This window comes from Xiphophorus maculatus, chromosome 12 (genome assembly GCF_002775205.1).
Source record: "Xiphophorus maculatus strain JP 163 A chromosome 12, X_maculatus-5.0-male, whole genome shotgun sequence".
In the NCBI taxonomy this organism is placed as follows: domain Eukaryota; kingdom Metazoa; phylum Chordata; class Actinopteri; order Cyprinodontiformes; family Poeciliidae; genus Xiphophorus; species Xiphophorus maculatus.
The window spans coordinates 20,519,560-20,807,917 of NC_036454.1; the positions used below are offsets into that span (position 1 = coordinate 20,519,560).

The 288,358-nt window shown below is 39.1% G+C and overlaps 10 protein-coding genes across 16 annotated transcripts; 3 read left to right on the forward strand and 7 right to left on the reverse strand.

Annotated features, from left to right (window-relative positions):
- Window positions 1-12,323: 12,323 nt before the first annotated feature.
- Window positions 12,324-52,277, reverse strand: LOC102216760 (drebrin-like protein A). 4 transcript variants are annotated; one of them, XM_014470416.2, is made up of 16 exons: window positions 51,929-52,277; window positions 29,035-29,090; window positions 28,767-28,879; window positions 27,615-27,689; window positions 20,132-20,275; window positions 19,864-19,941; window positions 19,581-19,732; window positions 18,844-18,898; window positions 18,546-18,620; window positions 17,783-17,891; window positions 17,161-17,643; window positions 15,771-16,310; window positions 15,544-15,666; window positions 15,321-15,454; window positions 14,120-14,171; window positions 12,324-14,004 (listed from the first exon to the last, which is right to left on the reverse strand). In XM_014470416.2, exons 1-16 carry the CDS (start codon window positions 52,018-52,020, stop codon window positions 13,868-13,870), a joined length of 2,418 nt encoding a protein of 805 aa, XP_014325902.1. In that variant the 5' UTR covers window positions 52,021-52,277; the 3' UTR covers window positions 12,324-13,867. The 4 variants fall into 4 exon arrangements, with proteins under 4 accessions (XP_014325902.1, XP_023199685.1, XP_023199683.1 ...); XM_023343917.1 differs by having other exon boundaries at window positions 15,574-15,666; window positions 15,771-16,313; XM_023343915.1 differs by having other exon boundaries at window positions 15,771-16,313.
- A 10,359-nt stretch (window positions 52,278-62,636) lies between these two features.
- LOC102234696 (rho-related BTB domain-containing protein 2-like) lies at window positions 62,637-107,609 on the reverse strand. 3 transcript variants are annotated; one of them, XM_023343631.1, is made up of 12 exons: window positions 107,478-107,609; window positions 106,635-106,761; window positions 78,291-78,492; window positions 77,879-77,982; window positions 73,790-73,975; window positions 71,946-72,765; window positions 71,298-71,517; window positions 70,533-70,651; window positions 67,472-67,622; window positions 67,120-67,208; window positions 66,869-66,974; window positions 66,457-66,665 (listed from the first exon to the last, which is right to left on the reverse strand). In XM_023343631.1, the coding sequence occupies exons 3-12, from the start codon at window positions 78,480-78,482 to the stop codon at window positions 66,487-66,489; spliced, it is 2,166 nt and encodes a 721-aa protein (XP_023199399.1). In that variant the 5' UTR covers window positions 78,483-78,492; window positions 106,635-106,761; window positions 107,478-107,609; the 3' UTR covers window positions 66,457-66,486. The 3 variants fall into 3 exon arrangements, with proteins under 3 accessions (XP_005803562.1, XP_023199399.1, XP_023199400.1); XM_023343632.1 differs by lacking the exon at window positions 107,478-107,609 and adding an exon at window positions 106,842-107,093; XM_005803505.2 differs by lacking the exons at window positions 106,635-106,761; window positions 107,478-107,609 and adding an exon at window positions 86,552-86,899 and having other exon boundaries at window positions 62,637-66,665.
- A 12,785-nt stretch (window positions 107,610-120,394) lies between these two features.
- wdr54 (WD repeat domain 54) lies at window positions 120,395-125,590 on the reverse strand. The gene is made up of 10 exons (XM_005803504.3): window positions 125,448-125,590; window positions 124,980-125,250; window positions 124,294-124,356; window positions 124,112-124,178; window positions 123,606-123,662; window positions 123,407-123,534; window positions 123,153-123,253; window positions 122,713-122,875; window positions 121,226-121,300; window positions 120,395-120,782 (listed from the first exon to the last, which is right to left on the reverse strand). The coding sequence occupies exons 2-10, from the start codon at window positions 125,202-125,204 to the stop codon at window positions 120,651-120,653; spliced, it is 1,011 nt and encodes a 336-aa protein (XP_005803561.1). The 5' UTR covers window positions 125,205-125,250; window positions 125,448-125,590; the 3' UTR covers window positions 120,395-120,650.
- Window positions 125,591-125,638: 48 nt separating this feature from the next.
- On the forward strand, window positions 125,639-129,715 carry c12h2orf81 (chromosome 12 C2orf81 homolog). The gene is made up of 4 exons (XM_023344094.1): window positions 125,639-125,691; window positions 126,936-127,178; window positions 127,488-127,664; window positions 128,687-129,715. Exons 2-4 carry the CDS (start codon window positions 126,951-126,953, stop codon window positions 129,536-129,538), a joined length of 1,257 nt encoding a protein of 418 aa, XP_023199862.1. The 5' UTR covers window positions 125,639-125,691; window positions 126,936-126,950; the 3' UTR covers window positions 129,539-129,715.
- Window positions 129,716-130,654: 939 nt separating this feature from the next.
- Window positions 130,655-148,807, forward strand: nol6 (nucleolar protein 6). The gene is made up of 26 exons (XM_005803503.3): window positions 130,655-130,790; window positions 131,798-132,010; window positions 132,842-132,958; window positions 133,077-133,256; window positions 133,367-133,535; window positions 133,699-133,833; window positions 134,423-134,586; window positions 134,679-134,799; window positions 134,885-134,943; window positions 135,056-135,157; window positions 135,248-135,363; window positions 135,730-135,907; window positions 135,989-136,111; window positions 136,460-136,608; window positions 140,912-140,987; window positions 141,697-141,837; window positions 141,938-142,055; window positions 142,813-142,967; window positions 143,152-143,315; window positions 143,512-143,664; window positions 143,781-143,878; window positions 144,034-144,158; window positions 147,058-147,147; window positions 147,276-147,476; window positions 148,180-148,281; window positions 148,417-148,807. Exons 1-26 carry the CDS (start codon window positions 130,752-130,754, stop codon window positions 148,564-148,566), a joined length of 3,438 nt encoding a protein of 1,145 aa, XP_005803560.1. The 5' UTR covers window positions 130,655-130,751; the 3' UTR covers window positions 148,567-148,807.
- Window positions 138,412-140,956, reverse strand: LOC111610325 (zinc finger BED domain-containing protein 1-like). Its single transcript, XM_023343995.1, has 2 exons — window positions 139,273-140,956; window positions 138,412-139,189 (listed from the first exon to the last, which is right to left on the reverse strand). The coding sequence occupies exons 1-2, from the start codon at window positions 140,734-140,736 to the stop codon at window positions 138,641-138,643; spliced, it is 2,013 nt and encodes a 670-aa protein (XP_023199763.1). The 5' UTR covers window positions 140,737-140,956; the 3' UTR covers window positions 138,412-138,640.
- Window positions 148,808-158,622: 9,815 nt separating the features above from the next.
- Window positions 158,623-165,592, forward strand: LOC102233920 (aquaporin-3). Its single transcript, XM_005803502.2, has 6 exons — window positions 158,623-158,800; window positions 162,310-162,436; window positions 162,607-162,744; window positions 162,854-162,969; window positions 163,072-163,289; window positions 164,223-165,592. Exons 1-6 carry the CDS (start codon window positions 158,693-158,695, stop codon window positions 164,428-164,430), a joined length of 915 nt encoding a protein of 304 aa, XP_005803559.1. The 5' UTR covers window positions 158,623-158,692; the 3' UTR covers window positions 164,431-165,592.
- Window positions 165,593-182,005: 16,413 nt separating this feature from the next.
- On the reverse strand, window positions 182,006-186,987 carry LOC111610272. Of its 2 annotated transcripts, none has more exons than XM_023343223.1 (6): window positions 186,903-186,987; window positions 185,557-185,939; window positions 185,309-185,459; window positions 184,351-184,473; window positions 183,977-184,067; window positions 182,006-183,747 (listed from the first exon to the last, which is right to left on the reverse strand). In XM_023343223.1, exons 1-6 carry the CDS (start codon window positions 186,955-186,957, stop codon window positions 183,549-183,551), a joined length of 1,002 nt encoding a protein of 333 aa, XP_023198991.1. In that variant the 5' UTR covers window positions 186,958-186,987; the 3' UTR covers window positions 182,006-183,548. The 2 variants fall into 2 exon arrangements, with proteins under 2 accessions (XP_023198991.1, XP_023198989.1); XM_023343221.1 differs by having other exon boundaries at window positions 185,309-185,462.
- A 927-nt stretch (window positions 186,988-187,914) lies between these two features.
- On the reverse strand, window positions 187,915-193,988 carry LOC111610364 (arrestin domain-containing protein 3-like). Its single transcript, XM_023344184.1, has 6 exons — window positions 193,659-193,988; window positions 191,972-192,029; window positions 191,725-191,872; window positions 191,537-191,633; window positions 190,850-191,106; window positions 187,915-190,449 (listed from the first exon to the last, which is right to left on the reverse strand). Exons 1-6 carry the CDS (start codon window positions 193,912-193,914, stop codon window positions 190,150-190,152), a joined length of 1,116 nt encoding a protein of 371 aa, XP_023199952.1. The 5' UTR covers window positions 193,915-193,988; the 3' UTR covers window positions 187,915-190,149.
- Window positions 193,989-195,162: 1,174 nt separating this feature from the next.
- LOC102234151 (arrestin domain-containing protein 3-like) lies at window positions 195,163-200,521 on the reverse strand. The gene is made up of 6 exons (XM_014475336.2): window positions 200,158-200,521; window positions 198,715-198,772; window positions 198,455-198,602; window positions 196,904-197,000; window positions 196,273-196,529; window positions 195,163-196,156 (listed from the first exon to the last, which is right to left on the reverse strand). Exons 1-6 carry the CDS (start codon window positions 200,411-200,413, stop codon window positions 195,542-195,544), a joined length of 1,431 nt encoding a protein of 476 aa, XP_014330822.1. The 5' UTR covers window positions 200,414-200,521; the 3' UTR covers window positions 195,163-195,541.
- Window positions 200,522-288,358: the final 87,837 nt, after the last annotated feature.

Consider the following 288,358-nt stretch of genomic DNA (forward strand, 5'->3'; position numbering starts at 1 on the left):
TATTATTTTACTTTTCACACAACATGAGTTTGACAGTGCTTGTATTGTTTATTCAGATTGTATTGTGCTATGTCAGTATTTTTCGATTTCAATATTTTTTTAGATATTTTTTTTAAATAAACATAGTACAGTTTTCTTTTTTAAATAGAGCTTTACAAACTTTATCATGCATTTTTGTTAAGCCCCAATGTATAAATATTTTTTGCAGAACTACCATTATTGCAGTTGCATCAAATCTTTATCATCTACCTGCTTTACACATATAAATGTGGACATTTTGTCCCAATTTTCTTGGCAAAATAGCTCAGGCAAACTGGCTGGAAAGTGTCTGTGAACAGAAATTTTAATTATCAGTTGATCTTATGTGTGATTCTTGCCAAGGCCCTTCTAACATGAATTTTCTATGGTCTAGAGTCTAGACCATTCCATTGTTTTGTTTGCATGCTCGTCCTTTGAGTAAACCTCAGCCCTAGTTCTGAAGTCTCTAACAGTCATTTTTTCCCTCCATAAATTCTGGACATATTCCTGTTTTTTTCTAAAGGAAAATATCCCACAGCATCATGCTGCTACCATTTTTTCACACGGAGCATAGTGTGTTCAGTGTGTTAGTTTTTCATCACATAGAGTTTTGCATGTGGATCAAAATGTTTGATTTTGAGTTCATCTGAACTGCCTTTTTTTACATGCTAACTTTTGCCCCATAAGGCTTTTGTCAAAAGGTCATTTAAAAGCTAAAAGGTAATTTTGTTTAGTACATCTAGAAACCAAACTTCCTATAGTCATCTATCAATAATATCTTTCCATTTTCCATACTTCTAAAAAAGTCAAATTTATGGAGTAAACAATAATAATTGTTCAACTCAAAACTGTGGATCTCTGCACCTCCTTTATTTGTGAAGTTTTGAAAATGCCACCTTGAAAATTCACCTTTTTCTTCTCTGATACCTGGTTAATGCTGTTCAGGATAGCCAGTGGAGATTAATCTGGGGTAGAGGACTAATGCCTATTGCTTAGTAAGAGCAGACTATATCATCATACCTGATTGTGCAGATTTCTGCTTGCCTTTAAATAAATGAATCTCTAACATTTCCTCAGAGGCTTCAGTGTCACCACCAGCACCTGGACTGAGACTCTAGAATGGAAATGGGGAAGAAGCTTGTTGTCTTCCATGACAGTAGTACAAGTTTTACACCACACTCGGTTACATCACCTAATGAGGTGCTAATGGGAAGTTTGTGCTGAATTCATGAATTTCTGTGAGATTTGCTTGTTTATGCCAGAAAATATCCAAAAGAGGAACCTAAACTGAATGCATGAGTCCACACAGTTTTCCCTGTCTGCCTTGGATTATCTTACTCTCTGCTTTGTTAGCACACCATACATCCACCACATCAGGCCTTTATTGTTCCTTCCACTATGGAAATGGAAGCAAGAGTCAATGTGGTACAAGTGGTTAGGAAGTGGTAGCCAATATCTGCAGGCCTCAAGGCCTCAGTGGCCCCTTCCATGCTTGTCTGTCTTTATACCTAGACATGCACAGTTGTTTAAACATGCACACTTCATTCACACCACATTTCTCTTCCACTGTAGGATTTATCATACACATACATGAGACACATAGGCAAACACTGCAGTGAACCCATACATGATCCCTCCAAAGGGTATAAAATCCTGGTCATGTTGAGTACATTTACGAAAAAATATTTGTGGTTTTTGGAGAAAATGCAATCACTTCATCTTGGAGTAACACGTAGCCTGCTATATTAAAAAATGAAGGAGTGCCCATATGGAAGCAATCGCACACCCACAGAAATCAGAAGAACTCCATTCCACCTGCTAATGAGGGTGACCGTGACGTTTTTATAGTGTTATCCTACTGTGTGGCTTAGCTAATGGCTAAGGAATGCTAGGTTTCATCCACACTCTCAAGAGTACTTTCAGGCAGTATTGTTACACCCTTAACACATTTTATGGTCATTTCAGCCTTAGAATTATAGTATCAGTTGTACACATGGCAGATGGAGGGTTTAGTAGTTGGTTAGCAAGCTGGATTTATTTACTTTAAATATTTCATAGGAGCCAAGCTGATCTTTGAGAGCTGGTGTTCCTTTTACCACACAGTGAATAGACTATACTGACTTATTTTTTATTTGCTCTATTGCTACAATGTTTTATTTGCATTTTCTACATGATCTATATTTGACTACATTTGTAAGATATTGAAAAATGAAAATATATCTTAGGGGTGCTTCTCAGTTTCCATGCTCATTTTTGAAAGTTTGAGCAAAGTATTGAACAGTAAGTGCTGCATATTTCCAATTGACCTGTTAATTTAGAATTCACAACTGATATCAGTAACAACCTGGGCAATTCTCACATTTGTCTTAGTCTTAATTGATGGTTTATAAGAAGCCATTACACAATAAATACTGAATGCTGGGTAAAAGCAGGAAATTATCTCATGACATTCAAAACCGTATTGTTGTAAAGCGTCCTAAATAACATCATGGCCCTAATCTAGAAGTGAAAGGAACATTGTTTCACCACAATCTGACCACCAGATGTTGTCTGAGTACCACTAATGGAGATCTTCAAAAAGATCTGTAATTAGCATTCACAGTTTTTCCATGAAGATACCTCAAGGCAGAAAACTCCACCGCTGAAGAAAAAACATAAGTTCAATTGTGAAGTTGAACTTATGTTGTTATTGAAAAGTGAAGTTCAATCACTCTGGCAAATTAATGAAATACTCCAGTCAGAAAATTGAACTTTTAGGATGTCATTGAACACATTATGTTTGAAAAAGCAATTGCACTGCACATCAGAAAAACGCTGCAGTTTGGGAGCATTGTAGTCTGTAGGCTGTTTCCCACTATATAGTACTGTATAGCACATGATACTGGTAGACCTTGCTTTTTTGAAAGACAGATGTGGAGCAAAGTAATGGGACATTCTTGATTAAAATCCTAAGATAAAATGAGGGTTTCAGCAAGAAAAATGTCCCAAGCACACAGCCAAGTAACCTCTAAACTGGTTTCAGAAAAAGAAAATAAGGCTGCTAGATTGATCGAGCCAATCATTGAAGTTGACTCCATTTAAAAATATGAAAATATTCACATAGGATCAGAATGCATCAAAGTGTCCCAGAAGTGTACATAATTTGTTTATTTGTATCATTGGGGCCAATTGCTCCAAACCTGATGTCTCGTAAAGTTACCATTACCAAGGACAGATCTTAAGTTTTGGGAAAATTCCACTAAATGTGCCAAATACTTGCTCTCTCTGTCATTCGACTTAATTTATACACCAATTGTCTTTTCATTGTATGTGTGGATTACTTTGATTGTTATGTATATTTGACGTGAATTTCATGTCAATAGGCGCATTCAAAATATATTCGTTCAAGAACATAGAACACTTTCAATGCTTATTTCCGCTGCTGTAACATGTACTTTGATGCTCTGATGGTGGCTGGGTGCTCTTATCTGCCACTGTTGTTCCAGCCTGTGTAATCATGGCATTAATTATTAGCTGTTTGCTCGCCATCATCTACGTCCCCTGGGGCAGGCAAGGTGGCTGGGCTGCCAAGGGCTGGCACTGCATGTCTCTCCTTCTATAAATCTGCACGATTAGCATCCCAATCTTTGAAACAATAGCGAAAGTAATCTTTTTTTCTCACAACTGCATTCTGTGAGCCTGAATCATGTTGTCCGGCCAAAAAAATAAACACTCTGTCCCCACGGGCTTAGCCTAAATGACATGAGAAAAGAAGTCTCACATTATTCCGCTTAGTGCCCTCCAGTCAGGCTGTGAATTAGTCTCAACTCTATCTGATCTCATATGTGTCCTTTCCTTACACTGCCACTGGCACATCTCTCTCTCCTCAGATACGTGCACACATTCGCTCATGGACATTTGTCTCCCTCAACTACTACTGTCGGCATCACTCCTTCAAAGATACTTTCTAAATGTATTGTCTGACAGAGAGTCACGGCATCTGGCAGTGACTGCGGTGCCCTAGGCAAAGTTTCTGCAAGCACAGAGCTTGTGTTGGGGTGAGTGTGTGTTTGTCACCAAGGGGATAAGGGGTTTCAGCCATGTTAGGCTTTAGGGTATAAGACAGCTTAGCCCATTACTGAGCTCCAGGATTGTTATCATATTTACATGACGTTGGGTGGTGACTTATTCAGAAGTTATAACCCCATGAAGAACATTTTCCAAGTTAAAAGGCTAAAAATTCTTTTCACCCACGTTTACTAAAATATGTGTAATGAAAATCTAAATAAAAAATTCTTACCTAACTGAATAGCAACAGTTTTTAAGATCTTGAAGGAATAGTTCTGGATTTTTTAATTGGAGCTCTGTTTAATGATTATTAGTGGTTAATTTCTTATCTGTGGTAGCTGTGTTTCATGGTAGCTAAGTCCTCTCATTAAGGATACATGTCACCTTTTATTTCCTATGTAAACAGTCTGTGACTTATGTGTTGACAGCCCTGCGTTAAATGTGTTCATGAAATACAATGAAACAAAAAAAAACATTAAATGCACTACAATGTTTTTGAAATTGCAGTTGTTTTAAGACAGTAGAAGTCCACTTTGATTATGGTGACTCTTTTTTGACATTTGTTTTAGTCTCTTAGTCTAACTAACCTGGATTCATGCTAAATGAAGATGCTAAAACAGTTATCTACTGGAGATATTAGCTGCTTATAACCTTTCAGTAGAACCTAGTGAGGCATATCAAACATCCATAAACTAATTTAGCTTTTTTGCTTTTCAAATATCACATAACATTGACAAATATGGCAACATTTTTTGAGATATTTTCTTGATAATATTTGTTGATTAATAATTTTTAAACTTTTTAAATATACTTCTCCTGAACATAAATGATCTTCATGAGCTGACGTACAATAAATGTGAACCAAGAGAAGAAGAAATTCTTTTTTCTGTCACATAAGACCTAATAAAAAAATAATAATTTCCAGTGCACCAACAGCTTTCCTTTGTCTAGGATAACATCTTGAACATTAAGTAAGGGATTTAGACATGCGCTCCCCCCACCCCCCTTTTTCATCTTTAGAAACAGGAAAATAAAGCATTCGCAGATTCTATTGTATTAATTAACAGCTACCCATGTTCCCAAGTGGTTTCCAAGCACTTTGAAGATTCCTTCACAATAGACTGGCAGACTTTACCATTTACAAACTGAAGGAGAAAAGAAGGTTTCTGTGATTGGATCACAATGCCACATGTTGGCTGATTGCAAGTGTTGAACTGGCATTGTAGATGCAGGAACCACCTCTTGGGAATGGTGTCAAGAAAAATCCAGAAAAAAAAATGCTGCCAGCTACCCCTCACTTGAAACTGGTGGAAAAAAAAAGAGAGAGAGAGAGAGAGAGAGAGAGAGACACTTCTTAAAATCCCTTTTTGCATTATTTTGCTTCAAGACAGTAAGATGTTCTAATCCTCCATTCATTGTTAGGGTTGTGTGGGACTGGCCGAGGAAAAATAGCCCTTTGACGGCAATGGAAAAGGATATGGAGCTTTGCCAAAGAGGGCTTCAGAAGTTAATGGGCCAGTTTCTATGCTGACAGTAAAATCTAGCCGAGAGCCATCCGTAGCTTCCGAAGCGTTATCTGCTTCTGCAGTTTTGAAGATTATCTTTAAAAGGAAAATGACAATGTCAAGAACAAAAGAGATGCTTAAATGCAAAGGTTTTTATCAACACTTAAAACCAGATGGAATTATCTCTGAGCTTAAGCTGATTTATGCTGGATAACATTTTAAACTAAAGTCTTCCTAGATGAATACTGTTGCTTTGAAATAGTCTCACAAGCATCAGAACTGGGTTTAGTTTTGATAGGCTGCAGTCGTGTCTACTGAACAATGTGTTGTCTACCATTAAACAGTTGGCTTATGAGGGCAAGAGCCAGAAAAAAACATTTGTTTCAGTGCAGGATTTTTTACTTTCTAAACAGCAGTCCTAAAACAGAGAAGGTAGTGGCACCCTACATGTCTGTATCTGAACCTGAAAGGAAAAGCACAGCAAAAGAAATCTGGTTGTAGGAGCGGTCAAAAATTTACTTCAAGTCAAGTTATGTCAATTTGGAGCTTTTCGTATCATTGGAAATAATTTTTCCAGGATGGAAATCAAGTGTGTACCTTCACAATTTGAAAAACAAAACAGAAGGGGGTGCAATATACACTGCTCAAAAAAATAAAGGGAACACTTAAACAACAGAATATAACTCCAAGTAAATCAAACTTCTGTGAAATCAAACTGTCCACTTAGGAAGCAACACTGATTGACAATCAATTTCACCTGCTGTTGTGCAAATGGAATAGACAACAGGTGGAAATTATTGGCAATTAGCAAGACACACTTAATAAAGGAGTGGTTCTGCAGTTGGGACCACAGACCACTTCTCAGTACCTATGCTGTCTGGCTGATGTTTTGGTCAGTTTTGAATGTTGGTGGTGCTTTCACACTCGTGGTAGCATGAGACGGACTCCACAACCCACACAAGTGGCTCAGGTAGTGCAGCTCATCCAGGATGGCACATCGATGCGAGCTGTGGCAAGAAGGTTTGCTGTGTCTGTCAGCGTAGTGTCTAGAGGCTGGAGGCGCTACCAGGAGACAGGCCAGTACACCAGGAGACGTGGAGGAGGCCGTAGGAGGGCAACAACCCAGCAGCAGGACCGCTACCTCTGCCTTTGTGCAAGAAGGAACAGGAGGAGCACTGCCAGAGCCCTGCAAAATGACCTCCAGCAGGCCACAAATGTGCATGTGTCTGCACAAACGGTTAGAAACCGACTCCATGAGGATGGTATGAGGGCCCGACGTCCACAGATGGGGGTTGTGCTCACAGCCCAACACCGTGCAGGACGCTTGGCATTTGCCAGACAACCCCAGGATTGGCAAATTCGCCACTGGCGCCTTGTGCTCTTCACAGATGAAAGCAGGTTCACACTGAGCACATGTGACAGACGTGACAGAGTCTGGAGACGCCGTGGAGAGCGGTCTGCTGCCTGCAACATCCTTCAGCATGACCGGTTTGGCAGTGGGTCAGTAATGGTGTGGGGTGGCATTTCTTTGGAGGGCCGCACAGCCCTCCATGTGCTCACCAGAGGTAGCCTGACTGCCATTAGGTACCAAGATGAGATCCTCAGCCCACTTGTGAGACCATATGCTGGTGCGGTTGGCCCTGGGTTCCTCCTAATGCAGGACAATGCTAGACCTCATGTGGCTGGAGTGTGTCAGCAGTTCCTGCAAGATGAAGGCATTGAAGCTATGGACTGGCCAGCCCGTTCCCCAGACCTGAATCCGATTGAGCACATCTGGGACATCATGTCTCGCTCCATCCATTGTTGCACCACAGACTGTCCAGGAGTTGGCGGATGCTTTAGTCCAGGTCTGGGAGGAGATCCCTCAGGAGACCATCCCCCACCTCATCAGGAGCATGCCCAGGCGTTGTAGGGAGATCATACAGGCACGTGGAGGCCACACACAATACTGAGCCTCATTTTGACTTGTTTTAAGGACATTACATTAAAGTTGGATCAGCGTGTAGTGTTATTTCACTTTAATTTTGTGTGTGGCTCCAAATCCAGGCCTCCATTGGTTAATAAATTTGATTTCCATTGATGATTTTTGTGTGATTTTGTTGTCAGCACATTCAACTTTGTACAGAACAAAGTATTCAATGAGAATATTTCTTTCATTCAGATCTAGGATGTGTTATTTGAGTGTTCCCTTTATTTTTTTGAGCAGTGTATATATATATTTATCTCTCTCTCTCATATTATATATATATAATGATATATAGGTGTATGTGTTTTGGCGTTGCATGGCCCATTTTTCCAACAAATCCAGCATTGTAGGACCCGCTGCTCCTTATGGGGCACAAAGCCCAGGCCCCATAGGAAGGAGTGCTGTTCTTGGCTAGGGGTCAGTGTTAGGCTCTAGAGATGAATGAAAAATGATTGGGAGTCAATGCAAAGTCCGTGTGAAGATAGAAAGACAGACATGTACAGTATGTGTGTGTGTGCGCGACACCACGAAGCAAGTTGCAGGGGAACACATACTTACTTCCAGAGTAACCGCACATTTTTTTGTAGTTATCATCAATGCCCTACCATCAGTTCTATCTGGATATTTGACCACTCTTCTTGGCAGAAGTGGTAAAGCTAATTTAAATTGGTTGTTTTCCTGGCCTGGCATTTAAGCATAGTCCATTAATTTTCAACAACCCTGAGGTTAAGGCCATTCCAGAAGCTTAATATTAGGCCACTTTGTTCCTTCCAAAACCAGTTTTGCTGTGCGTTTAGGATTGTGAAACACCCAGTTGTGTCCAAATTTTCATTTTTGACCGTAAGTGTAACCTCAGTTGAAAGGAAGTTGGTCAGGATGTTTATTAAAAACCAAGGAACCGCAAAGGCTTAAACTCATCATACAAAGGAATATTCTGGAACACAAATCTCACCATCAACAATGAAGTAAGTATTTCATCAATATAAAGGGGATAGAGTGCTTACCAAGGAAGGAGTTTACAGGAATTTGCACCTTCCCACATGGTCACATATCCAGCCTTCCTGAGAAAAGTTTTATAATAAGATTAGACAAAGATTGAGCTGGTGGGCCACAATGAAAAGAAATACATTTCGGGGAATTAAGGTAAGGCTTCCAAACATAAGAACACTGTCAACCACAATGGTGGAAGGACCATGCACACAGTGCACACAGTGCAACTGCTCCAGGTACCAGGTGGTCAAAACCTGAACATAATTTGGTGTTCCAACATGATAATGATCCCAAATAAACATTAAAATTAGTGTTGGAAATATTAAAACAGGCTAGCATTACGACTCTTAAATAACCCTTACCTTAAAGGTTTGATGATTTTGCATAAAAACTGGTTCCTTCACAGGATACCAACCAATTTAAGTTAGTTATAATACAGTTTATTTAAATAAATAAGATTCATCATAGATAGAGTCAGAATCATGCCAGAACCTTTGTTACCACTAGAAGAAGTGTGGCTTCTCAGTAATTTGACAAGGGAAATTTTAACAACCAGTGAAACTGTACACATATGTGAGTCTGTTCATGTAATTCTGACAATGCTTGGATTTATATATATATATATATATATATATATATATATATATATATATATATATATATATATATATATATATATATATACAGTATATTAGTTGTTTGTTCATTGATGTCATACCATCTTGAAAAAAGTGTTTCAAAACCATCATTAAAATTTCAAAATTATATGACTTTCAATAAAACTCTGACTAACACGGCAGCTCTCACAGATGCTGAAAGTAACCATAAGCTTGTCAAAGCATTTTTGTCCCTTGTAAAGTAACACCTTTGCTAAACAGATACTTAATCACAAATATTGCAAGATAAGCTTGACTATGACAGGAAGGAGCTTCCTACCCCAAAGGTCTCAGAATGGTTGGCATCGGCAGTTTGGTGCACATGTATGTGTGTGTCCCATGTGCATGCACGTGTGTTCAGCTCATCCCTACCTGTAAGTGTCTCGGCAGAATGCCAGAATCTGTTTTAGAGCCAGAAACCCAGCCAATAAGCCACAAGCCATCAGGAGCCAGGTCAGATTAGCTTTCTGTCATTGGCGTTGTGCTGATAACACCACAATGAGTGGCACTTCCCTACTGCCATGTCACCTCGGCCGGCCCACACTTGTCAGCCATCCGCCGGTCAGATAGTGTCTGTCAGTTAAAGAATAGATAAAGGGGAAAGTCAAGGGGGGGTGGTCTCCTCTGTTGGTTTAATGCTCCAGTTGAGGAGTTTTTGTTACTGATGAGGGTCATCGAAGGAAAACACAGCCTTAAGACAAAAGGAACAAGCAAGGGAAAGTTGACTGGCACATTAGTTCGGGCCTCTCTATCAGTCTGCTTAATGAGAGGAGACAGGGGCTCTCTTGAGTTATGAGGACGACCATGGGAACAAATACCCAACAAAGTACGAGAAAGGAGGAATATACTGTTACGACTGTTTGCCTCTCTATTTTTTTGAGTTTCAAATGCAAATAAACAATTATCATCACTGTTGTCTTAACATTTATGAACTTTCTCTTTACACTGCTACTTTTAAACTTCAATCACGTTTTTTCTTAATCTATCAATCTTGCTCATTTGAGGTTTTCCCAGCCTTCTCCACGCTAACCAATTAAAATTTCATAAGAGGCCCATCACTTTTTCACACATATCACTGATGATTAACCTTCTGGGATAACTTTGACAGAATAGTCTCCTGGATAGATTTAGTCAATCTGTCAACAGGCATCAGTTCAAGCAGGATGAGACCCATGTCAAACATTACCTCTCTATTCCTGAACAGAGTCGCGTCTGCCAAACACTATTATTGAACTGGCACTACAAGAGCGTAACCTAGCCACCCTGGCAGCATTAAAGGTGCACGGTTAAGAAATATTAATGTCATATCCAATCAATCATCATTACCTCGGGGGAAAATCCTGTTTAAGGTGTAGAAGCATTAGCAATTTTTAGCTTTGGGAATGTCAGGATATCCTGCTCCTGAAACGTGTCTAACAATGAGCCTCCTCTCTGCCTGTCAAAATATTTTCCCTTTTGTCCTGAGGAATCTGCTCAAATCAGGCAGCTTCCTCTCTATAAAGTCAGCAGCAAATTGGAAAAGGCAACGTCTCCACCTACAGGTGGAAGAAGAGTATTACATGTATGCGCTGTTACTGAGAATCAGACCAGGCTAAGCACAGTAAGAAAAAAAAGTGATTTAGTTTTGTTCTGTCGCCAACATGTGTTTGTCTCATCAGTGAACCACTTTAAATCAATTTATCAAAGGATTGGTCTGTTTTGTCCATATCATTAACATATTTCATGTTGTTTTAAAATAAAATGTGTTGTCTAAGAGTACATTAAATCCCAAAACATAAAAAATCAAGACTCTAAGCCTTAAGTATTATATACAATAAAAACTTCTGCAATTATATCGGCTTTAAACAGCAGAAAAGCAGTAAAATATAAAACACTAATTAGTAAATAACTGGTACACAGCTGATTAAATCTCAGCTGGTTCTGTTCTGAATCCAACACAAAGGCTACTAAAAAAGTTTTTTTTATTATTTATTTACAGTGACAAATATAAAATTGGGACTTCTCGAAGGTAGTGGAGAGTCTATCAGCAACAAGACTGAATGTCCCTATTTAATGATGTGGGAGCTCAATGCATTGACATCAAAGGTATTGACATCTGCAGGTGGATCTGACACTACAAGTGTTTTTTATTATTATTATTATTTCTATTTCTTTAGACATCTTAGTGGTAAAAGCATAAGTTTCAATTTTAAAGATCAACGAGATTAGAAATCTATATTTCTTCCATGCCATTTTGTTGCAGTTTTTGTAACTGACTGTATGGAGTTGTCACTCTTTTATGAATTTGTTAATTGTCAGAAGTTTTGTTAATTCCTGGGTTTTTTTGTTTTTTTACAGTACCTGTCTTATAATATACAATTATAGAATAAAACATTTGTTTTTCAGCAGCTTAGAATCTAAACAACAGGTGCAGACATTCAACTCTCAAACAATAAATGTTGAAAAATCATATATAAATACAAAATGTTTTTTTTCTAGCAGTTGCTAGAACTTTGACAGTTATTGCGTGTTGATTGACTGTATGTACATTTTCAATTGAAAACATGTTCTATTCTTTAGCAGAGTGATTTAATTTAGACTATGTAATGAATTTAAATGGTGTAGGAAGACATGCTATGTGGAGTAAATAATGCTCCAGCATGCATTAAGCTCTGTAGACTACATAATTAGACAACCAGCTAAGGCTGTCAGGTTTTTCTTTCTGGACATGTTGAAAAAAATCCTTAGTATAAGCGCACTTGTCATACATTGTGTGCTGCACATGTGCACTACTACGGCGCTATTTACACAACTGTTAAACAAATGTTGCAGCAATGGCCTAATAATAACATACATTCTCAAAAAACAATATTCAAATCTCTGTTTGTGCCGATGAAGATCAGGATGGCAGATGCTTAAAACTAAAGGTGAAGTTGATAGCATGAGCTATTTCCTGAAATACTTGGAGACAATTGTATAACATGTAAATATCATTTTAATTTAGTGTTAGCTGATCCTTAAATAGTAAAAATACCTAAACAAGATGGTGTCATGGCAAAATCAATGCATGCCATGGTTTCATGGTTTAATACTGAATCCCATGTCTTTGATCCCAATATACATTTACTGAGAGTGCATATTCACAAAATACACTTGTTTTTCTCACTTTTTGATCAGAATGACAAATTTTTAATAGATATCCATACAAAACAGGAAACAGTGTGACAGAAGCTTAATTGATGTGTTCATGTGTAATGGTAAACATTGCATACAGTATTTCTGCAATATAACACTTGAAGAAAAATATCAAATGTCTGCAGTCAATTATAAAAGCTAAATAAAGACTGAATTAGAAATGTATTAGCTGTACAATGTTATTAAGGCATTCTTATTCATCTTGTTTCTAGCAAAAGAGTTTGCTTTGATGCTTCTTTGGTTTGGTGAAGTTTGTAATTCAGCTCATATTAAATTCAAAAGTAATTTATTTATCCAAGTATCTCCTGTATTTATCTGTGTTGCAGCTGATTTTATTTAACTTAATGCTAAATACCAAATACCAGACAGGGCATTTGTTGTAACACTATAAAAAATATGTTCTTTTTCTTATACATATAAAGAAGTGCAGACTGTGTTGATGCTTAAAATGAGCATAATAGAATATAAAATATTAAAAATTAAATGAATGTATGCAAAAGGATGAGATCAAGGACAGACGTAACTTGTTCAAAAAGCATTACATGTAAGAATAAAAACAAACAGAAACATTTTGAAGTAGTTTAAGTGTATAAAGGCTGTATATTTGAAAGTTAGGAGTACATACAAAAAGAGATACCATTAAAATAAGCAAAGAACTTAGAAACATATGACCTAAGAATTGAAAAGGAGAGAATCATTGATGTTTTTAATACATTCTTATATACAGTATGTTGAATTGTGATGAGTCAGATTGTGTTCCAAAAATGCAATCAGCTGTTAAAAACTAGGTAATGAGACATACATCAACATACAACCCATATATATATATATATATATATATATATATATAAAAATAGTTTTTCAACATCAGGAGTGAAGTTCAACATCATTTTCTGCTGATTTTTCATCATTTGTTTTGTTTCTTGCTCTGGTTTGGTCAATTAACCTGTGATCATGTGAGAACATCAGTAGCAAACGCAGAGCTCCAAAATAATGGAAGAGACACAGGATGATGATTACAAAGACGATACCTGGTATATGGATAGGAATGGTGGTGCTTGGTATGCTTGTTATATGTGTGGATCAAAAAGAAGCACTGCAGTTAAAACATGTTTGTGTTACTAAGAAGCAAACCAAGTTCCCCATCATCTGCGCCCCCTTATTTCTCCCCCTGACTTACATTTCCACTGCTTCTCAAAAGAAAATAAGTTATTTTGGTCCAGGGAAAGGTCTTTACTATTTTATCCATACGGAATAAGGCTAGGTAATTTCTGCATGCTATGTTGTTCTCCAAATAAAACATCAAAATAAAGAGTTACACTTTTCTTTATGCTTTCTTCAGAACAAGGAGTCTCGTGTTTCTTTATTCTTCCTACAGAAAAGAGAGCATAAAGTTTCAGTGGGAGGATTAAGGTAAAAACATGCAGAAACAAGAAAAGAGAAGGTGTCCCTGAGTGTATGTGTGCATGTGTGTGAAAGTGTGTGTGGGTGTATAGTGTGCCTCTGTCTGCCTATATGGTTTCCACGTAATTAGCGGGGAATAAACCCTGACGGCCGTCTTTGCTCCAACCCCTCCACCAGGCTTTGTCCACTGTCTCCACGTCCCTGATGATGTCACCGGGTTCAAAGGAGATCTCGGATTCGTCCTCTGTGGGAAACACAAGATAACATGGTGAAGACCAGATAATCACAGTGTAATTACTGCAAAACGGAGGCACTTTATGCGAACATGTGTGGTAATTATCCTCCAAATGGCAGCTTACCTGCCTGGTAGTCATATAGAGCTCGGACGCACATATGTCGGTCGGCTAAATCCTGCAGTGGATAGGAAATTCAATGGGAAAAAAAGAACAAGCTATAATCATAAAATGCTGAATTTCTTGTTCAACTAGCATAATAAGTTTGAGAAAAATTACATCACTTGCAGGAACACTGACAGATGTTCCAGTAAAATGTTCAAGTAACTTTTTTTCTGACATGGTATGTTAAAACTTCTGCAGTCAAATCATGATATACATCATTCATCATTAGCTATTGAAAAGCACAATCCTGAGCGTTGGTGAGGAAAATAAATATATGATACCAAGCTGAATTTGCGAAAATATTTCTGTAAGAGATATAAATTGATTTACCTTTGCTGGAGTGAAATTAATATTTGGGTGTCTACCAACCAACAGGAATTCTGACGTGTACAGACCGGCATCTTTGTTTGCCCATCAGCCAAACAAAGATGTCCTGTCACTTTAAGAAAGTACTCAACTGCTTTTCTAAAAGACAAATGACTTAAAATCATTGTCATGCTTTCATACCTCTTGACCACCCTGCCCAGTGCAGTCTCCAATTGACCTTAACATTACAGAAAATCTGTGGAGGTAACAGAAACTTTTAGTTGTCGAACAACAGTTGGGGATATCTACCAAGAGGTTGAAACCAAATTTTCTCTGAAGATGTCTGTTAAGCATGTGATCAACCACAAAAAATGTCAGACTCTTGTGCCTCTTGGCAAAGATTTCAGTACCAAGTTTTTTTCTTGCTTGCGGATCAAGTATTGCACTTATTTGTACATGCATACTACAAAATCCTCATGAATTTGTCACATTTATTTCAAGATTTTTCAGCATTTTTTTCAGATGTCACATCTCTCTCTGTTAAAATAGACCTACCACAATTATTATGGACAGATTACACTAATGTAATCTGTCCATTACATTAATGGACAGATTAATGTTGAATTAAGTCTAAATTCAGCAGGGTATCAAATAACCATTTCCCTCACTGCATGTCAAGCTTCTACTGATCTTAGTGATTTTATGCCACATTGTTGTGCTACCATTAAGAAATACATCACGGAAATCCATCTTTATTTTATTCCCAATTGGTAAGGAAGAATAAATCTCTGAAGAAAATGTGTAAACGTTGCTGTACGCATTAAAACATTCTATATAGGTCTGTGGAAAAAAACACCTCTTGTCCATTTTCAGAGATCTGCTGCTCTCTATCCTCAGTGATGTCTCCATCTTCTGTGGTTGTGTTAACTCTGTAGCAGACAGGAGACTCAGAGGTGCTGCCGTCTGTGTCTGTTGGACTCAAGGACCTCACTGAAAATGCAGATGAAACTAACTTAGAACAATTCAATCTGAGCTGAACCTGCAAAAAATGTGGTCTTTGAAAAAAATACTGTTAAAACCTGTCCCATTTTGTTCCTCTGTGCCATCACCGTTTGTCATCCCATTGGTTGATGGAAGTAGAGTCTCATGCTTGATATCTTGACAAACTGGTTCAGGATCTTTGATGACCACATAGGAAAAATCTGAATAGAATTGGAGTAAATTTCAATTATTTTTTGAACATTTCAGCACATTTATGATCTGTGACACTGTGACAATGCAAGTCAGTAATAGTGACAAGAGCTACCTGTGGATACTGACTCCTCCTCTTCCTCAGAAAACTCAGCAGGCTCAGCAAGAGTCTGGCTGTGTCCTGAATAATTGTTCTCTTCTTCGGCTTCCTCTGCCTCCTCTTCAACCTGTGGCATCGCTGCCGGTTCTAGCAGTGATGAAGGGTCAGTTTCCTGTTTTGATCCCACCTGCATCTCCTCCTCGTCCTCCTCCAGTTCCTTCTTGTTATCCTCTTCCTCATACTTCTCTCCCTTCTCCTCTTCCTCGGGTTCTCTGCCCTTACCCTCTTCTTCGTGCTCTTCCTCCTTGTCCAACTCGTTTTGCTCCTCCTTCACATCTCCCTTCACCTCTTGCACCTCTTCTTTATCTACCTCCTTTGTCTCAATCCGTTCTGGTTCAGCAGTGAGAGAATCCACCTCTGGTTGTGTTTCAGCTTCATCTCCCTCCTGTTCCTCCTGTAGTTCCTCTTCCTCATCTGCTTCCACCAGCACAGCTTGTACTTTGAAGCCAGTGTCTGAGACCAGCTTGGTGTTTCCGAGACTTGGTGTGTTGAATTCTGCTAATTGGAACAATTATACAGTTAAAATTGAAATACAAAAATCACAAGTATTTGTTGATGCCATTGCAAATGTATATTTTACACATTACATTGCAACCACGAAGCTCAATGTATTTTGTCACTGTTTTATGTAAGAGAGTAACACTAAGCCATGAATAATTTATATAGAAGGAATTTAATACATGGCTGAAAACTGACTCTCACATTTGTATTCAGCCTCTTTAAATCTGTTGTCCACTCCATCCACTCTAACCAATTGCCCTTAAAAGTCACCTATTTTAAAATAGATGTGTGCACTTTAATTTCAGCATAAATCCAGATATACTGTGAAGGCCTTGGATGTTTGTTAGAGAGCATTAGTAAACAGTCATGAAGACCAGAAAAATACCAGACCGGATCAGAATAAAGTGAAGACATTTAAAGCAGAGTTAGGAAAAAAGGAAAGAGTGTGGTACAACGGCAAACCTACCAAAACGGCAGACAGACTGAGAAAGGACAATTTTAATTAGAAGGTAGAAGAAGAAAGCAAATGTTGAAAGAAAGTCACAATTACCCCAAATAAAGTTTGCCATAAACACATCTGTCCTGAAAACACCATTCCCACTGAGAATCATGGCAGTAGCAAAATAATGCCGTGGGAAGGCTTTCCTTCAGCATGGATGGAGAAGCTGGTCAAAATTGGCACTTATAATGTGGTAATATGGGGAAAAGTGGATGGGGTGAGAATAGTTTTTACTTACACTCATGTTTAAAATACTTAAATGCTCAGAAGCATCTGAAGGTTGATAAATATATAATCTTCCAATACATTTGTTCAATATATTCTTGGCTTGCCATTCAGTCTTACCTGTGTCCAGATCAGGACGGTTTGTTAAAAACTGCATAGGCTCAAAGTTCAAAGGTTGCTGCTCTGCCTCTGAAAGCAGCTGAGAGATGTTTTCATCTATTTCAGTTGGAGGCAAAAAATCTAAGAGACTTGGGGAAGCAGGAGGAGCAGACGGTTCTGTCGGTTCTGAAGCCTCGGGCTCAGCTGCGGCCTGAAACTGGTTGGTACTCTGTGGAATACTGGGCAGAGCTGAAACTGGGGGGGCAGGCCGAATGGGTGAGGTGGGTGGAGACATGGGAGCTCTGGGCTTCTGCGGGGAGGTGACTGGGTAAAAATCTGGGCTTCTTGGGGGAGACACGGCCTGGAAAACGGGAGAGTGAGGAGCTCTCGAAAAGGGAGAGACCAACGGAGAAGTGTATGGAGAAGACGCTGAGCTTTCTTCTGCTTTTGAAAAGATGAAAGCTGTATCTGTCAGACTGCGCTGGTATCGTCTAAATGGTTTTCCTGCAGAGGAACAAAGCAGTTATCAGCTCTAAAAATAACACAGGTTGGACATGCAAATATATATATATAATCCTGTGCAAAACAGATTGGTCTGTTTTAGAAAGCAATTTGCATTTTCAAGAGAAAAAAAAAATCCTACCACTGCGGGAAGATCCAGGACTGGTGGGGCTCTGTGATGATGATGATGACAGTTGTCTGAAAAACTCTCTGGGGTTCATGGAGCGCTGCGACACTAATGCTGCTGCCTCCTACAGGTCATCAAATATACAGCAGTAAAAAAAATAGAATGTGCAGAAATAAGTACTACTATAAGTAATAAGCTACAACCAGAAATTTTCAAACTCATGACACAAATTTATTTTTTTTCCTCACTGTCTGACATTAACTCAAATCAAACTTCTCTCGTTTTAGGACAGAATTACTAGCAAAATTTGTTCTTTTTCAAAAATTCCTCAATATTTAGAGAAAAACATGTATGTGATTTATTTGTAAGTGGCTTCAAAATCATAAGTTTACATACAGTATAAAAGACAATTATCCTTGATCCTAAGCAAGTGTATATAAACTTCTGAATTCAAAGAAAGTTACGGAAATATCTCTAAATATTGTTCTTGATATATTTTCTAGTATTTAGCAAATATAAATAATTTTGTCATTCTAACTTAACCAAAACATGAGAAGTTTGGTCTAATTCAACTTCAGACAGTCAGGAAAAAAAGGTGGGTTTTTTTGTATTTATTTTTTTAGTGTATGTAAACCTCTGGTTTCAACTATTTATAGTAATAACTGACTCATTTCAGTTATGCAAAAAGTCCAAATCTTCTAAGAATAAACATGATTTCCTGTCAAAGTCAGTTACAAAAGGGTAATTTTAACAGAGTCATTTGGTAGGAACAACTTACAGCTGCTTTCTCTATGGATTCACTTCGTCTAAGACGAGCCCTCATATCCTCTTCATGCTCTCTTTGCTGCTGCTCCTGGTAGAAAAACAATACATGTATCTGGGTGTTTTATCTGCAAACATTTAAGCCGTGATTTACGGGAAGCACATCTCAAGTAATGTTTTTTTATTTCTTTTTGATTTAGTAGATCCTCTATCGACATTATATGCCCCGTTTTAACTTTCATGAAATTTCTCTGTAATCACAGAGTCAAATCATAATGTGAGAAAAAACTCTGCAAAAGTTTTATTATCCTCACCCATCTTGACTTCTCCTTCTTGCGTAGCTCTTCTTCTTCTGCTCTTTGTATTTGTCTGTAAAAATAATTTCAATGAAACAGGTGAAAGTTTAAAGTCTTTTAGCAATTAAACAGATTACAATACACTTTGTTTATTTTGATAAGAATAAATTATGTTTAAATGAGGATGTCAATGAATGGGGTGAACCTTTTGAAGAACTTTGAACTTGGCGTTACTGCTTTTTTTTACATGGAGAATTTGAACTGAGAGCAGCTCTCCTCTGGTGTCATTAAACAACAATCTGTCTAAAGACAAAAAACTGTTCCAACATTTACCCTCAAGGGCAAGGAGACAGTGACTGCAGTACAAGATGCACACCTAGCTGCATGCCTACATCCTTGCTTCGTAGCTCATAATATAAACTGAAGGTTTGTGTCTTAACTCTCAAAACCTTCAGATTATGTCTAGCTGTTTCTATACACGTTTTCTGTTGTAATTGTGCAGGAGAATGCTGAAGGCAGGAAGTGAGTTAAGGTGTGGATTTGCGAGTGGTTTACAATAAACAGATTTACATCTGATCAGATGTAAACAACCTTATCTTTAAAAATTGTATTGCCTAAAGAAACTGAATGATCGAAAACATGTTCATGCAAATATATTTTGTGTTATATTATATTATATTTTTGTTTTATTCTGTGAAGTGAATAAAAATTTAGTCACAGGTGAACTGGCATAGAGTTCCATGCAGTGTTCAAACCTTTGCTCCTCAATCATCTGAAGTTTTTCATTCATTTTTCTGTCTCTCTCCTCTGCATCCCTTCGCTCCTTCAGAATTCTCTCTCTCTCAAGGCGCCGTCTCTCCTCTGTTGCCCTTCGCTTTTCCTCATCTTTGCGCGCTTCTTCTTCACGCTGAAAAACACGAATGGCATCAAAATAACATGTATTTTAGTTTATGTGTTCAGTTTTTTTTTTTTTTTTTTATCTTGCATTTATTGAAATTATGTTAAGCAAAAGTCCATCTTTGCATGTATTTGACATACTTCAGCACGTGCCCAGAAGGAGTCTCTGTTAATTAGTCTCATCTCCATCGCGGCATTAGTTTTTCTGTAGTTTGTACCCTAAAGAGAAATATAAATGAAACCGTATTAATGAGAGTGACACCAAAAAAGTTTGGTTTCTTTTGACAGGCAAGTTAGAAGTAAAACGTTTTTTGTAGAAACGGACTTTCTGTCTTAAAAGACGTTTTATGGATAAATGAAATGCTCTGTCTCCATCTGATGGACAAACAAAGTAGTGCAAGAGACTCACAACAAGTTCCTCCTTGTCCGCAGACCTGGAGCTCCTCCTCACCCACTGTGTGGGAGCCTGAGTTTGAGTCTTGCTCAGCTCGGCTCTTATCCTGTCCTCTGTCACATCCTCTGGCTTTTCTGCACTAATGAAAGCATGTGCTTCCTGAAACACAGAGGACAAGGAATGAAAAAAAAACAACAACAAAAAAACGACAGGCGTAAGACAGATATGAATTTAATTCACTCTCACATGCTGCTATGCAGTGCCTCTGTTCACACACCCATAGACACAATGCTGTTAACACACACAGTACTTCTTGTGGTTTTCTCTCGGTCTCATATTAGTTATAACTATGAGTTATGAAAATTTGAAGCCAAACAGTTGTGCAACTCCTTCAGCTGTATAGACAGCGAGAGAGAGAGAGAAAAAACAGCAAAGGCCTAAGCATGAGAACAAGAATGTGATGCTTGGTTTATGGATTGCCAAAAGAGGGAGGAGGGAAATGAGAAGTGTAGGGGCCAGAAGATATCCAGAAAATTGTGAGGATAGTATTTTTTTAAAGACAGACAGGATTGATACAATTTTGAAATGTATTTTGAGTTATTTTTTTCAGAGCTTATGACCTTAAAAAATAAATCTCCCTAAAGTTGTTTTTTTTACCACCTTGAAACACTGAGCAAACACTCACCATTATTAGGTAAAGTGCCTAATATTCTCTCTCAAAGGCATCAGTCCCTGGGGATATTTAGAGAAAAACAATAAATCCAAAAATATATATATATATCTCTTGACATTCTGAAACTGAGAGCCTTTAGATGTTTTATCACCACGTCTTTGTTTGGATGCAGGCATCTGAGCGCACCCAGGACCTTAGAATAATTTCCCTGAGAGAATAATTCTAGGCTTGTTCCCAAAGGCCGTGTCTGTCAACCTCCTACAGGAAAGCACAGCTTTATCTGAGTGACAACACTGACACTGAACAGAGCTTTCATTGTGCCTTATAATAAGCATCACTATAGTGTGCAATCCATATCAATCTTGCTGTCAATGCCAACTGCACATACTTGGCTCATGAACCAGACAAGGAGTCCACAGAGCTGCAAGTCAGAGAAGGATGGTCAAAAAACGTATGTAGGAATGGCTCCCGAGTCCCAAAGCAGTTGTGCAGGGATCAATTTTGATATGAGCCAGGGAAGAAAAAAAAATGTTCTCAGAGTACTGACAAAGCTATACATTTTATTTACAGTAATTCAGTGAGAGGAGGACAGTCCTTTTACCTTTAACAGTAAAAGAACTGTTAAAGGTTATCATATTACTCAGACAAAAGAAAGATATTTTCATATTTGTCACTACACTATATGGATACAATCTTTGACACAAGAAGATAATGAGATGATGACCTCATACTCATCAACAAGAGTCTCGTACTGATGGATTTAACATGTTCCTTTTTCAAGATGGAATGAGGATGCAACAAAAAAAAATCAAATTATCTTGTACATTAAAAAACAGATAGATGTGTTTGAATTTTGAGGATTTTTTATTCCATAGAAAGTCATAATTAGACATACAGTTCATGCTTAAAAATATACAAACACCCATCACAAATTGTCTTTTAGCAAACATATCCTGATAGAATATCTTGACATAATTCTGGCATCGAGTCATCTTAGTCCAAATATTTCCAACAGAGCTGAGGGTAATCTCCAAAAGAGTAATCTTACCTTGATTTCTCCATTCCTATACCAATTCAGTGTGTTTGGATCATGTTCTACTTGTTTAACACTTAATCAAATTCAGAGGACCCCAAAGCACTTTTTACAACTTTCAGTCACACACACACACACACACACACGCACACGCACACCCACACACACACACACCCACACACACACACCCACACACACACACATTTGCATACAGATGGCGGTTACATTGTAAAAGGCCTCTGACCACGAGCAGCAGGTAAGGTAGGTGAAGTGTCTTTCCTATAGAAATGAGGAATCCTTAGCATTTTGTGTGTTATTTTTTTAAGATCTAAGCACAGATCTTGTTATCACTATCTAAAGTAAATGTTTCAGTAATGATGCGGGGTGGAGAAAGGAGTGTGTCGGGCAATGGTTAGTTTCACTGCATATTTCTGAAATGGGGTGACGCCGTATGATGGATGTGAAATAATCTTTAAGGGTCTGTGGCACTGATAACCTGTGACAATAAAAAGTCACTCTTGGTATGCAACTGGAACCTGTCTGGGGGGAAAAATGAGTCCAAGGTGATATGACAAGATTTTTGCTATAATTGGACTCAGTTTCGCACAAACTGTCTTTCTGCTCTGGAACCAAACTGTTCCACAGCATTTCCCCGACTCAGCTCAGTGGAAGAAGCAGCATAAGTAGACGTGCGAAAATTAAATTTTTTTCCCAGTAAAAGTTTCTCAAATGGCAGATGGACGACTTATAAAATGTCACTGATAGACTTCCAAAAGTTGATTTTATCGTACATCCACAGCGTTAGCTACAGTGTCTTGCGAAAGTGTTCACACCCGTAGACTTTTTTTTTTCAGACATTGTGATGTTACAACCACACACTTCAGTATATTTTACTGAAATTCTTAGTGACAGACACAGTTGTGCATAACATCTGATTTGGAAGAAAACTTGATGCAATGCTTTCGACAATTTCATTTGGAACAAGAGTCACTGGTGTTAGGAGTTCAAATCTTCGCTCAGTCTGTCTCAGTCGCTGTGTGTTTGGGCAAGACACCTGACCTGCCTTGCTGGTCAGAAGGCCTGGTGCCACAGCTGCATGGCAGTCTTGGTTCTGTCAGACTGTCCCAGGACAGCTGTGGCTACATAGTAGGTCACTACCATTTGCAAGCGAATGACTAAATGTAGAGTGAAGAGCTGTGGGGTTCTTTAGACTTAACGTACTGTGCAGGCCATTTACCCTTTAGAATCAGAAGATTGTCATGAGAATATGAATTCACTTTCACCAAAGACAAAACTTTACAGAACAGCTTTACCCTGCAGTTACAGCTGTAGTTCTATTTGGATTGCTTTCTACAGGTATTGTACATCTTGATACTGAAATGTTTGCCCAATACCTTAGCAAAATACTTCAATATCAGTCAGATTGGATGAAAACTTTTATGATGTCAATTTTCATGTCTTCAAGTTTTAAAACCACAGTTTCAGTTACATTTGAGACTGATAAGGACATTCTTAGACATGAATATTCTTTTATTAAAGATAACATTTTTTGGTGTGTATGTTTTGCATTGTTAACCTGAAATGGTGAACTTAGGTTTTCTTCCTAGACTGCTCTTTATTTTGTTAATTTCCATCATATTCATCAATCCTGTCTACAGTAGTTCTGTGTTCCTATTAAAAATAAGCATACAAATAACATGATGCTCCTAGCACCATGTTTGACAGAGGAAAAGTGTGTTCAGGATGATGCTAAGTGTTAGTCTTCGTCAAACAAGCATTTGACATGTAAGGCGTAAAAGTTAACTTTTTTCCAAGACATGTTTGGCTTTCTTCTTGCTACCCTCTCTAAATTCTGCAGTGTGGTGCACAACTAATAGTTTTTCTCTCAACAGATTGTCCTACTTAAGACATGGATCTTTAACGCAGCTTTGCTGATTAACGCTCTCCTTGCCAGAGCTGTCAGTTTAGGTGGATGACTCCAATTGTTGACTAAAGTTCTTTACACTGAGATTATTTGACACAGGTGATTTCCAAGTATCAAAGTTAAAGAGACCGAATATAAACACACACCACACTGTGGATCTTTTCATTTGTGTATAAAAATGTGAAAGACTTTCATCCCTCCATACATATGTGCAACCTTGTGTAGAAATCCCAATAAATAAAATATGAGGTTTACAAATTTAAAGCAATAAGCAAACAGTTAAGAGCCAGTGAGCAACTTGATGAATATGTTTTCAATTGCATTGTTCTCCTTCAGAGTCTGCCAGGGCCACTTCAAAGACAATAACAGAAACTAACATCTCTGATGAATTTACACAATGAATCTATAGATGAACTACATACAAAATTAATAAGAGTTGAAACCAAAGTGGTTTGAGCCCTGCATATTATATCAGATAAAAAAGCTGCAGTGTTTCAGGATTCATTGATTTGACATGAACATCGTTCTTCATATTTTGTTTACAGAATCTAGAATGTCTTTTTTTAAATCCAACTTTTCATCCCTGTATTATTACAGACTAATCTTCATATATTTCATACAGACTCAAACAAAAAACCTTACTGATGCAAGTTTTCTTAGCTAATATCCATGGCAATGAGAATCCTTGCCCTCTATTCAGTTTTAGCTTTCATAAGCCAATGCAACTGTAGACTTCAATCTGTAACAGAACCAAATCAGCAGCTGCAGACTCGCCTCGACAGAACCTATTCACTGCCAGCCGAGACATGCAGCACAGATTGCCGAAAAACCTAAGTAAAGAGAAAAGAGGAATGAAAAGGGAGGAAAGTATTAAAGTAATCGCAAAGAAAATATAAGAAAGTCTCCCACAGTGACAGACAAGATTCTGAGAAATATTAGTTGAGCTTTCAATTATACCATTAATCAGTGCGTGTTATGAAACTTTTGTGCTAGGTCTAGTTTGCATGTCACTGCAAGGCCAGAAGAGAATTTAGCCTTGCAGCAGATCCGTTTAAAGAGACAATATCTGTTTATGATTTTGTAGAAGCTGTATGCAGCATTCATATAATCTCTCTCATGTTAGATCTGTGAAAATTGCCAAGACATGTATGTACTCCATAAATGTTTATGCATGTTCATGTATGTAGCATTTTCTGTTTTCTATCAGTGGTGATCCATTAAAGAGGCAGCATGGCTCTTTTAGTGTATAATATATTTGTATCAAATGTCTGCAAACTTACAGAGTCTGAAATCCAAACTAAAGAATCATTCTTCCATGCCGCTGCTCTTTAAGTATTTCAAACCACTCACTGACTCAAGCCTCCTCTTCTTTCACTTAGTTACATTTCATTGAATGCTGATCAGGGGTAACATTATGACCACCAGCCCACTGTGTTGGCCCATTGGGACATGGACTCCATTTGACCCATGAAGGGATGCTGTGGTATCTGGCACCAAAGTGTTAGCAGCATTTTATGTAATTTGTGTAAGTTGCGAGGTTGGGCATTGTTTGCACAGTATATTCCAGATATACAGATAGATTTGAATTCAGAGCATTCCTAAAACATTTTTGCTTTATTGTACTGTGGTATTATGCTGCTGGAAGAAGCCACAGCCATCAGGAAATATATGTCACGTAAAACGGTGTACATTGTCTGCTCAGATAGGTGGTATGAGTTAAACTAACATCTACTTGAGCATTCCCCAAAACCTCACACTGCCTCTAATGGTTTGCCTTCTCTGTACTGAACACATGCTACATGTTCCCAGGTAAGCAACACACAGGCACTCAGCCATCAATGTGTTATAAAAGAAAACATGATTTATTTGACCAGGCTAACCTTGTTTTGGAACCTTCAACAGCAAAAATAAATCAGCATGGGCACCCCGACTGGTCTGCAGGTAAGAGCCACAGCAACTTGACTTTTACATTGTACCACATGGTGCAGCTTTTGTTTTCCTGATGTCATTAGGTGCTTCAGGTTTAACACCATTTTCTCCTCGTACCCCATTTGATGGATGCTGGCCACTGAAGACCAGAAACCTGGCGATACAATTGTACTCTTTAAAATCACTATTCTTGATGAGTTTTTATGGTTCTAACACTTTGAGGATAAATGTAGTCTTGTTATTTAATATATTCCACCCACAAACAGGTAAAATTATAAATCTCTTAATAGCTTAATTTTACACACTGCATAATGTTACACCAGTTTAGTGTATATCAACTTTATTTAGGATGAGTTCTTATGCTAATTACATTTCCAGTGATAGGCTCTGAGCAGTGATGGGTAGGTCAAATAATTAAAGCCATTGCTTTTTATTGTTCATTAAATGTATCAAAACTGAAAAATTGCATTTCTTGTAAATCAACAAATAGCTGTTTTAAATTACGTGAAAATCAGGTGAAGGTCAGGAACACATACTTTTCTGCATAAATATGCATAATTTAGTAATTCCCTCAGTTTCTATTAGATTGAAAACTACCACCTACATTGAAGACCTTACAGGACTATATTTTTTGCCTTTCATATCTCCAAAACCACAAATGCACAGACTAGTACGTGTTCATTTCACTTTCACGTATTGCTATGATATCAGTGCAGTTTTCCTTCAATCGACTGATAGAAACAAGGAAATTAAGGCTACAATCACACACCAACTACAGGAAGTTAGCAGAAACAATTCTGATGGAGTCTCATCTGTTTATAGACATGCTTCCATTGTGTGTAAAGGATTTTTCATCAGTGTGTGATGTAATTTTGTTCATGAGTAATTCATTTGAGAAAAACAGGAAAGCCCGATTCAGTGTTCCCCAGCATGAAAAATGGCAAATTAGATCAGAAGAAAAAAAAAGCTGGATTCTTCAGATATTCATATGCATGGCTATGAAGTTCACTGCAAGCATGTTTTCTGTAAATCTGATTCAAGTTTAATTTAAAGAAGTTTAATCAGTTTAAGTTCATGTATCGATTGGAAAAAAATTGAATTTTCTTTGATTTTAAATACAAAATCTCTTTACATAGAGTTCAATAAGAACAATAGCTAAAGCAGTTGAAGCTGTGAGCACAGGTTTTAGTGTTGTGACCTAAGTCCAGCTGTTACATGTGTGAGTATTTGCTGAGGTCAGAGGTCAAATTTTTCTCACAGCTCCCAAAAGCAGGGTTGACCTTGTTCAGTCTTTTCCAGGTTAACTATGCGGTAATTTTCTTACAGTGATAAAAAAAAAATGTAATTAAAATATACAGCTCAAAATTGCAGACATGCACTTTTTCATTACGGGGTTGGAGCGTTTTGTAGATCACAAAATCCCAGACATTTTCCTTGTTCTTTTAAAAAAAAACAAAAAAAAAAACAAACATTCCACAGATGCCTCTGCTGTTGATGGGGAGATGCCTTTATATAGAAACCAGAAATATCCAGGCAACAGTTAAAAATCTCTTTGACTGAAACCACAAGACAACAAAGAGCAGAGTTCATCCCTTTAGAATCAGGTCAGATCATAAATTTGCTCAGGCTCCTTCACAAAAAAAACACAAGCTTTTTACTCCAGACTTAACAGACTCCTTCCGGTTGTGAAGGAACACAGACAAGACCAGGACACCAACAGAGCAGGAAGTGGACTGAGAACAGGAAGCTCTCAAAACAATGCTAAGTAAACTACTGAGTATAAATATAGTGTTTTGAGAGTGAAATGCGGAGCCCAAGGGGAAAACAGAATTTGAATATTTTCTGTGGTGTAGGAAGTATTTGCAAAGTGAAATCATGGCAATAATAAGTTTATAATGTCAGTGGTGAATTTTAATTATCATAACTTGAGATTGAATACCTTAAAAAAGTGTTTGATGGCTGGAATGTGGCTGGCACACTCATTTTTCCTGTAGTCATCCACATTTTGGCCGACCTGGAAACAAACACAGGATGTATACGCATAATTGCATTCATGTCATAAGCCTCTTAGGAGACAAAATAAAGACGAGGGAAACAAGCTGGAGAACAGGAGGGTTCATAATAATGTCAAAAGACATTTTATGTTTAGCTATATGGTACATTAGCATCCATTATGCTTTATTCATTCAGTGTTTGAAAGGTTAGTCTTGCACCATAAATGTGGACATTCAAATAATCAGAAATACCAGGAAAACAAATTGACTGTATAAAAAAAACACTAGAAGTTAAAATAAGAAATGGTTTATAAATATGTATTAAGGGCAAAGACTAATGTGTTGCGGAAAGGAGAAATATTCAGATCTGGCCCAAAGGTCAATTTCCCCTTTTCACATCTCATACACCCACTTTGTACCAATCAGTTCACATTTTGGGCTTTCCTACTAAGGTTTTGCATACCCACCAACCTAAGCTGTTGAATATCAGAGGTTTTTCTCCTGTCAAGTGTTTTGATTAATTTATGTGATAAATAATTCCCAAAATGCCAAAAAAACTTACATAAAATTACATTTTTGTTACACTCTCCATTTTCCAGAGAGCAAACACACGGAGGATAATGACAATGCAAGCAATACTAACCAAACTAATTCAGGTAATCGCTAACAGAGAATGCTAAACATTCTTTAAAATGAACACTTTAAATCATTTTGTCTTTGTTTTAATATGTAAAACCCCACATGCTCTGTCACACACTTGGTGTGATGTCACCTTTCCTATATTTTGACAATTGTGAAAGAGGAATCAGCTTAAATCGGTATTGACAAGTTTAGAGTTTTAATATTAATGGGTAATTTTGCCTAAACATAAGAGTGGCAATAAATTTCTCAACATAGCTCTAAATTTCCTCTCTACAAGAATTTATAACAGTCTGGTAGGTTTTTTGCGAGTACAGTTTATGCATTATGTAGGAGCTTTGGAATTACTGTAAATGTCCAAGTTAAAGGAAATTAATCTAAGTTAATTCTTGGGCATTGTCATTTGTGAGTCTTTCACTTGTTCTAGTGTATGATTTATGATAATTGATGCAACTCACCCAGCTTATCAAAGCAATCCGAAGAGCTCCTCCATCCACTCCTCCCACTTTACACAGTCCATATTGAGGTTTAGAGATGTGAAACTTTTCTGCCAGTTCTGCCACACCACCCGCTGTAAAGGGAAAGGTTTAAAGAAGGAAAAGCAATATTATTCACATTTACTTTTAAAGTACACTACTTGTGGGAAACAGGGTGGTACATTTTTATTCTTTTACAACACAAAATTATTGTTTTTTTATTACTTCACAAATTAACAGTTCACTCTACCTCCTGAGTCGGCCAGTTTGAGCTTGTTGGTAACCCCTTCATATGTAAATAATGCCCTGTGAGCATAAGGAGAACAAATGTAGGTTAGCTACAAAGAAATGTGACACAAAGCCACAGCTTTCTGGATAAATCTACATGTCAGTAGATTTATCCAGAATCTAAAGCTTTTTTCTATGTGCTCGTGAGGAGACTTAAAACTTTAAAGCTTAACATTGTTCATTGCAGTATGCACAAGCAAAAAGTTAATCGCAAAAAACATAAAAATAAATCAGATTGTCAAACTACATCCACAAACTGTAAGGCAACAAAAAGCTGTACATAATTGTGAATTTGAGGGAAAACATGAGATTTACAAGAAACAGCATTATGGATATCATGGATAATGTCTACAGCAGAGTTAAGTCATTACACAAAATCCCAAGCTTAGGGACGTGTTATAACTGTGAAGATCCACAACTCTTTTGTTGTCTGTTGAATCTGAATCTGTTGAAAAGTCAAATATCTGTTGTGCACTGTCCACATCTGGCTTGTGTGGAAGATTGACAAGAAGAAAAACATTTCTGAAGACCTGGAAAGCCCTATTTAAAGATCACCACAACTAATATACTTGACACAGCAAATATGTAGAAGATAGTGCTCTGTTCGCCTGAGACTTAAATTGAACCATTTGACCTGCATGGCATCAGTCTTTCCATCAACTCAACTCCTATGTTGAGGCTGAAAACCCCTAAACCCACGGTGATGGTAGAACCATGCTGTGCCAAGGCTTTTCTTCAGGAAAGACAGGGAAGCTGATCAGAGTTGATGGAAAGATTGATGGTGCTAGGTAGAGAGGAAAATTGGAAGAAAAAGTGGTGTTGGCTGCTTGTGACTGGCTTAACCTTTATACAGGACAATGACTCTTAACAAAGCTTCAATGTAAGGACTTAAATCAATACCTATGTATCTGTCAGAAAGGCTCAAAGTCTAGATCGTTAGCCAATTAAAAATCTGTGGCAAGACATAAAACTGCAGTTGGATCCTCTTCAAGAATGAAAAAGAATGACATAGCTCATTTGCAGCTATTATGCAAATGAGAATTGACATCAACTTTAGCCTCTGGATGTTCAAAACTGGTAGAGACATAAGACTTAGATATAACTGCATTAAAAGGAGGTTCTACAAAGCTTTGACTCAGAGTAGCTGGATAGAAATGCATTCCATACTTGCGAGATTATTATTTGTAAAATAAGTAAATAAATAATAATGTGTCATTTTCAAAGTTTCTGTTTTATTCTTTTGAAATTTCCATCTCTGTCATTTAACATGGTGGAGTCAAAATAGTGGTGAGTGAGTGAGGTAAACTTCTACATTATCCAGGGCAAACAGTTTAATCAGACACTTAGTAATGCTAACCATGCTAACTTTGCTAATTATTTAAGATGGGATGCTAAAAATACTATAAAATGAATGCATTAAATAACTTGCAAATTTGCATGCATAGAAATATGTTTATATTATATTTATTCTATATTTGTATTGTTATATTTTTCTTTCAATTCATAATTCTATACTAACTGATATAACAAATAATCCCAGTAAAACACAAAAAATTGTGCACAGTTGTAGTTTGACAAAATGTGAAAAAGTTCAAAGGGTGACTGCTTAGTGCTGCTGCACACAATAACTATATTTTTGTATATAAAACTGGAAACATGAACTTTCTTCAATTGCAAAGATCTGACAGTGACATAGTACACCGTATTCCAAATTATTATGCAAATTGGGTTAAAGTGTCAGAAAGATAAAAAAATTTTGTTGTGCTATTAAATGTATATTGTGTGTCAGGGCTCTTTGAATCACTATGATTAATTTCAGAGAGCTGGTTGATTAGTTTGTCTGGTGAGCTCAATTAAAGGAAATCTACTTAAGAAGGATGTTCCACATCATTTAGCAGGCCACAGGTTTCATGCAATATGGGAAAAAGAAAGGATCTCTCTGCTGACGAAAATCATCATAGTGTAGTGCCGCATGACAAGATATGAAAACATTAGATGTTTAACGGAAACTGAAGTGTTATAATTGTACTGTGAAGAGATTTGTGGCTGATTCAGAACAAAGATGAGTTTGTACAGATAAAGGCAGAATGAGGAAGGTTTCTGTTAGACAAATTCATCTGATTAAGAGAGCAGCTGTTAAAATGCCCTTACAAAGCAGCAAACAGTTATTTGAAGCTGCTGATGCCTCTGGAACCTCAAGGTGGAGGATCCTCCAGAGGCTTGAGGTGCATGAACCTACTATTGGGCCCCTAACCAGCAGAAATGGTCGCAGTGGGCCCAGTTGTACATGAAGATTAATTTTCAAACAGACTTGGATGGTCCAGATGTACGCAGTAGTGGATTGGTGGAGGATGGCCACCACGTCCCAACACGGCTGTGACGTCAGCAAGGAGGTGGTGGAGTCATGCTCTGGGCTGAAATCATGGGAAGAGAATCATTGGTCGGCCCCTTCACAGTCCCTGAAGGTGTGAAAATGACCTCAGCAAAGTATATGGACTTTCTGACTGATCACTTTCTTTCATGGTTCAAGAAGAAGAGCTGTACCTTCAGTAGAAAAATCATCTTCATGCATGACAATGCACCATCTCATGCTGCAAGGAATACCACTGTGTCATTGGCTGCTATGGGCATGAAAGGGGAGAAACTCATGGTGTGGTCACCATCCTCCTCTGACCTCAACCCTATTGAGAACCTTTGGAGTTTCCTCAAGCAGAAGATCTGAGGGTGGAATGCAGTTCATATCAGAACAGCAGCTCTGGGAAGGTTTTCTGACATCCTGCAGTGAAATTCAAGCAGAAACTTTCCACAAACTCACAAGTTCAATGGATGCAAGAATTGTGCAGGTGATATCAAAGAAGGGCTCCTATGTTAACATGTAACTCGGTCTGTTAAGATGTTTTTGATTAAAATAGCTTTTGATTTTAGTACATGTGACCACTTAATGCTGCACATTCAAAGAATGACCACTTGCAGTTCTTTATAATCCATAAAATGTTTAGAAAATCTGCTGGGCATAATAATTTGGAACAGTTCATTTTGAGTTTTTTATTTTTGAAGAAAATATTGTTCTCATTGGGAGCTTTGTTCAGTAAAATTTGATTTATACTGTAATAGTTCATGACGTGAAAACTATACCGACCATCATTTGCATTGACCATTTAAAAAAAACTGAGTAAATATCACTTGCATAATAATTTGGAACACGGTATAGACATTTCTGTGCTTTTTAAGTAAATATCAAAGATATGAAGCTACGCTGAAACACAATAACCAACATTCACAGTGCTTTCTTCAAACTTGGATGGCTCCTCAGTGTGAAACAAACACAACCAGCGCTGCTAAGAGCTCCGAGGTTTTAGGCATTTTGCAGGTGAAAACCTGTCCTACCACACCCTTCAGTCAGTCTACTGTCACTGTGGCAACTCAACTTAAGATGTGTTTTCATGAGACCATTGAGACACAACTCTATTGCTTTGTTAAGAGCACTATAATTAATTTGCTTTGTAGCTGAAGCTCCAAGGCAGATTTGAGTGATAAAGAAGACAGAGTAAAAAAGAGACAAAGTGAAAAACTAACAGTAGCCTTGATTGGAAAGAATTGGAAAGTTCAGCATTGAAATCAATTATCTACTCATTGGTAGCTTTGCTTTGAACATCAACTTCATTTATATGAATCCTCTGAAGAAGAAAAGTAAAACTTTCACTGGATGGTCTAAAGTGAGATGAAGTGACTCATCTTGCATGAGAGTACACGAATTTGAATGTTTCCATGGTTGAACGTGTGTAGGTGTAAATCTTCCGTCATGTCAATAACATCTGGAGCAAGGTAGAGAGGAGCCATAAGTAGCCATTACAGCAGGTCAGAGGTGAAAGATGCCTGTGCGAGTATGTGGATGTGTGTATGCAGTGGGAGGAGACAACATTTAAAAATGTGTTGGTTGGCTACTGACAAACTGGACAAAACAGCAGAAGTTTAGCTTACAAGTTGTTAGAGGCCCGTTATCTCCGTCAGCATCTACAGATCACTCGGTTTTGTTTTTTCTAACACAACAAACCTGCCTTTGTTTCTCTCTTTCCATTGAACAAAGCACACAACAGGTTAGAGAGGTAAGTGAGCTGAGGACACACTAACCCTATTCATCATGTTGCATCCTGGTCAACTGCATGAGTGGGTAGGATGACAGTGTTCATTTATTATTTATTGTCCTTGTAATGGAAATGTTTACAAGGTTTATATCACGTCACTAAGTTAAGGTGAAGTGCAAACCTTCTCTGAAGTTTATTCAGTAAAAACTTTGCAAATTTGTCCCCAAAGAAGCACAAACTCTCTCTATCTCTCATGGGGCTGATGAACTCTTTATTCCCTTTGGGATTAATTTAAAGTGTTAGTGTAACTCAGGAAAAGTATGTTAGGGTTAGGGTTAGCTTAACCCTAAATTAAGAGACCATTGCACTGAACCCCATTGAAAACCTCTCGGTTATTCCACCAAATATTGATTTCTGAATTTTTCCTGAGTTAAAACATCAGTATTGTTTCAAGATGAATATGAACTTGTTTTCTTTGCATTATTTGAGGTCTGAAAGCACTGCATCTTTTTTGTTATTTTGACCATTTCTCATTTTCTGCAAATAAATAATAAATTTTTGCTTCAAATTTCATAGACATGTTGTCAATAGTTCATAGAATAAACGTTCATTTACTCAAAAATATACCTATAAAATGTAAAATCAGATAAACTGATCATTTGAAGTGGTCTCTTAATTTTTTCCAGAGCTGTATATGATAACTTACATAAGAACAAATTTTCTCTACAATATGCCGTTGGGCAAACGTAGAAAGCTGGAGGAAATGCAAATGACCGAATAAAAATTAAACACGCCCATTAGAAAAACATTTATTTTAAAACTGTACAATTGCTCCATTCAATCAAAACTGAGGCACTGACCTAAATTTATGGAGTTTATGGATCCTTGGTTCTCCAGTGTTCCTAAAGGTTAGTGTTCACAAGGAAATGTCACTGTTCCTGAGTCCAACTCCATGAGCTAATTCTCCACCCACAGGGCAGAGGCATGCAGTTGACAACAAAATGAGTGGGGGGGGGCACACACTTTGTTCTACCAGCCGGATTTTGCAAATACAATAATCTTTGCATTGTAAGCTTCAAAGGGCAACAGTTGAATTGTTTTAGTCTTTTAACAAATGTTTAAATGTGAATTGTTTTCAATGCCTAAAATCTCCAGTTATGATGTTAAATGTGAATAATGTAAAATATCTACATCTAGGTCATGCTCAAATATACCATGTCCTGGTATTGTTGAGTAAGTTCTGTACGTTTTCTGATTAAATTATTAAACCTCTACCATGTTCATCCTAAGTCTATCTACCTTTTGGCCCTGCACGCAACATAAAAAAAAACAACAACAAAAAAACAACATGACAATTACCTTCACAACTCAGAAAGCTTGTGTGCAGAAGACAATGGAAAGAAATATGCCAAACTCTGTTTTACACTTAATAACTAGTTTTACATGACATAATTTGTATTTACATTAGTATTCAGTCGATGACTGTGTGACCCACGTTTCATAGAACTGTTTAATTTCTACTCTTTCAGTTAGCTTCTGGAGACAAGAGATAGATGCTGGCTCTATATGTATGGGTCTCAGTATTAATAGGTTAGTATGCTTGTTATCTGCACCAATGCATTATGTTGTTTATCCATTTAGTCTTTTAGTGGTTTAACTCAAACATTTGAAATTTTATGACATTTTATGACACAGCTGTATTATTGCACTGTTTACTAGATGAACTACAGTGTGCAATAAACCAAAGGAAGCCCTGGTGTTTGCATCGTGTGCCAGTTTTATCACTGCAATGCTATGGTAGCATAAGTAGCTTCTGAAAGTCTCCTAAGCTAATAGACCAGATAGGCCCCTCCACACACATGGAGGGAGCAACAGATGGGAAAAACAGACTCTCTTTCTCTCTCTACTCCAGCCCACCTCCAAATGCAGCCAGCTATGACTTCAGAGGGAGGAGAAGAGGAGAGATTTGAAAAGTAGAGAAAGAGGCCACCATTAAGGGATGTGAAAATAGGGGGGGAAAGTAATATAATAATCTAAAACATAAAGCTTTCAAAATAGTATGTTCTACAGATAAGATCTCGACATTGTTACCACAGTTAGAAACCCGACACATCCATGAAGAAGAATAAGTACTAAAAGGCATCCATGCAGTTTATAAACACAGACATGCTCCCACACAAAGGGAAATCTACTGGAATTTTGAGTCAGTTGCAATTGCAGTGGTTTGTTTGGGACTTTCAGACCCTTCATCCCCCCCAAACGTTATGATCTATCAAGATTAGCAGAAGCAGACCTTGTCGTCACCAATGCAAACATTCCCCTACACCAAGGCTGCATTCACTTTGAGTGTGGTAAAACACCGGGCATGCTTCTCTTGTTATGTAATTTCAGAAGTTTTTTTTTTATCCCAACACTTTAATAACAGATAAGAATAAATCCTTGGACCAGAGACAAAATTGTGTTGTTTTGTTTTAGACCCCCCCCCCCCCCCCACTTGAATTCCATATTTAGATATCAGACTGCTCTTTATCAGAATTTTATAATTTTTCTCCTTCTCTGAATCATCTCACAGTTACGTAGACTTTCAAAAAATACTGTTATACTTTACAGTCACCTTTTTCTCCAAGTTTTTTTATTTCCTTTCTAAAACTCTCTCTTTAGCTCAAAGATTATCTATTAATTTAATTCTTGCCTACAATAGGGATTAATGCGTTTTTGTTCCCTTAACCCCCTCTCAGCTCCCCAAATCCTCACTCTCTGCTCAAAGCTGACCTGTCTCCTGTTTCTATTTTTAGCTCGTCTCTTAGTCTACCTCGCCGTCTACGTTGTGCTGGGGAGCCCGGAGACATCCCTGTAGCACAACTCACTCATTTCTTCTGTCCAAACATGGGCAAAATAAGTCTAGCAAGAGCTGACTGCTTAAAAAGTAATTTTTCCTCTTTTCCTCTCTTTTTTTTTTGCCACTGAGCTTGTTACTCATGCAGTCTCTATAGAGCCGCCCCAAAGCTTCACACATTCCTACAACAGTCAGAGACATATGGAGACTTATCATGAGGGCTTGTGACTAAGAAGTAAGTAATAAAACAAATGACTTGGAGGATATTACAAAGAGAAAGAGAGTGGAAAAAGACAAAGAGTTACAGCTGACGTGTACATATTTATACAGAAATATTCTGTACATGTGTATTCTGTGGAATGAAGCATCACAGTTAATATTTATACTACATGCTTTTTTTTTCTTTTTGTCTTTCTTCCCTTTTCTAACTATGGTAGTACGGAAAACGGACCCATCTCTATGGGCTCACTGGTGGCTGCTGTGACTCAGTGGGAAGAATATTGGTCTTACAAAAGAAAAGTTTTGGGCTTGATTCAAGCTTCCTCCTGCATGTCGATGTGTCCCTGGGCAACACACTTAACTCCAAGTTGCCTGTTGATCTACTTATTAGTGAATGAGTGTGTCTGTGACTGTGTTTGTGAAAATAATTTGGTGAATGTGGCTCTAGTGCAGAGATACTCAAATTTAGTTATCATGCATCACTTAGTTCAGGGGTGGGCAACTCCAGGCCTCGAGGGCCGGTCTCCTGCAACTTTTAGATGTGTCTCTACTTCAATACACCTGAGTCAAATAATGAGGTCGTTAGCAGGACTCTGGAAAACTTGACTGCACTTAGGAGGTGATTCAGCTATTGGATTCAAGTGTGTTGGACAAGGAAGACGTCTAAGACTTGCAGGACACCGGCCCTCGAGGACCAGGATTGCCCACCCCTGACTTAGTTGCATCCCTTTTCAACACAACTAAACCAGATGGCTAAATGTCTTCCGCTCTGCAGAGGCCTGGAAATAAACTATTAATTTGATTCAGGTGTGTTAGAGCAGAGGGGCATTTAATGGCCCTTTTCCATCAGTGCCCACTCAGGGACCATGAAACTGTTAGCAGTTTCATGGTACCTGAAACAGCTAACAGTTTCAGGTACTGTTAGCAGTTGGCATGTGGCATGTGGAGTCAGACCGAAAGCATCAGAAGATTGTCTGACTCTCATTGGCTGGGGCTTGGTCACCCTGGTTACATCACAAGAGTGACTCCCTTACAATAAACCAACCTGTCATTTGTTGTTTGGTTAGTAGAATAGACTTCATTCCACTTGAGGATCGGTAGCGAAAAATGAATATTGCTATTCACAGACGCATTCGATCTGATTTTCCTGAGCTTCAGCTAATTTACAATGAAGAACGGGCAACAATTTCAGTGTCAACAACTTTTGGCTTAAATTGCAATAAAATATGTTTCTACAGTATTGGCCCAGGGCAAAAGCACACTTTTAAAACTAGGTAACATTTTCCTTGCACTTAATGTTTTTGAGCTACTGTACCTTGAGTTGGTTTATAGTTGTAACATAAAAAATGTAGAAAAGTTCAAGAGGTACAAATACTTTAACAAGGCTGTGTAAATTAATGCAAGTTGTCTCAGTAATTCTTTTTGACATTTACACATAGAGACATCTTGATTTCAAGAGATTAGTTTACTCTTTGTGTATTCACCCATTAAGCCACTCCCATTTTCCTTTGCAAGCCAAATAACTATGCAGATCCACGGACAGGTCAGCTTTGTAAAACCTTTAACTTTTCAGATAGCAGTTAAACTTGAAACATCTAATAAACACAATAACAATTTGGCCTTTTATTGTTAATTGCAAAATATAAAATGTAAAAAAATTTTCATCAGGTGTTGTAAACCTGTTGTTCAGACTTTAAGGTTTCCTGCAAAGTAAAAGCAAAAGTGAAGGAAACTTTATTATATAACTGTAAGCGCAGTGACTGATAGTTATTGATCGGGGGATTTTTAAGAGATTAGACGACATTGGAAATTTGTAGCTCCAAGATACATGGTATATAAAGGCAGCCATAATGCTTAAAATGTTCAGCAGAGACAGGTTTTGATTGTATTTTGTTTTTCTTTTGGGTGGGGGTTATGGGAGCAGGGAATTAGGCAACAAATTGTAAAACCATCAAACTAAGCATACATCCTGTCCAGCATTTCAAACTGCTGAAAGTGTGCAGTTTCTTTTTCTTTTTTTTTTTTTTGGTCTCGTTTTAAGTGGTGAAACTTGGATGTCAAAATTATGTTTATGTAAAAGCTTCCCAGGACTCATTATATCAGCAAGACATGATATGAAGAGTTCAGTCAGCGCTCCTTCAAAGTAATCTATGAGCCATGGCATTGGAGCTTCATTGGTTCAATTATAACTTTCACTGTTATTAACAGTTCCCATCGCAGGCATATTGCAGGAGATATTCGGAAAAATGAAAACACAAGTAAGATGCCTTTAAGCACTGATGTGGTTCATAAAACTAAGAATAATATCCTGCTGCTGTACCTTCTAGAGAAGACAATCCTTGGAAAACAGCTTAAGGAAAAGATTTGTTGGGTCAACAAAATAATAAGAACATCCTATGATATAATTCACCAAGCACTGCACATGAACCAGTGCATTCCCTTTTACAAATTGGATATACAAAACGTGATGGCAAAGCTCTAAAATGGGTTTTGTAAAGTTTAATGATGTAGTAAAGAGTGCCTTCAACTCAAAAATAAGTAAATGTCCAATAAATCCAAACAATTTATTATGATTCTCAAATATTGCTCTATCACAAAATTTATATTAGTCTCATTTTAATTTTTGAAAGTATACACTTAAGTCAACTGTGCACAAGTAGTTTCACAAAGAAATTGTGATACAAGTAAGTAATCTTTAATTTGTGACTCATATTGCCAGACGGCTCTTGCTAACATGGCAACAGCAACAAACTTCTCCATTTCTATCTATAAAATAGAGAAGACAGAATAAATATGAAAAGCTTATTAACTGAGGCACTGTTCTCACTTCTGAAGCGCATTTTTATATTACCGTACATAATCCTTTTAGCAAAATATGTTTGTATTTTTTATCTACTAAAAAGTTTAGGCTTCTAAACTCAGAACAGTAAGAGCAGCAAATACATTATTAGAACATTTACAAAGCTACAATGACTTCAAATAAATAAATATATCATATATAATATTGTTCAAAGAACAAAAGAAACAGCATATCAGCACACTTAAGAGTTTCTGAAGAGATTTTCAGGTGAAGTAACATTTTTGCAGATAAACATCATCTTCCAGTATATTTTATGTTGATTGCCTTTTTGATGCCAGGGACCATTTGCTCAGATCCACCCTGTGAGAAACACTGAGTGATCTGTATAATTGTTGACAGGGTGGAGGACAAATCAGACTCCCTCTGGAGACTATTACATACCACTGAAACTATTTGGCCTCGAGAGAATAGTAAATAGACAGCAATATGACAGACATAATGGGGGAAAAAAATGAAAGAACAAATAAGTGATAGTTAATTGAAGAAAAAACTTGGTTAAAATGTAAACAATAGATTGCATACAATATCAGGCAGTGGGGGTGAGGAGCTAGAGGGCAGAACGGACTGGCTGGAATGCTGAAGGATGACGGGAGGGAGGAAAATCTCTGTTCTCAGCAGAACACGGAGCCAGAGAAGTTTGGAATATGACAAAGTAAACAAATAAGTAATTAAATCACTGCCAAGGACCAGTGAGAGAAAACAGCCCTCCCTTTGCTGAGGCAGATGGAAACAAATGGCAGGGTGGGTGGGGGACCGAAAGGGGCAAGAGAGACAAAAAGTAAGCTACTGTTTTGCAGATGTCAATCTACACAACAATTTCGGAAGAGACGCAGACAAAACACACCATCAACGGCAAGATTAATGACACAGAAGCAAGCACTACGTTATCAGATGAGGAACCAAAGTGTAGACAACAGTGGTTCCAACAGTTTCATGTTACAGCGTTGTTATAATCCACAGACAACATGGAACGGTCACAGTGCAAACAGAGCAGCTCACGTTTCAATTATACACCAAGCATTAGCATTCCTGTATCTTCGATATAATTACAACCTTCACAAAAGATAAGGGTGTGTTATTGTAGAGGGGGTGTGTATGCCTTAAACACACATGGAAAACATTGAATTATGAAAAATTATAGAAGATTTGCCAAACAAGTTCAATATTAACTGACAAAACTGTATCTCATCTTGCATGCAAAGTGACCAAAAATGTTCAAACCAACAAAAAGACATAGAGATGCACAAGTCAGAGTTAACATGTTTTTATCAGCTGATCACCAGTTGATTAAGGGGAAAATTTGATTTTGGTCAACAGCTAATTCCTTGGTGCATCTACAACATGTGTGTCTCAATATGCACACACTTGTCAAATATGGGGTAAGCATTTTAGGTTTAAAAATATGAGAAATTGCTACTTAAGATCTTGGAAGAGGTTCACTGACATTAGGGCCTGAGTTTAAAAAGTTATATGATAAACAAGTGAAGGGAAGGAAACCCATCAGTTTCCACTGAGAAAAAAGGATGAGAAGCACCAGGGGATGTAGAGCACCTCTGGCAATAGAATCTCAATGGGGAAGCAATCACTGTATATTGGAGGAATCAAAAGGGGGCAAAGGAATATGTCATAAACAGGAGCAGATGATTTTATGAAAATAGCACAAAGTAGATGTTAGGTAACTCCATGTAGTAAATTGTTGGTATATTGAGTGTCTGAATTTGCTTTTGTACACATTACAGGCAATGGGAAGAAAGAAGATAAAAAATGATGATAATTCCCCTAAAATCATGGTCTTCTGGGATCTATGTGGCATTTCCTGTTCATGCTGACTTGCATAAACACAAGAATACCCCCCGTCCCCTTGCACCTTATCATAGTTATTATGGGCCTAGTAAAAGCAGAAAGACATCTTATCTCCAATCGCTTCCTTAATGTGTCTCATTTTCTCGTCTTTGCAATCTCTCCATTCTACTACAATTCTTTCTCTTTCTTGCCACTTCTAGACAAGTTATTCATCTGTCTTCTCAAAGAAATGTCCTCCTCTGTCCCCTTTTGCCCAATCTCAGCCTTTCATGTCCCTTTCCACTCATCTCCCTCAATTCATTCGCCTTCTCCTGGCAAACAACCCAGCTTTCCCATTGGGGTCGTCAGGACAACAGGACCCCTTCAGCTCTCAACCAGTACCCACTGATCAATCCCAACAGCCAGGCGAATAAACACGGCAGGAGAAAGGCAGCTAAAGTTCTCAGGCTAGACAACACATTCAATGCAACTTTCCTGCAAAGTGTGAGTTAACCCTTAAGAGTCCACATCCACAGCCAGGGAGCTGTGATGCAGATTACTGTTGTCAGAAGAGCAATAAGAATGAGACAGTGTGTATATCCTTTTTATATGTGTGCTCTGTCTGTTGGTGTGGGGTTGGTATATGTGTGCCGCACTGTGGGTGTGTGTGTGGGTGTGCGTGTGTGGTGATTTCATAAATGTGCAATTACAAGCAAAATAACACTGAATGATAGCTGTGTTATACTTGGCACAGACTGATAGTATGACAGAATGTTTCAGCACGCACATGGCTGCTTGCACAACATTCTCTTTATTTTCAAGGCTTTCTATTGTAATGCAGTTTAACTATATCCTTGTTACTCCACCAACTAAACAACAAACAGTTGTCATCACTGATTTGGGTCAAATTCAAATTGATTACAAATTACAGATGAAGGTAAAAACAGACAAAAAAAACACATGGGTTTTTTTAACTGTGATTTGCATTAGTTCACAACCTTCCAGGCATTTTCACTTAAAAAAGATTAACACTGTCAATCCTTTTTAAGGAAGAATCACATTCCAGTCGTATCAAAGCAGGACTCATGACGCTGTCATGTGTGAACGTGCAAAAACTGTAGGCTACTTAAGGTCATAAGTAAAGAATTTCTAAGTTCCTATTTGCTGACCTCAGAATAGATGGTGATCGACATGGATGTGATGTGAATGACAGCTCATAGTTCAGACTTTTAAGTGAAATAGAACCAGTATCTTGGCTAAAAGAACTGGTTCCTCTATTACTCTAAAGATTCACACACGATAATTTGCATGATTACAAAATCAGTTTTAATGTACTTAATGTGCAGGGTTGGTTGTTTGTACACAGGAATTATTAAAACTTTTAAAGGACTATAAGACAAAACCACTTTGAGCTACAGCCTGAAGTTTCTGTATTAAATATCAATAACTTGAAAAAAATGTTAGTGTAATTTTTGTGTCAAAAATTTGGGAATATGGGACCTTTGGTTCATTTCACACAAATACTTTTTTACTTTTACTGTTTTTTTTAAAAGAAACCCTCCACAAATCAGAACTTTATTAAACTAATTCCATACGCCCGATATTGGGGAATGTCACTTTCCTCAATTTGATTGGAGCCTCTCATTAAATTAGTACAAGAAAGTCCATCTAATCAGCATTCTAGACACCAAATGATGCCAGCTTCATTTAATGCAGGGTTAAACTGTTCTCCGTTATTTATCCAAAGCTTCTTCTGACATTCTCTCTACTGATGATAATGCTGAATACAGGGACTGTGTTGGTTGCTGTTTATGTTCAAATTTTCTATCTTCCTTTTGTAATTAACATTGATTTAATGCATTTAATTTTAAGACAGACCTATTGTAATTGGAGTAAGGATATTAATGGATTCTACCATTTACTGCGTACCAAACTGGAATTTTTGCACATCATTACACATCAAGGAAAAATAAATAAATACAAGCTCCACAAACAAAAAGTCTTCCCACAGAGCCTTTTCTATGTGAATCAGTAACACATTTTGTTTTGTCTACAACTGTTGGCCTAAAAATGAAACATTTCCTTTTGATACTGTAATAAACAGAATGGCTTTTGAGTTGAGGGATTTTGAGAATTCAATGGGCCATTGGTTTAGATGGCCAGAATCACTAGGCGTAGGTAGGTATGAGATTCTCATGGTATGATAACTTTGCACCATCTAAAGTGAGGTCTGTATATTTTAAATTTTTTCCATTTCATCATACCTGATGAGCTAATCATGCCCATTTCAATCAACCATGTTGAAAAGGAACACATTTAAAATATTCGGGAAACTGACCCTTGCAGACTGAAGTTAGACACCCCTGTCAAAGAATATTACATATTTTGATTGTTCTAAAAAAGTTCTAAAAAGTAATACAAGTGCTTGAAAATCTAGCCTCCAATCATCTGCTTTACAGATATGGCATCTCTGGCTTGCCAGTTGTAGCTTCAAAAAATGGCCTTGTCAAATTAAGAATGATGGCTGACGTTAATTTATTTTAATTTCCTCAACACTTTTTTGGGAGAAATGTTTAAAAGCCTTCCTCCAGGTGTGTCCAGCTGTCTATGCAAGCATCTCAGATAAATCTGGCACTTTCCCTTACATCTCTTCAAAATAATGTATGTCAAAGAAACAATATTACAAGTTACGTTGATGTTTTCACACAGTCATTTTTTTAAACATTGGTATATCATGAGCCCACAAACCAGGTCTAGGCTCCATCAATTTAAAAAAAAAAACTTTTAATGAGGGTAAAAACACAAATATTATATCTGCTATGTTATATCTGCTGGATACAGTTTCAAAGTTTCAATTGTTAAGTGAGCAAATCGTCATTTTGCTCCCAAAAGACATTTGACACCAAGACAAATAACAGCACGGGAGTGCCATAAAGTCATGAAACTTTAATTGCACCCTTTAAAAGGCTCTGTGTGGCAGTCCCACTTTTGTCAGTTAGTGGTCTTCAACCCAACAGGGTACCCAAACATAAACAGTAGACACGTACACACACAGCACAAAGTCAGCATTACCATCTGGAGTCATGTCTCATCAGGTCTAAAGGCTGCCATTACTCTGAAGCTTTATTCTGAGTGCCTAAATTAATCTAAACAATATTTAGGAAGGTAGAAAGCAGTTGTTAAGTGATACGTTATGAAATCTGACTCCAAGTTTTTTGCTAAGTTGAGAAAAGCAGTATAATAGCCATAGCAAAGCTATCATCATTGTCAAAGAGGCCACCCACAGGCAGCAGCAGGTTGGTTAAAGGTTACAACCCACATGGTATGGTACAATATCTTTTAGTCTTTCAAACTGGAGATATGTGGCCTGATTACCTAGAATTTGTTATTTCCTTGCATATCTACCAGTTTTATAAGCCTAAACCGGACACGAGTATGACCGAATGCAAACATTAAACAAACAAAATATATTAAACTGGTTTTGCAATTGGTCCACTGTAAAAATAAAAACTGAAAAAATAAACAAGAGCAAAAACACAAGCATTTCTTTGGAAATCAGTAGTGATCAATGTTACATGGGACGCCAGTGCCAGGTGTTGTGCAAGAAGCAAACATAGAGAGAGACAAAATCAGAGAGCGGACTGGGCATTGGTTCAAAGTACACTCTCCTTGACTTCCCGTTTTCAGTAAGCTGCTTTTACGCTATGCTGTTATTTGTGTGAAAGTTCAATCAATCTGGTTTCATCTGCATGGTAGTGTGCTCAACTTCAGAAGCCTTATTTTGAGTAAATGGTGAAAACTAATATTGTCTCACCCATTTGCAACGAGGTTATCTGCAGTATTTTACACAGCTTCAGATAGGGATTGCATAAGAGCCTGTACATCGAAAGATGGTGTTTATATGACTTTTATTAACAGGTTAATCTTTGTCCATAACTAGGGAACAGAGCAAAAAGCAGAACCTGGGAGAAGAAGTTCAAACTATGGGAAGCTTTATGATATAGTTTCCTACTACATACATAAACAGATGCATCAGCACACGCACACACATTTTGTATTTCTTCCTACTATGCTCTCTTTATGCACACAGGTGTATTTTACTAAGCAAGTAACCTTAAACTTAGTGAGTCTTAAGGTATCAATTAATCAGGCATGAGCCAGTGGAAATTTCTGGCAAGTTGCAGCAGCACACACACCCCAGGCATGTGCTGAAATGGAGGGGCTAACACTTATTTAAACTGGTAATTTACTTGCATGTGTTCATGGTGCTGGAGGAGAAAATAATGTCACAAATTAAAATGCGTTAGCCATCAGTATACATTAAGCCAACTCTAAGGTAACCCTAAAGTGAAAATGAAACATAAAGCTCAAATAGGTTTTTAATGTAGATTTTTATTTAAAATTTGGATGACATGTTGTGTTTCAATATATGAAGGCGATTTTCAGGATCTATACGAGATTCTTCACATAACAACTTACTGAAGCAAAGTTCAGGTCTTAAAAGTTGCCAGAGTTGCTTGAGGTAACGGGAGTGAATGCAATTGTCTGACTATTACTATGTGATGACAGATTGCACAATATTTCAACCCCCAAAAATGTTCATATTGAAAGGCTTTCCTTATTAAGTGTTAGATCCTTTCAGATCATTGGCAAACATTAAGCAATTATAAAGTGTCAATTTCTATTCCAGTAAAACCACTTCAATAAATTTTGTTTTGTTACTGAGGGTAAATTGGAAATATTTTCCCACCAACAAGAGCTAAAGAAATGCACAAAAGTCTTAAGCCACACCTAGTTTGTTGTTGCTTTTTTGTGTCAGATTTAAAGAATCAACTTTACACTCCAGAGAGAAGTTGCTTTTTTGGAAATTGTGCTTGACTATTTTCAAAAGAATGATTTGACCATTAAACAACATAAAATTGTTTAATCTTGAAAATAAGATGACACTTGCCAGGTATGTCAACCACAGTACAGTGTCTGGTCCTAGATTTATATATTTCTGCTTCTTATGGACATATTTTGCTCATTTGTTGTTGAAGTTTTAAAGCCATATTCTTTTTATGTTATGCTTATTTTACAGGGTACTGTTTCCTTTAAAGGCTGCCTCTAGCAAAGTGCCTAGAGACACAACTACAAATAGATCTTTTGCCAAGTTGTCTCTTAAGTCAGACATAACACTGACTTCATCACTTATGTTTGAAATAGCTTTTTCCTTTTCCTCCTAATTGATTGACAAGCAGACTTATAGCCGCACTCAAACTGTCAGACCTGAAGCCAGATCTCTGACTGGGTAAAACATCACATTCAAACTGTGCACCTTCCAAAAGGATGTGCATTTAGTTAGTGCCCAAGCTAACTTGTTTTGGCATCACAAGCCAGTAACAACAATCTGTGTCCATTCCAAGACAGTAAAGAAATATGTTAATATTTAGGGATTACACAAAACTTTTAGTGCCACTGATTCAGTGTGATCTGAAGTGCAAATCAACTTTTTTATACACCAATAATCATATTAGATATTGTTCTCAGAATGGCTTCAGAATATCTAACTTTCCAAGTCAAAATTCTCACAATTTTTTGGGCTTGATACTCATCCAAGTGCAGCATAATACATAATACAACCTACTTAAACATCAAAAAGAAACAGCTTATGAAAACAGATGACTCAAAGAGTGGACTGTGAATGCATGTTTAAAAGAATATTGACATAAAAATGAAATTATGGGCCCATGTGAGCCAATTTTTAAAAATGGATTGCCTAAATAAGTTTGTACAGTGTTGTCATTCCATCAGAAACAAATCCAACTTCAACCATTTCCTTTAGTAATACCCTATCAAAACTGAGTTACCAAGTGTCACTGCATTGAAATCATTTATTTACTTTATGTGCCTGTGCCTGACTACAGTGATCTCTAGTGAATAAAACTTTCCACAAACCTCACACACATTTTCAATGTCCTGCAGATAAGATGCATTTGAAGAGCTCTGTCACAGTCCACAAAGATCTCAATATGCTAATTAGCCATTCAAAAGCATTGATCTCCCATGTGAGAAGCTTAGCATGACTGAAACTAAACTGTAATTGTCATGAGGTGTGGTGCGGGTTGGTGAGGCAGACGCTGTAGACCCAGGTATGATGACTATGATGTTTCTTTAATGAAAATAAGTCCAGTAACAAGAAGCAGGCACAAGGACACACTGACAACGAATAGACGAACATTGACGAAACATAGACGAGGACCCGACGAGGAACAAGGAACACAGGTGGAGTTAAATACACGGGAGGGTAATCACAGAGACGAGACACACCTGGGAACAATCAAGGGGAGGACAGGACAACGAAGAGACGCAAGGACACAAAAAACTCTAAATGAACACAGAAAACACAGAACCTGACAGTACCCCCCCCTCAAGGGCGGCTACCAGACGCCCAAAAAAAAAAAACCACAACAAGGGCGGGCGGAGGGGCGCCGGATGGGGGGCCAGAGTCCAGAAAAAACAAAAACACAACAAGGGTGGGCGGAGGGGCGCTGGACGGGGGGCCAGAGTCCAGAAAAACAAAAAACTACCCACCATCGTGGGCGGAAACACAAGAAGGGCCAAGAGTCCATAAACAAACAAAAAACTACCCACAGGGTGGGCGGAGGCAAAGGAGGCGGGAACCACGGAGGTGGTCCGGTGGTCGTCCGCGGCGGCGGGAACCACGGAGGTGGTCCGGTGGTCGTCCGCGGCGCTGGAGGCGGGAACCACAGAGGCGGTCCGGCGGCCGTCCGCGGCGCTGGAGGCGGGAATCACGGAGGCGGGAACCACGGAGGCGGTCCGGCGGCCGTCCGCGGCGCTGGAGGCGGGAACCACGGAGGCGGTCCGGCGGCCGTCCGCGGCGCTGGAGGCGGGAACCACGGAGGCGGTCCGGCGGCCGTCCGCGGCGCTGGAGGCGGGAACCACGGAGACGGGAACCCCGGAGGCGGGAACCACGGAGGCGGTCCGGCGGCCGTCCGCGGCGCTGGAGGTGGCGATGAGTCCCGGGGGCCGCCCACAGACGGCGACGACGAGCCCCCCGAGGCAGGGTCTCTGGTGGAGCACAGGGGGTCTCGGTCGGAGCACAGGGGGTCTCGGTCGGAGCACAGGGGGTCTCGGTCGGAACGCAGGGAGTCTCGGTCTCGGGTGGAACGCAGGGAGTCTCGGTCTCGGGTGGAACGCAGGAGGTCAGGGTCTCGGGTGGAACGCAGGAGGTCAGGGTCTCGGGTGGAACGCAGGAGGTCAGGGTCTCGGTTGGAACGCAGAGGGTCTCGGGAGTCGGGGTCTCGGAGGGAACGTAGAGGGTCTCGGGAGTCGGGGTCTCGGAGGGAACGTAGAGGGTCTGGGTCTCGGTAGGAACACAGGGAGTCTCTGGAGGAACACAGGGAGTCTGAGTCGGAGCGCTGGGGGTCTGGGTCTCGGAAGGAACACTGGGAGTCTCGGAAGGAACACTGGGAGTCTCGGAAGGAACGCCGGCTGGAACGCCGGCTGATTCGGCCTCGGGTGCGCCGGCTGGAACGCCGGCTGATTCGGCCTCGGGTGCGCCGGCTGGAACGCCGGCTGATTCGGCCTCGGGTGCGCCGGCTGGAGGTGAGCCGGAGCGGAGCCTCGGGGCCGGCTGCGGGGGCGAGCCGGAGCGGAGCCTGGGAACCGGCCGCGGGGGCGAGCCGCAGCGAAGCCTGGGAACCGGCCGCGGGGGCGAGCCGCAGCGAAGCCTTGGAACCGGCCGCGGGGGCGAGCCGCAGCGAAGCCTTGGAACCGGCCGCGGGGGCGAGCCGCAGCGAAGCCTAGGAACCGGCCGCGGGGGCGAGCCGCAGCGAAGCCTTGGAACCGGCCGCGGGGGCGAGCCGCAGCGAAGCCTAGGAACCGGCCGCGGGGGTGACAGCTCCGGAAGGCGACGAGGGGCCGGGTCCACCGGCGGCTCACGTCGCTGTCTCCGGGCTGACCGTGGAGGTGGCGGCTCCGGAAAGCGACGAGGGGCCGGGTCCGCCGGCGGCTCACGTCGCTGTCTCCGGGCAGGCAGCGGAGGTGGTGTTTCCGGAAAGCGACGAGGGGCCGGCTCCACCGGCGGCTCACGTCGCTGTCTCCGGGCAGGCAGCGGAGGTGGTGTTTCCGGAAAGCGACGAGGGGCCGGCTCCACCGGCGGCTCACGTCGCTGACTACCCGGACGGAGGAACCGACGCGGGCCGAATCCGGGGGGCGCCAACACCAGTCTTGTCCCTCGGAAAAGCTCCCGCTGCAGCTCGGCGAGAGCGTCAGCCAGCGCCCTGTCCTCCCTGCCGGATCTCCGCCTCCGCACTCCAGCTGGGTCCATAATAGCAGCCTCACCTTTCGGTCTGGTCGGGTCCTACTGTCATGAGGTGTGGTGCGGGTTGGTGAGGCAGACGCTGTAGACCCAGGTATGATGACTATGATGTTTCTTTAATGAAAATAAGTCCAGTAACAAGAAGCAGGCACAAGGACACACTGACAACGAATAGACGAACATTGACGAAACATAGACGAGGACCCGACGAGGAACAAGGAACACAGGTGGAGTTAAATACACGGGAGGGTAATCACAGAGACGAGACACACCTGGGAACAATCAAGGGGAGGACAGGACAACGAAGAGACGCAAGGACACAAAAAACTCTAAATGAACACAGAAAACACAGAACCTGACAGTAATGTGTGAGCATACACTCCTTTGTTATTACATGTTTAGCTCAGCAGCTGCAGGTCTTGATTTTGGGCCTCCCCAGGAAATATATGCTTCATTGTTGCATTTAAATTCATCCTTGATGTAACATCTAAATCTGAATTTCTTTTCCACACAACTATGATGGTTTCCTGAACAGAGGATTGCACAATCACGTGAAACCTGACGTTTTGCAGCTTATTTTTCTTCAGTTCTCTTATTACATGAACAAACACATAACACATGCACACAGTGCACGTTTCCAACCCAGAAGGAACAAACTTCTTGGTGTTCAAAGAGAATAGGCGGAGACCTTCAAAGCTATACACAGAGCATGGAGGTCTGAATGAAGGACGCATTGAAAACACTCCTCTTTTTTTGGTAGCCTTGCTGACAAAAGCCCTGCTTCCCATTCAGAAGACAAGGTCATTAGATAATGCACGCACGGACCCCAAGGTCACACAGTGGGGGGCAGGATCCTTCAGTGAACCAAGCCTCTCACCTCATTCTAAACAAACTCTTCAGTGCCTTGAGACGCACATGTTCATGTCTACATTAAAAACATACATATTAGCTTGGATGGACAACTCCTCAATCCTTAAATCCTTACAAATCGCACTGAAAGACTGGGTGGAGCTTCAACATTGCCAAATTCCTTTCCCACTTCATTTACTTAACTTACTTGTTGAGTGATTCTCTCTGTTTTCTTGTTTTTTTTCCCTATTTTCAGACACCAAGACTTTAAGAAAGCAGTAATTTAAAAGCGTAAGGTTTTTGCCATTTCAAAGCAAAACCTGCTCCGTGAATGCTTAATAAAGCAAACTCAATAGAAAAGTCAGAAAAAAAGATCATCTTGCAGGTTAACAAAGAAAGTTCTGAAAAGCAAAATATCCAGTGAGTGGTAGGTGTGCGTAAGAAAATGCCTCACTGATGTGAGACTATAGAGGAGAATAGGCAGGCTAGATTGAGAATATGTCAAGGCAAAAGTGCCTTGAATAACTATTCATTACAACCAAGGTATGCTGAACAAACAACAAATGAATGACCATGAATCAGACAACCATTTGGAGCTGAAGACCATACCAGCTGCCACTTCTGTTTGCTACGAAGGAACCATAGAGACACTCGGCATAGCGGCATCTTCGTTGTGCATCATTTAAATGCTGCAGACTATCAAAGTAATGTTACTGACCATGTCCACTCCTGTATGACCACAGTGAACCCATCTTCAAGCGGTTACTACTGGAAGGATCATGCACCAATTACCAAAGCCCAAATCACCTCAAACTGGGTTCTTGAAGGTGACAATGACTTCACTGTACTCAAACTGCCTCAAAGTTTTAAGCACTCAATCCGAGCACATTGTGGATGAGCAGCTTGGGTGAGTTGCTCGGGTGATAGCTTGAAAAGTCTTTATTGATCCAATATAGATCCAAACATCAGATTTTGCTCTGTATTTTTTATTTGCTGTCCAATGCAAAAGAAAAGCAATTTGGACAGTTTTGAAGCCCAAAGGAGATCTTACCCAATACTATCAAAGTATACCTAATAAGAAATATGTTTTAACTTTCTCACCAAGTAGAGGTGACGTGTTTGTGCCTCAAGAGAACCCCAACCCTGATAAATGACGTGTAAACAAGAAGAAAATACAAAGAAAAATAGGCTGCTTTTCTTGGAAAAGATGGATCCATTGCCACGGTGACAGACTGATGACCAAGCTTTGGGACAAAGAGACAGAGAGAAAAGCTAGAGCAAAGTGTCAGGTAGTCAAGTTACAACATAAAATGCTTTAATATGCCAGCAAAAAAAAAAAAGGAAAACACTACAATTCTACAAATATTTTTTAATTCAACAGACACCATTTATTGCAGACATCTAATGTGTATAGCGTCAAGTGTTGCTTTGTGTTTTTGTTTCTTATGAATGCAGTGTTATCCGTCAAATTAAAGAGTCTCTCTCTGAAAAACAAGCCCTGTCACAGATCAGCACACCAGCAGAAACACGATCCCAGGAGAGCTCCCATCAGAGAGACAGCAGTCCCCGATCGCAGGGCCAGGGTGAGGCCAGCAGCAGGCTGCAGGCCAGGTGCGGCTCTCCGCAGCGTCAGTGCATCACCCCGTTGCGATAAACCATAGTTGCACACATCTGCTACCACTGAGCTGGTAAATATAGCAGAAGTTGCGTGCAGCTTCCTGAGTTGGCCACTTCTAGATCTCTGACTGGATTAATTCAAATCAAACCTCCCCTTGCGCAACTGTGTGCGCACTCTCGCTGTGCATAACTGTGACACTATGAAACAATGTGAAGAGCAAGGAAGTTCCAACAAAGGCATGAAAGTATCACTTTCAGACTAAACGCGTTAATAAAAAGTTTTACCAGTTGGTGGAGGAGCGGGGGTTGAGAATGTCCTCTTTGGCTGTGAGCAGCGACAGGCTGTAGGTGTCAAGGTTGACCGTTTGCCTGCTCATTATGGCAACAAAAAAAAAAAAGTTCCCGGACCACTCCCGCACAGCTTCAAGTGTTCACGGGTCCTGGTGGGGGAGCTTTTTTGGGGTGGGGGGAGAGAAGGGGCAATCTTATGGAATCGGCCACACAGTAGTTAACGACCGGCCACGAAAAGACGCACAGAAAAAGTGTTGCAGATTCAAGGCGATGTAGTTCCAAACCAGAGCGGGCGATGTGTGCGCACTCACAGCTTGGAGGAGAGGCTGTGACTGCATGCTGGTCTTTGTGAGGCTGGGTGGAATAAGTTTTCGCCAAAAGCCCCACCTCCTGTTGAGAGAGTGGAAAGCATAATGACTTCACTCGCTGGGTCGTTGGGAGGAAAGGTGTTCCAGTGCAAGTCAAATGGCAACATTAGCCGTTCATGAATTGTGTGAAAGTCTATCTATTGCACATCGGCTGTTATGCAGCAGAAAATTTTAATATCTCGGAAATGTAAATGTTTTTATTTTAGTAATTCAGTTCCAACGCTGAAACCATTGTAGTGTGCTCATTACACACAAACAGGCACTAAGGAATTTATCACTGTTCATACTGACTGATTATGGTTTACAGATATTTAAAGCTAGAATATTACATACAGTATTATATCTTATGCAGATTTGTATTTAATAAATAAAACCAGTGGCTCAGCACATGGTCATTTAAACAAAGAATATCAATGGGATATTTGGTGGACCAAACAAATGTGGTAGAAAAACTTTTAACAAGTAACAAGGAAACCTGGAGAGGATTGCAAAGTCAGTTTAAGTTTGGAGGAGATGCTGCCTTTCAAATTCAGTTCAAATAAAATAAAATAAAAAAACACTTTATTGATGCCAAAGGAAAATTAAACACAATTGGAACTCATATTATTTCACATTTTCCAATCAGTTATTGTGTTATTGCTTCTGTTGTAGTCAGCTTTGCAAGAGCCACCTCACACACATGTATCCATGACATGGCTACAAAACTATTGTGTTCCTTGTGTTTGCAGAACAACAGCCTCACCATGATTGTGTAGGTCATAACATGACCATAACATAACTTCAGTTCAATTCAATTCAGTTTTATTTATATAGCACCACTTCACAACAAATGTCATGAGGCACTTTACAAGAAAGAAAAATGTTTCTATTCAATCATACACACATCCAGTTGATTCTTGTTATCAGAAAGTGCAGTAAGCTCAGTTAATTATTCAAAGTAGTTTAAAAGTAGTTTCTATCTCAGGGAACTCAGCAGATTGCATCAAGTCATCGACCTGCAGCATTCACTCCTCCTGGACGAATACATAGTGTCAGCAGAAAATCAATTTACAGCAATCTCTCATACTGAGAAGGTATAGAGACAGTAGAGAGGAAAAACTCCCCTTCAACAAGAAGAAGCCGCCAGAAGAACCGGTACAAGCAGCTATCTGTATTGGTTTTATGTTATATTAAAAATTTCGAGAGAAAAAAACAAACAAAAAATAACAAATTTAAGCTGTATGTCATATTCAACAAATCTATGAGTTATCAACCTTTTCAATAATATTCTAGTATGTCGGGATGACACATTGCTGTAAGTTACACTCTTTCATCATGCAGATAAATAAGTCGTTTTATTCATTTGGTGGTAATTGCATTAATAAAAGAGCTTTGTTAGAACAAATATGCTGTTGATAGAAGCTGCAGTGGTTAAAGTCCAGTGGTTGTGGTTATTCTGACAGGCTTTCTAAATCCCTTCTTGTCTTTAAAATGGCCCCCAATGGGCCTTGGCAGACTGCAGAAAAGCCAGTTACAGAACAGGCTATCTCTCAACAAGCCGCAGAGAGGACCGATTTCATGGGAACTGGGTCCGATTATTACAACAAAAAAAAGCAGTCTCAGTTTTAAAGAGCAACTGGGGGTCTCTTCAGTCACACACACTCATGCAAGCTGACAACAGACTCTTAGACAGCATTTGCACTACAGTCACACACACTGTGCATACTCGTGCAGTGGGTCACTAGCACAAGGGTTTAGGATTGTGGATTATGTGAATGTCCCTGAGCTCTTTAATTTGCTTAGCTGCCATTCTTAGATAATCCAGGAAAGATGCAGAGGATAAAAGTCACAGGTTGTTACACCCTGAAATCTCATGCCTATTTTTTTCACAAGAATTGTTTTGTTTGCTTGTTTTTCATTATGAGCTGTTATGCAGAACTTTCGATTTATGGGGAAATAAGAGTAGTTCTCTGAAGAACATTGACGCATACAGCCTCCAATTTTTTATCTAGAGTGTCTCGCAAAAGTATTCATTCAACAAGACAATAATATATTATTTTCAAGATGTTAAAAAAATAACACAGCTGTTCTGTGAAGCTTCAGAGGACAAACGGCATCATGACCAAGCAACAAAGCAGGCAGGTCTGGGACAAAGTTGTGGAGAAACTAACACCTTGAGCAGACCATTGATCAAGGTGGTGACAGCCTCATGCTGTCATTACCTTTTTCTTCAGCAAGAAAGGGAAACGGTTAAGAGTTAACGGGAGGACTGATAGCTAAAAACAGAGCAATCTAGAAGGAAAAACTGAAAAAAGGCTGGAAAACATGAGACTGGAGAGGAGTTTCACTCCAAGGCAACATACAGTGACTTGCTTTCAGATCAGAATCTGTCCCAGATTTATATAATTTCCTCCCAGTTCAAAATTATGCTCTACTATGTGTTGGTGGATTTTAAAAAACTAACTAAAACACATTCAATTTTGTGGTCATTATGAGATAAAATTAGAAAAAAGTATTCACACTTCTAACAAAAATGAAGGTTTTATTCTCAGGATTTTCTCCTGATACTTTCATGTTTTACAACACTTAATGTAATCAATAGGCAAAAATGGGAGGTCAACATTATAAATTTCACTTATTAGAAGAAATATCTAAAGATGTCTAAAGACTATATCTACTATATGGTGATACATATGTTATGTTCATTTGAATTGCTAGTTCAACAACAGCACATATGACACTTAGCAAATTTAATGCCTTCAGGAAGGATTTGTTTAGTGCTGAATGCACTTTTACCCCACACACACTTTTAATCCATTTCCATTCAGAGTTCTGTGACTCTGCTGATTTGGCTGGAGTTGGCAGGACAAGGAGCGTGACATCCTCGTGCCGGCATTATTCTTACGACTTCCTGCTATTAGGAGCTCTCCTGCCTTTCCAGCCTCCCAGCCCTTAATGGTGGATGAGAACTGCAGTGCTGTTATGCTCCACTTCAGAGGACTTTGGCATTTCCTCTGCTGGGGTGCGGTGGCAGCTGTTGTTGAGGATGGGGTATAAATGTGGGAGTTTTGTAAGTCCGGTGGGGATTTGTGTGTGCATGTGCGTGTGTAGGCGTGCAGGGGTGTGTGTGTGTCTGTTTGTACATATGTGTTAATGTGAGCTAATAGGGGATTTCTTTTTCCCCCATTTAGTGAGTTCTCTTCTCCAGCGGTGGGAGTCTGATTGTTCAGTTTCCTGTCTTGCTGGCACAGTCTAAACCAGTGGTCTGAGTGTGGGTGACAGAGTGCTGAGTGGTCCAGTCAGACACGTCCTCCAAGGGTCTCTTTTGTTCCCACTAAACTCTTTACCTCACACAGATGTCTTGGAAAACAACTGCAGTTCATATGAGTGACCTATGAGCTTAAGATGTTACATGAATCATCTTAATCTTCAACTAAGCTCCTTCTTTGGAGGCTTGTCAAATTGCAGATCTTTATTGGGGAATAACAATGTTTTTATGAAATCAGACGTAGAGTGTGATGTTAAAAGGTCAGACATGTGTTTGGAGTATCTAAGTCACACCTTGAGCTCTGCACTGCTGACTTGTTGCACCGCGCCGGCAATATGTTTGCCAAAATGCCTGTGTGAGATCCTTCAATTGGCAAGAAACCGTAGACCGTTTATGAGTATCTGTGTTCGAGTTGTCCTTAGAACCACACTTCACTGCAAGATATTCAAACATGTTGACATTTGCACCAATGAATTTCACACCGTCTGAACTTGACATGCAAGATTTTATCCATTTGTCAAGATTCGATCCTATTTATTTATTGTGCAATGACAAGAGAGGTAATTGGCGGGGAAACTATGCAGTTCAACTGAAATAAATCTTTGTGCCAAATCACGCTGGAGAACATTCCTTCGCTTATCAAAACTGGTAACTGCAACACATTCCTTGGATTCTAGTATGATGGGGTTTGACTATAGCTCATGTTTTAACATTGATATTGGGTATTGTTCCAAGTGGCTGCTTTTCAAACAATAAAACCTAACTGAATAAATGTTTCTGCACAGGTCATTGACGGGTGAGCAGAAGCAGAAGAAGGAACTTGTGTAGCTGTTTGGCACATCATCCTCAAACTACAGCATATCAGTCCATGAGTGGTGAGGCATTTATCAAAAGTGAGGCAGCTCAGTGTCCAAACTTATCTCATGAACTCACTTATTTTTCAGAAGACACTTTAGCAGAGCTGGTGTTTGAGCTAACTTCAAATTACACAAAGATTTTTGTTTCCTCTGAGTCAAGGCCACCTCAAACTTTTTACTATATTATTAAATATCCGAGTATTTTCCAGGTGTTTTAATTTATTTTACCAGACAGTGACAGAGCCTTGCAAAGGCTTTCATACATGAATTAAATCTTGTTAAAATCACAGACTTTGGCGTATTTTACTGAAAGGGAATATGATTAATCAACACGAAGTAAAATTAAATTTTTAAGTGGAACAAAAAAATTAGACATGGTTAAAAAAAAAAATTTAAACTGAAAAGTACGGCATCCTTTTGTAGTCTGCTCTTCTGAGTCACAAGTCAACCAGCTTTCCATATCTGTAGGCTTTTTTTGCTGAACAGCAAAAACCAAATCAGATTGAATCCGGATTATTTATATACATTTGTTTTTACCAGTTGCTTTAGGTCTGTGACTGGGTCATTGTAAATCATGTAAACAAAGTACACTTAGAGTTGTGGTCACAATTTGCCATTGTATCATTTAATTTTAGACATATATGTAAAAAAGGAGTATGTGGGAAAGACTTTAAAAGACGTGAGTTGAATTATGTATAACTTATATCTGTTACATAGGAAAGAGATGTCAGAAAGAGGCAAATACCACAAGGATGTCCTCGTGAAAGACAATTGGGGTCAAGTCAGAGACAAACAGACAGACCTGATAACAGGAAGGGAACATGACAAACGCACAGCCACACTAGAAACAAGAAAGTAAAGCAACGTCACACTTATCTTTAAGCTCTGATCTGCACACATTCTGTGAATCTGGAAGTCTTCTCATCAGTCTTCCAGGTGAGGTCAGTGCTCAGCTATGCAGCTTTACAACAACCTTGAGATATCTCTCGGCCTGTGCACTAGTTAGCCACACGAGTGTTAGTGTAAATGTGCTACGTTACATTTAAAAGTACATTCTTAATGACAAGTAAAATAGGATTTTCTAAATTGGATCCTCCCATTTTTAACTTTCCTTTGGGATCAATGAAGTTTTTGTGAATCTAAAGCTTAATGACATCATAAACACAGCCATTTGGCTTCCACAAAGATTCTCATTCATTAAATATGACAGGCCTAAACAACTAAAAGCCTATTTAACTTTCAGACAATTAAAACAAAACAGTTCTTTACTTAGAACTTCTTTACACGGTAGTGTCACAAATGTTTTGAAAAGCTCCGATTTAGAGATGTGTGTCCAGGGTTTGTTTATGGAGCAAAGCAAAGGGAGGTCTGGATCAACATCAAGCAAATTAATTATAAGGAGACTTGACAACGTGAAGGAATGAGCTGTTATTGAATCTGCTGCCCCCCTTCAGGTAGTGTCTTTCGCATGTAATTCTTGATCTTTTTCACAGTTACAAGCTTTATTGTCTTTTACAAAACTTTTAGGTGAAAGTGGAAAGAAAATTGTGTTATTTTTTATCAAATAAAAATCTGAACCTTGCCACTCAGGTCGGCTGGAGGTTGACAAATTTAACGACTGTGTTTTTCTGAAAAAACCCAGTCAAGATGAACATCATCTAGCTGTATATCACTGACCTTTTGGAATCCCCACCACACTCCCAAGTGTTAAAGTCTCTGTGTTTTCTTCCAGGATTGTCCCGTATTTAACTTTATCCATCTCCCCATCACCTTCGATTAGCTTCATTGTCCCTACTGAAGAATAGGATCCTCAAAGCATGGTGCTGCCACCACCAGTATTCACAAAGGGGATGGTGTTTTTACTCTAAGGTGTTTCCACTGTTTTCTGCCACGCATAACATTTTGGAAGGTGACTTCTGAAGGAAGATGGTTTCACTGTGTTTTATTTACGTGTAATGTAGGAAATTGGGCTGGATATAAATGAATACATTTCTAGTTTTTTTATTTGTAAAAATTCTTAAAAGTATGTACCAATTTATTCCCACTGCACAAAATGTGCCACATTGTGTTTGTATAATTTAAAATCTCAATAAAACACATTATGTATGGTTAGTTAATGTTCAAGAGGAGTGATGCTTGCTCAATATGCTGCACATTATGCAGCGTGGCTCTTATATTTAGTAGCTTGCTGCTATATTGGTGTGTTTGACCGTTTAGACGGTAAATCCCCAAAGACATGAACATATTTAGCTTCATAATGTGGACAAAAAAAATGTAATGGCGATGGATTCGTGCAGATCCTCGCACTAAGATGTTAAAATTGCTATGAATCCTCCGTCAGCTCCTTCAGAGCCAAATCTTTCTGCTGATCGACAAATCCCGACAGAGAACGAGTGCTGTACATTTACATCTACTTTATCTGCTTCTAAGGAGAAGCAAAGGAAATGACATCCAGATGTGGTGATGTCAGCTTGTCTCAGTGACTCCCAAAGCTGTGTGCTGCGAGCAGGGGCAAGGTTTTGTGGGAATTTTGAACACAGTCTGCGACTCAGAGACTTGTTCTACCGAGAGGTCTGTAATCAGTGCTAAACTGATGGTGGCGACCATGGCACTGCTGCAACATGGATATTTGACTGCTTATTTAACAGAGGAATCAAAGGAAAACTGATGCACGTCACCACCTAGTAAAAGTCAGCTTGTTAACTTCGGACCAGTTCATTTTCCCAGGAAAACTACAGTAGAGGTAAGTGTGACTGTAACAGACACATGTAAAAATAGCATCTACACTCAAATATTCTTCTGCTCTGTGGTGCTACCTTCCATAATGACCCTTTGAAAGTATCAATTATCAGCCACATCACTAAATGTCATCATTGCAACTTCATCCCCCATGTTGCTGTGGGTCTGTGTGATCCTTTTATCTGTGTAATTAAAACCTACAACTCCCAGTGTGTTGATCTTTTGGATGCACGTGTCTCTCTTTTCCTTTGATAATATGTAACAGGACAAAATGTCATTTTAAATTAGTAGTTCAAGTACTGTTTTTTTTTTCTGTGTAGCACACAGCGGCTGCATAGCTCCTTTTCGCCACAAGGTGGCAAAGCTGCATCAACCTTAGTGTTTCTGCATGTGAAGCTTAATGCCTTTAGGGTAGTGATAGAAGAAAAAACAGAATAATTGTGGTTTTAGCAAGTATTTTGTTTGCCTTTTATTTTGACTTTTTATTAACACAGTATTCTGCCATGTGCTTTAGTGGAACCGCAGACAACTGTAAGCCCATTTATACCTCAGCAGAGCGAGACACAGAAACCACCACAGTTATAGCTAAACGTTTCTAGTTCCCTCGTACCAACACACAGACCTTAACTAGATTTAAAGAAAGTTAGCTGAAAATTTGGTTCACACGTCTTCAGCTCTTTCTCTTCCCACGTGCTCTTCACACCAGGAGGTACTTTGCTGGAGATAGAAGGAGTTACTCTGAGTGTTGGATACTGTCACAGATTAAGTTAAATTTAGATTGAGACCATTCCAACACTTGACTATGTTTTGATCCAAACCATTTTATTCTAGTTCTTGCTGTATGTTTTTGTCGATTCTATGTTGCATTGTGTTTCTGTGTTTGTAATGATGTAAAGCACTTTGAAATGCCTTGCTGCTGAAATGTGCTATACAAATAAAATTTGATTTCATTTTTGATTTGATTTGTGTGGTTGTCCTGCTAAAATGGTGATAATTTGGATCTGATGGTTAAAACCAGCACAAATTTGATGTTTTCAATAGCCTAAGAACCTCAAATACACATTTAGACAGGTTTTTGAATGGATAAAACAGCCCATCGTTAAGCTTCTGAGAGCTCTAACCTTACTGCAAATGAAAGTTTGCAGTAAATCAAGAGCTGGGTCTGTGGAAGAAACCAACAAGTTTAAATTAATTCAACTCATTCTGTCAGAAGATTAACTATTTCAAAACTGGCTCAAGTATAACTTGCAATAAGTGGAAGTAAATTTTTGACCTGATCTGTACACTGACATTTTCTAAATCTGCAGCTCTATGACATTTACATATAAAAGAAATACTTTCATAAAAAAAACATAAGCTGTTCTTTCTGTTTTAAAACTAAAATGGACGCTGATAACAAAAATCACACAATTACGACACACAAGAAATTTTTTAAAAGATTAACAGATTTAATAAAATTCAAGTCAAACATCAAAATACTGAAATGGCAGAAAAAGAACGTTTTTCCTGTATTTCTTTTTTTAATTTTGTACAAATCACAGTGGTTTAGAAACATTACAAAATTTTAGTTTCAAAACTTTTTTGCAACAGCAGCAAAAACATTCAGATTTTTTTTTCTTTTTTATGTCAAAGCCCTTAATAACATGTGAGTGTGGTGTGCTCTTTTCTTTTTAACTTTTATAACATAACATAAACACTGACTGTAAATAACACCCATAAGAGTTCATGGAAACAAAAGTGCATAACAATACTATACCATAGATACAATCCACTTACAATTACAGTATTGACCGGGAGTTAATTACAGCAAGTCTGTCAATATAAATGACTTCATACATTCCTACTTACACTCTAACTTAGTTAATAGTGTGCTGTGCACTTAAAAAGGTGAGAAGTTACTTGCAGCTGGAATTTATCAAATTTACATTTGCTGTACTTTGGATAATCCCCATCTTCATTAAAGCATACATATAGCTGTCACAGCCAATATTTTTGCCTATTGTTAAGCTAGTCCTCTTCAGCTGAAAGGATACTATGTGTGATTGCAATATAAAATGGCAGATAAACAGTGGAAGCAATAATTGGATTTGACTTAGAGAGAGTGAAAAACAGAACACAGCATCTTAATGCTGATTTGAGATGAGTATATAGAGAGAATACAAAAATTATTATTAGGCTACACAAGAGAAGGAGCAGGCACCTGGAAGAGTGCAGTAGAAACTGCTAGTTTCCAACTTGTTTCAGCACTCAAGTCACCTGTGATGTAGCTTTAGCATAGATGACAATACACATTAACCTTGTTAAGCTCTTCAGGTTATCAATTAAAATTACAAGCATTATTAAATTACTTAATAGAACAGGAAGCCAACTCATTTATTATCCAAGACGTTAGATCTTAAAAAAGCTACTTTCTTTTACGTTAATGTGTTGTATATTTCTTGGCTTCACAGGCATACACATGAGCTTAGTTGGCTTTCGGTGCATTGCTGTCATTCTGTATAGAACTGAAAGTGAGATTTCACTAAAGGCACAAGAGAGGAGACACCAAAGCAAGCAAATTATTGTGAGGTGCTCTCTCCGTCACTAAGCCTCACAATGGACCTTACCAAGCTCCGCCCACAACCGACCTAGAAAATCCCACATGGCCGCCAGTCTCACAAACAAAGCCTTGCGGCGCGTTGTTTCTATGTAAACATGGCGTCTTCCACTTTGACTGATTCTCTGCAGAGTATTTCTGACTCGATTAGTGCATCATTTCTACCGGTTTTTCACAATATATCAGCTACTACGATGGACAGAGGAACTAACAAGTTCATGTCATCTTTTTTGGATGAGATCAAGGTGTTTGAGCCACGTGATGCCTCCAACATTGTGCACGTCACAGCAAAAAACACCCTCTACATCAATATAGCTGTGGACAAGATCACTGATGCCTATTGTTCTTGCAAGACTGGGTAAGTCGGGCATTCATCATTTTGTAGGTTACTTTTGAAATCAGTGGGTGATTTCTATGGTTTGTTGGCAAATGTTTGAGTGTGCCTAGGCCTGATACACTGTACTTGGTGCTAAAGTGGCTAACACGAGTAACAGTTTAGTCCAAAGCCTTTTCTGCTAAAATGAAATCTTTAGTGTATGTCAGATACAGCACACATTGCATATTGATCTGTTTAGCTAACGTAAGACTGTGTAGCAGACAGGCTTCAAGGTGTAGAAGTTGTATCAGTTCTGCCATTATGCTGTACTTAGCTAACGGGAAGCATGTGTTTGTGAGACGGCCACGCACTGGTAGCCACGCTAAAAATAGAATGGGCATCAGCCAATGAAACGCGGCCCCTGTGGTAAGGTCCATGAAGCAGGGATACCAGCCAGAAAAGTAGGAAGAAGTGCCCCAAGGATGAGACACAGAGGGAGAATAAAAAAACAATATGATGAAAGTAATTCCAATATCAAAATGTGAGAACATGTAACTTTGGCTTGTTGGCATCACGTGCTTTTTTTTTTTTTTTGTATATAATAAAACCTCCCACATCTTCATCAAGGTATTAAGTAACTGTAATTAAAGCCCCAATAACAAAAGTTCCAGAAAATCAAACGTCTACATATCTGTCACCTAGGAAACTTTTACTTTGCACATTTCCTTCACCTATGCATGCAGGCTGTTTAGAAACATGAAATGCTTTGTGTATACTTATTCACTTTAATACCCAAACCATCAAATATTTTTAAAATCACAAGATTAACCTTATTTCATTGCATTAATAGTAACAGCATACAAGGGGACATCTGCGGCATCAAACAGATCTTCTAAATTAGATTTCAAGCTCATGTCTTTTGATCTCCTCACATTATACCCTAAAAATGCAAATGCTAAATGCTCTAATGCTACATTGAGTTGTCAAAGACATGTGAATAAAGTCACTTACAAAGACGAGAACCTTCATAGGGTTCAGTGCCAAAAAGACCTTCAAGACACTAAATGCGGCCTGTTATTCAGCTTCACGGAGCGTAACCTTTAAATAAAATGTTAATAACTTAAGTGGAAATGTCATGCTACAGTCAAATAAGATGGTTTAGGAACTATCTTATTTAAGAGAGAAATTCATGCTAACTACAGAAACCCATAGAACACAAATTGCATTTTAAAGTCACACCAACAAAGTCTGGACATCATGCAAGTCCATTGCACTCCACAGCATGTTGCACCAACCCAGTGCACAGGCCCGCCAGTGCATTTTACAAAGCTTTGATTTCTCACAGTCAGTGGTTTAGAAGTTATACTGCAGGAGTCAAGCATCCATGTTTACTGGCTATCTTTTAATCACTTGGTTTGTAAAGAAACATAACTGTAATGGAACAGCATCCTACTCAAGTTTTGGTACCTCTGCATCAAAAAGCCTTTTTATTAATTGATATAACATAATCTCTCACTACAAAATAGTGAATATAAGTAAACTGAATTAATAAGGACAATAAAATACCACAGTGTGAATAATTATATATCTAAGAAATTTGAAACCAATCTCTTTTTTTTCATAAATCCTACTTTCTAAGTTTTTCTGAAGGTCTGTACAAGGATCTTGAACAGATCTTTACCAGGGGTGCCAATAATTGTGGAGGGCGCTGTATATCTAGTGGTAAGCCATTTCATTACAACAACCTTATCTCAAATCGCTGTTTGAAGAAACAAAAAGATCCTTTATCTGCAAAAATATCATACTCACAGATTTAAAAATTCTCTCCCTCAAATTTCAAAAAGGTTGTAGCAGAGAGCCCATAAAAACACCGAAAAACATTTTACAGTTCTGACATTATCACTGAATCCTACTACTACCATGCCGGTTACTGCAGAACCAGTCTGCAGATTGAATCATAAGGCACAAGGACACAAGATCCGTTTAGCGATTCTGTAGGCAACAAAATTCTTCTTCTTGAATTTCCTACAGCACTGCAGTTGTGTAACTTCAAATATTGATGGACTCATTCCACAGCATGTGGAAAGCGACTGACGCTTGCTCACTTTTACTCAGTTTTCTCGTTCTCACACTAAATCAGCTCAATTCTCACTCGGGCCAAGTGAGAACCTATACGACTTCTATTCTGGTAGTTGAAAATTGCTTTGCACACCTCCTGTGAAACAACAGCATAACGTACCACATGCCTCACACAATCTATCCGTCTCAGAGAGTTTGCTTGGGTAAAGCTGTGGGGCGCAAACCCACAAATAGAAAACGTGCTAATAAAAACTCACAGCTGCAACTTTTTTTTTTCTTTCCACATTCAAATGAAAGCCCCAAGAAATTAGCACCCTAAATGAGAAAACCCTATTTGCTTAAACTGGTGAAACAACAACAAAAAAATGAATCTAAAGAATTGCCAGAAAGAAGGAATACGTCACATTGGTTTAGAATATAAAAGCAGCAAAAGACATCCCAGAATTTAGAGCAAACCTCAACCTCAGCTTTTTACAGACTCTGTGAATAGAAAAAAAAACATAAAGTTTACAAAATTTAAAAACTATTCTAAAGTTTCTGTAAGTTCTGCACAAATAAATAAACCATCAGACAGTCCTCTAAACTATGTGTGTCTCTGTGTTCATGTGGACACTGTTTTCAGCACCAATGTTTAATTCTAGCAGAGAATGGAAGGCAATGTTTTAAATGCGCCATCTTTAGTTCTTACAACCAGAGCCAGCCCTTTGGGTAGGGTGGGTGTTTCTGCATGACCCTTTAAAGCTTGTTCTCACAAGTGGTAGCTGAATAATGGCAGTTAATTATCCAGATTTATTTGCAATGTTAAATGTAAATAAGTAAAGAATACTGAAGTTAAATTAGGACTGCTAACATAACTAGAGTTGCTCGTATCAAGCTTTTCCTGGGTAATGGAGATTTCAACTTTTTTTTTTTTTTTTTGAGGTCTGACCTGCCAATTTCAAAAGTCATCATAAATAAGAAGTTTTAAGCGGGTTTGTTTGCTTACCCCTTGGGCCGGCTCTACTTGTAAAAAGCATCTAATACTGCCTTCTGCTTCTAAAACTTGTTCTAGTTTCTACTATCGCCCCTCCCAAGTTAGAAAATGTAAATAAACAAAAATAAAGGGAGAAGGAAAAACTACACCTTTGGTATTCAGAATCAGCTGAAAACCCTCTTAAGTATCCAATATTTTAAATCCACTAGAGAACTGGTGTATGTGCTTCTGTAACACTCTGCAAGGAGAAATTAATATATTTGATAAATACAATAAAACACCTACTACGGAAGTGATAGGACCCTGAGCAGTGCGACCCCTGGTGGTGTGCGGGTGTAAAGGCTTGCTCCAATGGTTCAATGCACCTTAGTGGCCGAGGACATTTAATGCTGTATTAAATTTCCGCTTCACGACAGAGGTATTACGTAAGGCTAGCCCTTTAAAAAATAATAATAATAATAATACATCAGTGCTATAGAGTGGCTCCATGTCAGTCTCCATGAACATTTTGAAAATAAGTGTTGAAAATAAGTGATTACATGACAAAAGAGATATGAGGACTAACTGGTACATAATTTATGTCTATACTACCTATGTAGTTGAGAATACAATAGAACGATTGTATCTGTGGTTGCAGTGGTGATTTTTTTTACTTTCTCTGAGGTCTTTGCTCTTTTACCCTTCTAATATATTAATAGCATCCCAAATGGCCCCAAAATGCACATAAAGTGATTAAAAGATAAGTAATAACAATGAGCTAATTGTTAGTGTTAGTTCCTGCATCTACTGCTGGTTTCACAAGGGTGAAATGTGGAGATGCATCTGCGTGTGCTAGCAAACAGTCTATATAAGAGGTGAAGGCAGACATAGACTCCCCCACCCACCAAAGGGAGCTGCAGTGTCAAATGTTTAAAAGTTATTAAGGTCGATGTGAAGGTTGAAGACTGAGAAACCAGAGAGAAAAGAGAGCCCTTGCTTCCAGTTCCAACACTCCAAGGCAATTGGGTGCTGGTAGAGGGAGAAAAAGCATTTACGTACAGGAGGAAGGGTTACTCTGCACCGCCATTGTCCTTTGAGAGATCACTGCGTCTCAACTTGGAAGCATCACTATATTCCATTCATACACTCGCACATTCATGCAAATACCCTTTCTGTTGAGTCCCAATCTGTCCCACCACCAAAACACAGTTGTGTGGCGACCCACTCCCACCAAGAGGCACATACACTCCTCCCGAGCATGCAGACATTCAGGAATATTAGCACGGAGAGTTATTTCTCCACAGATAGAGGGATCACAACCATTCTCCTCTCTATTTGCTAATCCAGGGGTTAGCATCCGCTGAGGGGAAGATCCAAGAGCTAGGAGTGGAAAACCCCTTAGGAGACGTGTGGAGAGGAAGACGGGTGTCTCCAGAAACACCAGCCCCGTTTGGTGTGCTGCTTGCGCAGGATCTCTTCCTCGCGTTCACGCTCCTTTTGAGAACGCAGGTAGCGGTCTTCCTCCTTCAAGAACCATACAGGAGGCCAACGCTGCTTCTCAAAGTGCCTCTGGTTTTCTGCAAGAAAGAATGCAAATTTGTCCTCAAAAAATGCTGTTTGTACAAACATCATTTGTAACTGATTTAAGGTGACAGGCTAATGAAATTCCCAAATGTAGAGAAATTGCATTCTACATTTTGGTTGAAACTAAAATTGCAGAATGACAGAAAAGTAATGAAATGAACTTTAGGGACAGGAGAGCAAGTTGACTGCAGCGTACCTGGAGACATTGCTTTCATGTCTTTGGGAAACTTGCGGCAGATGCTATTATAATTGGTGCAGATGTGATGAAGACACCAAGTAGAAAGCTGTTTGGCATTGTGGAACTGTGACAAGAAAAAAAGAGAAAGTATTACTCTTCAAAAGAAATAAAAAACTAATGTATGTCTGTATGAAATGAATACAAACTGATTCACCATACATGACCACAAACTATTGTCTACATAAATGCACTTTTAAGTCAAAACACACCTGTGAAACTTCAAGGTAAGCTAGCACTTGTCCATCAATGTCCACTCCATTCACTGCCAGTTGCAGTAGCTCATCCACAGCATGCTGCTCTGAAGAGGCAAAAAATTAAAGAGATTAAAGTAAGTATTTTCTAGTTGCATGCCCCACTGACAAACAATTCTCTAATCCTTTGTGTTAAACTACATTAGAGGTAAAGGTTTTCATTATTCTTAAAAGTTATAAAATTAGCTTCTCAAAATGTGAATCTTAACAATTAAACAGTGTTCAATTGCATTCAGTTGGTAGGGGACAAAAAAAGAGAGTGGGGTTTAGACTCTGCTGTGTTTATAGCACTCCACACAGAAATACTTACCAGTGAGGGCAACGAGTCGTGGCAAACACAGACGGTTGGCCAGAACTATTAGTTCCATGGGCTCCAATCCAGGACACGGTGTCAGGAGACCACAGTACAGGAACTCAAGCACTCCATGCATACATGCTGTACTGGTGTTAGGAATCGATACCTATAATATAATAGCAACAAGAGAAGAACAACTAAAAAATTCAGGTCAAAAGATGTGAAAGAACAAAGAAATAAATGTGATAATAACCTACATGATGACTCTGGAGATGGCTGTCTTGGTACTGTACTCGATCGCATTGTGCATTTTTTCTACATTTGCTGCTAAGATATGATTACTTTCACCAGAGAGCAATTCGTAAGCATCAGGCCGTTCTCTCAGCAGTTTTTTTATCGACCCAGAAAGTATTCTGAGATTCTGGTAGGAAACATGGAGGCTCTCTGTGGGATTTACCGGAGACACAGACAGGGGATACAAACATCAAGCTCCAGACTCTCATTATTGTTCTTGGGGATTTTAATAGCACAAACCTCTCAAATGAACTGCTTAAGAGAGACAAACACACTGAATCGCTGCTACAAAGTCTTCAAAGCAGCAAACTGTGCAGTTCCTCATGAAGCTTTAGGATTCTCTCTATCTACTTCATCTCATTGTAATCTACAGGCAAAAACTTACAACCTCTGTAAGGAAGTGGACTGATGAGTCAAAGCAGATCTTACAGGCTTGTTTTGACTGTAAAGACTGCAGTGTTTTTACAGCTTCAGCTACTGACCTAAATGAACTTACTAAAACTGTGACATACATCCGTATTTGTAAGTTTAAATGTGTAGACCAAATCATATGAACGCCACGCACTTTCCAACGAAAAGCATATTAACTAGTTTGTAGTTTAAGCAAAAAGACGACCAGCTGATTTGTCATTTAAAAGAAGACTGTTTTAATTTGGGGTTTTGAGGATGATTATGAAGAGTTCAGTTCATGAAGCTTTGACCGTTTCTAGTTACCCATATGACATAGCATATTCCGCAACACACTGACCCCCTTTTGTTCAGCACTAAAAACAGAGTTATTTTGAGTGTCTGGGTTGAGAAACTACACTGTGTAATCATGTCTTAAACTTCTGCTTCCATTTAAAAAACACTTTTTGTGTGATTCAACAGAGAAGACTCAAACTGACATAGAAACAGGGCGCATTCTAATTGCTAACTTTTGGCTGATACTGATGTATAAAGTTTTGTGGGCAGCCTCGTTCTGATTTCAAGGATTATGTTTTCAGAGTCACGACATGAGTAACATGACTACTAAAGTAATTAAATATTTATGCTGCTGATAATTGATCTGATATTGCCTTCATACTAGTATAAAAGGTTGCATGTCAAAAAATATTCTATAAATGAAAAATTATTTGTGGCATTCTGGCAATTTTTTTAATTCCTGACCAGCTGTTTGCATGTTTCCATTGATATTTTGCACATTTATCTTTGGTGATGATCTTCATATCTGTGATGTTTCAAGGCTTCCTTCCAACCAAAATAAGACTAACTTTTATCTGCAAATTCGCCGTCAGACAGACTCTGACAGGGCCCCTCTAAAACATTAACATTACTAATATTATTGTTAACAATAATTTTAACATTAATCATAATTTGCTTAACAGTAAAGTCCATGACCCCAGAAAATAAAATACATAACTAAAAATACACATATATAATTTAAGCAGATTTTTTTATAGTTTCCATCATAATTTTAAACTTTAACAAAATTATTCAAAAGTGTTTGAAATTTATTTGCAGTTATTCTGAACACATGAATCCTTGTAACCTGAACTGGCAGCCTGTGAAATCTTGTTGCGTAACACAGTCGGAAGAACTTCAACTTAAAGACAGCCCTCAACTTCCTTTGAGGCTAGGTCAGGTCAGGCACACATGCCTTACCAGAAGCTGAGCCTGAGAGGTGAGCACACATAAGGTAACAAATCTTGAGAAATATTGGTTTCAGTGAAAGTACGTCTTCAATGAAGACGTATTAAGAGAAACAGCCTTTCTAAGCTGTCATTGTTCTGTAGCCTTTGTGTAATTTTCTCAGTGTTTCAAAATACAGCTAATCTATGACAACTCAACAATATGGACACTTCACACAGAAAACAGCAAACATAAACATTTAGAACTCAGAACACCACATAAAAACAAAGCCAATGATCTGTGGTTTTTATTGAGGTAAAGAACATGGCCTCTGAGAATAGAAACAGGAAGTCAGACCTACTGCTATGCACATGTTTTTATATGTGTGAATCAAGTTGTTTTCTCATCCTGTTGAAACAATTTTTCACAAAGACATGTGCCTCAGTTTAATTTAAGGTAAAAAAACATCTGAAGTCTTTTGCCAGGCAAAGACTAACAAAAGCAGTCAATTGTGTGTCTTTACACACAATTATTTACACACAGAGGTCTTATCTCTGGACATTACGTGTCTAAGTCATCGAGAGATGTGGTCATTTCCAGATCTTTAACATCACCCGGGAGTGAAACAAAGATTAGTAGGTCAATCTGATAAAGAACCATATGTGTGGTTTAGGTAGTAAAAAATTATTTACCTAATCCCAATAACTCCTTGACCTTTATCACATGTTATCAGATGTTGCAAGCTGTGCACTATACAATCTGTAACAATAACCTGGTAATACCAAATTACCAGAATAGGTTTTAAAAGGCCCTAACAGGAGGTAGGGTACACCTTTGACATGTCACCAGTCCAATGCAGAGCATACAGAAACACACTGGACAAACAACCATGCATGCATACACTCACACCTGAAAACACAAATTTTAGTCATCTAAATTTAAACTCATCTCAGGTTTATGTTTTAGAAAAATTTCAGTTTAATTGATTTCAAATTTTAATTGGTTGTTCAGGGTAACATAATGTCAACAGCACATTTTCTTTATAAAGGCAGTTCTTCCTTTCCTTTTTTCTCAATTTTTCAGGATTTAGGATTGAGACATCTAATTACATTCCATTCCAAAACTGAAAGTCCCCATATCTCCAAGGTCTGTATTCCCTGGACAATCTCACCTCCTCGATGTAGCTTTCCATGAAGGAGCCACGGAACATGGCAGCCATCCAGTCACAGCTGGATATGAGCAGGGGCTTGTGGGCCGGAAGGCAGCCGTCATCCAGCCGGAACACAACATCTGAAACCGGGGTGGGAAAAGAGCGTTCATCTCGTGGAATGCCACAGAAGCCCAAACTACAGAAAGGAAAAGACAGACGAGGCGAACGTCCAGACACGCAGACAGGCAGCAAGAGGACCAGACAGACACACAGAGAGACATGGACACAGGTAGACAGACAGAAAGATAAATTGACAGGGAGATGCAACAGCTCTCCACTCATTGTATGGGAAAGAAAGCAAATGCAGGGTGGTGGGTTAAGCAGAACGCTGAAGAAGTCCGGTAAAGAGGGCTGTGTTGTCCCAAAAAATTTGTTACATTGTTAGATACATTCTTATTAATTTATTCAATCAAAACTTATATGAGTTTTATGGGAACAATGATCACTATGATCAGAAATAGAACAATGACAGCATAGAAAGGTGAAAGTCAAGTTTTGTTCAGAAAAGGCAAAGACAACACTAAAAGGAGACACAACACAAAACAAATAAGACAGTGGATGGGGCAGAGTGAACACAAAATAAGCAGACTGACAAAACAGTCATCGAGTCAAATTATGACTATGAAGGAATCAGTCAAAGAGACAGATGCAACATGGGGGGCATCACATCTAGAATGACAAATGCTACACAAAAAATTGCAGTATTGAGTGGCTGACGTGGTTTACCAGCAAAAGTCCCTTTATTGAGGCACTCTTTGATTCGATTGGCTCTGCGGACGTGGAAGGCCTTTGTGATCTCCTGGTTCATGAAACTTTCTCTGTTCAAAACGTTGGCCACCATCATCCGAAGGTCGAACACCTCAAGCAGCTCCGCAATGGTGGCCACCTGCATCAGATCGCCTCGACTCTCGTCCAGGCTGCCTGTGTAGAGGTACTGAAGCACTGCCTGGAAATGCAGCAAACCCAGAGGTCAAACACACTGAAAACTTAAAAAGCATTTAATGCACAGTGCAGAGCATTAAGAAAGAGTCTTGTTAAAAAAACATACATTTCTTCTGTTTTTGCTAGTTTTGTCCTGGCTAGGTGTTCCCGGTAATATATATATATATATATATATATATATATATATATATATATATATATATATATATATATATATATATATATATATATATATATATACATACAGTATATATATCAAACAGAGATAAGCCAAATAAATACAAAGTGAAGAGTTAAAACAATGATTTCATTTCATTTCATGACAAAGGGGAAAAAAGCTATTAAACTAACCCTATGTGAAAAATTACTTCTTTTAGCTAAATCATGCATTAACCTTTTTAACCACTAGCAACGTAAACAATTTAGAATAACCTTAAATGGTTCCTCCTGAATGAGTGCATCCATGGCAACCACAGTCATCAGACGAGGTCGTCCAGTCATGGGATCATCAACATGCTCCAGACACACGCTGAGAAACCCCCTTCCCCATCCAGAAAGGGCTCGACCTGTCCCCATTGCTCCCACTGAGTACTGTGCTCGAGAGGGGAGTGCATTATCACTCTGGGAAGTCCTCAAAGACCCCTGCTGGAGCAGCTGAGGTTGGTTCAGGCCCCGCACTCCTCCATCTATTCCATCTTTATCAATGTCCAGGCTCTTAGTGCGCCCAGCTTGCTCTTTGGCTCCTCTCCTGCTCTGCTCATCTTCCTCCCCACTCTCTGTGTTTTCCTTGCTGTCCTGTTCCTCTCCCATTGCCCCAAAACTCGACCCACCAAGATCAAGAGTGAAAAGGTCATAGAACTTGGAGCAGGACGTAGCCAGGTAAACTTTGTGCGCAAAGACACGAGTGGAGCCACCCTGCAAAAGGAAAAGAACATCTGCGCAAAGAGGATGACAGAAAAGGGAGTCGGGGCCTTCGCCGTCTGTGGCCGGTGGGTCGGGGATGCCCACTATGGGGCGTGGTGGTCTGGGAGGTAGGAAAGGTGCCTGGAGAAGGGGTCTCTGGACCTTTTTCAGGTGGGACTTCCAGAACTGCAGGTGTCGACGGGAAATGAGGGCTGCACGGATGGCGTTGTCAAACACATCTTTGACTCCGAACTGGGCGACAATGCTTGTCTCATAGTATGGTATCCCAAGTTCTTTTGCCACCTCGTGGCCTCTCTCTGGAGGGAGGATGTCTGTTGGTTTGATGGGCCTGTGAGTCATAAAGGAAAACGTTCAACCAACATTCCTTGCTCAGGTTGAGCAAGATTATATATTAACAACCACAACCATTCATGCAAAGACAAGCAAGCTTTTGTACATTTTTGTACCTACATAGAGTGTACACCTCACTTCTAAAACAAAAACACTGAGTGACATTAATACAGTGATGTGATAGCAGTTTTTATGGGTGGGTGTATTCCAACAACTTTTGGACTGTTGATAAACTTCTCTTATCATGTCAGCTAAGCTCTATTGGTCCTACAATGGCAATTCTTTGCACATGATTTAGCTACTTGCCTGTTGTGTTTGTGTTACATTGGGTCTCAAAAGTGTTCACTTTCTGATTTAAATGTTTTTGTGATGCAATTGATAAATTAATATAATTTATTGATTGTATTAATTGAGAAATCATTTAATACAATTTCAATTTATAATGTGACATTTATCCTGTAAAATATACCAGAAAAACAAACACATTTGTTAGAAAAAATTTTAATAAATTAAAAACTTGGAATAACCTGTTTGTTTAGGTGAACATAAACTAGTGCTTTATTGAACCCTTTATATTTAATTTCAATATTCAGCCTTATTTACAACATTTTGTCTTATCAATGTTTGTCCGCTATCTACATCCATCTTCAAAAGACCCCAGAGATTCTGTTTGTCAAGTCCATTGCAAGTTTGTACTTGAATGTAAGCATAAATCCAGTTTGATGCTTAAATATTTTCTTTGTCAGCTTTAGAGTCAAAACTGTCTGAGATTTAGGACCAGACCTATTGGTCAATGTAGCAGTGATATGTACACTTTAGGGAGCTATTGTACATTATCTCAATCTTAAGAAGTATCATTTTCAACAGGTTTGTTACTGAAAAAAGGCCCCACTTAAATCCCTCAAGCCAGTTTTTTGCACCATAAGACATATCTTGCAATTTGCAAGAAAGGTAGTAGAGCAACATTATTGCAGGTTGTGTCTCAGAAAGAATGTTAATGCTTAATGAGGAATGAATCTCACTTTGCTAACGGCCGTCTCGCACGGTTAACTGCATCCAGGTCAGCGTATCGCAGATCCAGCTGGCAGCCGACCAGGATGATGGGTGTTCGGGGACAAAAGTGCTTGATCTCCGGAAACCACATGGTGCGAACATGGCGCAGGGAGTTGGGATTAGCCAGAGAGAAGCAGAGTACCACTACATCAGACCTACAGGGAAGGATGAGAGAGAAAACACTTTATTTTATGTACAAACAAAATAACAGATATCAGAGACAAAGGTGGGCTAAGGCGCTCTGTCATGAGAAGGGAATGTCAGTCAAGACGGCATTTGGGCTTCGATGGATATATGGGAACAGAAAAAGACGAAATAAAAAAAGAGCTACTGCTGACTCATGCAACATGATGTCAGCTTGCATTAAAACTTACGCAAAGTGCATAAGGAGGAAGCTTGTTCAGCTTCTGCAAGGCAACAAGGGAGCAGGAAGCTTATGTGAGAGCTAGGAGGTGTGTGGCAGATGATGGGGAGGTTCACAAGAGGAGTCTAGACCTCGCAACTATTTGTGTAGCTTGAGCCTCTTTCTTTCTGTTGGGTAAATCTCCAAAAGGCCTTGAAAGCAACAAGAAAAAGAAGTCTAAAAATAGTTCTGGATTTAAACTCTCAAACAGATCCATCAGGTTTGTTTGAGTAAGCAGATCGCCGCATTTAGCAGGAGACCTCTAATCCTCACAAGATGGTGCATGTCTGCCTACTTCAAGGTAATGTCAAGGGTGGATCACTAACTCTTGGTGAAAAGGCAAAAAAAAAAACAATTTGTAACTCCTCACTTTCTGCAACAATGCATAGGACAAGACTTTTAGCCTCAGCAGCAAAAGAATACTCAGACTTATGTAACTTGTGCTACATTAATCATCATTTGTGCCTTGGAGACAATTTAATTATATGACTATATTGCAGTTTTGACATTTAGGAATCCAACCAGGAATCCAGTACTTATCAGAGGATGTGAGGTAAATCATCAACTGAACTTGAGAGCAACATTATAAAACAGTAAAATATGCCTCATTTCCATGGGCAAAATATCTACACACCAGGTGTTATGGAGTGTTTAATTAGACAACAAAGGATGTGCTGTTGAAGAAATGTGGTTTTACTGTTATTTAACAATTTTGGAAAATTCTTGAAGAGAGTTTACAGATTAATTTGATTGACCACATAGATGAAATGAATCTGATGTCCCACTGCTAAGTGCATGTGCCCCTGTAGACTTAAGAAGTAATCAGCTGGGATACTTTTTGCTGTTCTGATTCCACAGGCCTCTTTATTTTTCAGGCAATTTCTGAAAAGCTCCCAAGGACATAATATAACACAGCAGGCAATTAAATCACAATGCGCGCACACACACAGTCAAGCAAGCTCCCATTAGCACTTTTTCAAAGGATTATTACTACATCTTAGCCAGGTGCACATAATGCAGCTCACACAATTGTACATATATAGATTTACGTCTCAGCATATAGTCTACTTTGTCTGGCTTAACAATATTTGCCTGCTCCATCTTGAAGACATTTTCCAAATCTATCAGAGGAATTCCCTCATCCACAGCCCCCTGAACTCTGGTGAAACAATGCTCAAGTTATTCTTGTCTTGATTAAGATGTATTCTTAGACTGAAAATGTTGCTGAAAACTAAAATGTGTCATTCTGTAGAGACCTGAGGGTTTTTGGTCTAAACAGACTTGCATTTAAAACTGTTCATGATTTGATGCAGCTTCATATAAACTCAATGGGATGAAAACTAACCCTAGAGCATGATCCTGCCACCACCACATTTAAGTGCAGCCTAAGGTTCTAGTGTGGCTCCATCAGACCATAACACATTCTTCCACAAGGTCTTAGCTTATAAAATGTAGATTTTAGACTGTAGTGTTGCAGCAAGGCTCTTTGTTGTCTCTCTCACCAGTTTAGGTCTTATTTTTTATCAATTATGGAGAAAGATCCGGTTTCAGTAATGTCACTGTTTCATTGTCCATATTTTTTCAAGAGTTGGTGATTGCCTTTAGTATATCATGATACATTTCCAATACTATCGGGGTTTTTTTGTTTGTTTTTGTTTTGTTTTTGCATCTTTTCATTGACAAATAACTTCATACAATAAGATCTTTTTGATTCTTTGTAGCCTCTCTGTGAACTGTAGCTTTAGGTGAATTGTGTAAGTCAAAAAATGCCACAAAAATTAACTAGAACAACTGAACTTTATTTGTTGTTCATCACTTTCTCTGTAAGTGAAAAACCTAAGTCAGGTGTGTTTTTAAGATTAAATGTGGGAATGTATAACAGGTTTGCTTAGAATGATCTATCTTGACCTCCTTATTGTAAGACAATTAGCTGCAATGATGACTTGCAAAGAAAAAGGCGGGGGGGAGGTTGGAGGGAGGCTGACTCAAGTTACATTGGGTTTAATCTATTTTCCAGCAGCTACTTGTTTTCATGAACTCCTTCTAACAAGACATGTGACAGTGTGATGTTCTAAGTTTTATGTCAACAAAAACCTGGCCAGGTGTTAGGAGAGTCAAAGAGCAGCTACGTGCCAACTGTTTGGAGAGGTTAGACTTATTTATGAAGGAGTACGGGTGGTAAGCACACAGAAAAGGGAGTTGCAAGGTTGGCTCAGATAAACAGGGGGACAAACAGAGTTGGGAACAAAAAAGGATGATGGTTAAGGAAGAATGCTTGATGTTGTTTCAATGCAGGGTAAAACCAGCTGAGCTGGCACTGTGTTTCTAATCAGCTGACTCCAGGCTCACAGGGTGGATAGATGTGCACACACACAAGCGCACGCCAACAACCATACACACACAAACAGTAGCAGATCCCCAGGCGAGTGTACAGACATTTAAACAGTGGGTAAACACAACAAAGGGGCTAGAAATTTGAACCTTAAACTAACCTCCATACAGCTGACAAAAGCATAAATGAAGTGTGTCACGTACAAACCCTTTAAATAAAGGAAAACAAGGTGACACCTTATGCAAAGTCCTTCCAAACAACCTTGACACATCCTACTTAAATTTATGGGAAAATTGTGGGGTCTGTGCTGATTGGTGAAAGAATCTATTGTATGAAACTGTATGCACAAACAAATATCTTAAATAAAACCAAGTTACTTTCTGGAAAAGGTCCAATTGTTTCTCTACAGTGTACCAACCAAAAATAGTTAAAAGTTGTATAAGGTGTATCATCAAGTTTTTTTAATGTTTGGAGGTTTTGTGGTTAAAACATGGCGACTTTGCTGTGATATGTGGCATTTCCTGATTGTATTTTAGCAATAAATTCTTCTGCATTTCATGCCAATAAAGCAGATTTGACAAGAAAACATCTAACAAGAGGATACAGGGATCATCCAATAATCTCCTGTGGAGGAAGGATGTAACAGCTTGAAAGGGATGTCCAATGCAAAAGAGAAAAAACTGTCGGATTACACAACAAATATGTATGCAGTTTTTTCAATATATTAGAATATTATTGAAAATGAAAATTGATTAAATTCCGAGAACTTAAACGTAAGGTTCCCACAGTTGTGTGAAAACATCCTTTTCTGACTGAACCTCTTCTATATTCTAATTTTTTGTCCACACAAATTGCTTGTCATAATCAATCAAATAAATAGAAATATTTCCTGCATTCCTTGATGCATATCATTCTTAGAGCAGTGAGAAAATATAATGTTAATTTCAATACTAAAATAAAAAAAAATATTTGGTGATGTTCTGTTTTGAGATCAAATATTTGTTGATGTTCTGTTTTGAGATGGACATACAGGACTTTATCCTTGTATACCTATTTTTGATTATGAAAAGTTTGTTAAATTCTAATCAAGTTCCTAACTTCCAGATCTAGTGAAATACATTTTATTAGATCCATCCGGCAGTGAATATATAAATATATAAGATAATATTTAAAAAAACAAGACATTTCTATCCAATGTATCTCTTGGCTACATTAAAATATTTCCAGGTAATTAACCTTGTTGTCCAGCAACAGATGTGTTATTAGGTCAGTACGTTCAGGCTGGTGGACAGCTTAAGGCTTGGTGTTCATGTACACTCTCACCTGCCGTAGGCAAATCGCCTGTCTTTGTGATGATCCCCAAATGTGTCCCAAAGCCTCAGGGACACACTGACCTCATCCACCACATCCCGAGATCTCTCCAGCACCTACAATGTAGATATGTCATTGTTATCAGATCAAACGTCTTACGTTTATTTGCAAGATTTGTGTTTTTGTTTGATTAAAGGAATAATTAATCAATTATATCTGGCTTTTAAAGGAACAACCATGGGATCAAACTACATGACGTACAGTGGCATTTAAAGTTAAATGTTTTATGTAGCAAAAAAAAAAAAGAAAAGGAATTAGTTGCAGGAAAATGCTAGAAGGGTTTGTCTATTTGTGGCTTCTTTTCTACAAAGTGTTTCTGTGTGTGGGGGTGAGTGCGTGCGTGTGTGTGTGTATGTGTGCCCACCTCCTGGCATACTCGGTACTGGTCGATGGCCCAGACGGTTGGCACGTGGGTGGCAAGCAGCTGATACTGTGTGAGTGTGGCATTGCAGGCCCGGGCACAGATTAGCCTGGTCTTGCCTACTGCATTGTCCCCCACCACCACGCATTTAATAGTTTCCACATTGGGCCGCTCATAGTCTGTGTCTATATCCATGGAGAGGGCCCTGGAAAACATGAGAACAGGAGAGCAAAAAAGGAGAAAATGGGTTAATCCAATATGCATGGAAATGAATGTCAAGTTTGAAAAAGTATCACAAATGGAGTGATGATGCATTTTTTAAGTGACAGCAAGGGGCACTGGGAGCAGTAACTCTTGCCCCAGTCCCAGCCAAGGGAATGTATAGTTGAAGCCCCCAGTGCTCCACTGTCCAGTGTTCAGAGACCTCTGCCAAACCCCACAACAGAACACATGGTTCCCACTCACAGACTGAGTAATAGAGACCACAGAGCTATTTCTGTACCAACACAAAGAGAGAGAGATGGATGAACAGACAAAGAGAGACTTCCCTGGAGGTCACTGTCCTCAGCTTCCCTTGTGTCATCTGCACCCAGCTTGCCACCCTTTTGATATGCTAGGATTTTCACTTTAGTCTAAGCACATTGTTAGAATATCTAACTTTGTCTAACAAAATACAAGACTACAGATGTCCGTTTCGTATCTTAAGTGGTCAAGGTCCTTAGCAATAAAAGCATGGCAACTTCTTTGAAAACTAATAGTTGCTCTCAAAGTTGCTAAATGAGAATTCAGAAACTGATCCACAGTACATTATTGACGTAGGGAACCGCTAGTTAAGTTTTACAAAGTTCAAAACAAAGTGCTAAGATTTCTAAAGAACCACTTTCTCTATAAATGTGTTTGCATACAACTAGCTAGAACCACAGTGACATATGGTACAAGCTGATAATTAACAAGTCACATGAAAACAAGGAGGAAAAAAAACTAATACTAGACTTTATCCTAAATAAAATAGACAAATGAAGACATACACATGAGCAAGATGTGAATGTACTGAAGACCATATTTTTAGTATTGGGTCAGATGAATGTATAGAAATTAATGAATGAAATAAATGATAGGGTTATAATGCAATCCATGATTAGTATGCAAATCTAAAAAAATCGATATTGTGTAAAAGTGCAATATTTCTTGCCAGTCATCTCAGAAAGTTAGTCATTTTATAGAGATTCATTTCACAAAGCAAAATTTTTTAAGCTTTTATTTTAGCTATTTCGTTTTAATTATTATTATTTGCCACATTAATGATTATGGCTTGCAGGTACAGAAAACCCGAAATTTTGTGTCTCCGAAAATGAGACAAAAACAGCTGTCTGAACAGTTATGCATCATTTCCACTATGCAGAATGATAAAGGTCGGTGTAGTTCACTTTTGTGCCCTGCGATGGACTGGCGACCTGTCCAGGGTGTACTCCACCTCTCACTGTTGACAACTGGAGATAGGAACCAGCAGCCCTCCCGACCCCAATGGGATAAGGATGTAAGAAAATGGATTGGTTCACTTTTGGAGTATCCAGGAGAACATTTCCACTGCAAGTTGGACTCTTACTGGGCAAGCAGGGTTAAAACCAAATTTCGAATGTTGTACCATCCCTGAAGTGGTTACAAGAAACATGGAGGAACCGCACAGGATTAACGAATGGAGTCAAATCTGGCCAGGGCTGACCAGGGAAGAAGTGGTTAAAGCCACACCCATGGAGAAGGGGAGAAGGCATTACCTGTAGACTTTCATAAAAAATACATACATATTTTAATATACATGTCAACATCAAAACACACACCTATACACTAAAGTTACTAGTTCTTTTCTTTTACAAGTTCCAAAATGTTTTAAAAATGGTAAAAAATAAATAAATAAAAAAAATTGAGTGAACAAAAAATATTTCAAACATCAAATCTTTATTGTGTTTTAAAGATTAAGTCAAGCAAAAGAAAAATAATAAATCTTTAACAAAATGGGGAAATTTATTAGAACACTTCTTTCTTTACTCAAAAAATTTGGCCCAGTTACTCACGTATTGAAGGGTAAAAGGAAAAAATAAATTGTGAATACATGAGTGACCACCTGTCAGCTTAACTTCAGCCCAAGGAGGAAGCAGTTATGTACAGCTCGGCCGACTTCCTCTTTTAAACTGAACAAACGCTGTGAAGAGCTTATCAAAATCCCCTTAACATTAAACAGCTTACAAACATTTCTAACATGTCCAAACACTCACTAATACTGCCCACTTAAAGACTTCCTGAAGGAATACACTTAATCACTGCCAAAAAAAATAAAAAAAACGGAAAAAGAAAAACGTCACCCCATAAACACATTCAAAGTCTGCAGTCATCTAGTCAGCTCATCCGTCATTGCAAGTCGTTCCAAGAGCCACAGCAGGACCCCATAAATAGAGCAACTGAAACATTCATAAAGGCCTTTGCTTGTTATTACATTGATGCAGATGCCAGCACAATCCCTCAGTCCAGCCCAGCAGAGACAGACACCAGTAGCTAAATATGGCCACTACTCATCAGACATGTGAACCATGTGTCCTGCTATCCAGGCATGACCTGCTATTCTAGCATGAAAGGTATTTTCATTCTATCTGCAAAAGTCGGTGTTGCTCTTTTACTTAAAGACCTGAAAACTTCCCATGTTAACACTTGAGGTATATTTAGGTTAACAGACTTCCTTCTAAGGGGTGTCAAATCACCTCCACCAGGATGTGAAGATGTCATAAATATCTATCTGGAAAGGAGGGAAAGAGTTAATGAAAGGCGTGCTTTCAGGCGTGTTGCCTTCATATGACTTAGGGAGTTATAAATATCCCTTTTCCTTTGGCACCTGTGTGGCTGTGACACATTTGGAGGCACGTAGTACAGGGAGACAGAAGAGGCAATAAAAGAGAAACGCAACCTTGCAGTTATCTAACAGCAGCCTGCCAAATGTTGAAGGCAGCTGCCGAAGCAGCATTTCTCTCTGTGTTGTGGGAAAAGATGAGATGAACAACCAGTTGTGAAAGCAACAAGTGTACAAGTGCTTCTGTGTTGTTCCCATGATTCAAAGGACACTTGAAACTGGAGGAAAATATTGCTGGCTCTGGAACACAGCAGGAGAAGGGATGTTTATCATTGTTAGATCCTTGTGCTTTCTGTTTGACAGTAGATAAGCCGAGAAAATTGCTGAAAATATAAGACAGGAAAGGAATTATTAATCTCTCTACAAGAGAGAGGGAGCAGCGCTAGAGTCACTAAGTCATGCCAACAGGGATCAAAAAGGCAAGACCAGCAATAACCAAGGTTGCACAAGGGAACAAATCACGGCTTTTACTGCTGATGAGTCTCTCGCCTTTGTAAATCACAATTCTCTCATGTACAGTCACAACTGAAAAAAAAGAAAGAAAGATGTGACATGAGAGTATAGTCTATAGTCCTTTAACTGCTACCCTTTTGAGCTTGGAAGCTGCATATGAGAGTGTGTGTGCCCGAGTGTGCTGATGAGCTTAGGGCCATCCATGCAGTGATGTAACCAGAAGGGGTGGTGGTGAGGGTGTGGTGATGTGATACAGACACTATCTGCAGGGGAATCAAGAGATCCTATCAATCAACTACATCTGGGACTGCACATTAAGCCAAAAACATTCAGCCATGCATTAAGTCAACATATAATACCAAACTTGTGGTGCACTGTGTTTGAACAGATGCAGGGCCTTGTATTGTGAAATAGCGCATATTTTTTATGTGACAGAAAACTGGCCCTGAACATCACCATCCCCAGCAGGACACCATCTCCTTGGTGACACATGTAAGGTTACTTTTCTTCAGCAGGGACAGGGAAACTGGTCAGAGTTGATGAGAAGCTTGATGGAGCTTAGTAAAGGGCAAAGCTGGGAAATAACCTGTTGGAACCTGCAAAAAGCCTTGGACCAGGGATTGATGTCTCTCTTCTCATGAACCCTCTGACAAAGCTGCAATGCAATGGCTTAGATTTAAAAAAAAAAAAAAAAAACATTCAGGATTATAACCAGTCAAGACAAAGCCCAGACCTAAATCAAATTAGGAATGGAATTTGTGTCAGAACTAGAAAATGTAAATTTAATACAGCTCTTCATCCAATCTGACTCATATTGAGTTATTTTGCAACTACGAATAAGTAAAAATATAACATCTAGGTGCACATATATATGGAGCATACACTTTTCACATTTTGATGTGTAAGAAAATGTCTAAATCATGCAGCAATTTCCTTTAACTTGAATGTTCTGAACTTCTTTGTGTTGCTTTATGATACAAGTCCCTAATAAAATACATCAAAGTTTATAGATGTAATGAAATATGGAAAAGACCAAGAGGCATGAAGACTATTTTTTGCAGTTGCACAATTATAATTCACTCATTCAGCTTCATGCATACTCAGAGTTTAACATTTATTGTCTATTTATGAGTGAAAAACGAGCAGAGGCAGAAAGGCATGTGTTAAAAGAGCAGAGCAGCAGACAGAGAAGCTGGAGAGATCAGGTTTCATTTTCAGTCAGCGACCTGTAGTGAACTTTTCACAGGCGTCTAGACTTTTATCTGTTGCCTGGCTCTAACCGAGGCAGTAAACCAGTCTGCAAGGACAAAGAGGCTCAATGGTAAAATGTGGCTCTGTATTTAGTGGACAAATACGTGACAATAGATACAAATATAAACATGAAGTTTACTCTGGCATCTCAAACATTTTATTAAGATTTTAATTGTAACTTAATGGGAACAATTTGTGTCTCATTGCAGATTTCTTTCAAGGCCAGCCTGGCTTTATTAGATGACGTGCAGTTTTTAATCATTCTGACCTCTCACTGCATACAAAATTACTTTAAAAATCTGTTCTATTCTGAGGCCCTGCCAGCTGAGTAGGTTCCTGTAGGAACCTGAGTAGGTTCAGCTGTAATGCTCCTACCCTGGGGCATTACATTTCCAAGTAATGCTCCAGCTCACTGATTCTTCATCCTTTACGTCACTCCAGTGCGTTCCTCTTCTCCTCCCATTTTTATTTCTCAGGTTCAATATCCAGATTGCATTTCCTTTAGTAAGTCTCTAAGCTCAGACTTTCCTGAATTGTAACCAAGAAATGGCATTAAGCAAAAATCCCTCCCACGCTGTCCCAACCTGCCTGTCCTCCGTCTCTCCGTTATGTAACAACGTCAGTGATCCACTGTCAGCGGCTGCTCATCCTAAACCCTGCATCCATTCACAGCTTGTTTGTCAACTTTCTTGGCGCTAAAGATCACACCAGCCTTTGCTCCTGTCACCCGAAGACATCAAACACTCATTTGATGCATGGGCCACTTTGCAGTACCATAGGCATGACTGCAGAGTCGAAGGTGCAAGAAAGTAACAGTGGAAAACGATGTATTCTGGTGCAATCCTAATTTTTTGTTTAAACAACTTTTTCTGTTTTGAATGGAAGGTATTATCTCTCCTCACAAACTTGCAAGCTCTTCAGGTGTGTATGATAGTGTGTGCCTGGATGCATGAGTATATGTTGGAGACAGTGGCTGCCACAGGCACAGCTGGCTCAGACTGGTTACATAACCTGGTTCATAGCTGCTGCATCACTCCCTGGATGGCTGACAGTAGACCTCAGACTCAGACACACAAGAACAGACATTTACACACACGCCTGTATGTACGTATTCTGTCCCACTATGTAGATGGTACTGGCAATAATAAGACCAGCCAGGGGCTAACAATGTTATCTGTACATCTATGGGACAGTAAATGAAAATATTTTTTGGTTATTATTATTATTATTTGGAGCAGTTACATATCAGTCTGGTTTAGAGAAAAAAGAATGTTCCTCTCTTCTCATAGCAGCAATAATGTTGTGTAAACACAGACGGGCTCCTCTCAATGCCCTCATTTCCTTTCTCTCCCTCCCTATCGTCTTCTCCTTCCTCCTTCTGCTCATCCTCTCTTCTCCCTGTCCATTTTTTCCACCTACTCTTTCCTCTCATCTCTCGTGCTATATTCGTTTGTTTACCTCCCTTCTGTTCCGCACTCTAATGTCTAGGAGGTTATTTTTGCATACATCTCTTCCTTTTGCACCTATTTTTTTAACCACTGACGAAAATTACAACAGTCAAGGGTGTAGCAGTATCGTTCCTTCAAATTATTTTTATACTGCTGTCATTGCACTATTTAAATAAAACTAGAACAACAATGCTCAATTCTTACATCTCAATTGAACTTTGACATGGAAATGTTAAATAATCAATCTACTGTAGCTTGGGTCAATGTCCTAGCAGGTGAACCTCTACCTCTGTCTCTGTTTTGCAGACGTTAGCAGGTTTTACTTCAAGATTGCCATTTATTTAGCTCTATCAATCATTGCATCAACTCTGACCAATGTCCACCACCAGGTTTCTTGATGGCAATGTCTGTTAAAGATTATGCGAAGGGTTGGTTTATACAACATGGAGGGTTTTTGCAGGGCGAAAAGTTAATTGAAGTACACTGGATATTCTTTTGGTATAGAGCAAAAGAGGTTTAATACACACAACTTGTTTCAGATTTTTATTTGGAGGAGATACTTAAAAAACAAGCTCAATTTTGCTCAACCTCATAATACGCACTACTCTTTATTGGTCTATCATAGAAAATCTAAATAAAAATACAATAAAGTCTGTTGCTGCAAAGTGACCAAACAGGGAAAATTGAAGTGGTAAGAATACCTGAGGAGGTCCTGTGAATCAGATGCAATATTGTATCTGTCATAACATGTAAACAAATTAATCTGAACCTTAGTTATCAAATACTAATTAGGAGTAAATCCATCTGAGTCGTCCTTTTCTGGTTATCTGTATTCACAGCACTAAATAGCAAACACATAAAAGCATGTGCACAATTTGAAGCCCTATTACCTCTGTGTGTCTGCCACAGCAGCCTGTTTCAAGGGTCACAACATTCAAGCCAGCCATGTAATGCGGGCTCACTCTTCCATGTGGGTTTGTGAGTGCAGCACATTGTTATCTCAAAGCTGTTGACACAGTCAAAGCTTAATGCCTAATCAGAACAATAGGTAGCTCTGTTACAAATCCGCCAGACAGTGCACCTAATGACAGCTGTGATCTTTTGATTCATTAACTGGAGTGCTGATGAAATGGCTGTGAATTTCTGGTCAAAATGTACCTTAATCTCAAAGTCAGTGAGTATGTGCTTAGACGTCAGGGACGAGTTTCTTTTGACCACAATGACAACTGCACAAAGTAAAAAATGTTATTTGATGTTGCACAAAATGAGATGAGCCATGATCACATTGAGTCTATTACCAGGCATGTTTTAATGAGGGGAAAAAAATAGGTCTTAATTGGCCAAAATACAAGGATTGCGCAATAATCTGTTTGTGCCAAATATTTATGCAACTCCAAAACTCGAGACATGATTAATCTGCTCCTGACGGGAAGTGAAAATATGGCCAGAGAAACACAGAGGACATTATTTATTTATGTCCAGGTGGAAGTGAGAGGCTTCTCCATCAGCCACTCACCTACCTGCGTAACACAATCTCTCCGATGGCGTCATAGCCCAAGGATCAGCATTACAGCACGCCAGTATCTGTACATGCTGCAAAGAATAGGTGTATATCTTGCAAGATTTCGCCCCCTTTATCTGTCGTCCCAGCTGTGATCCGCATGGTTGCAGTAAATAGTCTGATGTAGTATGGCTACACTCATCAATGAAAAGAACCTCGTGCTCCCCATTCATAACCACCTGGCTCATTCATTTCTTTAAGCGACTCAATAACCCAGGCAGCCCATTGTTTTCCTCCCACAACGTAAAACACACAGGCTTCAGATGCAACACAAAGCAGGTGCATAAGCCTATCCATCCCAAGTGATGCGACGAGGAGTCTTGCGTAATGAGCCAAGCCCATCCGCTTCACAATGACACCGAATAATAATTTAATGGTCTCTGCAGCACGTGCTGAATCTAATAAATGCCAATAATTTATCAATGAAATGACCCACTTATATAACACATAATTACGTTTGGTAAACCGCCTGTAGTTGGATAATTACATCTATCACAGCTGAATAACTGGAAATGTATGCATCTCAAAACGATAAAACGCTAATTACTCGCACTTTTTTATGGAGAAAACGTGGCGAGAGGGCTGCTTTGTGCACAATAAAGATCGAAAGAGGAGCATGTGATTCGGTTTGGCTGCAGGAGGGGGTCCCTACCTTCCGACGGTTCCGGAGTTGACCCACATGCCAGTCTGCTGGGGGTTCAGCCGGCCACTCAAACCGGACAAAAACGCACGAAGAACTAAAAGATAGTCGCGTTGATTCCGTTCTTTGTCAAGTAGCACAGAAAGCTGCAGACAGGACCTCTGCCCTGAAACATCCTCCTCCTCCTCTTACTTCCCCGTGGTGCTACCTCCTTACCCGCCTCTCTCTAAGCTCAACTATTACCGACTCTGGCCAGTATGACGTGCTGCTTTGTTTCCACGCGCCCGCTTTTCCGAGTTAAATCTGAGCATAACTTGTCGACCAATTTCTATAGTCTGAGCTGAGCCGCCCTCCCCCTTTGTGTTGTTGTTGCCCCAGCTGATTTAACCAGAGACACGCCCCCACGGCATTGCGTCACTACCCAGGACGCCAAACTCATCCTGTGAGGCGTTCATGTTTGGTAGGAAACTGAAGTTTTCTGCTAACATCGTTTGTTCTTTTCCATTCTCCAAAAGCAGTTGTTTCCACGAAATCCACTAAATAAAGAAAAATAAAACCATACCTTAATGTTGGTGATTATTTAAAATACCTAAGTCCTAATTGTCTTGAAACTTTAAAAAGTATCAAGTAGTGTTCTTCAGGCTCATACTGACTAAAAGATATATGAAAGAGGGTTTTTCAGTTTAATATACCAAAATTCTACTCAACTCAGTTTATCTCTGTAGCCCCAATCCAAAATAAATGTTACCTCGGTCACTTTACAAGACAAATAGATTTAAGTGTACACAAACATAAGATATCAACCCAATCTTAGAGACAGATTCAAAGTCACATTTCAATTCAGTCCTTGTTGCAATATCATGCAGTCAGTTATTTGAGGATAGACTGCACTGAGTCATTAAGGACAGCAACCCATCCTCATGTATGTTTAAAATATTGTTTGTTTTCCTTCATTTTAGTATCTACAGTCACATTCAATAAACTGGAGTACTATTGAAAAGCTTACTTATTTCTTTAACTCAATTCTCAAAGTTAAATACATAATAGAAATTAATTACGCTACAACTGATGTGTTCATTTAAGACTAGAATGTTACACCACACCAATAAAACATTTTAATGACATAATTTTAAAAAGATGACTGCATGTTTAGCTATCCATTAATCCATTATCTAACACGCGTATCCTTGTGGACTCGTGAAATTTCCTAGAAGATGGCTGCTCTGAATTTTCCACCAGATTATGGGACCTTGACTTCAAAATGAAATGCCACATTTATTTGACTTAAAACAAGGACTGAAGCACTTGTAGTCAATGTCTCAGATATATGTATGTATGTGGTGCCTCTTAAACACTTCAAGGTTTCACAGAAAAGCAAAGTGCAGGAAACAATCACATTGTAAATAACAGGTAGCATCCTTTGCAATTATTCACAGGCAAAGTCGAGGAATTTGTATGGCATTATGGTTATTTTGAGCACTCATTCATAGCAGTTACCCCATAACAACCAGTTACTTATGGTGAATCCAGCAAAGTCGCACATAAGAGGCAGATCATTGACTGAATCCGGGAAAGTCCCACATTTTCTTAGTCCCTTCCTAGGATTCCTAGGATTAATTTCTGGAATGTTAAGCAGCACCAAAACAACAGAAAAAAAAAAATTCCTTGTCACCAGGCAACAAAAATTGCTCACAGGTGAGGAACGTTGCATTGATTTAATCTGTGGTTTAATCAAATCTAAACAGAAGCTTTTAATAAAATATGAATGTGTTTGTTTTTTTTTATTGTAACCTAAAATAATTACCTGTGAATATCCTGGAGCATTTGGTCATATGTGCATCTTGTTTAGAGGATCTCTTAACTTTATTCAAATATCTGAGTAAGACTGAAGACAGACATCTACTGGCAGATACTGGTACTGGTCACAGGGAAACAAAGGAGGCATCAACTGGCATAGTTCACTGCAACAGCGGCTTCCATTTTTGTAGCAGATCCTGGTGTGGATTAGTGTTCATGTCAACTGTCATTAGTAAATATAGAATTGTCATATTATAGCACACCAAAAAATTTATTTTTTTGACAGGTGACTTGTTTGCATAATTCATTGCATCCCTGTTTGCTCACAATATGCACGTCTTATTATAATAATAGCTGCGTAGCAAACAATTTGTACAATCAGTATCAAAATAAGCAGGGCTGAAGCTAAATGCGCTGCTAGACATTTCTACATTTCTATTTTTTTAATCTCCTTGTCCAATGTTGTCTAGTAACCCTGAGAAAATGCTGCTCCCTGACCTAGCTGGCATGGTCAGAAAAGAACAGCATGAAAGATGGGCAGGAATGCTGATAGAAAGCAGGGGTTCAGCTCCACTGGCACTGAGAGGGCTTAGAGCCGTGGACAGGCAGCCCCTTTTGTTGGAGAGCAGAACTTCTGTGAGAACTCTTGAGCCGCACAGTCTGAGGTGATGTCTGGCCTTTTCAGCTACAGTGGGACAAAACAGGCTGCCTCTTTTTCCCATCGGTTTTATCTCTCTTTTATGGACTGAGAGGGACATGTGCTCCCATAGATTTTACACCAGGCTGAGATTAAAGAGCTGTGGTCATTCTTTGGCATTTTGGTGTTGGGATAAAAAGTGTCTTTATTGCTAGCCGATTTTCCCATGGTTCAAACTGAAAAGGTCACACCCTAAAATTGATTTAGTTAAATTAAATATCAGTTTTAAAATGACTCATAAATGCTTGACCAACTGTGAATGAATGAGTGGCTGGAGAACAAATGCATATTTGTGCGAGGAAAAAAATAAAATAGACATTTCTAACATGCCTCAGGGTCATTTTGTTACCTTTTCAAAGGGAAAAAAATTCACTGGTTCGGGAAAATAGTGAATAGAAAACAACAAGAACATAAAGAATTATGATTTTAAAGCACAAATAACCCAGTCTATGATATTTATTGCAGTGTAAGTAAATTATTAAAAGTTTTCAACATTTATTAAAAATAAAAATCTGAAAAGTGTGGCGTCCAGTTCTGTTTACCTGTTCTGATTGTTTAGTTTTCTTGAAACAGTTTTTGGTCCAAAATCACTTGCAAGTCTTTTCTTCTGAAGAATAGATTAAGTTATGTTGAATGGAGAGCATCAGTGAGCAGGAATTTTCAAGTTCTACAAATTTGTACGTGGATTTAATCTTATACTTTGACCTCACTCTTCTAAAACATTGAAATGCTTTGATCTAAACTGTGACACTGTAGTTCCGTATACTCAGAGTTGTTAGAAGGTGAATATCCATCCATCTTTCTGTCACCTCTCACCAGCTGCCTTGTCCCAGCTGAAGAAAGCATACCTAAAGAATGATCTTGCCACCGCCATGTTTCACTGTGTAGGTGCAGGGTTCATTTGTTGCTGTGTGTAGCATTTTACATGTGGGGGGGAAAGATTACATTCTGGTCTCAGCTGAGCAGCTTCTTTCATTATTTGCTAAGTCTCCTACCTGACTCATAACATACAGCACACACTTCCTGCCGCTCCTCGATGACAACAGATTTGTGGAGTGCATGAATAGTCGTTGTCATCTCAACTGATTTTCTCACCTGAGCTGTGGATCTTTGCAACTCCTCCACAGTTACCATGGACCTCTTAGATGCTTCTCTGATTATTGTTCTCCCTGCTCAGTTTTGGTGAACAGCCGTGGTTGGTCAGTTGTGCTTTATCATTCATCTTCCACTTCACAAATAAGTTTTTTGTTTTGGTCTACCAGACACAATCTCAGTAAGATACTTGGGAGTTTTGTGAAAAAGGATGGATATTTTTGCAAGACACTGTAGCTGATACATGCCTAACAATTGACTTTATAGTTTGCAAACTTATTTGCATTATTTATTTGGAATTTCTGCCATTTGTGTGTTTCAAAGTCTCTATCTGTTTACTTTAGCTGGTATAAAGTGAAAACGTTGTTTTCCTTACTGCACAGGCAAGGTTCATCTGAAGCGTTTCAGATGATCTCATGAGTTTATCCATCACCAAGAACCAGATATCATGTAGCATTTTAATGGCCAAGGAGCATTCTAGGAGAATGTGTTCACCCTCATCTGATCTCCCTCCTGTCCGCTCCCCCACTGACCCTGGTCTCACCCCCACAGCTCCCCCGAACCTCCAACAGGTCTACTCATCCCCCCCTTCTGCCCCAGCTCTGTGCTGGAACTACTCTAAAGCTGTCAAAACACCCAGCTTCTCACACTCCCTGTGTCCACACACCAACCCAGAGCTTTAGCAAACACACACTCACGCACCCACGCCCGCACAAACACACTCAATAAAAACAGCCTCCATGCAGCCCATTCACTGCACCAAGTAGGTCAGAGCTGCAGTGGGTCTTCCACACACACCCCTCATCACTGTGGAACTGATAACAATATCAAAGATGGAATTGTACCTCTAGTTTTGAAATACACATATACAGAGAGAAAGAGAAAGGCAGAGAGGGAGAAAGAAAAAAGAAAGAGCGAGTTTGAGCACAGATATCTTCAGAGTATCGTTTTACAAGTCAGGTTTGGGGAAATTTTTGTTTGTTGACTTGTTTTAAAGAGGGGAAAAAAAGAATGTGAGGCATGAGTGCTCCCTTGCTCACTTACAGCAAAATTTTAGAGGTCAAACGTTAAAGGTGAAAGTGACATGATTGAAAAAAAAAAACATAATCTTGCTATAAAAAATAAAAATACCAAATGATCAGCAAGGGAAAGACAGTAAAATTAATATATGCACTGAAATTCAAACACATCTGCCTGGATCAGGCGCGCGCACACACACACACACGCCCACACACCAATCAAACGCATGTACACAAACACTCTATTCAGATATGGAGAAGTGACTGAGTGTTGCCAGAGCCAGCACCCTGTCATAAAACTGAGTGTGTTTTGGCAATGGGTGATGAGCATGTTAGCAGAGTGTGAGTTAAAGTGAAAAATAATTCAGTGCTTGATAAGGTCTAAGAGGAAGCAGAGGAAGCCAGAGGCTGATCATATTGTTTACTTGAAGCGCTATCAGCAGCCCGCTTTTTTTGCACTAGTGTCTGGTAAAACTCTGTCTGATCAGCAGCTGTTACCTCATTATATCCTGATGAAGTCACTGCATTCCTCATAGTGAAAATAAGCAAAAACTCTGTGACATTATGAAAGGTAAGACTAAGACATATACTTTCAGCCATTCAAGCACCATCTTTAGGATATGGGCATTTAGCCTAAAAACCCAACATTGTAACTGAATATAGAATTTTATATAGTCATTACATAAAAAGTTATTTTTTCAATCTTAGCCTCACGTTTAATATTGGAGCTTGGCAGAAAATTCATCAAATTACACATATACGAGTAGTTGGCAGAAGCACTAACAAAGGGATCTAAGTTTAGTCCATTTGTAGTGTCCTCTGCATTATGGCATAAAAATAATATATTTTATCGCAACACAAAATAGTATTATTTAAGAATTTTAGGGGGACCTCGGTGAGATGTTCAATGCTTGGCATGTTGTTTTCTAACTCTGCTTTAGGAATCTCCTGACCTGTCTGCTGAGTTTGCTTTGCCTTCAAGTTTGTTCACTACTATTTCCTAGTAAACCTATGAAGGCCTCCATTAAACAGCTGGGTTCATGCTGAGACTAAATTAACAAGAAGTGAACTCATTAATTAGGTGTCTTATTAAGATAGTTGATTGTGCTTAGCTTTATTTAGTACAGCAAAGTAAAAGATGCACAGAAAACTTTCAGAGATTATTTTAAAAAGATAAAAAAAATAGAAAGTTTGTATCATTTTCCTTCATAATCATGTAATATTTTGTGTTTATCTGTCCCATAAGCTCTTACTAAATATATAATGAAGTTTGTAGTACTAATAGAACAAAATGTTCAATACTTTAAATTCAATGAGGCCTTTTACAAGGCACCTGAAACATTTATTTTGATATAAAAAATGCTTTCTAGTATTATTTTGTTAAATATTTTTCCTTTAAAAGCCAGGAAAATACTGACTTTCAGGCATTCACACTGAAAAACAAAACTTAAAGTTTTGTCTGGGGAAAACTTGAGTTTGAGTTTTCCCAGACGATAATGATGTGATGTATGATCAGCCATAAATTTCTTCTGGTGATGATAGGTCATGAAAGGGGATGTATGTGAGGAATGCAGAGTGGCTTCAAGTACAAGCCCAAAGGCTATGAGGCTGGCAGATAGCAGATGGAGGCCAGGATAAATTAGAAAGAAAGGGGTATAGCTGCTGGAATTTAACTTTGATATGTTCAACTTCACTGTTTCACAGTGTGATCCTTAGAAACACTGCCTGGAGAGAACAAGAAGTGCTGTATAGTTTACACTTTCCTTCAATTGCAGCGCTAAGTCTTAAAAAGATAACCCAATTAGAGTTTTGGGGCATATGTGGTCTAAACAATTATCATCATACAGCCCCACCCACCCACATCGGCACATATCAAATCAGCCTGCGTTCCCTGTGGGTACTACATGGAGGTTTAAGCTAAACGTTAAAAGAGAAAAAAACACTCAAATGTGAAATTTGACATTTACAGTTGCTGAATTGTTTGTGTATTATTTTAAAATGCAAATGTTAAGCCTATCTGACTGAGACAACAGATTGCTTAAGGTGCATATTAAGATTTTAGGGTGCAAAAGATTTGAATCTAATTTTTTCAGTCTTTCTTGAAAAAGAAGGCTGAAATAAATCTGCCTCAGAGTTACATCATATCCAAGATGTTGCCCAGGCATGACCTGCAATGCTCGAACACATGTAGAGACACACATACTCATGATAAAAATTTTACTCTTTCTCAGCCTTAAATAAAGCATTACACCCTGACTGAAAATCTCAGGATCAGAAAAAGATTATAATTTTTTAGTGCTGTCTATTAATTTAAAAAAATGATCAGATTAATCACATTCTGGAGTTGTGATTTACCACTATTTCAAGCTTTCAACAGTAAGCTTGAAATATAAATATGCAAGCAGTTGTGGTTCTTTCAGGAATGTATGAAGCACAAGAAGGGATGTTGCCTTTAGAGCTATTAAAGCCCATATCTTTAATCTATTCTCTCACAAATGCCATCAGAGTTAGGACTTTAATTTGGCTCAAGGGTCTGTCTCTGTCTTCACCGACTGTCCACTGGATTCACCAATTGATAACGTGATTTTTGGTGAGGGTCTACAACTTAACTTTTTAGCTCTGACCCGTTCAGGATCTATTAAGAAATTTAGAATGATTTCTACGTTCAACATCGACACCAAAGGTGCTTTTCAAAGTTGCAGAGCTCAACAATGCAGCCATGTTCTAGGACAGAAAGTGTTTTTGCCCTTGCAATCAGAGGTCATGACAGTGTGAATGCCTGAAAGGGGATTGAATGAAATCAAAATTACTCTATTAGCTTTGTCTCTTGCTCCTGTTTCCTGGTTAAGGTTCACCAGCACAAAGTTATAATATCTGTGATTTATTTTCTGGTGTTAAGATTTTAATCAGAGTCTAAGAGGGAAAAAAGAAACAGGTACCTCAACTTCCCTTTCTAGGTCATGCCTTCAAGATAATAAGCTCTCAATCAGACACACATGCACAATCTCTGCTAGATGGAGACACAAGGGTCAGTGGAGGTCCCTCATAATCTGTGGCTGGCAAGTGTCAGGGCTAATCTTATTAAGACTCTCTTCAGCTGTTTCTCTAAACTCTTAAAGTGATCGTGCTGAAAAACTGCCACTAATTATTTTTTGCAACCTGAAGAGATTCTCTAAAGTCAAGGTTGGCGGAATGATGTTTGAGTCAATGGGCTTCTTATAATACTAGATATTTATAAATCTTACAATAAAAATGGCAAACTCAGGGATTGCTTGGAAGAGGTGTAAACAATAAGGAGGGTGGATATTGTAAAGAAAAAAAAGATTTTAAATGCCAAAGGAAGTCAGTAAGGAACAATTTGTGGGTTAGATGACTGAGTGGCTGAGAAGGATCTTAGGCCGTTACAGAAAAAAGGATGAGTCAGGTGTTTGAGTCAAAGGATGGAGAGCTGAGATCAGGAAGCAAGTAACTAAAACAGGAGCAGATCCAGGTGAAGGGTCAGAGAACCAGGGTTAAGTAAGGTCAGAAGAAGTGAATCTTGTAGCACTTAGGAAAAATATTCCATTAATGAAAGTCTGTGCTAAACTAGTTCTGTGCCTGATGGAAAGCTTCCACTTGAAGCTAATGCCATGCATTGCAATGTAAACTATACACTATGTGTAAGTGCGTTATTGACCAGTGCATTAACAGCAGATCAATATGTGATGAACAACAAAGTCTTATGTAGGTGAGTTACCTCGCTGCAATTTACTTTTAAATCTTTCTGAACTGAAGTTTGTTGTTTACCTTTTGACACAGGACCTGTGATTATTTTTACGAAAAGACAAATGTTGAAAGATAGAAAATGCTATTCATTTGCAGAAAGAACTTGACAAAAAAGTAAATTAAGATCTTCTCAGCACAGAAGAGAAAAAAACATATTTGTAGTACATCAAATTTTTAAAAAAATATATTAAATTGCATGGAATTGTGAGAAGTACTGACCAAAGGAGCAATTACCTTGAGGAGAAGGAAAAGTTGTGAAGAGTGCAACGTATCTAACCTTCGCACAGGTCAGTCAGTACTCTCAAAACAGCCTGATCAAACAGAGAGTGAAGCCAAGACAAACACCTCTGGACTGCAGTCTGGGACAGAAAAGCAGAACTCAAGCCTTGCTGAAATCGTCCTGTATGGAGTTACTTCAGATCCAAAAACTGCAACATTTCAGAACATCCACATGGCTCTTTATACCTTGAAATGAAAGAAGTATCTATCTATCTATCTATCTATCTATCTATCTATCTATCTATCTATCTATCTATCTATCTATCTATCTATCTATCTATCTATCTATCTATCTATCTATCTATCTATCTATCTATCTATCTATCTATCTATCTATCTATCTATCTATCTATCTATCTATCTATCTATCTATATATATATATATATATATATATATATGTATAGAGAGAGAGAGATAGTACTGTAATAGACAGACGGACAGACAGATTTATATTTATAGCTATATATAGAGAAATATAAAACTATATATAGAAATATATAAAGATACTTTTCCTACTGTGTAGCTCTACATCGCTATTGTACTAATTCAATATTCATCTCTCGTCTGAGCTGTTGCTCACACATACAGAAATAGAGAGGAGAGGAAGTGCAAGGGTGTAAACAGCAAAAATCTCAGAGAGATTGAGACACAAATAAACCATTTTACGGCGAGACAAGGTATAACAGGAAGGTCCCCTTTTTGTCTGTTTACTTCAAATAGTCTGCAAGCTGTTTGTCCATTCACTAAACTGAGTTCCTCATATTGTATTCCAATGGAGAAACAAATAACAAATCTATTGTGAGATGAAAAGCATTTATCTCAAAAGCAATGCACTTTAATTTTATTCAAAGGGGCCCTGAGTGGATTTTGTAATCCCATTTTTTTCTGTGAATAATAAAGAAGCAAGTAATCCTTCAGATGACCTAAAATAAATATAAAAACATCCCAATAAAATGAAATGTAATACCTTCGATTTGGATCAGCTGAAAAGGAATTATCCTGTGTCTCTAATTTAAGATCTACCTACAAGTCTACACAGCTAATACACTAAGCATGATATCCTAAAAATAGTGCAATGGAAAAATCTATACTAGTGTCCAGTTCTTTCTGGACACCAGTATGGTATCCAGCACCGTGGCATAGTATACAAACAGCTTGACATGATCATCTCACACTGTGGCCACATGTCATTTATTTGCCATTGAGCAGTACTCAGAAACATGTTTGTAATATTTGAGAGAGGGCAAAGGATAGGAAGGGCTGACTATTGGTTTATTATTATCAATACTTTCAATGTGTTACAAAATTTCCTGAATGCAGCTATGAAGCCTTTTGTAATCTTTGGAGTTTAAAAACAGACTGCAATGTCTAAAATGGGAATACCTTCTCCTGCCAAAGGCCTTATAAATTGACTCTTTTTTGGAAAGAAATAGAGTTTCTTATTTACAAGAATTGACTGAGCATCATATGGTCTCATATGCTGTAAAAGTGCTGCATAGAGGTACATCTAAAAAAATCACTTAGAATATTGTGAAACATGCATTTAGAATATTATTTTAAAAGTTCAGTATTTTTTGTCAGTCATTTCAGAAAGTGAAACCCTTCTATTATTTTCCCAAACAGATGAGTTTTTAAGCCCAAAATTGTGTATGTCCTGCTGGAAAATTTAATCAGAATCTCCATAAAAGCTTGTGAGCAGAGGGGAGCATGAAGTTCTTCAAAATCTTCTGGAAGATGGCTACGTTCACTGTTGACTTCAAAGAAAATACAATGAACCAAAGCCAGGTGACAACTGATAGTGACATGATCACTGACAGTGGAAACATCAGCAACATGTTTTCACTTGCTGAGTGGAAACACGTTGCTGAAGAGTGGAGAAGTGTTCTTCTCCACTCTTCCTCCAGACTTTGGTAACTTGATTTCCAAATGCAAACTTTGCGTTTATCTGAAAAGAAAATTTTGGATAGCAGAGAAACGTGTGCAGTTCTTTTTCTCCTTAGCCCAAGTAAGATGCTTGTAGCTCATACGCAAAATTTAGAGGCTTTTTCTGAACATAGTGGAGCTTGACTCCAGCCTAGGTCCAATCCGTGTGAAGATCCCCCAATTTCTTGAGTGGATTTTGCTTGAGAACCCTCTCTAGCCTGTTGCTATAATTGTTGCTGGTGAAAATGTTGCTACGCCTTCCACTCAACTTTCTCTGAATATGCTCGGATACAGACTCTGAACAACCAACTTCTTCAGCAACGTCCCTTGTGGCTTCTCTCTGTGAAGGGTGTTGATGGCTGTTTTGTGGACATCTGTCAAGCCGTCATTCTTCCCTATGACTGTATCATTCTGGGTCAGTGAGAGAAAATTTAGAAGCTCAGGTGTTTTTAGTTAATTAGCTGATTAGGGGGTGACACTATGAATTTCCAATACTTAACTTTTTCACAACATTCAAATGATCTCAGACAGAATTTGGGAGATAAAAGCTTGAAATATTTCACTCTGTTTTCTGACATCTATGTAACATATATGTTTCACTTTCTCAAATGTGACAAAAAAATAAAATGCTATATTTGAAAATTAGAATATTTTCAAAATGTTCTCTTTTTTTTTACATGTACATGATGGAAAGAACAAAAGCCCATACAGAGGTGGCTAAAATGAGCTTCATCCATAAGGTGGCTGGACTCAACCTTGTAGGCAAAGATTTGAAGTTGCACCACCTAAGAGTTGAGCAGCTGCTCCATTTCATCAACAGGGATCACTCAGGGTGGTTTAGAGATGTTAGTAGGGTGCCTCCTCAGCACCTCCCTTTGGGGGAGGGGGTTTCCAAACACATCCCAGAACTCACAAGAGAGATTAAATATTCCCTCTGGGGTTGGAACTCCTTGGGAGCGCCCCCTGAATGAGCTGGAGATTTTCACTGGGGAGTGGGATGTCTGGATCTTTCTCCTTTGCAAACTTAACTCGAGACAGAAAATAGATGAATGAGGTCTTAATGTCCCGCAATAAACCTCACTGTATTACTTATCGTTCTATCTAAGGGAAAGTAAATGGCAATTGACTAGAAAACCTAAACAGCCGTAATGGACTCAAAAAGTCAATATTTCTCCATAAACTGGTATCTGGTGGTGTCTAATGCTTCAAAGTTAACTGTCACCTGATATTTAGTAGGAATCATAATGGCTTGCTTGATGAAATATTTATGCTAAAATGTGGGTAATACATTCTACAGTAAGACAAAGAAGGTGGATAAAACGGACAGCAAAGCACTCTGTTTTCAGGTTACTCCATTTGGAAAAAAGTCTACAGATTTCTGTGTCACCAGTAAATTTTCCAGTTTAAAAATGTTCATCTTCTATATTCTGAAGTTCTTCTAATTACTCTACTTTAATAATAAAATAAAGTCAACAGAAGTTACAGTATCTCAGATAAGTATTTGTACTCTTTGAAGAGTTTGCATTTTGTCACATTACAATCACAAATCTCTATTATTTTGGAGGATTTTATGTGATACAAAAATAATGCATGATTGTTAAGTGGAAGGAAAATAATAGAGTTTTCAAAAACTTTTAAAAGAAAATAAACTATTGGTGAATAAGTTATTTAAATTCAACAGTCTTTAATCAGATGCTCCTCAACAGAATCACGTCAAAAGTCATCAATATGGAAAATAAAGTCATGCTGTGCTTTACATCAGCGTAAATAAAAATGCTCTTGTTAAATGAGAGAAAAACACATATTCATTACACATCACCTGAGGATGTCGTCCCATAATGAAAAACATTTTTTGGTCACACTGTGGTGGCAGCAGGAAGGTGCCACCACATGCATGGACAAAAACATGCTTTGTCCATGCTTTTGTTCAGCATGGACAAAGAAGTAGATCTGAGTTGACAGATAACTGATTAAGTTAAATATATGAGAATACCATACACAAGCCTGTTAGAGTGTACAAAAGACTCTGGACTAGGACAGAGTTTTTTTTGGGGGGGAAGGGTTTGGCTTTAATATTTGAAATCCCCATTAAGAATCTCATAACTGAAGGTATGAAAGCTAAAAATATCCAACCCCTCTGAATGTACACAGTGAGTCAATTTCAGAGACTCATTTGGGAGCAAACCACAGAGGCCTGACCCAGGCAATCAATGACGAGGATGATGACAGAGCTCTCTTCCTCAGAGTTGCTACCATTGGTTTCCATAACTGACTCATCCATTCAGAAATGTAGGAGAAATGGAGAGAGAGGCTGATGAGAGGGTGTCAGTCAGGTTGCATCAGCACTCTGAAACTGTAAAAAAAAAAAAAAAAAAACTGGGCAGGCCCACAACAATGTATGAAAAGAGCAGCAAAGGGAAACACCTTAGTTAGCTGACATTTATAGACACACAATCACAATTAAAGATTAAAGTCTTGTGGTTTCATGAGAGTGCTTGTCAGAAAACAACAAGTCTCACCCTGATTTATAGGAATGACACCCTTGGGTGTTTCCTTCTCTGGATATTAGTTCAAAGCCTCCAATACAAGAGCACAGATTAGTGCCCACAAACCGGGTAAAGACATTTATGTCTCATTGTGTCATTGTCCTTGTTTTGGAATTAAAATGTCAATGTGTGACACAAAGAGTTGTTCGGTGTGTTAAATGACTTTTAAGTGCATAGGATGGCAAGTATAAACCTTTGCTTCAGCTTATTCCTTTTTTGGGGGTGTGAATTATTAGTTTTTAAAATTGTTTTTTATTGAGTTTTCTTTTTTTATGTTGTTAATTTACCAAGATCAAGTTAATCTGAATCTTAATTTGTATCTATGTCATGATAAAAAAAAAAAGCACAAAGAAGGAAGAGTGACTACAGAAATCACTTTTACGTTATTCAGAAATAGCTGTAATCAGTGACAAAAAAGGACAAAACCCAAGTCTGTGCATGACATCTAACATGGTGGGTCATCCTCTTAGGCTCCCCTCCCCCCACAATGTCTTTCATGGACAATCCCCAAATTCTGATCTTTTACTATATTCTTATGTTCCCCTCCAAGCACTGACGCTGTCTACACCGCTATAGCTGCTAATTAGGGCTCTCTTGACTCTCAGTTAATGAGTTCCGCAGCTTCATTTTAAAGGACAGCCAGATGGATAGACAGGCAGGCAAGATGGGAAAACAAACAGGAAGATAAGCAGACAGTCAGCCAAGGCTTGCAGGCGCTAAAAATGAGAGACGCTAGAGATTACCACTGTGTGAACAACACAGAAGCCTGACATATGGGAGTGTTTGGGACCATGCAGACATGTAAAGGACATGGTGTGTGGGTCAAGTTCCAGGGTCCTGCAGGGGATGCAGAAACACAACACACCTGTTTGTCTGTAATCAATCCCCCTACTGCAAGCAAGCGTGTACAACTTCCACTATCAAAAAATTACTTTATTTTATATAGCCTGAAATGGAATGTGTGATTGCTCAACACACATACACTTAAATTTCTAGTTGGCATTCCTTCAGTCATTTGACGTTGGAGCCAATTCACCCAAGGGGATCAGCTTTCTGCCATAATGAGGGAAGCAGATGCTGAAAAATAGAAACCCTGGGATCAAATTGCATATGAGAGTTGAACAAATAAACACACAGGAGGATATATTTGCTGCAGTGCTATGTTTACACAAAATCACATGGACACAAATACAAACAAACATGGAAGGTAGGTACTGCCAAGCAACAAATTTGTCCCACCTTGGTGTTTGGACCATAATGCGTAACCCTTGTTCAGACACAGACTGAGACACAGCATTTAGTACATAGTACCTTGAAAAAGCGTTTAAGTACAATGAAAGTGTGGTATGTATTTGTGCTCAGATCTCTTCACTCTTATACCCTTATATAAAACCCAGCTTTACCATTTTTCTTCAGCTAACTAGTAAAAAGAGTCTACCTGTGTGTGATTAAATATAAATATAACAGTTCTGTGAACGCCTCAGATATTTGTTAGAGAACATTAGCATACATCTCTCAAGATTAGGAAACACATTAGACATGTCAGCTGTGGAGAGTTGTAGAACAGTGATGGGTTATAAAATAATATCGGAACTCTTGCACGCCATGTTCAGCGTGACGCATGGTGGTGGAAGTGCCATGCTGTGGGGACACTTTTCATCAGCAGGAAAAGGGAAGCCAATCAGCCTTAATGGGAAGACGGATTTACATAAATAAAGGGTGATCCTAAACAAAAAAGAGGCAGCAAAATACTTCAGACTGGGGTAGAGGTTTACCTGTGTAACAATGCATCATTTTCTTTCCACTTCATAAATATGTGCTCAACAAAATATATTGAAGCTTGTGGTTTGAATGGTACAAAAGGTGAAAAAGTTTAATAGGGGTGTGAATACCTTTGCAAGTGACTGTGCATTTAAAGTAAATTCTTGGACTGTATCATATATAAATATATACTATATCACACGCAGCAAAACTGATTTTTATTATGACTAAGAACATTTGATATAAATGATCACGACCTTCCACCCTAAAGCTTCAAAGCCACAATTAGTTCAATGCCTGTTTTGAAACTTTGTTTACTGGCCATCTTCACATTTCGTCTTCAGTAGTAATTCTAGCTGACCCAGTCATCTCTTGGACCTCTCTTAACATGTTATTTTAAAATGATGCAATGCAGAAAATGTGGCCAGGCAGAATTTCCTCTGGGTTAAAGTGTAGAATATAAATTATGCCAAACCAGAGGGACACGAAAGACACTCCCATTCATAAGAAAAAGGAAATCAGTGCCATTTTTTTTAGCTAGCTTATTTAGTTTAAAATCACCACGAGGAATGGACATCCAAATTGTAATGTTGATTTTTCTGGCATCCAACATAGTAATATGTACTGTCAGCAGTGATGTTGTGTAATACTCCTCCCTCGCAACGAAGCCTTCCTGGACCTCCTGACACAGACCCTCTTTCAGGCCCTGGCCTTGCTCCGGCCCAAAGGAGTTTCATCAGCCATGACTTGACAGAGACGACCACTCGTAACTGAACTGAGTTTTCTTATCTACCAGTTCTGGTCTGTCCTGTCCTTGCTCATATTGCGACACCTCTTTATCCACTTCTCTCACCACATAAACCCCTTATGTCTTCACCCACAAGCTGTGAGAACCTGACTTCATCCATTCATAAATTTATGATATATATATTCAAGTGTTTGTCGAGTAGTCTAGCAATAAGGAGATTTATTCACCTATTGGAATTTGCAACAATCCCATTTACATTTTGATTGTCTTTATCCTGGGGACATTTGGAACTTACATGTATGAAGTGCCAAACATACACAAAAGTATCTCAAGGCTATCTCCTACAACAACTAGGATGTCAGTCATTTTGAATTGAGCTGAAGACCAAAACCTTTACAATCATGACTTTTTGACCTCCTGTCAATTTTAATATTTGGCTTCCATGTTCCTCACTATATTCATTAGATTTGGGGGGTTTAAAGTTATCAAAAGCATCAGGTTTTGGCAGACTGTGCTTGCCTAATGTCAAATTCTGAAATCTCAACATCCATCCATTACCTAAACATGGGCAATGTTTAGATAATGGGGCCATGGGGCCTGGTGCCTGTGTCCAGAGATTGTTGAGCGAGAGACAGAGTACGCCTTGGACAGGTTGCCAGTCCATCACAGAAAATCTCAACATAAAAGACACATTTTTTACAGCTCACAGAACGTCAGAGTCACATCAAACTTTCCAATAATTATTCAGATTGAATCCCCAACAAAACTAAATTTACATTCTGACATCACCTAGAATGTTACATATATTATGAATGTACGGGGGCATGGTAAAATGTATCTACAGCGCCACCTTTAAGAAGCATTCAGTTCTCTTGCTGCTTTGACTGATGTAAATTACATTTGGATCACATGTATATTCCTAGAATCAACAAAAAAGTCAAAGTCCAACCAAACCTTACAGGAGGTCAGCCATTTTGGATCAAAGCTTTAATTTTCTTCACACTTGAGACTTGAGATTAACTCTGCTTAGAACCTTAAAAAGTTTTTTTAAAGGCATTGATGACTAATGTGATGAAAGGGCTGACTTTAAAGCATGTGAGTGTGGCCACGCTTCGAAATCTGACTTCTAAATATCAAAGACGGAACTGCTATACCTCCCACATACAAAAATCAGATAACCACCAACATTTCTGTTGTCATCAAAGTCCGCTCCTTACAGATCTACAAGATATTTTGGTAATTTTCTGTAACATCATTTAGGTCCTACCTATTAAAAAAGAAAAATCCCTCTTAAAAATTCTTAATCAGGTGAGATTCAAACTAAGCCTGACTAAAAATATTAAATTGAAAACTTATTTTAATCTAACCCAACTATACATCCACATAAATTTATAGGTATAACAGCATAAATTTTCAACCTCAACCCACTAAACTGATAGATTAAATTGTAGATTAATTTTTAAATAGTTTAATTTTATTTTATTCAAACAGAGAAGAAGGATGAGGATGATGCAAGCAACATGTTTGGTATATATTTTTTATATTTACAGTCATGTCCGATCTGGAAATTTCTCCCCTACTGTCTGCTTTTCAGTACCACAGCAACCTCGACACTTACTTCCCCTCAGCCAAAACCCCTTGGTGTCCCTCTTCCTCTGGTTTTGCCCTCCCTCCCTTCTTTCTCTTCTCCACAGCTTGGTTTCTGTTTTATTTGTTTCTCTCCTCCTCTCTTAGCACCCTACCCCTGAGTTCTTTCGACAAACTTGACCAGCTTTCTGTTCTTTCCATACACATCTTCTGCTCGCTGACATCTCGTTTAAGAAAGAAGCAGCCAGTGAGAAACAAACTCTCTTTGCCAGCACTTCTTTTTCTCTTTCTTGTTATTCTTTGCCCCCTCTCTCCCTTTCCTCCTTTCAGTCCTTGCTAAACAGGACAAACATCATGTGGTTCGGGGGAGAAAGGAGGACACTTGTGAGCGATGACTATGAGTCTCTGTTAGATACTTTTTGGTCTTCAGCAAACACTGGCCTCTGCAGAACTCTGCATGCATCTAAGAGTCTATTTTTCAGAATGCAACTTTAATAATTACAACTCACCACTGCTGCAAATCCGTATTTATAAGGATAAGCAACGCAGAACTGAAAAATCGATTTGAGGCAAGCACTAAAAGACACACTGCATGTGTGCGGGACATTGATCAGCTCTCACAAAGACTCTTCTTCTTATTTGGCTCCCAGCTGTGTGTACTTGGCTCACTAGACGGCTATCAAGCAGCCAGAAATGTTTGGTGTGTAACCCCAACTGGAAAGCCCCACTCATACCCACCCAGCCACATATACATGCATGCACAGAGGCAGAGGCGCTTCAGAAACAACATATTACTCTGAGTAAGGGGCAGACAGAGGGACGGGCCCAAAGAAAGAATGGTTTAAATTCCACAGTTGATAGAAAAACACTGAAGAGTGGGCCGGAACGGAGGAACTGATGTCAGCTCTCTCGAACCATCCCCACACCCACTCCATTTTCGGGGCTTTGCGGGGTAGGAATGATAAGGACAAAGAGAGGAGAGGAAAAAATCCAGGAAATGTCATGCAGGCAGCGGGGATATATGTGTTTTGGCTGTTGTCACAGATACAGAGTTTCCTTCCAGGATTGGGCCAAAAATTGCAGCAATCCAAACTGCAGAGAGTGATTTCAGGCTGAACTCACTAATGCGTGGTGCAGGTGGAGGAGGGATTTAACTTTGTGTTTAATTAAGCTGACAAACTAGTTGTTTTGCAAAATACGAACCAAAAAGGATTTTTTTTTAAAATTGAAGACAAAACACACTTTTGAGGGCTACTTTATAAATCTCATTAGCTTTACATGATACGTTTTAGAGTAAAATTATTAGACAAAAGAAAACTGAGCTATGCTGACATCGACGTTGCATTCATTCTGCAAATTCTTTATCACTCCACAATTTTTCTCAGAAATCTCTTTCAGGCTAAAAATAAATGTTTTAATTCAAGAACCAAGCCTGAAACTATGGAGGGCAAAAAGTGTCACCTAAGTCAGTTTTATTGACAGCTTCCAACTCATGTGTCACATCAAACCCTTCTTATCAGGCAGGTTCAAACTAGCACAATGCACATACCGCTAACCCGTGGACAATATTTATCTTTACTTCCTCCTCAATACAAGACAAACCACTAGTAGGTCTTCAACATACGAGCTCAAATTCTAGACAGACGCTTTGCTATTTCTTTCATGTGAGCATGTTGTCAAAGTCTGAATATATTTTTCACTGTGTCTCTCATAGGGGGCGATAATGGTTCGTTTACATACTGTGCATTCAGTGGAGCAGAAAAAGAAAAAGAATTGAAAGATAAAGCCAATCTCCCCACATTATGTTGGTGAAAAACAACCATTTTTGTCTTTGTTTAGCTACCCAGCTAAACAAAGACAGTCTGTCCATGTTGGACAGGCTGTTTTCATTAACATCTGTGGACAGATGCCTTATTTTCACTGTCTGCATGCACAACAGCATGAACACAAAAATCTGGAATGTGCATCGGCACCCATCAGGAAATCTAGCGGACCCAAGGGTCCAGGGTAGGGATGTCCAAGCCATCATGCTCAGACAGACAGTAGAGCAACTGGGACACTGACCTGCCTGGGATAGTGTTTCAGATGTAACATCTTCCCACTTTAGCAACTTTTGTCTGATTATTCAGCTACATTATTCCTGTTATTTTTGGAGGAGGGAGCCAGGGGGGTGTTATTTTTTTTTGTTTTGTTTTGTTTACTTTTTTATATTTTCGTATATTATTAGCATCCCTATGTAACTACAAGTTCAACCACAACTGAAAAAGAAATTCATGTGATAAAAAAAAATGTTATGCCCTTTAAACAGGCATCTTCTTAGTGGATAATCTAGCTGTTTCTATATTGAATAGTGTTATTTATGGATCTATTAGTAATTTTAGTCAATTGACCACACACTTAAAATAAACACTTTGCGAGTCCAGTCTGGACTGCAAAGTGATTGCTTTAAATTGTAGCACGTTTGGTCCTCCATAGGCATTTTTGAAACGTTAAAACTGTCCCTGCTCACACATTCTCCACGTTCACTATCACTTGCATACAGCTTTTATCTTGAATTAATTTCAAGTGACACACCCATGCTATTTTTGCAAACTGCCGTAAAAACAAAACAGAAACTCTTAAGTTAGACCATTAGCAAAACCTTAAAGTGCCTAAGCTTTGCTGGAAAATCGATCATTGTGGAGCAGAACTTTAAAAAGCAGTGGGATTATTATGCAGGTCGAGGTTTGTCGATAAAGTGCAGAGCAGTTGAATAGCCCCAACTGAACCGTTATGCAACCCCCCTCGCCGTCTGTCCACATGCAATCTGCTCTATCCTGCAGATTTTTTTTTTTTAAGAGCACAAAGATTAAATCACAAGTCCTGCATGGTGTCTCCTACCTTTTAACGCATTGGCCTCTGTGTTCAGCTCAGGTCTTGACGTCCGCTCTGAGTTCACACCTCTTCTCTGCTCTGATCTCTCCAGTTTACTCTGAGCAGCGCTCGTCCCTCGCCTCTCCCTATAAAACTGCAACGAACAAACAAACGAGGTCGCTTCAGAACAGTGCTGTCCCGCCTAAGATGACAGCATCTAAAATCAAAACTCACATATTCTAACACTTTAGGCGTTTCTCTTTCTCTCTCTCTCTCTCTCTGGCTTTAGCCCGGACTTGCAAAAAGTCTTCAAATTATCGGTTCAGCTTCGTGGCGGGTTAAGATCTGCCAGCGCTGACAGGAGAAAAATATCCCCGACTTCTGTAGTCGAGAGACGCCAGGAGGAGGGTAATTACACGAATACTGCTGCATATTGCAAAACCCGCAGACGCACTGTTGTTTGCAAACCCCCGACACCCCGCCCCACCGCTATTGTGTGCTCTGTCTGGGTAGACTTGTCCCGCTTGTGGTCCTGATGCGAGTTTGCTCCGCGTCCCTTTGTTGCTCCTGTCACACCTACGAGGAGGGATCACACGGGGTGGAGGGAGACCTCGCGTCGACTTTCTTTTGTCTGCCAGTTTTTACTCCGTAATATTCCTCACCGCATTAGCTGCCTGCAGCATATAGTCCAACCTAAACCTAAACCATCGGTCCGATGTAGACACACACACGGCGGACGGGAGGATTTTACCAACTTGCATCTGATCATCATCGCATCATTTACACTTTCGGGTGTAAAATGGGCACGCATATCAAAGTAAAAACTCGTTGTGCGCTCTGTTTAGGTGCACCCTTTGTTTGTGTCCTCACCAGAATGTCACCCAGAAGTTTGGTCCTGTGGACAGTGGGGTGAAGACGCTGCGCTCTCCACTCCTCTCTGTTTTCCTCCCCTTCGTTGTCTCTTGTGACCGCCGTGGTGGAGGTGCAGCTATGTTTCACTCCGGGACCGTCCTTCACTCGCAGCACGCCATTAGCCTATCAACAAGCGCGGTGACGACAGCCTCATTATGGACACTCTTGCCACACCCATCCATTCATAAAGTGGAGCCAGTCTCTCCGAGCCGGGATGGGGTGCGCAGACGTGAGGCAGTTCAATTTCCACCGAGTTCCTGTGGAAGCTGGTGATGAGGACGGAGCACCATGTAGTGTTCGATTATTGTGTAACTCTGACGCTCACTGCTGTGTCCATCCATTGACTTTTTGTTGAACCCTGCATGCATTTACAGTTCTGTTTCATATAGACGCGTCTAAAAATATTAGCAACAAAAAAAAGGTAATTTATTCAATAAGTGAAACACTTGTTTTAAATAGATCCATTATAAACACGTCTATGATTAAGTTTATTTAAATAATAATACATTTATACACCAATTGCAATTAACTTAAAGCCTTCACCAATGTTTCGTCATTGCCAAAGCTGATGTAGGACATTTTGACCATGAATATAGATCAGGTTAGTACCGGAGTTTTCACCCTGTGGGAGGTTATTAACTAAAACTATTGTTTAGCAAAGACTTAAAGGAGTCTTAAGTGAAAAATATTAATCCGCAGTCTATCTTCAGCAGTATGTCTAGCTTATGATTTCCAATAGTCATTCAGACTGTTTCTCATATTTCTTTACCCATATGATAGATGCATCAGTTATCGGCTGAAACTCAATCGAATTTGCCAATAGAGAAACATCAAATTATGACTTATTGTCTGCGACTGGCTTTCCTGTTATTTTACAGAGAGCACAATTGGAACTTGCTATCAATAGAGGTCTTAATGCTATGCAGACAGACCTAAACAATAAATACGTGACAAGGGGAAAAAAGAACAGCAACAGCTGCAATATTTAGACATCCGCTGGCAAAGCATCACTGCAAAGTAGAAGCAGAAGCCTGCCATAAACTCCCCTGCTTGCAACAGTACTAGTTACTTCCAGATGTGTAATTCTAGAAGCATTCTTAACATAAATAATTGACTAAGTTTTCTTAAGCCAAATATAGCTTAAGAAAAACATCACTACAACAATTTTCTTTAATGTAGCTTGGGAATCCTAAGATTTCTAATTTACAAACTTTTACTGAGTCCATCAGCAAAATATTAGGAGGAGTAATAAGTACTACACAATCAGAAGCCAGTCCTATTTCATTCTTTTTCTTTTGAATGTATATATACTGCTCAAAAAAATAAAGGTGTATATATATATATATATATATATATATATATATATATATAAACAAACATCTGTCTCTCTGCAATTCCCTATAACCCATTTGCAGCTAAATGATTAAAGCAGTCATTTGGCTTGCCTAGACCAACAAGCCTGGGCAGGAAATGAAACAACCTGCCCAGGCTTGCTTCAGTGTCAGCATGGATGCAGGCTCTAGGCAACCGCCCCAAGCTGTGGCCACCAAGCATGGAATCATCTCACGTACACACGGGCACACACCCACAAGTGGTGAACAAGTAGCGGAATATGCTGTAGTCATGTATCAGTTTAGGATAAGTACTTCAAGCAAAATCATGCTGACAGCTGCAGCTCAAAGGACACATCACTGACAGTGCCATTGTTTGCTTCCGAACATTTGCTATGCTCAGTTTCTCCACTCTTCTTCATTTCACAACATAGGTGCACCCAGCTTTTATCTCAAAGTGTCATCTGCAGCACTTTTCTCTTGCCTGTGGACACGGCAATAGCACTATTGATAGAGCCGCATGGTGACAATAGCTTTACAATGAGGGATCCACGTGGTTCAGCCCTCACTCTTTCTCTTTTTCCAAGAGGAGTAAACTGCTGATCCCAGTGGTTATAAAAGGCCCATATCAGCTAAATTTATACAGATAAATATAGCTGGATCTAGGAGTTGCACTTCCAGTTCATCCAAATGTGCAGAAACAAATAATCTGCAGCCAAATCAATCACAGACTGCACAGATAAATCCAATCTTTGACAAGCTCAGATCAATTTTCACTCAGAATATCTGAACCTCCATTGTGGCAAGCCACAATGGCCTTTGACACAGGCCATTAAATGACCACAATGCTGTCTAACTTAGGGTGCTGACACACTACAATGGGTCTCTTTTTTGCCATGGAGCCTCTGTTTTTCTTCTGCCTGATCTCCCAAACAAAGCTGTATTATTGTTGCACCAACTGAGCTTGAACAGTCAGGCACAAAAGAGTCTCTGACCTGATGGTTCAAGCCTTCTTGCCAACTTTACCACCCTCTGGACATTGTGATGACAGTAAACCGACATAAGAGTTGGGTTGTAAATTTTCTCTTATATTTTTATTTGCTAAACAAGAAGAAGCACAATTGTGAAATGTCCACGTGAAGCTTGCTTTAATAACGATAAGAATTCGATGAAAATATGGGATGTTAATATAAAGTTAACTTTCTAAGTGTAGAAATGGCTACACAGTTGGGGAAGTTGATAAAAAAAGAAGAATCTAACTCTCACAGTCAGAGAGCTGTAGCAACAAGTGACATCTTTTTGTCACCAAGTCTTTATTATTACAGTTAGGCACCATGTAGATACCAACTGGTAGAAACACCAGTTAAATTATTCTCTATTTATTTAAATATTGCCATGGTTGTTAAGGGAAAGAGGTTTTGTCTTGTCTGGTCTGACTGGTAGATTTACTTGAGATCAATACAGCTAAGAGATAAGTAAATCCATAGGACAGCTCTGTGGTCCTAATCATACTTTAATGATGTCAGTGAGTAAGGAGTTCCACAGGAGATTGTATATTATCCCAGCAAAAAGTACTTCGAAGAAGTTTTTTCTTCCAATAACTTATCTTCTACTTTCTAGACAGATTGTCTAAATTAAAGAGGTCAAGCATAGCCTAACCTAACCTAACCTGCAAGACTAGTCATTGATAGAGTCCCAACATGCTGCTAAAGAGTGACTAGTGACTAATAGTTTCTCTTTATTACCGTTTACAATGGTGTTTCTGCTTAACAGCTTTAACTGGTATGCACCCAGAAACTGGCAACACCTACGGTAAACGTCTATACAGGAACATCTAGACAGTCCTGAAAATGTTGTCACTCATTTCAGAAGCTGAAAATTATTTATTTTGTACATTCATCATTGCACATAGTGTAAAAAATTGTTAAGCCTTTATTTTTGTACATTTTATATTTATGACTTACAGATAACAAAAACCCAACATTCAGTGTTTCGGGAAATGTAAATATTACATTATGTCAATAAAAAAAATCATATATTAAGTATATTAATTTCTATGCAACCAGTATCTGGTTGGACCTACTTTTGTATGAATTACTTTATCAGTGTGGCATGCCATCTATAATCAGCCTGTGATTCTATGGAGGGACATGCCCAGGTTGCTTCAGGTCATCCACGTTGCCAGGTCTAGTGGGTCTATCCTCCTCTTGACAGTACACCATAGACTCTTCGTGGGGTTCAGGTCAGGAGTGCATGCTGGCCAATACAGCTAACAGTGACACCATGGTGACTAAATCAGCTTTTGGTGCTGTTGCCAGTTTGAGTATGTGCCAAGTCTTGTTGGAATATGAAATCAGTATATTCACAAAGCTTTTCCACAGAAGAAAGAATGAAGAGATTGAAAAGTTTCTTAGTAGATGTCTGCTTTGACTGTGGACTGTGTGAAAAGTCAGCACTAACTTTTAAACCTCACACTGGACTTAAAGCAACATAGATTCTGTCCCTCTCCACTCTCCCTTCAGACTCTGCAACTTGATTTCCAAATGTAAGCTTTCCCTTGTGGTTATCCTGGGAGAGGAATGTAATGGTAAGAAAATTTTGAAATGTTGTGTGGGGACCTTAATTTGAGATTTAAGTTGGCTTTTAGAATTGTGGGTTGTTTTTTTTGTTTGTTTTTTTAAAGATTCTTATAGACAGCTTTGGATCACCAGGCATAAATACCAGTGATGTTTAGAATGCTTCTGATAAAGTTGATCTATTATCAATGTTTGATATAAAGTAAAATTATATGTCTGAGAGGAATAAAGATGCAGCGTGGCTTCAGTTCCCTGTTTCTCTTGACTCCACAACAAGCATGCATATGGGTCAGAGTTTGACAAAGTTTTCTCTTTGTCCTTTTTGTCCTTAGTCCAAGTAAGACGGTTGTAGCCAATGAAAATATTTTGTTGGTAAGATGTTTGTCATGTAAATATCTTAACAATACATTTTCTACGCAAGGGTGCGGTAAAACGCACAGATAGGCACTGAGATAATTGTTTTTAAAAAGGGAGAACGCTTACTTGTCCTAAATTGAATGCCCATGCATATATGAAAACTTTGTTTATGTTTGTTTAATTTTAGACTATAGATACTAGAATTTATGCAATTCACTTTGATGACTGAGGGGCCAGGTGACAATTTGTCAAAATGGACAAAGATCAAAGAAATTGTCATATAAGCCCTTCCAAGAGCTAATCCCTTAATCTCTCCAAGCATCCATAGACTCAATCAAGGGGTGCTATGCAGACTGTGGCCAGTTGGGCTCTTTGGCCCTCTGGCCCACTATCAGGACTCCCTGTGGCTCCCCGGGGGGGCTCTTAGGTGCTATGAATAGACACGGGCGTGTGCTCCATGCTGTTGGCTGGGCTTTGGCACACAGGCCTCATGTCAGCACGGATGCCACGTAATACTCCCGAGCGGCGTCACTTCACCAACTGCACATTTGGGTCGCCATGGAAACACAGCTACCTCTGCCCTGCCATCTTTTGGCCGCATTTTCCGGACAAACTCTGATGTGTTTCTCAACTTCTTCCAGTCCTTCTTTCCTCATCTCTCTATGTGACTCCTGTTTACGCAACTTATGACGCTGAGCAGGGAACGGGAGGTTTGGAACTTGATCCAGAGGGCTTCCAGTTCCTTGGTTTTACACTAATGACTAGGTTGTTCTTCTCTTTCTTATGAACGACATAAGGAGTACAATTAAGATGCACTTAGACGGTATCAAAGCTCTGTATATGCTCATTTGTATATGCTGAAAAGGAATGTATCTCACATACGACATCTGTTCAACACTTTGGTTACGTCAAAGTGCTTATAAATAAAACAGTCCGGCTATGCTCATATTGTTTTGGTTTTTTTTCACTGTACGTGACAAAAACAGCAACCTCTTTGGGTCATCCTGGTACATGGGGACCTCCGTGTCACTGTTCTCTTTGACTTTTGCTAATAGCTAGACTTCTTTCTCTTTTTTCCTCAGTACATTCAAGCAGACATGCAGTCAGAGAGTGACCATCCTTAATGGACGGGTGTGTGGGTCACAGCATTTTTCTCTGACAGCGCATAGTTTTCTCAGGACAAATGAACGGATCGCTGTGTTTGTACTTTCGCTCCATTTCCCAGTTTGTGTTTAATCACATATCATTTACTGTGTCCTGGCTGACAGTCCAGCTGGCAGGGACATGTCTTAAGTTAATAAACAAGACTAAAGACAGGAGATTCACAGCAGCTGCTTCCTCTGCCTAATTGTCTGTTGTTGTTGTTTTACATTTAAAATGTCCTCTGATATTTTAAACAGAACCTGTTTTCTGAGTTTCACATTTTTACACAACTATATAAAACTTGGTTAGTCTTAAGAGTTTTGAAATGTTTTCTGATCCTCCTAGTACAAGAAGCTTTGATCTTTCTTTTAAAATACAGTTTTACTGAACTGTGGTTGCCTCTGACATAAACCAGGCATTTTCATACAAATGACTGTCATTTAGTAAATATTTTGTCTTTTGAAACAGTCCTCAGGAAATTCAAGGAACAGTTGTGTTTCCGTTGCACTCATGTGATCCTGTCGTGTCTTTCAGTAATTTATTGTTTGCGTCAACAAGCGATCGAACTGGTATGCCTCGTAAAATGGCCAGCTGGAGTTGTCCTCAGCATGACTTTGGCTCAAAAATGTTCTTTAGAGACCAAACCTTGCCAGGTTTAAAACATGACACTGACTTCTGTAAGGTTAATTTTCAGTTTGCTCTACACTTAGCTCTTTCTGACCCAATCCACATACCATGGCATGACAAAGGTCTTTTTTTTTTATATGCGCTGACATTTTGCTGCCCGATGGTCTCAGGTTGATACTGTGAAGGTATTATATGCTCACTCAACAGGTAACATGCACATAAACGCAGCAATCAGAAGAAATTTGCATACTGCTGTAGCAACAGTTTTCTCTAGCATGTACAAATGCAAGAAAAACACAGGCTGGCGTTTGACAGAAATGTTTTTGTGCTTTGAAATCATGTTGTGCCCTGAAGATGCCCATTCATCTCTTTCATATTAGCTAAATTAGCAGTCTCACTGACAGAGCACAGTGATAAGGCTTGCAGGATATTGCTGTTATTATTGTTCTGACTCCATTTTGATACTCACTGACTGTCTCATCCCAACAGATGCGTTAACGAGAAAAAGAGAATAAACAATAGATCTTTCATCTGAGAAAAAGCTTTATAAATATTACAACACTTGAACGGAAGAATAACAGTGAAAATGTTTTTGGTTTATTTTTTTCTTTGCATAATTAAAGGTTTTACTTACAAAAGTTTGAAAAGATATGAGGGAATTGATTGATGTTGTGTATTAATCTCATATATGATTTATTTAATTCAGTTATAAAACAAAAAACTAATTTTCTTAAATGTACTTCTAGGAAAGTATATGAGCACAATATCAGATACTAACAGGGGCGGCATTGGATTCATCTAGATCTGAGATGCCGACTATTTGGAAATCGGTCAGGAAAATTAATCCATCACCATGTGTTTTGTGTCATCTGTACTTACTGGACACACAAAAAGAAACCCACACTCCACCATCAGTGCATCAACATCAGTCAAATCAAACAGTGTCCTGTGCTAGGCAACCATGCCTTTCCAGGGCAGATGGCAATGTCTGATCATGTTTATTTTACTTTAATCTAATGCAGTTAAGTCTCATTGCCTATCCATGCTGTCTAAATGATGATGCTGGGCTTATGCGAGGTATGTGTGGATCTATGTGTGTGTGTGTGTATGTGTGTTGGGGAGTAGGTGGTTATGTGGAAAGGTCTTGACAGACCTATCAATCATAGCTGCATATTGTTCAGTCAGTTTATTGTGTACTCTATGTTCATTATTTTTTCATGTATTTAAAATGACTGCTCTTTGTATTCATTACCTCCTGAAACCTCGTCTTGCCACAGATAGCAACTTGCAGAAGAATGCATACCCCGTTTGCCATGTAATAATCACAAATATCAATAAGATATATTGGGATTGTATTACACAGAATAAGATATTTGTGAAGTGGATGAAAAATAACACATTGTCTTCAGCATAGTGTGCTACTTTCCTTTAGAATAACTAAAAATCTAAAAGGTTTGGGTATAAATTCACATTTTTGCTACACTTTGCTTTGATAGCTATAATTTAAAACTTCTAACGTCAATTTCTTAGTAAAAAATAATCCATAGAGGTGAACCCATTTCATATGTTTCATTTGTCTCTGGATTTGGAGTATTTTCAATTTTCATTTATTTTGTTTAGGGGATACTTGCAGAACAAAAACTGGTAAACCCACTTCTTCAGATTAAAAAATTTTAAATATTTAAATAATTCATTATTTCTGAAACAATAAGACTTATGGAAACTACAGTACCTGATGTGCTCCATGTTACCAAAGTCATTAAATGAAAAGTGTGACATATCAAAACTCTGTAAGTACTGTAACAAGTAACAAACAAATTATAGATTGAGAAATAAAACCTCACACAGGCTTGACAGGATAGAATGGGACACATGGATGTGGCTTTCAGTGACACATCCTTGGGACGTAGGTGGTGCAGCAGTACAGGTAACAGCAGCTCCACTATAATCCAGCCTATTGCAGTACAACAAAACCACTCGGTTGCACCTCATCTCCACCCATTTTTGTAAATAGTTTACATTTGTGAGAACTCAAACTGGGTCTCTCAAGTCATTCCACGTCCCAGTAATTGTAAACCCACAGATGGAATCATGTTTCATCTGTGGGTTGTTTACATGATCTTATGTTCATACTTTTCAATCTTCTTAGAATGTGGTGTATTTCCTGTTGGACAATTTCTACATCACTGAAAACATTTAAAATTACTGTAGCTTACCCTATTTATTACATAATAACTGAACCTGACAAGTAATAGTTTTTCTCAGGTTCTTTGTTGAAGTACTTTTACGTAGGTCTACAAAGTGCATCAGTACTATCAGAAACAAAACAGAGAAAAGGTTGAGTGATTTCTTAAATAATCTTCAGTTAATGTAAACTGTGAAGGTGCTGGCTCTAAAAATAATCTGAAAGTAGTACAAAAAAGAATGTAGCAAAGAATACAGTATAAGAAGAAAATATTAGAAGGTTACATTGTCTTTTCAATGTTCAGTCATGTAGTCATTTTTGCCTTCTAAAGAGAAACATTCATCGTCCTTGAACTTTCTCAATTTTTTAAAACTATGTATCATTTTCCTTCCACGACACAATTGATTGCCACATTAGTTGGTCCACGACATAAAATCCCAACATTGTAAATAAAATGCAGAAGAACGTTTCACATGACACCGTCATCAGAATACGGAAAGAGCAATTTTTTTCTGTCAGTTTTACATACTTCCCCTTTGGATTTTTGGTGTGTCTCAAATAGAACATCTATTTATGCAAGATATTTTTCAGCCACTCGTTCACCAATTACTTTGTCAGACGGGTGGTGTGTCTGTAACTGCAAGCTGGAGAAGCTTTGGGTTGTTTATCCCACTTGTCGATTTTCTAACCCGACAGGCTTAGAGGCAACGGCCCAGCCAGCTGCAACAAAGCTGAGTAGACAATGGTGTGGTCTTTCTCCACAAGGACAAAAAAACATATACACACACACTTATTATAGGAAAAACATGTCATAGTTAACACATATTAAGACACAAGAAAATGTTGCTACCATACCTGAGAATCTGTGTGATATTAATTGGTCTGGATGGATAAACTTGTTTTCAGATGTGGAATTTAACTCTGCAGTGTAGGTCAAAACTTAGTGACAGTTTGGGAAAGCTCACTGAACAAACTTGTCTAGTTGGATGTTTGCTTTAAAAAAAAAAAAGTAAGAAACTAAGACAACATGCAAACACAGACACCTTAACAAGATGACTAATGTCCAGCTGGTTCCATTGTGTAAAGTTAAATGCCCATTGTGCATAGCAAGATCTTCCCTGGGATTTTTCTTATGGGATGCATAGATTGAACCTTCACAAAAACTTAAAAATGCTTTATTGGGACTTATTTAACCTAGTACATACTTCTGAAATGAAAGAAAAAGAATCCATGGTTTGCAAAAATATTTACAAATAAAAATCTGTGTGGCCTGAAGTTAATTTTATCTCAACCAAGGCAACACTTTTCAGAACCATCAACAACTGCAATTACAGCTGCAAGCTGCAAGGGTGCATTCACGACTGACACATTTTTTTCACTTTAAACAATCCAGAGTTGGATTCCCCTGTTGGTCCGGACCATTTGTGGAGGTGTAAATACATTCAAGTGAATCCTGGTGTGAACCAAGTAAACACTTCTAAACAGACTATGGTGCAGTTTGTTTCTGGTGTGAATGCAGACCAGCCTCGATCAGAACCAGCTAGAGTCTTTTTGGACATCACAAGCCACTTTTGTTCGTGAAGTCCAAAAACCACCTTTTACAGCTTTTCTTCCAGTTTTGCCCTCTATTTAGCTTTATCCATCATTTCATCAACTCTGAGCACTTTTGCTGTCCAAGCTGAAGAAAAACATCCTGAAAGCATGATACCTACACCACCATGTTTTACTGTGGAGCTTGTCTGCTGGTTGTGGTGTCCCCAAGCAGACAATATAAGAATTTTGCTCGTATGCCAAAAAAAACTGGACTTTATTGGTCCTGAGCACATTCTAAGAGAATGTTGATGGTGTTAGTTACTTGGTTGATTCAAAATTGCAGAAGAGAATTGTTATGCATTTCTTTCAATCAGTGCTTTCTTCTTATTGTTCTGTAATAGTCAGATTTTTGGAGTTTACACCAAATAATTGTTCTGTCAAAAGGCTTTCTCAACTGAACTGTAGTTTGCTTCAGTTCCCCGTTCGTAACTGTGGGTCTCTTGAGAGCTTCCCTTATTGATGTCCTTGCATAGCCTTTCAGTGGGGTCTCTTTTTTGCAGTACAAGTTCCATATTCATATTATTGAACAGTGCTCTTTTGTTTTAAACAGCGCTCTTTTGCTTACATTTTCTTCACAACTTTATCCCTGACCTGTCTGCTCCATTCCTAAGTCTTCATGATGCTTGTCGTTCTTTAGTGTTCTCTGTCAAATATATGAAGTCTTTCAAGATTAGTTCTGTATTTGGATCCAAACAAGTCGACTTTATTTACTAATCAAGTTGCTTGCATTACCATTACTATTTATTTGTCAGGAAAAAAAGTCACATGATTCCAATATAATGCAATTAAATTTGTTGTGAGGATATTTCTTAGGTTTCATTTTACGTAATTTGAAACATGAGCATATACAGTTAACAAAGTTTCACAAAAAACATCTGAGAACAGTTTGCATTGAGGTTTGATCTTCCCACTATTGTGTGCTCAGCTGTGTCAAACACCTAAGAGCCAGCTATTGACAACTTCTGTGGCAGTGCCTAGCATGAGTGGCCCTGAGGCTGTGTATCGGACCAGATCGAGTCACATAGCACTGTTGACACAGTTAACGAGGGTTACAGGACTGCTGTTGTCTATGTTCTCGATCTGAGAAACTTAGTTCTAATTTCTTGCCATTCCAACGTGTCTTCGCATATGCTTCAGGACAGTTATCTTAGTTATTTGCTTCCTGTTATTTATTTTATTTTTACCTATTTTTGTGCCACTCTCCGCTGTTCCAGTTAGTTATGTAATATCAGTGTCAATCCGATTGGGACCAGCATATTGACACTTTCGTCCTCTCCAGTCAGCCTGACACATTACAAACTCAAAATTATTGACTCCATAAAAGGCATGTGTGTCAATGTCGCAGTGGTTAATGTTTGCATTTGGCCTGGACAAATCGTTAGCATGACCGTCACTTGGCACCTATAAAATGTAGGTTACATAACTTGCCATGTGTGTGGGTTCAAAACAGCCCCGTCAGCTGATGTTTTGTGTCCAGTGTTGACTGCAAACCAGAAAAAGACTAGAACTCTGGCATTTAATGCGTACTCAACAGGACACTTACCTGACCTGATTCTTATCTTGTCTCAACGAGACGAGATGGTGATGCCTGGTTACCTGATGAAGCACTGTGATGACAGCAAAGCCAATCCTTATCAAAGGTTACAGAAGTATTTTCTCCCATATTATTCTCTTTTACTAGCAATCCAGCAGTTCAATATTCTCACTTCACAACCATGTGTGTCCTGGTAAAGTGGCTCACTTCCTATTAGACTGTCCTGGCAATCCGGGCAATGTCTGAGCCAACATGGCATCATTTATATGTCTGTCACTCAATTTTAAGATATGGACTGATATCTAGTAAGGAATGAGACAGAGGTCTAGTGGGCATTAAAAGCACCATCCAGGATGAATCAACAAAGATTTTAGAACACATCACCAAGATGACTCCCAGTGATGATTTGCTAAGTGAATGTCTCAGGCAGCAGGAATCCAATTTAGGACAACAGGGAACCATCTTGGAAAGACAAGCCCTACATGGTGCATACTAATGACAAGTTAAGATGTGGCTGATATCAACGGAGTTTTATCAACGGCTTGAGTGGGGCTTGCTTGAAGGACAATACAGAAGCACCAATTATGGCGTAACAGGAACAAGTCTTCAGCACAAGAGCAACAGTTCAGAGTCTACCATGCCAGACAGGATGCAAGCTATGCAAAGATGCCCCTGAAATAGTACAGCACATAAAAACTGGGTCCAAAATACTGTCAGGTAAAGTTCACACGCAAAGAATGCAATAGTGACAGATGTGCCAATCCTAAACAAAAGTACTATGAAGTAGAAACAGGAGAAGCTTGAAAAATACCTAACGGAAAGTCAAGGCCTCAGTACTGCCAGTGGTCATTGGTGATCGTTGAGCTGTAAACCCCAAACATGAGAACTGGGTAGAGCAGATTCTAGGAACAAACTCTAAGATGTTGGCCCATAAAAGTGCAGTCAGCTAAGCTAAGCTAAGACCCTTTGCAGCACCCTCAAGCCCCCAGTCCTGTGGTATAGGACCCAAGCTTAAAGTGGAACTACATGAGTAGAGAGGCCTTTTCTCAGTCATCCAAGAATTCTGAATGAAAAATCTACAGATATTTGTACTTTGATTATATAACTGATTGAGAGGTATCATTTTCAAACAATGGTCATAAAATTAATGTACCATAATAACAATATTAAACATGGCAGATAATTTATATATTAAACATATTTAAAGATTTTAATATCTTTGGTTCACAAATGAAAGTCCAAAATGAAAAGACAGAGTATGAACCCCCCACCCTTCTTTTGTGATCTGCCCACACTTACTGATGTCTGAAGTGCCTCTATTGAGATCTGCATACATGCAGACTCTACATTAGCCAGCCTCAATGTAGAGTCTCATATGGCTAAAGTAGATTTTTTATGCAACTCTACCGTGCCCTCTAGTGGACTTTGTATGAACTACAAGAACACTGCCCTTCTACGAGTGTTTGTCCCAGAGCTCCATCTACTGCTTACATGCTGAAATAGAGACTAAAGCCAAAACACAAAATCAATCTTCAAGTGTTTAATGTTGCCTTTGTAAACAATAAACAAAACTACACTTATATAACTTTCTACATAAAATAGATGCAAAAAGTTAAGATTCTTTACATTACTTAGTCATTTAAAATCTGCTTTAGATATTTATCAAGGCAAACACAGAAAAAGAAATCACAAAATGCTCCCTTTTGGAAAGCCTATGTTTAATATACACTTTATATAAAAGTACTAATTCACATTCACGCCCCTGGCCTTACACATGACAAAGAACTACGACTGTACATACCGTATGATTTCACTCAGATCATAACCTGTCACTGCAAAAGCATAACCATCTCCATCACAGAATTTAGCACCACAAATTTGTGTATCTGTCACACATTCATTGTGTAAGTGGGCGATCTGCAAAGATGTAAGAAAAACAAAGTTAGGTTCTGGTTCACCAGGATTCGGGAAAAATACAGGAGAATAGATGTATCCAAGTGAACAGTAAATTAAAACAGTTTTTATTTACAGTTCTGTTCAGAAGTTTATATAAGATCTTGAAAATGAGCATAAGCGTCATATTTATGTTGTGCTTTTAATGATCCATCCGCTACATAAAACCTGCAGTGTGTCAGAGGTGAAACTTGTAAGCAAATGTTTGTGGTGTGTGCATGCATATCTGAGCTTGTCTGTCTAAATTGTATCTTGTGTGGATTGAAGCAGATTAAAACCTTTAAAAAAAGAACAGTGAAAATGCAATGTTAAAAAGCCCAAAATTGAAGATGTTAATGCCCATTTTGAATAAATAAAAACCCCACCTAGACATATATTAAAGTAGTAATATGCATACTGATAGTTACCTCTACACTGTTGGTTTCTGGTGTAATAGCCAGGTGCCAAACCCTGACAAAGGAATCCTCAGCAGCAGACAGAAGCTAAACCAAAGACAGAGGATGCTTGAGTAAAGCAGGTGCAATGGCTTCTGAACTTTTACTGCCCTCCATCAATCAAAATCAATAAAATTTTATTTGTATAGCACATTTCAGCAGCAAGGCATTTCAAAGTGCTTTACATCATAAACACAAAAACACAAAGTCATGCAACATAGAATCAACAATCAAAACATTACATTATGTCAAGTGCCATTATTAAATTCGCAATTGATTGCATTTCAAATACAACTCTAAACAGGTGGGTTTTTAGTCGAGATTTAAAGGCACTCAGTGTTCCAGCTGTTTTACAGTTTTCTGGAAGTTTGTTCCAGATTTGTGGTGCATAGATGCTGAAAGCTGCTTCTCCTCCTTGGTTCTGGTTCTGGGGATGCAGAGCAGACCAGAGCCAGAAGACCCCCCACCCCATAACCATGGCACGTTGAAAAAAAGTTTAAAATGAACCGAATTTACAAATAACCAAGTTGTATTTGAATTACTTTTAGTTAGACATGTATTGGAAACAGTCTTCCTTTTAAATAAAGAAAATAAAACCTAAAAATTTTCTAAAAATATTTGTACTCGGCAAGAACGTCAAGTGAGTAAGAATTTGCAATTTAAGCCCTCTAACTCACATTAGCAAAAAGCCATCTACAAATAATAAGAGCTTCTGTGTGATTTGAACTGATTTATTTCTAGCATGCAAAGATTATAATGATTTCTGAGAGCATGAATTTAAAATGATTGACTACAGCAACAGTGTGTAACACCTGTACCAATCATAGCTGAAATATGATCACTTGGATTACCAACAAACTCTAAAGGGCATTTTAACCACTTAAAGATAATTTAATGATGAACTGTCTTTATACTTTTCTTAGTAGCAAGCTGAGACTGGAGATACTTCACTTAACAGAAGCCAGGCAAACTAAATGTTTGAAAAGTTACAAAAGTACAGATAAAGTAGCTCCTTAAGAAAGTGCCACAGCGATCAAGATTTTCTCCAGCTATACGAAGGATAGATTCTAGCAGCACTGCCCCTGGCTGAAAGAAGGCTGCTACACTTTGTGCTTACTTAACAGAAAGATTAATTCAGCTGTTTGATAATGGTTGACAAATGCAGTTATGTAGTGGAAACTACTAATCATAATAATTGCTATTCTTAGCACCACAGTAGCAGCTTAGCTACAATCAGCATCTGGCTCCCAACTGTAGGCTCTATCTCTGCAGAGCCTACAGTTCTGTGTTAAGTTTTCTTTTAAATACTGTAGCACAATGTTCAACAAGTAGAATCTTACACTGACCTGTGGCAAATTTATGCACAAGAGAACATGAACTTTTAAAGGTGTTCATGTTGTTGTTTTGTTTTTACTTCAAGTGTACATCTCATGCGGGATATTTGGTTGATAACAACTTACCAGACCAGAAAAGGGAGCAATGTCCAGAGAGTAGATCCAGCGAGCGTGAGCGTTGACCTCAGCGTGAAGAATTCCCGTCACCGCTTCATAGAGACGAATCTGACCTGTGCCATAGCCCGCCAACACTGTACCTTTCCACAGCTTGACAGATGAGCAAGTTATGCTGAGGGAGGAGTGAAAAACAAAGGACTGATATTATTCAGAAATTAAAAATAAAGCAAGCAGAAAGCAAAAGAAAGCAGACAAGCTAAAATAACTGAAAACCAGAAATAACAAACTACACATCAGTTTTTAAAAAAAGAGAGAAAGAGGGGGGGGAAAAGGCAATGAAAGATAAGTTATAAATTCTTACAGTTGGGTTTTCATTACAAGACTTTAATTTAGCTAACTTTTGTGTAAAAATTTGAATTACAAAAGAATAAAAGCAGTTAGGGTATTACTCCAAACCAGGGATCTTGTTAAGCAGTTGAAATTCCTCTCCAGACTTCCACACACACATGTTCCCGCCGTCATCTGCAGTGACCAGATTAGCTAAGCACTCCTAAATGGATGAAGACAGTAAACGGGACAGATTATCCAATTTGTGCCTTCTTAAATAGTCCACATAGTACTATATAATTATTTTAGGTAATATTACTTGTGGAAACAATCCCTAAATAACACAATTGCAAAGTAAAAAAAATACACAATGTACCTGGCTGCCAGAACACTCTGAAGCAATATCAGTGATGGCTTCTTTGTGCTCTTCCAATACTTCAGACAGGGTAATGTTGCTCCCTTTAGAGGGAATATCAAACACCAGAACTGCCCCCGATGAAACCCCTGGATACCAACATAACCAATTTACATAATTTGGTCATTTGTACTAAAATATATATTTAATTTGTACTCACCAACACATATGTAATTGTCAGAGACTGCTGATATTCCTCGAGCAAACACTGCATGTGCTGGAACAGAATTCAGCCTGGTTAGTACATTTGATCTGAAATAAATGTAGTAGTAAATGTAGCAAGAAAGTCACTGCAAACATGCAGACATGGCCTGCTGGGCAGAGGAATAGAGGATAGTGACTGAATTTTAGACCTTCGTGGACCTTTGCGGAGGTAGACAGGATTGGTGGAGAAGTTCATCTTCACATTTAAGTATCGGCCAATCACAGATCTCCCAAAATTATGAAAATGGGGGACCAAATTGTCAGTGCACTTCCAGGTTTTAGTTGCTTTTGTATTTTGAAAATGCATCAAGTTTGCATGCATTTTCAATAATTAAAATGTGTGCTTGTGTTATATCTGCTTACATATTCACATAGGTTATTGCATTCTTCTCCAGTGCAAATTAACCTCACACAAATGAATGGGTGGATGGGCGAACAGACTGTGTATTATGTAAGTTTTACCTGTAGGTGCTTCCGGCGTGTCCAGAGCATGCCAGTACACCATGATTGAGCCGTCAGATTCATACATCTATACAACAGATATGTTATGGAGAAAATATGCTGTCAAGAGGAAAATGTTTTGAGAAGTATAACTAACATGTCATGCAAAAGAATTTTCTGCCAGTGATGGAGAATAACTTTACCTGGATGCCTTTTTGAGAAGACACCACCAGCAAATCACGAGAGGGTAAAGCGCAGAAAGCAGCCTGTAGTGAGAAAGTTCACTTGATTAAAATTGAAAGGTGTGAGTCACAGTAAATAAGACTTACATTTGCCCTCTCTGTTAATTATTATTATTATACTGCCAAAACAACTTTCTAACTAAACATTACTCACTACAGACTCACAAAGAATGTAGTCTGTAATGAGTGGCTAAGCATCAACAAGTGTCAATGTACCATGCACACAAATGGCAGTAACAAGGGTTAAATAAAATTTTAAGAGAAACAGCTTACCAAATATCACAGCCAATATGTTATGTTAGTCCCAAAAATATTGTTATTCACATCAAATGTGAACTAAGTGGGCTTGGGCTCAGAATGTGATACTAGTACAGGAGCCACTCACATTGAACTGAATATGTGGGTCTTGTGCTGACATAGTTGTTATAAAAATCTTATAAGATCAGATATCATGTGGACAATTTCTGTTGAGTTTAACTTTGCCAGAGATGTGTGTTGACTTGGCAAGCAATGACAAAATGGTTAAGAAAACTGCGCCTTTTATTCTGTTCACACAAACCATGTATGTAACATAAGAAACTGATCACTGTGAGTAAATGGTAAAACAGATATGGAGACACACAGCTGTAGTTGCTCTATGGCCTAACCTGCATGATGAGCGATGTGCTTGTGGCAACATTGGGTTCTTTGGACTGCAGCTGACGGTGGGAGTAGTTGAGGCCGTCCCAGGACGTGCTTACCATGTTCACGACGTTTGCATGGACGACTGTGAAATAGGTAAGGCGCCTCGGAGCGATGCGAAGCACGCTCAGGTTGTTGTACAGCGCCGATGCGCTGTTTTTAAGCTGGATGCTCTTTTCCTTGTGAAACATGGTGCAGTTACTGTAACAAGGTTAAACTGACGCTAACTGACGTTCACTGCAGATAGAAGAAAATGATAAATAATCAGAAGACAATAGGTAGTATAAATTTAGGATACATACACGAAAACTGTTGCTTCTTAGAAGCAAATGTGAATGCTAGGTCTAGCATGCTAATAATGTTAGCAAGGATTGCTATTAGATACTATGAATTAAGACCACAATTGACATTTTTACAAAACGCACTGTTCATACCCTCGTTTCTGATGACCACTCAAATCTTGTCTTTGTATTCAGCTCTCATCATGGAGTATAAAACATTGCATGCAAAAGACAACAGCTTTCAGGCAGGCGACAGGATTACTAATGCGTCCTCCGCAGCCATAGAGACAACGCACTTCTACGTGCGGCGTCATGGGGGTTGCTAAGCAACCGTAGATCGTGTGGGTGACGAGTACCAGAGCGCCTTAAAAAGCTTTACCGTGTATAAATTAGTGAGGTACGTCTCAAATACTTTTCACTAATGTTCCAACTGTCGAACAAATTTTTTATTGGGCGAAGTCTCGTATTAAGATGCACCACTTTCTTTTTAATCAGGCATAGTTAGTCATAAAACGACGCTAATTCACCCACTTAACAAAATGGCGTTCGCCATTTAACAACTGTCAGACCTAATCGGCATAATCGTGTTTAAACCGCTTGTTCACAAGCAGCATGTGAGGAAAAGAACCGTCAGAAGGTGCACACATGCATACAAATTGGAGGTGGTAAAGGAGCATAAATACAGCCGTGTTGTTCACTGAGAGAACAGACTGGCCTAAAGTGAAGCGCTCTGTAAACAGGACAGAGAACATTGCTTCTTTATCAAATGAAGGAGATAATTCACAATCATGAGTATGATTTTTAACAAAAGTGTGATGTGACAACTGAATATTTACAGTCAGAGAATACTTCAGATGCACTTTAATACATATCAGGTTTAGGAAATCTTTCCTTCCCACAGCCATTATCAACTCTAATGACTCTCTGAGGAAACGTAGATTCATCCATTAGACACTATCATCTCAGGAAGAATAGGTGCTTAGGACTACAGAAGGCAGTTTTATTGCTTACTTTTTTTAGACAGGTAGAAGTCCCCATTATGCCGTTTTTATACAGGAATTTGGTTCAATAGTTAAAGCAAAGTGATTCAATTTTCTTGCAAACAAAACAAAAGGAGAACCAGAAACATCTGTTAAGTCTTGAATCAGTGGAAGAGATGATGTGCAATTCCACACAACTAGACACTGACGTTGATACGCCAGGATCATTTGTTAATTTTATTGCTTTCAAGATCAATCAATCAATCAATCAATCAAATTTTATATGTATAGCACATTTCAGCAGCAAGGCATTTCAAAGTGCTTTACATCATATCAAACACAGAAACACAATGCAACATAGAATCAATAATCAAAAGTCAAGTTCCATCAATAAATTTGTAATTGATTACGTTTCAAATACAATTCTAAACAAGTGGGTTTTTAGTTGAGATTTAAAAGAAGTCAGTGTTTCAGCTGTTTTACAGTTTTCTGGAAGTTTGTTCCAAATTTGTGGTGCATAGATGCTGAAAGCTGCTTCTCCTCGTTTGGTTCTGGTTCTGGGGTGTTGTTTGATATCGCTGCAGTGAGTTTAAATTGCAATAATATTGTATATGTGGATGATTTCCAACTGTTTCCTTCTGATTGTATTTCATTTTTATAGAACCTCTAAGCCAAGATGAAACGACCCTCTCAGAACCGCAAGAAGGATAAGCAAAAAGGAAAGTCAAATGTCAAGGAGGTCCCAGTGCCGGAGCAGGAGGAGGAAGTTGTTAACCCCACTCAAGTCAATCGGCCCCTATGGACAGACATGTTGAGCCCTGCAGATGAAATAGTGGGGGATATAATGGATGAACTGGAAGGCCAAGTCATTGATGGCTGTTATAAATCATTCATTGGAAAACAGGTTAAACTTCATATTGTCTAAAGTTAACTCATCAGCAACTCAAAATACACACAGACTGATGTTTTCAAGATTTTATTTCCATTAATTATCATAATTTTCTACCCACAGCAAATGATAACAAAACAATTATATATTACATCACAGCAATTACAAAGTACCTTTTAACAGAGTGAAGGAGGCTTAATGTAAACATATATTTAATACCTGGCTAATGGTTATTTTTAAAAGTTGCTTTTAGTATGACCAACAAGCCTCATTGAATTTTAATTTGTTGAATATGACTGTATGTTGCTGCTCTTTGCGTTCAAGCTTGTACCATACAGTGTGTCCTGGGTCAAGAATTACCTCACTAAGACTGTGGAGTGCCAACTCTTGTGCCTGGACTCAGGAGAGGAACCAGAAGAATTAGCTTCAACAGAAGACCTTGAGCCTATGCCTGCTATTCCAGATTGCTGGGCCCAAGGATGTGTGCCTACAATCCATATTGTAAGTCAGTCTCATTGCACTTCACAACAGGTACACTGGCTGCGTAACTCTTATTTAAATCTTATTTTCAAAGCTCACTCAAAAATACATTTGTGTTCAAATCTTCAACATTGCAGGAGCATTCATACTTCCTTTTAACGTTTTCTGATGGTATAGCCAGAGATCTGAGTGTATTTCTTTGGAGTTGATGGGGCAGAACAAAGAGAATGATACATGGTTTTCAAGTATATTTGCACAAAAATAATTAGAATGGTATGATGTTCATTCTGTTAATTTTTAATTGACTTTACTCTGTTGCCCCTAAATAAAGTGTTATGCTGCACATTTCCTTCAAACGTATCCTAGTAAATAGACTTGGCATGTGTTGAGATTAATTTCATTATAAATACAACAAGGTGAGCTCAAAATGAAATGCCTTGGCTTACATCGGTCGAGAAGTGTTTGGCGGAAAACTGGCACTGTAAATGCCACTGAGCACACCATCCTTATAGTGGAAGATGGTGGTGGCAGTATTTTGTGTTTAGGAGGGACAGAGAAGCTGATCAGAGTTGATCGAAACATGGTTGGACCGAAATACAGGGCAATCCTGGAAGTTTGAGGCCACAAAAAACTTAAGAAGGTTTACAGTCCAGCAGTACAACAGCTCTAAACCTATAGCCAGGGCCACTACAGAATAATTTAAATCAAAGCAAATTCATATTTTAGAAAGTTCAAACCTAAATCTGAAAATCTGTGTCAAGATGAAAGAGGTAATGTTCTTAGAGACTCTCCATCCCATTTGATGGATCTTGAGTTGTTCTGCAAGGACAAAATGTTCCACAGTTTTTTATTTTTATCTTTTACACATGCTGAGATCCATGTGCAACTTTTCTTCCAATTTACTGTTATCCACTACTTTATCTTGGCCTATCGCATAAAATCCCAATAAATTAAATTAAGGTTTGGAGCAATACTGTGACAAAATGTTAAATAGTTCAAGGGGTATGAAAACCTTTAAATGTTTTTCTATGTCTTTCTCACAGGATGTTGGTTGTGACCAAGAATCATCACACACAGAGTCTGGTGTCCGAAGGCGATCTAAGCTTTCTTCCTTAAAAACCGGGGCTTTAAAGCCTGATGAAATTGAAGAAAAGCACAAGAAGGATGACAGTGACCTTTCATCTAATGTTTCTAGTACTTGTCCCCCAGCAAGCAGTGACAGAAAGAAGATCCTTCAGGTGAAAAAGCCCCTCAAAGATACTAGGAGTAAACTCCTAGTATCTTTGCCACCTCTCTTTGGTTCGTCAGAGAAAAAGAATGTGGAGGTGGAGGTAGAGGTAGAGGATGAAGACAAAGACAGCGTTGCTTCCAAGACCACACTGGCACATCGCCGCAAAGACCTCCACCCAATACCAAAGCTAGATCCTAAGCAATTGCCTCGACATTGCATTTCCCCAGAGTATGAGATTGTCGATAATGACTTCTCTAAACGTAGCCCCCGAAAATCTTGTGTATTACCCAGACTGGAGCCAAAACTGACTAAGCAGAAATCTAATAGGGCAGAGACATCGTCTAAAACCATATCCAAAGAACCACCAGAAAGGTTTCAGAAAAAAAATGACGACAAAATCCATCTGCCTAAGCAGGACAAGGAACGGTATAAACTCTTTGGCCCACTGAGGCTCGACACAATGATTTTGGCCAAAGGTGTTTCTCTCTTGGATTCTCAAGCTGCTCAAAGTATTCCTCCCAAAATGAGCTATCCTTCGCAGGCTACCAATCTGAAGCCGATATCGAGTGATGTTGCTGTGCCTATATATTCGGTTGACCAGGTTGCTGCTGCCTCGACACCTCGAGTCACACCAATAATGCAGACCAAGAACGGTGACAGCTGATTGAAAGAGTTAACATGACTGTCACTGCTTAAGGAGAAATATGATCTAGATCTTAATGGCAAGATAAAAAGCTCAATGTAATGCAAGCAAATTATATTTTGTCCTTTATGAGAAAGTAGTAATAAAAGTTTAGTTTGTTTTTAAGTCATACATTAATCCATGTAATCAGAATTTCCTTTTTCATTGGCAGCTTTCTAACAAGATTTTCTCTGTGTGAAATAAAGAAATAATAAACAGCAAAAGCTCTGGTGTTTGCAAACATCTATTAATGGCTGGTATCTGTAAGACAACGTTGGGACCTTTGCAAGTGATTCTTTTCTGTCTTTTCCAGCTGTCCAAAACATTTATGCCACCATTTTAACCAGAAATCCCATACGAAGAGATGTTGTGTTTCAATGTGACCATCCTGGCTGAATGAAGTTGTGTTGTTCATCTCTTTTGGAAGACTTTTATTTGCTTTTAGATTTAAAGTCTGGCGTTAACGCATTCATTTCTCTGCTTCCAGAAACACGAAATACAATTTCAGAGCCACATGTGAAAACTGATAATGAAACTTATCGTATTAACATGCCCCAACGAGTAATGACAGAAACCAACCATAATACAAATTATATTTAGTCGACATTAAACATCAGTCTGATAAAAAATAAAAATAAAAACTATGATTTGCTTAAATTAGACTGTGTAAAAAATACGCCGGGACTGCGACTAGACTGGAAACCACATCTAGTGATAAAAAGACAAGTCAGAAAGTGTAAAACACCACAGACAATCTAACAATTATAGAACGAGTATTAATAAGTGAACAATTAAGCAGAAAATAAGATGTGTTATTCGGATTGAAAATGGAAACAATGTTATGTTACACAAATAAAATTCTCAGCAGTCATAATTAAATTTGGAAAAGATAAAAGCATTTTGTTGTCCGAAATCATTTAGTAAAAGCCACATTCCCTCAGTTTCATGAATGGATACTCTGACACCAGAGCGGTGCTCGTGCAACCTATCTTGCTGACGTAGGCGTGAAGGCTGATAGGAAAAAGCCAATCGCTATTTCCCACCGTTTCTCTGAACCAATCAGAGAACTAGTTTCACATATAGCACGTTAGACGATCCCTTGGCACATGTGAGACCATGATGAAGAGGAAGCTGTGTTAAGCTGTATTTCTTACAGACGTGTTTACCTCATTCCTGCGACAAAACATTTTACAACATGAAAAAGAAGCAGACAGTAACAGAAGAGCCTGTAGAGGTACGAGTTGTCTGATTCAAATATGTTTAATTTAGTAGTATGGGAGCTAAAGTACAGTGTTGTGCTGTTGCTGAGAGATTGCTTTTTCCTGCGATAACTTGTAATGTCTCCATGCTTTTGAGCAGCTATTCAACAAGCTTTTATTTATTCCTCTCTCCCATTCGCTCTCTGTCTACTTGCTCTCTGAGTATCACTCTGATTCACTTCATTTGTTTGTCATACAAATACCATATTTACCACTTTTAAGCAACCTGAGAACAAGTTCTAGTTTTCTTTCGGAAGACTCAGAAAGAAGTGGGAGACGTGCAAGAAAAATAGAAAAGAAAATCAAATCTCTTTTCATCTGATTTTATCATAATTTGATCCACATTTTTGTCCAATGCAAACCTTTACTTTTTTACTGGAATAGTTTTTAAATGCTAGATATCAAAGCTAGTACCTCGTTTTAATTAGAATATTTTGGAAAGTTAAGTTGTTTCAGTATGTAAAACTCACAATGAATAGACTGAATACACACAGACTGAACCTCTAGTTCTGTTGACATGTATAATTAGGGATTAAAGTACAGAAAAATATAATACAGAATTGAGTGTCTCAGCAAGTTGGAATACTATCCATTGCTCTCAAGGCTCCAACTATCCCTGTTATTTGGACACCTTTTTAGAACACAGTTTTTCTTTCCACTCAACTTCCCATTATTATACTGGGGATCTCTCTGAATAAATAGCTTTTTTAGCTATTGCTTTTTATGGGTTACCTCCTTAATAAAGATGTGAATGGCCGTTTACTGGACAACTTTAAAGTCAGTGGTCATGTGTTGGCCATAATATAAAATTTCTATATTAAAATGTTTCTTTCAATGGCATATATATATATATTTGTGTGTGGGGGACATTAAAGTTTGACTGAAGTAAAACTTTTTCATGGTACTCTAATTTATTGACATGCGTCTGTGTCTTTATATATTGCAGCACGTTGAAGTTGATCCATTGTCGTTTGTTCTCCAGATGCATCCATCTGATTTCCCCCATGGTGATGAAGAGGAGCAGCTTGGTGCTCCGAAAAAACCCAAAAGGATGAAAGCCAGTGAAGAGGAGGAGGTGGTCTACCATCCGGTGAAACTATCCCGGAGTGATTTATATAGGCCACCAACAGCTGAGGAGCTAAATCACCTAAAAGAAGCCGAAAGTCTGTTCCACTGCAGCCTTCTTAAGATGCAGGTGAGAGGCTTCTGTCCTGTTTCTCTCACTCTGAATCAGCCTGGAAGATCAGATTGTTTTTGTATTTCTGTTTTGATTGACCGTTGTTTTGATAGCCAGGCTCTTCATAAACCTCATTGAAATGTCTTAACCTGACTGGCGACCAGTCAAGTCTGTCTTTAACCTACCAGTCAACTGACCACGATGGATAGCTTTTGAATCTCACCCCCACTCCACTTTCTAATTTACTGCTATGTGCTATATATTTTTTTTTCATTTTGCTCCAGTTTACAAATGATGTTTTCTTCAGGATGCTGATTCTGTTTGTTGATCTCAGTCTAAATCGGGATTTAGATCACCAAGGAATGGCATTTTAATAATTAACGTTACTGAAGTTATTACAATATAAAAACTTTTTAAACGATATGTTATTTTATATCATTTAATTGTATGAAAACATGCGGGCTGATGTAATTATATGTGGAAAAGCAGCATTTGATGCAATTACAGTTTAATGTAGACTTTTAACCCTTTTTTAAGAAAAAAAAGTTTTAGATAGTCATTTATGTAATTTTTAAGGTCTACATATTAAACAACATCAGCTTATGATATTCCTGTTATTTTATTTCTATTTTTGCTATAATTATAAAATTTGATGTTTATTTAAATATATTAATTGCAGTTTTGAACAATTTGAACTAATTCAAATTTAGTATTACAAAGGTGTACATTCCATTTGAATGACTTTATGCCAGTGCCTATTTTGTGTGGCACTTTTCACTGTGTTTGAATGCATGAAAGATTTTTTTTGTAAATAAATAAACACTATCTTACACGTTTCATTAATAACAGATGGAGGAGCTGCTGAAAGAGGTTTCCCTGAGTGAACGGAGGAAACAGCAAATCGACTCTTTTGTAAAGACCGTCACCAAGCTGCTCGAGACTGTGCCAGTGTCACCAAAGGTTGAGGTGTGTATTGTTCTGAAAAGTGAACAGACTTCACAGTTATACACAGAGTATTATCTCTGTTGCACCACTTAGGCATGTGCAATCAGATTTGTCACACCATCTTTTACTCTGTGCTCAGGTAAGCGATTTGTCGTGGCTGTCTGGTACAGTTAAGGTTCCTTTTCTCCTGGTGCCCAAAGTCACAAAGGGAAAGTTTCACATGGCCCCTCCAGCATCCGTTGATCTGATCGGGAGCTACCCCCTTGGCACCTGTGTTAAGCCACACATCAAGGTGGACCTCGCTGCTACAATCCCAGCTGTAAGCCATCCCTTAAAACCTCAATGTTGGTTTGATCCTGACTTGATTATAGATGTAGAATAAAAATCTTGATTTATTGACAACAGTTCATTTTATTCTTTTCCTGTTAGGATGTTTTGCACCCAAAAGATTTCTTAAACCAGAGGTATCCAAGGAAAAGGGCCCTCTATCTTGCAGGACTTGCCCAACACCTGAGATCCTCCTCTGACGTCGGGGAGTTGCGTTATTCCTGTCTCCATGGGAACAGACTCAAACCGGTCCTGCTGCTGAGTCCCCCTGGTAAGTAATTTTAGATGAACTGCCTACTTCACAAAATTCTTCAAGATTTTAATGATGTTGCTTATATTGTGTTGAATATATTATCTGAGATCAGATGCGTTTTGGTGACCTTTTGCTTTTGTTTGGGGTTTTTTTTTTGTTTGTTTTTGGGGGGGGGTTCCAGGCAAAGACTCTTCGAGCTTCACTGTCTGTGTTCATGCCTGCCCACCTCCTGGGTTCTTCAAGCCCAGTCGTTTCCACCCCCAGAGGAATAACATCAGGACAGAGTGGTATACTGGACTGCAGGCTTCCCACGACGGTAGAGATGCCATTTATTTAAATTAAATTATTTCCCATCTATTAAATATAATAACCACATTTTTTCCCCTTGATTATCAGTAGTTTGACTAATAGGTTCTGATCTGTCCATCCATTTTTGTGTCAGGTTTGGCAATAATACAATTTCAGGGCATTTTAACCGAAAATGACTTTACATGTTTGAATTTATTGCAGAATGTTTTCTATGAGGGTCAGAATGACACTTTTCTGGTCAAATCCAGTAGTACCACTGGCAGCATGTACCACTCACCATGCTTTCACTACTGTTGTGGCCAAAAATCTCCATATTGTTTTCGTCCAAAGGTGACGTTTTGGGTCAGATGATTGAAACTTTGACATGGTTGGCTTCTCCAACAGGACAAAAATCCAAAGCATGTGTTAAAACCCATTTTGGAACTGATAATGCAGATTTACATGAAGCTTCTGGAATGAACTCTATCTTTTTCATGTGAATGGTCCAAAATCTGTATTTTGCCAGAAACTTGATTCTGACAGTGAGCATGTAGTTTTCCTCAACTTCATTAAGATTTGTCTGATTATCAAATGTTTCTGATTTATTTGTGTTTCAGAGAACAGCGAACCTCCGACTCCACACTACAACGGCTCTATTTTGGGAGATTTATTGCCCAGGGCTCACCTCCAGTTTCTGTCTGCCATCGGCTCTCAGTGCTCGGCTTTTTCTGATGGAGTAGCGTTGCTGAAAGTCTGGCTTCATCAAAGAGAGCTGGACCAGGTTGGCAGTTTGCACTGCATGGTTTACATGCTTTTCATATTGCTTATCTATTCAAGACATGACAGCTGTATTTTTGTCAAAATGTCTTGTAGGGTGCTGGTTGCTTCAATGGATTCCTCGCCTCCATGCTGTTGGCCTACCTGTTGATGAATCACAGGATCAGTAACACCATGACAGCCTATCAGCTGCTTCGAAACAGCTTGAATTTCCTAGGTAAAGTTAGATCTGATTTTGGTTTCTGAAACTTAAATTCCACTGTGTGATTGTTGGGAATACTAAATTCTTCTTCACTTTTTAGCCTCCACGGACCTGTCTGCGAGCGGGATAAGCCTAGCCAAGGATCCTGACTCCACAGCTGTGAGACCTAACTCAAATGTGAAACGGTTCACTTGTCCAGACTTTTACTTTTCAAAATCTAATATTTTTCTTTCCTATTTGTCTTTTTTTTTTTTTTTTTTTTTTCCTGCAGCCGTCTCTTGCTGAGTTCCACAACGCTTTCCAGGTTGTGTTTGTTGACCCATCAGGGCATCTTAACATGTGTGCAGACATGACCGCTTCCACCTATAAACAGGCAAGTACTTCTGATATCAAAAGCTGGTTAAGTTACAATGTTTGTATCCAGTGACGTTAAGTGACCTGGCTTGACGTTTTTGGTGTCCAGCTGCAGCACGAGGCGTCTGTTTCAATGCAGTTCTGGGACGACCCAACGGTGGACGGCTTCCACTGCCTCCTCATGACTCCCAAACCAATGATCAGGACGAGCGACTGTGTCTTCCAGTATGTTTGAGCTCTTCCAACCCAATCTATCTACAGTACCCAGCAAAAGTGTTTTGTTACATTACAACCACAGCTACCATTAATTCAGCTGGGTTAAAATGAATTCATTTGTTGAAAATATGAACAAATTCAGAGTTCACCACCTAAACATTGTGTGTGAAGGCTCTGAATACAAATGTGTGCCACACTTTAAGATTTTTTTACCACTTATCCTTTTTCCACTACACAAGATTTGTGCTGTCTTGCATTTTTAATAAAAAGTAAATCAGAGGCTTGATTACACAGCTTAGTTATTCACTTCAGGATTTTTTTATTTTTTTTTAACTCAACTTAAGAAAAGAACTGTTCTATTAAACCCCCTCTCAGGTTATGTGACTTGGTGAAGCTTCAGGCTAGCTGCAAGAAACAGAATCTGCTCAGTGAGTTAATGGACCACAGTGGGAATTATGTCCAGACCGTGCTGCCGTTTCTTCTGGCGCTGCTCCAACAAGGACTCAACCAAAGGATCCACCTCCTCACTCACTCCCTGTCTCCTGACCCAGAGGTTGGACAATTCTCTAAACCTAGTTGAGTAAAATATAGGCTATCATATGAGCTTATGTATTTTTTCTCTCTTTTCTTAAAGTGGTCTGTGGAGAGAGAAACACCAAAGTACAAGGCTCAGCCTCCCCTTTCCTTTGGTTTGCTCTTGAATCCAGAGCTAGCAGCTTCTGTCCTGGAAAAGGGGCCACCTGCAGACAGCCCCAAGGTAATTATGGAAGTAATCATTTATTCCTTACCGAGGCTAAAGAGTTATAGTCATTTGTCACCACTAAGGAGACTTTAGATGTTGCAACACTAATATTTAAAAAAACATGTTTTTCTGTGTTTAAGATATATTAATAAAATCTTGAATTTTAAACGATTAAGATTTCAGATTATATAAAAACCTTATAATAAACATTATTTTTAATTATTTTACATCAACAGTAAGACTTTTTTACAGAGGAATTTGTGTAAATTCTTTAGGTGTGTTTAGTTAGTTCCCTTTCCTTTTAAAGGAAATTTGATGTTTTAACTTTAAAAAGAAGAAAGCGATGTGCCATCTCTCCCCCAGGCGGCTGAGTTCCGTCAGCTGTGGGGTTCTCGCTCCGAGCTGCGTCGCTTCCAGGATGGCGCCATCACCGAGGCGGTGCTGTGGGACGGAAAGAGCGCGTACCAAAAGAGGCTGGTCCCCAATCAGATCATCACACACTTACTGCAGCTGTATGTATGCCACTTTAACAGGGTTGATAGTAAGCACTAGTAGAAATGCGGTTCTTTTGTTTGGTTCACACATTTCTTCATGTTAATAAGGCCAAAGTAATTCATACTTCTAGCAGATTTATATTTACTTTACTACGTTTCTTATGACTGGAAGGAATATTTAATATTTTGGAGTAGCCCAGCCAGAGTCCTGAATCTGTGGATGGAATTAAAAGATTAGGGTGATGGCAAGGAGGTCTTCGAACTTCAAAGACTAGGAGCTGATGATAAGTGTTAACAAAAATCCCAGTGGAAATGTGCATAAAGCTCATTTATGGTCAGCAATTATAGGAAGGATCTGGTCATTATATTGCCAATAAAGTTTTTTTCATTAATTGAGAATGGTATCCATTTTTAATTAAAATTTTCACATAGTTTTCCAGTCTTTTCAGACATACATGTCTCTTTTCCTTTCAGAAACCAATTTCTTGGCTGAAAGAATTTAAATGTAAATTTGCCAGATGTAGGAATAACTTTCAGCTTAACTATGTTACAATTCTAGAAATAGATCATGGATTTTTTCCTGTGGTTTTTATCCCAATTTATAGTCTGCAGTTTTATCCACTTTGTAACCAGATTCAGTTTTGTTTCAATTGAAAGGTTGTACACCACAGTGAGTTTTCTATCAAAAAGTAAAATCCCCAGAATGGTAGGAGTTTCACAGCTAGGCGAACAGGGTCCCCCATTTTTATTGATTATTATAAACTCAACCTGAAAATGCGCATAGACATGACATACAGAATTACATTAATGGATGACAATAATCTACATTTCCAGTGGAGGACGACATGAAGATTGTTGCTGTTTTCTTAGCCAAATGAAGTCTGTTTTAAATGAAATTGCATCACTTTAGGCTCTCATTTCTATCCAACTGCTACCTGTAAAAGCACAGGACTGTTTCAATGCTTTTGCATAAATGACAGCTTGATGCAAACTCAAGAGGTTTTCTTTATAAAGGTTTTTTGCAGTAGATGGATGCAGATAAAATGGCAGCAAACTTAAGGATTGTTTCTTTTAAAGATGGTAAATGGTTAATCTTGGCTAATATTGGGTTATATGCAAATTATATAATTCTTTTATTTGTCAGCCATCGGCTTTCCACAACTCTGAGAATTAACTTGTCTATAACTTCACTGTGATGTCGTAAATCTTCTGCAGGTAAGGGAATAATTACTGGTAGCTTTATGAAACCTCACAAAAAATAAAATTGGCCCTTTGATCAGTTCAATTCCTGTAATTTCAGTGAAAATAAACTGTTTAAATTAAAGGTAAAACAAAAACAGGTTTGCAGAATTACTAAGCAGCTGACTTCATATGTTGTTCATCTTATCGTTTAACCAGCTGATTCTTTTTGTGGCGGAAAAACAAAATTCCACCCAGTTCATTTTTAGCTTCATGCAATGACTTCAGACAGGTAGAAACCAGAGAAATGTTCATGTGGAAATACATGAAATGCAACTTTAGAGTCAAACCAATGAATTTTATATACTATTGTTTTCACCTAGCAGTGACTTCTATGAAAAAGTTGAGATTTTAATTTGCCTCTCTTTAAAAAAAATTGTGCTGCTTTATTAACTATACTCATGTTGTCTTGCTGAAACAGATTCAGCTGCAGATTTTCATCTTTGTTCAACAGTTCTTGCACTTTATTTTTAAACACAATCACATTGAATTTTCAGCAGCTGAAAATTTTCTTCTGAACATGAATTTATTTAATAGATAAGGAAAAACAAATTGAGTTTTTGACCATCCATCCATTTTCTTACACCCTTAGCCCATTGCTGCAAGGCAACAGTGCAGCCTGTTTTTCACTATTGGAAAAAAATATTCTAAACCCAGACAATGAGCTCATATGTAGCATTTTCATAAAAATGGCAACTTAAAAAAAATTAATTGTCATAGTTTGCATGCAGCAACTAACATAATACTTTTATTACATCTCTGCTTTTTGCTTCTAAATTTTGCAACAGGCATTCAGTGCATCCCTGCCTTGCTATATTGATGCATTTCTGTTCAGAAAGACCATCATGTTTACATGCTCTGGGTTAAGCCTTATTCGCATCGCTGCAAAGCTCTGCCCCGCATCTGATAACAAAGACGGCAGCGACACGCCCGGTATGCACAGGTACTCTCTCGCCAGACTTGCCAGTTTTGGGAACCTCGGTCCATTCAGCCTCCACCAGTCGAGAGGGTTTATGTCGAGCGAGGGAGCGATGTCTCTCAGGTAGTAATCTACCTGAGCTTCAGAGTCCGTGGCATAAGACGAGCTGTAGTTGTCTCCTAGAAGCAACATCATGGTGTTTTTGGTGTCGCTTGGTGGTTTTCTGGCTGTGGCCATCTGGCTGAGGTCAGGTGTCACCTCAGTCTCCAGTTGTTCATCTTTGGGGCTAGCTGCGCTGGCATCCAGCTTCGAGACGAGCTCATGCAGCTTCACCTTGGCAGCCAGCCTCCCTGCTGGCATCAGGAAATTGAGGTGCTTGTGGCGAGGATCCAGCATGGAGGCGATCAGAGCCGGGTTGGAAGCCAAATCACTGGAGTCCACCTGCAAATAGTAAAATCACTTTAATAATTGTGCAGAGAATTTTTGTACTTTAAGATAAAAATGGAGATTTAAAGACAGAATACCTTCATGTGATCTCTTAGAGATTTCTGCACTGCAAGTTTGAAACTCGAGACTTGATCAACGTCGTTTTCTTTTGGAACGAGATGAGTCTGGATGAGGCTAAACGTTATCGGGTAGATGTTTGAAATGGACACCTCTGTCTCGGCAGATATGACCGTCGTCGCCCATTTCAGAGTCGCCAGGACCGGTGTGAAGTTCTCTATTACTTGCCAGCAGTCGTCTCCGATCTCCAGGGTCTGAGCCTCATGCTTGCTGGTGACTGTGCGGTCTGAGAGAACGGCTTTAATCGCCCATCGTTGCTCCAGCAAACACTGGAACATGTCGCAGACCGTGTCCCACCTGGCTCTGTTGGACCTAATGAGCTTGTGCTGCGGCAGGCACATCTGCGCTTGCTTCTCCTTCAGGGCTTCGGCCGCCTGCGAGCTGTGGCTGAAGTGTCGGACCAGTCTCCCTGCGGCTGAGATGATCTGGAGAACGTCCTCACTCAGCCCATCGGAGACGGCGAGCTGCAGCGTTGTGGCGAAGCAAGAGACGTAATTCCAGGTCACCTGGGCAACACCCTGGGTTAATTGGATGTTTTCTTTGTTGTTATGCACACATGCAGGAACTTTTCCTGCAATCGTCCAGGCCTGTGTTGTACTGAACAGCTTCTCTGCGACGCACTCTGCCGTGAGCTGGCCTCCTGAGGGCAGCTTGTGTGTATGGAGCACAGCTGACTTTCCCTGCCAGTCCTCAGTTATGAATGAACAGGAGACTGTGATGTACTTCTGAGATGGCATGGCTGTCCAAAAATCAGCAGTGAGAGCCACTTTCTCCACTGTAGCCAGCCTCATCCTGAGGTCTGCTGCCTTCTCATGATAATGGCATTCAATACTGCTAGTGATCTCATCAGCAGAGGGCACATTACAGCTATGCACAATATCCGCCAGCAGCTCCCTGAAGCCGTCCCCGTCCACCACGCTGATGGGAAACATGTCCTTCTCTATCATGTTAGTGACGAGTTTAGTTACCTGCGCCTGCGTAGGCATGGCCACGCTGTTGTTCTGTGGGTTCTCTGTGTGCTTGTTTTTAATGTGGTACATCATGCTGGTGGTGCTGCTCATGTATTTCAGTTTAGTGTCGCATAGTTTGCAGTGGACCTCCTCGTCCACTCTGACGAAAACGTCCCACACGGAGCTCCGCTTGCTTCTCCTCCTCTCCGAGGGCTCCCGCTCCGGGCTAAATGCGCTCTCCTCCTCGGTGTCCGGAGCCCTCCAGCTCGGCGGCGTCTCGCTCCAAGAGCCCCTGGCTGCGGACCGCAGCGGAATGGACACGTGGTGCTTCGCGGCCATGTGGGATATCATGGTGCTGGTGGCTCCGCCGCAATACTTGAGTTCGGCGTCGCATTTCTTGCAGCGGACGAAGTTCGCGCCCACTTGTTCAAAATAGCTCCACGCGGAGCTCCGTCTCCTCACCGTGCGCTTCATCCTTTTAAATCACAATTTAAAAGCCAAACTCGCCGTGGTGACGCCCCCTCTTGCGGCTCTAGACGGCTCTGGCAAACAAAGGGAGTAAAACGTCCAAAGGCTTTTTTAGCAAATCTTCTGTTCACGGGTTGTATGTTAAAAAATGAACAACAAAGCCTTTTTGTTTTTCTATCAGACACGCAGGTATCCCAGTGTCCTGTGTGCGTTTTGTCGGGACCATGGTAGATGACGTCATCACAACAGGAAATGAGGTAAATATTTGAGATTGAACCTTTATTTTCAATACAAAAGCTGCAAAGCTCATTAGCTTAACTCGAATTTTTTATTAATATTATTTAAGTGAAATCTATTCATAGCGCACATTTTACAGTGCTAATCAAATCTGTTTATCAAAATGGCACTAAATGTTACAGATGACATTAAACAACGATTACATAGATATCATTAATACCAATAATGTCCTATTATTTTTGGAGAAGTATGAAGAATTGTCGCTTTTTGTTATAAATGATTGATAATATAATGTTTTTATTATTTTTGTTTTAAGGTCAAATTTTTGTTGTTGTTGTCTTCCTACTGGCCAACACCTAGCTATGACATGTAGCATTTGCTGCCAGTTCATCTTAGTTCAATTGGATTTTCTTTCTGTATATTATTCACAATAAAATATTTGTGTGAATAGGCCAAAAAATAAAACCTTCTTGTTGGCCACTTGCATTTAGATTCGTCCAGCTGGAAATCCAGTATATATCTTAGTTCACGAAAGGGCTAAAGATTCTTTAAAAGAAAAAAAAATGTAACACAATATTTATATTGTGTTACATACAGTATGTGTTACATATTGTTACATATGTGTTACAATATGCTTGTAACTGCTTTTTAGAACAATTTCAAGTGTTTGCTTTATTAGATTTATTCAGATCAGACTTTTTAAAGTCTGCTCACTGATATGCGTTTTAGGTGCCTAGTACTGGGGAAGAGGAGAGTTTAGTCGTTGTGCAGTCGTACGATGATCTGAGCAGGAAATTGTGGAAACTGGAAGGTCTGCCACTTTCTATTACTGCAGTCCAGGGAGCCCACCCTGCCCTTAGGTACACACAGGTAATACTTGTCATCTATAATAGCAAACATCTCTACTTTTTTAATGTTTAGATGAACTTTGCTTCCCCTGTAGTTCTAACTATTGAGCTTTGCTTTCCAGGTTTTTCCTCCAGAGCCAGTGAGGCTGGACTATTCCTTCTTTGAGCGAGAAAAGACTTGTAGGTTCTTGGTCCCAAAGGAAGGCAAACCTTGTCCACATTATCTCACCCCCATAACAGGTTGGTGCAGAGACATCCAGCAGTTGTTGAAGAAGTTTTCTGTTGTAAATTACTTACAATGGCGTGTGATGGTTGCATAAATGTAACCTGGGCCTTAATTGTTAGTTATGACTCTTTTTTTCCAAACATAGGCATAACTTGATTTCTTCTAATAATTAAACATGAGTTTTTTGTGACGTTTTGGCTTGAACAGGATTTTAGTGGTTTTCACACTTACTAATTTATTTCCTTTTTTTTCTTTAATAAGAGTTTGATATAGTAGCTTGTCTTTGTACTCAGGTCCTCATCTGTTATACCCAAATGAAAGGTAGTGTAACCCATTACCTTCAAAAGTCATCTAATGGGTAGATGGTCTTCCTGTGTGCAATTTTTAATCACAGAATATATGAGCACATAAATTAGAGAAAAAAACAAGAGGGCCATGATGACTCTGGAGTAGTACACCCTGTACAGCGACCCCAAGTGTCCAGAAGTTGTAATTGCAATCAAGGGTGGTTTTACGATGTATTAACTCAGGAGAACTGAGTATAAATACACTACACTGTTTTGATTTTTAATTGTAAAAAAGTATTTGTAACCAAGCATTGTTTTCCTGTGTGCTATTTTGTGTTGAACTCGTAAAACTCAAGTAAAACACACCAAAGTTTGGGGTTATAATGGGCAGAATGTAAAAAATAAAAAAACATAAGGGATGTGTATACTTGATTACTTCTTGCATTTTTATAATCCCATATGCTCCTGTTTTTTGTTCTTGCAGTTATTTGTCACATGGAGGGGAGTGGCAAATGGCCTCATGACCGAACTGCAATCCGCCACATTCGAGCTGCTTTCCACATCAGCCTGGCAGAGATGCTTAAGAAGCACCACAACTATACCTGCTTGCCCTGTCCCACTCACTTGGACGTGTGGAAGGTATATACTGCTGTCATTTTAAAGTCCTATTGAAGTTTTGCTATTTGGAGTTATGTAGATTTTGCTTGCAAAGTTATTATATCTGATCAAAACTGCTGGCTGGATATCATACTCTGTCTGGCATGCTGTTTAATAAGTGGCGTAATTTTGTTTTTAAGCATTTTTAAAATATTTTTGCTTTTAGGATGGTTTGGTGTTCCGGATCCAGGTGGCGTACCACCGTGAGCCTCAGGTGCTGAGGGAGAGTGTGAATGCTGAAGGCCTGCTGGTTGTCAGGGACAATGAGGAGGCTCAGGTTCTGGAGATGGCGACTATTCACAAGCCTCTCCTTACAAGCACATTGCATGGGTACGTTTGTTGAGTTTGCATTAGAAACTCGAGTTTAGAGATCTTTCATGTGTGTTTTTATTATTATTTTTTAAATGTCTTTTGAATTTTTTATGTGGTAGTTGTGGGTCATTTCTCTTTCCAGTTTCTTCACTATTGTCCTACATGCTCACATGTATCTGCTTTTCATCTCTTTTGTTGTTGTTGTTGTTTGAAGTCTCCAGCAGCAGCAGCCATGTTTTGGAGCCGTGTGTCGCCTGGCTAAGCGCTGGCTCGCGGCTCAGCTCTTCAGTGAAGACATCACAGAGGACACGGCGGATCTGCTGGTGGCATCGCTTTTCCTGCAGCCTACCCCCTTTACTCCTCCAGGGTAAATGCTAATACTACTTTTTAATCATTGGTCTGACTCTTGGGATTGCACGTTTCCCAGCAGTTGGCCTGCTTTGTTTAGTAGGTCATGTGTATGAATTTCTCCCTCTTCCTCAGCTCTCCGCAGGTGGGTTTCCTCCGATTCCTTCGTTTGCTCTCTGCCTTTGATTGGCGGAACAACCCGCTGGTAGTCAACCTCAACAAGCAGCTCACAGGCAGGTTTTCCCTCACACACACCCCCGTTTCTCAACCGCAAAACCCCTGCTGACCTCTTTCTGTTTACACTCCTGGCACGCTGTCACATCCTGCCTATATGAGCCAATGTTTCTATGTCAAGTTGAATTGTTGTTCACCTCTCTGTCACGTGCAGCCGCAGAGTACACAGAGATCAAGAATGACTTCATGGCCTCCAGAGAGTCTCTGCCCGTCATGTTTATAGCAACGCCTACAGACAAAAAGATGTCTTTGTGGACCAGACGGGCACCCAGCGTGCAGGTCAGCTAAAACATAACTGCCACAGCTCATTCAATAGCTTTTATGAAAAGTAAAGAGTCAGGCTAGGCTGGATACTTACAATACATGTATATATTTTAGTTATTTTCACATTTTTTAAAGTGTACAACTTCTTCATTAGACTTTTTTTAAATATGCTGAGAATTATAAACAGCGGTGGAGAAAGGAGTTGCATGTTCTGGGAAGTGAGCAGTCACATAGTTTTCCAATCCTGGATCCTTTTCTTAAAGCACACTGTTCTCCTGGATCACACTGGAAATAAAGCAACACAAGTTAGAATAGAATAGGATATACTTTATTGATCCTCAATAAACAAAAGCTTTGTTTAGTAAATGCTTTTTAATCAGACTGGCTTGTTGCATTTCTTACCGCTGGCAGATAGCTGTGTTTTTTTCTTAGAGCTGGGAATTGATTGTGTTGAAGTCTTTCCAAAACCTGATGTAAGTCATTGATCTGCAAAAACCAGAATTGAATCATTTAATCATTTAAATGGGAGTACGATTACTCCCCTCTTCCTAATAGCATGAACCTATGCCAAGTGTCAAATAAAGGTGATAGGAAAACTTGTAGCTCACCAGCTGCCTTTCATTGCCGTCCTTTGTCGTAGTGAAGTAAGTTAAATATTTTGTTTTGTACTCATGTGCTTGAGTCTGAGCGAAGAGTCCAGTGGCGCAAAGTTGCAAATAACAGAAAAGAGCCCAGCAGCCTCCCATAGTGACCCAGATAGGTTTCCTGTGCTCTCCAACCTTGACCCTCCAACAAATGCAGTCTCAATAAGCGACCTTCTCTTTTATACCGCTGGCAAAAAGCAGGATCTTAGAGCTGTGACGTGTTTACAGTGACGTCATTGTGAGGAAATGGTATGGTATCCTCATCTACTGTAATCTCACAAAGAGGTTTGCAGAATATCCCTTTAGTGTGGTATAACAAAGATCATTTTAGACAGACTGCCTTGCTGTCTCCCTGGTACTGCAGTTTTATTTACATGTTTATTATATATTTGAAATGTTTATTTCTATTAATTATCTTATGTTTGGCAACTATTGAAAATCAATCATTAATTCTCTCTGAAAATATGAATATTGCATAAAACATATTAAACAGACATTTTTCATACTGAAATGTTGCGACACATGTACTTATAGTGAAAACTCTTAATTTGACAGTAATTCAGTAAATGGTCATGGTTACCTTCCACAGGCAGGATAAGGCGCACAAAAGGTCAGTGCTAAAGAAGATTCTAGGTCGGTATTTAAACGCAGGACTGTCTTGCTGTAAGACAACCCACATTGCCACCCTGCATAGTGCTTTATCCAAGCATATTAATGGAATGTTGAGTGGAGAGAAAAAGTGTAAAGAAACACCACTGGAGTCTGTTCTATAGGAATCCCTTCACACAGACGAATCCAGGACATTCTGTAGGAAGCCATCTTATCTGCTGGCTTTCCACTGATTGATCCAAGTCCAAAGTCGTGGCACTTCATGCGTATTTCTCCTGACGAGCTTTACAGTATATAGATGCTGACTTCATTTTCCAGCAAGACTTGGCACATGTCCACAATGACAAAAGTATCAGTATTGAGCTTAATGTCTTCCTGGCAACTAAGCAGGACTCTCAAGAAGATGATTCATCAAACCAAATAATACAAACAAACTGAATGTTTCCATTCCACCTCAACAGATCTGAACAGGCTGATCACCTGCATGTCACGCTGCTTTAGATCTGGAATACAAGCCCTAACCAGTTCCTGAGTTAACATTATGCACACGACATTGACGCAATGAGATTTCTGTTACAGCTGTATTGGCCTTATAGTTTAGTTTCACTTTTTAAATTGATTTTCTGAAACTTGTCTTTAATGATGTTCCAATGTATTGATGTACACATGTACAATATACAGTATTTATAATACTCTGATATGAAATGGAGTTTAGTTTTAGACAAACACTCAAGGAATTTGAGCACATCACAATTTTTCATCCTCGTAGAAGTATTTCAATTAAAATTTTGATATTGAACTCAATTTTTGTGATAGAAACAATGTGTATAGAAACATTTCCATACATGTGGATAGGATATGCTCCAGTAGGCATGCTTGAAGTGCTGGTTCAAGCCTGTGACTGTAGGTTTACATTTTTGTTAGTAATAGAGAGCATATGCTACAGAGTTTCTCAAAAGTGAAGCAGTTTTCAAACAAAAAAGTGAGATTCTAAGTCTAGTTATTAAAAGCCACGCTGTTGCAGATTTCCAAAAAAAACAGACTAAGCAGCCTGTTTACTACCAAACTGATTCACACATACATACCCAGGTGACGTCATTCAAAACTAGCAAAACTCGATACCCAGATGTTTCTGCCGTTTTTCCGAGACACCACTAGGGGGAGCCCATGGACGAATTATTCATTAATCCAGAAATGTTTGGTTTTCAAGATCACAACATTTAAATGTCTCATTAGTTTTAAACATAGCATAGATATCACAACCTAAAATATTCACTTTGACAGAATTTCTGTCTTCAAAGCTGATTTTTTTAAATATTGCTTTGTAGTGTTTTAAAAAATATATTATTTTTGAAGGAGAATTATTCTGCTTAAATCATTGTATAATGATATTTTCTTTTCAAAATGTATACATTTGTTTGATTAAAGGGGCATTTTCTTGATTTATTAAGTGTTACTCAGTCTGGAACAGCAGTAAAGTAGAATGTGATCAATTATTTTGCTTGGGTTGCTTTTTAGTGTCCAATTATCTGTATCATTCTGTGTGAGGTTTGCATAGTTGTCCATTTGAGTGCTAATAATATATTATAGAAACTGATAAAAGATGTATTCCAGTAGAAATTCTTTTACGTCTAGAACGTCTTTGTTTCATGTGACTTCAGATGCTTCAGCGTGTGATGACAGTGGCTGCTGAAAGCCTAAAAGTACTGGAACAGCAGCTAATGGATGGCAGCCAGATCCAAGATGTCAGGGTGGGTGCTTGGATTGAAACACAAACACACTCCTCATGGACGGTTATTAAAATGGATGAGTTCTGACTAGAGACGCACATCCTCTTAATGCTATATATATATTTTTTTTGTTCACCCTTGTGCTTTAGGTCATTATGCGTCCTCCACTTGATGCCTATGATGTTTTGATTCACCTGAACCCGAAGCAGGTTCCTCTGCTCAGACATGCTGTTGACGCTCCCGTTGTCACGTTCAGCAGGGGAGTGATGACTAATGGTGCAGATCAGGCTGGAGGAGCGTTCCCTGTCGTCGACTACAACCCTGTGTCTCTCTACTTGACAGAACTCAGAGTGAGTTCTAAACTGCCCTGCAGACATATTTATTCTCTTTTGACTTTGATGTTTTCCCAGAGATATTACGGGATTAGTAGAAACAAAATAGTGCAGCTTCTACAGAGTCATCATGAGCCTCTTGCCTGTTTCAATTATCAATACTGTTGCTTCAGGGCGTATCTGTTTTAAATTTTAGGTTCTCCTGTGGTGAACAACCCTTGTCATTGACAATTGATTGAGCAGTCCTTAGAACAGCTGGGTTTATACAGAGATTAAATTACACACGTCAACTTGGCTTACTCTAATTAAGTACCTTCTGAAGGCATTTAGTTTCACTAGCGCATATCTTAGGGGATCCAAGTAGAGCCATCAAAAACACACCACACTTAAAATATTTGTTTATTCAAATCTATTAAATGTAACAGATTCCATCAAGGCCACAAAGATCAAATTCTTTGTCTTCTACCTCATAAAATCCTAATGAATTATTTTTTAGTTACATTTTGTCCAAATTTGAAAAGTTCAGTGGCTATGAATACTTTTTGGAGTTGTTCCCAGAAACCTGAGGGTGATTTTTCAGTAATGCTTCTCAGACTGCATGCATTACACCTTTCCTCGTATTTAAAACAAAAAAACAAAAAAACATGTTTTTGAATTTAGTGTTTTAGTTTTTGAGGAAAATATGACCACATTCCTTCATCTATTCCATTTTGTTTTACAGGAGGCATTTGAAGACCTGGCCCTCTTCTTCTGTGATCCATATGGTGGAACAGTGATCTCAGTCTTATGGAAACCTAAGGCTTTTGTCCCTGCACCTTTTAAAGTAAGAACCCTGCCCATCATATCTACCATTAATAAGTAACATTGTTTTCAGCTGTTGGACACGCTTTTTGCAGGCATCTTCGTGTTAAAATTTGTATCATTCCTAACTGCCTGATGTTTTGACATTTCCTCTCAGACGTCGCACATGGCTGCCCGCAGCGTGGAGGTGACAGGGGGCGAGGTAAAAACCATTCCCAATGTTGAAGCAATCCTGGAAGACTTCCGTGTGATGGGGAAGGGCTTGGTGAAGTCAGTGGACGCAAGAACTGAGAAATGGATGTTTTAGACTGAAGCGCCACTTTTTCTTTTTCTTTCTTTTTTTTGAATATCTTTTCTAACCATGGCATTTCATGAGATGCTTAATTCCCAATAAGATTTAGAGCAATCCCAGCAACACGAGTGAACCTTGTCTCCTCAGCAGCCGATGTAGTAATTCTGTTTCTCAGAAAGAGAACCTACATGTTTGTTTTTGTAAGGCTGTTTCCTGTTTTAATAAATGTATGTCAACCTTTTGGCTTTAAATTCTTGTCACCATTTCAAAGATTGGCTTTTCTTTCAGATACAAGTTGAGGAATTGATTGGGGCATCCTGGCATCCTGGTGTTTTTAGGGTAATATGCAGAACAGCTTCTCCTCCAAACTTGTTGTTGACATTGACATGCAGGCTTTTTCTTCCGGGGTGGAGTCTTTTGCAAGAAGTGCCCAGACCAATGCAGTTTCATTACACAATGTTTCTGTGGAAAAACTGTATGTGCTAATTCCACCTACATTCCTAATCCTCTTTACAAGCAGACCTTGAACACCTCTTCTGATCACTCCTTTGATTCATCTGAGCCGAGTTCTTTCCTCTTCCAGATTATGATCGTAACGAGGCTCAGTGCGATACTGAGGAGTTAAGAAATGCATCTGTACGTGTTTTGCACCTGTATGATGGTGAAGGACTTCAGGTAGCTCATTGTTTTTACCCCTCATGCTGCATTTCTGGTGCAGTTTCTTGGTAATTATTGACCAAAAGCTGATGGGGAGCAGATTGATTTTTATTTTAGAATACTGACCAATTTCCACCTTCTGGAGATTTTTGTACATTCTTTGCTTAAAGTGTTCAACATCTGTTCTCTGTCATTCCACTTTATTAATCACACAAGTCTGTTCTTGTGTGGATTTCTTTGAGTAGATCACTTATTACAAACATATGGTGCTAACTTCATGTCAACAGGCCCCTTTAAAGCTTTTTATTGTTTGATATACCAAGCAATAATAAAAGTCAATCCACAGAAATGTGGCCAGTTTTGATCTTTATCTAACTTATTTGGAGCATTTCTCATAACGAGATCAAAAATCAAATGTATAAAGACTGTAATTTTATTATTAATATTATTATTTTGACTCAGTAAACTTTAGAAAGACCATGTAGTAAGGCAGTAAACAGTTCCCACCCTGCTGACATTTAGTCAACTGAGTTGTAAGTTGTAAGTCACTGTGAAGGGTGTAATTTTCTAACTGAAACTGGATTCTGGAAATTTTTTTCCTGTTTGTTTGGTGATGTATTATGTTGAGCATTGTTTTTGATACACCTTGTTTCAAACTGAAACTGTAGTCAAAGTACTGTCAAGCAGAGACATGTCTTTTCTGTGTAGATGGCGGTTTTAGATGTCCGTTGCTATATGGGATTCGTGGAAAGGGCTGTTCCCTCTGCTTGTGTTCTTGGAAAAATATCAAGGGAGATAACAGACACAGCCCTCAAGGTACATCTATCATACTGGGTCATTAGATTTAATCTTTAAGCACAAGACCGCTTTAATACCCTTATAAATGAAACTTCGAAAGGTCTAATTTGGCTTTAGACTGATTTAGTTTGACAAGTTTTTCCCAGGAATGACTGTCAATGTGGCTGAGGATTGTGCAACCACCAAATTATCCATCCTACAACATCGTGCTGACTTGCAAATAATAAGGCGGGATTTCTCTTGCCATGTTTATGTTTTTTTATATCTTATTAAAAACTAAATAAGTGTATCGCAAAGACTGAAAGCCAAAGTAAAGTTTCACAGGACACAGATGATTTAGGCAAAGGATGGGGGGGGGTTCAAAGGAAATTAATACTTAACTAAACCCTTTATTGGGATTTTCAATAAAGGTGGGTTTTGAGAGGGGACCTAAGGAGGGTCTCTGCTTAAATGGGCTTCATCATCTCAAACCCTGAGGGTTCAGACTTCACACTCTCAGCCCTTTAGCTGACCTCTGACTAATAGATCAAACTCCTGGATGCAGTTTGCAAAGTATGTTCATGTGCAGCATTATGGAGTCAGAGCTGAGAAGGGCCACGGAGAGCCTTACTTTGGAGTGAGGCGGTCTGTGGAAAATTGATTCTGAGACACTGTTGGAACCAGAGTGAACAGACTACAATAAAAGCAATATCTCCTGGCTCCTTGGCTTAAAAAAAAAACACTTACCTTGAGCTCCTCACCATCTGGACCTGCTTAACATGTCTTTGGTTCCGACAGGTGAAAATGCTGCTGCAGTTTTTTCAGGAACGGTCAGATAAAAGCTCGTCAACTTTTTGAACTGAACTTGTTTTGCTGTTATTTGAAGGGAGAGACGTCACCTTTACAGAACAATCCCGTTCTTGTATTTGAAGACTGGAAACAGAAGGAGTCGAAACCTAGGTAAAGTTGGTCTCACAAATTGTACATATGTAATAAGTACATATGCTGATAAACTACCACAAAAGTCAGCATAGCTGCAAAGCAGTGTAGAAACGATATGCTGTTTTTATTTTCTTTTTGCATTTTTATCATTTCTTTGCATTTTAGGTTATTTCATTGACTATTGTGGGCTTTTCTGTCAGTAACAGAAAATCACTAACTTTTTTGTCCATGTGTGTATTGCTCCACTAATCAGAGCACCTTCTCCCATTTGTTTGGTTTGGCAGGACTGGCTGCAAAGATTAGGAGTAAAATGGAGAGGTTTCATCTGGATATCGATTTGTTACTGATGCATTAAACGTTTCTAACAGAGACAAATCATGCATTATTCCTGACTTTATTTTTTGTTTGTTTGGTTTTTTGGGGGGGGGAGTTCAACTTTGATTTCCAACAGAATTTTCTTCCTATGAGGATCTTTGCAGCTCATCCAGGATAACTGTAAACCTCTCAGCTTCACTGACCATTATTTCCCTTGCTTAGGTTGCCGGCGTGAGTGTGTGGCTGTATTATTTCATACTCTTTTCATTTTCAGATGATGATGTTACTGCAAATGCCCAATCTAGGAATATTGTTTAATAGCCAGACGCAAGTCTAAACTTTTCCACAGTATCCTGTGTTCCTTGGTCTTCATCATGCTATTTGTTGACTAAATGTTGTCTAGCAAACCTTTGGTAGCTTCACATAACAGCCTTATTATTTCCAGTCCACGCTTCCTTATTGTGGCATCTTTTCACATGCCACAATGAGAGTTTGAAGCTCTTTACAATACTCAAGAATTACCCAGACATATGTTATAAGGTCTGTTTTTAATAGTCTCAAAAGAGATTCCTCCCCGAGGAGAAAATGCAACGGTGATCTAGACGATTCACACACATTCACATAATCCAGAACATTCCTCTACAGGAGGAGGACTCTGGAATGTACCATATGTAAACATATACTACATTCCTTCTTAAACTTTGAACATTAATCATATTAGGATAATTTATTTTTCTGAGTGTTTGAACAGGTATGAGAATTGTTTCACATAAACAGTTCTCATGTTTTTCTGTTATTTTTACATGTATTCTCCAACCAAATGTCTAGAGAAGTAACCCAATTTGTAAATAGAGTCTTCCTTGATGTACCTTAGCCATCTATACTGGACCAGTGAAGTAAGGCCAGCTAACACAAACAGTAGTGTACGTATAACTGCTTAAATAACATAAATCTCCTTCTTCATGTTTTGGTCTTTCTTGGTGCAAATTTGATGTCTGTCCAATCATGTAGATATTCCTAATGCTTTCATTAGAAAGATGACCTAAGATCTACTTAAGAAATATTTGGATATGTGGTTTAAGAAATATTCTTCTCACCTGAAAATATGAATTAAATATAATCTTTAAAGCAGCTGGTGCTGGGGAATGCTTCAGCTCCTCAGGTTTCTGAACAGATTAAAATGAACCTGTGGTACCTGTTGGGAACAGACTCAAATATGTGGACTGAGCAATGGTCTTAGGCAAAGGTCTTAGTAGTGTGGTGTTTGGTTTCTGAAATTGCCTGTTGTGACAGCTGGTGAGACAAAATGCTGGTGGGTCACTTCTTAATATCTCTTGGACGCTTCCTGCACTACAGTAGGGTCTGCCAGCTTGAAGCAATAGGTTTTTCATTGTCCTAGTATGCGGGAGCAATCTACAGACAACGAGGGCTTGATTCACCACTAAGACTCAAGTTTTGAAGGTTAGAGCTAAGACTAAGTAAGTCTGTTTTGGAACATTACAGATTATAAGGTCCTGTGTTTGCTTTTGTGCCCCATCCAGTGGAAAACTCCAGCAGGCACAAGCACAATTTGCTACTAGGATGAGAATCAACAAGTCCAAGCCTGAGGCTGTTGTCCCTTATAAGGTGATTTGGTAACTCCCAAGTTAGAATAAATTATTTTCGCCATCAAAAGATGTCTTTTGGCCCCCATTCATGAAGAAATTGGTAGGAGAATGACTAATTAATTATAGAATAACTAAAGACCTGAACAACGATACTTGGAAAAACAGGAGAGAGGAGTTTTCACAGCATGCCTGGAAACACCTTCTGGTGTGAGAGTGGTCTTGTTATCTAAAAAGGGGATCAAATGACAGTCAATGCTCTGCTATGTAAAAGGTCATCTAAATGGGTTCCAATATTTCATGAGGACACACTCTGGACGTTTCCCAAATGAAATGGGGCTGAAAATAGACCAAGAAAATGTCTTGCCTAGCTTCAAAGGGACGCAATATTAAAAATATAAGTAATGGCATTTATGTTTTACTGATATTAACTAACTGAATTTCACCAGTGTTGCACATCATTAGGTTCCAACTGACTATTCAATGTGCAAAAGCTTTTCCTTTCTTTTTTTTTTTTTGAAGGTTGGGCATAGCAATGTTTTGTTTTGTTTTGGGGGGGTTTCTGTTTGTTTTTTTGTTTTACAGTACAAACTTGACCACGAAATTCTAACCTAAATAAATCGATGCGATGGCACAGAGATGCTTTGCTGGAGTACAAGACATGGGCATACGTAATGTATTCTTATTGTTGTTGTGTACCCTCAGTTGTGCAGAGTTCAGTGAGTTAGTTCAGTTGACGTTCCAAGAACTGACGTGTGTTTGTATCCTTTTTTGCTAAGTCTAGATCTAAGACTAGATCATCCACTCCTTGCTGCCTGAACTTGTTTTTTCCAAGAAGTGACGGTACAGAAAATGTGGCTTTGGACTGTTGTCACACCTGCAATAAATATGCAGCATGTGCAAAAAGATAAAGCACCTGTATTATTTTGCTTAAATTCTTGATGTTCTTTATGAGAGGAATAAATTTACAACTTGTTTATTACTTAGATTTTGTCTCTATGCTACTGAGCGTGCCCCATGTTTTGGAATTCAGCTTTATTTTTGGTGTGTTTGGTAGTGTGGCAATCTGTCTGTCAGGGTCTTGCAGAAATTTATCTAAGATTTCACTTGGACTGGTTCCACATTTTAGTGAAAGGAAAAACTAATCCTATGTACCACTGATAGCGATGAGATCATGACAGAAACTTTTCTTTGTGTGGTTTTTGTTCCCCGAACAGCAAGGCTTTTGTTTAATTCTTCTTTTTAGAGGACTAAATCAACTTCAGGTGACCCTTTCTTTTAAGAATATTAGAAGGGTAAAATCTATTTTAAATGCATGTTGCTGGTGCAGATCTGCATTCCGGTACAACACAGCAATGTCTTTGTTTTGAGTGAAGACATTCCGTTTTTTGGGGTTTTTTTACCATGGAGTCCTCCGCCCCTCGACCCTTCACCCCCAAATATGAATTCATGAGCATTTTGATTTTTTTTTTTTGTCATATTACAATCACATATTTTAAATGGAAATGTGACCAACACGAAATTGCAAACATGAAAGTCAAGGATTCACGGTTTTCACATTTTCATAAAAATTTATATTTGAAAAGTATGTTTTTTTTAATTTAGGTTCCCCTAAATTGTATCCAGGACAAGCAACTGCCTTCTTAATAGTAATTAGCATCCATTTTGTGAGTGATTTATCTCAGCTTTTACCCCTGTTCTGTGAATGCTTCAAAGGTTTGTTAGAGAATATCAGTAAACAAACAGCATCTGGAAGGCTGAGAAATCCAGCAGGCCAGGCAGGAAAAACCTCTTGCTGTAAATTAAAGGGGCAGTATTATGTATTTTCCAGGAACATGGGCATTTTATATAATACCGACAGTTGTTGTAAAATCCTTGTATCATACATTTGATGCCTTGTCTCTTTAAGAAGCTTCTACTCTTTCCGACATTCTGCCTTCAGCACATCATCACAACAATGCCTGCCATTGTGCCATTTACAGGTGGCCTCAGGTGCTTTGCACTGAGAAGTGTTTGTTATGATAAGCTCAGCAGACTTGCAGTTCCACTATCCATTACCCAATTGCTGCTGCCACTGGTGGAGCTGAGTGGGGAAGGCCCGTCCCCACAGGGGTGCTCTGTGAGGAGACACGATATAAAGCTAAAAAGCCACAAAAAAAAAAGGTAAATTTTACCTGACCCCACCGCACCAGCATTATGATAGGGGGATGTTGATAGAACAATAGATGGAACTAAACACAGGCCAATCTTGAAATACTATGGAGAGAGAAGAGTGCCAAATTACAATAACTAAATCTATTAAAAAAATTAAAATGTCATTAATTTATTAAAACTGAAAATAGATAGGAATATAACTTAATAAATCTATAATTATGTGCGCTGTTTTACATAATACGATAGTTTTGTCAGACTTTAGAACTAAACATGCTGAAGCAGCTCTTAGTTTTTATGCATCAAAAATGTGGAATCATCTTCCTGCTCACTGTAGGACTGCACCCACCCTGATCTCATTTATAACAAGGTTACAAACCTTTTTATTGGTTGTTGCCTACTCTCAAACCTTTTTGAACCTGATTAATTTTAACTTTTGGGTGCTTTTTCTTAATGTATGTTGTTTTTTAACTTCTTTGAGGCGTCTGTGGCTGAAAGATGCCATTTAAATAAATTTCCCTTGCCTTGGCTAGTGTTTAAACTGCTCTGTGACCTACTGTTTGCACTTGTTTGTTGTGAAATGAATGTTGTAACTAGTTGACTTTGATGGTATGGATAGGAACCGTTTGGGCTTCTATAAATGTCCCAAGAGAACCGCTTGGCACTCTTGCAACTCTCACGGACACAAGACCTCTGTGGAATCTGTAACCTGCTACGGCATAGTAAAATAAACATTTTGTATTGTTTATTTTACTTATCACTGAACGGTTTGAATTATCTTTGTCTCCATATGTGGTACTTTGTCTTGGTCTAACACATACAATTCTTACAAAATGTATGAAGCTGGTAGTTGCAATGCAACAAACGGTAAAGGCTGATTGAAATAACATTATAGGGTTCCCAAAGTCTTAATTTTCCTGAATTGACAAAGGAAGAAGTAACGGGTTACTTTTTCCTTTGCAATCCTGGTAAAATGTACAGACGCTGTAAACAACCAGATCGTGTTTCATGCTAGCGAACAGTTTTACAGACACATCTGACTAAAAGTTATGCCCCCATCCCACAATAAATCCTTCATTAACTTTCAGCACCTGTTAGGTCTTCCATGATGGAAAACAACAGGCACACTGGCACTCTCAGTATCAGTCGTACACATCTGGTAGACACATTGTTTACTGGATCGCCCATAACAACCTCTAAAATGGAAGCTTAAAAATTACAAGAAAAACACGAGATACAAGCTTCGTAATTCTAATGACTCCTTTTTCCTGGAAGCAAGGTGGTAGAAGTTTCTTTGGGAAGTTGTGCACCGTTTCTTTCCTTGTTACCCTATCTATTTCTTTTTTTTCTGGCGAGTCAAGCTATTCCAGGAAAAGATACCTAGAAACATGTGGGTCAAAAATGCAACTCTTGCTTTAATTTTGACATCACTCTAGAAGCTGAAAAAGATAGAATCACGAAGTAAAACCACGTGGACAAGTCAGAGTCAGAACCTAAATGTACATTTAACACTTTGAGGTCAAAATGTTAAAGGTACACTTTGTGTTTAAGTGCATTTTTGCCTTTAAGAAAATCCACTTATTATCTTGAGATACCAATCTGGGCCAAATTTTATGCCTCAGGTTTAAGTTGTGTAGAATTGAATATTAAAAAAAGAACACAACAAAATTCAAGAAAGCAATGACAGAATTTATTCAAATTAAAAAATTAAACTTCACAAACAGTAAGTATCCTTTACAGAAGGTGGCAGTATGCTGCAGGAAAAAACACTGAAGAAAAGGTTTTTTCTTAGGGGTAACTTACTTTAGTTGCTGGTTGGAGATCAAGAAGCAATCACCAAAATATGAAGCATCTTACGCTCTAGCGGTTACATCTGTGAAATGTAAGTTGAAATCCAACATATCAATAAGTCTTAAATTGATGGAAAAATACAGAAAAAGGTATTGATATGCCTATGACTAATGACAAGGCCATGTCTGATTGGTTTTAATTGGAACCACATTTCTATTGAGTGAGACATGGGGCTGATAAGCTTTCAAAAGAACTGATCCGATAAATATGTTGGGAGAGAACAAGCGACAAATGGTTATGTAAATGCGTAAAACAGGCATGAATTACATTACAGATTAATTTAGAGCATCACTGCAAGAAGCACAGAAACTTAGCATGTCAAACCTGACTAAGAATTGAGGAGGAAGTAGATTTACAGTGCATGGCTTTAGTATTAGGATTGTTGATCTTAGATATGCTGGCCTGAATATTTCAGAAACTGTTGATTTGCTTGGATTTTTACACAAAGTCATACTTCTGGTTCACAGAAATTGGGTTGAAAATGAAAAAAATATCCAGTGAGCAGGAACCTTATAAAGAAAAATGCCTATGTTAAAGGAGAATGGGTCTGGTTCGGTATGATATAATGCTTGTCCAAAAAAAAAAAATCATCTTGTTAGGGTTAATATTTTCATGTCCGGCATGTAGGTAGGCTGCTTGCTTGTACAAAACTGTTTGGATCAGACTTGTTGATAATTTGGCTTTGAACGTATTTCAATGCATTTCTGTCCAATTTTGTGCTGCCAAACCTTACAGAAAAAGTTGTTCACCTACTTTAGAAAGTTAGTGCTTAGGATTTAAAATCACATAATTTGATGACTCAAAATCTGTGTGTACCTGAGCACAGCTAGCAGAGCTCTTTGCATAACAGCTAGGCTACAAGGGACCAATGGATAACCTCTTTGTCACCTGTTCTATGTCATTATAAACAAAGAAAAAGTCATAGGTTAAAACCAGAAAATACAGACTTGATAAAACATGATGTGCACAAACAACAATACAGTTTTGACAGACATGCCAAAAAAGGTCTGGTAGCTATCAGGCCTGCAAAATGCTACATAAATCTCACTAGTACTGACGTAAATACACACAGTAAGTTGACAGGAGTGAAAGTTGAGCTTAATGAAGGACCAGGATCCAATGACTGGATCAAGACAACCCTTGTTTTGATATTTCCATGTTACCAGTCTAAATACTGTGGCTGATATGTGTCATTAGACAGTGGAGTCTGATATCAAGTATTATGATTTAAACTTTCTTTTTATAAATGTGATTGTTGAAGTATATTTGAAATGTATTATTTACATCCTACTTTTTGTCTAAACTTGAACATCAGTTTCTCTATATTTTAGAGGAAGCACCATGGAGCAAACAGGGACTCGGCGAGTTCAGAGCACTATGCTTGTTTAGGTATTTGTACCGGTTTAGTTTTTTATTACAGAGGCAGATGCTGTACTTCACCCATGATTTTAGAGAAGTGATTTAGATCTGCAACAGGTTTTCTGCTTTTCCAAAGCTGTACCTGGAACTACAAATTGTGGTTTGTATGATCATTCTTACAGACACCAAAATGCATATTTCATTTTCTCACACTGTGGGGAAAAGAGGAATGGAAGAGTACCTAGAAGTGGGGAAAATATGCATTTGTGTTTTGGATGTTAGCAACTTTTAGGGAGGGGGAAAAAACAGCCTGAGAGAGAAACCAGACTGTGAGTCACAGATGATGGGAGGTGATGTGGGCAGGTCCAAGCCTATTTCTGCTATTTAAGAAGGAGCTCTGGCCCTCCACCTTCAGAGCCACTCAGGAAGACCCTGTGCATCTGCTTTGTTTGCATCTTCTCACCAGCTCACCAGCCTTCAACAAAATGGGTCTACAGAAGTTTTATTTGGACAAACTGGCCCGCTTCTTTCAGATCCGTAACCTGCTGCTGCGCCAGGCCCTGGCAGAGTGCCTTGGCACTCTCATCCTTGTGGTAAGTCGGTGTATATGTGGTCCAGACACCACTTAAGATGCTCACTTAGAGGGATAAACTGTGGTATGCATTTAAAAAAAACAAACTTACAACAAAAAGATGTTATGTACTTTAAAGGGACTCAGTGTAAATCCTTAAAGGTCATATATATACACACACATTATACCGATTGTATGAGCAACCCATATTTAATCTAATGAAAGGTAAACTCTATTTTCTGATAAGACATGAACTCTGCACCAGAGAATAGTTTTGTCTTTCTATTCGTTAAATCGTAAAGATAGCAGTCCTTCTTATCTAACATCTTTGAATGCAGAAAAGTGATGGATGACGGTGAAATAAAAGAGGTTGATGAATGTTCCTTTCTCAGTCAAAGTGGACTGAGATAAAACAGCAAAGTAACTCGCTGTTCAGGGCCACATGTTAAATAAACCATTATTTGTTTAATCAACATACTGGAACCATAAAAAAGTAAACCTCCTTTTATTTTTCATCATGTGTCAAGTGTGTTTTCGCATTAGAATATGTATATGAAAATATGAAATTTTCTCTATAATTAACCCAATGGGAAAGAAATTTTATGTTCTGCTTTTCCTAAGTTATAATTTAGGGATTGAAATTGGCTTTCTGTGCCACAGTAACTTTATTTTTTATTCATTTTATTTTGAACATGATCACAGTGTAAAACTCAGTGAGTTCTGGTTTACTTCAGCCATTGTTTAACTGATTCTTTGGATAAAATTAGTTTGAAGTTATTGATTTTAATGCTGCTAGCACATCGCGTTAAGAGTTTTAACACTGAGTTACCGTTTACTTTGGATCAGTACCACCCTGACTCCCTTTCATGATCCCTCAGGCAAAACGGCTCCAAACTGAAATATTTTTGACGTTAAAAGGCTTCAGTTGTGAATGCTGTGATGTAACTAGGCGTGGTGAAGTTACCTGACAGGTGACATATATGAACAACAGGTGGTTAGGCTTCACAACAGTGACACGTTTGACAGGATTTTACTTCCTCAGTAAATTCAACACATGTCATATAAGGGTTTTATTTCTTCTAAAGGAACTTGTTATTTCATTTTATTTCATATGATTCAGTAATTTTCACTATTTAGGTTTTAAATAAAGTAGTTTGGTAACTACAGAACAACTAATGATGATAAATTACATTTTAGGGTGTGTGCATGTGTGGGTGGGTGTATCTGCATACCTGCATTGGTTTGGTCTCTTTAAATTGTTGCGTCACCAAACAGGATGACTTCAGTCCATGCGGGGGGAAAAAATCTAAAAAGAATCATCCGTTGTCGGACGTTTTCAAGTCAACATCTGTACTTGTCAGAACAGATTATTGGTTCATCTTGATTAAAATGTCAAATGCAGGAAGATAATGACTTTTGTTATTATTATGCAGCAGGTCAAAATTTTCCATTAAAGCATCTGACAGTATTGCCACGGCCATGTGAGATCCTCCTGCTGAATTCGAAAAGATGCCACACAGGTGGGGATTTAGAGAAAGGGATCTGGCCAGAAGGGTTTTTCTCCAAAGACAATTGCCAAGTGTGTGTCTCAGTGGGCTGAGACACACACTTGGCAAGAGGATTTTTTACAAGCTCCCCAACTGTGTTCAAAGTTCTACAGTAGCTATGATTAGATGCATAAGTTGGTTCAGTCTTGTGTGCTGCTCCGAAGCAAACCACAGCAGGATAATATCATGTTTTGTCACACTTATGTTCAATTAAATGTGGAGCTTTTAAACAGAATTCAATCTGAGTAAGGAAGCATGCACTTCCAAGCTGAAGGTTCATCATTTGTAATCTAATGCGTCTGACATTAAGGACTAAACACTGCAGTGCTGTGGCTGCATACACTTGTCTGCAGGCAAATTTCACATAGTTTTTATGCTTTTCTTTTCTTGACTTATGGTTTTAGCAATAATGACAGTGGTGTGTTTGCTATTTTCTAATTATGCAGCTCACTGAAATAAATATGTGCATCTCCTCCATTTCACAAAAAGGATTTTTCAGTATGTTTTTTTCTTAAATGAGGTTTTCTTGTCCTTTAGCTCAGAGTTTTCAAATCCTTCCTTCATCTGTGAACAACACAAATTTGCTTCCAGATGTAACTTTTTTTCCCCCCTTTAAATGTTAGAGAATGTAACCTTGGTATTCTGTGCCAATGTTATGCACTTGAATCCTGGTATGAACATGAGACAGTGATGACTGTGGGCTTTGACAGGTCAAATCTGATGAGTGATTTTGAAAGTTCAAGTGAGTGAGTCTAAAATTTGGAAGAATCTCCTTAAGGCCTTCTTCAGATGCTTCTGCTGCCGAAATGGAATGCACATTCTTTCAGCCGAGCTGTAAACGAAATAATTCTTCCAGCCATAGTGGTCACAGCTGGAAAGACATTGAAGGGTTTTTTTTTGTGCATATAATTTATCAAAGCCCATGTGCAAAAGAAAAACAAAAGCAGGATTGGTGGTTCAGACTACTGAGTTCAGCGACTTTGGCCACTCAGGCGCCAGTTCTCACTTTGGTTATCCCCAAGCCTGACCTCAACTTCTGAGCGGTGTGGTTTTGCTGAATCGCGTGCTCATCCTTTGGTTCACAAAGTCAAAGCCTAAACATGGATCACACAGAACTGTAAAGCCGGGCATCTAAAAAAAAAAAAAAAAAAGCAGAATGACAATAAAAAAGGGGGGGAAACAGTTGAAAGGGTCAAAAGCAAAACAACAAAGCTGTAAATTCTTCTTTGTGTTTTCCACAGTGAAATCCTTTTTTGACCACTGTGTACAAAAAAAGTAGACAGTGGTAGATATTCTTTTCTTGCCCCAACTGGCTCCCGTTCTATATATTTTCTATATAAATTCTATGTCTATAATTTATGCGAGTTTAGACATTCCATTTTATATTTTACATTTATCTTTTTTAAATGTACATATTTTTGTATATAGTTATTTGTCGTCGTTGTATACATGTTATTTAACAGAACAAACTTTAATATAGTGATAGAGTTATGTGTCTTGTGCTTTCAATGTATGAGAATAGCCCTCTTCTGGTTCCCCTTTTGAAACTTTTCTAGAAGATTTACGCTCAAAATTAGGAAAGCTCAGTGACCTGTTCATACACACAGAGCACTGTAGTCCTTTGTTACTTCAGAGCCACAATAGAGTTCATTTTTTCCAGCTTCAATAGTTTTTTGTTTAACTGGGTTCACTGATAACATTCGTCCAGGTACATTTTCATCTCTCAGCTTGACCTTGATGCATGACAAAAGAAGTGTTGTTCGTGTGTTAAAATGATAAAAAATGACCAACAAGATCTCTGTGTGTTGGGACCACACTGAAAAATCCATTATTAGAAGCAACTTTAACGAAGCACTTTTTTTTTTCTTTTTCACTGACAGCAACTGTCATTACTGCTCCTCGCAGATATTTACATCGAGATATGATTCAGCATCAGCAAACAATATCATATTATGTAAAATCAACCTGATTTTCTGCCTTTTAGATGTTTGGCTGCGGCGCTGTGGCCCAAAGTGTGCTGAGCGGTGGTACCCACGGCAGGTTCCTCTCTGTCAACTTTGCCTTTGGCTTTGCTGCCATGTTAGGCATTCTGATCTGCGGCCAAGTATCAGGTAAGCAAACTCTTCACACTCCCACACTCCTTGCTAATTGTAATCACTTTAACTGCTTGTTTTTGGACAATGACCATATCATCATTGTTAAATTTTACTTAATATAAATTTTTACATCATGTCATGCCTGCACTGTAGTTCATATGATGTTTACATGATGCCCCCTATAGGTGGACATTTGAATCCTGCAGTGACATTTTCACTTTGCCTGCTTGGAAGAGAGCGCTGGAGAAAGTTCCCCATGTATTTCCTCTTTCAGACAATCGGAGCTTTTTTTGGTGCTTCCATTATCTTTGCCATGTACTACGGTAAGTAATGACTCCTGCAGGGATTCAACAATTATCCTATCACATTCAGAAAACTTTCTGTGTCAGATTGTGATATGTAAATATTGCTTTTTTCATTCTTCTGCTTTAGATGCCCTGTGGGACTTTCCAGGATGTTTCAATCTCACTGACGATTCTTCCACTGCTGGCATTTTTGCCACCTATCCCGCAAATCACCTCTCAATTGTGAATGGATTCTTTGATCAGGTACTTTAAAAACAAATTTGTTTTGTTAACAGAAAACTTCATATTGTCATGAAATCTACGTTTTTTTCATTCCCACATGTCTTTTTTTTTTTCTTTACACAGATTATTGGCACGGCAGCCCTCATTGTTTGCATTCTGGCGATTGTGGACCCGTACAACAACCCAATCCCCCAGGGCTTGGAGGCCTTCACTGTGGGATTTGTGGTTCTTGTCATTGGACAGTCAATGGGCTTCAATTCTGGTTACGCTGTCAATCCTGCCAGAGATCTCGGACCACGTCTTTTCTCTGCTATCGCTGGCTGGGGAACTGCAGTTTTCACGTAATAAACAAATTCTTGGCTTCTTTTTGGCCAGTATTTGGGGGTATGGAGACTCCATGTGAGATCTAGATTCGTTAGAAGCCTTTAGACTTACATTAACCCCATAGCATAGATCATAATGGTCACAACTTTTACCTTTCAGAGGCGCCAAGAATTCTTTCTCTTAGTTATGTTCATTTCGGTGTCTATTAAAGAAAAAAAGCTACTAAATTCAAAAGTTGACAAAGAATGATGAAAGTGCTTTTGGCTCACCAAGCTCAGAGACAATAGCTACCCAATTCAAAAATAGGCGACAGCAGTCTGCCACTTGAGCTGAAGTTTATTAGCTTTTCATCAAGTGATGAGAAATAAATCCCTTAAATCTTAGATTTCTAATTTTTTGTTCCATAATTTTTGGAAAAGGTTGTTTAAAAATGAGAAACTGTTTATAGTTGGTGAAGATGAACCAGACATTATTATTATTATTATTATTATTATTATTATTATTATTATTATTATTATTATTATTATTATTATTATTATTATTATTATTAACATGTTCACTTCCATGGAGCACTACAAAGATTTCTCTTTGGCGCAAAGTGTTCTATTCTTTTTTGGTCTGTCAGGACTGATGCATGATTTTTTTATTATGTATCAGTAAACATAATTTTAAAAAAAGGTGAAAGAAGTCTCATTTCTATTTCCCATTTATTTGGAAGAAATGTTATCATATGGAGCTCAGTTTCTGTTTCAAAGAGAAGTGCAGGCACAAGGGGTTGTCATCAGAAATAACTTCTAAAGTAAATTTTCTGCCCTATTAAAAAAAACAATGAAGCGATCATGTCTTACAATTTCAAACTGTATGTTTTATTGCTCCGAAATGCTATATTTCTTCCTCTTTACGTCACTTGTATCATTCTCAATGACATTCTTGTCTCTTTTTCCCCTCAGGTTTAAAAACGGCTGGTTTCTGGTGCCGACTTTCTCCCCATTCATTGGTGCCATTATTGGCACGATGATTTATCAGCTAATGGTTGGCTTCCATGTGGAGGGAGAAGTGCGTGACCGGAAAGAGAACAAAAACAAAGAGGAAAATCTGCAACTCAACATCAACTCCAACCCCAAATCTAATTATAACGACAAAGAGGCTAATTGCTAAAGCTAGGTTCAGAAGGACTTGTCCTGAATGTTAGACACATGCAGCAAGTGGCTCCGAAATCTACACACGTAAATACCGATATAGCACAGCTGTATTATTCCTGCCACTTATATGTAATATGTTAAGAAACAGTCCTAATAACACATTTTCTTTACATTGTTGTGTAGCTGTATTATATTGTAGAGGAATTTCTGTGTACAGTATGAGTAGAGACACTATTTCTAAAGGATTTCAAGGATTATTTCACTTCAGAGATGTTAATCTGAATGAACGTGTCTTATCATCTTTTAGCAGTATTTTATACTATGACATTGCTTTTCTTGCAATTTTTTTTATATTTTTTGTCTGTCAAGTAAGTTTTCTAGTAAAGAGTCTTTATATGGAAATTTGAGATTTTGTTGTCTTTTATTTTTTTGTCCTGGTCATTTTAACAGATAAATTCAAGGTAACATTTAGCAAAATGCCAACTAATGAAAGTATGTATTTGGAAGAACATTACAAAAATAAAAAAACAACCCATAAACTGCATCTAGTTAATAAACAAATCATTTCTGTGTACAGTAATGATTACTGTAAACAATCATTACAGTTAACTAACAGCCATGTTTGTTAACTGTGTTAAGCTGAGCAGACAGCAGGTTTCCGGTTACATTCTAAGATTAATCACTGTTCTTTTTAAACAACTATTTTCAGCTGTTGTTCACGCAAGTCCAGTCCACCAAAAAACTTTTACAAAAAATCCCACATGTCCTTTTCTTTTTGAGACAAATACATATTTTTGAAAAATGTTTACCCAGATAAAACTGTCCCTTTTAAAGAATTTTTGGTGCTTATAGGGAAATTATTAAATATTATCATAGTGTTTGTATAAATGGCATTGAGCTTTTGTTTTGCTTTTTTACTGGGGTTTTTGTTATTGTTGTTCTTACAGCGGTTGATGTTTTTGCATATTGTGCAACTGCACGCATATTGGGTGTAAAACTAAAATGTTTCTGGTTTGTGTTTTGTGCAAAGGCTGGGAGGAAATGCTTTGATTCCAAAATAATGAAGTTCTGTTTTCATGCTGTAGCCTGAAAGTAGCTTGCATTACTCTCTTGCTTTTATCAGGTGGTGTCTGTAATCAGATTACATCCGATAAAATAAAAAGAACAACTTTAAAAAGTATAAGCTTACCGTGCCCTTCTTTAAGCAATTTTTTTGGGTTTTTTTTGCAAATCATGAAGATTTTTTTTGTGGATGACACACTAGTTGGACTATATCATTTTGGTCATATTTACGTCCAAAATGATATAGCATGATTTGACATAATTTACTTCTCAAGTAAATATTTAGAGCTTTATTATTCCACAAATAAAGCATGCCTTTGCAGAAGTGCAGTGAAACAAACAGCAAGACTAGACAGGAAAATCAACAAAGGATAAATTCCTTCAGGCAAAAAGGTGGGTAAAAAACAGCTGACATTTCGGTATTTTAAGCTTCCCATTTCATGGCTGCTTCACAGCAGTATCTCCAAGCTCTGCTTTCTCCATATGCACAAATCATCTCAGGCCTTGGTACTCCATGCCAAACATTCCTCTTGCAAACGTTTCTTGGCAAATCTGTGAACAAAATATTGGGGATTTAACATCCTTGCCCTTTATTCATCTTCTGATGTGCACACCGTATCGACAGACAGACTTCTCTAAAAGAAAATGAGTGCAAATCCTCCCAGCTTCAAGGGAGGATTTGCAGGTCAGCTTTTTGTTTGGTATAGATCCCAAAATCCAGCAATGCCCAATTCTTTACAATTTACATCACTGTTAAAACAGGCAGCTTCAGAACATTTGTCTCTGCAAGAGAAAAAAAAGTAGTTTCATCCACTATATTTGCACAAATCCATCTAATTTAATTAGAAAATAATTGAAAGTTCATTTATTTCAATAACTACATCCAAAAGCTCAGAGGAAGAGTGGAGAGGCATAGAATCCAAGATGCTTTATGTGGCAATGTTGTGTCGTCTGCTCATGTTGGATCACTGGGTTTTATCAGTTCCAGCGTCAGGTCGGCCATCTAACAGAGATTTTATGCCGCACTTCATTCTTTGTTTATCTGACTTGCTTTATAAAGTTACTGGTTTCACTTTCCAGCAGGATTTTGCATCTACCCATACTGCTCCTCTGTCATATTCATGGTATAGCAAGCACTTTCTTTTTGAATGAATCTAGATTCAATTATTGACATACAGTACATTTACCCTGCTACTCAATGATACTGTCATTTATTGAGATGTGTTGATTGTCATTATGTCCAATGAGATAAAATCCTCAATTATCAAATTAAGAGTACCATTTAAAATAGCGTTTTTCAACGGGAGTGGTACGGGGGTTCAGAGGGCGGCAGGGGTCACTGGCGGAAATTTTTACAAAAGAGGGGCTCTGAGATTCCTTTGGGGGGCGTTTGCTCCAAGGTAAACTTTATGCACAGCAATACCAGTTTAGATTTTGAGCAACTTGCTAAAACGGTGTTGTGCAACATTAAAACATGCTTAGCCACAACTGTATCGATGGTAGCTCTTCTTCTCTTCAGTGTTTCTGTAGCTTATTGGTGCAGCCCTACGGTTCTGCTACTGGTAGCTTCACTGCCTCAGTTCAGCGTTACACCGGCTCATGACGTTGCTGTGATTCACTTGTCTGGTGTCTGATTTTCAAATATTTTGTTTTACTGAGGATTTTTGTACATTGAGGATTTTTTGTGGAAGTGCTGTGATCATGTCAAAGCATCAACTTACAGTATGTTAAAAGTGTTTTATTGTCCATCTGGATGCTGCCCGTTTCTATGGAAGGATAACAGAATATTGCTCTTTCATAATTACTAAAATCAAGATACACTCACTCAGAAATGTTAACCAATAAAGAAATCCATCCACAGGTGATTCCACAATAGAGAGCATTTATTTTATACATTTAACATCGGTGCTGAAAGTGATGAAACGGTAGCGCCACGGCACTTTTGAATTTAAATTGAACACATTAGTCTGTGTGTAATTATTCTTTATAAGAAGTTTCACAGTAAGTTAAGCTACTGGCATTAACAGACACATGTCATTCATAGCCTTCTGTTAGAATATGAATGTAATGCCTCAATAAAAATGTTTTAAAAATTAAAAACTTTCTTTTAAGTTTAGAAAAAAAGATTTACTTAAAACATGTTGGACATAAAGGCTGCTTAAAAGAAACAAACAAGAAGGGAACACGATACATGGGAGTTAATGACATATATTGTATAGCTTCCTGAAAGATGTGTAGTAATATCTAATGAAGACAGCTGTTCTCAGTGTCAAATTAATCCATGCAAACTCCCAATATCACATAACTGACAGACAGAGGTAGCAATTTGTTCTTGAACCCATGTACAAACCTGATAATTTCCACAAGAGAGGGCGGAGTCCAAAACTGAGTGTGTGGTGGGAGTACCGGTACTTTTCCCAACCTGTAAAACTTTTCTCATGCGTTTTCCTTTGGGGGAATCTAAGGTACTCTACTCAAAACAAGTGGGTTGCAAAAAGTTAAAGCAGGTCAGATGAGGGGCATTGAAAATGCGAAAAGGATTTCATGTAAGGAAAGCGAACCAGTTCATTGACTGATGGTGGAGATTCTCCGTCAGCAGTGCTGCATCATTCTCCAGTTTGTAGTGACGTTACCAGAACCAGTAACATCACCAGTATAACTCTTTAAAGACATTATGCAAACAACATTCTGCAATGGCCGTAAAGATGTGGCTCCCATCTACACCGAGAACGACTCGCTGCTCCAGGCTTTAGTGGAAACATACCAGCATGCTTTGCTTTGCGTTAGGAAAATATTCTCTGCAAAAATATTCTCTTCAGTCCGGAGCAATATCTAACAACACTTCATGAAAAGGCTGTCAGGAAAATGTAACGAATATTTTGGGGTTCAAATTAATGAACACGCTTTGTTCATTATACTCCACCACCTTATTTAAAATGTTCTTCCCATGTGATTGAACATGTTTGTGCTTGCACTGCTTTCAGTCACAGCCACTTCAATCAGTCAAAGTAGATAATAAAAGGTTTTCATATCTGGAAAAACGTACCAACATTCCCTGTGGGCCTAAACTTGATTTTATTTTTTTTTCTAGTTTTAAGAACGACACAGATCCTTCAGCCAGAGTAGTGTGTTTTAATATTTTATGCAACTACTAGTATTAATACTTAAAGACTTGATTCCTAAATTTTTAGATTACTATTACTATACATTTATAGTAATAGCACACATTGAAACACGCAGAAACAGTAACAGTGGTTGCTATTTTGCATACATGCTTTGTTCATTATAAGGCATAACCAGAAAGTTATTTGGGCTTCCTGAATAAAACCGAATCTGTGACCAGGAGAACTTTTTGTTGCTAATCGAAAATCAAGTTAACAACAAATTGAAAAGCTAAAACATAGCAAATATGTGTTTGTATGCTGTTATATAATAAATGTTAAAAATAGCTTAAAAAAACAAACATTTTCTTTCCTAGGTATGTTGTTTTTGTGGGGGGGGGGAGATGGATCCTACTGAAATACATTAAAGCTTATTGACAAAATGTGAAAAGTTCAGGCTGTCACTTGGTTTCTTTCCAAGTGAAAATGTTATGTAAAACATCCCAAAAAACACAAAACATTCCTGTAAAACATGAATAACTGGCATTAAATAGTAGAGTAGTCGCTCAGGTTCAACCTATCAGATACTTCCACAGCAGCCCCTTATCCTCACCCCAGGTGGTTTCAGAGCCGTCCACGCATTGAAACACGCAATGGCAACACTTGCGTTGGTCTTCTTTGGAAAGATACAGGGGACATCAACTTAAACCACTAAAAGGAGGGGTGGGTCATTGACTCATTTCCCCCCAGGCTCATTTTAGTTAGTGTGGTTTTGGTGTGATACTTAAACAGAGGAGAAAAATCCTTTAACATGGAATATGAAATTTAAAAAAAAAATCAAAAACGTGCATACCAGTAATGCTACTGCTCTGGGGCTTGAGAGTCTATATACCAGTGGATAAAATTCTGTTCTTCTACCTTTGAGATTAATCACTAAATTATGTCCACTTCCAATCCAGGCACAACGTTTAGACATTTTTTTAAAAACTATTTATTGTTGTTCTTTGACAAGAAGTTGTTTTCTTGCAGCCAAACCATTATTATCTCTAATTTCATTCTTTTTTAGGCAGTTAAAACATATACATACATTGCTACATTGGTATCTGAAGCTATTGGTTCACATATTTGTGCGACCTAACGTGCAGTTTGTCATGAAGCGCACTAAAACATAAAACCACAATCTGTCAAAACTCTGCAGTTGTACTTATCCAGCTATATAGCTGATGGTTTTATGTGTTCGTCTTACCAGAGCACATACACAGTTTATGAGACTTGTCAGAAAATGAAATTGCTGAGCAAGACAACTGATAATGTGTGTATAAAGCACCAAACGCACAGCATCTGGTAACTAATAATTATTCTCTGATGACTTGTTTACTTTCAGAGCTTCTTGCATAATGAAGCCCTCAGTAGAGGTTAAATCAGTTCAGTATCCAAAAGCAAAACGTTGCTGAGAAGCACTTCTTTTGGATATGAAACTGACCTGGCAAGGCTGAACGGTTATTTATCAAAATATACACTGCCTGGCCAAAAAAAACAGTCGCCACCTGGATTTAACTAAGCAAATAGGTACAAGCCTCCTATTGGATAAGTACTGCATAAGCGATTATCTTTCAGCTGGCAACAAGTTATTTAACCCCAGCTGATGCAATGAGTAACTCCTCATTTCTTAAACAACCATGGCAAAAGACACATCCTGTGGTCATGGAAAAGACGTTAGTCTGTTTAAGAAGGGTCAAATCATTGGCATGCATCAAGCAGAGAAAACATCTAAGGAGATTGCAGAAACTACTAGAATTGGGTTAAGAACTGTCCAAAGCATCATTAAAAACTGGAAGGATGGTGGGGAACCATCGTCTTCCAGGAAGAAATGTGGTCGGAAAAAAATCCTGAATGATCGTGATCGGCGATTACTTAAACGTTTGGTCAAATCAAATCGAAGAAAAACAACAGCAGAACTCAGGAGTATGTTTAATTGTGAACGCAAAAGCAATTCCACACGCACAATGTGAAGGGAACTCAAGGGGTTGGGATTGAACAGCTGTGTAGCCGTAAGAAAACCTCTAATCAGTAAGGCTAACCAGAAAAAAAGGCTTCAGTTTGCTAGGGAGCATAAAGATTGGACTCTGGAGGAATGGAAGAAGGTCATGTGGTTTGATGAGTCCAGATTTACCCTGTTCCAGAGTGATGGGCGCATCAGGGTAAGAAGAGAGGCAGGTGAAGTGATGCACCCATCATGCCTAGTGCCTACTGTACAAGCCTGTGGGGGCAGTGCTATGATCTGGGGTTGCTGCAGTTGGTCAGGTCTAGGTTCAGCAACATTGTGTGCCCAAAGAATGAGGTCAGCTGACTACCTGAATATACTGAATGACCAGGTTATTCCATCAATGGATTTTGTCTTCCCAAATGGAACGGGCATATTCCAAGATGACAATGCCAGGATTCATCGGGCTCACATTGTGAAAGAGTGGTTCAGGGAGCATGAGACATCTTTTTCACACATGGATTGGCCACCACAGAGTCCAGACCTTAACCTCATTGAGAATCTTTGGGATGTGCTGGAGAAGGCTTTGCGCAGTGGTCAGACTCTCCCATCATCAATACAAGATCTTGGTGAAAGATTAATGCAACACTGGATGGAAATAAATCTTGTGACACTGCAGAAGCTTATTGAAACAATGCCACAGCGAATGCGGGCTGTAATCAAAGCTAAAGGCGGTCCAACAAAATATTAGAGAGTGTGACCATTTTTTGGTGGTGACTTTTTTTTGGCCAGGCAGTGGCCAAAAAAAAGCATCCAGCATTTAAAAGCATCAAAATATTGACATTTTATTTTTATATCCCAGACATCCTCTGTGTGGTTCTTAACCAAGCAGCACAATTTACATGCAGGGATGTTTACAATGTAGACATAAGTACAGAATTTGTTTGTACTTATGTGACCTGTAATTTCATTCTTTTGGATATTCGTCTGAGCAAAATTTTCAAAAGAGCTGCTCAACACTGGCATTTCTCAGGGTTGTGTCCTCAGCACTCTATGTATTGTCTTGCAGAAATATCAGCTTGACAAACTCCAAAGCCCAAATGGCATCTTTGGCATATTGATGCCAAAGATCTATACTTACCAGAAGCAAGTATAGAAAGCTCTCATCATCCTAAATATGGTGTCAAAACAATGACCCACCACTCTATTTGAAAAAGAAAAAATAAACAGTCCTTGACTTTTGGAAAACAAAACTAATGAAGAGGAGGAGGAACATGTCAGTCCTTTCAAATTCTTGAGAGTCGAAGACCTGTGTTGGACCTTGAACATGGCATACCTCATCAAAAACAAATCCACCAGCTCATTTTCAACATCACAATCCTGCTGCACAAAAAAATTGCATAGATAATCTTTTAAAAAACTGCTTGAGACCAGAAAGGACATCATAGAATAATCATGACTTTCAAATTAATTGTTGGTTTCTCACTGACCAGTCTAAATGATCTGCGATTGCACCGGTGCCAGGCCCTGGTCACACCTTATTCCAAAAGCTTCCATCTGGCAGGTTCAGGACCCTGAGAGCAAGAACTGAGACAGCAAAACGGCTTCTTATGAGCCACACTGCTAAATCCTGTTTAAACTATTACTGGAACAAAACAAAAGAAAACACTTTTGTATGACTATGTGAACCTTTTGAATATTCTGGGTGTGGATAAACATTGATGTAACACTTTATATTGATACACTTTTTTTTCTTGACTGTTATGCTATTGTAAAGTGGAATAAAAGACAAATGTTTTTGTCAGTTTTTATGAAGTAAGCAACATAATTAATATTATATGCAATGTAAATGGAAAACAAAAAGTCACTCATGGTAAAACCAATAGCTTCCTGCAGTGGCTGGAGGGACAACTTCCATGTAGTATCAGATAATCAAAGATTACCGAAGAGGTAAAACGTGCCTCTGTGCAGCCTTTCCCTGAAATGTATTTTTTGTCTTATTGGTCACAGTGCTTGGTTTTATAGCTGTTATTTACTGCTTGGTATTTTTGTCAATTCTCTGTGTCTAAGTCAAAGGGAGGGATTTTTAATGAAAAAGAAAATTTGCAAACTAGTTATTCTGGGGTACTCTGAAAAAACAAGGATCAACAGAAACATATTGCTCCAAAAATAATTTTTTGTGGCCTTCTTCTCATATAAACTTTGGATTTTCACTTTTATTCCTGCACAAATAGCAATCTATGGGGTATTTTTGGCTTTAGCACTTTTTTGTACAATATTTCATGTTTCTCTGGACAAATATTGGTACCAAGCAATCTTAAAAGCAATCTTGTTGTAACCTTAAAGCTTTCACCACTACTTAGACTAATGAAGATGTGAACTATTCAGGACAAGTTATTATTTCACATATGTGAAAGTAATAAGTTGTTTTTTTGTTGGGTTTTTTTTTTACGTATAACATTTATTTCTTTTTATTTTTGATGTTTTTCCTACAAAGAACAAATGTCTGTTCACGCCTTTATTATTTTTTTATATAAGGGTGATGACAGGCCAAGGAGTTGGCTCTAACAATAAACTAACACAAAAGAAAGTGATTCCTGTTTCAGCAGGCCCAGGGTGCTTTACAAGAAAAACAAATACATGACTTCTTCATATTATTCACATAGGCGAGGCTAACATGCCTCTACTTTTATTTAGTGCTCCATGAATGTTTAAGATTATTAAAAAAAAAAAAGAAAAGAGACTGAATCATGTAATCCGAAAACAGAATTCCTTCATTTGTCTGTCATATAATATCTTTAAAACACCATCTTTCCTACCTGGTTTATTAGGCTTTGAAAGGCTAAGGTACAATATGTCTGCAAAGCCTGCAATTACTTGTGCCAAACTCTCATCTGCATTTACACCTGGCCAGGTTTTCGTGTTGCATAACATGTTTTTAGAGGAAAAACAAGCTGATGCCGATGTAAAAAATAAAAAAACAGCTTTCTTAAATCAAGAAATCTAAATTACACAGACTGACTTCAAAAAAATTGTACACAACCCAAGCAAAATCCTGCAGAGAATGTGAAAAAAAGTGTGTCAAACTTAGCTGCATCACTGGGTGGGATCTTAAACTAATTACAGCTGAAATGCTTTCATATTTATTTTACAGATCTTGTCTTAAGTTCAAATCTACCATCAACTATAGCGAATTTGATTAACCCTAGAGAAAGTCCAGCTGACCAGGAAGGATTTTACTCATATTTTTTTAGATCCAATTGTTTACTAGTGAAACAGTGTGCAGGTTAGAAAGATTCAAAAAACTTCTTTATACATAAGTAAGGTAGAAGAGGAATATAAAAATATCCAAGACAGCAAGATCAAATGAGCTGCAGGGATTTCTGGCAGGCTGTGTTCTTCATGTGTCAGCAATCTCCTGTAAAGTGGTAATTTGGAATAATTTGTAGGTTGGATGGAATGACAGAAGACTTTTCTTCAAACGCAAACCCTAAGACCTGGCAAAAAAAAAAAAAACTTTTCTTGAGAAATAATGTTCTGTAAAATCTGTGGCCAAAACAAAAAGTTGATTATGCACAAAAACAACGCTGCACAACACCAGAGATGCACTACACCCAAAGGCATTACTTGTCTCTAAATAAAACAGATTTTTTTTTATTAAGGTAGTTAAGATTATTCTAAATGTCAGCTCTAACCTAGCACCTCTGGCTGTTTGAAAGAATTTTTATAATGAACTAGCACAATATGGAAATAAATCAGATAAATTAGAGTTGAAAAAACAAACAACCCCAAAACAATATAATTTCCCAATCTGACAAACTTTTACACAATATTGTGAACCGATGATCCCAAATCATAACGTCATATGGCATTAGACTGCTATAAAAGACTACTTGGGCGATGGGTGGTTGGAGTTCGTCCTGTAACCGGTGTGTTGCCAGGTCAAACCAAGAACCAAGACAGGGTGACGCCACAAGCACCGGTGGGACCAGTGCTAGAAAGAATACAACTAGAAGTACCACTATCCAAGATAGTAAGGCTGAATCATGTCTTGCTGTACTTGAAAAAGTGCTATGCAAGTACAGACCATCTAACATTTACTGAATGTAAAAAAAAAAGATCAAAGTATGCTGTAAGACTGTGCATACTTATGCATCAATGGCAAGAACTTATTTTTTACATTTTCTAGCCTGTCTTGACAGTTTTTCAGTTAAATAGAATTGAATGAAAAGTATGCCGCACTAAAACTTGAAATAGTATGAAATGATTTTCACACAAACATTGCATTTTAACATGTATGTGTACAGTTTAATAAATGCACCGTATTTGTACACTTGTTTAAAGATAAAGCACACAGAAAAACAAGTAAGAAAACTACAAGTGACCTTACCGTTTAGCACCATGAAATGTTGTCTTTGCTTTAGTAGAGTAATAAAATATTTCTCACATAGCCAAAAGGATAGACCAGGATGCTAATAGATTATTTTGTAACAAAATCAGGAAACACTTGAGGGAAGAGTTAGCACCATGTGCAGGCCATGTGTGATATCCAAATATTTAGGCTCAAAAATCCAAGCAAATCCAAACAAAATGACAGCTACATAAACCACTTAGGTCAAATAACAAGGGGAAAAAAACAGGGAATTAGACACATGTTATCAAAACATGCTTGATAAAAATTCACTGGCGGAACTACAGTATGTGCAGTACTGTTAAATAACCTTGATGTGTTTCAGGGCTGGTAATTTTGGAAAATATTCCAATTAAATACTTGCACATTTTCTTTCATTATATCAACAAATTTCCAAGTATTTTATTGTAATTTTATGTGGAACATGTGCATTCACCACATGTCTACAGGAGATTATGTATGATATTCAAATTCTTATTCAAATGAAAATGTGAAAAATATGTTGTGTGTTCGTGATCAGCCCGCTATACACTTATGTCCCTAAATAACACCCACTAACTGCCTCTGTCCAGTTTAGAAACATTGTTGAAAAGGTGACAAAAACGTGTGAGAAAACCATGTTTTAGCAATAAATTCAAGTTAGTTGTCCTGAAATTGTTTAGAAATTCATAATTAAGCCTACTCAGCCTACTCTGCGTTTTTCTCACGTTTTTGAACCAAAGAAAATCCCAAAGCGTGAAAAATGAATGTGTCATCATAACTGTGAGTATACACACTTCCTCCAAATCTAATGAACCTAAATTCTTGGTATTCAATTTTGCAAACAAAAGCCTAACCAAGCTATTAAATAATTACCTTAACCATGAATGATTTGAGGAACATTACATTCCTGGTTAAGATTACTTTAAATGATTTTCATCTTGACATCCACAGCAAAATTTGCTCTCACTGTCCCTCTTTTTGCAGGAACAAAAACTGGAAATGCACTAACAATTCATAATTTCACTTATTCTGATGTATTATCCTTGTGGAACATTATAGTGTGACGTATGTAAAGTTTTGACATCAATAATCAGTATACTCCATGGTTATTAAAAGTATATATATATATATATTTGCAGTCCTCTGACTCAGAAGACAATTAACACTAGGACTACCAGGATTTTGAGAAATTCCTATCTCTACCAAGAGGGGCCAGATTGGGTATCTTCCTAGAGCTACCGAGAGGGGCCAAACTGGGTTATTAGCATCCAAATGTGGCCAAGCTGACGACTCTGAATGGTCTAATTAGCATCCCTGTAGATGAGCAGGGGGGAGGAGAGCCAAACTCACTACATCAACTTTCACGCTCAAAACACAGCAGTTAAAGTCACCTTCTCCCCACTCCCCAATTCAACATTTAGGCGTATGCTCACATTTTATACATATAAAAATGACTGCAAACAGACGTGCAATTGCACTGTTTCTCTTAATTTTAAAACATTTCAGTGGATAATTATGTAAATGGAATAGAAGATAATTTATTTTTAAGATTTTTTACTCAATTTTTACCATTTGCATGTGAAAAAGGCAGAATTTTGTGTTTCATAGACTCAAGTGTGCTCACCAAAGTGTTTAATGTAAACATTTTCATCAAATCCAAGGTTCTTTATTGCATTTACATTTTTATCAACCCTGATGGAATTGAGTTACAGAGACCAATACCTTTACCCAAGCAATTCAGAAATGTTCTTCTGACATTTTTACTGTACCAGCTTACATCTTATTCAGGCCCAAAAACTGGATACAGTTATCTGTCGATGATAGGCAGAATGTATCTTAGGGAGAATTTAAAGTTCAACACAGGGCTAACACAGAAACACACCAAGATGGCTACTTAGATGTACTAAAACAAGGTATTTTGAATATTATTAATATTTATGCTTTAGCACTGCTAGAGGAAGTCCAAACACTAGGGCACGAGAGAACGCAAACTCTACAGAATAAATCCAAGGCTACGATTCAAACTGGAGATCTTTTTTTCCAAGGAGACATTGGTAATTACCACACCGCTGTGCTGCTTCTGTGTAACTTTGTATTTATTGATATTGTACATGAAAAATGTTTGAAATGTATCTTTGTTCAATGCATTTGTGATTTTTTTTTCACAAGTGAATTGGATAAAATACACAGCAATCTTCAGCATAAGATAGCTCATCTTCTCCACAAGTTGAAAAAAATTGCATTTCCTTTCCCACTTATAACACATTGGCATGTGATGTACAAGATATTGAGAGTGGATTTGCACACATCTGCCACAGGTTCCCAAAGTTTCAGGAGAATTGGGGTAAATTCACACCAGCCCTCTTTAGCCCACGTTAATACTCTTTTTCATTTGCCTAGAAAATTTGGTTGATTTAGGGAGGTGTGAATGTGTACTCAAACTTTGGTTTATTTATCCAGAATGCTTTGACCTACAATTCACGTTTTGCTTTTGGAATGCTATTCACTTTGCTTGGCACATACTTATGCATTCAAACCACACCTAATAACCCTGGTTATTAGGTAGACCAGAGTTTGCTTTTCGATTGCTTTATGGTTCCATGTCATAAATGCCGGGGGTTATTTCTGTGTTTTTTATAGAGATAAGAATAACATTGATGCTGTGTAAAAGATCGACAGCTTGTTGAGTATTTAAACCTACAAAACCAACAGCTGAAGAGGCAGTCAACAGACGGGTGTGAGGATGCATGCAGTGTGATAGGCTTAGACATTGACAATTGTTGAAAGGATGTAGATGACCTGCATGGAACAAGTACTCTTAGTTTTCCTGCTAATTACTCTCTGATTCCAACTGAACACACCTGGAAGATGGCAGCTAACATCCTTTCATCGACATCATTAAATTGACTTTTCACCATAGTGTGCTGTGAAACCCCAGTCCTCTATTGCAATTTCAGAGAAGAAATTATAGAAAAGACCATAACCATCCACCAGTCACTACAACAGCTTATTACTAAATAATTAATATAGGCTAGTGGACAGACATTTCTGCCTATAGTACACATTTAAAATCAATTAAATGGTGCAGTTGTTGTTGCTTGTTAGGTTAACAACTGACCTAACAAAACGTATGCAGTAGATCATGAACAGTTTATTAGCTGATAATTTAACCACTAAGAAAAGACATTTAATTTTGTTGTAAAGTTTGCAAAAAAAAAGCTGTAAACAAAGGATGCAAAATATACAAAGTTTTAGAGCGCATCTGCTATTAAACTGGTTAACATGTTGTTTAAAAAAGAAAATTGAGAGTCAAGACAAGATACTAGAGGGACAAAACTTAGAAAACAACATCAGGATTTGTTGTAAGAATTACCATGCAAAGAGAAACTATGCATGGGACTTGAAATATACTGCATTTGGGTTGAAGTAGCCGATACCACAGAAAGGATTGCACAGAAAAAGCATTAGCAATTAGAATCCCTGTAGATGAGCAGGGGGGAGGAGAGCCAAACTCACTACATCAACTTTCACGCTGATTGTCCTTGGAACAGGATAGTAATGGCCTTATTTACATAACAAAGGCGCCTCTTCACACCCTCTCTTGGAGGGCCAAACTGGCCCCTCTCTGGTAGCTCTAGGGACAGGGCCAAACTGGCCCCTCTCTGGTACCTGGACAAAGATTCCCATTTTGGGAATCTTTGGTAGTTCTAGTGTTAAGGCTCTCCCACTGACCTCTCATTGAGATCAACTTAACCCAGTAAAGGAGCAGCCAGAATGCAGTGTTTTTACCTTCGACCTTTACTTTAGGGGTGTAGTTACTCCAAGCGTTGCTGATGGAGTTGATGCCTGAGCTGCTCGATATGTTGACCTCACCACATCACCACACCACTTTCTCCAAAGCCTTCTCTGAATAGTTTGGAGGCTCACTGGCCTGGCCTGGGCTGGAGTATTTCCCTCCATCGTGTGTTACCAAAGGCGGGTTCTATGACTGCGGTCCCAACTTGCTCCATAATTGACAACCTCCAGTGTCGTTATGGGCTGGTCCCATAACTACTTCTGCAACCTCATTCTCACTCCATGAGCAAAGATCGTGCAACACATTTTTACAACACATACATTCTTATACAGTAACTGCACCAACAGCCACCGCCTTCTTATCAAGCCTCTTGCTGATGGTGTTGGAGTCCATTCCAGTCTTTTCCAGATGAACCATCTTGTCTCTCAACTACTCTGACAGATTTTTGATATTGACTAAAGCGTTAAAGAGGTCGGAATGGAAAACAAAAAAAAACTCTGGACAGATGTGCTTTAAGCAAGTGATGATGAGAGTTTATAGCTGATTTGTGGATGCCTACATTTTGGCTGGGCTGCAAAGTTTTTTTTTTTTATTGTTGATTTTCTGATGCTTTACTACAAAATGAAACAAAGATGGAAATTGTTCTGGATTGTAAACGAAAAAGTGGTTGTAGTGTCAAAGACAACAAGAAACCTTTAATCCTTAGAGCACATCTGTTTTTGGTCGTTTCTGTTCCTTCGTTTTGTGTTTTCCTCCCTTTAGCAGGGAGAACAATTTAAAGGCAAATTTTGTCCTCAGATTATCTTTCAGTAGAATGATCATTTTTACTGCTTCCTGTTTTCTGACTGCCATCTGTACAGTGGTTTTTAAAAGTTAGGACACCTGTGGCAGATTGCAGTGATGTAAAAATAAAGACTTTTTCTGGTACAGTGCAACAAAAAAAGTATATATAATTGAGAAAATGTAAGAAAACATTAAAAGATGTAAAAACTTTATTACATTAGTGTAAATACTTTTAAAAAATAAATCTTTATAAAACAGGGTTCAGTCTTTTTTGCTAGCAGTCTTTATGCCTCTCACATATTGAAGTCATTTTCTTTGTTGAGTTGAATAGCTGGACTCACTATGCGGCTGAAAAATTCCACCTCACTTCAATTTCAGATTTTTATCCAAAACCTGAGGCTTTCAGGTCAGAACTGACAGGTATTTGGACTTGGAACTGTTCATAATCAATCATATGAACAAAAAAAAAAGTTATTTTCTTATGTAATCAGCACAATGTTGTTTTTTTTTGCAAATGTGGCTATCTTTTTATAAAGTGCAACATTGTTTCTGTGCCAATAATAAACTATGAAATTTTATTCCAAAACTTTGGCTTACACATTTACCAGTTTCAATCTTCCATGCATTTTTAGAAACTTCCAATATTTACACATTCATTTCCATTCCATGTTGTCTGCAGACATTGCTAACATTCTAACTACATGTGCTGTGTACATAATCCTGTGGATATTTTTTACTCTCCTCCAGACTGAACAAGTGTACAATTTAAGCCATCACTTAATGAGGTATACTGAAAGCAAGCAGTAACTGTAAAAATAAGCACCTTTAGTGGCAGTAGTAATCTAAAGAGTTTTCTAAAGGAAACCTGTTATGTGCATTGCTACATGTTTTGAGCACAGGGTCAATTTTCACACACCCCTTATTCATACAGGTGCAAAACACACCCTACTTGCCCCACCTACAAACACGCACCTATTGTAGTTGCAAAGGTGGCAGCGTCATCACAGACAATAGAGACAAAAAAGAGAGATGACTGGGTAACTCTTCATTTCCAGACTGTTAAAACTTAAATACACAAGACGTTTACGTTAAACAAATGTAATGGCATTCTTTAAAAAGCAGTTGTCCTAATCCACACATGCAGCCGTGGCTTAAAGGGGTGTTGGGTTCTCTGGAACTTCAAGGCTTTGGTGTGTTCAGAAAACTTTAAATCCTCTCATCATTACAAACAAAACCAGCCAAGGTGATTCATCAGTTTTGACAGCTTCGTGTTCATTGAAAACATTATAGAAGAAAAAGTAATGGAAGAGCAATTATGCTGCTCCCAAATGCAAGTGTTGAACTTCAATTAGTGTCATTCAAAATCTGCAAAAGTTTCCGGTCCAAACATGTACATGCTGGTTACTGTGCAAACTAACATGCATAACACGGGGGCCTCCTCCTCTCAAGCCCATTTTGGTTTTGGCTTAGAAAAAGACTCAACCTGGAGGGACATTTTCTGTGCTTGGAGAAACTAACTCTTACTCCATTTCTTCTTAAATTAGTGTGTGATGGCTGAATCCCTCGAGATGATTTTACTTATTTATTTATTTATTTGTTTAAAGGGATGGCTTTGGTAAAGGTTATTTTCAAAAGGTGCATTCAATCTGAAAAGAGAGCCACATTTTCTACTCTATTAAACTTGATTGAATATTAACAGAAAGTTGAGTTTAAGGGAAAAAAAAAGTGTGATAGAAAATGTGCAGAAGTAACTGGGATAACTGCACCCATCAGAGGATTGTGAAACAAAGCCTATACAAAAGGATGCACAATGTCTAGACGTCAGTATTTCAGAGCAATTCTTGTTGCTCTGAAATAGTGACAGCAAATAAAACAGTCCTGGATCAGGGACAACGTCGGCCCAATCTTGCCTGCTCTGAGCAGAAATGGGATTGGTGGTTCAAAGTTTTATTTTCAGATCAAAGTAATATTTGCATTTTGTTTGGAAATCAAGCTCCTGGACTATGAAAAGAAGTTTCCACAGTCAGCTATGATTTGAGGAGCTAGCTGGTGTTGCCAAATCCAAAGACAGTGCAGAGATCTAACAGGAATATTCAGATCACTTCACTGTTTCCTCTGCTGACAATTGCTGCAAAGATGCAGGATGAGCTCCTTACACCACTTTATCAATTAGTTTTATTTAAAACATTGGGATAATATGATAGCTTGGCATAAATATTACAAAAAGAATTTTGTTATGAATTTGTTTATGATTTTGAACTACCAAAGCATAGACATAGACTTTTTTCATGGATTAGATTTTAAATATCAGGGCAGAAAAAAATGTGTGTTTACCAAGATTTTGCAAATCCATCCAAAATCAATGTACTGCATAGCATCTATGCTGTCAATATTTAATCAGTAAAACAAGAAGAAAGTAGACGGTCTAAGTGTGAAAGACTAAAAACACACAAAATTTGATTAACAAAATAGTCATTTTCTGTATGGATTTAATAGTCAATTCTGTGGTTTTGAAGGAATTTTGGCTCACTCTTCAGTATAACATTGCTTCAGCTTATTAAGGTTTGCAGACATCAATCTCTGCACAGCCATCTAAGGCCCTACCAAAGCATTTTCTGAACTTCGACTGAACCTCAATTATTTTCTTTTTCAGCCACTCTTGTAGATTTACCGCTGTGTTGTCATGTTTCATTATCCTGTCTGGTCAAGCTTTACTTGTCAGACAAAAAAAAAAATTTGACTGTAGGAAATTAGAAAGTCTTCCAAGACTCCAAGTTTACAGCATAATTCATAAATGACTCAATGAATGGAAGGCGCCAGGATCTTGTGGCAGAATAATGACTTCAAAATGTCACCCTCCACCACCTTACTGGGTACTTAAAAATTTGTGCTAATTTTCTGCTCTTCCTCAGGCAGATTCTTTTCTTAAAGATGTTGTTTTGCAGTAAAGTTAAACATATCTAGTTTAACAAAAGACAGAGAACGGGTTTAATTCAGAGGCTTCTTTGCAAAATCTATGTTGTGCCGCACTTCATTTTTTTTAAAAAAAGAAAAAAAGACTTTCTTCTAAAAAATCATTTAAAATAAGCATTTAAATTTTTGCAACATGCCAACTCAAACAGGTAAAATTTAACCTAACCTTTCTATGGCCTTTTTTGTATGGCTATTACATGACTCTCTGGAAAGTTTCCCATCTGTAAATCAACTTGAAATATCTTGGAAGCAACCCATTTAATTAACAATTTCTTCTCTTAAATCATCTACTTCTCTTCTCCAATCTGGAAAGCACATGAATATCCTCCAGAAAAATCTAATCCTCTGCTGTTCATACTTGCCCACATTCAGTTCATAAAATGTAGTTGATTTGGAAAACGTGACTGGGACTTTCCTTATAAGATAGCAGGGGTGTAGTTGGAATAGCACACACAGATTTTCCATTTTCCTTCCTTCCTTTCTACAGATCTGTAGATTTAAACATGTTTTGAGCCTGGCAAAGACTTGATCATTTTTATTATGCCTTGACACATAAAAGACAATGTCATCTTTAACAGAAACAGTACATGTCAGCATCATGAATATGATTTTATAAGAAACTAAAATTAACTAAATTTATAGGTAGGCATATATTACCCTAAGTCATTATTTTTGCAATTGCAATTTTCCAGTTAGTCATCCTAACTATGTTTTTATCCTTAGCCCGTATTTTAGTGTTTAGCTCAAATGTATGACAACTACACAACACTTTTCATCTTCCTCAGGCGGTTCAGCCTTGAAGACATTCTTCTATGTGAGCCCTACATGTGTACTGCTGTAGATTGTAAAACAATCTGCAGATCACCTTGAAAAGTTTGCCAGCAACACACTCGGAGTAGATTGCTTTTTTTTGTCTTGGTAACTATCCCGTCACAATATGCTCCCATTCAAACAGAACCAGTGAATAACAAACCTAACTCTGCACCAGAGTCGCTGTCAGAAAAACAACCAAGCTCTCAATCCACATCAGCGGTGGAAGCTTTCAGGCCTCATATAGTGGCGTGACAGTGCCGTCCTTCCACTCTATCAGGATCTCCCCCCGTGGCACGCTTGGCGAGGACTGTGGAAAGTGCATGGCATGCTCGGTCAGGGCGGCTCTTTCATTGGGTGCTGGCGATCCAGGAATGCTCATCTCTGGTGTGGGAGTGTACGACTTCAAGACACAAACCACTTTTCTCCTCCTGGCACAACATAAAGAAACAGCGTGTAAAAAATAGGGGAAAGTGAAATACTAAAGATCCACATGTACCAAAGTTTACCTAACCCTGGAGTAGGGCTCCTGTTTTGACGCTTAAAAGTGAAGACAATGCGTTTATCAACATGTTGTGTAAATGATGTGTTCATACAACAAATTAATGACATGCTTAGTGTGTCTTGTGTGTGTGTGTGTGTGTGGGCTGCCATCTTCACCTGTTGGAGTACACATTGAGGATGAGAATTATAGTTCCTAGGACCAGAGCCAAGGAGCTCAACACCAACATGGTTATCTTCCATCCCATTCCTGAACACATGGGTATATATAAAGACATACATCTTATATCTTACATCAACTTTCACATCTTTGTTTAAATGAATCCAAAACTGAGCCTGTCACTTGGTCTTTATGGATGCTCTACTGCATCCACACAGACCTTTGCCCACTATACATAAAGAACTGCTTCCATCTAGAGGTTATGTAGAGCAATTGCAGAATATGAGGCAACTCATATTCTGTGGTCTTAGATTTATACAGATCAATTGTAACACGTTCAGTCATTTTATGGATTACAGTTTGATAAACTTACCATAATCCATAGTGAAAAAAACCATAGTGGGATCTGCAGGAGATTTGGTGATTAAAGAAGAAGGAATCATCACATCCTTTACAGAATAAGCTTCTGTCTGTTTGGAGTCCAAAATACCTTCATCTGGACGTAAGGACAATACAAAGAGATCCAAGTCATTTAGAGACCATTGCTGAAAATAAAAGATTGTATCCTTCTTGAATTTCTAAAAAACCAATAATGCTGGTTTAAAGTATCTCTGGTGTGGGAGTGTACGACTTCAAGACACAAACCACTTTTCTCCTCCTGGCACAACATAAAGAAACAGAGTGTAAATGTAAATGAAATGTATCGGAAATTCAATGCAATTTTCATCCAAAGTAGGTTTTACTGTGTGCATGCTGCTGTAATTCTACCTATGTTGGCCTGTGTCAAGTATCTGGCTCTCTTACTGGAAAACTAACACTTCAGACTGTCAGGCTGAAACCTGACCTGCTGTCAATAAAGTAAAAAAAAAAAAAACAATTAAAAAAAACTGACGAATCCATCATATGGACATAATTGCTACATAATTTGTTTACAGCAGTAATGGACTGTATACATTTATGGTTTAGGCTTATGCTACCAGTTCACCATGATGAAGAAAAACATTAAAATCAGTCTTTCATGGGTCATCCTACAAAGAGTCCTGTTGATTCAATTAGATGAATTAATACATGCTGTACTCAAACTTTGGTTTCCCCCAGGATATGTTTCATACTTTGGTTTCCACACTTAAAAACTGAAATGACAATGAAACATTTCTTGATGTATATGGACACATCCACATCTGTTGAATTGTTAACTGTCAACAGAAATCAGTATTAAAACATGTAAAGCCTGTCTTAAGCCATTTAAAAAAAATGATTAGTACTGCAGCAATCTGAAGGAAGACACAAGTAAGCACATCTTTATGCGTAAGCTTCTGTTTGGTTCTTACATGTTTTCACCTGCATGTGTCTTTCTGATAAAGGGCTTTCAGAAATGTTTGTTTTTTTCCTCTCCACGTGATGATAAAGTTGGTTTGGGTTTTCTTCAGCGTCTCTCCCGTTGCACAACGTTTTGTTATCGAGAGCTCGCCACTTGCTGCCCTGCTAGCAAAGAAGGGGAACCATGACAGCCTCTGAAGGTGTTTCAAACCAGCTAAACTTAACTTACTAACTAAATGAAGTAAAACAAAATCATTACCTGTTTATGTTCCCTCAGCAGAAAAACCAGAGTGGATTCTTTTGTAGCACTCAAATGAAGCCTGTTCTCTATCAGAGTTATGTGGCCTTTCTTTGTGCAAGTCCAAGCCTGACCTCGCACCTCTCTTTCCACATCCTCGCCACCAGCTCCATCTTTGAAAATGCAGGGCTGCAAAACAACGCCTTCATACTCCTCCCTCGGTGCAGTCAGACATTCTCCGGTGTGGAGGCTGCTGAGCGCCTGGACTTTTGGGAGCCAGCGCCATTCCTGGACAGGCAAGTCTGGGCTGCACTCTCCAAGTGACGCCTGACCTCCTGTTGCTCCTTCTTGCACCTGCAGGCATTTACCCAGAAGCTTGTTCCGAATCTTTAATCCAGACACTTCTGTGGGAGAAATATGAAGGAGGCTTGTTCTGATAAACAATGTCCATATTCAATTACACTAATTCAGTGAAATCTAGCGTTGTTTTTGTTTTTTATAAAGCACTTTCAAACAACACACAGGACCCAAGTGAGGTACATAAGAAAAAAAAAGACGAAAATCGATAAAACCAAACAAGGAATAAAATAAAAATAACTAAGAACGACAAAACTGAGTAAAAACTCCAGAGACTGGATGTGACTTGACACATTTGCTTTTTGCTCATTCAAAACAAAATCCTAGGGAATATTATAAAAGAGCAATACACACTGGGTTATTAATACAGACGTCTCCATGCAAAAAGTTTGTATGCACACTTAGTTAATTTAGAAGTTATCAGACTAAAAGCTATGAGAACCGGGAGATCAGGGAAATCAGGAGAAACAACAAATTTGAATAGGCTGTTTAATAAAGAATGATAAAAGCCAGGGTATGCACACCCCAGAACTTATTTTCACTTATTCTGCTTTCTGAAACGTAAGGTACATTATGATTCTTTATTGTATGATTTTCTTTGTACAATATTGTTTAAGTTCGTGTGTCAGTTTGTTTCTTTTCATTGGTATTTGTAATAAGTAAGTCATAAGAAGTTTTGGGGGGAAATTTTCGTTTCTTTCAATTACTTGACAGCAGAGACTAATCATACCATACCATACTTCGGGAATATTTAAAGTTTTATCCATAAAGGAAATACTTTCTAAATTCTGGAGATTGTTAAGCGGTCTCTTTCTATGATATTAGTTCTTTCTTTCGGCAAATTGATTTTAATACAGCTGAAACACAAATAAAATCTAAAACATTACAACGTCGCAGTCCTAATTGGTTATTCCGCAAAATCTCCGCAAAATCAAAACAACTTTTGTGAAAATGAACAGTTCCATAACTTGCATAGATCGGCGAAAAATGCAAATGGCATCCGATTTTACCTTTCAAAAAGATAAGGAAAAGCAAAAACTCAGAAAGCAGTCCTTTTCCTCTCATAGCGATGGCAGGTGCAGATCTGGGCTTGAGCTTTTCTCTTTAGAGACTGTTAGCAGTAGCAACAAGTGGGAGGGAACTAAACTTTCCAAAGATAAGGATGAAAAGGGAGGGGCCAAAGAAAGATCATGGGGGGGACCCGCTGTTCCCTGCTATTCAAAACAATCTAAAGCTTTGTTGACTTTAAAGTGACTTCGTATTTTAGCAAATATAGTAGACATACATGTTTTATTTAGTGGATTATGGAATCAGAAAAAAAGTAGAAACATTTTATTTTAGAATATTAAATGTCAATTGTGGTTTATTGTTTATTGTATATATTGTTTTGGACTCTCTCAAATATTTCTTGTCTATAAATACAGTCCCACTCAAACACATAGCAAACCTACCCTGCACAGTTCGCCGCCAGAAAAACAGCCAAATTGATTTTTGATTGTTTTATCAATGAACAATCTACATCAGCAGTGGAAGCTTTCAGGCCTCCTGGAGTGCAGTGACAGTGCCGCCCTTCCGCTCAATCAGGATCTCTTCCCAGGGTCAAGTTGGGGATGAGTGTGGAAAGTGCACCATGCTCTGTTAATGCGACTTATTCACTGGGTGATGGTGATCCAGCAATATTCATCTACTGGGAGTGAACGACCTGAAGAGGAATTTGAAGTCAACTCCCAAAAATCTGATCACATACATTCTTACAATTTCAATACTGTTAAGCATAAGTTTAGCTTTTTCATTCCATTTGTTCACACAATTTCTCTATTACTTTTATTTGTCTTTCCATCATAGGATTGAAGCTGCCCCAATCCTCAGAAATGTAATGTGGTATCATCTGCAAATGAAGTAAATGAAGTAATTTAGCTACATTGCACGCATCATTTATGTGAAGTAAAAAAAAAAGATCATTTTGACATTTACATTATAAGTATTTCTTTGAACTGTTTTGAGACTCAGAAGGCAGAGAGATGAGGATAATCTTTTATTAAAACACAATGCAGTAAACATGTCAATCAACTAATACACTGTTGGCAATTAAAACATGCACATTTCATTAAAAGAATGCTGCAAATATATGCATAATGTTATATAGTATATATTTTATGTTACATAAAGTGGCAAAAAAAAACAAAAAACAAATACAATCAAATCACAAAAAGGACAAAATAAACTCTTGATTAAATATTCAGCCTTTTCCCCACTGTAGGTTCTTTGTTTCCCACACTGCCAGTACAGGGGATAACGTCACTTTACAACCACTCTGCCAAGACTCCATAGACTGCTAATGAGTTTTAAAGAGCATAAATCTGCTATTAGAAGAAAACAGTGTTACCACTTGAATCAAACATTCTCACACGTTGCTATGAGAAGCTGGGGAGCTTTTGTGGGCCTGCATGATCATGTGATGTTTTCCTGTATCTCAGACAAAGAATGTGTTGACAAGGACACAAAGAGAAATATTTGCGTCTTGCCAGAAACCTCCAAAAAAATTTCCCAGTGAAACATTTGTAAATATATACAAAACAAAATATAAAGTGAAACTGTTGGTTCCTGTAGAGTAATTTTTAAAGCACCACCAATTTTCTGAGCATGTTTCTGAGAAATCTCCCCCACATCTGAACATTGAGCACAGAAAGTGTCTCTTTTCGGGATGACAAGGAGTTAAGATGCTTATGAAGGAGCAAATGATTTGAAATGTACAGTATATGTATATTTATTTATCAGTCAAGATTGTACACTGCATAAAACACAATTAGATTTATTTTGTTCGTAACAACAAAAGAGCATGTTCAGCTTCATTGTTTTGTTTGTGACAAGCAAATGACTGGATTTACCTTATTTGATTTGTGAAACGTAATCAATTTGGGAAAACAAAAAAATGAGTGTCGGGGTGCAGAGGAAGACCACCACTGAGTATGTGTAATGAGTCAGTTTGCTCTTCAGCCATGTAGTCTGCTCACTCCACTGATTTCAGGCTGGATTTTAATTCCTACCTGTTAAGATCTGGGATTGTTTGAGTTTGTCTTGAGTTTTGTTTGCTTCTATGGTTCTTAGATCCTCTTTTTTTTTTAGATCAGCTTTGTTTCACTTTAGTTTTACTTTGGTTTAGTCCTTTTATATATTCGTTTCATCATCATTCTGTGTTATTTCTTATCTTGATTAATTAGTCTTGATTAGATTTTACTTTAGTTCAGTCCTTCTTAGTGTTTCCAGTTGTGTTTATTTCTTCTAGTTATTCTTAATTAATCTAGTTTCATAATTTCTTCTACCTATCATTCTTTAGTGTTTAATTTATTTTCTAGTCCCCTGTGCGCTCTCCTGTGCCCCCTCTCAGATTCTCCTCCCTGGTTCCTCTGTTCATTCCTCGTCGTCTCTCTGTTTCTTCGATGGCTCCCTGTACTCTCCTCGTATCTCCTGACTGGCTTTTGTATGGAATATTTTATTTCCCTTCTGCTTCTCACGTTTTTGTAAGTTTGGATTTTTCTTTATTTTCCATCAATTACTCAACACCACTTGTTGCCTCCAGATGTCTGTGTTTGCGTCCAATTTATACCCACAACATGACACTATCGTCTTGAAAGTGCTTGAGACAATCAAGGACCAACTAATGGACAGACGCTTTCATCACTCAGGCCATTAATTAGATCAATTCAAAAGGTCACTGGTTGTGATAATTTGTCACTTAATCTGTTCTTTTTTTTTATTTGCACTAGTATTTTTCCTCAGTTTTCTTTGTTTTTGATTATGTTGTAGAGATTGTTTTTTTTGTTTGTTTTGTTTTTTTTCACCACCACCTGGCTGCAAGGAAAACTTTTATATGAAGTCAGTATCACACTGACACTGATATCTACAGCTACCTCCATCCCAGCACCATAACAGTAATCAAAGCACTTTGTTTACTACTCGGTCTGGCAAAACCAGAACAATGGAAAGACTCCATGGATAACTAATGTCATTAGCAAGCATAAATGTACCATCTAAGTTTGAAAGCTCCACTCATCACTAAAAGGAACTGGAAGCCTTTTGTGGTTCTGAATGATATTAGTGGATTTTCTTTTCTTTCCAACACTCCACATAGAATGCAATCAGGAGAAAGCAAACAGGTTTTTATTTTACCAGAAAGTCGTTCTTTAGTGCAGATTGCTAAAGATAATGACATAATTGACACGATTGTCAATTCTGACTACGTTTTATGTCTTAAGTTCAGTTTTTTTGAACTGGCTCTCTCCTGCTAGTTGTGTCTTGACCATCGGGAAAAAGAGAATTGTACAACGGGGGTTTATCTTCCAGTGTGGGATACCCACAGGCACCTGTGCTTATGGGTACGGGATTAAATTCACTAGGGTAGGCAGCTGCAGATGAGAAGTCACTGTAACTCGGGGGCCCGGCAGGACCACCTGGGTAAGGCCCCAAGTCCTCACAGTGATCAAGTGCAATGGCAGGAGCAATTATCAGGGGAAACACCACCACTGGATCGAAGGCAAAACTAACGTCCAAGTACACCTGGTGAATGCAGACATGAATAAAACCAGTTTACATTGTGTAGGTGCATGTCAATCAGTTAGACTATGATGAAAACTTTAATATATTTCACTAATTCAATTTACAAAGGTAACCTCTTGATTGACTTACTAGACACAGATTATGTCAGTACTGATTTCTGTTAATTTTGATACCTATGGCTTATAGCTAATAAAAAAAATAATACAGAAACCAAATCACAGAAACAAGTGACTAGCTGGAAAGCTAGTGACTTGATAGCTTTCCAGCAAGGTTGACATGCTGCTATACAAGTGCTGGTTGTAATCAGCATTTCACATGGAAGCCCCTTAATGAAAAGTTGAATAGACAGAAAACCCATGGTAAAAAGAAATGTGTGTGGCACCAGTGGATATTTACATACCTTGAGGTAATACTCAACTGAGACAAGATCACAGTTATTGAGAGTGTAGATAACACCTGGAGGAACATCGATGGTGCAGGACACAGTTTCCTCAGAGTTTGGTTTAATGGTGTCTCCGACTTTTTTGCATAAAGAATAGTCACTGATGTCTTTGGAACCCCCAGCGATGTAAACAGTCCTTTGCTGTAAACTGAATTTTGGTTTCATTGACTTGGAGGAACCATTGGAGATTTTGGCAAAAGCAGTTAGTGTGTCACCTGTTTAAAGAAATGGAAAATCTGAATGCAAGTGAACTTACTGTTGACCAGTAATGACAATATAAACACAGTGCCCTGCATATGTGCCCACAAATTTCAGACAGAGTGGAAGGAGAGCCTTGCTAATGTAAATTTTCAGGTCTTGTCACGTGTACATAGTTAGATCTAGATTTAAGTATTAACTGGGCCATCCTTCAGTTGGATGTAGAAAAATTGGCTCAATGTTCAGGGTCATTGTCCTGCTCAAATGTAAACTTTGACCCCTATCTCAAGTCTTTTGCCCCCTCAAAATGACTTTGAGACATCAAAAGACTTGACTTTCTTTAAGTAAATGGTTTCTTTTTGCCACTCCTGCATAAAAGCCAGATTTGCGGAATTGTCCTGTTAACAGTTTCTCTCCCCTAAAATGAATGAGAAAATGAAACTATACCTGGAAAGCAAACATTCCTGTTTACTGAAGCAGTCATTTGGACTTCTCCTTTGGAGAAAACTCCTATCTTTTCTGTTACCGAGTTGGACTGTGGACACTATAATATGCAATAAAAAATAAACCTTTCAAGTATTTTCTCAATAAGCTTGTTCAACAATGTGATACAGCACCAGAGAGTCACATCCTACCACAACTTGGCGAGTGTTTCGTATGGACTTTGAAAGAAACTTGATCTCCTTTTGCACTGTAGAATCCAAATGCCATTTCCTACATATCTGTGCTTCAACCTTGTAAACAATGCTGCCATGTGTCCCCTTGAAGGATGATGGCAAGTCCCTGGCAGGGCAAACATGTTTAAGTATGGGTGTGGTTGTAAACAAAAATAATAACGCCATTTTCACCATTGCATGGCATATGTTAGAAAATCACACTTACTCCTGTGGAATCTGAAGCCTGAACTTGAATTGATTGGTCCCTTGAGGAAGTACACTGCCTGAGTAGAGAAATTAAGCATTTCAGTGAAAGGCTTAGAAAACAATAATAATATTTTTTTTAAAAAACAGTGTTGTGGTGGGAAAATAAAATGTTGTGAAAATAAATTGTGATATTTAGATGTCACAACATCTAAATGTTGTGTAATATTGTAGTTTGTTTGATAGATACTTCATATCAGCAAGTTTCTTTGACTAACATTGATTTCTACAGCATGATTAAAATTAACAAATGGCAAATTTGTTAATTATATATTTATTGGTGTACCTATAATATAAAATCACTTTGTTCTTAATTTGTTGTTTTAAGGGGGAATTTTTAAAATCTGACACAGGGATTAACACATCAGACGTCTATGGTGACTTTCACAATGGAAATTCCACAGTTGGGAGTAACCAACAATCCTGAACAAAAAAGGAAGAAAGTTGCGTGAAAACTGAGACGCCAGCGAATTGTGTACACAGGAGTGAATACCTCTCTGTAGTCTACTGATTGTAGAACAAACTATTTTCTGTTTGCTTGTTTAAACATGTCTGCCAAAAGCCACACACATCCTTTCTGCCCAAACTGATAAGAGACATTAACATCCGGTTTCACTTCTGTCTTCTATTCGTCTAGTTCTACCCTTACTGGAAACTAGGTTTGTTTCCAGTAACTTAGTTATAAAGAAAATGCCAAAATCACAAATTCTAAATAAATCTTCATAATTTACTGCCAGTTTGCAATAACTTAGATAGAATATTGAATGTCAAAGACTGCTGCTGTTATAAAATTATGCTTAATTTTAACAAGTTTTCTCTAATTCCTTTACTGGAAGTTTGTTCTAATGAATTAGAACAAACTTGGAATCCAGAGACTCTAGTTTATTAGTATATTAGTCACTCTTTAGCTTATTTTTTAGAAACTGTAGAGTACTCACTATTTACTGTAGATCCATATTAGATTATTTTTTAGATGATTACCCCTATTATTATAGAATCCCAGAAAAGGAATTACAATGAATTTAGAATCCAGAAAAAATTCTTCCAGAACATGAACACATAGTTTTTATTATTACTTAGAAACTGTGGAGTAATCATTACTTTTACAAATTTAGAGCACATTTTGAAAGTCCAGAGAATGCTTACACTTATCAAGCATCCCGGAAGTCCAGAGGATAATTACTTACTTGCACTTATCTAGAATCCAGAACAGAGATTAGATCTTAGAATCCAGAAAAACTACCTTAGCAACTATTTTTTAGATTCCTAATCTTCCAAACCAGAAAAGGAATTAGACCAGACAATACTTACCTAACAACCCTGAATAGGAGTATCTAGCTTATTTACTTTGGATCAACATTATTAGCATTTTCTTCTTTTGCTCTTTTCTTTGGTTTGTTATATTGTTTGTATTTTCTTTTAATTCCTGTAAGACACTTTGCATTGCCTTGTTGCTGAAAATGTGCTACATAAATAAAATTATCTTTACCTTTACCTTATTTATTTATTTAGATTTTTTAGAAAATCCAAGAATATGATCTCCATTTAAATGTACTTTCATATTAACACCTTCATAGAAATGTGACTAGGATAAAAGCAAATATCCCCAGAATTAAAAGGAGGTATATACTCGGATTTATTTTACTTACTTTCTGTCTTTTCCAGCACCAGGTATTCTTTGACTTTAAGATATCTCTTACTTGCGCTGTACGACCTTTCGTCTTCTCCAGTTCCTTCAGTCCAGTGAACTTGACCGTGTCCTTTAAGCTTCACACTGACGCTCTTAACTTTCGTCTCTTTTGATAGGTTAAAAGAAACCAAACCTGCGACCGTGTCTCCTTCGGAAAAAGCCCCATCTCTGCTCGCGTCCTCACAAATGATCTTGAAGTCGTTAATTCGGAACATGTTAACATGTTAGTGTCCCTTATTGCCGATGTAAAATGTCCCACCGGTGTTTCTGAAAAAAACATTGCATCCGGGTCCGCCCCGACGGGGGCGGATCTGGGGGAAGTTAAGAAATGTTTATTGCTTTGCCAATTCATTTTCAGGTTGAGATGTAGGGCAAGTGTAACTATCATTTCATATGTATGTGTGTTTACAAATGACTTTTGAGGTAATACAATGGTAGTTCCTATTAGTTATCTAAGATATTTGTTAATGACCTTTTGTATTGTTTTAGTTTTGCAGTAATCGATGGAGATGTTCAGCAGCGAGCTGATGCTCAACTGGTACAAAGGGCCCAAATGTGTGCTGATGTAATATCCTTTATATCACAATCTACCTGAAGTGTTAATACAAACCAGAATGGATTGACGCGTTTAGGTTTACACTAAATTCTCATGCTGCAATCTGAATGTCGAAGCTGAAATTCATTTAAGATTCAAATTTTGTTTTCTAAGCTGAGAGGAGAAACAGTGGTCATTATGTACATGTCTTGTTACCTGGTATCATTTGAACTATTGCTACCTTTTCACCAACTCAAACCAGTCTGTCCCATTCGTTTTGTTTTTTTTATACTGTGACATCAAAAAAACAATGCATTTTATCCACATTTTTTATGCTTACTGGATATTTGCTCTTCGTTGGTTAATTCTCTGTAAACCTGATATGCTTAAAGCACATCAGAAGTTTCTGAGATTGTCAGACCACCTCTTCAGGCACCAAAAACCTTTTGTCAATTTTTTTTTTTTTTTTAAGTTTAAAGAGGACCTAAGCACAGTGACAGACTAGCAAAATAATGTACTGTACAATAAAGAATAAAAGAAAATAAGTGCAAATGCACGAGGAAGTATACAAATAAATAAACTAAGAATCTAAACAAAGGAACTATGGCAAGACCTTTCAATGAACAAAAATGAAAATCAATACTGAAACAAATATAGTGACATAATTCTATTTTCAAAAACATTCAAATCCTATTCTGATGGCTGGTTTGAAGTACAGCAAAACATCTTCGCCATATCTAAATATCTAAATGATTAGACTGGTGAAATGTTTACCACTGTTTGAGTTAGCAGGTAACTAAACAATTGTACCAAAGTTGCCTGTAAAAGCATGAATTTATTCATTCAAGTGACGTTATATATCTTTATCAGTTTGTCACAACTCCCTTACATTACCAAATCCTTAATCTAACATAAAAAAACCCACAGAAATTATTTAAGGTTCTTTATTTGAACAGATAAAATACAAGCTTTTGACATGCTTAACATACAATTGATATAGAGGTAGACAGGTATAAATTTATGCTAAAAGCACACTTTAAATGTTAAGGCATTTTATCGGAAGGTATCCTGAGAATATAAGCTTAGTTACATTATTTGCACCAGATGAAGATGGCCAAAAGCAATTTAACTCATCAGAAATCATTTGTTACATAGCATGCCAAGGCAAAAAAAAAATTCCAGTATACTTCATCATGCTTAATACATCTAATAGTGATTACACTGGCTTTATTATGTCACTCTCCAACAACAGCATGGTAAAGCCTATGTGGTTTCCTATATGTTTTAGCCATAATTTAAATATGTGGTTATTTTGTATCCAATTTTTCTGGAGTCGAATATGGGAAAAGCGATGTGTATGCCGGAGGAACATCATTTGTCTGAGCCAGAAAGTCTGTAGTCATGTCTGGAGCAGAAGGCATTGGGTTGAAAGTGGGAGCTGAAGGAGACACGGAGGAAGAAGGTGGCTGGACTTGCGGCCCCGAAAGGGGCGTGTGGAACATCGGCGCGGGCGGTGGAGGATGAAGCATGGTGGAGGATGAAGAGGGTGAAAATGGAGATCCATATGGAGAAGGCCCCTGTGGCATTGGGTTGCTGTGGGCCCCATATATGGGAGGTGGCTGAGGAGCATAAGGTCCTGGCGGACCACAATAAACCTGTGGATTATTTGGGTATGCAGGTGGTGGTGCAGAAGGACTTTGGGCACCTGGGTAGCCATAGGGACCTGAAGACGGTGGTGCAGGATAAGGACCAACAGCCATTGCAGGGGGAGGGAAGTCACTGTAGGCTGGACCACCGAAAGAGCCAGCAGGATAAGGACCCACAGGCCCACTGTTATTAGCACCAAAGACTAAAGTAGGGTGTGAAATAACCACTGGGAAGATAATCTCTGGATCAAAGGCAAAGCTGATGTCCAGATATGCCTGTGAGAAATCATGAAAAAGTTATGATACAATTTTAAATGGCTTAAAAACTGAAAAGTTTCCAGTATGCATATTTTAAAATGAAAAGTTCTATTTGACATGTTTATGTGTTGCACCTTTAATTGGTGTGTCACCGAGATGATTTCACAGTTCTCGATGGAAAGCATCTCATCGGTGGGAATCTTCATCTCACACCTGACCTCGTGTTGGGTGTGGGGTTTGATAACCTTATCGACCGCTTTCTCGACAGTGTATTCCTCATTTTTGGTGTCTCCTTGAGCGCGAAACTGAACGCTCCGCACCAGGCTAAATTTGGGAGTCATGTCTCGAGAAGAAGCATTGTTGACTTTTGCAAATATCAGCATAGTTTCACCTGCCAGGAAAAACATCTCAAATTGTTGACATTTCTTTAAGTTTTCAATCACTACGTAGAATTTAAGCTATAAATCTTAATTATATAAGAAACAGCAAATATACATATACCTCTGCTGTTAAAAATATTTCTAAACTTTCTTCAGAATACTTGGAAGGCTGCTGTAGTTACTTAGCTTGTGCATTTTTTTATTGGAAAATATTTCCACTGTTAGATTTGTATCTTACTTTTGTTTAGAAAAACATCTGCAGAACTATAAAGATCCATTAATCCACTGTTGTTTATATTTACCTGATTAAAAATCACTTACATTAAATTGATGGCCCATCTTTAGCATTTAAAACAGCTTATAATTGAAAAAGAAATCCGACTACCTGGGGCGTACACCGTCTTGTTAACAGTGGCATCCATGTGAACTTGTCCCTTAGAGAACATCCCCATCTCCTTCTCTGTGGAACCAACTTGCTGTGACTGGAGGACAGAAAAAGAACACAGTCATAGCAAAGTCATGAAGACAATGTTCCAACATCTGCAGCACAGCTAACAGTGGAGCCCCTCACCTCAATAGATTTTATTAGTCTACTCTTTTCAATCTAGGGCAGTAATATCACCTCACTGAGTCTTCAAAGCAGCACTGTCATAAAGGCGTTTTCACGTTCCACCTGATAATGCATTTTAATTATAGTAAGTCGATTAAAAGACAAAAGTCCAAAGCTGAACAAGCGTCGGTTCCCCTAAAGTTAGAATTCTAATATGGTTGCCATAAATTAAAATGGTAGAGGATGCAGTTAATTCTCACTTCTGCCACTTTATATCCTCATTCAGCCATATGTTATACTGAACGTAACGAAGGTGCCTGCTTGTACAAAAACATCATCCTGGCTGAGTGATCATGCCACCATTTCCCACTCTAAATGTAAATACACACACATAGCCAGGTCAAACAAGCCAATAAAACAGGATATTAACAGGTATAATGAAGTTACTGTAACCTCACAGATGCATTTAATCTGTTGAATTACACTATTCAGACATCAACACAGCTAGAAATCAGCTTTTTATTTTGCCTACAAATTGTCTAGAAGATAAATAGTGTAGCGTAATATACACAATAATAGAGATTTAAAGGAGAATAATCCATCTGCAAAACACTAGAAGTAGTCCATTAGCTCCTGTATTATCAAACTAGTTCATTTAACGAGGTTTTCAAAACCCAAACGTTTTGCTGGTTTGTGCTTATTAGCTTAAGCTCACAGCTTACAATGATGAAATTGGAACCAACTTTGTAAATAATTTATACCTGCAGATTTACCACTGAAAGCAGCACCAGTGTCATCTGTGGCCCAGTTTGAGAACCACAGATTAAGTGGTTCTGCCATGAGTTTGTTTTGTTGTTTTACTGCTGTTTGATGTATAAATGCTTATTATACAGTTAACTTAAATCAGAGGTCTTGGGGGGAGGTACTGAAAGTGAGATTTCTAGTAAGATATTTTTTGTACATATTGTTTTTAGTTCAAATTTGTCTTTAAATACACATCAAAATATGAATCAAACACATAACAAATTGATAAAAAGAGGCATCAAATGTATTTCAGTCAGAAATGCACATTCAGTGAGCAAAACTCTCCCCATTATTTTAAGTACTGCATCATTTTATACAAAATAACAGTTTGTTCATAACAGTGGCATTAGTAGCCCATCACTTTTGTATTCAAGCATATGTTTAAAATAAAATTGTTAAATAACTTGGATGCAGTTATAAATTGTGTTTTATGTAGTACTAAGTCTAGTTTATTGTAAGAGGAAAAAAAGAGAGAAAGTTAACTGTCAGAATATCCACAAATGTCACCAATACAACAGTAAAATAGCAGGATTCGGGGTGACTTATTTGATGACTGAATATATCATGGAATATTATACACACTAAAAGAGTGTTGAAGTTTAAGAAGGACTTTGAGACAAATTTGAGCTCCTTTTCTGCAGTGGAATTCATCCTCCAGCTCCTGGACAGTTTGGCCTCCAGTTTGTAGACAATTTTTCCATGAGTTCCTCTGAAAGACGATGGCATCTTTCTGTATGACAAAAAGATTATGGTTATTCGACCCATTAGTGAAGGAACATAATGTCATACGTTCATTGATAAGTTCCAATCAGAGGTGGCTAGAGTAGCCAAAAAATACTTACTCAGATGGGATCCTAAAGCTGAATTTGTAGACATGGGTCCCTTCAGGCAAAACAGTTTCTGGAAATCCAGAAAAGAAATTTGGTACACTTAGTTAAATTATAAAGCCTTTCTGATCATTTATTTCACACAAACTTTTTTATAGTGAAGTGATATTCGCTACACTGATGAGGAAGTTGTAATAAGTGGTGCATGCATGAAAAGCACCCTGTCAAAGCGCTTCCTTCTGTTGCCTCACACACAAACACACCCTCACCCTAGCAAGTACAATCTGCATAAAAACACTAAAACAAAATCAAGAAACATTGAGTATAAAACAAAAGTGAACTGTATAAGTAGAAAGGATTTAAAGAATCTGCAATTACACATTGTTTAGGTGTCTCAAACTACAGTGGCCCTGATGCCACGAAAGCTTTCATAGTACTCTCTTTTGTGTGTGTGTTTTCTGAAAAATATTCATACTGGCTACCTAAATCTTTCAAAGTGCATTAATGAATCAGTGTTTAGACTGCAGGGCGTAGTTGACATAGTTGCCTTGCAGCAAGAAGGTCATCCGTTCGAGTCCTGGCCTGAAGTCTGTCTGCATTGAGTTTGCATGTTGTCCCTGTGCATGTGTGTGTTCTCTCTGGATACTCCAGCTTGTTCACACAGTTAAAAAAAAGACTGTTAGTGATATTGATGTCTTTAAATCGTCCTTCGGTGTGAATGTTTGTACGCATGGTTGTCTGTCCTGTGTATCGTGGCAAAGGACTGGTGACCGGTCCAGGGCCTATCCCGGCTTTTGCCCTATGACTTCTGAAGACGGGCACCAGCTCCCTCCCCACACTGCACAGACAGGTGGGTATACAATGGATGGAAGGATATTTAGCCTGCAATATTCCATTTGAGATTTGACCAGTCAAAGTAAACACTTTAGATCTGAGATGAACTAATGCTGTCCAGACTTTTCAAAAACATTTAGCATCTAATTGTAGTGAAACATTTCTCAGCTCGATCTGTCACTTTGATGGTCTGTGGTGTAGAGTAAATTTTGTTGTAGTGCTCACAACACGCCCATTCCTATTGATAAGACATCCAGACAGGCCATGAAATTTGTTCTAACTGATAACTATTTTTGTAGACTTGTGGCCGCCCACAGCTATCTTTGCCCTTCTTAGCAGAAAACCATATTGTGCAAGTGAAAAGAATCAGAAATGACTTTGTAGACTGACAACTTGTTTCTTAACATTACAACTTTCAAAAGTAGAACTTGCACCATAACATTACAGCACTGCATTTCTAGTAGTTTCAGTATCAACTATTTGTGAAAGTTCGTACACACAGTTGGAATTCCTAAAAAATGACAGATGACCATTTTAACAACAAAACTGCATACAGGCCTTCAGATGAAGGGGAAACCAAAAGCATGCTGTACTTTCTACATTAATGCAGCTACCAAAGCTTACCCTCCGTGCCTTCTGGGATTAAAAACTCTTTCAGTTTAAAATATCTCCGGTGCGCGGAGTACGTGTGCGTGCGGTCGCCGCGCTTTTGAGTCCATCGGACGTCTGCGTCTCCTTTAGCCTTCACAAACAGCCGCTGAGCTTTGGTTTCCTTAGATAAGGACAGAATTGCTTGTCCCGTCACAATGTCTCCCTCAGAAAACGTCCCCTCCTCATTCAGCGCGTCGTAGTTGATTGTAAAGCTGTTCACAGATGGCATCGCTGCACAAAGGAGAACGAAGAAAGACAAAACAACACAGAAGCATGCAACCACGCAGAGAGTTCTATCTCATCAAACGCTCTGGTTAGACTGTAACCACGGTTGTGGGAAAAGACACGCCCAGAACAACAAGTTTTTATTTTTATCATAGGTCTCTACTGCCCCCTGTTGGAAAACAAATGATTTAAAGGAAGTGAAAGTAAGGAGGGTCAAAAGTGCCACCATCAAATTAAAAAACAAACAACTTACTTTATATTACATGAAATTTTAATGAAAAGATTGTAAATATATTTAATAAAAAATAATGTATTTATATTTGATTGAATGATCCAATTTACGTTGTACACAAGATTAATACACTTTAAAACACTTTAATTAAATGATGATAGCAATATATAACTATTTCAATATTTACTTACACATTTCAGTTTTCCTTTCCTTGTAGATGTGGACCAGACAGAGGCTTGTTGTCGGGTGGACAGGCAGATGAACATGGAAGTATCAGAAGTAGAGTTTGCACATGTACAGATGAACCAGGGGAGCAAAGTCAGGAGACAACAACTTGACTGCACAAAATGTATCTAAAGAACAAATAATCCAGTTTTGACAAGCTTCACATCTATAATAATGTTTTCTTAAACTCTTACACACTGGATGTCTTTAGTGGGAGGACCACTCCGCCAGATACATTGAACAAGTACAGAACATTTCTTCAAAAATAGAACATAGCACTTATGTGAATAGAAATCTTCCAAGAACCTTTTTTTGTAAATGATCACATAGAGAAAGATTAATTTCATTTGTATGTTATGTAGATATTGGTCACTCCCTCTATTATTAGAAATGTTTCTGAAGTAAAATTATTCTCCATACTAATATTGTTTTGTTATTTAACATGATTCTGTATATCTGAGAGGCTTAAATATGGATGTGTGGTCATTATAAAGTCCAGAATACAGGATAATGTGGTCGTGATATTGTTAGAGTCACTTAGTGCCCTCTGCTGGAGAAAATTGAAATGTCATAATGTGTGTCAGCTAACTGTTTTTAGATTTATTTGAATTTTTTTTTTGACTACACCCAGCTCTTTTAAAGAAAAATTTTATCCTTACGTGTTTCCCTTCATTCCTAAGCAGATAGCTGTATTTGTGAGGGGTGGGGAAAACTGATATTACTCATAAAATAATCCAGAAGAGTTATATGCTTTTCTCACCATTGTAAGAAAGTGAAGTCGAATTTGCATGGATCTCTTCAGGCAGAAAGTAACTAAAATGGCAGATTTAAACAACATTAAAAAATTAAGTTATATATAATTTGCTGTATCTGAATGTATTATTTACACTACATGTTCACTTTAAATTAGAAAATTAACATGAGTTGTAAATGACCTCTTACCACAAATTTTGTTTCTCATGCAAACATGATGATTAAGATCAACCCCAAAGTAGATAACAAGAACCTACTTAAACCCTGCCCTCGATGTCTCACTTTTAAGAGGAAGTGCTACTGCATGAATGGGAGGGGTATCAACGGAAAGAGAAAAAAAAACACAAGTGCATTATCTGTGTGCAAGCTCATCTGTAAACATTCATTAGGAGGCACCAAAACAAATGAAATAAGCAAGAAACACCCAACAGGAAAAGCTGCAAATACAGAATTTGTAGGGAGTTAGACTCCCAACACTTCACTAAAGTGTATGAGGTTCCATTTGAGGCAAAAATAAATTGGACATATTCACAGATAAACTTCTTTACTCCAAATTTGACTTTCCATTTGTGTTATTTGAAAGTCAGAGTCTTTTGCTTGCATTAAAAACATGCAAAAATACTTGTGGGATTTATCTTTAAAGAAGCAATTAATTAGATTTTTATGAATTGTTTGTTTTGAAAATTCAGGATGTGAGTAATCCAACTCACATTGTGTGCCACATTGCAGTGGCACATTAAAGGAAAGAAATGTAAAATGTATTTTGGTGCAAAGCCACAAATACTGGGAGAACTTTAGAACTGGCCTAATGTGCTTTACTTTTTAGTGAGGGCACTGTTGCACTTACCAATTCGACAAAAGAAAACACATGGGTGAGGTTTTGTAAGATGGCTGAAACACTAGTCCTTCAGTTCTTTGATAGAAGGCAGAGAATTGTGTTTTTGTGTCTCTGAATATTCACTAGGACTAGACCATAAAAATGAGTATACAAATTAGTACATGAATTGCATTACTACATTTTCAAATAGCAGACTGTCAGAGGACCACAGAACCTTACTTCCCCTCATCTGAGCCACATCTACTGTATATGCAATCTTGGCCCAGGGGATTTTGAGCAGAGAGGAGCCCTTTCTACTGGCAGATTTTTTTTTTGTTGCTGTTGTACATACATACTCTACACAGGGCTTTGCTCTCAATTTTCATAGCCATCCAATCACAAGGAAATAGAGGCTGTTTAGTAAAAATGATCATCTATGCATCTAAAAGTTTCAGGATGGTAGTTCTTGAGCACTAGACTTGGGCACCTTTGGTGTAAAGAATTTGTAACTGATCCATGGTCAGTTAAGTGGAACTGTAGAAAAAAAGTATTGTGATCGTGTTGGCAGAAAATGGACAATGGTATGCAGCAACATAAAAAAAAAAAAAAAGTATTTTACCCTGCCCTATTTGCTTTGTAGAGTGTCTGGGCTCTTGGCTACTGAGAAATGATTGCCGTCTGTTTTAAATTGGCTATGAAGCTTACCAGAAATTTCCGGTAATTTCTCTCTTTGCAATTTCCCATTACAAAGAGAGAGTAAAAAGTCCCTCTAGCGGACTTCGTTGAAAGTCCGCTAGGGGGCTCCGTAAAAAAAGTGCAGTCTGTGCTGTAAGCGAGATGGCCGCCATTATTGAAAAGAAGAAGAAGAAGAAGAAGAAGAAGAAGAAGAAGAAGAAGAGAGTTTTTTTTCGAGCGGAGTTGGACAGAATGGCAATGGCTAAGCTAGCAGTGAATAATAATAATAATAATAATAATAATAATAATAATAATAATAATAATAATAATAATAATAATAATAATAATAATTAATAATAATAAAAGTCCCGCCATTAAGTGTCGGTTTGTAGCATCGTCCTCTACCAGCTATGCTGGCCCGAGTTAACGTTTGCTAGCTAAAGGCAAGAAGTAAAAAAAGCTGAGGATGACGCCGGTGAGCTAACAGAACAAAGCCGCAAATTCAAGTTCATTGTCAGTGGAAAGAAGACTCTGCATTATGGGGACAGATTACAGAAAGGAGGAGGAAATTATACTCAAAGGGATTTCACCTTTGGACAAATTGTGAGGGAGAGAGGACTTTTCCCACTACCGAAAAGAATATAAAATGAACTCAGGACAAGTACCGATCACAAGAGACTTTCTGGAGTGTCTTTGATGGCCATCAGGTCCAAGCTACCGAGGGAGCTGAACTCTGACGACTTTGTTTGCAAACTTTGCAAGGAAAAAAATCAATAAGGAACTTCTGAAGGTAAGAGGCATAATGCTTCCTAATATAATGTGGGCTATAATATGAGCTGTGATTTTGCGACCAGATAAAATGTTTGCCTTTCTTAATATGCTGTTTGCATAACGTGTGTTTTGCATCATTGTCTGTGACGCTGAGTTGGTTTAAGTGCAGCGATTGGCTTGTTCCGTAATCTCACTTGGTGGCTGTTTTAATGCAGCACTCAGCTGTGTGTTGTGTAAAGGCATTGTTATCCCACTGCGCTTTCTGTTTGAGCAATTTAAATTTTTAGAATGTTATGAAAGCCATGAAAACCGAAGCACTTTTATAAAATACTACTATTGCAATTGATTTGTTAATGGCAAAGACTTAAATCACATCCCTCATTAATCTATTTGGGATTAGTGATCTTACATGTGTGGATTGTATCCCTGCATTGGGAGAAAGGGGGCCTTGGTCAAGTCCGTTCTTTATTAAGATTAATGAACAGTTTGACATTTTTAGTCCTCTTTTTGAATCAATAATTTTAATACTCATGAGGGCCAGGGGGGATGTGAGATTGTGGAACACACACTGTGGCCACAGGGTGCATGTTAAATGCCCAAGTGGTAATCAATGCAAAGAAATTAGGTATTGATTTCTTATAGTTTTGTAATAGGTTATCTATTGGTTTGCTCTTTCGGAAAATTCCAATATCTGTCGGATGGAAACGTGCTGGTAATATTGCTTTTGGGAGTGTATGCACAAACTCTCCTTTCAGTGTGTGTTTGTATGTGTGTGCAGGGTCACATTCTTATTAGCACAGAGGGCAGAGTGTAAATAAATAAACATGTTAACATCACATTGGTGATGCAGAGTTTATTGCAAATAAGGCCAAGAACGTTTGATTGGCTTTATTTAGTCTTAATGTTGACTAGAAGACCCATTTCATTGAATATCTCAAAAGATTTTCCACTATTTATTGTCATACTATAAATCCCTTTGCAAACCATCCCGGTGAAATCTTGAGTTTGACGTTGTACATTTACATGTTTATTGTGGGTGATAAAAAAAAACCCCTGTCTTACAAAAACTTGGGCTCAGCTGGGTATTAAAAGCTGAAAAACATTGGTCAAGATTTTTATTTGAAACTGCTTCCAGAGAATGGGTTGATTAATGTAAACCTGCTGACATCTGGATCAAGTCATCCTAGTGTAATTAAGATAATAGCTTTGGATTATTCATTTAGGTAATGTTTAGCCCATCTTTAGAAATGGTTTATTTGTAATATTAGATGACAATGGATATGTTTTATGAAATCCATTAGACGCCTATTGGACAAGCCTTCTGTTAAATTGTCTCGCTTTCAACTTGGAAAGTCTGATATCCGAGTACAAATGAAACAGAATAGGACAATATCGTTCAAGCACAAGTTTTCCCATGCTACGTTCGGCACAAAATGGAGCAATTATGTCAACAGTTTAAGACAGCTGAAGTGTAATGATAAAAATTAACCTCACAGAAAACTTGATAGCACTGTGTTATTCTCCTGCAAAATTGTGCTCACCTTCCTAATATTGATATATTTTTTAACACTGGGCAAATATTCTTTGCTAAGCACTTACTAGCAGAGTATGTAGTTATTTTCTGCAGCATCTATACCCAGAAAAATTTTTTTTAGTAGTACTCAAAGAAAATATTGGTCTCAGCTATTTACAACATGCAAAGGGATAACATAGATTTAATGAACCCAAATAACAAAAAAAGATGAGTAGCTTAAGTTGATAGACCCTTACTATACATTGAAGGTTATCCTGCAATAGTCAGCCCCGCCCACTCCTCACTACTACCCAGGGCTGCCTACTGACCAGTTCTCTGTCTAACAGGTCCGGAAAATCTCTGAGACCTGGGTATTACCCTAAAAGTACTCTATAAGAGATAATCTATTTAAACTGGTGGCGAAAGTGATTCGTCTAGCTCTAACTACCTCCAATCCAGAAGTTATGACCCTTTACAGTTAAGAAACAATCAGCTGAGTAGCCCTCACAGCTGCATAATTCCAATAACCACTTCTGTTAACGGTAGCCCACTTTCTAAATCATAACTTGCACTTGGAACCGGCTAGATTATGTTTAGTGACTTAGATGTAAGTCCCAGGGTCATTATTTATTCTCACCAAAGGAAATTATGAAGCCTCCTATTTACTGGAATCATGTACATTAGTTTTACCTTAATTAAAAGAACTGAACGAAGATTAAATGACTCTATTAATTCCAATGTCCACCAACCTCTTTAGAATTTTATAGTACAAATTTATTAAGCAAGCTTAAGCAGGGATATGCGACATACAAATCAATAATCAATCGTAAATAATTCAAAAACAGTGTAATAAAATTTACATGTACAATCATACTACCCTGTCCTCTTTTCCCTGACTAAAGTCGCAAGTTCTGAAATGGAATTTCAATGAGCAGATTCAACTCATACCCAGACGATGGTGGATCTTTGGCAACAGGAATTTCTAGCATCCTTGTTTGAGGTCTTTGCCTTGTGTGGAAAAAACCCTCTTTAGAAAAGAAACAAAGCAGAACGGGTCCGAATCCTTTTGCAAAACCCCGTTCCTCATCCCTGAGGGAGCTTTGTCCTTCCTCCAAGTCTTGTTGCAGAGTTTGTAATTGCTGGGCTGAGACGAGACCGACGATCGAATGAAGAACCAGGGATGGGGCGATGGAACCCAGTCCTTTCTTGGCGGTGTGAAGTCCGAGCTCTCCCGTGGTTCTGAAGTGCGGTCCGTGGCTCAATCTGCTTCAGCAAGTTGTCTCTCCTTCTGCGCCGTCGGACTGGGAACGGCTGGTTCCTCTTTTCAGCCCCTTTTTATGCATCTCTCCCCCATGTGTGTGTATGGGGAAATTTGGTCTACGTGACTTGCTTCACATCTGCTATGTATCATGAAAAAGCCCCCACATTGCCCAACCTATTTCTGCTGACCATAGTGGAAAGTCCCGTACTTCCCCTTTCTCCGTTGCTTCAGCCAAACTCAACACTCCAACCATCCTGTGCGCTCTGACCATCTGTTCAGAACTGCTTGCGACATTTCCTGTTTCAGGACTGTACTGTATTCCTCTCTTTTTCTATAACCCACTATTATTTATTATAGCTCATTAAACACATTAAATCTGTTGTTAACCTGTTTGAATTAATTTCAAATGATTACAACTTCACATTATCACAAGTTTGATCCTTAGTTAACAATCAATCACATCTCTTACTTATTATAATTCATCAACCATAATCTTTCCACAGTTAATTCATTACAGAAATCATTACAGATCACATTTCAGATAATACATTTCAGAAGGTTATTATGTGATTACTTGTATTCATTTTACTATTCCTTCATATTCAATTTAATTAGCTTTTAATCAAACTACAAGATTACTTATTTTCTCCCAGGCCTCTATGCACCTTTTCTGCATGCACCCGGAAAGATCTCACACCCTATGCCAGTTTTCTTGACACCCCCTCCATGAGATCGGACGGTGCTTCGCAGAAAACACAGAGTCCAAAGTCAAAAGAGATCAAGTCCATCATCACAAGTGATAGTGAGGATGTCCCGCTCATAGCAGGTAACCGGAGACAATGAAGGTGTCCAGGAATCCACAACCGCATACTCCGACAGATTGGATGGCGGAGAAAGCCAGAGTTCTGCACCCAAATCGTTGTCAAGTGTAGAGTCACCTGAGACGGAAAGGGTAGAACGTTCCAGCGGAGGCGGCAGAGGCGAAGGCAAGTCCATGCCGAAGTCGGGCAGCGTTGATGGATTGTTGCAGTAGTCGTCCAACTCTGCCAGCAGATTCTGGAAATCCATATCACTTGGTGATGGAGATGAAGGGGAAAGGGTGTCCTCATTCTGGCATGCTTGGGGAGATGAACTGAGTTTCTCAGTTTGGGTACCTTTCTCGTTAGTCGCACTGCTGGCTTGGCATCCGACGTCGACAAACAAATCTGGGGACACGGGACGTGTAGGCGGAAGATAGTCGCCCACCGCCACAACTCGTCCGTCCAACAGATGTAAAGTTGGGAGGCATTGCCGAGTAAGTTGGTGTTCCCATAACTTATGAATTACGGGCAGCCGTAGTCCTGTATACAAAGGAGATGTTGTGAAGTCGTCGTCGTCTAGGCCAAATGCAGAGGTCCACACGATTTTGTGCACCCGTTCCAGGGATCTAGATGTGGAATCCGCTATGTAGGGCAAATCCTCCAGCCCTGTGGCGCAGAGAATTGCCGTTACATCATTAAAATGGCTGCTCACGCATTTGTGACACCAGCGGGCGGACGATGCCACCCAAATGAATCCATAGGATTCTGCGGTGATCCCACATCCCACACAGCAGGTTGATGCCTGAGGAGAAACAGTAACCCAGGTAACTTCATGATCAGTGGTTATTGATTAACTACATGTACTTACAATGACGAAAATGCTAAAGCGAAAGCTGAGAGAGTAGGCTGGTTTTAAGCCCGTGTGCCAGCTTGTTTTGCGAGCCAAGGTGAATTAATCACAGGAGCCGAAATGTCATGATCTGGTGCTGGTTCACCTCGATCATAGACATGAGCTGAATCATGGAATATTGCCGCGTAGGTCATCAGCCAGACAACAATGGCGAGGTCCGAGGTCTCATGAAGCCAGTAGAGGACCACCAGGATCCCCCAAACCGTTGCCCAAAGAGCCAGAATTACCCACTTTTGCATCCAAATTCGCCGTCCTCGACCCTTGATAGCCAAGGCCTGGCGCGCTAAGTAGATGAGGATAGATACTGCGAAAAGCCCTTCTAGAATGGCTGTGAGAATCTTAAATGGGGCGGTTCGTGTAGCTTGTGCGCCCCCCAGGACCAATTCCAGTATCAGGGCTGCGGTATCGGTGATGAGCCACAGGCAGACCACAACGCCCCTGCGCCAATTGATGCGAGTACGGCCCATCAGGTAACAGGCGAAGAGGGACGAAGCCAACCCCCATCTGTGGAGAATGATTGGCCGGAGGATAAGCTTGGCATATCCTTGTAGCGCGACGAAGATCCTCATAGGATGTCCCTTGGGCCAAGGACCGGTGTGGCAGAAGACTACCCAGGCCAGGGTAATCCCTAAGTGCTCAATGGTACTCACTTGAATCGGTGCAAAAAGTGAGTTGGGATTTGATGAGTTGGTCGAAGAGTTGTTTTCCATGATGTGAGATGATGGTCGCTCTGGATCAGGTCCTGTCGGCAGCTGCGATGAAGGTTGAATGGCTCGCAGGCACACGGCAGCTCTCTCTTATGCAGAAGTAGGCTCCTCCTTAGGGGGGAGGGGCTGGTAGTTCCTCTTTTTGCAACGACAAAGTGCTTTCAGCCACGCCTCCAAGACGATTTTGCCGATGAGTATTGCTACGGCGACGCCCAGGAGTCCTAAGAGATATGGCCATAGCACGCTCAAAGCGTCTAGCAGCCACTGTTCAACAATGTTGAGGCCTTCTTCCACCACATGAGCAATTTCTTCCACAACCTCGGTGGCGACGGCCACCAAAGTTGCTCCCATAGTCTCATACCAGAAACAATCATGTTTATTAGAGCCTTCTCCACATTGCTGCCAATGCTCCATAGTGGTGGAGCAGGTGAGATTGGAATACAACAGGTTGGGTCCTACCCAGTTAAACCCTGAGTCGATGTTCCCTTCACACAGACTTTTCCGAAAAGCATGTCCTTCGGCGATGGCTATAAGGGGATTTGGAATGAACGGAACGGGTAGTCCAAGAATGCTCTTGCGCTTCTGGAGATGATATCCTAGGATTGCATCGGTGCATGTCCGTCCACTCACTATGGCCCTCCGCCATGTGCCATTGATTTTCCGCCAAGTAACCTCAGCAGAGTGAGTGTCATACTCATCTGCATAATGTTCCTTGCAGTAGCTTTCCCAACCTCGGACGGTCTGGCAGGGTCTCCTGGCCAAACTGATTGTGCATTCGAGGACCCGTCTTGTTGTGTTTCTACAGGTCATGCGCCAAGGTCTTGGGTTGACATAACTGTCAGGTCTCCAAAAAACTCCAGGCCAAATCATGCGGTCTTTCGAATAAACCGTGGCGATGTACTGGTACTTGACCCAGTAGTTTGTTGATTCCGTGAGGCATGGTGTTACCCAAGCTTCAAACTCATCTTGTTGAAGTCCCCACCACTCGTAGTCCCAATTTCGAGTGTAATCTTCATACCAGGCCCGCAAAGCCCACTTAGCAGTAGGTGCTTTGTCAGGGTCAGGGCAGTTGTACCTCCAGGTAGAGTGAAGAGCGTTCCCAGTTTGCCAGAGGTCACAACGCGGCGACGAGTGGGTTTTCCTCCAACAGGTGTCATTTAGGCTGTCAAAAATTCTTTTGGCGACACATTTGTCAATTTTTGCAAAGTCCGTTTTAGGAGCTTTCAGAAGGTCATCGGGAGTTGGAAGGGGTTGTGTACGCAAATTGGCAATGTGTAGCTCCTCTAAACCAGTATGAGAGCGAACCGTTCCCTCCGGGAAGTCTCCCATAAAGAACGTCTGGTCTTTGGCTATGTATGTCCATGGGAATGAGTTGTTCAGCCAGGTTTCAACTTCTGTACGGATTGTGCGTGTAGAGTGCCACAAATCAGCCCAGTATTCCTCTATGGCTGTAACTATATAATTCTGTCCTGCACATTGCACAAACTTATTCCAGAGGCAAGGATTTAACCAACTAAAGTGGTGTCTATAACAGTGCTTTTGCTCCTCATCATACATAAACCGTCTAGGTCCTTGTCTGATCAGGAAAGCCGTCATGTTGGTCAAATTGGCTGATGTAGGCAGCATCGTTGTATTGACTGGAAGATTACCTCGGGAGGCATTTCGATAGGTCCAGTTGCCCGTTGGTGCTGTTGGGATGATGTCATCCTTTCTGCAGTTCAGGTGGATATCTCCCCAAAACTCCCCTCGTGGAAGCCAGGCCCGACAGCCTGAGGACCTGTGTGGGGCTGGGTATACTACTTCGGTATCCCAGTACCCCTGACTTGGCATCAATAGCAGCGATCGACAAGCCATGTTGCAATGCCATTCTGGCATACCTCGGTCCGGGTGAATCCAGTTGCATCTGACGGTCCGTCGTTCTTTGTTTTGCAGAACCCGTATCCAGCAGAGCACTCCAGTTTCGAGGAAGTCATAGTTGTAGATCTCCCAGGTGCGATTCAGAAGGTCGTCCAGAGTGGAGTCGTTCAATCCGAAGGCTCGGCGCTCCACGTACTTTTTCCCGTTGTCTTTGGCGAACAGCCCGGTTCGGTTCTGGACAGATGTGTCGTTGTTCCATGGTACAAAAATAGCCGTAGTGCTTGTATTCCAACAATTGAAGTTAGCGTACTTAGAATGTCCATAGGTGACTCTTGTATGCGTGAGATACCACGGTCCAACTCCGATGAAGTAGAAGATAGTAGCAAGAACAGCAGCAGCAAACAGCAGGGCAAGAAGCGTTAGCAGCCCTTTCAGGCATAGGGTTTTTCTGGTTATCGTAGTCGTTTTCCGTAGCAAGGGTTCGTTAGAGATTTCCGAGTCGTCGTCGGTGTCAGTAGAGCTGTCTGATTCCGATGTAACATCCAGCAACTCCGGGTCTGTAGGTCGGCGCCTCATGCCGATAGCATCCATCCTGGCCAGATTAGTGCTTCTCTGGGATCCGCTGTATCAGGCGCTGTACAGATTTTTCTCAAAGAGTTGAGGTGGCCTTGGTTGGCAGGGTTCTTTCCAACCCGTCTGGTGGCCCTTTTCTGCTGCAGGGCTGTATATATGGGAGAGGGGTAGGGTAAATCAGGCTCCAACCCCCTCCACACCCACTTCCAGTGGAACACCCTCCAGTAGTCCGGCCTAGGGAATGGGCCTGGGGCGGTTCCATTTTTCAGCGCCTGGTCTTGCCAGGATTCGTGTTTGTACCCTATTGGGGCAGGTACTGAGATATAGGTGTACAATGATTGTCCATGCAGAGTTAGTCTAGTGCGGTACCCCCAGGTTGACGGAGTAAAAATCCTCTGGTGTGGTGGATTGGGGTAGACCCTGTCTATTTCCAATTTCAAAGGAAGCCTGGTGTTATTAAATATATAACATTCTGGATTTATTTCCCTCTTTACTATAGTTCTCGCCATACTTCGTGAAGTGGTCCAAATGACCATGTCATTGAGTGAAATTTCACAATACAGTCCTTGCAGTGGTTCAAGATAATGGGGACCCCACCTAATCCGTAGCTCGATCCCCTGTAACCTGAAATACACTGTATTAAAAGTCCATGGTAGAGATCTTGGGCACATAGGGGAGATTGATGCAACATTAACCGTGTTGTCGGATCCTCTTCCTTTCCAAGCGGGCGGTGCGGTAGGGATAAATAAATGTGGCTTCATGGCAGGGGGCGTCGTGTATTCCTCACTTTCCCCCACCTCTTTTACGTTTTGGAAATTGGTGGGTCGGAGATATATGAGAAACTTGAGAAAATAGGCCTCGGTGAGTGGATTGGCAACAGTGAAATCTTCTCTTGGCATATCTAGTAGAATGGAGGTGGTAGGGAGTTTTAAAAACGGGCCTCTGTCTGACAGTCCCGATGAGACTCCAACCCCCACTTTGAACAATCTAGTCACAAAACACTGTCTCCCCTTTCGCTTTTTGGTTTTTTGCTGACCTGCAGACTCGACGACTCGTTTTCCTCCTTCCGGTGCGTCCATCAGTCTTGGTTTGTCTTTCTCCATGGAAATGCTGAGGCGAGCTTCTGCCAGGCGTGAGTTTTGGGTTTCTTCTTGGGAGGCTCCGGCTCCGTACTGGACACGGTGGCGTGAGTCTGCTCGTCTGGTACCACTTTGATGGCTGCTCCGACTGAGTAGATCCCTTTATAGGGAACGGTGATCATGCGCACTGACAGCTGGACCCGACAGGAGGTGCTAGGATCAGAGGGCGTACTCGCCCTGTGAGCCACTCCTCCTGGGTGTTGCAAAACTCCATCCCGAAACTGGGATTCCGCTGTCACCCAGTACAGGCAAGACTTCTCCTTTGGTCTCACCGCATTGCTGCCCCATCCTTCCACCTCTGTGGTGTAGTAATACATATCCGAGCTGCGCACCCCATCTTCTCTTGGTACATCCGGCAGATCCACTATGGGTATCGTGCAGTCATTGATGACCTCCAAAATTAGATGTGCCCAGGTGGTTAGTTCCCAGGGGCCTGTCCACCCACCGTTAACGGCTTGCTCTCGGGCGTCATCTGGGAGTGCACTTAGCTCCTCAGCTGATGGTTGGTATGCGTGAGGCCGATGTACCCGGAAGACCACCGGAGAGTGGTTGGCATTCAATGGTGGACATGACAGGGATGCTCTAGCAGCGTCATATGGCCAGGCGGCTTGAACAGAATCCCACAGGACATCGTGGGGCCCTTCTTCCCTCTTCCACACCCATGGGTCCAATTCCTCTGGAGTGTTCGGAGGGGCGGAAGGTCCTGGTAATATTATCGGTATGGAGCTCCCATAGTTCGGCTGCACTTGCCCATAGGTTCTGTAATATCGCAGCGAGCTGTAAAACCTTGTCACTTGCCACCCTTCAGCTTCGCCTGTCAGTGTTACCTCTCCACTCTTCAGCTGTTCCTCGCACACAGGGCAGTGGTGTAGCTCATCTCCGTCCCACGTGCAATAACAAGTTTTTGGTTTTTCCTGGAGCCACCCCCATTGGGTTTCCAACTTAAGCCGGGGCAGGTAACCCACTCGGCAGTTCCCACAGACTGTGTTGTTCAATACCGTGACTGGGGAGACGCGAAGGTGTTGTAGCATCTCTGCGGTAGCCTCCTGGTGTCTTGGCTTCTCACGGCCCGGTCCTTCCCAGATAATGGGAAGATGGTGGTCGGCTAAACAAACCGGGCAGCCGCTTTTAGCTTTCCTCCAAACCAGCATCTCTCTGTCCTCCGACAGGACTCCATTTTTGGCCCAATCCAATTTCTTCAGGGCTCGTCCTGCCCAAATCCCTGAAGGGGTTCTTCTAATTACAACCACCCCTTTCACGGTGGCCAGTCCGAGATAGGGTGGAATGGTACATGATTCACTGGCCATTTCACCGGCTTCTGTTTCGCTTTAGTCAGGAACCGGCTTGAGCTGCTCGACTCCTTGGATCCCTTTTCTTTCCAGCAATACTGTGTTCCTATCCAGTACTCTCTTGACGATGTCAGTTGTCTCAAACTTGGGTTTTACTGCTGCATGTACAGGTTGTTCTCTTGCTTTGACCCACACGCGCTGTCCCTCTCGGAATGGCACTCTGGGCGTCAGCTTCTCCTTTTTGTCGCTGGAGCCCCGCCCCACTTCCTTCGTGGTGAACGGCCGTTGGTTGAGTTCCATCGCAGGGGCGGGTCTTTCGGCTCTGCTTCTGTCGTTCAGGGCCTGCCCTATTTCCACCGCTTGGGTGCTCCAACTGTTGGTGTTAGCATTTTTAGCTATCCAGCTTTTCACTAACCCTATGGCTCGTTCCACCACTCCGTTAGCTTGTGGGGTGTAGGGTGGCGAGTAAACTCGCATTACTCCATACTTCTGACACCACTGGTCAACCTGTGAATTACGGAAATGAGTCCCATTGTCCGTGCGCAGCTCTTTCGGGATCCCCAGGGCACTGCATACTTGTTCCAGCATGCCGACAACGCTATTGCCGTTTGCTTTCCTGGCTGCTTTTGTAGTTACAAACCCCGACATAGAATCCACCAGCACTAAGAGGTACTTCTCACCTCTCCTTCCTGTTATCCCCATGGGTCCTGCAACATCCATGCAGACTGAGCCCCAGGGGACCGTGCTTTTGATGGACAACCCATCCATCCGCTGCCCTCGGCGACCTGCGTTGTATTGACCACACACTTCACAGTCCCTTAGCACGCGTTGGACTTGTTTCACTGGGATCCAAAGGTCTTGCTCCTCCAGTTCCTTACGGGTAGGTCGCACGCCTGCATGTCCAAGGGCCTCATGCACGCTCCGCACGACCTCGACCACGTATTCTTCTGGGACCTCCCGTCCTTTGGGAGTTCTGTCCCACTTCTCGGTACCGACAAAGACGATCTTCCTTTGTTGGACATAACAGTCCACTTCATCATTCCCACGCCAATGAGCTCCCTCATGCGTGTGTGCTCTTTGGTGCTGCACTTCTATTTCCAACTGCAGCTTCAGCTCAGCAATTTTTTTCCACAAATCTTTGTGTGCCACTGGCTTGCCCTTTGCTGTCTCGAAACCATTTTCTTCCCAAATGGCCAAGTCTTCTCTGAGAGCCTGAGCGCAGTAGTAACTGTCGGTTACTAACCTGGCACTTTTGATTTTCCTTTTCACCAGCTCCAGCAATCCTTCCAGTACTGCCGTCACTTCTCCGGCTTGAGCACTACCCGGGGCCTTTCCTTTCTGGCGGCATTTCTCTTTGCCGTCCTGCTTCAGAATAAATCCCCAGTATGCCGACTGGTCGGACCCCTTTCTGGATCCATCGGTGTAGATTGTCCATTCCGGTTGTCCTGGCTTCTCAAGTGTTTCTTGTGGTTTTTTCTTACTGGTAGGTTGTGCTGGCCCAATTTCAAGCTCCGGGTCCAGCAAGATGTCCTCCCATCTTCCCCACCGAGTATTGGTTGCTTTAGTACTTTCCACAGTTCCTTTTCTTAGGTACTTGTGAACTTGGCTTTGTGTGATGACTTTGACTGGTTGTCCTTGTGCTAAATCTTTCAGCACACCCCAATAGCGGGCTAACACCGCTAGCTCTTTCTCTTCCTGCGGGTATTTCTTTTCAACAGAAGTTAGGGTGTAACTCCACAGGGTAACTAAGCCTCCATTTTCGTTACTCACTTTGATCATGGCATCGTCATTCTCGCAGCTGATCTCTGCCACCAGTCTTTCTGACAAACTCCTTGGTTCCAATCTCACAGCTGCTTGAATGGCCCTTCTCAGTTCCTCTAGGTTCTGTTGATTTGCTGCTGTCCAAACCCAGGGTCTTTTTCCGTCTTTCTCGTCATCCTCACTTTTCCTCAGGCAGTGGTACAAAGGTTTGGCATATTTCTGATAGTTGGGTACATGGTCTCTGACATAGTTGCACAGTCCCAATATTTTCTGCAAGTCATTTTCTGACTGTGGTGGTTGAATGTTCGTCAGCTTTTCTCTGTACCCATCCGAGAGTCCCAAGTCCGACGTGACTTGGAAACCCAGGTAGTTCACTTGGAACTGTCCAAATTGACATTTCTTGAGGTTTAGCTTCAAACCTGCCTTGGTGAGATTTTCAACCACTTTTCGTAGCCTCTCTAGGTGTTCTTCTTCTGTGTCATCAGCAATAAAAACATCATCAATGTACACAGTTGCACCCACGTCCCCCAATACTTCCATCACTGCTGACTGGAACACGTTTGGGGAGTTCTTGTATCCCTGGGGTAACCTTTGCCACACATAGCTTTTGCCTTTGTGAGTGAATGCAGTTTTACCTTGCGACTGTCTAGCGAGGCGTAGAGAGAAAAATCCATTGGCTAGGTCGATGCAGGACTTGAACTTTTTGACTCGAAGAGTTTTCAACGCTCCTTGTGGATTGATCAAACTGGCTCGGTTTGCTATTGTTCTCCGATTCAGGGCCTTGAAGTTGATGACTGGCCTCCAACCCCCTCCAGCCGATTCAGGTTTCTTCACCGCCTGGATGGGGCTGTTGGTGATCGGGTTGAGCTCCTCTCTGATGATCTCTAGGGCGCCCAGCTCCTTCACGATCTTGTCCATCTCCTCGACTGCTCCTGGGTTCAACGGGTACTGCCGAACAGGTGGATGAACCCCACCTTCGATGTGATGAACAAACTTTGGGCCCAAATCTCCACAATCATTTTTGAACCGTGCTACCTGTGCTGTAGCGATGATTTCACGTAGCTCCTCTTTCCCAGCCGGGGAGAAGTCACTCTCTTCAAGTTTCTGTTCTGTCACCGTTGGTATGTCGACCGGTTTGTACCAGTCTTGCTTCTCTGATCCTGTTTGTGTTGGGCCGACTTTCACCAATCTTGCTTTCAAGCTCGTCAGCCTTCTCTCCAGCCTACGATGTGTGCTTTTCTTTTTACTGAGTTCGTCTAAGTCTTTTACTGTAAGGAGATTGTAGGGACCTTTCACCCATACTACTCCTTTCCAGGTCCCATATGGCATTTCTTCTATTTTCCCATTGGCAAACTGAACCTTCAGGTGTCCTGCTGTTTTTAGGTCTTTGCGGGTCATCGACACCTCCGCTCCGGTGTCCACTAGGTAGGGCACTCCTTCCACTTTAGCATAGATTTCGTCCCCTTCCCAGTAGGCATTTTCTAAAACGACCCGCGACCTGGACGCCATTACTTTGGTGACCCTCCGGCCCCGGCTTTACGGGACTCACGGAGGGCCGTCCTCTCTTCTGGGCTCAATTTCCTATACTCCTCATCTGTCAGGAACTGACCTTTCCCTGGCTGATTTGATGAAGCCGGAGGGTTGGTCGGTTTCCCTTGTGGTCCTGGTGGTTTCTGCTGGAACGGCCGGTTCCGGAAGTTGGATGGCGGTGCTCCTTGTTGAAACGGTCTGCTCTGGAAGTTGGATGGCGGTGCTCCTTGCTGGAACGGTCTACCCTGGAAGTTGGCTGGTTGTCTGATGTTAACCCTCCCAGGTGGCTTTGCCGGTTGGCTAGCCTCCTTCTTCCTTTTGTCCTCGTAGTACTGTTGTTCCAGGTCGAATCCTTGCACTGCTACATCCATCTGAGCGACTGTTGTGCTTCTCACTGGCAACTTCACGAACACGATCTCTCCTCTGCGTCCTTTTGTCACCTCACGCAGTACTTTCACATATCTCGCAGGGGAAACGGTCTGCTTAAGTGTGTGCCACAGCGGTTCCAACCGGCTTCCCTTGTCCAGTCGTCCTCTAGCTCTCTTCACCTGGGACTCTTCATCATCCATGTCTTCCAACACCAGCCTTTCATAGTTGCTCTGTGCTGAATCTGTTCCAACCATCGGGTCCGAGGTCACGCTGGTCAGCCACAACTTTTTGGCTCCCTCGTGGTTGGTGGTAGACAACACGGTTGGCCAAACATCTTTCAGATACTCCTCATTGTTTTCGTCTGCGTTTTTACTCCTAATTACCAGCCTTAGATTCTTCAACTCGGCATAAGCATCCTGTCCCGTATTAGCGGCAGGTAGCTGAGCCAACGCCCCTGGTGGCCTCACCGGGATCTGTGGTCCTGGCTCCGAAGACGTCGCCTGAGGTTCCTCTTCATCAGCCGACACTTCGTCCAGCTTCTGTCGAGCCTCCCTGGAGTATTTGAAGGCAGCTTTCTTCAGTCGTCGCAGCATCACATCATACATAATTCCAATGTATGCATTCCTGAAGTTGGTAGTCAGGGAATAGTGTGCTGTCAGAGTGGAGCAGGATGGTGTCATCAAGATGTTAGCCCATTCTCCGATTGTTGCTTCCACCTCGAGCTGCACCCGGTCTCCCAATCTGCTGGCCCATCCTGCCGGGATCTGGTACTCGGTTTGGCCGACCTCTGGTACATACGTACGCCGTCCGTCCTTAGCCTGCACGGGACCCCAGGTCACGTCTCTTGCCAGTCTCTCAGAAGATCCTTCGATGTCAAAGGTTTCTATTTCTTTCTTCTTACCCCGATGCTGTCCTGTTCGGAGTGTCTTATGCTCGGCCGGTAGTTGCTTTGGGTCGGAGAAGACGCTGCCGTGATCGCTCTCCTCTTCTTCTTCTCCAGGATGTTCGATCTCCGGTTGCTCCTCTTCGTCCTCCGAGTCGCTGATTTCTTCATGCTGCTGTTGTCGAAGAGGTTCTCTCCTGGGGGAGTTCAGCGGTCGAATCTTAGCTGGTTTCATCGGTCCTTCTTCTTCCGGGACCGTCGGCTGCTCATTCTTGACTTTTCCCGCATTGGGTTTTTTCAGTTCACTGCGGCTCTCTTCAAACGAGAACTCCTTAACGTACTTTGCTGCAGAGAACCCTGGTTCAACAGGTGCCTCCTTTATCTTTATCCTGGGTGGCTGCACGGCCTTGGCTTTTCCTATCTGGGTGGTGTTTAAAACCTCACTTTGGGGAATTTTTAAGGGATATTTCTTGATTTCTTGCGATGGATGGCTAATGCGGCATTGCTCCTCCATCTCAGCTGCCAATTTCACCCCTTGCTCAGTGCGGAGTCGATGCAGACGGGGGTCAACCACCACCACCACTTCTTTGAACACAAAGAAATGACTGTTGGTCTTGGCTATATTCACCACTCCGTTCTCCGCTATTGATCTGGCGGTGTCCCTTGGCAGATCTGGCGATCTCAGTCCCTGTACACTCACTATCACTCTTCTCATGCATTCGTTGCTGGCCGCCGCTAAGCCCCGCTCGAGTCCATGCCACATCTTCTTCCGATATTCCTCCAAACTCTCTCCTTTTCGGTAGACGTCAATCAGGACTAGGATTACAGCACCATAAGGGAGACTATAGCCGTTCATCAAGACTACTTCTCCCCTTGTCTTTGGGCTACAGGTGGCTTCTAGCAATTTTGAATCCGCTTGGTAATATTGCCCTGCTTGGTCCTCAAGGCTGCGTCTGAACTTTCGATTGTGGATCTTGTATCTGTCATTGGTGAACACAATCAGTCCGTCACCCTCAAGATCCCATATTCTTCCAATAACCTGATAAATCCGGAGGCCGGTCTGCAGTCTAAAGTTGCTGGCCCCCGGTGGTATTTCGGCTAATTCTCGGGCCATCCTCCAGGTGTCCGATTTCTGAGTCTTCTTCTTAGGGCGACCGGGGTCCCGCTGCTCCTCGTCCGATTCCTCCCTGTCCTCGTCGGAACTGCTGGCCGCTGGGGTCTCCGTAGGTGGTAGTGGATGCCTCCTCTCCGTGCTGTGGGCTCGGGGATGAAACCCGGGCTCCAGACCTCGTCGCAGGGACCAGTCCCTGGCCGCTTGCTCCAACTGCTCCTCAGTGAGGCCGCCGACGAGCGCTTCCTCGGGGTCTTCCTCATTGGCTGGTGCAGGTGGGATGTCCTCGTTCCGCGATGGACCTGGTGGAGCTGAGGGACCTCCATCGCTGTCGTCGCTGCTGTCACCGCCGGCGTTGTCGTCGCTGCCGCCCGTCAGGTCTATCAGATACCTCGGAGGTTGCTTCGTCTGGCGAGTCGGTGTCGTGGTTCTGCTGGGCAGTCGGGACGGAGGCTCAGCCACCTCCGACCCTGCCTCTTCGAGGGCTCGCTCCTTTTCCTTGCCCTCTTTGTAGGTTGAAAGTCTCTGCATGGCCTCAGCGTAGTCTTTGTACTGGCTCACCCCCCTGGCGTTTGGGTCCACCAGGATTCCATCGATGCCCGCCGCCAAGGTAGCTGTTTTTACTACGCGGTCATACTTTTCGGAGGGGCTGTGGACAATTCGTAGCTCACCATCCGCCCATCCTTCAAGGAGGTCAGCGAACCATTCCAGCCATCCTCTAACCTCCGGCTTCTTAGCCACTTTCACTGGGCATCTGACGACCCCCAGTCGGTGGCCGTGTCTAAGCTGGGTGCAGTAGTATATCCGTTTTTGCACTATGATTTCCATTGGGCTCCGAGCCACGTCCCTGCTCATGGTGAAGTGAGAATCAAAGAACATCTTTTTATTTATCTCAGTCCAGGATTCCAATCCATCACCAAGTAATATCAACATTACAGGAAATTGCGATAATGTAGATTTGGAAAGATGGGATTGATGATTCTTCCCATCCCGGCTGATGTTGCTTGCCTCTTGTTCCATTGCTGGCTTTTGTAGGGGCTCCAGTTCCCCTCTTTCTTCTTCTTCACTCATAGTTGTCTTTGTCTTTCGAGTCGCCTATCCCCCAAAGCCTCTCTTTGCGCTTTCGAGTAGGGATGGGTCCAGGCTGTGTTGGCTACTGGCTTCACTGTCTGGATCTGGTCATTCTATCCTCAGTAGAAGCTTTCCCTCACCTGTATGCTATACAGTTACTGCGAGGGTTGTGACTGATGGCCTTATCAGTCACCACTAACTCTTTTCCCCAAGAGTTAGTAACCCAAGTGAGCTATTCAGAGTCTCACATCTGTTTTTACTGACTTGGTATCTTTGGGGCCCGCCTACTCAGTTGTGCGTGGCCCCACGTTGGGCGCCATGAAGGTTATCCTGCAATAGTCAGCCCCGCCCACTCCTCACTACTACCCAGGGCTGCCTACTGACCAGTTCTCTGTCTAACAGGTCCGGAAAATCTCTGAGACCTGGGTATTACCCTAAAAGTACTCTATAAGAGATAATCTATTTAAACTGGTGGCGAAAGTGATTCGTCTAGCTCTAACTACCTCCAATCCAGAAGTTATGACCCTTTACAGTTAAGAAACAATCAGCTGAGTAGCCCTCACAGCTGCATAATTCCAATAACCACTTCTGTTAACGGTAGCCCACTTTCTAAATCATAACTTGCACTTGGAACCGGCTAGATTATGTTTAGTGACTTAGATGTAAGTCCCAGGGTCATTATTTATTCTCACCAAAGGAAATTATGAAGCCTCCTATTTACTGGAATCATGTACATTAGTTTTACCTTAATTAAAAGAACTGAACGAAGATTAAATGACTCTATTAATTCCAATGTCCACCAACCTCTTTAGAATTTTATAGTACAAATTTATTAAGCAAGCTTAAGCAGGGATATGCGACATACAAATCAATAATCAATCGTAAATAATTCAAAAACAGTGTAATAAAATTTACATGTACAATCATACTACCCTGTCCTCTTTTCCCTGACTAAAGTCGCAAGTTCTGAAATGGAATTTCAATGAGCAGATTCAACTCATACCCAGACGATGGTGGATCTTTGGCAACAGGAATTTCTAGCATCCTTGTTTGAGGTCTTTGCCTTGTGTGGAAAAAACCCTCTTTAGAAAAGAAACAAAGCAGAACGGGTCCGAATCCTTTTGCAAAACCCCGTTCCTCATCCCTGAGGGAGCTTTGTCCTTCCTCCAAGTCTTGTTGCAGAGTTTGTAATTGCTGGGCTGAGACGAGACCGACGATCGAATGAAGAACCAGGGATGGGGCGATGGAACCCAGTCCTTTCTTGGCGGTGTGAAGTCCGAGCTCTCCCGTGGTTCTGAAGTGCGGTCCGTGGCTCAATCTGCTTCAGCAAGTTGTCTCTCCTTCTGCGCCGTCGGACTGGGAACGGCTGGTTCCTCTTTTCAGCCCCTTTTTATGCATCTCTCCCCCATGTGTGTGTATGGGGAAATTTGGTCTACGTGACTTGCTTCACATCTGCTATGTATCATGAAAAAGCCCCCACATTGCCCAACCTATTTCTGCTGACCATAGTGGAAAGTCCCGTACTTCCCCTTTCTCCGTTGCTTCAGCCAAACTCAACACTCCAACCATCCTGTGCGCTCTGACCATCTGTTCAGAACTGCTTGCGACATTTCCTGTTTCAGGACTGTACTGTATTCCTCTCTTTTTCTATAACCCACTATTATTTATTATAGCTCATTAAACACATTAAATCTGTTGTTAACCTGTTTGAATTAATTTCAAATGATTACAACTTCACATTATCACAAGTTTGATCCTTAGTTAACAATCAATCACATCTCTTACTTATTATAATTCATCAACCATAATCTTTCCACAGTTAATTCATTACAGAAATCATTACAGATCACATTTCAGATAATACATTTCAGAAGGTTATTATGTGATTACTTGTATTCATTTTACTATTCCTTCATATTCAATTTAATTAGCTTTTAATCAAACTACAAGATTACTTATTTTCTCCCAGGCCTCTATGCACCTTTTCTGCATGCACCCGGAAAGATCTCACACCCTATGCCAGTTTTCTTGACAACATCTAAATGAAGAAAAATATAACAATACCAGAAACTCCAGCAGATGACCGATTACAATAAAGCAAAAAAAAAAGTCTAATCCTTCTGTAATATTTTAAAATGTCTTGACTGGTTGGTGGAAAACTTTGTGTTAAATACAAAGTACTTTTTATCACTCCAGTTAAGTAGTACTCAGTCAAACACAACAAAATGTATCAGGCCACTTAGGGTAAAAAGGAAATGGTCTGATTCAAGTCAAATTACATTTACCTTAATTTAACACAACTTGATCTTAGCCACGATGATGATATTCAGATTGTATTTTTCCAATGAGATTCCAAAGTAATCCATTAAAGTGCAATTTCAAGCAGTTGGATTGAGGTTTTCTTTTTGTATTTTATAAGACGCACTACATCTTTCAGAATTTACAAAGCACAGAAAAGGCTTAAAGGCTGCTATTTGAGATTTATGAACTATCTAGCAATATAATAATGACATATTTTGGAAACAGGTTTATCTGGTGCCACACTAAGATAGTTGTTAGGGTTTTACACATTACAAAAATTGTCTTTCCTGCCTTCCCATGAGATAGTATGGCCTACTTATTTGCCAATTTGATAGAAACCCACATGACAGGAGGAGTGGAAGCTCCTTTAGTACATTAGCTGGCAGTAGTCATAAGTCAGCAGGCCCGATAAGTCTTATAGATTACCCCAACACAAGGATCCTATACCTCGACCGTCATTACAGAGAAAAAGGTGACATTTTTGATTGATTAAAGTGGAGCAGACTAGCTTAGGCTAAATCACGTTAAGTGATGTGACATTGCAGTTTCACATATCATATTTCTGTCAAGACAATGATGGTGGAAGGCATTGTCAAGGCATGATATCTGACAACAGCAGTCATCTGGAGGCTAGCAGAGATTTATGGGAAGGTTTTAGTGGTCTAAGGGAGATGAGAGGGAGTAAAAAAGTGGTGCTTTTTTGTGCACTGTCACTTCCAGAGAGACTGTAAATTTTACCCCTGCGCTGTTGGGAATTGGAGACATTTACACATGCTGACAAATGGCCTGTTGTAAAAGTATTTATTGGTCTTGTCCTCCTTTTATTCTTGGCCAACTCACAAACACATAACCCCTTAAAGACACAGAAATAGATTTATCCACAGCACATTTATGTAACACACATTTATTCAGTTCAACAGAGCTACAGCACTAGATAAGTCATGAGAGTGTTATGGGGGTATTACAGGTCTTCGTGTTAATGCTTTAAGAAGAGGTCTTAGTTGGCAATAATGGATTTAGTCTGGCTGGCAGTCTTACACTGCCAGCCAGACTAAATCCATATGCTGCTAAAACATACACTGTGTCACCTTAGGGCTATCAATACACTGAGTTGCTAAAGTATTAGTGCTCCATAGAAGTTTTTGTATTTTGTCAGTCAACATTGTATTTAGATTTAAAGTTGTTTTTTTGTAGATGTATCTGAAACGCCCTTTACTTTTATACCCCTAAACAACTGAAAATGTAAATATTCTTTTTTGTCCCACTATGGGAACATTTCTGAATTAAAGTGCAACCAATCAAAATTAGTAAATCCACCTGTATAATCTTATCATAAATCAAGCTATTATTATAAAAACAAAGAAATATACTAGACCGGCCAGGAGGAAAGTTGCAGAGAAGTGTAGAGCTGGGTTAGGTTGAAAGAGTCTGGCACAACTGTAAAACTACTGAGATACAGTATATAGCTTTATCTCCACTAACAGGACTAGTAGAAGGGGGTTAGTAAAACAATCAGCCTGGAGGTCCATGGTGACTACAGATAAGCTGCAGAGATCCACAGCTCAAGTAGAAGAATTTGTTCACGCAACAATGAATTGTGCACACTACAAATTCTGCATTTGAGTGGTGGCATTACTGAATTTCTGAAAGAAAGCCATAAGAAGTCCCTGCTGTAAATTGCAACATGGAAATAATTCACGTATTTCAAACTTTCTGCCAACATGCAAAACAGTTGAATTACCTAGAAAACATCATCCCCACTATGATATGTGGTGATGGTAGCATATTGCTTTGGGACTGCTTTCTTTCAGCAGCACAGGGAAACTGAATAGAGTTCATGGGAAGATGTGTGAAGCTAATGACATGGCAATCTGGGGGCAAAACTTGCTTATTTTATCAAATAATATTGTGTTGGAATACCTTAGACCCAAATCTACTTGAGAATTTGTAGCAAAATTTGCGCGTAGCTGTTCAGATTCTCTCTATGCAAAATGACTGAGCTTGAACTACATTGCAAAGAACTAGCAACAATTTCTGTCACTGCTGCAAGAGAATTGCTTGCTCTTGCAGCAATTCTCTTGCTGCAGTTTCTGTTGCAACAAGAGACTAGCCAAAAATCTTGAATCCTTAATGGCAGCGAAAACCTGTCTACAAAGTATCGGGAGACCTGAACACAAGTTTACACATACAGACTCAGATTTTTTATTTGTTAAAAATTTTCTAAAAAATGTATCATTTTGCTTGAACTTCATTACTATTTTACTTTAGTGAAAAGTAAAATACTTTGTATGTTTATCACATAAAATACTACAAAGGAATTTTGTCCTTTTGCATGGCACTACGAGACAGGTCTTGAAACCACAAACTAGTGGTTGTTACGTTTAAAAGATGCTGACATTTTGTAAGTAGATTTATTGCACTGTGCTATTTGTTTACATTACTTGTATGAGCATTATTTACTTGCATTTATGACATGTTTTGATGTTGGATGAATTTTGCAAAGATAATACATTCATGTAAATCCAATGCAGGTTTAAAAAATGGTTGTTTTATTGTAGCTTCTTGACCAATAACCATAAAGTTTCAAAGACAAAAACATTGAGTCATTATTTATTTTATTTACTTACTCCTTCTCTAAGATAAAAATATTCAATTATTTCCACTTGGTGGTGCTCTAAGACTGCCAATGAGACAAAGTAGGAGACTGGAGAGCCTGCTAAGGGGGTAAAGGTGGGGAAAAGGAGGCCCACACTTGCCTCACATTCAGACAGCGCTATAATTTACTAATAGTGTGGGAGCCGCTGCCGCTGTTATCTTTTAATAGATTTGTACGGCAGAAAGCAGGTGCCTGTTGTTAATGCGTCCAATTGCCCAAGTTGCCTACAGAATTCAGGGCATCCATCACTGTCGTCGGTGGTGACACCCTGTCGTTCTACTTCATGCGGCGGGCCGGCCGGGTTGGGTTGGTAACAGATGAGGCTTCTCTCTCCTCCAGACGCCCACAGTCACACAGAGACAACCACCACGCTTGCTCGCACTTCCACACACAACGAAACACCTAGCTGGCTGCATATGACTCTTGGAGGACAAATAAAACTCATACATAGTTTAACCAGAGGTATAATATTTTTTTTTATGAAGTTTGTTTTTCTGCCAATATTTACACCGAAGGATCTTGTTTATGAAGTCCAGCGGTATTTATTTAGAAGCATTATTTGCACTTTTTATATATATATTTTTGTAGGGGTTTGTTGTATGACTAATTCAATTGGTATTCGACTTGCCAGATTTGAAATTGACCAGTTTCCCTGGATCAGATCAGTTGACATAGAGTTGAGGCTAAGGAATACCTGGCCAGACATTTTGAGTGATGGTAGACTGGATTCACCTCATTATGGGAGATGGACTGTACATAAGGATGAACTCATTTCCACTTTTGCAACTAGAAAAAACTAAAGTTCAAATATTACAAATTCATGGTTACACACTCTCCTTTAACATGACTGACAGATGGGCTGCTTTGAAAGCTAAGTAACGAGTTGAGGCGTGATGGAAAGGTAAATGATTCATTTTAAGGGACATCTCAGCTTCTTGACATATACCACAATGATTTGTTTGAAAAGGTAACAGTGATGAAGTGGAATGACAAGTGTATTATGCCCTAATGTTATAAATTTCTGATTTAAGAAGTGAGAAAGTGATTGATTTAAAAATTGCATAATTTCCTGTTGGTTAATGATTATGTGTCTATTTACTCTAAACTGCCTGACTTTATTGGGCTTTATATATTTTAAAGTCGTCCGAGTTAAAGTTTTACAATTGTTTCTTTAGACTTTGACCACTTTGAACGTTTTAGCCATCAGAGTCTCTACAACTTAGCAGATCCCTTGTTACAGAATTAGAATTTTGAGCGTTTAGTTGAAGAACATTGAAAAGCTTATCACTTTTTGTTCATATTGCTTTTTTTTAATTCAGAAAAAATGTTTACTATTCAGATAACGTTATTTATACTGCACCTGTTAACAAACATCTTGTACTAGACAACCCAATTTACATCTAGAATCAAATAGTCTGACTCCTATTCAAATTCTGTTTATAGTTCAGCCAATTTTAGTTTATAGGTTATGCGCCAGATACACAATTTGAGATTTTTTTTATACAGACCAAAAAATCTGCATCCTCACGCTCTAATTAAGCGCCCTGTAATACCTGTTGTGCATCAGCAGGTGGTGACAACTTCAACATTACATGAAAATTCAAACGAGGAAGCAAAGCATGCCTAAAGCAGTGCCAGCAGTCTTATAGATTTAAAACATTCCCCCCAAAAATGTTTGACATCATTTAGCCTTCCTTCTCGGTAGTGAACTCATTTAACTCGTGTTTAATGTTTAATTGGCAGAAAGACTGGAACTAGTAAAATGTGGGAAAAAAGAAAATTCCCAACATAAGTACGACTCCACTGTAGTGGTTTCTAACCCAGAAAGCGATAGTGATCATTTTGAAAGTGGGCCTCGATGTATTTATTTCACATTCAAAAAGAACATAAAGGAATGACGTGTGTGTGTGCGTGTGCGTGTATATAGTTAAAGTCATATAACGTGAAAAACGCAAGGACAACTTCATTATCCCAACAATTGATCATTGTTTCTGGTATATGCCATGGTCCAAAACCCCTTTTTGATCTTTTTCAATGTCCTTTAATGGTAAATATTTTTGCAATGCTCTCATTAGTGATCACAGGATCAGTATGCGGGGAAATTACACCAAATAAACCTGTTATTAAATAATCAAAGGTCAAGAATTTTTCCTGCCACTGATGATACAGGTAACCTCCATTTCCTTTCTTTGTTCTTAATTCTGTTGCCCTCTTAATTTAATTCTAAGTAGATTTTAATTGTTGGTTTGCAATATTGTTTTGGTTTTATTTAAAAATTCATATCCAGGCAATCTATCAATTCCCCCACTACAGCAGATTCAAAGATTAAATTCTGGATTTTCAAGTCAGATTCTAGACTTTAAACATTTTTTTGTTTGTCTTTCTTAACCTTTAAAGAAACCTAGGGTTGTATACATAAAAAAACTATTAACATTTAAGATTTAATCTTTCAGCAGTAAACTATTAGATGCCATTGCAATGAAAGAATGCCAGTAAATATTCTCCTCTGCTTTTCTTAGAGTTGGTGACCCTGCTTCACCCTTTAGCTTAACCGGTGGCACCCCGTGGCGTGTGGGTTTGCTCTCCACCCTGAAAACCTCTGTAAGCAGCTGTGTCTCTTTGGACCCAAACTGAGAGTTAGAGGGTATACAGAGGTCCCTGCTAATACCTTTTTAGAGCTATTTCAGTCACCGGGTCTTGGTGGGGTCACTGTCAATACCGCTTTTAGTTCAAGGCCCTTGATCTGCTGCATGTTGGATGAAGCCAAATACCGGTGTGCCTGCTGTCGATTCCCTGTAGTAGTCTTTTATTTTATTTTTTTTCACTTGGGTCATTGCTCCTGCGACATTTTCTTATTCAAGACATCTGCCTGATCAGAATACGACTGTTTATTTTGATATACGTTTTTTTCCACAAAAATGTGAAAATGTAGTAAATGAGATGCTTTAAAGTTATTAGATTGAGGTCTGAGAGTTAAAAAAAACTAAAGTGATTTTTTTCTTTAAAGCCTTTTTTCATGAGTCAAGCTTGTTAATGCAGTTTTTTTTGGATAAACACGCGGGTGTTAAACAGCATATGGAGACTGTGAATCAGCTTCGTAACCCTCTCTGACATCGCTCCTGACATAAAACAGAACCATCTTTTCATACAACGTTTACAGATTTTTCCAGCATGTTTCCTCTGTGTGATGTTTATGAGCATCAAACCAGTTTTATGCACTCCTCAGATGCGCTTCTCATTGCTCAACTCATCGCATACATTCTCTTTCAACCCAACTTAAAAAGAAAAACGTACCGCAATGTGATCATGTGGATAGTGGTTATAAAGACGTTTTTATAGAGCACTTTAAAGTACAACTTAATGCTTCCTAAAATATCCTGGAAATTTATGCATCACAAAGAGAACCAATATTCCAGTTGTACCGTTTCATCATTTTAGTCTTGTCCAATACATGCTGGGTACAGCTGGGACACTTGGTGCTGGATTATTTGGCTCTGAAACCAAATAATTTAAGAAAACAATCATTCTTTGCTGTGCTCTGCCAGTCAGCTGGCTGAAAGAAGGCTTTTACTTTTATCTCTTGCTAAAAAGTAACGCAAATTGGACTGTGTGAAAGCAATTTTGGCCATGAAACACATTCAAGGTGTGGAATATAAAGGAGCACCCCCGTCACTCTATTAAGGTAACACTATTTCAAAGCTAAAGTTGGCAAGCTGCGAACATGTCTGTCAAACAGACAGCACTCAAGCAGATGGCCCGGCTAATTAACCGGACGATTTCTGCTCTTTACACTTGTGTTGCTTTGCACTGAGTAGAAAGCGAAAAACTGATATTATGTGAAATAAGCACTTAAAGCTAATAAATTAGGCAGGTGTTTACTGTACATTTTTGTTGAAGTCTGTGGATAAAAAAAAAAATCAATAATAAGGAAATACTATATATGCGTTATTGATTTTCTATTTCAATAGCAGTAGGAGTAATTTATTTTTTTTTGTTTTGTGTAAAGCCAACTATACCCTCCTTGAAATATTGTTCTAATTTTTTTTAAAAGGTGTGAATCTCACTACCTAAAAGTGCACGATAGGCTCTCCGTCACTTGAAAGTCTATTTTCCAGTTGTCTTACTCCCTGTGTTCCTCTGCAGCTCTCTGTTCATGTTTTCGTGTGGTCTTGTTTAATCCTTGTCAGAATCTACGATACTGAAAACAGTTGTTAAAAAGTATTGGACATTCTCTGTTGTCATTTTAGATAACATGAGTGGGAAAAGTAGAAAAGTTATGAAAATTGTCTGTAATTTTTTTTAATTTTCTTCTTTGATCCTTTCTAATTCCAAGAAGTTTAGAGATTTTGGATCTGGTTTACTGCAGAACACAGTTGCAATTAGATTTACAACATATTAGCATAAAAACAAAGTTGTCAATGTTGCTCTAATGCAGATAAATTCCCTTGTCGGATTTTGAAAGACTAGAAATTTAGTCAGACCTTCTGCTGCCTCCATTTTGTTCTTTTTTTCCCCACTTCTCTTTGGGTTCCCTCTTAAAAAAACTAACACAAGGTGAACAAAAGACAGGGGAAAGTCTTGCCAGTTAGCTGCTAATGAGACAAGCTTGTGAGGATATCCAAATCCTCAACGTGTTAACGTTTAAAAAAAAAAACCTCCCCATCTCTTTACTCCCTGAACCTCTGCCTCCCCCATCTGCCCTTGGACCCAGCCTTTTGTAAAATGGCGAGGGCACTGCTGAGGCCCTCTGTGTGATTATTCACACATGGCTGTGGCCCTGGCGCTTTGAGAGCAGCCCGAGAAAGGGAACGAGAGAGAGAAAAGGCCTTGTGTATGGATAATGTAAAAACGCTCCAACTGACACTTCGTCAAGGCTTTCTTCTTCTACTTATTGATTTATTATTTCTGTTTTTTATTTTTACTCGTTCGTTTACTCCCAAACAGACATCCAATCCTTTAAAGATGCATACCTATATTCATGAAGACACTTTGTCCTTCACCATCCGTTCCCAATTTCCCTTCGTATAGTAAAGCCAGGCAATGGGTGGGTGGGTATTTGGGAATTTAGTGAGAAAAAATGTATCTGATAAGTGAAAAATAGTATGGCAAGAGAAAAACCAGCAATCCCAGTTGCCATTGTCCTGCTTTTTTTTTTTTTTGAGAGAGATGTCTGCCTTGGAAGTGAGAATAAAATATGCTTTTGTAATAGATCTTTGGACAGCCTTGAATGATTTGCCACTAGAGTTCTTTTCCGGACTCATTTTCTCCAGGGTGTGTATTGGAAATGTGCTCGGAATCTCAGCAGGGGGAAATTAAATGTTAAGCTGGCCTGGAAGTGTTGCAGAAAACGGTGAGAAAAGCAAACACTGGCAAGATCAGGGAATATCATTCAGCGTGACGTTTGGACTGAAAAAAGCTGAGGCGTGTAACAGAACAGGGCAAATTTTCTTCTCCGAAGGGACGTCTAATTGATTCTGTGCTACATTACTAGTTTTCACAGAAAGATATGGACATCTCACTTCAGTATGTGGCGGTTGCTGTGGTGCAATTCTCACAGCATCTTGCTGATTGCCCTATTTCTTTTTTTTTTCTTTTAAACTGTTAGATTTTTTTTTCTGTGGAGGTTGCACCAAGATACAGAATGCAACCTTAACCTTGGCTGAATCCTCTAAGCTAAAAACAGAAAATTGAAAGAGAAGTTTGTGAACAAAATAATCCAGGGCTCCACTTGATGTGTTATTTGTCAGGGGCAGTGCGTTTGTGCATGTTAACTAACTGTGCCACCGGACTTGTCCTGCATGTAATGGGGTTCCAGCACAAACATTTTCTCCAAGGGACGTCTATTATTAATTCTCTGTGAACACATCCATAAATGAATAATGAAATAAATAATGAAAATGTTATTACTTTTGGCGGTTGGGTCATTTCTCGTTTTCCTGCTTTTTCCATCGCTTACTTCCCTACTAATTAATTTTCCAAGGAGTTGTCCTCCTTTTTGGTAAAAAAAATAAATAAAAATTATACATATCATCTTGGTGGTGGGAAAAGAAAACACCCAGAACAATACGCAAATCCTTCTCTGGTCAAGGCAAATAAAGAAAATATGTACATAGAGTGCCTGGCAAAAGTATTAATTCCCCTTGAACCTTTCCAGATTTTGTCCTCAAAAAACCCACAAAGTTCAGCGTATTTATCTGGGAATGCTGTTCTCGACCAACACAAACCAGAGACTACCAAATGTGGAAAGAAACATGGGCTTCTTTTTTTTTTCTCAAAATGAAATTTTAAAAAGTGTGGTTTGCATATGGAATGAACACATTTGATCAATTTCCTGCAAATAAAATCTTGATCTCCATCTGTACAAAAGTCTTAAATAAATAAATCCAACTGTTCTGTAACGTGAACAAACAGCATCATGAAGACCAATGGACCCAACAGAAACGTCGAGGATAAAGTTGTGGAGATGTTTAACAGTGTTAATCAGAAAAGCAGTCGGGAGACCTTCACTGACTCTAAAAGAGCTGAGGAGGTGATCCAACTCAGGTGACAGAATATTTCCAAAAGGACTGGATGACGAACAGAAAATAGTAATTGTACACTCTGCAGAGCCTGACTATAAAAAATTTAATAGTATAATTGTTTAAAAGAAGCCAAAATAATTCCTCTTGGCATTGTAGAGTGTGAGTAGGATGGGAACTTGGCAAACTTATGGTGTTCTGGTCAGATGAAATCAAGTCTAGATGCTAGAAGCTATATGTGGCAGGAAACTAACACACTGAACATATATCCAATGTGGTACATTGTAGTGGTAGCATTATGCTGTGGGAATGCTATTCTTTAACAAGGACAGAAAAGACAGCAATTGATGGGAATATGGCTGTAGCTAAAAACAAGGAAATCCTTGAAGAAAACCTGTCAGAGGCTACAAAAGACTTTTAGAGTCACCTTGCAGCAGGACAAGGTGACTATGCCGGTACTACAATGGAAATACTTTTAGAAAATCTATACTCGTATGTAAGAATAAGAAATTTTTCTGAGAAGGCTTGAAAATCGATGTTCCGTTACTGTAGCTTTGACAGATTTTTGGTAACATGAGTGGGCAAAAGCACTTGCAACTGATTTTGCAACAGTGTTAAATACAAATTTATGCATCTTACAGAAAAAAATAACAAAAGGAAAAAAAAAAGCATATCCTATTTCTTCCAGTTCACAGTCATACATTACTTGGTGTTGGTTTTTCACAAAAAAATAATAGATACATTGGAATCTGTGGTTGCAATGTGACAAAATGTAAAAAAAGTTACAGTGATATGAGAACTAAGACAAGTTGGGACGCTTAAATATTTTCCTTGAACCATTTCAAGAAATCATAGCTTAACAAAGGTAAGGACATGTTTAAGGTGTCGTATATACCCGATACTCATTAATTAAGACTGAAGTCCAGAGAGTGTGGCAATAAAGTAAAAGAGGAAGTGCTTTTGGCGATGTCTAATTTAGCAAATCAAGGTTTTCTCCCTTCCTACCCCTGACTCCCCTTACGGCCTTGAGATGCGTGCCCTCTGCCCCGTGCCATGCAGTTAAAAGCTTGTGTGCTGGGACAGAGGCTTGGCGATAAGTAGCCTTCATTTAATATGGATCTTTAAGAGGGCTGTAAAGCTAAAGCCTCAGTGAAGGCGCTTCCCCCTCGTATCCCTCCGGCATTGCTACATAGATGGCTCTTCTCTCTCTCTCCTCATTATAGTCACTGCACTCTGTTTTAAACTGCTTCTTCCTTCTCTCTGCATTTTACTGTTAATTAGTTTGCTTTGTAAGGTTAGACGTGCGGACAGAGCAACTTCAGGAGTGTTTGGCAGCCATCTGTGTAGTGCATGGATCTAACTACGTACAGATGGTGGGGGCATACAGACAGGTTGCTCCTGGTGGGGGGAAAAAAGGAAAAGCGCAGTTGATGGCTTTGGTTATTTTAACAAGATTTATGGCCATTCTCACAGGTGACTATTTAAGCTACCATGATAATTGTTAGTCAGCTGTCATAAAAAAAAGATAATTGTAAGGTAATAGTTTGAATATTGCACATTCCTAATAAACATCCCTGTAAAAATGCATCAACTTATAGAAAATTAGCTTTAACAAATAAACAGTGAAAGCATATTCATCTAATCTGTTTACCTTATGATGCTATGCAAAAGCTCTGAAAACTTGGCCAAGTTAACACTCCATTAGCTACTCAGTGAATCAGACAAATAGAGAAAAAAAGCAGAGTTTGCAATGTAATTGTGTGACAAGGTCACAGAACATAATTAAATAAGCACACGACTGACTTATTTATGGTTTTGATTGCGATCAGTCTCTTTTCTTTTTAAGACTCAATCAAAATTTTATTCAGTACGAGGAAAATTAGAAAAAAATATTAAACACACTTTCTTGATTAAAATTTGCCTGTTAACTTGGCTTTGTGATATCTATCGTTTTTCTTTCACTCGCTTTGACATTTCCTTTGTATCCCTGAAAGGCACCTCTTGCTGGTGAAACTCCCACCCCTGTCAGTTTCAGTTCAGTGCCGAATGTTTTTTTGCTGGGTATTATGAACGACCCCACAATTAAAAAGAGTTAGCCAAATTTGAACTGGCTTACCGCCATGTGGTTTCTGAAGTAGTGGTAGTCAAAGAGGGAATGTGCACCCAGACGAAGGAAGGAGGAATAAAATAAAAGTAAACCTTCATTTTCACTATTTGTCATTAAATTTGCAATTGAACATAAAAAGTAAGTCAACCTTGCTGTAATAATGACTGAATCTTTTATAACAGTAAGATTGCTGTAACACTGCACATACAACAAAATATTTACACTTTTTGTATTTACTGTATTATTTCTCTTTTTATACTTTGCATATTTTTATGGCACCATAATCTTGAACCTTCTTTATTGTATTTATTCATTTTACATTTTTTTTTAACTTATTGGCCAGACTATAGTTTTTTTACTCACTTTTCTACATACTTTGTTATTGTACCGTATTTAACAATTTTCTGCTGGGACAAGTCAATTTATCCTGATTGGGTAAATATAGTCATCTAATCTTACCTCATTTCTGCTAGCCTAGCATGTTTTTACCTAAATAAGCCTATTAGATATGTGTTTAAATTTAAGTGTACTAAAATTTGTTTATTTGAAAATATCTTAAAAGATCTATTTAAAAATGTGTAACTCCAAACCTTTAAAAAATATTTGCATTGGATTATTACATTTTTGACAAGAATTTAAAAGCTTTGTTTTGGGGAATATTAGCTATTACAGGTATTAGTGTAGCTTAGCTTATCTTAACTTTTGTCTGTTAAGTGTGACTTTAAATGTCCGTGCCCCCAAAACTTTAAAAAACTGCATAAAATTATTCTTGATTTTTGCTATTTAAATTGAAGTAATTTCCAATACTCTCCATGTTAAGTATTGTCGATCATATTGTATTTTATCTTTTGTCTTGTTTTACCTTGAATTATCATATGAGTTTAGATTTAAATACATGCAATTAAAATAAAATCAAAAAAGCCTTGCATGTATTTAGTTTACTATACATTATGACGATATATAAATCTTGGTTTTGAGCCTTGTCCATAGAACAACAAAAAAGATATTTATTCACAGCAATGTAGCAATTTTGTCAAATATAATCAAATGAAGTTTTATTACTATAATCTGCTGTGCTGACACCTTTTTTCAGTATGAATCTCAGAATATCGCTCGAGGTACGTGGTGTTACAGTGCTGCGTCAGCACTTATGGAATCAGAAGAAAATCTGTTATTTCACAAATAACTCTTTGTGCTCATCTGTACTTTTTCTGGTCAGTCGTTCAAAATACCGACTTTAGGATGTGCAATAAAACAGCAAGAGCTGCGTTGGCAATTAAAGCTACATTTTTTGCGTTTCTTTAAAAATGGCCAAGAATTTCTGAGAAAGCCTGTGAAAAATACAAGGGAGAAAAAGAAACTATTGCTTTGTTAATTTCTTCCCCTTGCTTTCTCTCTTTCCTACTCTCCCCAAGGTTCTATTAGGAAATAGATCCCAGGTGTTCGATAAGCCTGTAGTGGACATGACAGCAGTGCAATCAAGTGTATAAATTTAATTGCAGGCTCATTTTGTGCCGTTTATTAGCCGTTTAGGGGCATATCGCTCCACTTGAACCCTGTTATTGCCAGACAGAACAGCTGTTTGGTTGCTTTTGTCTCATAGCATAGTTTTTTTTTTTTTGTAAATAGTAAATGTAGGATGTGTATTCACATTTAGATATAATGGAGTAGGAGGGGTAAAAAAAATTTACAAATATATATTTTTTAAAATCTGCTTTTTTTTTTTAGTGCTCGCAGTCAAATAAAAATGCAAACAACAAGGCTGGGAAAGAAAACAAAAAAGACGACTTGACTTGTTTGCGTTCTGTTTTTGTGGCCGAACCGTGCCACACATCAAGAGGCCCACAAGATCCACTCGCTCTGGGTGAAACCTTCTTCTGGTGTGACACGCCATTAATAAAAAGCCCCCCGAAAAAGCTCCGCTAATTGTTACCATGCACTCGGCCTCACTGTTCCTATAAATCATCCCGCTAATTGCAACAAATTGTGGCCTGACATTAAGCTATGATTCCGAACCGGCAAATATTCATCAACATTGCAACTAGCCCCATAAAACACAGAGCCCAACCGTTTCCCAGACCTAATATATATCTACCATCTAACTCCCCCATTATTTATGGATTTTTCTTGTCCGCAGCATTTTAAGTGCTGCACGGTGAGTGAATGAGAAGCCATTTTGTTTATTTATTATATCCCTGGAATAAATAATACGTAGCAGTCATATCACCAGCTACGGATTGCTTTCCTTCCCTGAGCAGTTGTGCTCTCTGATTGCTTCATTGTCTGTCATAATAATATCACCTTGGGTAAAATGTGCATTTCTTCCTTCTTTCTATATCGTCATATAATTTAGCAAGTGCTTACTAGCACTGTGGCTACTTAGGAAGAGCTAGAATCATCTCCAAGCAGTCATATGATGGAGCATTTAACCTCTCATGCGATGTTTATTTCATGCAGACAAAAAGCTAGTTAAATCACTTTCTCCACTGTCTGACAGTCACCATAACTGTCACTGCATATGATCTATTTGGCAGTCCGATGCATTACCACTGCTAATGTTTTATCCCAGCTACTGTTTAAAAACAGCAACAGCATGTGTCAAGGCTCTACGTAATAGGCCATCCCCCAGGTGTGCATCAGGAGCTAAAGATGTCAGGGCTAAAGGTCGGGATCTGATTTGTTATGTAGGACTTCACGGGGAATTTTAAAGTGAACTGATCAATTCCACACAACCAACGTGCACATAAATCAATTTCGGCTTCTGGGGAGGGAGGAATGCGTCTGTGTTCGCGGCGTGCCGGAACGTGTGAACGCACACGCACGGCTGGACTCGCGGAGGCGATAGCATAATTAATCATAAATCTCTTTTGGCACTGTGTGAGCATGTTTTTATCGCCTCGTCTTCGCTTATTAAATTTTCTCTCCCGTTTATCCCTCTGTTTTAAATTGCAGAGGCCCTGGCTGCCTTGATAGACCACAGTAACTTGCCATACTATAGGGCTAAGGGCGATTGGCCAAAGAAGCGGGGAGCAAAGAAAAAAAAATCATCTTTCCTTTTGACAATGTTAAGCATCGACGGGCTTATTACTGTGTTCTCTGATTTAGCTGGATGTGTTCAAGGATCTTCTCCGTGGTGGAGAAAGGTCAGCTGCTCTTAGTTGTGCTCAACTAGAATACTAATACTGTCCTTATTCAAATGATCTGCTTCAGCGCTTATTAAATTGATGGTCCAGGCGCTCTAATTTAATAGTGTTGCAGTCCGGGAGAGGGACACAGCTGCAGTCACTGGTGAATTAGGTGCTTCTGAAGCAAAGTTCAATCTGGAGCCCTCTTTGCTTTTGGGATGCATTTTTCCCAACAAATTAGCAGTCACTGGTGCTGTGCAATTAATTAGTGCAAACCAGGAAAAGCTTGTCCTTTAATAAGGTGCTTTTTTCTCACTTACACCTCTCCCAAACACAGAAATATCACTCCCCATCTTACCATACCTTATTCTCGCCCTTAATAGCTGTCTCCTGTTTTTCCCCTCTGTTTTACTCTCTCTTCTCCTGATTTTCTTTTTTCACTGTAGAAAAGTAGAAGGAATGGGTCCATAAAGGGTTTCATCATTAAAGCCATGTACAGTATATCTGAGTTAATAAACGTTTTTGCAACAGACAGAGTTAGGGTTCGAATTGGCTATACACTGTTACAGGACAAACTCCTACCACCATTGCCACCTTCACTCATTGATTGGTACAATATGACTGGCGCTCAGTTTGAAAAAGGTATTTTGCTATATTGCTATGTCCACAAATACTTTCTATATTATGAAGTCCAATAACTCTAAGCAAAAGTAAATTTTAATGAGATTTATAACAAGTCATAAACTGTGCATATGTATGGTATTTATGTAGATTTTTAACTACAGCCACACACAATTTGTGATTTATGTTATAGATTTCATTACAATGTTCTTTGAGAATTATTAGACTTCGAAATATAGAAAGTTCTGCTAGGCATAGCATTTATACAATAAACAGTAAAACAAAAGTATGATATAACTGCCTTCATTTTGCACAGAAAAGCAACAAGTAGGGGTCCACGGATTGTAGATTTCTGACCGATCACGACGCTTTAAAAAAATCTGAATTGCCGTTTCCGATTTTTACCGATACCAATTCTTTTGTCTGAAAATTTGCAAATTATAGCAAGAAAGTTGCTGAGTTGGCAACAGTGGGGTAACTATTGTTAACTGCGAACATACAGACATGAGCTGATTGGTGGATCTGTCGGTGTGACTCTTTCACTTCAGAGCTGTAGAGGAAAGTGGCTGATTTTCAGTCTTTTTTGGAGGTAGATAAGATTGGTGGATAAGATCGGCTTCAGATGTAAGTTTCAGCTGGTCACCGATCTCCAAAAATTAAAGAAGTCAGGGCAGATTTATCAGTGCACCTCTAGTAACAGTGATTCCAACTTCTGCTAAAATTCTGACATTAATCGTACTGATTCATTTATTTATGATGTAGTCATGTTTTTGTGGTTATTTTATCTTGATTTGTAGACTTGAACAAAGTTAGATTTTATACTTATGATACCCTATGAAGTTCAAAACTAACATTGATTTTGACGTGTTGATTAGTCATGGTATTTGCTCTGGTAGACTCTACATTCAGCTGATTCCAGTCTTGCCCAAAGTGTTTTAAACCATTGGTAATTTTATAAAAGTAATGGAAGGTTTACTGTTGCCTTCCTTATCATGGCTGTCTACCTCTTCTGCTCCCATACGATTCCTTAGAGCCAAGTCTGACTTTCTAGTAAGCAAAGGGCAAGTGCAGTGGCCATCTTTCAGCCAAACGATTGGAGGTGGACAGCAACAACAGGGGGAGAGGAATTGTTGCTAGGGTTTGTTCCATACTGCCAGTGAAAACTGATCATTCCTCCACCATCTTTGGGATCTCCATGAAAACAAAGGAAAAACACATTGGTTTGGCATACGAAAAATCTTTACAGCCTTGACATACACTGATACCTGAAACTTGTTTATGTACAACAGCAGTATCTTAAGTAAAATAATTTGCATTTGAGCCAAAAATACACACTGAGCCTAACTTAATAAAGTGTAGTAAATTACCTTCTACTTAGCACATCTTTGCTTACCGCTTCTCTGTTCATTTAAAGAGAAGAAACCAATATTTGCTATCTATTTTTTTTAAATATGGGGAAAAAAATTCCCCCCAAAATTTGCTCTAAATATGCTACATGTGCTGGTATGCACACTTGGCCTGGTTTAACAGACAGGGAGCCTGATTTGATTCAAATGATCACATTTTCTTTAGCATGAAAGAGTAAATGCTTGTACATATTGTTCTTTTTCCACATAACCCAATAGAATTTTTTTTTCCAACAGCAGAACAATGATAGATGGATGAATAGATAAAGAAATAATTAACTTTGAACCCTTACAATGAGAATCTTCTGCTTGTAACAGTATTTATTTAACTTGGTACAGTTGAAACTGGATATTCACATTAAATGACATAATTTTCTCCATCATTGTTTGATATTAAAATATTACTTTTTCTTAAACTTCAGAAGTTGACTTGTTTATCATATTCTTCCCTCTCTGGTTGAATTACTACTTAAATTGTATGACATGGGACAGATGTGTTTGTATCCTTTCTCAAGCTTCTCATAATAGATTGCTAGACTTTTGATTAATTCTTTAACTGGTGTCACTGAGTCAGGTTTATTTCTCACCTTGTTCACACACTGCATATTGGCTCTTCACACAAAATTTCTATGAGACTTCAGGATTTCCCCCAGAAAACTTGCCTGGTGGGCAATGCGCCGAGGCGGTCCACCGGTGGTCCACTGTATTTTTGTATTAAAAGATGTTAAGTAGACACGAAATGTAAAAATATTACTGGGTAATTAAATGTCACGGGAAAACATCGGCAATAAAACAATATTTAAGCCCACAACTAGTCTTACAAACAACAAATCAAAAAATACAATTAAAATGAATATAAATTATTTGCACTTCTGTTTAATCCAAATTAAGTCAGCAGCTCTATAAGGTCCCCCAGGTCTTCAGGCACCCATAAATGCTAATATTTTAACATAGACCACAGGTACATAAATGTAACATTTGCTTATTGAGATTATCAATGCTGCTAAATTTGATTTAATGGTTTCAGCTTACATAAATTAAAAGATTTTAAATTGTTTAACATTCATATGTAAGATTTTAAGGAGCTGGCAAGTTTACTCTAAAAGTTCAAAGAATGATGTTCATAGTTAAATTGTTTTGTTGTCATAGCTACATTCTGATGCAATGAGCTTAATCTTTGAGCTCTGTTTGTTCACAAATACAAATTAATAAACTGCATTTATAACTGATTGATTTTTAGGTTGGCCAATGAAACTACTCCCCCTCTCACAGATTTCACTACATGTAACACAGAAGCTGTTAGAGGTGCTGATGTTTTTAGCAGGAAGAGGGGCCCCTAAATCAAATTTTGCTCAAGTCCTCATACAGCCTTGGACCGGCCCTGAAGGATGAGTTAAATCCGCTGCACTGCAAGGAGACATGCGCAACAAATGGGAGATATAATTTAATGCTACTAATGTGACTTTAGTAGCTCTTCCATTCTGTTCCTGTTGAGTTTTTAATAAGTGCCACAGAAACTGTTTTGGTTGCTCGAGTTTTAAGGGACGAGTTTCTCAGATCTCCATACGGCCGTGCGCATCAACTCTGGCTGACTAAGTAGACAAAGCATTTGACATGGTTTGATGCGTCATGTAACTGGAAAAATAATGATAGAAATAATTATAAAACAATATAAACCCAGCGTAATTCATGACTACGAGGAGAGCGCAAAAGCTCCTCACTAGGCTGAACCTGCATGATAAGGTTAGCACTGGTTCATTAACTACTAACGCACCAGCCAACCGGGACCACATACATAAACTTTACAGGGAAGACAGAAAGCAACACGCTGGGCAGCGTGTTGAGATGTAAACACCCCACATCATTCTTTATTCACAAAGATAAACCAATCTCACCACTTGCTCAATGCTCACCTCAGAAAGCACGATTACAAGTTATTCCTGCAGTTCACATAGAGCTGCGTGACCAGAGCTAACGCAGTGGGTTTTAAACTCTTACCTTGATGCAGAGTTCTGTAAAGAGACATAATTCATCACAGGGGGTTGATGTAAATATCCACACGTCACTGTGTCCAGTTTGAGTGAAAGGAGGCGCGCGATCCCCGCTGAGGTAAACTAATAAAAGAAAGCAGTGACAGCGCGCAAGGTAACGCGCACAGGCTTCAACTGTGTGATTGGTCCGCTCTGCTGGCTTTAAATGCATAAAGTATATACCTGTCTTCTGTAAACCTATATTTTAGGAATAAATATGCTCCGTCAGCTAAATGCTCAGAGCAACAGACAAGCTTGCAATCCGGCTTGATTTTTAAAAAAAAAAAGAAGCTATTTTTTAAAATTTTCTTTTTAATTATTATTTTCCTAAAAACAAGCAATGCTTAGTCTGGCAAGGGGGCTAGTAACGAATGTCAGGCTGCCAGGCTTATATTACACTGGGGGAAACCCGGGACTTTGTTTACACTGAGCCACTCTTAAGTTAAATTCAAGCTTTGAAACATTCCCACCTTTTTCTACCAAACTTTGGAATTGTATTGCTTTTGGAGCAATATCTTTCTGCTGGCTGAGTGGAGTAGTTTGACAGTGAAAAATGACAATTTTTTACAATCTTCAAAGGGGGTTTTGGTTTTGTTATGGACTTAATGTACACAATAACCAAAACACGTTAAATTTCTATGACCTTCCTGAATTGTATGTGTTTATTCAAGCGTATTGTCTGAACAGATAAAAATGGCATGTTCATGAATCTGGAAACTTGTGTCTGCGCCGATCATTCCTGATTAGTTTTCCTTACCCAAAGAGGCTGAACAACAAAAAGGTGCCTTAAAATCTACATGTGTGCATTAAGTTATCTCAAATATGGTTAATTAGCCTATCAGAAATTTGAAAAGTTATGACATAATGGCTTTGCAAAATGTTCATGATGACATGATGAAAAACCAAAGATCCATTGGTTCCTGGATGCTGAACGTGGAGTGCAGTATGCCATAAATAAGGGTGGTGGGGCACCATCATTGCTGACAGAGGTCCGTTTACTTGCACACACACACATACACAAGCAAGAAGCCTGGCCCAGTGCCTCCTCAAGTAATAGACTCTAGTGAACCCAGTCAGCATTGTTATTTTGAGATTGATGTGACCTTGATGCCATTTAGTGCAGTGATTTGTTTATTGGCACTTATTTTGATGCGTGTGGAAGCGAGCCTTAAAAGCCAGAGACAAACACAATCATTCACACAAACATGCGCACGCATACACACATCGAGGTTGATAAAGACGGAGGGGAAAAAACACTAAAAAGATGAAAGAGAAGGGAAGAAAAAGTATAGGAGATGGAGTAGAAGAGATATACTCCGGGGGCAGATTACATAATACATCATTCACAAACCATTGTTGCCAATATGTCTTTTATACTCCTTAAATTGCTCTTGCCATCACAAGGCTCCCTCTGTGCTTTGACAAATGCATCACAATACACACAAACATATTGTATTCTCTCTCCGTACAGTTTGTGTACAGTTAGTGGAGTCTATCACATGCCTCCTGGGATGCTGCCGAGCGCGGAGAGAAAAGCTGGTGTCGAGCAGGAGTACTGTACGGTATTGATGGAGCTATGTTTCTGTTAGGCAGTGAAAACAAAGTCTCCCTGATGCACAGTGGAGTGTAGAGGGATCAATAGATGGGGAGCGCTTCATTTCCTCGGGCTTCCACTGAAGAAACACTCACTGATGTGTCAGGGCTGCCGCAGCTGTTGCTTTGACACCGACGAGATACAAACCACCGCGCCGCACCGTTTGAGGATAGAGATGGAGACACACACAGATGCACACACGCATGCTTCGGATGGGAGTACGCACACAGTATGATGAGGGGACAAGGGAAAAAGAAAGGTCAGTGTTGAGTCACATTGTGCTGTATTATAATAACAAGAAACAGACATGGAGCAAGGTGAAAAGGTGGGTTTAACTGACACACAGGATATAACAAGACATAAGCCTGACTGATGGGGAACGCATCAGCCAACGAGCAGGACCGAATGAGACACGTGACCGCGTGCAGGGGGAAGAGTTTGGCTGGCGTTCGGGATAACATGGGGCCAGAGCCTGGGGCGACCAGGGAGAGTGGAGAGCCCAGCTGTCACCTCAGTCAGCCCCTTCTCTGGGGGCAACTGTCAATCAGTAGCCCCTTATATCGCTCCGTCATTGAAGCTAATTGCTATTGTCACCCCAGGAGACCCACAGGATGCCATTGCAAGTGCAATTGCCCTTTTGGACTGACAACACGGTTTCCAAATGTAAGTATAAAGGAGATGCAGGAGATCCAGAGAGGATAATCAAAGGTGGGTTTGGTAGAGGATTAATAAAGTATTGCAAAAATTAAAGGAGGGATCAGAAGAAAAATGAATCTGAAACAGCATACGTCCTAGCCCCACAGAGTAAATGCTGGGGCTCTGTCTGACTGAGCAGAGTCCCTCAGCAACACATATGCATTGAGGTTTACAGAGACACACTCTCTTACATACTCTTACAGAGTGCCTCACACACATGCACGCAGCAATAGACCTAATGAAAGTAAGATGGATGCTTTTGGAAAGATTGTTGGCTGTGTTATTAATTGCTGTCTGTCCACTCCTACTGATAATGATAGGCTGCATCCTGGAGAATTTGCAGGAAATAGATTTTATTTGGAAGGATTATTTATTGTCGTCTTCATTGGAGGAGTGGTGTGTTTAGGAAAGTGAGGATTTAAATAATGGCCTGTGTGAGATAAGTCCTCGCGTTAATTCCTCTGGTGCTTCTTCTTTCCGTGGCACCTCATGAAGCAACCCTTTCACATTATGCAGATGTTAGTCCTTTCACTACTGGGTGTGAAAAGAAACATAAAAAATATTGGTCATCATAAATACTTCTGGCATAGCTTCAAACAAATGTATAAGTTTATTCACCATACTTTTTCAGACTTTGAATTGCTGTTGAATTGTAACAGATCAACACCATGATTTTTTGTTATTTAGAATATTTTGGAAAAGTTAATTTAAGGTAATTTAAGTTACCCACTTAGCTATGTAAAACGCATATGGATGAAATACTCAGACTGATGTTTTAAGCCTATGGTTCTTTTAATTTATAGAGATTTTCCTCCTACAGCTAATGAAAACACATGTAATAACATTAAGAATATTAGATCAGACTGAAACATTTTAATGCAGAAATGTGGGCTTACTGAAAAGTATATTTAAAACCTACTTAAAGGTACTTTGGATCTGACAAATATATTTGGATCACGTTCTGATAAAATCACAGAATTAAAAATGTCCATTCACATATTTCTTTCAAAAAGAAGGTATTCTGCTTGGATAGGACAAAAAGTGAGCTTTTTAGAGTGCCAGAATTGATGGAATGACGCTAAATACAGGCCAAACCTGTTAGAGGTTGCAAAACACTTAAGGGGTAAAGTTCATCTTTTAGTAGAACTTCAACACTAAATGTGCCTCTAATGTTCAGAATAAATCCTATTCATGACCCAGTCAAAGTCCAGACCTAAATCCAAAAGAAAAAGAAGACAATAGTTGTTTACAAACTATTTCAATCTATTCTGACAAAGCTTGAGCTATTTTACTATGAAGAATGTGCACATTTACATATAAATGTGCAAATGTGGTCAACACTTGCAGTGTAAAATTCATGTGACTGAGAGGGACACACAGTCCGACCAAGAATGCAAGTATCAATTAAGATTTTTATTTGCAAAAACATTTTAAAAACATTTTTATTTTATAATACATTTTATGCATTGCAGGTCGTTGGTTAGCCTCAAAATCTCAAGAAAATTCAATAAAGTTAGTGGTGGTTAAAATATGTACAAGTTCTGCGAGTTGTTCGTTGTGTATTACTTGCAGTGTAATTAATTTGATTCTACTACTTGATTCTACTAATTTAAAGATGTTTTTGCTAAACATCCGTGGCTTTACTCAGATGGACATGCAGATGCACAGCAGTCGTTTCAGAAATTCCAGTTCTGTTGCAGTTTGTGCTGACAGAAACAAAACATTCTTGTCAAAGGAGACGGAGGAAAGACGAGGAAAAACAACACCCACGTTTGTTCCAGTACGGTTAAGACTACCGTGTTTTCTCATTTGCTTCCCTCCGCTCTCTGGAGTGCAGAGGGACAGCATTATCATACAATAACACAGCCCACCCTAACCTCCAATCCCACTACTCTCTCACAACATATAAATCACGATGCTTGGGTGTCATGGCGGCTGGAGGCGTGGTAGCTGCTGTGACACGGAGGATTCTGCTGTGGGTGTGAAATCACTTGACCCCCAGCATTAACCTTTCTGAGAGAGAAGGGCCGCCGCTCTCTCCTCAGCAGGCTATGAACAAAAGAGGCCTGGTATTGATTAAAATCTGTGGTACACACGTTTGTATTAAACACTAGCTTAGACGCCTATGTTCCCCAAACAACTCTTAACTCAACGCTGCTAGTACCTTCCCTCACATGAGGAAGTCACAGGATGTGTTTTTCTGCTGCCAGCATCCCTGACTGGATGCAAATGGGCACAAACGCACCAGGCTATCGACTCAGATGGCACAAGAGGAAGGTGAATCGTTTCTTTAGCTTAGGGTGCCAAAGGTCGCTATAAATGATAGAGAAAGAGAGAGCAGGAAAGGTCTTGGTCTCCGGGGTGATCAGTGTTTTGTCATCTGGAGCGATGTTTACTTTTTCTCAGCACAGGTTCTCCTCCCTTCATCTCCTCCCCATCCTCTGGATCAATACTCTGCATCCACAAAGGTCTGCGAGAAGGCATGCGAGCATGTGAGTCAGTCAACACTTACTGAGCTAAAGGCAGTGGAGGCTGAAATCTCCCAGGGTACAGTTCGTGTTCCATCACCTTTCCTCCCACTTTAGCGATTCTGTGCGGTGTGAGATGCAGAGTTTATATAATGTAGGTGGAAGGCAGAGAGAGTGCCTTGGCAAAGTATTCACACCCCTTGTACTTTCACATTTTCCACCATAAACTTCGGTGTGTTTTATTGGAATTTGATGTGAGGGACCGTCACAAAGTAGTGCATGATTAAAAAGTGGAATGAAAACTATACATAGTTTTACCAAACTGACCTTTTATAAAACAAGGTAAAAAATTAATATGAAGTCAAAAGAATTTGACCTCACCATCCCAACAGGAAGACCTGGGGGGAGGCGGCACCCATGATGATCAGAGTTAGTGGGAAGATAGATGGAGCTAAATGAAGGACAGTCCTGGTGGAAAACCTGTTGGGTGCAGCAAAAGGCCAGAGACTTGGGTATTCAATTTCCAGCAGAGCATTCAGTCTAAACATACAGCTTAGAATCATCTAAATCAAAGCAGATTTATACTTCAGATGTCCTAGTCAAAGTCCAGACCAAAATCTAAAGAGAATTAGTGACAAGACACTTAAGCTTGGCACTAATTCTTAAGCTATTTTGCAAAGACTTCTGGTTAAAGCTTTCAGTCTCTAGATGTGTACCCCAAAAGACTTGCTGCAAATGCAAATTCTACAAAGTACTGAGTCAGAGGAGCTAAGAACAAATACACACCACAGTTCTTATTCAGAAAAAAATATAGAGAACAGTGAGTAGAATTACATTTGGAAGGAACACGGTTGAAAGTTGTGTAAAACTTCACACAATTAGTTATAATTCTGCTGCTATAGAAAACAAGTCAGAATAATGGATTTTACAGATTGTTGTAATATTTTACTAACAAAATCTGAGATCTAAAGTAACTTAGACTTTTTATTTACAAGTGGCTGTTTAAATGGAATAAATGCACTGAGTTTTTGAATCGGTTTCTTTCATGTTCAGTAATTTGTCAAAATTATCTTGCCGTTAAAATACTTTTCCTCTACTTTAATAATGCCAGTTTTGCTCTTTATGTTTTTTGTCTACTTCTGACTGGCATTCTCATGTGTTTTTGTTGTTTCTATTCCTTCAGTTATTTAGAAAGCTGAGACAGTTAGATATGTTGAAAAAGTTAAATTAGACTGTTAATGGACTTTTTAGTTCCTGTACTTTAATGATGTCACTTTTACTCTTGTCATAGTGCTGGGATTTAGAGTTTATCAAATATTCTAAATAAAATTTAAAAAATTGACATTCTGCATATTTTTGCTCGTGTTGACTCGACCACCTGGAAATCCACATCAAACTGTACATAAACTTAAAGGCGAAACATGCTTTGTAAACCTCTATCACATACAAGCCACAAAAAGAAAAAAGAAAAAAGTTTCCATTCTATAATGGTGAGCAGGACTTGAACAATAAAATGCATTCAGCTTCTCTGACAAGCTCCACTGGCCTTACAGGCGTACTTTTCTCAGTAAGGCTGCCCTTTGATTATAAATGGTCCATCACGAGGCTGTTAGTTCGTTTAAAGGCGACGGTAACTGTGCTCCACACACCTTAACCTCGCAGGCAGGACGAGGGTCGCTTTTCACGGGGAACGCCAGCATCTGTTCCAGGAAGTGCCCGTCTCGTTCAGGCCTAATTGTCGTTCCTCCATGAGAAGGCTGGTAAGTGAGAGCAGGATGGTGGGGTGGTGGTGGGGGCTGTCACGTTCCCGTCACATCCCAATGGTCCGGTAAATAGAGCGTGTGAGAGCGCCCCCCCTCCCCTCCTCCTAAGTTACTGACGGACGAATGGCCTACCATCCCACCCCTTTCCCTCCTCCATCCTCCTTCCCCTTCAATTCCTTAGCTTTCTTGGCCCCTTATTTATCTCTACTCCGTCATGTTCTTCACACGACTAGAAAATAATTAATTACTGCACCCAGTGATGATTTATGATATTACTGACATAATTAATGATACACATCAATTTTCCTGCTTAATTGAAGGGGGCTGCAGCGATAGCACCAAGAAAAGGCCATCGTCTCGGAAATGTGACAAACACTCCTCCATACTTATTCGCTTTGCCCTGAAATAAATCCTGCTTCCCTTTAGCCACTTGTTCCCATTCTTTTAAATCCCAACTTCTTTTCCAGAGGCTCCGAGTTAAACTTGAAAGCTGGACTGTTGTATTCACATGTAGATCTGTATCTGCACACATCTCCGTCTTGTTGTGAACGTGTGTTTGCGTATGAACTCCATAATGGCCTCTATAAGCATGTCTAGGTATACAGGAATATATGATTCATGAAGATGCGTGTGGGGCATATGTAATTCCATCTCTACCCCGAGGATGAGAGACAACAAGGTAGTGCATGAATATTTGATTTGCCGGAGAGAAGCTATAGGATCTATGCACAGCATTTTAATCAGATGACCGCAGAATACTTCTGTTAGAAATCAGCACGTTTACACTTGCTTGTATGTAAATTGGTTGGTTTTTAATTGTCCATCCCCCTGATCTGTAGCTCTCTTCAGTGCATGTTTTTGCATATCACAGGATAATTCTGCTTATGTGGAATTTGTGAGTTCACGAAATATGAATCGCAACTTGGCTATTCCGAAAACACAGTCTGCCATTTTGTCCCTTCCTGTCACACTTCTAATTAAACTTTTTGGTACAGGCTTGCCTAACGTTGTGTAAGTTAGTTGAGTTAATAGTGTGTTTTTATTGGCTCACAGTGAATTTCAACTCTTCAGGAGTTTGTGCCATGGAGTTTTCATTTCATGTGTTGCTGCTTCTAGGGGAAAAATTATACTCGTGTAACTGACAAATTACATAAGTTTATTTGTTTGGCTGTATTTTGATTTATTTTACAGATAAGATATCCTACAAAAAATCTCAATATACATTCATGTTTTAATTTACTTTAAGTGTGATCCATGATTATTCCAGTTGAAACCATGACCCATTATGCAAACAAAATAACTGTGAGAAATTAGAGGTTTTCTTACAGAAGACTACAAATTTCTTTCTGAAATCTGTGGTTGTCCAAAAGTGTATGGAATTGATGCACAGATGATACAGAACATATCATGGTGGACAAATTCAATTCCATTTCAAAGTGGCAAAAATGATAAGCACCTAATTTCACTGTAAATTGTAGGCCATATGTATGAAAAGTCTCTTAACTGAAGAAGAAGCAATAATAGACAATTCTGGCAGCACTATTGGAACATTAAACATTTCAAAAGTTTAAAACGGTGTGTTTTTATTGCAGATTTAGTTTTTATTGCATACAGATTTAGGCAGACAGACTGGTATATTAAATGCAGGTATGAAATATCCACTAGGCCGAATCAAAATGAGGTGGGTAGAAAGGAATCGTTTTAGAAGTTGGAGCAAATTCTTTGTGTACCTGGCATGCTCAGGTATTTTCTTTTGTTCCTATTCTTCAAATGTTACTTAGAAAGCAGTGACAATTAGATATGTTGAAAAAAGATAAAAATGCTCCTAGTCTTTTGAGTATTTCCAATGTTTCCAAGTTACAGATACTAACAAAACTTTTCTATAAAAGATTAGTTCATGCACTAATGGTTGTAAAAGTATAAATAATAATAATAAAAAAGTTAGAAAGCCTACCGAAGCCCTCTAGGTGAACTCTTACAGTGAACTCTATTCGAGAACTTCTCAGTAAGCCCCTGGATAAAAAAACCCCCTAAAACGATCAGTTGGTTTCAGCAACCAACTGATGGTGTCAACACACAGAATACAGACAGAAAGTGCCAGGGGGAACGGTAGTTGTGGGCTCGGATTAGTCTCCATAGCGACGGCAAAGGGAAGACGGGCAAAATTTTTTGCTACATGTGAAAATGATTGGCAGCTCCATTCCTCCACAGCTGACCCAGAGAAATTAGCGAGTAAGTGTTAGAAAGCCCAGCTGCTCTGACGGGGTCTCCATACTTTTTTAAAAGTCCTCTTGTAAAGTGCTTCACTTTGACATTTGCATAAGAAACATGGCATGCTTTGCAGAGGGGGGCCTGGGGTGGTTTTGGGGTGCTTTAACATCTTTAGCTCGACGGCTTCTTTGTGATCAAGGAGGGCGATGAGGGAGGGGAGAGAGGGCTGCAAGATGAAAATAACTTAATTTCCACAGCTTCAAGCTGAGGGTATAAGTTCAAGATGCAGTCCCACTCAGGCAGAGTTTGTCCATGTGAAAAATTACCTCATGCACATCAAAAAGTCTGTTTGGTGACCATATTTATTTATTTATTTTTTCTAAGTCTACTGGGTTAATATGTGCCATTTTAACTGCATAAAGAGATAAACACCATTGTATGTTTTGTTCATCTTATTTCATGTTTTCAATCACTTTTCTTTTTTGCTTACAAATACTGATAACTGTATAAACAGCACTGATAAAAGTTAATAACAGCAGAAAAATAGGAGAAAGCCTCATTCAGCAGTACACTAACAAACATATATACACTTGCATGAAAAGCAACATTTACATGATAAAAGAAAAAGGAACAGAGAATCAGCTATCAATTGAATTCTGATGCCTTTGTTTTCAAATTTGACATTTTTAAACGTATGCCCCATATGAAATTGTATATTTGTGAAAGTTGCACGTATATGAGATTTTATTTAAAAAGAAAAAATAGCTCTTACCTCATCACCTTTATAAACATTAATGTGAAATGTTTTTTAAAATCCTCTTAAGATTTTAGAGATATTAGAATCCCTCAACAAATTTCAAAGTCAGGAAATTTAAAACTGGGTGAAACTTCATAGAAAAAAATAATAAAACAAATAAGATGAAAACTGCTTGATAATTTTATTATTTAATAAATGTAAAAAAAGTAATAGAAAATCTAAAACAGAAAGAATGGAGTCTACATCTGCTGGCAGCTGCTATTGATTGGAGATAATTTAGCAATCAGTTGCACCAATCAAAGGTCATTATAATTAACACTAGGGGGCACCAGTGTTCCATGTAATGCTGTTTCAACTGTAGCGAGACCACTTACAGAATATAGACTTCTGATAAATGATATGCTTTTAACCCCACAACACGTTTTTCACAACTTGGTAGAATAAAAAAGTTGCAAAAATTTTTTTAATACATTTTGACAAGTTTTCAATAACAATAAAAAACACAATGAGAGATGATACAAGAATGTATTACGCTAGTAGAACAGCTGAATTATTTTCTTTTCAGGAGAAATGACTGCTGGAGAAACAGAGGTCAAGGTACTCACAAAGGAAAGCCTAATGGAAACGAGCACATGTTTTATCTACTCATTACAGTTCTTGTTCTCATCAGCTGAAGAAAAATCAAACTAAACAATTAACCAATCAGATTGAATGTCAAAATGGATTATTTAAAAGTCAGAAAGAGCACAAGCGGTTATACAAATGTGTCCCCTTGAAATTAGTTTAGGTGATAATTATATTTTATGTCAGTTCTTTACAATATATATTTAAAACAATTTTGAACTGATTTTCAAATTTATGGAAACTATATTACAGCGTGTATTTTTTTCAAGTAGGTTTTTTGGACTGCAGAATGATTGAGTAAGTTGGAAATTACTTTTTTCCTACACAGGTAAATTACCTTAACGTTAAGGGAAGAGAAAAAAAAAAACTCACATTAAGTCAACACTTTTGTCATTAATTTAATACTTAAACTTCTACCTCAAATATTACATTTTACAATTCACCATAACTATTAACATTAAATGTATAAACTATTTACTTAATGTTTTCTTGTTGGATCATTGACGATCATTTCTGTTACAATTTTGCAGAATACATAATAAGCATACACATCTAAATAAATGTACTATAAATCAATATGATAAAATTTTTTTTTTATATATTTAATTAATGCCTCACAAAATTCATAGCAGTCATTAAGACACCGGTACAATTTTTTTTTTTGCGTAAAACTACATTATCCACAGATTGCAAATAATTTGGCTGAACTTGAGTTCACTTGTGCGTTTCTGCAAGAAATTTTATGGAGCTCTACGTATCGTAGAGCTCCTTTTCTTTCTAAGTTCAGATTTTTGTGATGTTGGACGTGTGTTTGAGGCCTAAAAGTGCACGCATAGTTTTATTTTTTATTTTTAACCAAATTGTTAATGGTGACTAGTTCCTCGCTGATTTATAACACAGTTTCTCCCTTTTGTTTCTGATCATTTTTCTTCCTCGCGGTCTTGGTGGCGTTCGGTTTGTAAGCGTGGCCGGTTTGTTTTTCGAGCCTCAACGTTCTTTCCCTGGCACTCACGCCTACACCTTCTAACACATTCACACATGGACCTCCAGCTCCCTGAGTAATCATTGTTCAGTGGCTCTGGTCAGCATGTTGTCACCTGTATCCCATTAAGAACATTCTTGCCTCAGCACACAATCACCAAGTTTCCCTTTCTGTCTTTCTCTCTGTCACACACACCCCCACGCGCGCACATGCCCACACACGCACACACACTATTCATCCTCATCTCCGTTCTGCCATCCTCCCCTGCTCAGCCATGGTTTTTTACCACACCTGGTGCATTGGCCTTTTTCTCGACCTGTAAATTTTGCGCTACCAATCTTTTGCCTTGAATAGGGAGACCTTGTGAATCACTGCTTGATAAAACCTTTCTGGGCCGCTCTGCATTTTTTTTGCCTTACAAACAATTTCCCCCCCCCTCACTTAAATCAAATAGAAATGGGCTGAGGAGGATAGTGGAGCAGACGTTTGCTGGAGCAGGGAGCCTTGAGGGGCTTGGGTCATGGGGCATCCGTAGCCACACCCCTCTAGCGCTGGTGCCCACTCCCCCTTGGATTCTGATTGGTTAAGTGAGCAGCAAAGCGAAGCACAATGTGCCTTCACCTAAATAATCAGAATGAGACGACAGTAATACACTGCTTCCAGCTAAATCTAAACGCACTGCTGTAAATTCACTCATTAATAATCTGTTGTTGCATTAAAGAACAAATGAGGATAATTTTCCCTATTGTGCTCTTACATGGGACTAATTTTACACATTTTAGGATTGCAAATTCTAACTTCAGGAATAGTTAAAAGACATAAAAATCATGATTTTATTTTATATCTTTAGATTTTGTTATTCCTTTTGCATATAAAAAATAATTTTTATAAGTAGATATGAACATAGGGAGATGTATAACTGCAGAGACAAATCCACATTGATGCAGAGAAGTGCCATCTCCCTATCATCTGGCACTGACACCTGCTCCATGGGACATGGCAGCTCCCTCACAAGCCCGGCCGAGCTCCAATCATCTACATGCCATAACCTTACGGCCGCCTTTTGTCCTCACCTCCGCCAAGATTCATTTGTGTCGCCCCGGCAGGTCTGACCGCCGAACAATTCCCCGGCAGAGCAGGAGGGAAATACATTTCACTGATTAAAGATATCTAGTGACTGCTCTACATGCTGTCAGCACAATGTTAGTTCCCGTCCGCCCCCATCATAACTGTACCTTATGTGTAGCATCTTCTGGATTATGCATTTTCTACTGATTTGACCCTCTCCTAACTCTGCATGATGTAATTTCAGAATTTCAATGCAAGCAGAATTCCAAAGTTTATAAAAAATATGATTGATACAAGTAAACTTAATTTCACTGTGTGCCCACAATAAATTAATTCAAATTAAAAAATGAGGCTTAGTAAACTTTCTAAAATTTGGTAAAAAACTTAAAGGGAAAACCACATTAAAAAAAAACAAATAAATGAACATGAAAGAGAGGAGCTATTTACACTTTTTGCTCTGTGTTGCCATTAGTCTTCGAATGATGTGTCCAACTGTTGTGAACTGTCTGAAAATTAAAGTGCATTACAACTTAACTAAATTAAACTTTGCTGAAAAAGCCTCAAATCTGTGTCTCAATGTAATCAGCTGAGTTTCTTTGCATAGATACCTTTACAAATGGCATTATAAACTGAAATTGATTGCATTGTATTGTAACTAGCATCTAACCGGAAAGAATGCAACTGAATTTGCATAAGGCTATAATCTTGATTTGTATTGTGATGATTTAATTATACATTTTGAATACATTGAATATAAATTGAACTTGTTTGTGAAGGAATGTATGAGAATGGCTTTTTTTCCTTCTTTTTCTTTCTCGGAATTGGTGCCACATAAATAAACTGAACTGAATTGAATTCAACCTGAGAGGGAAGTAAGGCAGAGCAGAATAAGCACTGAGGTTGGATGGGCACAATAAAGAGGGAACATGTGTATCTGTTATTATGAGTGTGTCTCAGCTTAGTGGTGGTGGAACCTGACCTTGGTGATTTTTTTTTCTCTCCCTTGCAGAATGCTTCTCCAGCAGCATGCCAGCCGGCTGTAAAATAAAATGGAGGACGGCACGCACACAGTAAATCAGAAATAGCTGGACCGCTGAGCTCTGGATGTGCTTTAAGAGTCCCTCTCTGTCATAAAAAGGCGCTTGCAACCTGCAGCCTGAAGTAGAATGATTTCTCAGAGAGAAACAGAGCATTTTCTAACTGAGATCAAATAGAAAAATTGACAACTTGGAAATTAAATACTCCATGCCTTACATTTTATTTCCTTTTCCAAAAATTGTGTCCTTATTGCTTTTAGCCTTTTTTAACCTCTTGTCCATCCCCGATTTAAGCCAATCAGTATTAAATAGGTAGAAATGACCATGTGCAACATTTCTCCAGGCCAGCAGGGGGCATTGCTAGATGACCTGCAAACTGATGTGCTTGAACAAATCACAAATCTGTGATTAATTAAGGAGGAAGCATCCTCGTCTTTGTTCTCTTATTTGTTGTTGACTTTGTTCACATGCAAGTTTCAGTTCATTTCATGTTGTTATTTTGACTCTGGTGCCCTGCCTTCATTGGCACTGTCTCCATTCTCCGCACTGACACAAGAACACACACACCAACACACGCCCACACACACGGAGTGGCCTATAACTTCAAATGACTTGATTGTTCTACTTTCTTCATCTGGTTCTCCTGTATATGGGTCGCATGTTTTGGAAGGTGGAGTTGGAAGAGATGTGGGAATTGGCACATTCATTTTTTCTTTCTTTTTTTTTTTTGGGAGCGTTTTGCCCATTTTTATTTCAGGAGTCACCTCCAAACCCTAATTAACAAGCAAAGCCATCAAATCAAACTTTACCAGTCCCAAAGGTGCTTTTAGCAGGCAACTGGCACAGACATTTTCCGTGCCACTTTCTCCTGCCACCTCTAGAGTTAACTCACAGCAGTTTCAATTCGCTCTCTCATCTCTCTATGTGTTTGTAGAACATGGGTGTGTTTGCGTGCGGGGGCGTGCGTGTGTGTGTGTGTTGGGAGGAGCACGAGGGCCAGAGTTCATTGCGACTGACAAGTGCTGCTGCTGTTATGAAGGGCAAAGATCTGGAGACATTAAATCCTCCACAGGCTCATTGCCCATGTGTAAAGTTACCACTGTGTGTTGCTAATTTGCAGTGTGCCTGTGTGTGTTTTAATGCAATTAGTGTGTGTGGCTTGTGCTTTAGAGCGCGTTTGTATGCATGCGCTCATGTCAGAGGCGACAGGCGAGTGTTAGATGTCAGCAGAGGTGAGAAACTGTGGAATATGGAGAGCAGCGGAGTGGCGCTCCGTGTGACACCAGCCCTGTAGACAAGGGTTAAGCAGGGAATAGGGAATAGTTCTGAGGTAATAGCATGGGGGCGGAGGGTTGATGAGGAGTGAACAAAGGTGATGCAGTGTTTCACAGACACGACACCCTGATATGCTTTGTTGGCTCATTTGATAGGAGCATATGAGTGAAGGAGTGTGCCCTCGGGGGAAATTTAATAGCAGTCAACATCAGACTTTGTGCTATGAAAGTAAAAAATAGGGTAAATATACAGCGTTATGATAGTAGAATAATTCAGTAGTGTATTGGGCGATGTGTAATCAAGTCTTGCCTGCTCTCTTAAACCAATATGACCCGGCTGTTGGTGACTTTATTTGAATCATGATTCAACATGGAGCTGATGGGAAAGCCTTAGTGCTTTTATAGTGAAAACATTTGTCATTAAACCAGAGATCCCTAGTTTTTATTTTTTATTTTCTTTTACTTTTCCTCTCATTCTCTTAATATGTCAAGTTAAAAATTGTACATTTAGCCAGAAGCAATATTAGAATCATAATTCCAATACCTTGCAGAAGTTATCGTCTCTTTTTTTTAATGTACATTTTGTCTTATTATAGCTACAGATTTTGATATCTTTTAGCTTGATTTCACAAGCATACATGACTATGCTTTGATGCAAGTCATTTAATTGTATGTCTGGCCATTTTCAAGGGTGCTGTTCTGCTGCAGCGTGATCGTCTCCCTCCGTCTGTTGCATGATTTCTTCCAAGAATGTTGTGTATGTAGCTCCATTCACCATCCCCTCGTTTCTGTTGTGGTTTAATGAAGGTATCCCCACAGGATGACACTGCCAGCACCATGTTTCAGCTGTGGCATAATGTGGTTGAGCAATGTGAGGAGTTGTTCTTCTGCAACTCTTTCCAAGTTACTGAGGGCCTGCTTTTATGTTTAATGCTTTCTTTGTTTGAATTGTCTCTCAGCTTAGGTTAATGGTCATGTCTTAGTGCATTTAGAGTTGTTCCACTCTCAGACAATGGATTCAACAGTAGTCAGAGGGATGTTCAAAGCCTGGGATTTAATTTTACAACTTAGCCATGATTTTAAATTTCTGAGCCAACCCTTTCTATGACCTATCTGCTGTGTTCTTTGATCTTCATGAGGCTGTTTGATCTGTAACACCCTCAGACGCCTTCGCAGAACTTTATACCTAGAGAGATTACATTTTTAATTAGATCAAATCACCTGCTTGCATTGAATTTCATTTTGGGATTTTAGAGTTTCAGAGCATTTAGGACTGAATGATTATGTACCATGTGCATGCTGTTCTAAGTAAAAATATATTGATTTCTGTTTGTCTGCTCTATTTCTGACTTGTTGAGCTCGTCCATTTATTCAATAATTTAGCAAAAAAATTTTTATTAAATGTTGCTCATTTTGTCTATATATATAGCTTTTTTTTCAAAATGTGATTAATTACAGACCTAGTTATTATTAGTGGTGTGACATGATTAAAACGTTTTAATAAAGCCCCATCCCTAATAATAACTGAAAGAAGAGGACCCCAGTAGCCTTTATCAAATAGCTAATTGACAGGAAATAGCGTTGAGAAGGAGGAAATCACACAACATATGGGAATCAAACCCAGGACAACTGTGTTGAAGACTACAACCTCTGCACACGGTACACATGTTTAAACAACTGATCCACCAGGACCCCAAAAGATCTTTAAGAAGAGTACTTACTGTGACCATTGTGAAGGTTTTCTTTCAGGTATTGTTTAGAATAATAATTTCCCTTTAGGTTGCCTATTTAACATGCACTCTGATAAAATTATTGTCAAAGTGAAAGAAATTGAAGTCGGTGTGTGAGATGCTTATTAAAACCTTGTAGTTTCTAACTTTAAAAGACATACTCCACCCTCAAGTCATTAGCCTCTATCCAAATTCTCCTGATCTTTTAAAACCTAGTGTGCGTACTGAGAATACACATTCTTTGTTGCGCGGCTATTATCAGCCAGGGTCATCTTTCTCGCCTTCTCCTTACAGACCCACGATAAAGACGTGTGTCATTTTAAAGAACCCATTCAAAGAAGGGAATGATAACGCAGAGATAATGTGATTAAACTGAGAAAAAAAAGGTTTTATATGATGCACAGTGGCAGTTTTGTCGCTGTTTCGTCTTCAGAATGATTAGCTACCAGTATCTCTCCTTTTCTTTATTGTAGCTTATAATTGCAGAGTAGAGACCAGGTGCGGACATTCTTGGTTGAAGATTATTTCGAAACGTTTTTCCCAGCGGTGCTTTTTGGTCAGCCATCTTTACTTGGGATTAAACAGCACTGCGAATGGCATCACAAAGGTCGGATTCCATATTGTGCTAACTCTCCATCTAATCCATCTGAAGCCTGTCTGGCTTTGTATCGGGGGTTATGCACAGATGCCTTGCATCACCATACTTTTGACTGCTGGTTTAGGAGGGAACGTGCTGGGTTCAACCTTGCAGGGGTCTGTAACCTTTCAGCTTCACATTTAACGATACATTTTCATCACTTTCATTCTACCTTACTCTTTCCCTATCCCTTTTTTAATAGCTGCTGGTATTGTCTTGGTCCTTGCTGACAACAAAGGGGATAAATGCAATGCCTACTGTAAGTCCCTGTGGTTAGGCCTTGGACATGACACGTGTCAGCCTATGATAAATTGGCTGTGTGTCTGTTCAATTTCAAATGCAAAGCTCTGGAGAGGGAGGAAGAGAGCGAGAGAGAGAAAAGAACATGACGGAGAATTGGGTGAAAGAGAGAGCGCGAGAGAGGGAGATGCCGACATATTTCTGGCACGGGGAGAAGGATGCCTCAGATGCTGGATGTTGGTGTGTGTAGTACAGATAAGGCATAGCACAAGTTCGAGAGCGGGATGTCCATGTCCCGGGTTTTGGGAGGTGAAATTTTGGCAGCAGGACAGGTGCTAGAGAATGGAGGAGTGGGAGAGGGTGGAGGAAGGGAGGGAGGAAGAAAGAAAGACGAGGAATGAAAGATGAGAGAGCTCTTTTCACAATGCTGATGAATCACTTTTTGCTCGTGTATCCACAAGCAGCGAAAAACAAATTAGTGTCACCTCACTCTTCCTACTTCGCTTGCATACGTGTGGGACTAATTGCCTGCTTTTTTTGTGTGTTTCTATGTGTCCTTCACTTTTGTCTTTTGTATGCTTCGATTAGGCGAATTAGGAACACTGGGTGGGACATGGCTCTTTGATAGTGAAACAAAAAAAGGGGCTAAAAAGAAAAGAACCATGCAGCACTTCCAGGAGATGCAGGGCTAATAATCTGCCTGTGCTAATCAGTGCAGCTGGGCTGGAAGAGTTGGCGCTCCGACACCCGGCAGCCATGCGGCGTTAGGGGAAGAGGCGAGAATGTGAGCCAAATCCAGCTTGTATCTCCCAAGCAGATATTCATTGGATTGGGGGGTGAGGAGAGTGCAGAAAGCTGTTTCTGTACCTCAGGATGCCTTTTTGCCTTCTTGACGCCTCCATGTAAAGTAGAGGAATGGATGGCGCTTTTCTTAACATTTTTTTTCCGCAAGGTGACAAAGCCGATATTATGGTAATGTTCTAATCACAGAAAGAGATATCTTCTAAAAAGCCCGGACAAGAGCACCCTCCCTGCAACTATCTTTAGGTCTCCCAGAATGTGGTCTCCTTTTATGCACCCGCCCCCCTTTCCAGCCTCTCTGAATCTAAGGGCTAAAATTCTCCCTCCACAGCTGTGGATCTCCAAATGTTTGATCCATTATGCGTAGTATGGTTACTTGGCAACTTGGCTTTGTTTTTATTGTACTCATCTCTTTATTTCTTTAAAAAAAAAAAAAAAAAAAAACAGAATTAGATTTATTTTCTTCCCCAAGCAATGATGCGCATGTTGTTTTGACCTTTTAAATCCCGTCTCCAGGTGTGATCAGACAGAAGGCGACTAATACATAAAAATGTGATCACAGTTTTATCGGGCTACTATCCTAGAGGCCTGCGAGGAGAGACTTCTAACAGCCACGCTAAACTCGATCCGCTCAGAAAGCAGGAAGAAATCTGGATAAAATAAAGGTGAAACAGAGGCGAAGGAGACAATAGGGTAATGGAAGGAAAGGTTCAAGACCGTGACTCTGCTGAGCCAAGAAAGTGTTTTTTTGTGTGATCCATCCACAGCTGAACTCTCTGACACCTCATCTGCTGTGCTGACGAGACGTCGCAGTGGCTTAATTGAAGTGGGTTTGTCTCATCCCCTCTCTCCCATGATCCTCTCCTCCATGGGTCAGTGATGGGTGGGGGGAAAGCCCCCTTGAGTGCGTGGCATTGGTCGGATTGCTATTTGCCTCCTACCACCACTTTGAAAGGATGTTAGATTGAAGTTATTTTATGCTTGGGTTACCTCCTACCTCCACTCTTCTGCATCGCATCTTCCGCTCTCCTCTCTTTACCTTTTTTCCATTTTTTCTTTTTTTTTTTTGCTCAACTGCTCCCTGATCCCACTATTCTTAAACCTCTCATGCAGCAAGAAAGGAGGAAGGCACTGTGAAATTGTTGTGATTTTATGGGGGTCCTGTACTTGGAATAGGGATTTGTTTCCTTGTAGTACTCAGTTATATTGTACTTGTCTAAAATGCTATAAAGGTATTTTGTAATTGTATTTAAGTGTGTAAAAGAAAAAAGTCCATACCTTGCCAAAAGTATTCAAATTTGATCTGGTCTGCTCAAAAGTACATCGAGACCAATCCAAGATAAAATTGGGAATATTTAACATGTTGGATTGTCTTGGCCCAATGTTGCACCATGTGTGATGTTTCCACCAGGGACAAACGAGAACATAGCTGGTCGAATGTGATGTTTGGCCAATCAAAAAGCGAAATGACGGAAACATGGTGGGGAATTCGAAATAAAGAAAACAAAACAACTGCCATGGCACACCAGTATGTTGGGAATGTCTTTTTCTATTGTTTTCATTTTTCTGTAGTCCACAAACTATTGCCGCTGCTTCTTTTCAGTCGGGCATGTTTGTTTAATTAAAACAAACATGGCCTTCTATGTTTGGTCTTGAGAAGTTTTGCAAGATTTTCCATCAGACAGCTAAATGCGAACGAGTAAAATTGATTCATGTGTGGCGTGTTGCTCCTGCCGCGTGGCTGCATACCACACACTTAATGACCAATTTTTAGAACTCATACAGTTTTTGGAAATTGTATGACTTCTGAAAGTCTGGATTTTGCACTGAATTTTATGGGGTGTCAGGGTAAAGAGGATTTAATACAAATGTTTGCCAGACTTTTAAAAACCTCTTAGCTGCCGTGAAGACATTGGTGTCCTCATGGTCTCAGTGACTGGCATGTACTGTAAATGTTTTTTGGGTGACAGTTAAGGGATTTTAAACTACAAAAAAGTTAAAAACAATGAATCATATTCCTTCCAACTCATTATGATGGTCTTTCACATTAAATCCAAACAAACTGAACTGAAGTTAGAAGTTGTAATGAGACAAAAGTTGAACACATTTAAACTGAATGAATACTTTGGAGGAAGGTGAAGTTTTTGCATTTGGTAATTGCATCAACTACTGTCCATGAAGTACAGGAATCAGTTATCCAAATTTTGGGTCAAATTTAGAGTTTGTGATTCTCTTATACATGAAGGAAAGTTCATGTATAAGAACTGCTGTGAAATTTCTAAGCATTTCACAGCAAGAAGCTTATAGTTGCAAAAGTCTTTGTGAATGTGCTTGAAAATATGTACGTCTAAGTCTCGGATGCTGTGTGAGTGTGCAGTTCTGTAGATCTGTGTGCCTATATGTGTGCTCTGGAGTCAAGCCTGTTTGTAGCTCTAAGTGTTGTGCGCATTAGGGGAATGAGGGTAATGATGTGAGAGGCAGTTGTGTTTGGTGCCAGGGCGACCCTGCGGCTCACACCCCATTCCCAGCCCAATGTGTTTCTGATTCTCTCCATCCCTCATCAACAGTCAGCTTCTTCTGACAGCAACCGTATACATGTAAAGTTAGTTCACAGGCACGTGCACACACTCGCACAGTCTATCCTCGCAAGTCACACATGCATGCCGCACATTTGCAAACTATCTATTTGCAACCACATGAAGGTATGCATGCACACACTTCAAGCTCTCAAACAAAATGCTCCTCCAACTATTTGCTCATCTCTCCTGTCATTTTTTTAGACTTTCCTCACACGCAGGCATAGGGCAGTATTCAACCTTATTCCAGGGGTGAAATGATAAGGTCACTGCATAAGCAGAAGTCAACCTTGCTTCACCATTTTGAGATGCAAACATGTGGGTTGAGTCACATTCGCCTATTTCCCAAAACCTGTCAGAAACATGCCTCTGCATATTGATTCTTCAGTTGTCATTGTGATTAAAAAGATGTCTGACATTGGCCGTACTTCTTTCCATCTGCCGTTGTGGGGGTCTGGCTGGGACACAAAGGCAAATATGTGACAGAGCCCTCCTCAGCACTGCTTACCTTTATGGTTCACTGCAGTAATTGGCCTTGGGTGAAGATACCCACTCAACACTGGCAGTAATGTATTTGAGAAGATATTGAAAAAGCTGATGAGGGGGACACAAGATGTGTTGTAGAATACAAAAGTTAATAATGGAGGGGATTTTGATGAATGGCTTTCTAAATGTGCCCTGATACGGGTCTAAATTGCATTCTTTTTCTCACAGTTTTTTGCTTGTGTGTGTTTTTAATTTATACATTTTCTCATTGAGTACGCGCAGGTGCTTAAATTGTCTTAGAAAAGAAAACTTTACCTTACGAAGAAGATGGTAAATGCCCAAGAAGCGCTGTTGTTCTTCATGTGCGTTAGTTGTGAAATGCTGTGATACTGTTACTAAACGAGTCCACTGTACATGTATACAACAGTCAGGAGCCTAATGCTCATGCAACATGTACACTTTATTACAGCATCTATCACCCCCACACTGAGACATTTGAAAAGAGAGCATGATCTATACAAAAAACATTAATCATCATTCATTGTATGTTAATAAATTCAGAATTTCTCCATTTACCATGCGGACGTCCATGCGTGCTGGAAATGCAACCTTTCCTGAGCTCATAAATCACACACACCGAGTCATCTGACAAAGTACCCCAAACAGAGGCTGAGGCGCCACAATCCCTAGGGCACAAACACACCATCTAATGTGGTGGATTCAGAACAGGGGACCGGGGCTTTTCTGATACCACTCGCTGCCGCCAGCGCCCTGCAACAAGAAGTGCTTTCCACAAACTAAGACGAATAACGACATCAGAGGGGATTGAGGTGTGTCTGTGGCCTCTTTGGAGGTGATTTTTAGAGTGCACATGTTGCTGTTGCTGCTTTTCTACCTCATTTTCCTTACAGCCTCTAGGGCTTTAGGCCATGTTCAGCCAACAATGCTTATACCCAGGGGGTTGGCTTGTTGTGTTCAGGGGGGAGTCTTCTGTCTTTGCCTTATTAAACCAGTTTCACCATGAAAAAAATGAACAGTGTTTAGACCTGAACAGATCTCCCAGCATCTTCATCTAAGCTCCTTGCATGCTGACACTAACATGCAGGTATTCATGCTATTTTTAGGTTGGTTGAACCACAGTACTATAGTCAAAGATATACAGTTTTCACTACAGCCTCATGGGGGTTGACGATGCACTAGTTTCTACACAGAAAGGAAAAAAGAATGAAACAAATGCAGCTTTTTGTTCCTCTAGTTCTTGAGAGATAAATGATCTAAGCTGCGCATCTTTCCATACTGTGCTGTCTCATTGTTGTTTGTTATTCGTGATTGCTGATATGTCATTTATCTGCTGTTTGTTTTTTGCCAACTCTTGAATAGGAGCACTATTCTCCTTTTCAGCATGCACAGTCAGTGTGCTCACAAAACTTTGGATTGCATCTCCTCCTTCACCAAATGTCTTAAGAGTGGGCAAGATCAGACGACCAAATGTATTTTACACAGGTGTCATGGCTGAGCAGAAAGCAACGTAGGTTTGCATTATGTCTTCCTGGGTGTGTAGAACAAATAAATGTTGTCTAAGAATTAAAAATTGAACAACCAGAAGACACTGAGGTTTAATGTAAATAAGGATGGCATTTATCCTGGGTGGGACTGAGGTCCAAGGGAACATTGCAACTGCTTATGACCCCCTCCATTTTTGGAGGTTGCACCAGATAAAATTTCCTTATACAGATATTGACAGACACACTAGATGTAAACATGTACAGGAGCATGTCAATAATTTAATTATTTAAAAGTTCTTTGTTTCAATCATTCACACAACACAATAGTATATATATATGTATATATATATATATATTGTGTATATATACATACACACAAACACAAAAAATAATCAACAGTTATCCCTGTCGCTTGTAAACCTTTTTGGTTTTTCTTCAACCACAATTTTTCCTCCCACTCAACTTCCCATTAGTAGGTTTGGACGCAACACTCTTTGAACAGACAGCTTCTTTAGCAATGTCTGTATGTGGTCTAGGTGTCTTGTGGAGGGTGTCAAGGACTGTCTGCTGCTGGTAACATGACATTTCTGTCTTAAACTTTTTTTTTGGTCTTGTGTAATATGAAAGTTTTCAAAATAAGTTGATTTAAATAATCATTATTTGTAAGACACAATCATCATAAATATTAGACATAAAAGTTGAACTGTATCACTCTGGGTAATGAATCTAAAGTGAATAGTGTATTTTCAGTTATATTCTAATGTATTGAGATGTACCTCAAGGACCTTCATAGCTTGAAAGTTATGACAGAATCATAATGTAAAGAAAATTGAATAATTTCTCCAAATTGTGTTTGAGTTAATAAATCATTTTAAACGCACCATGCCTGTATGTAAATAAATGAAAGAGTAGGGTTTTTTTTTAATGCAACACTTTTCTCGTATTTTCTGTTCACTGTAAATAATTGATATTACTATGGAATAAAATTCTGAAAAAGCACTTTAAGGGGTTTTAATTTAAGAAGAAGCGTTTTGCCAAACTTTACATATTCTGTAATATTGTCAGTTTAAAAATTGGCTCAGTGGTTAACAGGTCCAGAAAGGGGGGAAAAAAGAGTAAAGATAAACAAATGGATAAATAACTAAAAATTAAAAATCAACCATGGAAAATATGAAATGGAGGTCAGAGATGCTTTGGTTTGGTTTAACAGGAAGTGGGATCACACATTTAATGATGCTTGGGGCCTTGTAAAGCCTTTGTGTGACTCTGAATTTATCCACTGTGACAATTTGTGGTATATTTGTATTATGCAGTGGAACTGTATTGTTTGTCCAGCTTGTATAATTATAAAAAGAAAATATTGAAGAATACAATTCAGCTGTAAACACGACAGATGATCCATTTTACACATCTCTTTACACTGCAGAAATTATTACAAGAATTGTCGATAAATGATTGTCTTTAACGCAAATTGCTCAAATCTGGTGCCTTTCAGAGATTACCAGAGGAGGAAAATCTGAGCACACACAATAGCTTTTCTTCTCTGCACCACTACAGAGCGGCAGAAACCGATTTGTCTGCTATGACTTTTCTAGCCTGGTAATAATGAATGCTATTCAGGTGTAAGAGCGCTATTTGTGCATCTACATGACAGATTAAATTATTTTTAGCCTGCAGGGAAACGATCTCTATTGTGTCCTCCTTTATGCAGACTAATCGTGTCTCTTTACCTTTTAGCAAAGTAGTCTGTGTTGCACATACGCGGTTTATGGTTCAGATTAAAAGATTAAAAGCTTTGTCGCGAGGAAGACAACACAAACAGGCCTCCTTTGAATGCCATGATAGTGTCAAAATGGGTTTGAGGCTGTGTTATAGTTGATGCTGTAGGATTACAAAAGAGAATTTTATGTTGCGCTATTAGAGAGATAATGCCATCACACATTAATGACCGGAGAGTTTCCTCTATGTAGGAACAGTGTCCTCTGATATGCAAAGTATGTGGATGAGCAATTGTGTATTTGCACAGAACTCTCATGGAAGTGATGCGCTGTCTAAAACAGACAGCATTATTTATCCTTTTTTTTCTTCCATTTTCATCCTTTTTACTCTCCTTTGGGACTTTCTGGATCTCTTCCCATCTCTTCTCCCTTGCCCAGGCCTATCCCTGACTCCCTGGAGACACAAGGACGAGTGGTTATTTCTGACTCTGGAAAGATGGTCGTGACTAATTGATTCGACATCTGATAGAATGCACGTAACATCTCTTTTCCCCGGCTGCTCAAGCCGCGCCACTTGCTCAGATGAGCAGGAACTATGAATGCATTGTGCACGTTGTATATTTATGTACTGTGCTGCTACGTTTGATACAAAAAATGTGTTTATGCCAGCACTGTCTGTGTTCATCTACGAACCCCATGTAGTGTTGTCCCTGGCAATCTGAATTATTACTGGACTGTTTGATGTCTTCCTCAGAGAGACTAAACTCTGTTTATCAGTGCAATCCCACTGGTCCTAAAACAATAGATAATATGGCTAACACTCTCACTTATGTATCTGTTAGATCGCTTTGTATTGTTTTTACGTGTTCTCGAGATGTTGCACCACATAAACACAATTGATCCCAGAGGTGAACTGCTGTAGAAATGAATATAATTCACTTCTTAAAGTTTAGTTTTCTCTTTCTGGCATTATCTTCTGCTGCCATACCAAACAGCCCTCTGTTATTGTCTTTGTGGGTTAGTTTTGGGTAGAGTCCAGAGAGCTAATGAAGCAGTTCTGATGGGCTAACTCCCACAGGTCTTGAAGCTGTGGCGGGCTAATGTTGATGCCCACTCCCAAGTACTTAATTGATCTAATCATTTAGCTGATTGGTCAGAGTTATCAGTCTCCGATGGACACACATGGGATAAACAATGACATGTGGTGAGTTGCTGCTGGCTGGTTTCCCCTCTGGATGTGTCATAGAATGGTAAAGGAGGCATCATGCCAAAAAAAAGATGCTCTCTGCATTACCTTGACAAGTTTTGTTTTTTTTACTTTTTGTGACATAAAACCACAAACGTGTGTGTATTTCAAAGATTTTTATCTGGTGGCCCAACACAAAGTACAATATAATTTTGAAATATAAGCAAACTGATACATAAAATGTTTTATTTAAAATCAAACTGTGCTGTGCATTTGTATTCTATCAGCTTTGCTCATTGAACTTTCTCCATTCACGCTCTTCATCCAAAACATCATCACAGCATAATGCTGCCACTACCATGTTTATCTCAGGGAATGATTTGTTCAGTACAATGGTCAGGGCACTCATTAGTAGGTCCACACATGGGAAAATTCACATTTTCCCATGTGTGGACCTACTAATGAGTTTTCCAGTGCCACCTGTTATGTTTTCATTTGTGCCACACTCAGATAGTAAGGGTGTGCAAAGTGCTGCCCCTAGGCTGATTGTGTGTGACCCTGACCTCAGTTCAAGAGTGGTACAAATTTAACCCCTAAGCACAGGTTTTTGATGTAGAGATCTTTTATTTTTATTGGGACAATTAAAAATTTTGTCCCAATATTTTTAATTGGGACAAAATTACTTTTAATCAAAAGTTGACTTTGCTCCACCCAAATCTGCTTTTAACTAATTTATTAAACGTGGATACAACAAATGAAAGAGTGATCTAAATCCTGATTTTATTGCTCAGAAATGACTATATTTTATTCTATTTTTTTCCCAATTGATATCTAGAAACTTTGCAAAATATCTTTTAATAAGGCAGACCTGTGCAACCTTTTAAACTCCTCCAATGACAAGTCTGACTAATTTATTTTCACTCTCTGAATGTGAAAACCTGGATTTTATAGTTTGTGATATACTACAGTCAGTGAAGAGATTTTAAGCGACTAACTACTAATTAGTTGATGTCTGGAGTTAAGTTTCAAATCAAGTTTATTTTTATAGCACATATCAGCATTTTACACAATACAAACATAATAAATAAATTGCGAAACATGCAATACACATTGTATTTTGTCAATCTGAAGACAATTGATTTCACTGAATTTTATTTAGAGATATTTGATTAAAAGGAGGGAAAAAAAGTAAAAAAAAATTCTTCCAATTCGAAATTACACAGTAATTTGTTTTGGTAGTTCACAATTATTATATTACAATACATTGACGTGTGCTTCATCAATATGGCAAAATCTGACAAAGTTCAAAAGGTGTGAAAATTTTTGCAAGACACTCTATGTGCTGTTAAGTCAGCTGATCATTAGTCTCGAATTATACAATTGCCTTTGCCAATGATATAAATATTAGCTACATAAGACTTTTTTTTGTAGATAGTAGGATGGATCACATCTTGAAACATGACCAAAAGTTCTCATTAGGCACCCATAGGTTTGGTGATTCCCTTTATTTTTGCATGCACTTTTAATGAACAGGATAAAGTGTATTTCAAAGTTATATCCCTCATTTACATTCTCAAAGGTCTGCAAAGCAAGGCACACAGTGAAACTTCGTTTATGAGGAAGACACGTTCAGTCTATCGCTTGGATGTGGAGAAGGCCACCAGGGAATGATCAAGTGTGCATCCCATCGACCCGCATCCTCTTCCCCATTACCCTGACATTTCATCCCTACATTTAATTCCAGGCCTTTCTAAAGAGCAGGTAATAGTGCAGAGGGGTACAGGGACCCAGAATTAAGCAGTTTTACATCGAAGGGTAATTTGGTGTGATAAATGTGCCGTCGCTGGTAACTAATAATACATATTTTAAGTAGCAGCGGCACAGCTCTCCGGCCCAGTAAAGGTAGCATCATTATTAATGTGGGAGCCGTGGCGTGTTTTAGTCAGGGTTACGGCACCAAGGTCAGAGCTACGTTTCACTGAATTAAAAGCCATTTTGAGCTATGGCACTCCTAATCAACTCGGACCTAAAGGTGCATAGCTCAGTTATAATGAGGCACCAATGAATTTAAATAAACAGCAAGATCTTGTGATTTATAAAGGCAATGTGCTATCCTTATAGCTCGTTAGCCATGACGGATACTCTTTATTCTCTGGGTCTCTTTACCCACAGGACCCTGAGCTTTTAACCAAGTAATGTCTGCCTCTATTGTCAGTGGATACGCATTCGGAGCAGGACACTTATCCCCGTCATTATGAAAAGTGAAGACACAATACAAGAGTAATGGCAATGTATGCCATCCAAACAGGCACTTTTTTCCCACTCTCTTCTACTTGTGATTCTTTTTGTGCCAGGGTAAAAACTACCCTAGAGTTTTAGGTCCATGAATTCATCATTATGCTTTCTTAAAGAGCGCTTCTTATATTGAGAAAAGAATGATAATCCTTGATAGTCAAAATGTTTTGCATTTTAAGGGGTACCGGCCAGGGAATTGGGAGAGGGAGCTGTGGAGCTTGAGAACTTCTATTTTTCAGTGATCACTTATATAAATTAGAATATTTTTGTCTGTGGAAGAAAAAGTCTTATTTCAACCACAATGAAATAATAGAAACTTTTGCACTCAGTGTTCCAACATTAATATGCTGATTAGGAGCTTCCTTGAATAATGATGATGCTGTACTCTGATGCTTCACCCGCCACATTTTAAGAATTAGTTCTTCAGCAGTCCCCAGTCGATTAGATAGCCTTACTTTTCCCCAGTTTTTATCTCTTTGTCTCTTCCAATATTGACCTAGCTTGTTGCAATCACAGCTGTAGCCCTTTGCTTTGCATTTCTTAATCTAATGACCCTGCGAGCACTTCAGCAGGGGCTGAACGGAGCAGCGAGGCATGCAGATGTAGCCGCCTCTGGCCGCCCCTCTGCTTCTTCTGCTGGGACATGCCAGAGCATTAGCCACTTCATCAGGTTCTTTGTTGTCTGCCTCTCTTTTGTGTTGCCCTTGAGGCTGCTTCAAGCAAAGCCACGGACACAGTCCCCTGGACATCTTGATACAACTAATTCAAGTCGACTTGGAGGAATCACTTGCTTTGGGACTTTTTCAGGGTTTGGACCCAAAATCAGCTCTCTTGCTATTGACCTTATCACCTCCTCTCATATCGCAATCCATTGTTTACTTTGCATTTACAACATTTAAAACATAAATCCAGGTATTCAGCTGCTAAATAACGTGTGTGAGCACGCTCTGCAGCCTGCATGTGTTTCAGAATCTAACACGACATAAAATATTTCTATCTCCCGAAGTACAAAAGTGTTGACTCACCTCCAGAAAACCACTTGTTTGATTTGCCATGTGAGCACATTGCACAGAGACACCCATAGCTTTCACCAGTCAGAGACTCACTCACTCAGCCTCTCACTTTGCTTCGCATTTCAGAGTAATTTTCGCTCCCGACATCGCGGCTCTGCCTACCTGCCAATTTCGGTCTCGGCTCCTGAATGGGTGATTTGTAAAGCCATGTTCACCTCAACACTCGGAAGATTTACTCAGGAGTGAGCTTGCCAGGTATTTGAGCTGTCAGTTTGCTTTGTGTTCGCAAACTTGCTGAAGGGAAAGTAATAGCTATACTCAGCCCGTTTGCTCAGCCAGCTGAGTTGCTGTTGGACTTGCAGTGGAATACATTTGATTGTTAGTGCTGATCCATGAGCTTTACCAATGAAAACTGGCATAATTTCATTGTTACGACACAAGTATTTTGGGAGCTGATGTTTTTTTTGTCATTTTGAAAAACAATATGTTCAAATGCAGACAAGCTTGGACACATTTAAAACTACTAATGTATGTAAATGTGTTCATTATGACAAATAGAACCTGAGTAATCCAAGGACATTTAGAGGGCTTTGGAAGAGTTTTCGTACATCTTGAACTTCACATTTGCCACCTTTACAACAATCAAACTTCATTGTATAATATTGGAATTTTATCTGGTAGTCCAAGACAAACAGATGCATAATTGTGAAGTGGAAGTCAAATTATATATGGCTTTCAGAATGTTTCACAGAAAGATGAGTAACAAAGTCAATTTCACACATAATAAGACTACTTTTATTATGTGTGAACATTTCAACTTTTAGACTTGAACAGAAGGTTCAGGTTTTGTCACTTTTTATTTTATTTATGGCCACAGATTGAGCCATTCTGACTCATGAACAGGCTGTAATCTAAAGAGTTCTTCTGATTTTGGGTGCTTATCATAAACCTCGGAATATTTATGTGCACAACTAAATGTACAACGTATTCCATCATGCAACTTTAGAGCTGCAGTATGTAACTTTTATTTGTTACATGTTTGATAAAACAGTCACTATGTCCTGGCAGTAGAATGTGAGATTAATAATATTTGAAAAAAAAAAATCTCTCTCCTCTGCCACCTCTCTGTATTCCTACTGCCATCTGCAGTAATACACCGCTCCCAGTCAGAAACAACCAGAAACGGGTGGAAGGTCTTAGCAATGTCAATCACGCTTTGTACATGTTGCTCTCCAAGTAGAGCCTGTTATGAATGCACAGGCCAGTTACCATGGCCACCGACGACACTGGATAAACAGTTTTCCTGTAACGTTGTTTCTCTGCTATTAGCACAGCTAGCCTGCTTCTCTGATTATTGCTCTCTGTACATAGGCATGCCACACATTTCAGATTTTTAATAATAAAATATTTTGAAATCGTTAGTATAACCAAATTACTTTGTGTTTGTCTATTACAAAAAACTCTCATCATAAGTTATACTAAATTAATGGGTATTTATGTAACAAAATAAATAAATAATTAAAAAAAAAAAGGTTTAAGGAGTAGGATCGCTTTTGCACTTTACTGCCTACATACTACACTTTGTAGATCAACCTGTGTTTTCTGTTTGGCTACACATCTTTTCAGTTTTTCTCTTACTGGTTTTACTCCCTACTTCCCATCGCTATGATTTGTAAACAAGATGTTGCTCTTTTTTTCTTCTTTGCTTTTTTTTTTGTTTTGTTTTTGCAGCTGGAGGTCGTTGATTTGTCTGCCTCTCCCCGCTGGTCACTGAGGTCACAGTTGCCCCGGAAGCATCAAAGCAAAGAAAATGAGAAGCCCCGCTTGGCTCTCCCGCTGGCGACCGGGAGCACCCCTTGCCCGCTCCCGCCCTGATGATTAATGCCACCCCCGTCCAGCCACAAACCTTTCTGCCTCAGATAATGCCAGGCAGCAAGCACGGCTGACACTTTTAATGTATAATTAAGTAGAAAAAGTCAGCACTGGCTATGCAAATTTTTTAAAATGATAAATGACGCTGTTCAGCAGCAGGGATTGATTTGGTGTAAATGAAACTAATTAAGGAAATGTCAAACATAATTAATAAAACAGGTTTAAGCTGCAAAACATTGTCAATTGAATGAATGAGGAGGCATTGGCTCCCATTGTTCAGGCTTTATTTAGGTCTTGTGTTTAGCTTGTTCTCTGCTCCAGAATGCTCTCTCCCCTCCCCACTCCCTCCACCACCAATTCCCTGAGAGGGGGAAAATAAATTTGCTTGTCTCTCCGCTGACTGTAGAAATTAATTGCTGAAATCTTGTCCCATCCAAGTGTTACATTCACACGGAGGACATTAACATAACTAATTTGAAAGAGCTCAAATGACTGCATAATGGAGCTCCGTCACCATGCATGACAGTCGCTGGTCATACCAAATTAGCTTGGTTTTATAATTGAAAATTTTTTACCCCTTTTTTCTTATTTTTATGCCAGTCTCCTACCTTATTTCGACATACGTATTCTTGTTTTCTTTGCTGTCCTTCACTACGTGAAATGTTTCAGTTTTGTTTGGCCGCTCTGATAAGAACAAAGGTTTTATAATTTACAAAAAGAGTGCTTGACCTATAATTAGAGAAGAGGAGTGAGGGGGGGAAGGAGGTGGCAACGGGGGTGCGAAGTGGTGGCAGCAGAGTCAGATCCTTAGTCCTGGTAATGATGCTGGAGACCTTGTGGCCCCTAGGGAGGTAGATGAATAATGGGACGGTCTATTTTTATGGGGATGCAAAGCAATGGGCCACCAGCCGCTGGGATGGTGGTGCGTGGGTACGGCACCGGGCAGCGGGGGCTAGCAGGGGGCAAAGGAGAGTGAATACTCAACCTGCCAGATTGCAGACTCTTAGCCCTGCACATCAGTTGTGTTTGTCAGCCTGATGCACCACTGTCGGCCTGTTTGCCCCCACGCCAGCCGCTTCCCATGCAGCAGAGAGACGGGGGAAGATGGAGAAAGAGAGAGAGAAGTGTATGTGTGGGTGGGTGGGAGGGGTGGGGTGAAGGAAAAACATCTGCCACTGAGAGGAGAACATAGGGCTCAAAGACAAAAGGTGAAGGGAGGATAAAAGTGAGGTAATGAATATACATTAATAGCCACATAAATGAATTATAAACATGTTTGTGAAAATTAAAGGTGTTTTACTGGATGAAACGGTTCGCGTTTGTTACAATGCTAATAAATCTCGAAGAGTCTTGGAATAAGAAGTCACAGTACTCAAATTTGACCGTCTCAAGAGTCCAGGAGCAAGTTAGTTTTCAGACATAACCGGTATTATATTTTTGTTCCCTGAAACTACAGTCTCCAAGGGTAAATACGGACGTACCAATCTCTGTTTGAAACCTAGTTGAAAGTGATGAAGAGAGTCATATGGATACGCTTGAAAATAACACATCACATTTCCTCAGTTTTACAACTCGATGGTGTGGTGGAAAGTGTTTTTTTTTTCTTTTCTTCTTTTACCCAGCACCAACGTGCTTGGATCCAAACAGAGCTTTAGCTGGTCAGCCATGATTCGCTGCCTTTCACTTGAGGTTAGCTCAGTCAAGACGACTACCACAGTGTTTTGACAACAAATCACTGTTATATGAACATAGTTTTGTCGTAACTTTTGCCTCAGTTAGAATACACAGTCAGTTTTGGGTCTTTATATGCAATTAAATAAGATATTGATATATGAATATTTCTTTTGGGACTTAGCGCATACAGCTACAGTCATCAATAAATATACATTGTGCTTCTGCTTATGATATTTACACTTGGAGCTATTTGTTGAAATTTCCATTTCCTTCCTCTTCTGATATGAATCTGTGATAATTTGGCTTGTGACATTTTTCAGTGCAGTGGCAGTTATTGACGTGACAAAACTTGCAGAAATAAAGTTGTTCTCTTGGCCCCAAAAATGTAGTGGCTTTTGTCTCCCTCACATTCATGTTGTATACCTGAGCTCAGCGAGAGCTGCTGCAGCCTCTGTACTTAGTTTGGTTAAGGGTGAATAGGGTTTATGCTGAGTAGAACAGCAAGATTCAGGAAACCTACTAATGTGTGCAAACTGTAATGCAAGAAAACAGGGTGAATGTTAAAAATTGGCTGCATTTTGTGTGGCTTACTGCCGAATTATAACATAATCGTATACTGTGATTAGAGTGCCTGGGGTCAAATCAAGACATTCCTCATGGAAAATACCATATAGTCATATTTATTGAGTTGAATCTGGTGCACAGAATGGTATACTTGCCTGCAAAAACATTTTGTGTTTTGGATTCAAAATAAAGCCACTGTTATGTATTGAAAATCAAGAGCAATTCTCTGGAGTCTGGGGCAAAACAAAACTGGAAAAACAAAATGTGCACAAACAGAAAACAAACAAAAAAACCCAGTAAAAATCTGAAACTGATTTCCCCCCCCCCCCCCCTTCCATTTTCACTCATCTTTATTTAATTATTCCAGTAAACACACACGTGCTTGTAAAAGTATTCCTAAATCCCAAACCTGCTATTTTTTTTTAGCGTGTGTGTTTTTATCCCTAACCGTTGCAGCTTTACAGCAGCCACCCACAGAGCTTTGTTTTTTTTAACAGTACATTGTTCACTTAGAGCAGATTTATTTTTTTAAGTTACGGTCTTCGACTGCATTTTCTAATGTTGTCATTCTTGTGACCAGCGATAGACACTGGTCCACTGGTAGCAAGCAGATTAAAATGTGAGCAGCTTTCAGTCAGCCGAATGTTTCTAAATGAACCATAATGAAAATATAAGTTAATATCACCATTAACACCCTTTCTCTACAGCTAAAACTTGAAGTAACAGTTTGTGTTAGTATTTGTTCTTCTTTATCTATTTTTAAGAAAATCATAACCCACTGTACTGTTTAATCTTGAAAATAAAATTCAAATGTGGTATTGTGTGCCGAAGAAAAATCTCATAAATAGTGCCACAGTTTTACATATTTCTATATAATATCATGTACAAATTGCTGAAATCTTTACATTACATTACCCTATTTTACCAATATTCATAAAGTTTTGGTTACCATGGTTTAAAATGAATATGACATATTTAACTGGAAATATTGCATAAAACTAAAATAAGAATTAAAATTCTAAAAATGTATGCAATAAATCCAAGCGTATGCATTTAAATTGTAGATAAAACTTTAAAGGCTTTTCAGCTAGCTAAAGGAATTTATCTCAGGTAGTTTTAACATAAAATAACCTCTAACATTTTATAATAAGATAAGTTATTTTGACATGGCAAATTTAATCTCTAATACTTTTCACAACAAAAATTACCGCATATATTTATTTCTCAAGTTTTCAAAGTTGTGTTTTATGTTCTTTCTTTTTGATTTACTTATTTTGCTGTGATGCTTTCATGTCAGCCAACCTTTAAAATGCCAAGGGTTGTGAGTCAAACATATGCAGCACACATCACAATTTATTACCCTACATTTGCCTGATAATTTTTCTCCGCTGACAAGCTTAGGTAAATCATATAGCCTTTGCCATAATGTATGAGCACTCATGCCAGCTTGATGAGTAAAGTCTGTTGCTATTGGCTGTTACTCCTGTGGTGTTTTAGTTCCCATAAGACCAATAAGGCTTGTCTGCATTGTAACACGACTGGAATTACCACAGGAACAGGTAAAGGTCCAAGTATTTATAGAAGATGTATGCAAATGGCCGAGTGCCATGTTGGATTGTTAGTGCACGGAGGTGACACTTAAATACATCTACGTAGAAGGAAAAATATATAGACTTCTACCTTTCTTTGGACAAGTCTAATCATTTAGGATTGCTTCCTCTCCTCATTTCATTTGAATATATTCAGGTTGGACTCAGAATGGGGATGTGTCTCTCTGTTCCCATGTATATTATTTCTTCCTGCTGAAGGCTCATTATTTTACAGCTTGGTGTTTGAGAGGCGGCCCCAGTCTCTGAACCCTGTGTTGAGGCTGTATTAATCAAACTTCACACAGTGGGAAAAGGTCCACCCGCTGACAGGGCACTCCTCACTCCACACTTCAGGACTAAAGGGAAAAGACACAACTTAAGTTTTTTGTAGTGAAACACTTTTAAGTTTTTGTAGATTAATCTTTTGGGTTGTTAAAAAAAATCTATGCAAGTTGACAAAACTTCATAGGTGGTCCATCACGTTTATTGTTAATGTGATTTCTTCCTTTGTAATGTTTTTGGATAACTTGATGTTTTTCTTGGGGAAATTATTGTTCAGCTCCCATTAAATATATTCAAATGAAATATTGGATTTTTCTAAAAAAATTTATCTTGAGATTGTCCTGCTGGAATGATAAATTAATTCCTTATACAACTTTTCAAACATCCTTGATGTTTAGATGCATATCTAAAAATCTACTCGAATAGGTGCTGGATGAAAATAGTCTAATGTATAAAACATAAAAGTAGCTCTGTACAACAAGCAAAGGTCCACATTAAAGTCTGAATGCTTTCTATAGGGAGGTTTTTAGGGTTGCAATATCATTCCTCTGTTTATATTGCATTATGTTACATTATATTAAGCAAAGATACTATAAGTAAAGAAAAGCTTGTTTGGATCTGAATCTGTTCTGTTTGGTTTGAATGTTGAATGTTCTTGAGCCATACGTTCTTTATTCCGTTTGTCATTCCGTCAATATGATGTTTTCTTTACTTCTGAGTGTGTGTATGACAGTTTCACATTAAACTGCTAAAAGAAAACTAACATACAAGAAAACACAGACATAGTTATGTAAAAACTCAGGTTGTTTTTTCTTATGACGAGCTTCCTTGTTAAGACTTCTCAAACTAGGATCTAGTTTGGCTGTAATGACGTCCAAGGGCCCAAGGGGGCTACAGTGACTCAGTGGCCCTCAAGTACTCAAACAATTGCATGACAGACCTCAGAGAAATAGAAGAGAAACACAGCACTTCTCGCTCTCATCATTTCCCATTGTCCCCTAGTCGTCTTCTCCCAATCTCCATCTCTCTGTGTCTCGTTCTTTCTTTTTGTCTCCTCGTGATGCTTTGACCTGTTTAAGCAGGTCATCGCTCTTGAGTGGCGGAACTTATAGTTGGAAAAGCCTGTAGTTGGAGGCTCCTCTACTCCCACTAGCAGAGCAAAGGGTGAGCTTTTCTGTTACACAACTGGCACTCTGATAGCTGAAAATTTCTCCTCTCTGCCATCGCACTGGAGGCGAGAGAACACAAGTGTACAGGGTAGCTGTGTAAATTTAAACCAGCAAACTTTCTGATGGAAATAGCTGTGACCCCAGAGTGGTCTTGTCTTGAGTTGAAGCATTGTTGTAATCAATACAGGCTCTCACGGGGATGGCGGCCAAGGACCTTTTGTTCCCCGTTTGTGGAAATAACGGAGAAGACTGTTTGTTATTTTGCCCAGACATGCCGCAAACTCGCAGATATGGCCGGGGTATTGCAGGTTATGGTGTCGGCTCTGGGAGACAAATTCAAAGAGGGGCATTTTATCAAGAAGCAAACAGCCGAGCTCTGTTTGAAGCTGCTGGGAGCTCACAGGTCACAGGGGTGCTGAGGCTGTGCTTGACCAGCTCATTCTTGAAGCAGGGTCTTGGATCTTCTTTGTTTACTCACACTTGGGACCTCTCAGCTTAAGCCTTTGTAAAGTCCCGGTACAACCACAATTGAGTTAGGTTTATTTAATATATGTTTTTCTTGGGTATAAACTCCAAACTCTTAGATGTATGTCTGTTAGAGCAACCACATCAGAAACGCCTATATAGCAGCTGCAGCAGACGCCAATTACATACCGATAGCCTGGACTTAACAGCAAAGAAAAGCTTTTCTTTTAATTTAGAATGACCAAAATAAGGATAGTGTGCATATTCTTGTATCTCTTATGGATGCTTTGCTCCTACTGATTCAAAATTATACTAGCTTAAATGGAAATATACACCTCAATATCTGAACAATGTGTTTAGCCAAGTTGGACCTGGCCCCCTTCGCTTACTCTAGCTGTTACCAAGTTTGTGGCATAATCCTGCCTGGATGTTTGACCAATAGTGAGAATCATTACAGTTTTCTTAAGTAGGTTGGTTTCTTAGCAGAGTCTGCTCTTAAGAATAATCCACACATTTTCTAGAAGGTAAAGGTTGGGAGGAGCATTCTACTATGCTAAATTTACTTCTGCTTTATTTATTCTAAAACCAGTTCTTATGTGCATTTGCGATACAAAATGTCCAACTATGTGCAAGTTCATCAACAACCACCCTTGGGTGATAAAAACATCAGTTACAATGTTGAAGAAGGAATCTCCTATGTTTAAGCCAATCATGAAATAGAAGCCACTGTAACAAGAATCTGTGTCCATGATGAAGTGAATTTCATATTGACATGTACTGAGAAAGTGCAGACGAAACAGAACACTTACTCCAGTCACCAACTTTCAGCGCGACTGACATATGCAGGTGCCTTAATGGACAAGCCAGATAGTTTCTGGTTTTATAAATATTTTAAAGTCTGACAAGACAAGAAGAATGTTTCATGGACCCCACGTGCAGCTTTCAAATCGCATTGTACAATCTGTCAAGTGTGGTGGTAGAAGCATCATGCTGGATACTTTTTGCTACGAGTGATAGTGGTACATTGTACTATCACCTTTGTGATTGAAAACTTAACAATATTGGGTACTCCACAGGAATAACGATACCGATCAGGCTAACATTAAACTACCTAAATGGTCCTGTCTTAAACTCTGCTGAACATTTGTTAGCAGTGCCTTAAACTCAGGTCTGTACAAGTAAGCCAAGCAAATTAAAATTAGGAAAAACCTTTATACTTACCTAGGTCATGGTTTTGAGGAGGTTGACTTTTGAAGAGTGTAGGTAGAAGAAAGCTCTGTCGTTACGTTCTTGGAAAAAAACAAAACAAAAAACCCCCATAAAGACACGATTATAAAACACAAAAAACACTTATGTTCTATTCAAGCATTCACACAGTCTATAGCATAATTTCAGTTTCTCACTCATTGTTACTAAAGGGGACATGGGATTCTGATCTAGGGCGGCCCATGTGCTGGATACCTCGAGGGTCTGGATGGCATTTTCTCCGTTGCCTCCCTCAATCTCTGTCCTTACACGACTTACTGTACAGCAGCATCCTGGCGAACAACACAAATCCTAAATTAAGTACCGTGGAATTGAAATTGGCTCTCTTGTGAAGTGTTCCACTTGCATTGGAGCTTAATTTTGCCTACTCATATCATTCGATTCAGTCCCCCAGTCCCTCTTTTGCTCGCTGCAGCCCATCGCTCTCTCTTCCTTCTCATGCAAAATAAGCCCATTTACTGCAGTGTGACAGTATCCTGGAGAATGATTGCCACTCAACTCTTGATATATGGTTCTGTGCATTTTTTGTGTGTGGATATATTTTCAGTGGATTTACCCAGTCTCCAGGACTAACATTACTGTGCTATAATGGATTAAATTGTTAGGATTTTTGTACTTTTATTTTACAATCAAAGGATTAAAATAAACAAAATACTATGCGAAATAAGAGATGATTTCAGACTTTACTTTTTTAACATCTGAAATGTTACATGTTGCATAATTCTAATTGGTCCCTAAATGTTGCTAAAATATTTCCCAGACATTAGCATCACCTCTAGCCTTAACAGTGTACACAAGGTAGGGCAGATCCAGTCTGTGTTGCGTAGACCAAATTTTGACTCTACCATCTCAATGTTGCACTTGCAATTTCTTAATCGATACTCATTAAACCAAGTAGTTTTTCTAATGTGTTAGATTCTGATTTTGTTGAGCCTGTTCAAGTTGTAAGATCATTTTCCTGTTTTTAGCTGACGCTTAAATGCTGCCATAGCACACCTGTTTCAAATTTCAATGTTTTCTAGTGTGTAGAGATGATATTCCACATACGTTCGTGATACCAAGTGGTTATTTGAGTTTTTTGTCTAACTTCAGCATGCCGTATTTTCCATGGCTAAGTGCTTCAATAGATTTAATTCTTGCCATGTGGTTGGCTATGTTGAAGTCATGTACTGTAGAAGCAACTGAGCAAGTGTACCTAATAGAGTGACCTGTGACTGGATTTTCAAAGGTGGACTACAGATGTAGCAGAAATAACAATATTTCTGCTCTCATGAAAAGAGTTTCAGATGGTCACCAATCCTACTCTCAAACCACACCAGTGACCTCTGATGGCCCCAGGAGTAGACCCTAACCTGACCCGCTCCCTTGCAGTTTCCAAATTCTTTATCATTGTTTTCTGCTTGTGTGCACTTTTTCTTCCTTTTTTTGCTAGGGATCAGAGCTTTGGCTCCACTTTTGGCTATTCCTCAGTCTCTATACCATACGGTACCAGCTATTGTTGTGGAGAATCTGTAGGTTTGAACTGCTGGCTTCACCCCCAAGGCTCAGCTTCCCCCTTGTGTCTGGAATGGAGTGGTTTTGCTGACATGCAGGGAACAATATATTTCTTGTTTCTTACATGTCCAGTGATAAAAGGCTGGGATTCTTCTCACTCCTGTGAGCCATTTATTTTAAAACTGATATTGCATTTTCCCTGCAACAGACAAGTTTCCTCATATTTTATTTATCTATTTATTCCCTTAAAGATATGCATCATGATTTGATTTTTATTGTACTGTGCTGTTTTTATTTTTGTTTTTTTTTGCAGTATTTTGTCTTCATTTGTGGATGGTGTGGCTTGACTTAAGTAGGTTAACAGACTTTCAGAAAATGTTTCACATATTCTGTTTATTTCTGCAAAAACCAACCAAACATGACTACGGTAGCAGAAAAAAAAAAAAAGCTCTCTTCACGTGACACGTGCAGGTTGAGCTTGGCACAGCATTCGTGTTCAGCCTGGCTGCACACAACTTGTTTGAATGTCATATTTATCCCAGTGTTTTGTCAGAAAATTAACTTCCTGCGAGTTTGCGGCAGAGGCGAGCATATGGCCACAGCTCTCTGGAGATGACAGCCTAGCGGAGCGGGAGCTCGCCGGTGCCGCTGCCCTGCTCTGGCGGCAGATGCTCCGGGCTTCTCCGCGATTAAGTGGAGATCATCACTGTTTTCTTTGAGCACCGCTGTGCCTTGTACTCTGAAGTGTTCCGTTAATCACTGCCTGCCTCCCTGCCTTTTCCACACAAGCTGCCAAAGCTCTCATTAAGTTCGAATCTCCGTCGTACTGCTCTCGTGCTCACCAGCTCGGTGTGTTTAGTGACTGAATTATACCTGTCAACAATTCTGCACCTGTTTGGTGCAGGGAATCTAAGGGCTACCATTTCAGGTTGGCTATTGGACTACTATACAACTTTTAACGGTATATATAAAAAACAAAAAGTTTAAAATGAGACAAATTAAGTTCACAAAACTAGACCAGATTTTGACTACCGGTATATGTATATATATATATATATATATTTAGAAATTACTAAAACTTTTTCTTTATATATAAAAGTTTCATGGATCAAGAACTATATTTTACACCCTTGTAATCGGTATATAATACCCCAGTTTAGGTTTGTTAATATGGCAGTCTTTTTGCTCATGTCAATTTTTTTTATATTTTCTTAATATAGATCTCAAATTGTTTTAAACATTGACTGTTTAGGTTAGATTCTTTTCAGATTTTAAAGTTTTTTGACAAACTGCAGATGGAGTTCAAATGATATGAACACTCTTGAGATAAATCTGTATAAAGGGGACAGATTTTACCATTGACTTGTTAATTTATCTATTGATATGACTTTTCAAAGGTGTTTTATTGCCACTTTTTTAATGTCACACAGTCCATCACAAGGTCACTACAAACTTTTGCTGGATTGGACACCACTCTATGTTGGTTGTACATTTATAATGCAGAAATTGCCTTTGCACCTCTCTGTGGTACTGTTCCAATATGATATACTGTATATGTAATATTGAAACATATCACAGATGTATGTAAACTGGCTGAGGTCATGTTATTCTAATAATAAATTCTAAGGGTTGCATATGAGATCTTCTGCTTCCTGTCATTGCCAGGTCTCCCTCTAAAAATAAAAATCGTTAATCTCAGTTGTGACATCAAGGAAATAATAATAAAAAAATAAATGTCTTGTGGTTCTAATTAAATCATCTGTTCGCACACATCTGACTGCAAACAACAGGTGTAATTTATTTGTATCAAGTACTTAAGCTATTGGTAATTTATGATAAGGGAAAGTCTTTTGCTGCATTCAAAGGGTCAGTATGGTGTAAAAACGTTTTTGAGCTTCACATCCTGTTATAATGTTATGCCCTCATCAAAAACCTGGAGTGTTGCTTTGAATCTTTCATACAAGTTTGAGAAATATCCTGGCAACTATTCAACGCCTGGATGAATCAAGCGCCGCCTTCATTACCTCCTCAGAGATGCAGTTTCCAAGCTTCTTCCTAACAGAGCACCTGTCCCCTTTGAGCCCCCCACTCAGCTCCTTCAGACTAGCTAGTAGCAATTGGCAAACACTCAGTGGAACTGTGCATCTGCTGACCTCATCATACGATACATTCCTCTGTGCAATGTTGGTAAAAACCTTGATGAAGTGTTAATAGAGGAGCGATGTTGTGATTAAGTCAGATTTGATATGTATAGCATTTTTATAAGTGAACTTGAACAAGAAAGTAGTAAGTTTTAGGTGTTTAGTCTTTTTTTTTTTTTTTTACTTTATTCAACAAACTCATGGTCCACAAAGATATGATACACAACAACACAACATATAAAGAATAAAAAGACAAAATAAAATAAAAATAAAAAAGAATCTTATAAAAGACTTGCACAAAGAACTGAAAGTAGCATAGTTACTTGATAGTGCTATTTTATAGCACAATGTCCCTAGAAAATAGATAAAACTGCCTTTCTCAACTTTCCGTATCTGAAAATGAACTAGTGGGAATGCTCACATTTCCTGTGTATATTGCTGTGATTCAAAAGTCAGATCCCTTAAAGGCCTTTAAAGTAGCAGTTCCTTTATAACACTACTTTAAAGGGGGATTATTATGTATTTTCCAGGTACATAGGGCTATTTCATACCACAATCAATTAACTGTTACTTTCAGTTGTTATGAAAAGGCTGTCTAGATCATCCATCCATCCATTATCATGTACCTTTGTCCCTAGTGGAATCAGGAAGGGTGCAACCAAATTTGTATGTTTCGTAAAGAAGAGAAAAGTGGGGCAGCCTTCTATTAGTCAGCTGATCACAAGTTTACAGCAACTAGTGAAGGAATGGCTGGCTTTCATTACTCCATGTTTGATGATATCAAAGAAAATCATAGAAATTGAAGATATGAGGAACATATAGTTCTTTACACCTCATCTTTTTATGATTTCATTACACTGTTCTCTTAAGCACACACACACAGGGAGTTAACCCTAAAAGCACTCACCTTCAGATTATGTAAGAATGCGACTTCCCCTTATTAAATCACATTCTCGCATCAACTTGATAGCACTTTGTCAGAAATGCTTGCGTAGATCTTGTTCCACCACATCCTATCTCTTCCAATATGTTTCAATACTGAATCTGGAATCCAAACGCAGACGAAATCCTAATAAAAATGGCTCAAAGAGGAATGTATCAAAGATAGGAATTAAGGTCTTCCTAAGCCCCCACCATCCTCAATATCTCACACCCAGTTGTGTTGTATGCATCTCCTACACAAACAGCAATCCATTGTCATTCCTAAACATTGTGACATGCTTTAACCCTGATTGATCTTGATCTCCAACACGAATAATAATGAGATTACAGGCTTTTCTCTTTTTTTGCGTTCACTTTAGTGGAAAATAACATTAAATATCTCTTTTCATGCTAATCATCTTGGTTGGAAGTACACCTCATCACACCAATAGGCCTCAGTAATGCCTCCTTTCTTCTTAGCAAAAAAAAAAAAAACATCCAAAATAACCTATTTGAAACACACCCACACACTCAACGCTCGGCTCAGTAACACCGTTATTCTTCACCTATCAAAGCCCGGCTTGCTTGTCCCGGTGCAGCGATCATTCCCACACAATGGTGGCGATAGCATTACCATGCTTTTGAAAGCATTTGCATGGCAAAGCAATAACACACACCTTTGTAAATAAAGGAGCTGATCCTGTTCATTGCAGGTTGGATTTCCTGGATAAAGCTGTGGGGAAGGAATCCCGTAGCCACCACGCATCAATATACAGCGCCGCTTCCTCTCGCTCAAGTTTATTTTGCAATCGATGTCTGCTTAATCTTTTCTGTCAGGCTGTGAGGCAAACACACACAGCCTGACGCACACAAAAAATGTCTGCATTTCCCGCTGCTGTACTGGTTACTTTGCAGACAGCTGATTAGTGTCAGTTTGCCTCCTTTTATGTGTTCAGATACTCAGACAGAAAGCTGTAACAATTCGCTGGGAATAAGCACCAAAATAGCACTTGCTCTTTTCAATCAACTACGAAGAAATTGGTTTGCATTGTTGCAAGAGATTGATTAGTGACTTTTTCAAGAGGCTCTTGAAATTACTTTCAAATCAGTGAGTTGGCAGACAGCTGGTTGAGTATTCAATCTACTGTGTGTGGTCAACAATGAGAAATGTTATTGTTATTATTATTTCTTCTTTTTCTTTTTTTTTAAATCATTGCTTATAGAGTACTCCAAGCATCCACTTTGGCCCGCACATTGGTATTCATCACAATAAAAAGGTTTATCTCATCAAGCCAGAATTAAATCTATTCACAACTGTACAAATTGCCACTTCGCTGTTGGCGAGGTATAACTAATTTTTAGACTAGGAAATTCCTTGTCAGGAGCAGCCAAGGGAGAAGGTGTCAGTTTGATACTGCGAGTACACTAACGGCTGTGTGGGAGCATAAGCGTTTGCTGCGCTTCAGTGGTGGTGCGTTTGATTTCAACGCTGACCACCGGTGATGGCAACCCTGTAGTCCTCGTCTCGGCTGCCTCTCGAGACACAAACACAGACAGATTCAACCCCCTTCTCCCTGCCCGCCCCTCCTCACTCCTCGCCATCCGATTGAAGCTGACAGACAATGAAGTCGTTGTGGAGTTTTTTAAAATTTTTTTATATATATATAATTTTTCGCCTGCTTGTTTTTAACTGCTCACAAACACGGGAAGTCAGTGTGGGTGTTCCGCGACCTTAACTACCGTACCCATCTCCCCCTAGGGGCACCTCAAAGGACACTTACAGCTCCTCCTTACAGGCTCTGGGCTCTGCTGCAAAATGAGAGACAGGAAAGAGATAAACAGAGGGAGTTAGTCTGCGCGCTACAGGAAGGTCAGATTCTGCCTGTGGAGATCCTGCATCTTTTTAAAACTACCCACCTATCTGGCACTTTATTCACTGCTGGAACGGTGTAGCGCGCTGACTTCTGTTGCACTCTGAAACTATTAGTTGCTTTTCAAAGTTTGCAATTGAAATATGCTGCATTCTCTCCGTATGAGCGAGGGGAGGAAAATGTGGTGTTTGTGACCTTGTTTCAGTGTGAATCATGTGCCCCACTGTTTCCTAATACGCCCCTGGTGTATGTAAAGCTGAAAGCACATTTATTACACATCAATAATTCTGTACATTTCCTTCTGGAAAAACTAATTCTCGTAATAGGATTTTGTCAATGTGATTTGAATAATGATCTCAAAACATCCCATTTTAGGCTACTTAACTAAATAGAATATTACTGATTGCAACACTTATCCATGGTAGGGGTTTTGGTAACCTTCTTTTCTGTTTCTTGCCAACAGCCAATTTTCTCTCAATTAAAGCATGATATTAGCACTCAGTAGGGCATAAACAGAAATAACCGTACACTACTGAATATCACGCCTTGTTTATGAGCTTAAGAGTGGGTGTATAGATGGCTCCAGTTTCCATACTCCTATTAGAGAGCTTGTGTTTATATGCATATGTGTCTGGGAGAGGAAAAAGAGAGAGGATCGGCCCTTGTGCAGGAGTGTTTCTGTAAAACACTCTGGCAGCAGGAAAAGCTGGAAGTTTTCAGCTCTGCCCTGTTAAAACATCTGGAAAACCGAGGGCAGGGGAGAAGAAAAAAAAAGAGGAAAAGTCACAGGTATAGTAAGAAGAAAATAAAAAGTGTATCATTACACTGAGAGCCAGTCAGTGGTGATGCCAGTTGGCCAAAGTTAGCAGGAAGCTGTCCTAGTAAATGGCAGCAGCTGCTCGCAGTTCGAGAGAGCATGTCCCAGTCAGAGGAGAAAAGCGATGGCATCTACATTAATACTACCTTAATGGCCCATCTGGCGCTCCGTAGGGTCCCTGGCTGCGCCACCGACTCAGAGCCGTTTGACAGGCAGTCTCCAGCGCACCAGACGCGCATGGCATGCCAAATGGCTGGGAGACGCCTCCGTGGCGCACAGATCTGTCAAACTCTCTGACGCCGTAGTCACACAGGCAAGGGAAGTTAAGGCAAGTTTTCACACGTGATTGGTTCTTGACATGGCTGGGGGGGAGAAAGAGGGGGCAGAAGTAGAATGACTAGCTTGTCTGCAGCATCTCTCTTTCTCCTCACCGCACCCTCCTTAACTGCAAACACACACGTATGCACCCTTACTCAGGGCATGTACACACACTGTCATAAATACAGTACATGCACTTTCCACACCAGATGCTAAGTTACCATGACAAGATTAAACCTCAATGAAAAAGCCAGGTTAATATTAGCCGGTGGTAGATTTACTCTGCTCTGATGGCAAACAGAGATACAAAATATTATTTTAGCTTGAAGTTACGTTCAGCTGCTGTAAACAAATGCTGGAACTAATTGCTTCATTGGAAGAAATTGTGGAGGGTCTTATCAAAACACCACAGGGGGTTCTGACTATAATTGGCATAATTGGTCTACAGAGCAGGCTGCGGTCCATGATGTGACACTGGGATGCACCTTACAGGAAGTGACTGATCACGGCTTTAGGACCTTAGATTAGCCTGTGGGATATTTACAGACACTGTAAGACTTGATAGAGATGCACCAGTTACGAATATGTGGCCGGTCCTGATCTCTGGGTTTTGTAAAGCTCTGACCTGCTGACACCGACTCATTCTGCCATCAGCAGTTGATGTAATTTTAGTGGCAGAGGCGAGAGTAGCTGTAAAAGAGTCTTGACTATTATTTTGAAGACAAAAAAATACAGCATGACTAGAGAGTTTGCATTTTATCAATTCATGCTGTTAGCAAAGCTAGCATTACTATGGGTGTGTGCAATCTATTGAAAATATAACTCTCAAGAAGAAAATACATTTTCCTTTCAAATATGTTCTTGCTTCTTAGACTTCATTTTCAAACTCATCATTGATAATCGCTAGCATTGAACTTTTCTTCACTCAGTAACACCATCTAAGGTGAAGATTGTTAAATAATGTATAATTTTGAATGGTTGGTCTCCAGTATGAGCTGACCTCAGGACATAGTGCCATATTGTAGAGACCTTTATTCAGAACTGAATCATTTTCCTTCTTTTTGATTCTTTCCAGCATTCTTTGTAAGGGGTTATTAGAGCTCATTGCATGTTGCCTATATATGGTTTGACCTAAATTCTTTCCTGCTCTTTCAGCTTGGCCTTTCCATCCGTCCCTTTCGAGTTTTTCCTTTGTGTGGGTCCCATTCTGCCGAACGCACCAGCATGGATCAAAATCCCAGAAGTCTGTATCAAACAGCTGCAGGGAAACTGCGACTCCCTTTTTTTTCTTTTTTGCATGAGTAAACTACACAGGAAAGTACAGCTAAGAGTACTTTGAAACATTTGCTGCCATTTTTTTTAGCTCGCACTTTTTCTTAAAGACATTTAGAGAGATAGCAGCAGCAGTTCAAAAAATAGAACGGAAGGTTCTTTAGAAAATACATTTCAAATGGCTTACCCAGTAGGTAGCCCCAGAGGACACCTCAGGGATAAACCTTGGCAAGAAAGGAAGATAGAAGGAAAGAAAAGTGAAATTGCAAAGAAGACACAGCCGTGAATATAGCAGAAGAAATATTGTGAAAAAAATAACAATCCGCTTAACCTGCCGACGCCTCTGCAGAAGAATCACAGCGCTCCTTCTCAGCACTCTATAGATTCATTTTTTACACATCGTCACCAGATCTGCTGGCGCTTCTTGATCAAGTGGTGCAAATTAATTTCTAAATTAATTTAAAGACTAAAGCTAAATTCTTCTTCCTTTTGATGAGAAATAGATTCTCAGCTGGTTTTCAAGTATCAGGTGAAAACTGAATTTTGGATTGGTGTGAGGTGG

What these genes read in the sequence shown, in the direction of transcription:
- LOC102233920 (XM_005803502.2), top strand. Translation starts at nt 158,693, where the DNA reads ATGGGTCTACAGAAGTTTTATTTGGACAAACTGGCCCGCTTCTTTCAG. An exon ending in TGAATGGATTCTTTGATCAG is followed by an intron (nt 162,970 to 163,071) that starts GTACTTTAAAAA and finishes TTCTTTACACAG; the next exon opens with ATTATTGGCACGGCAGCCCT. An exon ending in TGGGGAACTGCAGTTTTCAC is followed by an intron (nt 163,290 to 164,222) that starts GTAATAAACAAA and finishes TTTTCCCCTCAG; the next exon opens with GTTTAAAAACGGCTGGTTTC.
- LOC102234696 (XM_005803505.2), bottom strand. Translation starts at nt 86,580, where the DNA reads ATGTGGGTCAACTCCGGAACCGTCGGAAG. An exon ending in AGGCGATTTGCCTACGGCAG is followed by an intron (nt 73,976 to 77,878) that starts GTGAGAGTGTAC and finishes CCTTCCCTGTAG; the next exon opens with GTCTGATGTAGTGGTACTCT. An exon ending in TTCAGGAGGAACCATTTAAG is followed by an intron (nt 71,518 to 71,945) that starts GTTATTCTAAAT and finishes CTGCATTTCCAG; the next exon opens with GCAGTGCTTCAGTACCTCTA.
- nol6 (XM_005803503.3), top strand. Translation starts at nt 130,752, where the DNA reads ATGAAAAAGAAGCAGACAGTAACAGAAGAGCCTGTAGAG. An exon ending in CAGTGTCACCAAAGGTTGAG is followed by an intron (nt 132,959 to 133,076) that starts GTGTGTATTGTT and finishes CTCTGTGCTCAG; the next exon opens with GTAAGCGATTTGTCGTGGCT. An exon ending in ATCAAAGAGAGCTGGACCAG is followed by an intron (nt 134,587 to 134,678) that starts GTTGGCAGTTTG and finishes AATGTCTTGTAG; the next exon opens with GGTGCTGGTTGCTTCAATGG.
- LOC102234151 (XM_014475336.2), bottom strand. Translation starts at nt 200,413, where the DNA reads ATGCCATCTGTGAACAGCTTTACAATCAACTACGACGCGCTGAATGAG. An exon ending in CAAGACGGTGTACGCCCCAG is followed by an intron (nt 196,530 to 196,903) that starts GTAGTCGGATTT and finishes TTTTCCTGGCAG; the next exon opens with GTGAAACTATGCTGATATTT. An exon ending in CGGTGACACACCAATTAAAG is followed by an intron (nt 196,157 to 196,272) that starts GTGCAACACATA and finishes GATTTCTCACAG; the next exon opens with GCATATCTGGACATCAGCTT.
- LOC111610272 (XM_023343221.1), bottom strand. Translation starts at nt 186,957, where the DNA reads ATGAGAGGAAAAGGACTGCTTTCTGAGTTTTTGCTTTTCCTTATCTTT. An exon ending in TTTCCTTATCTTTTTGAAAG is followed by an intron (nt 185,940 to 186,902) that starts GTAAAATCGGAT and finishes TTTCTCCCACAG; the next exon opens with AAGTGTCTGGATTAAAGATT. An exon ending in TGCTGAGGGAACATAAACAG is followed by an intron (nt 185,463 to 185,556) that starts GTAATGATTTTG and finishes CTTCTTTGCTAG; the next exon opens with CAGGGCAGCAAGTGGCGAGC.
- LOC102216760 (XM_023343915.1), bottom strand. Translation starts at nt 52,020, where the DNA reads ATGAGCAGGCAAACGGTCAACCTTGACACCTACAGCCTGTCGCTGCTC. An exon ending in CGGACAAGGAGGAACTTGTT is followed by an intron (nt 19,942 to 20,131) that starts GTGAGTCTCTTG and finishes ATTTCTCTTTAG; the next exon opens with GGTACAAACTACAGAAAAAC. An exon ending in TCTCTGAAAATGGACAAGAG is followed by an intron (nt 14,172 to 15,320) that starts GTGTTTTTTTCC and finishes TATCCACTGCAG; the next exon opens with GATTTAGCCGACCGACATAT.
- LOC111610364 (XM_023344184.1), bottom strand. Translation starts at nt 193,914, where the DNA reads ATGTTCCGAATTAACGACTTCAAGATCATTTGTGAGGACGCGAGCAGA. An exon ending in GGTGCTGGAAAAGACAGAAA is followed by an intron (nt 192,030 to 193,658) that starts GTAAGTAAAATA and finishes TTCTCTACTCAG; the next exon opens with GCAGTGTACTTCCTCAAGGG. An exon ending in CAGGAATGTTTGCTTTCCAG is followed by an intron (nt 191,107 to 191,536) that starts GTATAGTTTCAT and finishes TTCTTTAAACAG; the next exon opens with GTGACACACTAACTGCTTTT.
- c12h2orf81 (XM_023344094.1), top strand. Translation starts at nt 126,951, where the DNA reads ATGAAACGACCCTCTCAGAACCGCAAGAAGGATAAGCAAAAAGGAAAG. An exon ending in AATCATTCATTGGAAAACAG is followed by an intron (nt 127,179 to 127,487) that starts GTTAAACTTCAT and finishes TTTGCGTTCAAG; the next exon opens with CTTGTACCATACAGTGTGTC. An exon ending in GTGTGCCTACAATCCATATT is followed by an intron (nt 127,665 to 128,686) that starts GTAAGTCAGTCT and finishes TCTTTCTCACAG; the next exon opens with GATGTTGGTTGTGACCAAGA.
- wdr54 (XM_005803504.3), bottom strand. Translation starts at nt 125,204, where the DNA reads ATGTTTCACAAGGAAAAGAGCATCCAGCTTAAAAACAGCGCATCGGCG. An exon ending in CTTCTCAAAAAGGCATCCAG is followed by an intron (nt 124,179 to 124,293) that starts GTAAAGTTATTC and finishes TCTGTTGTATAG; the next exon opens with ATGTATGAATCTGACGGCTC. An exon ending in CACGCCGGAAGCACCTACAG is followed by an intron (nt 123,663 to 124,111) that starts GTAAAACTTACA and finishes ATTCTGTTCCAG; the next exon opens with CACATGCAGTGTTTGCTCGA.
- LOC111610325 (XM_023343995.1), bottom strand. Translation starts at nt 140,736, where the DNA reads ATGAAGCGCACGGTGAGGAGACGGAGCTCCGCGTGGAGCTATTTTGAA. An exon ending in CTCTAAGAGATCACATGAAG is followed by an intron (nt 139,190 to 139,272) that starts GTATTCTGTCTT and finishes TACTATTTGCAG; the next exon opens with GTGGACTCCAGTGATTTGGC.